Source organism: Oppia nitens, unplaced genomic scaffold, assembly GCF_028296485.1.
Source record: "Oppia nitens isolate AA-2021 unplaced genomic scaffold, nextdenovo-longstitch-racon4-pilon3 scaffold5_pilon_pilon_pilon, whole genome shotgun sequence".
In the NCBI taxonomy this organism is placed as follows: domain Eukaryota; kingdom Metazoa; phylum Arthropoda; class Arachnida; order Sarcoptiformes; family Oppiidae; genus Oppia; species Oppia nitens.
Window position 1 is genome coordinate 4,685,020 of NW_026533243.1, and position 288,358 is coordinate 4,973,377.

General features: G+C 22.9%; 31 protein-coding genes across 38 annotated transcripts; 14 read left to right on the forward strand and 17 right to left on the reverse strand.

Moving 5' to 3' along the window:
• Positions 1 to 39,804: 39,804 nt before the first annotated feature.
• Positions 39,805 to 50,142, forward strand: LOC128961544 (leucine-rich repeat neuronal protein 1-like). The gene is made up of 6 exons (XM_054307794.1): positions 39,805 to 40,373; positions 45,801 to 46,235; positions 47,859 to 48,512; positions 48,873 to 49,346; positions 49,420 to 49,960; positions 50,138 to 50,142. The coding sequence occupies exons 1-6, from the start codon at positions 40,122 to 40,124 to the stop codon at positions 50,140 to 50,142; spliced, it is 2,361 nt and encodes a 786-aa protein (XP_054163769.1). The 5' UTR covers positions 39,805 to 40,121.
• Positions 50,143 to 55,092: 4,950 nt separating this feature from the next.
• On the forward strand, positions 55,093 to 56,601 carry LOC128961438 (probable ATP-dependent helicase PF08_0048). The gene is made up of 2 exons (XM_054307678.1): positions 55,093 to 55,230; positions 55,298 to 56,601. Exons 1-2 carry the CDS (start codon positions 55,170 to 55,172, stop codon positions 56,578 to 56,580), a joined length of 1,344 nt encoding a protein of 447 aa, XP_054163653.1. The 5' UTR covers positions 55,093 to 55,169; the 3' UTR covers positions 56,581 to 56,601.
• Positions 56,602 to 57,847: 1,246 nt separating this feature from the next.
• Positions 57,848 to 58,438, forward strand: LOC128961546 (E3 ubiquitin-protein ligase NRDP1-like). The gene is made up of 2 exons (XM_054307795.1): positions 57,848 to 58,068; positions 58,213 to 58,438. The coding sequence occupies exons 1-2, from the start codon at positions 57,848 to 57,850 to the stop codon at positions 58,436 to 58,438; spliced, it is 447 nt and encodes a 148-aa protein (XP_054163770.1).
• Positions 58,439 to 62,865: 4,427 nt separating this feature from the next.
• Positions 62,866 to 64,124, forward strand: LOC128961547 (cathepsin B-like). The gene is made up of 4 exons (XM_054307796.1): positions 62,866 to 62,955; positions 63,028 to 63,229; positions 63,307 to 63,758; positions 63,873 to 64,124. The coding sequence occupies exons 1-4, from the start codon at positions 62,866 to 62,868 to the stop codon at positions 64,122 to 64,124; spliced, it is 996 nt and encodes a 331-aa protein (XP_054163771.1).
• Positions 64,125 to 72,528: 8,404 nt separating this feature from the next.
• LOC128961548 (zinc finger protein 273-like) lies at positions 72,529 to 74,597 on the forward strand. The gene is made up of 2 exons (XM_054307797.1): positions 72,529 to 73,309; positions 73,493 to 74,597. Exons 1-2 carry the CDS (start codon positions 72,529 to 72,531, stop codon positions 74,587 to 74,589), a joined length of 1,878 nt encoding a protein of 625 aa, XP_054163772.1. The 3' UTR covers positions 74,590 to 74,597.
• Positions 74,598 to 78,212: 3,615 nt separating this feature from the next.
• Positions 78,213 to 80,248, forward strand: LOC128961431 (putative glucosylceramidase 4). Its single transcript, XM_054307671.1, has 5 exons — positions 78,213 to 78,310; positions 78,420 to 78,916; positions 78,977 to 79,149; positions 79,268 to 79,742; positions 79,791 to 80,248. The coding sequence occupies exons 1-5, from the start codon at positions 78,262 to 78,264 to the stop codon at positions 80,169 to 80,171; spliced, it is 1,575 nt and encodes a 524-aa protein (XP_054163646.1). The 5' UTR covers positions 78,213 to 78,261; the 3' UTR covers positions 80,172 to 80,248.
• Positions 80,249 to 81,054: 806 nt separating this feature from the next.
• LOC128961549 (mucin-2-like) lies at positions 81,055 to 82,977 on the reverse strand. Its single transcript, XM_054307799.1, has 3 exons — positions 82,935 to 82,977; positions 81,576 to 81,977; positions 81,055 to 81,494 (listed from the first exon to the last, which is right to left on the reverse strand). The coding sequence occupies exons 1-3, from the start codon at positions 82,975 to 82,977 to the stop codon at positions 81,055 to 81,057; spliced, it is 885 nt and encodes a 294-aa protein (XP_054163774.1).
• A 1,170-nt stretch (positions 82,978 to 84,147) lies between these two features.
• LOC128961441 (choline/ethanolamine kinase-like) lies at positions 84,148 to 85,583 on the reverse strand. Its single transcript, XM_054307683.1, has 3 exons — positions 85,057 to 85,583; positions 84,314 to 84,982; positions 84,148 to 84,248 (listed from the first exon to the last, which is right to left on the reverse strand). Exons 1-3 carry the CDS (start codon positions 85,510 to 85,512, stop codon positions 84,174 to 84,176), a joined length of 1,200 nt encoding a protein of 399 aa, XP_054163658.1. The 5' UTR covers positions 85,513 to 85,583; the 3' UTR covers positions 84,148 to 84,173.
• Positions 85,584 to 86,099: 516 nt separating this feature from the next.
• LOC128960965 (uncharacterized) lies at positions 86,100 to 87,449 on the reverse strand. Its single transcript, XM_054307148.1, has 4 exons — positions 87,407 to 87,449; positions 87,196 to 87,313; positions 86,835 to 87,107; positions 86,100 to 86,758 (listed from the first exon to the last, which is right to left on the reverse strand). The coding sequence occupies exons 2-4, from the start codon at positions 87,284 to 87,286 to the stop codon at positions 86,205 to 86,207; spliced, it is 918 nt and encodes a 305-aa protein (XP_054163123.1). The 5' UTR covers positions 87,287 to 87,313; positions 87,407 to 87,449; the 3' UTR covers positions 86,100 to 86,204.
• Positions 87,450 to 90,590: 3,141 nt separating this feature from the next.
• On the reverse strand, positions 90,591 to 91,989 carry LOC128960966 (uncharacterized). 4 transcript variants are annotated; one of them, XM_054307153.1, is made up of 4 exons: positions 91,881 to 91,989; positions 91,454 to 91,570; positions 91,196 to 91,357; positions 90,591 to 91,131 (listed from the first exon to the last, which is right to left on the reverse strand). In XM_054307153.1, the coding sequence occupies exons 2-4, from the start codon at positions 91,539 to 91,541 to the stop codon at positions 90,605 to 90,607; spliced, it is 777 nt and encodes a 258-aa protein (XP_054163128.1). In that variant the 5' UTR covers positions 91,542 to 91,570; positions 91,881 to 91,989; the 3' UTR covers positions 90,591 to 90,604. The 4 variants fall into 4 exon arrangements, with proteins under 4 accessions (XP_054163128.1, XP_054163124.1, XP_054163126.1 ...); XM_054307149.1 differs by having other exon boundaries at positions 90,591 to 91,137; XM_054307151.1 differs by lacking the exon at positions 91,881 to 91,989 and adding an exon at positions 91,662 to 91,759 and having other exon boundaries at positions 90,591 to 91,137.
• Positions 91,990 to 94,856: 2,867 nt separating this feature from the next.
• On the reverse strand, positions 94,857 to 96,237 carry LOC128961329 (uncharacterized). Of its 5 annotated transcripts, XR_008484609.1 has the most exons (3): positions 95,777 to 95,898; positions 95,664 to 95,689; positions 94,877 to 95,252 (listed from the first exon to the last, which is right to left on the reverse strand). XR_008484609.1 is itself a non-coding variant. In XM_054307554.1 (2 exons), the coding sequence occupies exons 1-2, from the start codon at positions 95,933 to 95,935 to the stop codon at positions 94,860 to 94,862; spliced, it is 396 nt and encodes a 131-aa protein (XP_054163529.1). In that variant the 5' UTR covers positions 95,936 to 96,237; the 3' UTR covers positions 94,857 to 94,859. The 5 variants fall into 5 exon arrangements, 4 of the variants coding, with proteins under 4 accessions (XP_054163529.1, XP_054163531.1, XP_054163528.1 ...); XM_054307554.1 differs by lacking the exons at positions 95,664 to 95,689; positions 95,777 to 95,898 and adding an exon at positions 95,933 to 96,237 and having other exon boundaries at positions 94,857 to 95,252; XM_054307556.1 differs by lacking the exons at positions 95,664 to 95,689; positions 95,777 to 95,898 and adding an exon at positions 95,923 to 96,237 and having other exon boundaries at positions 94,857 to 95,252.
• Positions 96,238 to 99,031: 2,794 nt separating this feature from the next.
• LOC128961550 (probable serine carboxypeptidase CPVL) lies at positions 99,032 to 100,549 on the forward strand. The gene is made up of 4 exons (XM_054307800.1): positions 99,032 to 99,235; positions 99,292 to 99,871; positions 99,945 to 100,274; positions 100,338 to 100,549. The coding sequence occupies exons 2-4, from the start codon at positions 99,355 to 99,357 to the stop codon at positions 100,547 to 100,549; spliced, it is 1,059 nt and encodes a 352-aa protein (XP_054163775.1). The 5' UTR covers positions 99,032 to 99,235; positions 99,292 to 99,354.
• Positions 100,550 to 103,010: 2,461 nt separating this feature from the next.
• On the forward strand, positions 103,011 to 104,027 carry LOC128961551 (stearoyl-CoA desaturase-like). The gene is made up of 4 exons (XM_054307801.1): positions 103,011 to 103,355; positions 103,418 to 103,659; positions 103,748 to 103,774; positions 103,871 to 104,027. The coding sequence occupies exons 1-4, from the start codon at positions 103,011 to 103,013 to the stop codon at positions 104,025 to 104,027; spliced, it is 771 nt and encodes a 256-aa protein (XP_054163776.1).
• A 1,552-nt stretch (positions 104,028 to 105,579) lies between these two features.
• Positions 105,580 to 106,571, reverse strand: LOC128961552 (beta-1,4-mannosyltransferase egh-like). The gene is made up of 3 exons (XM_054307802.1): positions 106,067 to 106,571; positions 105,676 to 105,942; positions 105,580 to 105,593 (listed from the first exon to the last, which is right to left on the reverse strand). Exons 1-3 carry the CDS (start codon positions 106,569 to 106,571, stop codon positions 105,580 to 105,582), a joined length of 786 nt encoding a protein of 261 aa, XP_054163777.1.
• Positions 106,572 to 108,809: 2,238 nt separating this feature from the next.
• LOC128961553 (methylenetetrahydrofolate reductase (NADPH)-like) lies at positions 108,810 to 111,978 on the forward strand. Its single transcript, XM_054307803.1, has 4 exons — positions 108,810 to 110,404; positions 110,506 to 110,589; positions 110,662 to 110,884; positions 111,863 to 111,978. Exons 1-4 carry the CDS (start codon positions 108,923 to 108,925, stop codon positions 111,976 to 111,978), a joined length of 1,905 nt encoding a protein of 634 aa, XP_054163778.1. The 5' UTR covers positions 108,810 to 108,922.
• A 2,009-nt stretch (positions 111,979 to 113,987) lies between these two features.
• LOC128961554 (putative glucosylceramidase 1) lies at positions 113,988 to 115,762 on the forward strand. The gene is made up of 4 exons (XM_054307804.1): positions 113,988 to 114,482; positions 114,582 to 114,754; positions 114,826 to 115,276; positions 115,376 to 115,762. The coding sequence occupies exons 1-4, from the start codon at positions 114,285 to 114,287 to the stop codon at positions 115,760 to 115,762; spliced, it is 1,209 nt and encodes a 402-aa protein (XP_054163779.1). The 5' UTR covers positions 113,988 to 114,284.
• A 9,705-nt stretch (positions 115,763 to 125,467) lies between these two features.
• LOC128961060 (alcohol dehydrogenase class-3 chain L-like) lies at positions 125,468 to 127,087 on the forward strand. The gene is made up of 6 exons (XM_054307268.1): positions 125,468 to 125,569; positions 125,629 to 126,052; positions 126,118 to 126,173; positions 126,249 to 126,510; positions 126,584 to 126,712; positions 126,806 to 127,087. Exons 1-6 carry the CDS (start codon positions 125,558 to 125,560, stop codon positions 127,051 to 127,053), a joined length of 1,131 nt encoding a protein of 376 aa, XP_054163243.1. The 5' UTR covers positions 125,468 to 125,557; the 3' UTR covers positions 127,054 to 127,087.
• Positions 127,088 to 127,878: 791 nt separating this feature from the next.
• Positions 127,879 to 130,190, forward strand: LOC128960931 (mannosyl-oligosaccharide glucosidase-like). Its single transcript, XM_054307100.1, has one exon. The coding sequence runs from the start codon at positions 127,881 to 127,883 to the stop codon at positions 130,098 to 130,100; it is 2,220 nt and encodes a 739-aa protein (XP_054163075.1). The 5' UTR covers positions 127,879 to 127,880; the 3' UTR covers positions 130,101 to 130,190.
• Positions 130,191 to 130,666: 476 nt separating this feature from the next.
• Positions 130,667 to 134,239, reverse strand: LOC128961387 (protein argonaute-1-like). The gene is made up of 6 exons (XM_054307621.1): positions 134,049 to 134,239; positions 133,742 to 133,998; positions 132,673 to 133,670; positions 132,112 to 132,615; positions 131,070 to 132,036; positions 130,667 to 131,011 (listed from the first exon to the last, which is right to left on the reverse strand). The coding sequence occupies exons 1-6, from the start codon at positions 134,086 to 134,088 to the stop codon at positions 130,691 to 130,693; spliced, it is 3,087 nt and encodes a 1,028-aa protein (XP_054163596.1). The 5' UTR covers positions 134,089 to 134,239; the 3' UTR covers positions 130,667 to 130,690.
• A 147-nt stretch (positions 134,240 to 134,386) lies between these two features.
• Positions 134,387 to 136,107, reverse strand: LOC128961555 (uncharacterized). The gene is made up of 2 exons (XM_054307805.1): positions 135,344 to 136,107; positions 134,387 to 134,411 (listed from the first exon to the last, which is right to left on the reverse strand). The coding sequence occupies exons 1-2, from the start codon at positions 136,078 to 136,080 to the stop codon at positions 134,387 to 134,389; spliced, it is 762 nt and encodes a 253-aa protein (XP_054163780.1). The 5' UTR covers positions 136,081 to 136,107.
• Positions 136,108 to 137,838: 1,731 nt separating this feature from the next.
• Positions 137,839 to 142,882, reverse strand: LOC128961557 (motile sperm domain-containing protein 2-like). The gene is made up of 2 exons (XM_054307806.1): positions 142,063 to 142,882; positions 137,839 to 137,850 (listed from the first exon to the last, which is right to left on the reverse strand). The coding sequence occupies exons 1-2, from the start codon at positions 142,834 to 142,836 to the stop codon at positions 137,839 to 137,841; spliced, it is 786 nt and encodes a 261-aa protein (XP_054163781.1). The 5' UTR covers positions 142,837 to 142,882.
• Positions 142,883 to 143,763: 881 nt separating this feature from the next.
• Positions 143,764 to 145,853, reverse strand: LOC128961558 (uncharacterized). The gene is made up of 2 exons (XM_054307807.1): positions 145,097 to 145,853; positions 143,764 to 143,774 (listed from the first exon to the last, which is right to left on the reverse strand). Exons 1-2 carry the CDS (start codon positions 145,851 to 145,853, stop codon positions 143,764 to 143,766), a joined length of 768 nt encoding a protein of 255 aa, XP_054163782.1.
• Positions 145,854 to 154,167: 8,314 nt separating this feature from the next.
• On the reverse strand, positions 154,168 to 158,286 carry LOC128961386 (protein argonaute-3-like). The gene is made up of 7 exons (XM_054307620.1): positions 158,218 to 158,286; positions 157,791 to 157,879; positions 157,489 to 157,733; positions 156,417 to 157,417; positions 155,686 to 156,195; positions 154,577 to 155,546; positions 154,168 to 154,510 (listed from the first exon to the last, which is right to left on the reverse strand). Exons 2-7 carry the CDS (start codon positions 157,846 to 157,848, stop codon positions 154,193 to 154,195), a joined length of 3,102 nt encoding a protein of 1,033 aa, XP_054163595.1. The 5' UTR covers positions 157,849 to 157,879; positions 158,218 to 158,286; the 3' UTR covers positions 154,168 to 154,192.
• A 2,480-nt stretch (positions 158,287 to 160,766) lies between these two features.
• On the forward strand, positions 160,767 to 165,828 carry LOC128961559 (uncharacterized). The gene is made up of 11 exons (XM_054307808.1): positions 160,767 to 161,007; positions 161,079 to 161,688; positions 161,777 to 161,937; positions 162,005 to 162,400; positions 162,486 to 162,548; positions 163,712 to 163,806; positions 163,870 to 164,116; positions 164,348 to 164,954; positions 165,010 to 165,170; positions 165,236 to 165,631; positions 165,707 to 165,828. The coding sequence occupies exons 1-11, from the start codon at positions 160,822 to 160,824 to the stop codon at positions 165,785 to 165,787; spliced, it is 3,003 nt and encodes a 1,000-aa protein (XP_054163783.1). The 5' UTR covers positions 160,767 to 160,821; the 3' UTR covers positions 165,788 to 165,828.
• Positions 165,829 to 166,164: 336 nt separating this feature from the next.
• Positions 166,165 to 167,372, reverse strand: LOC128961560 (sterol O-acyltransferase 1-like). The gene is made up of 5 exons (XM_054307810.1): positions 167,341 to 167,372; positions 167,115 to 167,281; positions 166,546 to 167,048; positions 166,320 to 166,471; positions 166,165 to 166,227 (listed from the first exon to the last, which is right to left on the reverse strand). Exons 1-5 carry the CDS (start codon positions 167,368 to 167,370, stop codon positions 166,165 to 166,167), a joined length of 915 nt encoding a protein of 304 aa, XP_054163785.1. The 5' UTR covers positions 167,371 to 167,372.
• An 81-nt stretch (positions 167,373 to 167,453) lies between these two features.
• LOC128961561 (ABC transporter G family member 23-like) lies at positions 167,454 to 171,794 on the reverse strand. The gene is made up of 5 exons (XM_054307811.1): positions 171,671 to 171,794; positions 171,157 to 171,609; positions 169,892 to 171,069; positions 169,660 to 169,830; positions 167,454 to 167,468 (listed from the first exon to the last, which is right to left on the reverse strand). Exons 1-5 carry the CDS (start codon positions 171,792 to 171,794, stop codon positions 167,454 to 167,456), a joined length of 1,941 nt encoding a protein of 646 aa, XP_054163786.1.
• A 906-nt stretch (positions 171,795 to 172,700) lies between these two features.
• Positions 172,701 to 173,773, reverse strand: LOC128961562 (sterol O-acyltransferase 2-like; the record flags this gene model as incomplete). Its single annotated transcript, XM_054307812.1, has 3 exons — positions 172,701 to 173,214; positions 173,302 to 173,363; positions 173,705 to 173,773. Coding segments are annotated over 3 exons (645 nt in total), but the record flags the coding sequence as incomplete, so codon positions are not given.
• Positions 173,774 to 175,956: 2,183 nt separating this feature from the next.
• On the reverse strand, positions 175,957 to 178,995 carry LOC128961892 (glycerol kinase-like). The gene is made up of 4 exons (XM_054308198.1): positions 178,595 to 178,995; positions 177,547 to 177,984; positions 177,099 to 177,455; positions 175,957 to 176,638 (listed from the first exon to the last, which is right to left on the reverse strand). The coding sequence occupies exons 1-4, from the start codon at positions 178,893 to 178,895 to the stop codon at positions 175,989 to 175,991; spliced, it is 1,746 nt and encodes a 581-aa protein (XP_054164173.1). The 5' UTR covers positions 178,896 to 178,995; the 3' UTR covers positions 175,957 to 175,988.
• Positions 178,996 to 181,952: 2,957 nt separating this feature from the next.
• LOC128961563 (uncharacterized) lies at positions 181,953 to 184,243 on the reverse strand. Its single transcript, XM_054307813.1, has 3 exons — positions 183,465 to 184,243; positions 182,878 to 183,396; positions 181,953 to 182,029 (listed from the first exon to the last, which is right to left on the reverse strand). The coding sequence occupies exons 1-3, from the start codon at positions 184,111 to 184,113 to the stop codon at positions 181,953 to 181,955; spliced, it is 1,245 nt and encodes a 414-aa protein (XP_054163788.1). The 5' UTR covers positions 184,114 to 184,243.
• A 2,857-nt stretch (positions 184,244 to 187,100) lies between these two features.
• LOC128961564 (nose resistant to fluoxetine protein 6-like) lies at positions 187,101 to 195,224 on the reverse strand. The gene is made up of 8 exons (XM_054307814.1): positions 194,509 to 195,224; positions 192,714 to 193,061; positions 192,375 to 192,492; positions 191,350 to 191,615; positions 189,712 to 190,064; positions 188,001 to 188,517; positions 187,661 to 187,803; positions 187,101 to 187,586 (listed from the first exon to the last, which is right to left on the reverse strand). Exons 1-8 carry the CDS (start codon positions 195,062 to 195,064, stop codon positions 187,101 to 187,103), a joined length of 2,787 nt encoding a protein of 928 aa, XP_054163789.1. The 5' UTR covers positions 195,065 to 195,224.
• Positions 195,225 to 197,737: 2,513 nt separating this feature from the next.
• LOC128961565 (uncharacterized) lies at positions 197,738 to 201,790 on the forward strand. Its single transcript, XM_054307815.1, has 4 exons — positions 197,738 to 197,753; positions 198,402 to 198,579; positions 201,110 to 201,255; positions 201,333 to 201,790. The coding sequence occupies exons 1-4, from the start codon at positions 197,738 to 197,740 to the stop codon at positions 201,788 to 201,790; spliced, it is 798 nt and encodes a 265-aa protein (XP_054163790.1).
• The last annotated feature ends 86,568 nt before the right edge of the window (positions 201,791 to 288,358 follow it).

Consider the following 288,358-nt stretch of genomic DNA (forward strand, 5'->3'; position numbering starts at 1 on the left):
TAAATGCAAACAACAAAATAAAAACATTTTCTTTGGTCAACAAACAAAATAGCTGTTTAATGTAAATAGTATAATGTATTATATTATATAAATATATTATTTGTATTATACAGTAATATATGACAAAATTTGGCATTCAATAGTATTTATAGCGTTAAACATATAATGCATTTTGAATTTCACACATTTTTCTCGATCACAAACATAAAAGCAAATATGAATGTTAAATGAAAAATATAATATAAAAACTATAATATAATATATGGTTTGCTGTGTTTGACCAGAATATTCACTATTGCTTTCCCAAGTTTATCTAATATTTATATCTATAAATTATATCTATAGCTATATGTTATATATATATATATATATATATATATTATTAGAGCAACAAATAAAGTGCACATAAATGGCATTAAGTTTAGGCTGTTTTTCTTATATCATAGCCATAGTAGACGTGATGATGTCGTTGTCGACGGCAATCACATTATTATACCAAATATATGTTAAGGCAATGCAATCATAATTCTTGACTTCAATTTATATATATTGTCCTCAAAATATATTTATATATATAAGCATATTTGTGTTGTGTGTGTGTTGGCCTACAATTTATATTAAACATATCTAGGCCATATATCATATATTTATATTGTGTATGTACTGTATGTGTGTTAGCAAAATACATACATATTTTATATGTCATATTTGGGATTTTCATTTATTCACTTTCTTATATATTATCAATGTATGAGATGATGATATTGTAATGATTGCATGTGTTATAAAAAAAGTTATAAAAATAAACTATATTTTGAGGTAAGAGTCAAACAGCAAATAAATATAAAAATTACTTTATAAATATTAATATTTAAAAACATTTTTATATTGCAACTGACATTAAATTTGTTTATTTTAGTTTAATTTATTTATTAGTAGATAAGTAACTAATTTGTAATTCAACAAACTTTTAATTATATATTTGAAAACAATATAATTAAGTGTAAATATAAATTTAAATAATTTAATATAAATTTTGATTGACTTCAATTTGTATTATTTGATGAATTGAGAGAAAATATAATTAATTATAATTAAATATATAAATAATCAATAAATATCTGGATATTATTAAATAAATAAATAAATTATTGTAACTTAATAAACAGACCAAACAAACATTTATTTGATTATATAATTTGTAATTAAATAGAAATGGTATTATAAATAAGAAAATACTAATGTAGACATAAATTATTTTGTTGTATAAGTTAACAAATATAAGTTAACATTTGTCATAATTTAAGAAATATATTGTGCATTATATATATAAATACAGTATATATAGTTTAGTGTCTTTGAGTGTGTGTGTGTGTGTGTGTGTGTGTGTGTGTGTGTGTGTCGGCAGCAAATAAATTGTATAAAAATTTGGATAAAAGCAAACTTAAGATCGTCCTGAAAACTATCCAATTAAGTTGTCAATAGCAGAGATGCATTGCATTTTTAAAACACCCACAAGAATAACAGCAAAAATATTACATAAACTATAATATATATATATATATATATATATATATATATATATATATAATAAAAAATGTTATTTTAGATTTATATTGTTACTATATAATTTAATATTATAAAAAGTGCAAATATCATGAACTCAATATACAGTATAATACTATATTATATTCAAATAAAGTTATATCTAAATAACGAGTTATGTGTCTCACATTCACTGAAAAAAATGCATAAAACTTGTGATGGATTTTCACATTAAAGAATGCAATTTAATGTAAATATAATGCAAATATTTTTCCTATATTTCAGTTTATAAAGTGTTGTTACATTAAAATTAACTTTAATGTAATAAATAAAAACTTTTCTTTAATAAAATTACCAAAAAGTTTTGACTTTTTCTTTCTTTCTCTCTTTTTCTTCAAACTTGTTAATTGTTGTGCAATTCAATAGCCATTAAGTCAATTAAGAAATATAAGAACTCAAACACTGATAAACAGTTTATGTATAGAAATGCATTCATAAACTACTGGCTCTTAATATGTATGGTCTTTATAATGCATATACATTAGAGTTAAAGTGTTTTCACGCAATGATTAATGATGATGTATTACCAATACAAATATAGGCCACATATACTCATACTATGATTAGTATATACTTTAAGCACTGTTAAGTATATACACTAATGTTTTCATGGTAATTTTATCTTTAATTTAGTTAATTTTTGCCTATTTGATGAATTAATAATCAATTTTTATAATATAAATTAGTTTAATTATTGTACAATACTGTACATTACTTATACAGTATATTTATAAATAACTATAGTATAATTTTTATTCAAAATTTACTATATATATCGTATTTTATCAATATTTTCCTTAGTTTAATGATATATACAAATAAATATTGTATTGAATTAAAACTATTATTAATATTATAAAATATAGAATAAACAAATTTTTACACAATATATAATTAATTACAATTGTATAGTATATGTGTATAAATCATTACAAGATTATGACATCTAATATAATTTATTATATATAGATATGACATAAACTGATCAATGACCATTAATATTAATAATTAAATGTAAAATATCAATAACTTTTATGATTATATCATTATTGATATTATTTCAAACTAATCATAAAACAAATTTATTAAAATAATAGATTTTTATTTTGTAAATAAATTAGACTAAAAATTTTAGCCTTTAATTTTTACAATTTTAAACTGTATATAAAAATATTAAATAATTTATATTAATTTAATTTAAAAACTTGTTGTATTGTAAAACAGAAACTAGTAATTATTTAATGTTTAAATTGAAGATGTATTATTATATTTAATTAAATTATTTGTTTTTTTTATTTATTAAAAAAATATKTACTGATATTTTAATAATATTATTAATTATTGTACTTTATTAGCTTAGTATTTATAGATAACTTTATAAAAAATCATTTTTCAAGTTTACTAATTTAAATTATATTTCTAGTGACAATTGATATAAATCAATGTTTTTCTTAAAATTTAGATTTCTAAAGTTAATATTATATATTATATAATATTTTTTGATTATATAAAGCATTAAATTAAAAATATTTGTGACAACATATGATGCATATTATTTAAATATTAGCAAAATAATTACATTCATGAAACATGTGTGTCATATCTGTCATAAACAAATACAGCATAGATTACATTATAAATAATGTGGTATTATATCACAATTATTCTTCAAGTTTTAAAAGTAAAATTATATTTTTAAGTATAAACAATGCTATAGTAAAAGTTGTATATTATTATAATGTTACATAAATTAACAACAAAGTTTTATAATTTGCAAAACTTTTTTAAAACATTCATAAAAATGAAAATATAAAATTATTTTAGCAAATTAAATATAAATATATTTACTTTATAATTTTATTAAATAAAATATAAATGTTCAATATCAAAGCAAACATTTAAGCATTAAATATAATACATAAATGAAAAAGTGTTAGAATATAAATAAAATATAATTTATATTCACATTTTTTAATGCATTTTGTTTGTATATAAACTAACTGTTTAAATGAATAATTCAGTGAAACCTTTTTCATTTTATATTTTAAGATCAAATAATTATAATTGAAAATACTGTATATTTTACACACAAATACAGTATATGTTTGTTTAGTAAAATAATTTGATAAATAAACTATAAGATTATGACAAATATATTCTAATGCTAGTAATTTTTATTTTTAATATAACATATATTAATTATTTACATAGAAATTAAACAATACTTAATATAAGACAACATTATTTGATTATTATCAAAATGTAAACATTGATTGAATGTTTTAACAAAAAATTTAAACAATGCCTTTAAGTTATTTTGTGTGTAAATCTTTTTTATGATATATTGTATAAAATAAAGTATTATTAGTATTACTTTTTATACAAATACTGTTTTAAAATTACAGTTTTAAATTTATGTTACAATTTATTTATAATGAACTTTACAAATGTCATCTACATTACGATTTATTTTCAAAAAAGTAAATATTTAGATACAACAAAATTATATAATCACTATTGTTCGGCAAATAAAATTAAATTTTAAAATATACACATAAAATACAGAATATATTTTCGTATTACTAAAGAATTATTTTGTTTATTTAGTTTGGTTTTGCTGTGGATTATATAATTATTTTATATCATGTACTGTATAACTGTTTATAATAAATAACATACAATAAAGTACTTTATTATTTTTGCAAATAGAGATACTGGTAATATATATTTATATATCAGGATTAAGCAAGGTTTTCGATTTTAGGGGTGGGTATAGAGTGGGTGTACCCTTTTATTGCATTTTTGAACGAAAATTTTTTCAAWATCCAATACAAGGGTCAAAAGAAAATTCACAAAAAAACTTCCCCGAATTTCCAAAAAAAAATCCATGTAAATAAGAGGAAATTCACAAGAAAATAGGAAATATTTCTAATAAATTCCTTAAATTTTATGAATATATTCTTAAATTAATGAAAAATTGATACTTGATACTCTATAATTTATTTTTAAGTTTTTATCACTTAATTTTATTAGAATAATGATATGTTTTATTATTTACGTAGTTTAAACTATTTTACTCATTTTTTTATTAAATAATTAATATTAAATATGTTATAAAACACAAAAACAATTAATAATAATTAGTAAAAATTTTCATTTTTACAATTTTTAGGGGTTTTCTTATCGTTTTAAGCAACAATTTTTCCGATTTGGATAAAAAATCTGGGGGTAAAATCCCAAAATAATTTTAGAACAGGCATTTTCGCTATACCCCCTACCCCTTACTCAACCCTGATATATGTATACTGTATATATGTTATACTTACAGTATATATTAAATTGATTTTCTATATGAATGATACAATAAAATATATTATCATTTTCTATATGCACTATTTTTATTTTGAAATATACAGTATATTTATGTATATAATGTCGAATATTAGATACATTACTAAATATATATTGTTATACAAAATTTATATAACCAACCAGTCAATTATATTTTATAGTTAACTTTACTGAATATTATTTTGCATTATATAATATAAAAAATAGTTTTATAGATAATTTATAAATATAAGTTATATATGCAAACGTGGGTTTATAAATGAGAACCAAAAAATAAATCAAATGTGAATTAAATACAAAACTAAATATAAAATCTTCATTGAATTGCAAATTGAATTCTTGTTGTTGTTGTTTAAGAGTTTTATTTATTTAGAGAGTAATAGTGGTATTATAACTACTATTACAATAGTAGTACTCATAGTATATGAATAGCAAACGTGAATTCGTTTGTATTTTTTGTTGATATTTCAATTCATGTTTGCATCAAAATTTTATTACAATATTTCAATACATTAAAAGTTTGAATGATTAAATTATGGTCTAATAAAATTCACTTAACTATAAATATATATATTTACAGTATAAATTATACTCTATAATACATATAAATAACAGTATTTCTATATAATTTATATATTATATACTGTATTTATTTTTGTTATATTGAAAAACTTTATTTGGTTTCACTACTCTCTCTCTCTCTCTCTCTCTCTCTCTCTCTCTCTCTCTCTCTCTCTCTCTCTCTCTCTCTCTTTATATAGATATTATATATATATACTTTACTGTTAGTAATGTTTTAACAAAAGTTAATTGAAAATCAATATAAAATCAATAATTATATCGTCGATAATAATAATAATAATATTTTTTCTTTTCTATTGTTTGCTTTAAGTCCTCGTTAAGGTTTGTGTTACACAAAGAAAAATATAATAAACTTATAGATTAGGCAAAAGTGAAATCCAATATAAATAAGGCTAACTATATGAGTAAACTATATCTATACGTATAACTATTTCTTAGAGAGAGAGAGAGAGAGAGAGAGAGAGAGAGAGAGAGATTTTCAATTATATGATGTATAGATTAAATTTTCTACATTAGTATTATATGTTTTGATAAAATTTTATTTCAAAACCAACTTATCGCAGATTCTATATTAACAATTGAAAGCATTATATGATATGTTAATAATCTTTTATGCATACAATATATCCAATTTTGTATTAAATTTTGTATTATAGTAAATATACATAGAATAAAATTTAAATACAACAATGTATTTAAACGAATAGTTTTATATGTGACAAAATAAGTTATTGTATTAAAAAATTAATAAAAAAGTTCTAATAATACAAATTTACTAGAATTTATCAAATTTTACTTTAATTGATTTTAGGATTTTTTAATTTAATCTAAATTTCAATTATTCAAAAAAAAATTAGTAATTCTATGTAATGAATGTAAAAAATAATTTATTTTTATTATAAATAAACTATATAATATTTCACATTTAAACAAACTATTTCAATTACTAATAAATATGATTTAATATTTAAGCTATAGTGAACGACAAAAATTACATACTACTACAGCTTATATAATATATTACTATATAAACCTCAAAATATTAAAGTAAATATTTGAATCTATATTTGAATCTATATTTGACTATCAATTAACTTTCATCTGACAGCTGATTAGTTTTTCATAGCATATATATATATATATATACAATATATTGGGTCATATGTCGTATTGATGAAAAAGTTGGGCACCAAATTGCCATTTAATATGTACATTGTGTGTGTGTGTACGTATATGTGTGTGTGTTTATGAATGTGTGTATGTGTGTGTGTGTGTGTGTGTGTGTGTGTGTGTGTGTGTCTGTGTGTGTGTGTGTGTGTGTCTGTGTGTGTGTGTGTGTGTGTGTGTGTGTGTGTGTAGGCACTGCTCACTTATTTTTATATTACTGTTTAATATGTCAGTCCCTTACGAGTGTCTCTGAGAATTAATATCATATTATTTTTATATATCAATAATTAATATCAAAGTTCGCTAAAGCATAACAATAATATGTGATATGATATGTGTGTAAGTGTTTGAACAAACTTATTGTCATAAAGGATAAGAAAAGCAATACAATAATAAATAATGAAAGACATACTTACAAAATGATTATATATTTTATTGACTACTTATACAAAAACAAATTAAATGCTGAGATATTTAAACAAATCTTCCTTAATGTAAGTGATACTCTCTCTCTCTCTCTCACTTTCTCACTCACTCATCCATTCATTTACTCTCTATATCTATCTATCTATCTCTTTATCTAACACTTTATTTATCAATATCTCTCTCTCTCTCTCTCTAATTGCTAATTACTTTTTGAGTACACAGTGTGTGTATGTACTACACATTCACCCACTTTCACATTCAATACAACAGCTAATAAATGGATTGTATAGTAAATATCAGAAAATTAAATCTAAAAATAATTGGATTTTTGTTGTTGTTGTCTCTGTTGTGGTACTAATTTAACCCCAAATTATCACATTATATTTGAGTTGTTTATGTTTTGAATTTAAATATCAGAAGATCGGCATATATATAAAAATCTTAAATAAAATTAAACACATAACTGACATTAAATTTAAAAATATAATTATTTAATTAACTCAAGTGATGTCTGCAAACACACTCACATATGCCATATAATACTAAATGTTAACAACTTTTACGATAACAAATGAATTGCTAAAATTCATTAAATTAAATGCAAATTTTATGCCTGTAATTGACACGACAGGTCTTATAAAAACTTTATTCACATTTTAAATACCGGTGCTGTGATTCGCACTCTGTGATGAAATATAAAATGTTTTAATTATAATTATAATAACCTAATGGACTAATCATTACAAATCAACGTTAATCATTAGGCACAGGGTTCGAATCCCCATTTATCACATTATATTTTTTAAGAGTATAAAGTCATGCTTTTGGTCAAGTACTGTCGGTGATCTCTCAATATATATATATGTGTGTGTGTGGGGGTCACAGTCAACAATTAGTACTGAGATGACTACTATTATTAAATTATAACTATAAGCCGTTTGTTATAATTGTGTTACAACTGAAATATACAAATACTGTATGGATTTCTATGAATTGAGTCATTGTATTACATAGACTGCAACCATAACATTAAGAGCATTTGACAGTCCATTATACGATATGTAGGATCARATTCTACAGATTATACCATATTATACTTCAAACAATAATTAAGAGTAAAGTAAATTTAATTTAAATTAATTAATAAAAATTTAGAAAATAATTAAATATACCAAATATTAAATAATAAAATTGATATTAAATATCACACTATTAGACACAATACAGATCTATGACTTGATGTAGTAGTGATCCAAATGAACCTAAATTTTGTTTGATTGTTGACTACCATTGGTTTGTACCGCGAATTTTCAGTGCTCCACCTCTTTGACTATTATCCACTAATTCGGATAAATCAATGCAAACACACATATCATGTATATATTATATATTACTATATAACTATATAAACATACAATTGTCTTCAAATAAATTATCAAAATTATTTATATATTTTTTTATTATATATACTGATATATTATATATAATTAATTAAATTTTATAAACTTTTTAGATTTAGTAGTGAATTTAATTATTTAAGTTTTATAAAATGTCAATTATATTTGTAAAGTATATACTTAAAAATTAGTATATTAATTATAAATTTTTATAAATTATTATAAAAATTAGTAAATTAAAAACTTTAAAATTAGAAATATATAATAAAGTAATAAATTAGTTAACAAATTGTTATAAATATACAAAAATTTAATATCTTTAGCATATTTGACATAAATAGCACTTTCATTACATTTATTATCCATCAAATATCTGTCGATATATTTATAGTTCAAACACTTTGTTTTAAATCTCTATATAAGTCATAGCACTTATCWTATATTTCATGCCTTGATATGTCTGTGCTTAACGACAGTAAATATTAAATAACAATTGTTACTAAATTTAATACTTAAATAAAATGATTATTTTTAAAACTACAAGTTTTAATTGATTTTTACGTCAAAAAAATAAATAACGTAAAACTTATGGCAAATGTTTTACATATTTTCAAAAAAAACTTTGAAAAAGTTTTGTTTTCTGAAATCTATACGAGCCTTTGTGTGTGTGTGTGTGTGTGTGTGTGTGTGTGTGTGTGTGTGTGTGTGTGTGTGTGTGTGTGTGTGTAGCATTTTATTTTCGAATTTTGAAATTCTGACCAGATTCGGTTAGAGGATTACTAATAATGTATTGAAAAGTTGCATCAAAAATGATCTATCTCTTCGGGAACATAGACAAAATGGCGGCCAAAGTACAAAAAATTTTAAGAAAATTTTTTTAAAGTATAGATTTGAATAAAGCATCAAAAACAAGCATAAGAAACATGCATTAAAATTTTGATATCACTTCGGGAACATAGAGAAAATGGTGGCCAAAGTAAAAAAAAATTAGGTAAAAATTTTAACGTTTAGAATTGTATAGAGCATCTAAAATAAGATATAATAAATCAAAATTATTTTATTTTTTCAAAAAATGGCGGCAAAAGTATGATTTAAGCTGTTTATTTTGTCATTTAATACCCTACATGACTAAAGTTGAGTTTATTTTATCATACTAAGTTATTTGACTATATGACTAAATCAATTGACAATTAATTTGCGAACATAATATTTTATGCCGTCAAAGTTTTTTTTTCTAATAATGCTTTCTAGCATTCTTAAMTGGTTTAATTTTTAAAAATTAAACAACATTTTACAAAAATTAATATCTGCCAAAATAACAAACAGTCATATCATACTATAAGCATACTATCACTTTAGATAAGACAATGTGATTATTGAGTGTATGGTTTGGAGATCAACTAAATACTCAATTGATCACTCAATGGGTCAGTCAAATAATTTATGTGACATTTAGTATGGGATTTAATTGTTAGTTACACAATATCGGTGTAGTTATACAAAAAATATTCTTAGAAGTGAACCAATTGTAATATTATATATATATATATTAAATTTATTATATTGTAAATGTCATGCATTTATTCAATAGCATACAATTTAACAATAGTATTGACATTTATTAATAAAATATTCACAAATATAAGAGTAAGACATAATTGAAAAAATTAATTTATTTTAGATAAATATCAGCACAATATAATAATAACATAAATATATATATATATATATATATACAGTATGTAAATGTAAAGACAGACGATTTAAATGTTTAATTACTTAAAAAGTATAAAAGATATTTTTAACAAATAACGTTTCAAATAATAAGGAATAGTTAGGGTTTATGAAAATAAAATTTAATAGGTTCCACCTCCTTCAAAAATAAAAATATAGTCCATTATGTTTACATGTAATTTAGATAAAAATGCTAAAAAATAGAAAATCTGACCATGATAAATAATCTAATTTTTTCTATTTTATTTCTTTTAGTGTCTATAGTGTAAGGAAAGTATAGTTTAATTAATTTTTCAAACCATCAATTAAAACCAAGACATTTATTAATTAAAAAATTTAGATATTTTTGTATGTAATTTTTGAAAATGTCCCCGCCTCCTTAAAGTTTGAGGAGGTAAAATTTATCAAAATTTATTTTCATAAACCCTAACTATTCCTTATTATTTGAAACGTTATTTGTTAAAAATATCTATRTATATATATATATATATATATGTATATATGTATATATATATATATATAAAGAGTTGTAATTTTTAAACAATTTTATTTAATATTTATTTCCAAAATATTTTATAAAATACGGTAAAAATCAAAATTGAAAACTATAATACAGTATATTATATATTATATACAGTATATTAACTATATATAATATATAGTATACTTATAATCTTTTTTTCTATCCATTTAGTATCATAAATAAATATTATAACTTATATGGCATTATATAATCTTTAACTCAATAAAAAGTAAATTATTTTTTTATATAAGATTTTAAGTATACTTTTGTTAAACTGAATATATAATTGAAAATATATAGACATTTAGTGAGTAACATATCGATTAGAGTTATGTATCGGTGATTGAAAAGACAGTTTAAGTAAATATAAAAATTTATTTATATAAATGTTTCAATTGAAGGGCCATTGAATTCATATGATATCAAAGTAAAAGATTTGTTTAAAAATATTTTATGGATTTTTTATATAAAAAAGTTATATATTTACTTATATTTATATTAAATTATATTGAGACAAAGTTTTTCTATAAAAGTATAAAAACTATATTTATTTTGTTTTTTGTTGTTTTTCCAATAAATAATTTTCAATTGAATAAACCTTTTAAAGTCCATTATTACAACAAAACATATTTATTGATTTATATAGCTATACATCAAAAATTATATTTTGAAAAAATATTGTTTTTTAAAATTGTTTTCAATAAATTTATTATTTTATACTTGTTCTGTATTTTAAATTGTATTATTATTATAACATATATTTTCATTATTTTTTATATTATTTAATAAGTTGCAATTAATCAATTTATTTATTATTAATTACGTATTAATAACAAATCTTTAATAAAATACTATTATATTTATAAATTATTGGTGTAATTAAATAATTTGTTATTTATAACAATAATAAGTGTTATTTAATTTGATACTATAGCATGATTTGTTGTTATTTATAATGTAATAATTAATAATGATATTAAGTTATTACAGAATATAATAATGTGACAAACGTTTATTATTAAACTTAATATATTGTATTAATATAAGTAATATTATTTAATAGATGCAATTTATGAGCAAATAAAACTATAATAATAAATATATTTTTTTAATTCTTGTTAATTATAATTATAGTAACCATTATATTTATAATTTTGTAAATATTTAATCTTTATATAAATTTATATTATTATAGTAAAAATTTTAAAAATGCTATAGTGCAATGAAATTTTGTATCATATTTATAGCATATAAATTTTAATTAAAATAAAATATTAAAATAAAAATTATGATTATTATATAAGGTTAAATATACAAATAAAAACAGGTTTGTGATAATCATAAAATATTTATAAATTATAGACAATTTTGTATAAATGTTTATATTATACTGTACAACATAAATTAAAAGATTTTTTTATAAAAAATAATAAATTATACTGACATCTGCATAATTTATAGTATATTATTTTAGTAAACTGTATAAATAATTTATTATTTTTGTTATTTACATAAATATAATATAAAAACTATAATATTAACAAAAAAAATTATAATAGTTATTATACACACAAAAATTAATTTCATACTAATTATAATAAAAAGTTCTACAATTAAAATAAAATTTATTAAATACTGTATTTATATTTGACACTTAAATTAGCTTTGTTTAACTATCATTTAATATAACACTTTTATGTTGTATTATATATATATATATATATAATATATATAATGTATATAATTGACATTACAGTACACATTGATTAATTTTCAATAATATAAAGTTGAATACTATTATGTTATTAGAATTTTTAGATATGTGTTTGTAAAATGAAAATTATTATAATATATTAATACTAAAAAATATGTAAAATTAGTATTTATGTAATTATTATTTAGTTTGAGTCAAACTATGTTAGCGGCAATAAATTAGAGATATATTACACAAAAAGTAAATGATTGTATAATTTTATTAAAAATGATTGAGTAATATACAGAACTTAATAATTTAATTGTAAAAATATTATTAGTTTTAAAATAAACTTAATTTTGAAAAATTTGGCTATTTTTTATTTTTTATCATTTATCATTTATTTTTTATTTTAATTAACATATTACTGTATTATTATACTAATACTAAATTATTTTTGTTATATTTATAGTATATTATAATAACTTTATATTTACTGGATATTAAACAGTGACTATAAACAAAAACTAATTAAGATTATTTGTTATGATAATATTTTAAATATTAGATTATCCTAACATTAATTATAATAGCAAATAGATATAGATTTGTTATAAATAAAATTTCATTATACTTTTAAACATTTCAATTAATTAATATAAAAACTTCATTAATAATTATTTTAATTATCATTTACTATAGATGTAATATTTGTAAAAATAATTAATATATAGTTTAATAAAGCTAATGAAAAATGTCTATTATTATTATTTTGCATTGATGTTACCTAATATAATATAAAAACAATAAAAATATTTACTAAGTAGTTCATAATATAATTTATATGATAATGTATTTATTCATTTAATCAAAAACATATACACACATACATAAAGTATAAACAAATACTATATATAATATAATAACAGAGCGCACCGGGAGTTTAACAACTCCGCTATTGAGAGATTTTGGAGAACAATAGAGAGTAACGGGCGTTAAAAAAATAAGTACTCAAAATCTATAACAACTAAACACAAGACAAAAAAAAGAGAGGGAACGGTAGGTAAATGTATTGTTAGGAGAAAGAGAGAGAGAGAGAGAGAGAGAGAGAGAGAGAGAGAGAGAGAGAGAATTGTGACAAAAGACAACAGAATATTCGTGTTATGCTTTATATTGTGTTATAATCGGATAAAATGTGTGCTAAAGACATATACCTAAAAAGGGATGAATATTTCACAAAATCAACTAAATTCCCACCAAAATAATATACCCGATGCCAACTATTGTATAATACCGGCGCATGCCTTTTCCGGTACTCTCTCTCTCTCTCTCTCTCTCTCTCTCTCTCTCTCTCTCTCTCTCTCTTCACTCACTCACTCACTCACTCACTCACTCACTCACTCACTCACTCACTCACTCACTCACTCACTCACTCACTCASTCACTCACTTTCACTATTTTGTGCAAAACAGAAGAGCAGTGGAATTCTCGGAGAGTGTGTTATATGTGTGTGCAGTGAGAGCACTGGTATCTCACATATACACACATTGTTGAAAAGGGGATAAAAGCCAGTCTATTGTTGTGTGTATTTCAGTACAAGTTGTGCACACATTTAGTTGAACACATCTCCACACAACTGAGACACACATGTTTTGATCAAAACTGTAATATCACACAAACTCAGACATTGCACATACACTGAGACATAGAGTTTGGTTGGACCTAAAAAATTATATGTGCATTATATGGTGTGAAAACTTGTATATAAAACTATTGCTCGTACTCTATGTGGCCAACCATTTGCTTCAATACCACACATGAGTTTATATGTATGTATAGACACAATAAAGTCTATCACTTGAATATAGATTTCTGATTATATGTTTTAGTGACTCTCACTATATATTCTTTATATATATATATTTATGTACTGTATGTATGTGTGAATATATGGAGTCTAATATAAACTTATTCTATAGATTCATATTTGCAAAAAAAATTTTTGTACTCACCTATTGTATCGATAAGTGTTGACATAATATATTACAAACAAAAATATTGTTGATTACACTTAATCTTTAGAAAATATTTTGTGACAACTCTTCAACAATTTATATTAATTTAAAGAGACATTTCATTAATATTAATTATTTATTTAATCAAACGTTTAAATTATAGAATTATATTTGAATATATATATATATCGGTGAGTAATAATTTTCAATTCTTATAAATATATAATACTTATAATATCTAAATACTGTATAAGATTTCTATTTTTAGAAAAAAATAAGAAAAATAAAATAAAAATCTTACAATATATATGAAATTTATTTGAAACATTTGTAGCAATCAAAATAAGATTTTTCGTATATTATTTTAATATCATATTTTATTTGTTATATTTATATACATATATTATATATGATATATATTTGCAAAGTCTTTATGAATGAGTGACTTCCAAAACGACGACAGTATAAAATTGTTATGAAAAAACTATTTTATTTTTTTATATTTGTTTTATAAGATATAAAACAAATATCATAAAAGAGAGACACTGGAAAAAATTTTACTAATAAAATAGAAAAGCGGTTTTATTATTAAAGCAATAATAATAATAATAATAATTTTTAAACCAGAATAATTTCTAACATATTTTTGTAATTATTTATATATTTGTAATACCCTTTTAGCTAATATATAAGTCGTATAAAATATATTTTTTTGATAATATTAGTAAAACTTAATAATAATAATAATTATTTTTTAAAAATTAATCTCTTATGTCTGACAAAGATTTCTAAATATTATTTTTTTAATACAAATAGAAAATAGATTTTACTTTTGCTTTTAAATATTGAATAAAAACTACTTATATTATATATATATATATATATATATTATTAGAAGAAATTTTGAAATAAATTTTTAAGAACAAGTTATATACTTTTGTATTTCTTTTTAAAATAACATTTTTTTGCTACAAATATACTGTATTTTATATATTGATATATATATATATATTATAGTATCTATTTCTTCAAAAAATATATGTCATATAATAATAATAATAGAAAAATTATTTTTTGAAAACATTTTATTTTTTGTTGTTGATTTAAGAAATAGATTTTCGAAGTCAAAATAAAATCTATTAGTTTTTAAGATTATTTTTGTTTTATTATATTGTCTCACATTTTAAGTAATATAGATTATATGACATATATGTTTTAGTGTTGTTTAATAGAAGAAAATAATAGCAATAAGTTGCTTATTAAATGTATTATTGATTTATTGTTTGATATATACTTTTACAGTAGTATATGAACTAATACTAAGATATTTTTTTAAACATTTAGTTTATAGGTATAGTAAATTGTAAACATTAAAGATATATATTAAGAAAAATATATTATTCAAAATTAATTTTTAACTAAAAACTAAAATATAAAATCGAAATTATTTTTAATTTCTTTTAAAACTCATAAATGCAAAGATAATAATTATAGATTAATTCATTATATTTATAAATAACAAAATATAATATATTTAAAACATGTTGTATTATTATTACTATATTATGTTATAATTTAATTTTTGAAAACATGAATGTATTGAACAGATTTTTAAATAATGAGAAAAATATACAATTTTTTATATACTGTACTGTATTTACTCTATTATTATTGAGATAAACAAACTAACTGTAATTTTTAATAGTCATTTATAGTGCCAAATGCCATATAAATAACATCTAAATGTATACACAATTAATAATTTTTCAGAAAAAGAATTTTGTTTTTGATATAATTTATTGTTTGATATTTTCATTTAAAAAATAATTTAAAGACATTTTTTATTTTTACAATTTTTAAGAACATATACAGAATATTCTCATGTAATCTACAATACATACTATTAATATAAATTTATATATACAATATAAATATATTTTTGATGCTATAAATTAGCATTAATTTATTTTTACTAAAAATTCGTGACAAACATAAAAAATAATAATTAGATTAGATATAAATATAGGAAATAGAAATAATGAATGAATGAGTTTGAGAGAGAAACTCATTAGTTTTTAAGATTATGTTTTAAGCACTAAATTTATTTGTCATATAATGTAATGTTTATATAAATGTTAGCATTTATTTATATGCAATTATTTTACATTTTCTTACTATCAATTATAAATATTTTAAAGTATACTTTATGTATGTATTTAGATATTAATATATAAATTATTTTATTTTAATTTTATATAAATCCAAAATTAATTCACTGACTAAATCATGAATTACTGAAAAAAGAAAAATTAGTTTCATTTTGTGATTTAGTTTTTTTCTGAATTTGTTTTTAATGAATTTTTTCTTTATTTCTCTAATTATGTCAAACMGTTAGAAATAATATATAAAAGAGAGATAAAAAGTTTTTTATATTCATTGAGTTAATAATAAAGTTTTTTAGTAATTCACAAACAGAAATAAACTGAATCTCATTTGATTTTTTTCATTTAATGATTTTTCTTAAACGTATATTTCATTTGCATTCAAAAGAGAGATTTCTTTGAGTTTTTATTAAATGCTATTTTGATTATAACTTGAATTAAAATAAATTACATTTACATTTCTAAAATAACTTTTCAAATAATTAATTTATTATTTTATTTTTGAAAATTGTTTAATAATTTTAAATTTCAATTATTATAAAATAAATGTTTATCTTTTTTTGTATGTAATACTTTTTAAAATATTATTTTATAAAATATATTTGATATTATTATAAATATATATATAATAACAGAATTTATTGGACAAAAAACGAGTCGAGAATAATAGATATCACAAATCGATTAATCACTGATCAAACAAAAAGCTACTCAATATCTGACGCTTTTTTCTCTTAAAGTGATTTCTCTATATTTATACATCTATTACATCTCTCTCTCTCTCTCTCTCTCTCTCTCTCTCTCTCTCTCTCTCTCTCTCACTCWCTCACTCACTCACTCACTCACTCACTCACTCACTAGTCTTTTCAATGGTCTGTAGGATTCAGAGATTAATACAATATAGTTATTATTAATGATTGTCATGAATTGTATTTATTTGGTAACTAATTTTTCTTGTAAACAAAATACATTTTTTAAAGCTATTTATGATAAATATTATTAATTAAACAAAACAATTATTTTACTAATTAAAAATTTTCTATAAACTCTTAATACTTTATTTTAAAATTTTATACAAAATAACTTAAATAAATTATTACTTCATTACATTCAATTCAATCACATTTAATACATATTATTCGAAATTTAATTATAAATATGTATGAAATTAATAATATTTATAATACAAAAATCAAATTATAATTTTGTAATTTATTATAAATAGAGAATTTATAAATATCTATAAAGAATAGATATAATAATATATAATAATGATATCAGTTTTGATAAAAAAGGTTATATATTATATACTAGTAAATGGTAATACCAGTAGTGAGAGATACTAATAATAAAAATAAGGGACAAAAATCTATAATAAATGGACGTTAGATACAAATGATACTATATATTCATTTGATAGCAAAAAACGTTGCTTTTATAATATTGAATGTGTATATAATGATATGAGAGTTATATGTTAGTGTAGATAATTAATGCATTTGTCCTCAAAACACATATTACTGTATATATCGGTTAATGAATTATTTTTGTCATCAATATTAATATTACTATTAATTGCAAGTCCAGTGATTTTTACTTGATTTGTTTATAATCAATGTTATAGTAATATTATAAATAAAATTCAATATAAATATTAAGTAATAGCAAATAAATATACAATAATGTTATTTTATTATTGCTAATTAAAATATTAGTTATATTGCATTAATTTTAATTTCATCTAATAACTTATAATAATATAATCAAATTTATTAAAATAATTATTACTTTGTAATTAATTTTAAAAAGATTAGTCTTTTCAAGATTTTAATACCAAATTTATAACAAATTACAAAATTATTAAAATAACTACTAATATAAAAAACGTGTGCTTCAATTGAATTCAATTTTATTATAGTTATTGAACAAGATTTATAGCATATAATAAAATACTAATTTTACTCTAACTTTATTATTTGTCTTCAAATTTTTTAATTGAATTATATTGCAAATAGTATTTACTTTAATAGTATTTTTATATATCATATATTACATAATACATTATACAGGTTAACCCCTTTACTGTCGCTTGTATTGGATCCTTGATTCCTGTATGATACAAGTAGCACCTGTATGGGTGGTCAGTCTATTTATGACATTTGATGTAAATAATATGGTTTAATTAATAGGACTATTTTTTAAGAGCACACCCTTGAATCTTACATAACAAACTTATTATAACTATTGAATTGTATTTCTATCATATATTAATTAAATAACCATTTTTTATGACACATATCACAAAAATCTATGTATTTTGACTTTTATTCGAACCCTCGACTTGAGAGGGAAAATAGAAATTTCTAGTAAATTTATCAGAAATAAATTTCTATAGAAATCTTACTTTATTGTTATCTATGGGATTGCTGTATCTTTAGATATTTTAATACTGTTTTAATGTACTCTTACACTATTATACAAATAGGATTCCTATATATAAAATTAATAAAATTATCTAATTATAATTATATATTTTTGTAAAACTTTAATTATTATTCAAATATACTTTTAGTTAATTTTTTTACTTTAAATATTAATTAAAATACTATTAGTATTATTTAGTTCTAAATTGTAATTATAATGTATTTTTACAAGATAACAAATATTGAATCAATAAAATTAACATGGGGATACCATAGACAGAAATTTCTTTTAAAAACTTTCTATAAATTTTTCTWTTTTACCAACTCTACCCACGACCCATAGCTAAAATTGGTTATTGTTAGTTATACTATGTTCAGTCTATATGCAAATAAATTATTTTAAATACTATAATTATAATATATTTAGTAAAAAATAGCTTATTCAACCTTCTATATTATATTCACTGTTATTAAATAGCGCATTTATTTATTTTTATATTAGCTAAATTTTTAATAAAAAAAATTAATAATTATTTATCTAAATATATGCAACAAAATTATTTTTAAAATTTTCCATACTTTAAGAAAAAATACTTTTTGCTTAACATTATTTTTTTGTTTAAATAAACATCATTATTTTGTATAATATAGATTTTTGGTTATATAAATATAAATTTTTAATGTAAAATATATTGTATAAATATTATAAATATAAATGTCAATTTTTTTGTTAAAAAATGTTTTTAAGATCGTATATATTTATATAATAAAATATACAACATAAACATAATTATGCTTAAAAATTTTTGTGTGTATGCGAAATTTATTATAAAAAATAATATAATGTTCAGGAAATATAATTCAATTTTGAAATTCAAGGAAATTTCTTTTAATATATTCTAATCTAATAATAAAAATATAAGAAATTTTTTTAATGCAACTTTGTTTAAATATTTCTGAACTTAAATCTATTATAATTTAAATAAATTTTAAAAAAGTAGAATTAATAAAAATAATATTATAAATAACAGTAATTATTGATATATATAGTTATATTAATTAAATATCATAAAATATTATTTTATGTATTATATACTATATATATAMCTTATTTTAAATAAACTATATKTTATGTTTAGATAGTATGCAATTTATTTTTATATGCAATATATTTTTATTGACTTTAATATATTAAATTTCTTATTGACTCTGAACTTCAATTTTTGTTCAAAATATATATATATATATTGTATGTATATTATACCAGAATTTCTATTAACTCAATATTTTGTATATAATATATATATTCTATAGTATTATATATAAAGAAAATTCTTATTACTATACATATCATATACATGAATATCAGTGGTCTCATGAGTACATAAAGTGACTAAAATACAGTATATATATAACAATATTGTATCAAACATGTAAATTTATATTTTATATGTACTCAATTTAAATGACCGAAATTTTAATATTGCAACTAAATTATATAATTTTATCATATTTATTTTAAAATTCACATTTCTATTAAAATATATTGTACTATTGTTACTATAATTTACCGGTATTTTAAATATAATTCATAATACATTTAAAAATGAAAATTGTTTACAAAATTTAATATAAAATACTAAAATAGTTTTGAGTAATTTAAGATGATACAATTTAGTAAATTATAAAATATACTATTTATAGGATTAAAATGTATTTTTCTAAAAATATATTGAATATGTTATGCTTAAATTGGTATAAATAATGAGCGCATATATTTCATATAATATAATACATATTCATATTTATTTACTATATATAAAATGAATTGTGAAAATTTAATAATAAGCACTCTTTATATTTGATGCTCTTTCTAATGATATGCTATAAAAACCTTTGACTCCCAACACAACACATAAAACTATACAACAATTGTCTGAAGAGTTTTATATATTAAGTTTATATCGATTTGACTATCAATAATGACATTACTAGCCGTAAAATCCAGTAACAAAACTACTCCTATTATTACATACACATACACATACACATACACATACACATACACATACACATACACATACACATACACATACACATACACATACACATACACATACACATACACATACACATACACATACACATACACATACACATACACATACACATACACATACACATACACATACACATACACATACACATACACATACACATACACATACACATACACATACACATACACATACACATACACATACACATACACATACACACACATACACATACACATACACATACACATACACATACACATACACATACACATACACATACACATACACATACACATACACATACACATACACATACACATACACATACACATACACACATTTCGGCATACAATTACTATTCCCAGAATTGGTAGTTAGGGTTATGTACTGTCGATGTATTATTTGAGTAAAATGTATGGTATGAGAGGTGTCGGTATAGTTATACACACGAGAGAAATATAACAATAAAACTAATTATTCATGAAAATGATTGGGATATTTGCCATACAATTAGTCAATAATATCCCTAACAAAATCACTTAAGATTACAAATAAATAAATTGACAAAACAAAAGCTATTTATTTGTATTTTTAGTACTCAATTGGTAATTATATTATTTCTTATAATAATTAACCAATTATTTGTATTTATAAACTTTATATAAAATAAATTATAAGATTAAAAATTTATTAAAGATAAGGATTTAAAAATAATAAATAAATTAGGTTATAGTTATAAAATAAAAAAGATTTTAATTTTTTATATTTAAAAAATGATAACAAAATATTATAAATATAATTTTTAATTAAACTATAAATAAAATTAGTAAGTTAATTTCATCATAATAATTAATAATTGAAATAAAAATAATATTTAGTTTAACGATAATTATACATTTTAGTTTAAATGCAAATAATTGAATTTAATTATAAAAATGTGTGCAAATATTACTTAAGAAATTTAAGWTTTTTTTTTGCAAAATAAATAACATCACAAAAATTTACTTTAGTATTAATAAAAGATTTGTATTCATTAGAAGATCAGATATAAAGTAAACACAATTTTTCGTTTTAAGTTTTTTTGTGCAATATTTACAGTGAATTTGTTTTAAGAGTGAATTTAATCACAAGAAAGTACTACAAAATCCGGACAACAAAACTATATAATACACAGAATATCCTTTTATTTTTTATTTTTATTCAATAGATTTCAATTTAAATCAAACAACAAAATACAACACTTAGACAACGAAAATATTTTATAAGAGATGTATTGTCTTAGATTTAATGTATGATTTAAAAAAAATAAAAGAAATTCAAACAAAAATTAATGCAATTATTTGCTTAAACAAGTGCATCAAATTTTTATAAATATATTATTTCAACATTATATAGATTATTATTTTATTCAATTTTTAATTTTAAAAATTATTTTTTTATTGTTAAAAAAGAATAATAAAAAATAAATTTAATTTAAGTTTGTGTGAACTTTTTATTATAAATATTACTTTTGAAATTCATTATTTTATTTAGAATTAAATATAAAAATATAATTTAGCATCTTTTATTATTTTTAATTTAATTTTTTTGTTATTTGTTATATAAAGGTGTTATAATAGATATTAATTTTTTAAAGCAATTTATAAAATTTGATATAAAAGAAATTAATTGAAATTTTTTTATTAATAATGATAATAGTATTTTGTTAACAATTTTTTATATTTATTCTATAATATTAATATTAGTTATGGTTTTATACGGTATAACCAAAGTTTTAAAATTGTGTTTTAAAATAATTTTTTCTTAAATTTTATCAGTAGTTGTAAACAAAATTTTAAATTGAAATTCTTGTCTGTCGTCGACAACAATAAAAATTGCAATCTTTTTGTATTGATTTTTTGATTTTTACAAAACACTCATCAAATCCTCTATTTATATATATAGGTGCTCTTATAACGTTATGACATGTAATAAATCAAAATTTTGATTGAATACCATAACAATTTCTCACACTTACACACATACATAGATTGCCGGACATATTTTAATGATTTATGGCAACACTAGTTTACAAAACTTACTAAAAAATATTATTTATTACCGGCTTAKTAGCGCCAATCAAAGTATGACTGATAACTTTGTTTTTATAACTATTGATATTTATAGTTTAAAATAGATAATAGTTATATATAAAAAATTATCTATGAATTTTAAATTTTTARTATAATACTTTTAAATTGTAAAATAAATTTAGCTAAATAAAAAGTAAATATAGATGAGTAATTAAATCCTCACAATTAAATCAACCAATACTGTAATATTGAAATAATATTTAACAGCACTTTAAATATTGTAAATTATTATATATTTGTTCACAAAATAATAAATCTTATAAAAAATATTTTTTGATTTATTTTGACACATGTGGTCAACAAATTTTGAAAAATAACTTATAAATGACAAAACTAGACATTCAAACTGATTAAAATGTATGACATCACCGTTCAGTTTGCGAGCTATTATTTTTTAACAATATTTGCTCAACAAAACTAATATTTTTTTATAAAATAACTTAACAATTGTTTCATTTTGTTTGGATAGATATTTGTTATTTTTATTTTCTAAAAGTAATTATAAATTAATTGGAAAATTTTGTTTTTATATAACATTGTTTCCAGTAAAATAATTGCTGCTTTTAACTTAATTATAATGTAGATTTTCTCGGAATTAATAAACAAATATCAATTGAATTAAACATTTTTATGTTGTGTAAAATCTATTTATTTTTTACCATTATTTGTTGAATTCAACAATGCTTATCAGACACTGGTATTAAATTTGATGTCAAACACATTCAAACACAAAATAAATGTAAAGTCAATATTTGACTGAAAATATATTATTTGGTCGACTTTTATATACAAAATATCTCACAAACATATGGTACATAYACTTACTTTTTACATAATATATTATATGATATATTATTTGCATTTCATGTGTTGATCATAATAATGATGACTAAAAATAAAACCTTGATAAAACTTTTATATAAACACACATTCTATTATCAAAAAATAATTTATAAACTTTATTTGAAAAATTTTATTATCAAATAAATAATAATATTAATGTCAATATTTGTCAAAATCATTATTGGAACTTAAAATGTGATAATAATATAAAAAATTGATATAAAATTTTTTGCTTTTATGGTTTACCTTAAAATTTAAAAGTTGTTTGAAAAAAATAAATTTAAACATTTTATTTGAGTTAATAGTGTATGTAAATCACGTTTAAGTAAAACAAGAGTTTTTTGAACAGAAAGTAAAAGAAATAAATAATTTTTGTTTTTTAATAAAACAAACTTTTGTGAACAGACAATGTTGTTGTTGTTGTTGTTGTTGTTATGTTTACCAATTGTCTGAACACATAATTTTATTTCTCTTTTAAAGCCACACATTGAAAATGAAGACAAATTGAATTTGAAAGACAAAAATAAAATATTGTTACAAATTTTGAAGAATCAAGAATTTACAATTAGAGATATAGCATATATAATACTTTAATTTTATTTGTTTTTTTGTCTAATTTTTTTTGTTATTCTGCAAATTTAATTTATTTTTTATTTAATTTGTTTCTTATTTTTGTTGTTGTAAAATTTAAAACATGTTTTACTAAAGTTATATAAWTAAAATTTTGATTTACATAATGTTTATGTAAAAATTAATTAGTTTTGTATGTGTTATACATGTTTGTGAAAACATTGTTATTCCAATATTGAGTATTATATTACATTAATGTCTATGTGTTTGAATACATTGATATAACATTTGGAGTAATTGGTATATCAAACATATAACTTACAATATTATACAAGTGAATGAAAAAAATGGCAAATTTGCTCTCTTTTATTATGATTATAGTTTACCGTTTGTAATAAGACATTAAGCAATGAGAGAAAATGTTAAGTACTTTTGTTACATTGAAAACCTAACGGTGCGATACAAAAGGGATAGTCAACACTTGTTTTTTACATCTCATTGAGGATGTAATGAGAATATACAGTATAAGTGTCTATATATATTACATATAAGTATTACAGTATATAATATATATAGTTGAGCACCAGTTAGTTGTTATGGGTATTACCTTATTTATATACAACTACTGCATTGTTAGGTGAATAGGAAATTCTTAAGTATATTTCAACTTATTTTTATCGAACTATTGTTTTGACAAAAAATATATGATAGCAATAGTACTGTATTTATTGTTATGTTATAAAATAAAATAAACTAATTTAAGTTGTTTAAAGTATTTGATTGCTTGAATAATAATTGAGTACTTAAGTATACTATAATTTTTATGTCATACTCAGACTATACATATTTATATTGTAGGAAAAACAATAAAAATTAATTTTTATATTTATAAATTACTTTTGATATTTATAATATATTATCATTTATATATATATATATATATATATATATATATATATATATATATATATATATATATTGAATTATTTCTCTTAGAAATATTTTGATAATTTTTCAATATAATAAAACTGTATTATATATTTTACTCAGGAATATTCAATAACATTATCTGTTATGTACACAAAATACAATGTGAATGTATATATATATATATATATATATAGTTTTGTGATAAAGCATTACACACTTGGAGAGTATAAAGAGAAAATTGAGTGAATATACGGAATAGTGTCACTAAAATGTATTAAGAAATAAAATAAAAGAATATTCCGTTGGGAATAACGATGAAATTGGAAGCCACACAACATTACTGAATATTTTTTTGGGTAACTGTTGTGTTGGCATTGAATTAATTGCAAACATAAGAATTTACTTATTTTTCGGCACTTTATTAGTTTCGTCAATAATTTGTTACATTTGGTGCGCGCTATTCAATGCATGTAATTGGAGATACCTTTATATAAATTGGAAAACTTGTAATAATCATGTTTTTATTTATATAACATATTTAATTATGTAAAAATTTATAATATTTCCCAGTTGAGCCAGACAAAATCTTATTTTACATTACAACAATTTATTGTAAATATAAATATTAAAACGTATAGATAACATAATAATATTTTATATATTATGATATTGATTTAAATATTTTATACATACTATACATTACATATGGTATACAATTTATCATTTTATTGTATATAGAYAATAAACTGTTTAAATAATAAAATACAAAAATAATAAAAATATCTTAGACTTTATAGTATTTGTATAAATTCAAAAATATATATTTGTTATATTATTATTATTACTACTAAAATTTATTTGTTGTTAAATTAATTTTCTTAAAATATGTATAATGAAATTTAAATAAAAAAAGTATTTTATTTAACCTAATATTTATAGTAATGATGTAAATTTAAAAGGAATTTTAATCAATTTTATACAATTTAGTTATATTTTGCATAAAAAATATTAACATTATCAAGTTTTTAAATTTTATGCATATTAAGTACTGTATAAATAACATTAAATAAAATGAAGWATATTTATATAATGTTTTGATAAAAAAAATAATATTCATTTAGTAAATTATTATTACTACTGTTTTCCGCTATATTAACATATTGTCTAAATTGATGTTTTAATCTGTTACACATTATTACATTAAGCTTAAATAGTAGATAAAAATGTAGTATTACTTTAGTAATGTAGCATAAATTTTCGTGATAATAATACTTATCATTTAATTAAAATTGCATAATTTTATTTTTAATAATAATTTTCATTTTTAAATTATTTAGTTTAGAAACATTTGCACTTCGCTAACATATTATAAATGTCAACTAATGGCTAAATAATTTTATAAATTGGCACAACTTTAAAATAAAATGGTAAGTGATTATTGAAATTAAGTAAAGTATTGTATAATAAGTATACGTAATGTATATATWGTATACAATATAATTTGTATACATAAACCTGTAATTTATAATATTTAGTGTTATTTAGCACTAAATTGAATAAGTCATCGCTTACATGACGTCCCTTTAAAAGTTACATTTTATCCCTCTTTTTAGTTAAATATGAATTTATATATATATAAACGTCGTTTTTACTGAACCTTTAATAAACTTATGGACGTCATATAAGTATGACGCCAATTATATTTTCTGATTATTAATTTCAAGTATCGATGTAWATATTATTTTATATTAATGATTCAATGCTAATTTAGTACATATAATTTTAAATAATTTTTAGTATATGATGTAATAATTTATCATTGAATAGTTTATTAAATAAATAAATATATTTGCATTATAATTATAATAAGATAATTATTTTACATCATTATTATATAAATATCGATATTATTAAGGTGTGGATTATGCATTAATTAGGTAATTAAATTAAGTAACTTCTATTATTAACAATTTTTTGATTATAAAATTTAATTTTTATTGTAATTTATTATATAAACATATTTTTAATTTAATATATGATATAATTATCATATTTGCTACTATAACTAATTGTTTTTCTTATAAATCAAAATTTGTATATAAATATCATAAAACTATGTAATCACAAATTAATTAATTAATTTAATAAAAATGTCACAACTTTTGTTGTCAATTGTATTACTATTAATAGTAATAATTGCAATCAATGGACACTATATGAAAGTTGTATTACCCTTAACTAATGCTAAATACCGCTTAATACCGTTTCGCAAATCGATTCACATCCCGGTGCAAACAATACCGATTCATTTTTATCAACCGATAAATTCATTTGTATCGCTACCGCCTAAACAACCCTTTAGTAAACCGAAAGACATATCCAATGATAGAAAAGGTGAGCCGAAAAGTGTATTAATGTCCGGTTTTCATAGAGATAAATGTCCGGTTCATTGTCGAAGTAATAATGAAAAGTTATATTACGATAAAAAGTATTGCGACGGCAATATTGTGGTAACCGGTGGTCCCAACAACCAAACCCAATCATTTTGTGTGCACCGGCCTATCATAGCAATGAGTCCATCAGATCTCGATAGAAGATGGCGTGCGGACAACAATTCAGACAAACCGTCGATACACTTGACAGATGTCGATCCTAACATTTTTCGACAAGTGCTACGCTATCTTTATACGGATCAGTTTAATGGACGGCCAGATCTCATGGAGTTGAACTCAGTTGCCAATGATCTGAAAATAACGGATCTCACTGACACTATAAGACAATATTTGGAAAATAATGCCAACTTCAATGACTTAGCTAATTATATGCAATGGGCAGTGGACAGGGATGATCAGCCGACAGCCCGAATGATAATGGATGCTACGGCTAAAAAAATGGGATTAAATGACACACAGTTACAAAAATTTGTCAAACAAATGTGTGATACATATAACGGTAGGATAGATGCCAGCAATAAGATTAGCGATACTCAAACGTCTAGTGAGTCTGAAGTTACTAATRTACAACCGGTAACCAACTTCTCTCAATCAACCACAGTGTCGGCACCGACACAACAATCAAGTTTTGAAGAGTTTGAGTTAAATCCCATACGGTTTCCTCAAACTCCTGACGATGACAACTCAGATTTACCATCCATTCCTTCTCCACGACAAACCTAATAATCCTCTTAATAACTATAATCCCATTATTGATATCAATTAAAAATAATAAATTTTAATTAGTATTTCTTATAACAACAAAATTATAAAAATAATTCATCTTTTTGTTTTACATATTATTATTACAAATAATTTATAATAATTGTTTTTGTTTTATCAAAGAAACAATTTAAAGCATTTAAAGCTTAATCTCTTTAAATAATTTTATAAAAATAACTTAAATTTTTTATATTATAATAAATATTAATACTCTACTATAATTTCATACTATTTTATTATTAATATTCTAATTAATGTTTTGTAACTTAATGAAGCGTTTAATGTTAATAAATATAATTTTATATTATTATAAAATCAATAGTTATATAGTTAGTAATAATTATTAATTATTTAATAACTTTTTAAACATTTTCATACATTAATATATGTATTGTATAAAAATAGATAAAACTAAATATATAAAAACGTGTTTTTTCAACAATATTTTATATTAGAATTTTAATATTTATATAGTGAGCTAACTATATATTCATTAAATAAAAATAAAATAAATGAAAAAAGTTGTTATTATATTTTTAGCAGACGTTTTACAATATGAGTGCATTTTATACTAATTAAAGTGCATTACATTAATCGCGAGTCAAATAATAATAAGTTTTTATGACATTCTGTAATACATATACTGTAATATAAAAAAGTTCATTACATATATTATGATGTGTTTTGAAAGACAGTAAGCTATATAATTAGGATATACAGACAAAAATGTGTTTCATTTTTATGTGTTTAATATACAGTAGCTTTGTATTAATTAAACATTAATGAATCGATTCAAAAATCAGCAAAATTTAAGCACATTTTTTATAATTTTACATACATTTTATTATTACAAATTACATATTAATAGTGCCTTAAGTGACAAATAATTTTTATGTAAACTTTCAAAAGTTTTTTTTCAATTTATTTAGTAATCAAGATCTTTAGGAATTAATATTATTTTTAACATAAAAACAAATTTGTAATGAGCTAACACCTTGGTTACATTTACTATACATTAATTAAACATTTTTGCAAATTATTCTATGATATATATTTTAAAAATACAATATATGATGCACATAAAAAATGCCTAAAATGTATGTTTATAATTGATTTACTAATAATAAAAAAATATTAGTTTTTTAAACGAATTTTAAGAAAATTTTATATATTATTGATTGAATAAAAAATTTTAAACATACAAAATGCTAAACACACTGTATATTTAGATCTATAAAATCGTGATATCATTAATATACTGTATAAAGATTTAAAATTATATTGTAATTGTTATTATATAATATATATTATTATTTAAATAATATAAACAATATTTTAGCTGTTKCTATAAAATGTTACAATTATGTTTTTTTAAATTTTAACAATAAACTAATTTTATAATTGGTTTAATTTATTGTTTTAAAATATATGCATAGTCAAGTTTATAAAATGTCATAATAAGTATTTTATTATAAAATAATTTATTTTTGTATTTGTATTATTTATTTTATTTTAATTATTTAGCGAAATATTTTTTCTACCTAATAAATTTTATTTCAAAATTAACTTTTACTTTTTGGAAGGTATTGTACTAATATATAATTTATATTAATCTGTAAAACTATACTTTAATATAAGTTTATAAATTTATTTAAAAAATGAAAATTAAATTTAATGTACATTAAAATTATTATACTATTAAACTTATAATTTAATACGTTCAAAATGAATTTAATTTTAAAACTATCTAGATTTAATAAAGCTAATGTTTACTACTACTACTACTAATAATAATATTAATAATATTAATATGCACTATATTTAATGAGATACTAAAGTCTATATTTTAAATAGTATAGTATAACCATAATATTTAATAAGTCGTTTAACGAATATTAATGATTATTAACGATGCAAAACATTTTCTATGTTTGTATTTACCATGAAATTCAATTTGTTAAGTGAGACAAACCATAGCAGTAATAATAATTTCAATTAGCTATAAATCAATTAGTTATATATAACATATAAATATTAGTATAAATTAAGAAACACTAGACTACTAATAATAGTGACCACCCATAACAACAATAAAGATATAGTAATACAAACACATCACTGTATAAAACTATAAATAAAATACTTAATATAAAAAATACCCGGGTTAATAAACTACCAGTTTGTTAGATAAAAAGTAATAAGTTTTTATTTTTACTACACATACCATTCATACAACACACACAAACACACAACTTTAATATTAAAAATTATGCTATAACTCACTTACTGTTTAACCATTAATGAAATAAATGGTTTTTTGTAGTTACTAAAGTATAATAATTTAATACTGTATTAGTTATATATAATATATATATATAAGTTTATAATAAATATAAACGTGTCTATTTTACTGTACTCGTTATTATATTAAAATATTTGATATATTGTTTAAATTTCTTTGGTATACAAAATTAAATTATTTTAATAATAATATTAGTGTTTGAAAACCAGATGTAATTTTATATTATACAATAATGTACATAATTTTATATTGTATAATCTATAGAGGCTATTATAGTGGGCACTGTTAGTTTATAGTCGTTACTGTATAATAGAAAAATTGTAAAATACAAGCATAATGTTAATTTAAAATAAAACATTAATCAACTATATTTTAAAAACTTTTTTAAATAATACATAATAGATGATCCTATAATAGTTGGTATGTGTGTGTGTGTGTGTGTGTGTGTGTGTGTGTGTGTGTGTGTGTGTGTGTGTGTGTGTGTGTGTGTGTGTGTGTGTGTGTGTGTGTGTGTGTGTGTGTGTGTGTGTGTGTATGTATGTATGTATGTATGAGTTATATCTCATATTTATCGGCTAATGATTAATAGTGGGTCCAACACACCGACACCCGTAGTAAAAGAGTTCAGCGGGAGTTTGACTTTAAACATCTAATGATTAATGAAACTCTTCGTCAACCAAACAATTTTGTGATATATTTATATGTGTGAGACCTGAGAGAGAAAAATAGTCAACCGTTTCGTTCAATTTTACATATAATATCAAATACCAGAGTCTATAAGCTTTACAGTCAAAACTTAATAGAGTCGATACAGAAGAGGGAAGTAATGGCAGGTATTGAACAGTTGGCTTATTTGACATTAAAATTGAATACTCGATTGAAAATAGATTGCATTATAGAAAGAAAAAAGAAAAATTTCCAATTTTTACCATCAAATAGATTACAATAAGAATCGACACCAAAGGAGTCATTTATCTCCCGTTCCTTAATATATATCCATATATTGGGTGGAAATCTCATTAAAAATTCTGTTGCAAAAAATGTTAAAAATTATTTATCCTTTATATGTATTAAGAGTGAGAGAAAAGAGTTTCCTATTATCGGCAAAATAAGTGAAAGAAAAATAGCTTTCCTTATATTTTTTAAATGTAGTAAAAGCAGTACTGAATGAAAATATAGTAAAACTTTTTAACAAGTTTTCAATTTATATAAACATTTTTTATTTCATCCAAACATTATTTATAAAATGAGGTTTTCTGCTGTTATGTTGAAGTTTTTTAATCAAAATATTTTCGCTTTCAATACACTTGTGGTTTATTGTTTATCCGACACAATATAAATTTATATTTATTTTAAAAAACTAGTTTTCAAAACTATTTTCTCCAAAATAATAATTTCATATTATTATTGTTATTGCTTTAAATATTAATATAAAAATATTACATAACATTTTAAATAATAATAAAAATATATTTTTTTGTGAAATATTTGTAATATTTGTTGCGATTAAAATAAATGACAAATAAGACTGAATGACAGCTAAATTCATTAGTGATGTCATTATTTTTTTGTCTCTGTATATACTTTTGCCTCATTTGCTGTTTTGATATCCACTGCTATACTGAGATCCGTATGTTTTTATGTCAATTGTCTGGTGTTTGTGTGCTATCATCCAAATTGTATACAACGGTACTCTTGAGCTAATACAGTGTACACTATGTCGACAAAAATTGTGCACAAAAAAAGCTGTCAGTTTTTGGCTAATGAATCTCCTTAAATGGCTTTCCCGTAATAACAAATAAATATTTGATATAATGTTATATATGTATGTATTGATAAACGATTATTTTGTTTTTCTACAAATATCTTCTTATGTGTAGATAAATACTATAAATTATATACAAATAAAATTAAAATTAATTTTGATTGAATACAAAAACTTTTAAAAGACAATCAAATAATCAGTTGATAGCATCGGAAGGACAGTAGTGACTGTATTAGACAAAAGTAGAGATAAGCGATATAATAGTGTAAATGCTTTACATTTAATGGTTTTATACTCAAAGCAATTGATAAGTAGTAGTGAACTAAAAACTACTGAAACGCTATTTTAAATGGCATTTCTGTGTTAAGCATTGAAATAACAAAGAAAAACACATGAAATCCCAAAAAGTAATTGTAAACGATTTGGTAATCACTAGACATAAAGTAATCATTAGTTTTGCCAAAAAATGCCATTTGTTTGGGCTTTTGGATGAAAACCTCAATTGCAATGTAATGTTGGAAAACAAAACATGAAAAAGGTTGACATTGGGTGGCAATTGTTGGACAATACTATACATTCACATATAATATTGACATTACAAACATTCATTGAAATGACCTTTTATTATATTATGTCATAATATAATTTACTTACATTATAGTATCCTATTGTTTACAATATTAATATAAGTATCTATAATATGTTATTTATAAATATTTATTTTTAATAATTATTTAAAATTATAACAATACATTTCTAGACAATTATGTCTTTTTTGATTATGTTTAATCTAAATAAAGATTTAAATAATATAATTATAAATGTAGAGATTTAATGCTATAAATTATTATAATTTTATTTTATATAATTTATTTAATTTATGTAATCTTGTAAACTTTAATTTATATTTATTTTTATTAGTATACTAATGCAATTTTGGAAAATAACTATAAATATATCCAAACTGGTAAACACATTTTTAGTTTAACGATAATTTTGGGAATTAAAATGCAATTTCCGATGTCTCTAAATATAATATAAATCTGGAAAAACTTTATGTAATTTATTTAACAATTACTGTCAAAAGCATTTAAATTTTCGACTTTTATATAGCTTTAAAAATCTATAAAAAATACATTTAAAAAAAATATTTTGTTAACATTTTGCTAAGAGTTTTATTTGAAAATATCCTATAAAATGGGAGTTTAAAAATAAAATATTTACCTAAATATATGTTATAAATAAAGATTAAAATAGAGTCACAAAACTTTTCGATACAATGTTTGAAAATTCTGTAAAATGAGAATATTCTTAAGTAAAAAGTAAACAATAGTTAAAACAGAAATTTTAGCTTCACTTCAAAAAACTTATATTTCAAATGATCCGTTATTTAATTGTTTTATCAATAAAAAAGTATTTTATTTTACACTATTTAATAGCAATAATATAACGACCAAACACTTTAAAACATAAAAATAAGAAACAATAATATTAAAAGACTTATAAAGACAATGATAGTAAGCATTATTATTTTTTGTGTATTGTTAGTAAATTGAGGTACAATTGGTTTTATATTATATGTGTTAGTTATTGCCAACTCTTATATAACCATCAAATCGGGTGTAAACTGTAGTTAAAAACATTTTGAGCTATAAATTAAAGTTGAAAATCCATTGCCTTTGGTTTTTCTGAACCGTAAATACTAAAATTGTTTTCATTTTCTTATTTTGTTCAATTGTTTTGACAATAAAGTGCTTATTGTATTATTAATAAATAATGTTGTATTTCAAAATAGGTTATATTAAATAATAAGTATCCAACACTATTAATTAAATTAAAATATATATTCCAAATAAACTAAAAACTTACATAGATTTTTGTTTTCTATCATAATTAATATGATTAACTTATTGAATAATACTATTATACTATAATATAATAATAACAAGCATATAAACAAAAATAATTTTTATACGGTTTCGGTTTACTTTCAAAAATCTTATTCAATTTGTTGTCTAATAAAAATAAAAAGCATTATTTTTATACTTTTGCAAAATATTTTTTAATACATTCTTACAATTGATAGTCAGTAAATATTACAGCAATACATTAAATTAGTTTATTTTTAATAGCATTTTACATTTGTTATAAACTGTAAACATTTTCTAATATTTATGACATCTGTATTACTAAATATTAAATTAATATAAATTAATATTATATTTAAGATTATTTTGTTTAACAATTTATGTTTTAATACTGAATAAATTTTATATAGTTTTCATACAATATTTATAAATAAAATATTTTTATTATATACATTATAAAAATACTGCATTAATTATTCAATTATTATACATCATTAATATTTTTGGATTACAGTATTACTGTATTTGTTTTTATTAATATTATACACAGGTATATATATAGGTATATTGTATATGTCAGAGTCTATTAATTAAATAAAACACAAAACATATAATGTTATATCGAAAATCAAATTTCTATTAATATAAATGTATTAATAGTATTAAAATATTTTACAATATATTATTTGATCATTAATTAAAATTTTTGTGAGACAAACACGCATAAGGAAATTATGAGACTATATGATGACATTAAAGTAATTGGATTGCAAAATATAGTAAATGTATGCAATATGTATAAAGTAATATATACCGTATTAAATGTGTTAATATGCGTTAAATTGGTTAACAACATAAAAACTATGTATAATATAAGCTTTTTATGTTAGAATATAATATATTACATACAAAATATTATGTATTAATATAATAGATATGTGGTTTTGGATTAATTTTCCAAACGAAATCCTAAATATTTAATTTTGTTATATTAAAAAATAATTAATATATATTTGGTTTTGACATTTTTACTGACAGTTTAAATAAATTAATCATTATATTAATAATACTATATTTTTTCTTTAATTTATCATTAGTTATACTAAATATATTGTACAATATATTATACTTATTGTATTTATACTATATAACATAATTATAAATATTATGATTATTGTCTACAACATAATTTAAGAAACAGATTAGATAATTTTATGATTTTTAAAATATAATTTTATTTTTAATAAAATATATAAATTAAATTAATTTTTTTATATTAAAGAAATTATTTTAAATAATTTATGTATAAAAGATTTAAGTTTATAAAATAGTTACTAAAATTTTACATAAAATTTTAGTTATTATATTTTGAATTATTATATTTCATACTATTATTTTAAATAAATGATCATTTGTGTTTTTAGTAGAGCACTCAAAAATATTGTTGCTTATATATTATTTATGGACAACTTTATTACTAAGTCAATGAAATATAACATTATTTTGTGAACTAAAACTTAAAAATATATAAAAATAAATTGAATAATATATACGAAATTTTTATAAAGAGTGAGTATATATAATATATACTGATATTATAAAGTAAAACAAAAAATATCAAAAAATATATAAATATATTTGATGATCCAGTAAATTGTGTGTTCATTTTAAAGTAAAATACACTCAATAATAACTTTGTATACAATATACAGTAGAATATATACAAAAAAGTAATACCTCTCACAATAGTTTATTATTGTAAAAAACAATTGAAAAATAAATCTAAATTGTTTTGATATCCGTTTTCCGTATAAAATGGTATTTGTTTAGCTCAGGAATATCATCCAAAATGATTTTTATTTCAATTCAATCTTTCTTACTCTTTATCTTAGTTAATGTTTTCAACCATATAATAGTTTATAGTTTTTATGCTTTTTTATCGTAGAAATACTACTACAAAATAAATATAGAGGAGAAAGAGAGAGAGAGAGAGAGAGAGAGAGAGAGAGAGAGAGAGAGAGAGAGGCGAAACAAAATGATAAAGATTTGCTTTAAAGAATTGTAGACAAAGAATAAAATTGATATACATTTGTATAAAAACATAGAATATTCTGTGTGTCTATAAAATAGAGTGCATTTCTTTTATATCGAGTGGAAATTTATCGCTACTTTTGACTTTACGTTAATATGAAAAATAGATTAAAAATAGAGAGGCATAGACAGCAAAAAACAACTTGTGCTGACTATAACTCCATTATCTTTTTATACGTGTGTGTGTCATCTTTCCTTACACACACACATACATACACACACACACACACACACACACACACACACACACATACACACACACACATACACAAACAATTGTACAATTGTCTGCAAACTTTAAGTATGCATTTAATGCATATTTCATTCAAATATATTCTTTACGATTTACTATATTATTATTTTTTGTATCTAAAGTCTATTTCACTTTACTTATAAAATATACTATACTATAATATATACTGTATGCTTAACTCTCTATTATTTTATGTCTCTATCATTACTGCACTCATAAATGGAAATATATATATATTTGTATGTCTTTGTGCACATAATTTTTGCTTACGTTTAGGTTATTTTATTATTAAATTTTTTTAAAAAGTATTTAATGCTGAAAAAGTATATCAAAATGCTATCTAAATAATACAATTGTGAATTTGTCTAATTTTTAAACATTAAAACCTAAATTGTGTTCTGTTATACAGTATATTATAATGAGTTAAAATAAGTCAAAAACTCATAATATGTTAATACATTACCGRGAATTTATATTTAAAATATGTTTTATTCTTTTTAATATTTCAAATAAATTACATTAAGGTTTATCTTTAAAAATTTTATATTATAATTAAATTAATAATTTTTTAAAAATTTTAAATCACATCTTTATTAACATTTAACATTTTGCAACTAAATCTATTAAACATTTATTAATTTTTTATTATTAAAATTTATTAAAATTTTATAAAAAGTTTTATTTTATTTGTTTAAATAGTTATATAGTTATTTTATGTTTTAAATTGAAGTTTTTTCATAATTTTTATTATAATATCTTATCATTTAATAACAATACAATTAGCACAATTAGAATTCAGTTAAAAAACTACTCTTTACTACAAAATAAAAATTATGGTTAGGAATCGAACCCGGGTCTATTGATATACAATCACATATTATTACCACTATATCATCAAATCTCTTATAATTAATATTTATAAGACTTATTTATGACATAAATTTTTATATTATAATTAAAATAAATAAAAGCTAAACCTAATAGGCATCAAAATATTTGACAAATATATTATATAATTATTTTATTATATGATATGAAACATTTTGATTAAAATATCCCTATAGTTTCACAATATTTTGATTATTAAATTTATAAGTCATGTATATACCATATATGTATGTTATATATATATAACAAAGTAAAATTTATATTAGATATTTACTTTTTGACAATTTATTAACGCATAATATAAGATACATTACATAACAGCAATCACATCACACACAGAATATTCTTGTTATTAGTTAAAGGTATGTATTAAATGTCAAATATTTGTAAATAATATTTTGTCGTTTTTTGTTATTTAACTATATTTTTATACAAAAATAACGCATATCTGTCTGTCCCCGGTTTATACTAATATGATGGCTTGAGATTGTGTGTGTGTTTATATGTGTGTGATATCAAATGATATGAGAGTCTAAAAATTTGACATCAAATGTCACACAATAGGCTTTTCATGTTTTTTGAGTGCAACCACTCTTATGCTTGTATGTCGACAACACCGGGAGTCACACCATTGACACACACCGTATAACATGTTTTGCCATATACTGTATACTGTATTTTATTTATTCACGTAATATTTTTTTAAATGCAAAATATTGTATTATAAACACATTTTCTATTTACAGACTAAACTTTTCATGTATACTAAACACAACAAATAGTGATAAATATATCATTTTATTTATTCATAATATCAGAAGTAATAGTATATATTAATATTTATATAAAGATGTATAAGTAATGTTAGATATATTAATTTAAAGTACACTCTATTCACAGCAATCAAATTGTTTTGCTAATCAACTAAAAAAATATATTATGTATAGTTTAATAGTGATAAAATATTGTATAACTAATTAGATGCAAATATATATACTACTGTATAAGTACTGTATGTATATCTCATTTTTCTATCTGACTATCCATCTATCCATAACTTTTTTTTATAATAATTTAATATTATATTTATCTCATTATGCATTCAATGAAAATTTCTCCCGAAATCACTGCATTGCCAAACACTGTGAGACAAAAAAAAATGCATATCCTTTGAAGTTAACTCACTCACTCACTTACCCACTCACCCACTCACTCACTATTTTATATTATATCATAACATTATATTATACAGTGTTTGATGTGTTGACACATACGACAAAAGCAAATGCAAAAATGCATAATTTTATGAACAAAAAAAACAAAAATATTTTTGCATATTTTAACATATATATCATAAAATCTTATATAAATAAAAATAATATGCCATCATAAAATATAATATCTTTATTTAATTTATTATATACTAAATTATCTATATAATAAAATAGATAATAGATATATAATTTAGTTATTTATTTAATAAATTTTGAATTTTTATAAAAAGCATTTTTAAATTACATTTTATTTTCATTATTTTATTGAAATTTTTAGGTTCGCACATAAAGTTTTCCAATTTAATGAAAAAATCAAATTCAATCAAAACCTCAACAACAAAAAATTCACTTAATATTAAACATTCAGACATAATATAAATGTATATATCCGTATATATTTATATTTAAATGTATAATGCATAATATGTTAGATGCCTAGAAAACTATCTACCAGTGCTCACTCACAATTGGTTCGCACAATGAATGGGCACTCGTATTGTTATAAAAGATATGATGATATAGAGGTGTAGATAGAAATTAAAGTGTCTGTCAATTGAGAATATTCTTTATATTTGTTGGCATTTATATCATAAAAATTCCTGACACTTACTGACTGCTCACACAATAGACGGCTTCTCATATCTATCAGCACTACTATTAGCAATCATATATACCATTCTTTTTATATAAATAAAAGAAGACTCTCGAGTGTGGGAAATAAAAATAGATAACGGAGTGAGACCTAACTGTCCACTACAACGATCATTACAACTACCGGTGTTGCTGTTGTGCCACTACTGCTATTATCACTATCAATACACTACTACTGGTACTTGAAGAGCACAGTTAGATATGAATGGTCTAACATTCATGCAGTTATGTCACGCGATATCATCGACACTGTTTTTACACTCATTTCTCATGAGTGCCGACTCCTCATCAGTAAAACACTCGTCGCCTTTAATACCAATTAGTTTTACGGCTAATGACTATAAAAATAATAATAATTGGACTCAACATCATATCATTACCAGTGATGACCAGTGGCTTAACTCATCGATATGTCCACAAAAATGTAAATGTGCTTATATTGCATCACATTATGTAAGTCACTAATATTATCATCAATTTACTGTATTATTGATTATTTACTATTTTGTAATTTACTAAATTCATCAAAATATTAATCATACATATTATTATAATTTGTATAAAATAATTATATAATATTAAATAATAATTAAAAAGTTTTTATAAATACACTAATACTGTATTTATTTATTACTTTCGCTACATTTTATGCAAAACATTTCATTATTTTATTAAGACATTTATTTAATTATTAATTATCATAATTACATTTATACATCCGTTTAAAAAATAAGTTACACAAATATCATACAAAAATATAATTTTATTATATTGTGGTTTTTATATTAGTCTATATTACAGTTGTTAACAATGTTTATAATTATATTTCTAAATTACACTAACTTTATATATGTTTCTAAATTAAAACTTTATTTTATTTGATAACAAGTAAACATAACAAACAAACAAAATTGTTATCCATGCAAGTGTTTTATTAAATTAGGTAATTTTTACAAATTTAACTCTTGATTTATTGCTTTAAATACAGTGTATATACACTCATCTAATTAAATTTTCTCTTATATATAACATTTAATTTAATATACTGTATAACACAAGCATTCATTGGCGAGAAATAACTAAAATTAATGAGTGTCTGACTCTTATTTGTGTTTGTTTTATGTGTTTTTTATTTATACTACGATTATATTTTATCACTTATACTGTAATGTGAATCAAACATATGCTTAAATTAAGCGATATTTTTCAGTTTCTCTGTGTGTTTGATATCAATATTTGAAATTTGAATTTTCCGATTCTATATATACATTATGTGTTGAATTGTTGCTGTTGTTTGTGATTTTGAACACAAAATATACTTTTAGTTAAAGGCTTTAAATTACAATTCACTCAATGTTTTTAGCGATACTTTAATTTTAGTCATTCAATGAATTCTAATTAAGTTAACGTAACGGAAATACTAGTTTAAAGGGATGGGAGATGAACAGGGATTCAGTGGGCAATACATGTTATTCAGTAACTCAATGGATGAATGAATGAGAAAGAGAGAGCAATATTTGTTGTATAAGTTAGTGTTGAACACAACCGCCGATCCCCTGGCAGTCATAGTCTTTCATTAAGAGTCGGCCAGAAATTGACTTTTATTTGGTTTGTTGTGATAGAGAGAGCCAATAGACGAGTGATTTTTATAAAGGAAGCGACAATATAATAGAGTTTCATATAAATTATGTTCAAATAAATAAAGTATATTTTGTTATGTTTATATACTGTATATAAAGTTGACACATGTTATAATTATACAATTAAATTAAATAAAATCATCACATTAACATTAGTAAACTTAAGATTAAAAAATATTAATAAAATATACTATAATTATAGTATTGACAAACATTAATTTCTTACTTAATTCATATCTTAAAACAATATAATATTATTTTTTGTTTATTTCTTTATGTCTTTTTATATTCAAGTTCTCATGTATTTATGATATTTTAAGAATTTAATTAAATACATATTTATTGTACAAAAAAATATATTGAAAATAAAATTATTATTTTATTTAAAAATATAGTAGAAAATATTACTATTTAATTAATTATATATATATATATTAATTACTTGTAATATCTAATTAATCAATATCAAAATTAGATACCAAATGCCTACACAATGACTATTAAAACAATAAATCATTTAAATTAAATGTCATATTAATTATATTAATGTTTAATACAATAATAGCATTTTAAAACAAAATCGACACATAAGAAGACACTAATGTTAAATAAAGTTTAAAATTATTATTTAGAAATTTTTATACAACTTATTTAATAAAATGATTATATTATTATATTATTATATTATTATAGATCATATATATTGACTATCCTTCTGCTTCTGTCTATAATATCATAATTGTGTTTTACGTTTTGACAGAGGATTAATATTTCCACTAATTATTTGCAATTTATTATTAGACTATAATTAGTTTGAACTTTTATACAAGGAAATTGTTATGACATTTATTTTAGCTTATTATTATCATTATTATCATTATTATTGTATTTTTGCTAACTAAATATCTTGGTTTGCAATAAATTAGTTCATTATTTTCACTATTAATTATTTTAATAAAAGTTTTGACATAATCATCTAGATAAATAATGTTAGTAAATATTTGTCATTTAATAATTTATTAAATTAAGATTTTTCTTAAAATTAGAATTAATTATATTTAAAATATTAAATTATATACCATTATATAATTTTGTTGTTTAAGCAAAAAAATACTTCTATTTGAATTGATTTGAAAATTAGATAAAAGCTTAAAATTTGTGTATTATACGAAAAATTAAGTTTAATTAATATAAATAATATGGTGCCGTAAATTTGCAAAACATAAAATGTTTGAATTTAGCAAAACATTGTTTAATGAAACAAAGTGTAAAAATATATTACAGAAAAACGTTTGACTAAAATGCAAAATATAGCATTTTTCTGATGTCATTAATTAGCTGTAAAATTGTTGCACAGCATTATTATCACTGATTTTTCCTATTGTATGGCTTATGATTGYATATATGCTGTAAAGGAAAGTAAGGGTTTCATTAAATAATAAACGCCGACATTGTCTGCAAAAATTTTATGCTTAACTCACTAATTATAGTCTTATTTTTCATAATCATGTTTTGGAATTAATTAGTTAAAAGTTTTTAATGATTTTAAATTTATAAAATAAACATTTAAAAAGTTTGATAAAAATTAATGATATTATTGTAATTTTTTATATATGAATTATTTAATCTGCTATTAGCAAAATTATTTTTGCAATCAGTTAATTTACTGTATGTTTTTATTTATAAATCTATAATGCAAAATCTTTATTACAATAATTATAAATAAATTATCTATTTTAGTATTAATAGTTTATATTAACAAAATAATATAAAAAAATTGAAAAAACTAACATATTTTTAATCTTTTTATTTAGAAATATAATTTTTATAATAATTATTATATATTTTGGTTTMATATACTAGAATTTTATAATTGATTTATTAATATGAATAATACAACTAATTTAATGATAAAACAATTTGACGACAACTTTTTTATAGCATATATTTCTTAAATAATAAAAAAATATGAATCTTACAATACGCTAGAGTTAAACAATGATTTATTTTCTGCTTATTAAGTTATATCACAATTTTTTATTGAATGATATTAAAGTAGTCACACATACACACAAATGTACTATCATTTCCCTTATGAGACTCACTTTTMACTGAAGGCAAAAGTGAGTGAGAGATTAAAAAAAAGTCAAAGAATGAAAATTAGAGATAAACCTATTTATTATATTATATATAAAAAAGGCAAAAAATGATTGAGAATTCACTGGTAGTTATTGAGAAAGAAAGAAAGAAAGAAAGAAAGAAAGAGAGAGAGAGAGAGAGAGAGAGAGAGAGAGAGAGAGAGGTGATAAAGTATTATTGGTTGAGAAATGAATGTAAAAAATTTAATACATTTATTGTCGTTTGTTGTTATGATGAGTGGATAGACTGATATGAAAGTCATATATTGGATAGAAATTCCTAATAAAAAATGATTTATTATTTTACCGTTTAGTAACTCTAGTTATATGTTTATGTCTAAAAACTTACTATAATTGAACTTTTAGTGAAGGGTCACTAATAATATTATTAATATTAATGCATTTAGATTAAAATATTTAGTTGAATATAATAATGATTTTCATATAATTTATTTGTTTCAAGATTTATTTGACACATATAAGTAAAGTAATAAATTGGTTTAAATTAAAACAAGTATTGAATATATTTATGTATTGTTTTGCGGACAATGTTTAGTGATTACAATAAGTGGTTAATTAATTACAAGTTACCGATTCTTTGCAGCACTTGTACGCCGAGTGCATCCAAAATCAGATATTATATACTAATCGAATCGTTATTCGGAATACAAAAATACCGATTCTGTGACTCTGTATGTTTAGGGCCGCAACACAATACACACACACATACCATACCCAACACATATAACATACTAACATTGAAATAGACATGAAATCACTATTTATTTGTGTTGTCTATTATTATAGTCTCGTGTATTGTGTAAAGTATGGGCCAATAAGTCATTGCCTTAAGTTAAGAGATTAAATACTTATTGAGTCAATACCTCTCTCTCTCTCTCTCTYTCTCTCTCTCTCTCTCTCTCTCTCTCTCTCTCTCTCTCTCTCTCTCTCTCTCTCTCTCTCTCTCTCTCTCTCTCTCTCTCTCTCTCTCTCTCTCTCTCTTCTTTCTCTTTTATATCTATCGTTTACAGCAATTTTTTGCTTTCTTTTATCCACTTAATTGCACTCATGATATATATATAATATTATATATATGACTATATGTACTATACAGTATATATAAGTTAGTATATAAATGAAAATCTGTGYGAAAATATTTTTTGGTAATTCAGTGCAGACTTTGATCCAATTTTGGCCACTGATCTCATGCCTTACTGTTTTGAATCCAAACACTTTCTTCAAATATTAATACATTGATAACTCAATTGAATGCAAAACACATTTGTGCTGAAACGGCACCAAATTATTTGGAGACATATATATTTGTTGTGCTTTTTCTACTATCAATATCGATATAATCATCCATATTATATGTACACTTGGATATACACTTATTTAGACATTATATTATTGTTTTAATGTGTCACATATGTTGGCTCAATACTAATATATATATATTATATTTTGCTATAAAGACATTAATATATTTTTTATATAATTATTGCAATAAACATATTGAACTAATTGTTAAAAATTGGCTCATTTTTGTGCTGATTTTATCTCATATATTATATTATTTTTTCCGACTCATTGGCACTAATTATATATATAATGCTGTATTTCGCTGCTCCGGTATTTTTCTGGACTTGAAGTCAATTATGTATTATATAATTTATATGGCTCATAGCACCGGGAGGAGGGTTTGCAACATAATATATTTTATATGTTACAACTCTGTTATATAATACTTAATTACGCCATTTGATGAAATTAAGCAATAAATAACATATGAAACACCACATGAAAAGTAGTAGCTTATTGTTTCAATTCATTAATTAAATTATATAATTTTATTAATATTGTATATTAGCTATTATCACAATTAATTTTATAACTTAGGTATATTGTTATAGTCTATATTGCTGTTATATAATTTCTACTGTATTACTTAATTATCAATATGTTTGTAAAAGTTGTAAGGCATAGTTTTAATGTATAATTTAGACAAATATAACTATTAATAAATAACTATTATATTATAAGTTATAAATTACATAAACAACTGTATAATACTCTTTTGAATATTTTTGTGAATTATTTAGTCGATTGAAGAGTTGCGTACAATTGAATGCAATGGCGTATTGTTACCGAAGTCCATATCTACAGAAACGGAATCACTTCATGTGATTAACAATTCAATGGATTCGCTACCCATTGACTCATTTATATCACTACATGAGCTACAAGTACTAAATCTTAGTTACAATGGGCTCAACCATATAGGAAGAGGTCATGTATTCAACAACCTGTCCCATCTGAAAGTATTGGATTTGTCGCACAATAATCTCAGACATTTGTTTGCCGGCTTATTTCGAGGTCTCCGTCGACTACAAGTGCTTATCATTAATGATTGTGGGCTCAGGTATTTGGATGAACACACGTTTGATGGATTGGAGATGTTATCGGATTTGAGTTTATCATATAATCAGATTTCATCCGTTTATTTGGAACTCTTTCAAAGTATTTCTAACCTTAAGGTTTGTATTCAAAGTAATATTTCATTTTATAAATTATAATATCTTTTATTTATATCATTAAATTATTTTAAGTTTATTTTTATGATAATGTATAAATTAATTATGTTTATTAAATTTATTTTGTGATGTATTTGTAAAAAATTAAAAGTTTTTTAAAAAAGATGACATTATTGTATTTTAAAAATTCAGTACATGTCATATTAGTAAATATTGTTTTTATATATAATAATGAAATTTATTTTTATGAATTGAAGATAAATACTAAGAGTGAAACGTTAATGATAAAATAATACATTTGTATACAATAGTAAATACAATAAATTCACTTTTAGTGTATCGATAGTAGAAAACAATTTTTATGATAAAACGTTTCATTTTCATCAATCAATTTATATACCATAATCTCATTTAATAATAGGATTTAAGTAATAGCAAAACTAATTGATAGGAAATAAAACCATTTTATTTTTCTATATTAATTTGATTTCTATGAGAGTTTGTTTTTTATAAGTATTTAAAGGCATTAAACAAATAAAAAGAAAAACATTTCATTTATATTATTGCTGTCATTGAAGAAAAAGAAAGAAAGATAGAGAACAATGAGTGGACACAAAATATCACTTCAAGTCTTGTTTGACATCAGATTAATCGTAACTTTTCTTAGTTTAGTCAAAGATCTAATCGATGGGAAGAGTGGGTCCTATTTGTGATCTCTATATGTTTTCACTATCTTTTACTATATCTCTCTTTTTATCTATTTGTCTATCTATTGTATAGATCTATCCATCTTTCTTTCTATTTTTCTCTTTTACTTTTATATTGTGGATAACTAGTAGTAAACAACAGCAGAAAAAATCAAATATTAGCAAAAGTGAGTGTGTTTTGAGTCACAATCTATATGACAGTTAGTTTAATAAAATAACAGAAGCGTAAGGAATTGTATGATAGGATATATATATATATATACGTATATAACTTATATAATATATATATATATATCTTATAAGATATAAAAGTGCAGATTCAGGGATGAGTGAGACATAGGATGTCCTCAAAATATACCACACACTCTCTGTATATAAACTATTAATATTAACATCAATATTATGTTTGCTAAAGTTGTGCGTAACTTACAAAACATGCAAAAAACAAGATTCTTTGGTATTCAAGAAACCACAACTAATGCTATTATGTATTACAAAGAGTTAGACAATTGATTTGATTATTTTTGGTTGTATTTGTCCACACAATTAATCAATGGAGACATACAAGTATTTTACTACCGATACAATTGCAATAATACAATAAATATAAATAAATTAAATTTTCTCTATTTTCGTCACAATTACTAAAATTGTTTATACTTTCAATGATACGGCTATATGTTTACAAATAACACAATCAATTGCTATTAATTTTATATCAATACATCATTTATTCACAAAGATAACAATTATATCGATTAAAAAATATTATAATTTAATATTAATAAAAATTTAGTTAAATATAATTGTTTAATATAACTTTTTAAAATTATACAAACAAATTGTCAAACTATGAAACTTTAACTTTTGATTATTAAATAATTATAATATTAATATTAATATATCTATTTGTATACAGACCTTAAATTTAGATCACAACTATATATTACACTTAACGGGAGGAATATTCACAACAATGTCTACATTACAAACATTGCGATTATCTCATAATAGGATACTAACCATCAATGACAATGCTTTTGTTGGTCTGGATATGCTTCAAGAGTTGTATTTAGATAATAATAGTTTAGTACGGGTGCCCAACATAGCACTCCAGTCTCTAAAACGTATTATAAATATACATATGGACAGTAATCCATTGATACAACTATCCACCGGTGACTTTGTTCATTTATCGGCCCAATACATAACACTTACCAATTGTTCGCACCTTCAGCTCATAGACAGGGGTGCTTTCTGGGATCTGCCCTATCTATATATACTGGAGCTCCAGAATAATACTAAGTTGGCGTTTATAGATCCACACGCTTTCGTTAGTCTACCGCTATTACATACAATCAAATTGGATAACTGTGGTCTAAAAAGCATCCAAAATGATATTATTAGCAATATATTAGGCAGTAGTGAATACTCAGGCGATTTCAATAATGTTGGTATATCTAACAGTCCCAACAAACACGTTAAGGAGCATCACTTAAATAAACATATAATTAGCGCCAGTTTAATGGGAAACCCGTTTCTTTGTGATTGTAATATACATTACTTATATAAGGTTTGTATCAATTTTTTATTAATTAAATAATTCTATGCATTATAAATAAAGTTAATAACTAATTAAATAAACATTAAACATTTTTAATGTTTTAAATACTATATATAAAATATCATATATGATAGTATATGTAGAGATAAGCATGTTTTAAAGCAATAAATAATCAATTTTAAATATAATAATAGTCATCAATAATTTTTAATTATATGTTATTAAATATTCATTTTATTTAATATATATAGCTTTAAGGACATATGATTTTTATTGTATTTAAAATTATATTTGTTTATATATTGATATTTAAATTGACATTATATTAAATGTAATTAAAATACTCATTAATATTTTGGTATATTTTAGTGTCTTATCGATCAACAAAATTGTTCCCTAAAAGTAACAGAACCTCAAAGGATAACCTGTTGGGAACCACAGGAGATGAACAATACACAGATAATACAACTTAATATCAGTGTCATACCTGTCCAATGTAGCCCTCGTTTAGTGTCAACTACGACAACCAATGTGACAATACATAAAAAGATAGGCGACAAACAACAGTTCCAATGCCGAGCACTGGGCTTACCGGTGCCCAAAGTACATTGGATTTTGCCAAACGGTGATGTTGTCAACGACACATCTAATATTATACACTATCAACTAAACAAACAAACAGGAAGTCTGCGTATGTATCACTTGAAGCCCAGGGATTCCGGTGTCTACCAGTGCGTCGCCGAAAACAATTTGGGATCAGTGATGGCAAAGATGCGTCTTATCATAGATCACATTGATCTTCATTTATATCCTTTGACTGTTTCATCAAATTATGTCACTTTAGTAATACATTTATATTTATATATATTTTTTTAAATATTCAATTTTAAAATATCAATATTCAATGTGTGCACAGGTATGGAACGGTACGGGCCGTAACTCATTCAATGAATATCAGATTATCTATAAAGTCATTGATAACAATTCAAGCAATGATTCGACAAACAGTACGGATCCTCCATTGGACAACCAGTTGGCTGGCAATTGGCATTCAAACTACGAGTCCGTTACAGTCAACCATTTGCTTCGTTCCTATAGTTTAACACATCTAAAACCCAATACTCAATACTGGATCTGTTTGACGGTCAGAGATGCCGACGCACATAATGGTTACGTACAGCTTTCGTGTACAACAGTGGTCACTAAAATGGCGGTCAATAGCACTGCCAAAGCTGTGGCTGAAGAGTCGGGAAGCTTTGCATTGGCCTTATGTCTTAGTGCTGCCATTATTGCAGTATTTCTCTCATACTTTCTATTTGTTGGTCTCAAGAAATATCGCATTCATCGACAGTATGAAACACCGGCACCCAAACAGTCGATGGTTGGAACAGTTGGCGGTTATCCCGGTCTACAAAATGAAACTAATTTGCCACACATTCCCCTCGAAAATATTAAAAGTCCATTAATTAAACATATGAGACATTAATCTATTTATTTTATATTAAGTTAATTTTATGTAATTATTGTAAATATTAATATTATAAATTTATTAACAAATACTTATTTATAAACATATTTTTTAGATAACTATCAATATTATATATAAAAGCTATTTTTGTTTAATTTGTCATTAGCTTAGTTATATAACATATCATTATTTGCTAAGATTATATTAAAATTTTAAAAATGTTAATTTTTATAACTTTAAAATGATTATAAACAAATATATTATAAATATTCAAAATTATTATCATACTAAAATATTACAGTAATAATAAAGTCTAAAAATTCACATTTTGTTAAATGTGTGGAAATTAAAATATTTTTAAAATACTGAAAATTTTTTAATATTAATAATTAAATTATTATCATTTTGAGATCATTAAAGTGCAATTTTATTAATAACCCAATTTTAAAAATAAAAAWTTTTAAATGCAAAGTTTTTATTTAATATTTAAGAATAAAATATTATTATAAATAATTAATATTACTTTTATGCAAATTTTTCGTAATACATAAATTATTTTATCGGTATTTTATGAGTATTTATAATTTATAAAAGTAATTATTGAATTTATTTATTGTCATTATCATACGGTGCTTTCAACGGTATGGCCAACGGTGCCGGAATGAGACCCTCGTGAGAGGTCTTGTTTTCATTACTACGGCGTTCTTTAACTTCTTTGAAGGACCGATACTCGGAGTCCAGAGTTCGCTCTCTTCTATCAATTTCCCGATCATTTTCACGATCTCTATCTGATTCGCGTATCCTTTCTCTATCCCTATCCTTACCTCTATCGCTATCACGACCTCTATTTCTATCGTCATCCCTATCCTTATCTCGACTTATATCGGTAGCTCTGCTTCTTTCACCATCCCTTCCTCTACTTCTTTCTCGTCCATAATGTTCATCAATAGTAAATGTAGTCTCAGATCGTGGTCTTAGCGATGTCGATGACGTTTGATTTTGCGCTGAAATACTTATGTCATCAACAAATCTGTCAAACATTTCGGGAGTCATTTGTAATATTTTTCGTGCAATCGATATCAATAGCTCTTTAAGACGATTGAATCCGCGTCTATGAGTCCAACCTAACCAGTAGACCAGTTCAGGCAAATGAGTGGTTGTATTAAATTTAGTTTGCATATAATCTTCAATCATTGTGATGAGCTCTGGGAGRTCAGCAAAATATGAGGCCACCAACAAACCAATTGTGTCCTTTTCATTGAAATTATGAATGCGATCCGAATAGATGTACGAAATGAGATACTCGACAATACGCGGCGGCATAGTTGGCCAATCAATCAGCGGCTTTCCTGATACATACGGCAATCGTAGGGCTTCTTTAACATACTTTTCTAGACGTGGAGAGCGGGCAGATAGTATAGCCCGGTGTACACAGAAACGTCGGGTGACATTATATTCGCGATCATTCTTGACATCAATATTCATATCACAGAAATCTTTGTTTTCCACCAATCGTTCCCCGACTGTCTGCAAGTTTTGACACCGATATCGACCATTGATTATCATCTCAAACGTCGGTTTACTTGTTTTGGTCGTACCTTCATATGGGGCATATATTTTGATCACTTTCAGGTATTTATCATTACCGGTGTAATCATCACTAGACAAACTATATGAATGTCCAAATGGTATGATCACACTTATACCTAATAATATGGGTATAACTATGAAAATTTGTGATAACATATTACTAACAATTTTAATATATGTTTTATAACTAACTATGATTATTGTCTAAATTATCATTTTATATACTGTAAAAATWAATAATTCGATGATTATTTATATATAAAATATTAGTTAGTTAATTAGACTAATTTTAATCAATTAAAAAATAAATAATTTTATTTTTAATAGAATTCAGGCGTTTTTATTTGTTTATTTAAATAATATTAATTATTAGTAAGTTTTAATTATTTTTATGATAATTATAATTATTAAATAAAGATAATATTAAAAATATGTTTTAATTGAATAAAACTTCAGTATTTTAAATGTATAATTAAAAATTATAAAATTATTATTCAAGTAATAGCTTCTAAGATTTAAAACTTTTATTTTTCTTATAATTTATAAAGTCTGATGATATTTATGTTATTAATAAAAATAATTAAATCTGTAATAATATAATATTATATAATTATGCTTTATTTTGGAAAATATTCAAATTTTAAAACTTTTATTTTTACTTCTTTTGTCAAAAAAAAATAAAAAAAAATTATTTTTAATAATTAATTTGTATTTAAAATATACAATTTACTGTATATTAATAGTTATTAATATAGAATATTAAAAATTTTGTTTTTTATAATTATTACATATAATTAATTATTAATTATCTCATCAAAAAACGTTTAATTTGTATTTATTTAATATACAGAATTATAAGTAACTAATTATTTTAGTAACAATAGATTAATTAAAAGTATTAAATATTTAATTATTTAATTATTTAAAAATAAATTTGTTAAAATTTTTATAGATTTAATAAGTAATTATTATATTTCTAACATATATATATATATATATATAAAGTAATATCACTATTATTTTTATAATATATTTAGTTTAATGCATTTATGAACTAATAATATTAGATATATTATTGAATTGATTTAATAGAGACAACAATGACATCAGTTATATCATTGTTTGCTGTATTTATAGTCATATCATTTGTTAAGCTATTTGTTTACGCAGAGATCAGTCAATCGGAAGCCGATGCTATGGCCAGACCAATGATTATCGAGACGCGGGATAAAGTTAGCAAAAGCCGTGGCATTTATGTGCCGACAGACAATTGGCGACATCAACGAAGACAAAACATTAGAAAAGGAGAAGCGGTCTCAAAATTTATGGCATTAATCGCTGGACAACAAACGTGTCCAGAGCTTCAAGAGTTGGGACAACGTCTGCATCGCGACACACAATACTGTGACCTCATTATTGATGTCAAAGGCAATGATCGTAATAGTGGTGATAACGAAACGGAAGATTTTTGTGCTCATCGGGCCATAATGGCCGGCAGATCTGAACCATTGAGAAGCAGAATTGTAAGATCCATTCGCGACCAGTCAGGCGTCAAACGACCAGTGATCCGGTGGCCAAATATGGAACCCGATATCTTTCGGGCACTCAAACAATATATATACACCGATACGTTAGACAACTTTGACTACAAGTCCAAGAGTGTGGCCCTCTATGTGGCCGCCAATATCTTAGGACTCGACGAGTTGACCACAATTGTCGGCGACTTTCTAATGGAATCCGATGAGACCTTTAATATGATCCGTGACATCATGTGGTACACCCGTTGGGCTAACGATGAGCGACACAATTATCTCAAGAAATTTTTGCTTAATTTACTTCACAAAGCTTTCCGTATGACTGAACGAGAATTTGCTGACTTTGTTCAACAGCTTTGCGAGTTTAGGTCTGAGATAGTGATGACTGACACTATTGATGGCAAAGATGACAGAGAATATACACCGACGACAACCACGAGAGACAATAGTCGGGTCCGAATTGAAACAGAAAGACGAACTCTTATCAGAAGTGTTTAAAAGACATACAGATTTATACAGACATTCAAACTTATCTCAATGCAGACCCGGGCTATGGTTATTGATTTTAAATATAATTATATTAATTTATCATTTATTTTATTATATTATTATATTTTTAACAATAATTGTAAATTTCTTCTTTTAACTATTTTTACTAAAATTTTATCGGTATTTTATGAGTTTTAATATATTTATTGTGAATTATAAACACAATAAAAAATTTTATTTTTAATAACTTATTTACAATTTATTTTATTATTATAAATAAAACGATATAATATTAATCTTTGTGATTATTTTTGAAACTTTAGATCAAATTATTTAATAAATAAACCTATTTTTAAGTATATTTTTTTATTCTAATTATATATTTTTATAAGAAATATTATTATAGTTGACAATTGTAGTTTTTTATTTTGTATTATTATATAATACAGTACTTATATTAGAGATTACAAAATATAATTAATAATAATTTTTTTAATTATTAAAAAAGTGATTATATATACGATATAATACAATATATCCCTTTATTAACAGTAATATTTCATTTTATTAAAAGTTTTCAATTTGTTTATGTAAATTTACAGTATTTAATATATAATCTGCAAATTATTAGAAAATATTTATTTTTTATGAATTAATTAAAACTTATCACTGTTTGTCTATTTTTTATGACGTTTTTTAAGAAAAAAAAATTAGTATTTTGAAATATGATACGGTATAATTTATAGTATAAATTTTATACATTACAGTTGCAATGATATGATAAAACTATATAAAATTATACAAGGTCAATAATTATTTTTATTATTAATAAATATTAAATTATATCTATATATCTATATAATATTGTATCTATCATTAATAATAATTATAAAGATATTACAAGTATTAAAATTAATATTTAATATTATTTTTAAAATATTTTATTGTTTTGTTGAATAATTAAAAAAAATTGAGTCAAAATAATTAAAAATTATTCTACAAATATTAAGCTTTTAGATAATAATTAAATTAAATTTATATTGTAATCTTATTATAATTTATTATATAATTTTATTTATTCAAATCTTGTTTTAATCTTTAATTAATAATCTTTAATAATGATCAAAATTTATCAAAATTATAATATTAATATATTGATATAACGCAACAGTATAATTTATAGTTAACATAGTATCATTTAATATATATTTAATTCAAACTCTATCAAAATATCTAGTAACATTTTTAAAATTAAATATAATATTAATCATATGATTACAAAATTTTATAATATATTTAATGTCATTTACGTAAATTTGTCAAATGCTAAACACATTTATATGGCATATAAATTAAAGCTTAAAATTATATAAATCAAATGAAAAAATATTTTATTATTTAATAATATATCTATTATATATAACATGTGTATTATACAGTACATGTAACATATATAGCTAATAATTTTATAATAAACGATCTATTGATCTGCAATATAATATAAAAGTATTGATAGTCAAGACAATAGTTATCATTTGATTTCTAAATATTTAGACAAAAAGTTTAGTGTTAATAACAAATAAAATGTTGAAAATTGCACTTTTATTGTTTGTGAGCACCTATGCCTCAGCCAATCTTTTTAATTGTAAGTTAATTATTTGAATAATCTAATTGTTTATTTAATATTAATAAATTAATAATATTTAAATTAGTTGGTATGAGTAACTATGGTATTATGCCTAGTAATGCTGGAGTCAGTATCTCAGGTGATGCCAATGGTTCTGTAAGACCAGGTTTAGGTAGTCTAATCAACACTGGGATGGCAATGGTTAACGATGCTACCAGTAAAATAAGTCATCCTATTGATGGTACTATAAATTTGGCCAACAATTTCCAGCAAAATGTTTTTGGCACAGTTGGCAAAATCCATAAGGGATTAACCGACGCAATTGAATCGGGAAAGGGATCACTGGAGACAATTATCGGTGATTTTTGCAATCAATTCCAAGATATCAAAATGACTTTGGGAGGACTGTTAGCTGCCGGTGCTGAGATACCTGAAAATTTAATTGACCAGTTCCATACCATTGCTAATCAAGTTGAGCTAAAATTGATAAACAAATTAACAAATATTGAGAAACAAATCATAAATGTATCCGGAGTTACAAAAGATAATTTGATGAAAGTCAAGGAACAAATCAAACAAGAAATTCAAAAAATTGTTAAACAGACTCAAGACCTCAACAACTATATGAGCGATAAATTGAAGAAATGTCAACAACAAAGACTCAATATATTGAATAATATTAAGGAAGAGATTGGAAAAGAAGTTGAAAATATTGAACAAAATGTTGAGTCGGGAGCAGAAAAAATTAATCGTCTCATTGAACAACAAGTCATTGAAATTGATGTACGAGTCAACCAATTGAAGAGACAATTGGCCGAAACTAAACAATACGTTACAGAAGAAAGTCAAAAGTTGGCCGAAGAACTCAAAACACAAATCAATACTATGTTAACCACCGCTCAGACAAATCTTGAGGAAGAGTTGAAACGAATTGACAATCAATTGGAAACCGCTTCAGAAGAGGCCAGAAAAATATTGAATGAACTCAAGACTGAAATTCAAAATAAGATTCGCGACATCGAAAAAAAATTAGAAGACATTAACAGTGTTACCATTGCTGTCGGTACTGATGATAACGGTGTCGATGCTAATGGTGTCGATGCTAATGGTGTTGATGATAATGGTGTTGATGATAATGGTGTCGATGCTAATGGTGTCGATGATAATGGTGTCGATGATAATGGTGTCGATGATAATGGTGTCGATGCTAATGGTGTCGATGATAATGGTGTTGATGATAATGGTGTCGATGATAACGGTGTCGATGATAACGGTGTCGATGATAACGGTGTCGATGATAACGGTGCCGATGATAACGGTGCCGGTGCTGCTAATCTAGATGTCAGTGTTGAAGCTGGCAATGCATAGATCTATTTTAATGCTTAGAATCTGATATAAACTTTAAATTAAATTAAATATTAATATAATATAAATACTGTAAATCTAAGTATTTTAAATATTAAAAATTTGTTTTAAGATTAAAGAAAATGTTTTAGATTAAACTATAAAATTAAAACAATTTTAAGAGTTTTATAAATTTATTGTAGTTTGATTTAAATATTAAATTAATTTTTTTAAACAGCACAATTTTTAATTGAAACAAATTTTTAAAAATTATTAATTGAGTAATAATCTTTACAATAAAATATTTATGGTTATAATATACAGTCAGTGGAAATAAATAACTTTATGTGTTTTGACACTTATATCTTGTAAACTGATAGAGATATTTTGATAAAATATTTTTTATATTCAACATAATATTACATCATTGATTCAATTTAAACCATATTGAAATCAATGCGGAGATAAATGGAGTCCATTTGAGTGTCAATTAAGTGGACAAACAAAATATTGATTGTAATTATAATGTAATTTCTCAATTATTTTCTTATAATTTTAAAAACATTTATAAAATTAAAATAATTTGCCATAATTTTTATAGTATATTTTTGGGTATATTAGCTTGAATATATAAAATATTTTATCAAAAAATCTCTATCAGTTTACATGATATAAGTTTTCAAACACTTAAAGTTACTTATTTCCACTGACTGTATATTTATATATAACATAATTGTTAGATTTGGCAAAAAAATAAAAATTTATAGAAAGTTTTTAAAAGAAATTTTTGTCTATGAGATCCCTATATTAATTTTATTGTCTCTATGTTTATTATCTATTTATAGTAATAAAACAATATAATTACAAATAATAACAAAATATTCATGTTAGTACTTTAATTAAAATTTAAAGTAAAATTAATCGATTTAAATATATAAAACTAAAAATATAATTGAATTACGACTAAAATTATACAAAAACTATAATTATAATTAGATAATTATACTAATTTTATATATAGGAATCTCATTTATATAGTAGTGTACAGTAATATTATGTATAATTAATACAGTATTACAATAGCTATAGTCTATAGATATGGGGATCTAAATAAAGTAAAATTTCTATAGAAATTTATTTCTGATGATTTCTATACCAATATGTTTTCATAACAAAATAATAACTGTTTTTTGTCTTTTAAGTAAATTATGTTTATAAATAATTTATATTTATATTAAATAAATTTTAATGAATAGTTTATTATTAATAATTTAAATAAAACTAATAATTAATGCCGGGTTACGATATTAACCGATTTGTCAATTTAAGTCAAACAGATAGGGATGAATTGGTTTGCATTATATGTAAGGATATAATGTGCTCACCACTGGTCGCCCAGTGCTGTCAACAAGCATTTTGTGAAGAATGTATAAACAGATGGTTGGAATCAAACAATACCTGTCCTTATGATAGAAAACCATTGACTATAAATGGATTATCACTTCCGATGATGTCATTTTATTTATTAATTTTTTTAATATGCATTTTACAAGTATTTGATAATACAATTAATTTTTTTTAATACACTTACTTGTGAATAGTGACTTTAATTATAAAAATTAATCTAACATATCATTATAAATATTATTATTGTAGAGCGATATCAAATATATTAGCAAAGTTACAAATAACATGTGAGTATAAAGACAATGGTTGCGATCAAGTGATAGCATTGGACCAATTGGACAAACATGTTGTCGATTGTAAGTTTAGTCCTAAAAAGTGTGACAAATGTCAGTGCATTGTATCGCAAGTGTCCAAACATGACTGTATCAGTCAATTGCTTAACAAACAATCGGAAATGCAAACTAAGATTAGGTAATCATATTAATTATGTTATACTTAAGTCAAATAACATAACAATTATTAAAATATATGTTTAAGTGAGTTAAAGCTAGAGCGAGGATTTATGGCTTTCACAATTGATTACATGATTAATACACCAGTTTGTAGAGTACCACAAAATGTTTGTCAATAAATCTGTATATTTTTTAAATAATTAAATTAATATTAATTAAAAATTTTATGTCATTAAATCAAGATTAAACATTTGACAGAAATATTACTTAACATGTGTAGTGTTGATCAAACGACAATAAATTGTATTGGTAATTATATTATCTATTAATTAATTAATTAATGTATTATTAAATTATTTGAATATTTAGGAAGTGATTTATTGTATCGTTTAATGTCATTATTGGACACTAGAGATAAAGAGTATGCAAATCAATTGGGAGTCATTGATGCTATGGCTCTACTAATTAGTGAACACATCAATAGTGAAATATTAAATTATTTATTAATATATGGGGTGTATTAAGTAGTATAAGTGGTAATATAAATATAAATTTGTAAAATTGTCATATTTTTTAAATAATTTCTGTTTATAATTTTCTATTAAACAATTATAGATACCAGTTATATAAATAGTAAAAAGATTGTTGAACAAAATTGTTTGGATTATTCAATTGCTTGTTTAGACATATTTTATGATGAACATTGTAATATTATAAATAAAATTGTTCATGTTTAATTAGTAATAACAATCAACTTTTTAATACAGATTTAAAATTTCAAATATTAATTACATTATCAAACGTTTGCTAATGGGCTGACCTGAGGAAACACCTATTGAATGTTACATTTATTAATAGACTGACCACTATATTAGATAACAATCGGAATAATACAAGTGATAATGATATCATTGATATGCCAACTGAATACATGGTAACTGCAATACTATCATATTTAGGTTAGTTTAACATAAATTCTTATAAATATTTAAATTTATAAATTAAATTTTAATTATATAAACTTTATTAAAGTATCTGAAAGTGAGGACAATTGGCAACAATATGTCAAAAATAAAACAAAACGTGAATATGTGGGCAGACTATTGAATTCAACGATTAAACACTGGAAAATCAATGCAAACACAAACATTCAAAATAGGTTTGTTTTAATAAAGTTACGGTATTTATAAATACTATACAGTATATTAATTAAACTAAAATGTATATCAAAAATTAGTTGCAAATACTAATGATAGATAATTATCTATACTATAATATGCATATAATATACAATGCATACCAGAGAGTGTCAGCTTATGGATCCCATGTATTTTGTATATAAATGTAATAAGGGCTTAACTAACACTATAATAAATGTAATAATAAGCCTTTCTACAAATCCAATGTCAAAAACACAAATAAGTGAAATAACATTAAAAATAAATATAATACAGTAGAGGAAAAACAAAGTGGACAAAACCAATCAAAATTTTATAATATAAAATAGATATAAAAAATAATAAGACAAATATAAAAAATAATTAAAATAAAATATTAGAAATAATTAATTAATTTTATTATTAAATATTTAATTAAAACTAAATTAAACATTAAAACAGGTGGTATTAAATTATAAAAAAATGATAAAAAATTAATTAAAACTGATATATAATATAACATTCTATAATAATTATATATTTATAATAGTTTTAATACATTAATAAACAAAAAAATAATAATATAATAATAAATATAAATAGACTATAAAAATTAAAATATATTTAAATGAAAAATTAATTAGTTTTAATTGAATATTTAATAATAAAATTAATTAATTATTTCTAATATTTTATTTTAATTATTTTTTATATTTGTCTTATTATTTTTTATATCTATTTTATATTATAATATTTTGATTGGTTTTGTCCACTTTGTTTTTCCTCTACTGTATTATATTTATTTTTAATGTTATTTCACTTATTTGTGTTTTTGACATTGGATTTGTAGAAAGGCTTATTATTACATTTATTATAGTGTTAGTTAAGCCCTTATTACATTTATATACAAAATACATGGGATCCATAAGCTGACACTCTCTGATGCATACTGTAATATATATAGGGTTAGATCAGATTCCCTCCCTCGTCTTATTATCCATAAGTTCCTTATATTCCCTGTTCCCTGGGAATTCCCTGGGAAGACATTTCCTTGTGGTACCACCTATCGTAGAATAACTCACATTACATAATGTTTAATTAAAAACACGTTTGTATAGTAAATGACTACAAAATGTATTTAATGTTTTTACTAAATGTTTAATAATATTTGAATCATATTTTGATAGAGTTATTACTAGTAACTTTAGATATGTGACTAAAATTAGTGTTTTATTGAATGAAATATTTGCTTTAAAACATGAAAATATGTGATTATATTTTCTTAAAATAGTCAAAATATGTGTTTATAATTACTTTAAAGTTAAAATATGTGATTATATTTAATAACAATTTAAAAATTGTATTACAATTAATGATAAATTAATATTTGTTTTTTTCTTATTAATACTTAAATACATAAATTAAAATCAATACAAACAAATCTCTAAATCTTATTGTCTTTTAGTAGACATTAGAAATTAGTAGAATTTTAGAAAACATATAAATATTATGTTACAGTATTTGTCTAAAATTATCAAATAGTAATAATGTATAATACATTGCATAAACATAAAATGCTTGTTATTTATTTTAAAATATTGAAAACAATAATACATATACTAGAAAAACATAAGAAAAATCTATTTTAACTATTATTTTCCATTATATTATAGTTATATGCAAAATATGTGCTTATATTTGATAATATGTGACTACCTTTTAAAATATGTTGTTATATGTGTTTATGTGACTAAAACTTTTGCTATAATAATCAGTTTTCAATCAATTGCTTATATATCTAATTATTTTGTTAATATCTTTAATCACTAAAAATATAAGTTATATGTGAAATAAATGCTCTAGTTATTACTAACATACTGGTCTCAATTGAAACACATAGTCATTGAGATTAGGTACTTTTTAATGTATAAAAAATTATATTTTCCCTTTCTAACGATCAAGGGAGGGAATATAATATATTTTCCATATTTTCCGGGAAAATTGGAGGGATTTTATTTGGGAACTTCCCTCCCTGGGAATCTCAATCTAACCCTAAATATATAATAATAGATCATTTAAGTCAATAATGAGTTTAATGCAAGAAAACATAMCATCCGGTGCACAGTATTGGGCTGTTTGGACAGTGGCTAATATGACACGTGTTAAAAGTAGATCATATTTTTAAAGTATATTTCATATTAAATATTTTAAATACAATACTAATTTTTAGGTACAATATATTGTCCCAAATTATTGGAGGAAAATTGTAGTGAAGTATTGACTAAACTGATTGATTGCTCGTCCACTGCAATACATGTTAAACATTTGGCTTCACTAACACTATATCACTGCCGTATTTATAAGGAAAGCGGTTGTTTGAAACATATTGAAAACAGTGAAGACACAGATATACCATAAATGTGTTAAATATCTAATTTATTTTTGTATTTTGTTTTGATAATAATTTGACTATTATTTTTATTATTAAATAAATAGACTTTTTAAATATTAATTTACATATTTAACAAACTTTAAAAAGTTTGTTTTTAGAAACTATGTGTATGTTTGTGTATTTTAGATATATTGTATTATTAAAGAAAATAATATTTTAATAGCCGAAAGCCAATGGTTGAAAAAAGGAGAAAAGTTAAATGTAAAAATGTATAAATATTATAATATAAAACTTGTTTATTATTATTAGTCAATATCCGACCGGAATCTATCAAACGATATGATTAAATCTAATTTAATTATCAAACAATTAAATCATTATAAATATTAATATTATAAAATATAAAATTTACATATTAATAATTTTTATAATTTTGTCGTTTTAATTTAAATATACGTTTTGTATTAATTGAATTTTTAGCTTATATTTTAAAAGATTTACTAAATTATTAAAAATATATAAATATTTATTATCTAAACAATTATAATGAAAATACTTTAACATTTGATTAGATTAGTGATTCAGTTCAGTTGTTCTTTATTTAATTAGAAAATGTTTATCAAAAACTTATGATTTTTTTGTTTAATGATAAATAATAATATTAGAAAGTAATACTATTATAATTTTATTATTAAATAAAATATTAAACAAGATAATTTTTATAAGTTTCATAAATAAATGTACTCTTTTAATATATACTGCTTATATACTGTATATAAGCTAAAAACTTATTTTCTAACTAATATTAACTATTGAACAAGCAGTATTTATAGTTTTTATTGTTAATCATTTACTGTAATTAAAAATGTATGTTATTTTACAAATTTTATTGATATTATTTATGGCAATCATAGCCATACAATCGCTAACAACTTTTAAAGATACTAATGAAATGGTTAACTATATTAATAGCATTAGTGAAAGATGGGAGGTAAACAAATATATAATAATTATTATTTATTTATAACATTTATAATATTTATATGTATTAATTTGATAAAAGGCAAGTGACAATTTTGTTGGAAAACAATTGGACGAAAATATGTATAAAACACTAACAAATTACAGAAACGATGAAAATGTGTATTTCCCGGACGCACCCGAAATGTCAGTGGAAGGCATTGAAATACCCGAATCATTTGACGCACGAGAAAAATGGCCCGAATGTGCTTCGCTTCGGGAGATTAGAGATCAGGGAGAGTGTGGTAATGCATTTAATTAGTTTTTTTCAAATTATCTAAGTATTAAGCACTTAATTAATTTGTGTGAATCATACCTTCAGGTGCGTGTTGGGCAGTGTCCACAACATCAGTAATGTCCGATCGTATATGTATTGCATCTAAAGGCAAACTTCAGCCAATCATTTCAGCCCAAAATGTGGTGTCGTGTTGTAACAAATATAGCTGTAGAGGTTGTGATGGTGGTATGAATCCCTCGAGTTGGAGCTATTATGTCAACGATGGTATAGTAACCGGTGGTTTATACGACAGTCATAAGGGTTGTCAACCATTTTCTTTTAAACCGTGTGAACACAATACAACCGGTCCATTACCTCAATGTAGTTTGGCCGGTGTGGACACACCTAAATGTGTGGAACAATGCGAAAAAGGCTATAATGTTAGTTATACTCAAGACAAATGGTTTGGTGAAAAATGGTACAGTATTTTCAATGATACAAAACGGGTACAATTGGAAATTATGACCAATGGACCAGTAGTTGTGGGAGGTTATATTGTATGTAATAGACATTTATAAATCACTTAGATTTTTGTACATATAGTATATATTCTATGTATATAAAATTTTAGTTATTATTGTATAAATTTATTTTATTTAAAACTTTTTTAGCTTTATGATGACTTTTTGCTTTATAAAAGTGGTATTTATAGCAATTTGATAAAAGGTCCCAATAGAGGACCGCATGCCATGAAAATACTTGGTTGGGGTGTAGAAAATGGTGTCGACTACTGGTTAGTGGCCAACTCGTGGAACACCCATTGGGGAGACAAAGGATTCGTCAAAATTCTCAAAGGTGTCAATGAATGCCATATTGACTATGAAATCACTACTGCTTTGCCTAAAATACCAACATTTTATTAATAACACAAATGAGTTATTCAATTATTTTTAAGATTTATAGTAATCTTAATTTTAATATATTGTCAATATAAATATTAAATATATATACCAAAAAACACTCACAAAGAAATTTTTTTTATTGTACAATCATATTGTACACAATATACTGCATATAACATTTATATATATAGTGCCAAAAATCCAAACTCCTCTCCCTAACTGTAGTATAAATCTATACTAAATCCTCCCCATCGAGAACCGAAATTAAAGTTTTTAGACATCAATCATTACATAACATAGCATAAACAGTATAATATTGCAACGGATTCTGGCACCAACACATCACTACTATATACCCATACTCCCTTGAAAAATTATATTGACGCAACCGTTACTATAAAACCCCGTGTATTCTCAATGATTTTATCATTGAGATACTGGTAGTCACAGGCATAAGACTAGTACTGCTAAGAGCCGTTAGCAGATCAGTTCTCTCCCCTTCTGGTTCGACCCCCTTCTCTGATATGGTCCGTATACTTGGATGTATACCCTTTGATGTCATTTTAAAATAAAGCCTTTGGATTTTTAATGTAAGTTTTTGTCTTTATTGTCTTCTACTTTTTTCTAAGCGACCTAAATCCGTGGGTTCCCGCGTCGGGAGCTCCAGTATCGTAAAGGTCCCTTCTTATCTACATTAAGGTAAGATGCCAGGCCATCGGGTCCGCCGTGTCGGGGGATCTGGTCGGTTATGTTGTCAAGCCTTCCCGCGTAAATAGCTAATGGACGGAGCCGCCGTGTCGGGGGTTCCGGTCCAGTTATGTAACCTTACCATACCTACCCTAACCTACCTTATGATGGTTGACCGTCGGATCCGCCGTGTCGGGGGATTCGTACGGTCATGCCGTCATTCCTCTACCGTTGATAGTGTGCTAACGGATCTGTCGTGTCGAGAGATCTGTACGGCTACGCTATCCTCCTCCTTTACCTCCTTTGACTTATGCTTAGTTATTGTTGGTATAGACTACTATATGTGTCATATAGGAGTCTCCGACATCCCCGAGATTGTACCAGGCCGCCGAAGGCTCTGCCCGATTTTTCGGCAATAGTCCTACGTTTTAGTGAAACAGTTGTAGTTTTGTCGGTTCTCAGTGTTATTTAACACTAATAGTCTGACCTTAAAATACAATTTACTAGGTGATCTAATAGTTGCTGTCTTCGTGACAATAGCACTAGTTTGGTTGATTGTTGTAATTATCGGCTGTTTGAGTGAATGTGTGTGTGAATGCATAGCAGTGGATTTCTCGAGTACATATGTGCTTTCGCTAACCTAGTTGGGAAATGCATAGTTACTATTCGATACCGACTGACTAGGCAGGCTAGTGGTCCCAAGAGGGTTCCGGTCTCCCGATCGCGTGATTGTGTGTTAATAGCCGATAACGGACACTGAGTTTAAGACCGTATACATACGTTCCTCAATAGTGATCCGAGAGTATAGTTAAGGTTTGCCTTAACTTTATGAGTCTATAGTCACCTTCGGGATTGACTGACCCGGTATAAATAAATATTTGGACACCTAATAGTTTATTGTTGTTACATATGCACAGTTCTTATAATATCACGGCCAAAAACCTATCGGTGATGTCAATTGACCCCAGAGACGACATAGTTATGTCTGACCAGATTTAACTGAATACCGTATGTGAGATAATAGAAATGTTACGATAATTATGTAATACTGTCGGCAATCTGTCGGTCATGTATTGTCTTTATCGTACTTGAGTGTATGATGTGTTTCTATAGATTTATATTAATTTATGTGATCGGTGACTCTCCGACAATACATTCGTTGACGGTCGCGGCGGCGGTTGTGTACGCGACACCGCTTGCTGTAGTTGATGAGCGCCTTGTCATTGCCGCCACCACACATACAATTTTGTCTAATATAGTCCTTGTCTATGTATGTTAGTTGAGTGTAATTTTGTTGTCTATTGTTATGATATACAGTACAGATTAGTAGTCCAGTGATAGTCACCGTAACACAGGTTTCGGTGATATCACATTTCACCGACGAGTGTCGGGTAGGGTTTAACTAGTGTTTAAACGCCTTTATTTAGTGCCGGGTAGGCACGGCTGGAGAGACATAGATGGGTTAGATTCCCCCTGAGATTGCTTGTGTCGGTCTCATGGTTATGTCATCAGAGTCAGAGGACTCTGATTTATAGTTTGGCCACAGGGTTGGTCAACGTGTATAGATTTACTTATCCTATAGTGGGTATTTGAATAGACTATACGCCGGTTTTACCGACGGTAGTACCGAGTGATGGTACTGACCATTAGACTCAGTCTTACTAGTAGATTGGGTATTGAGTTGCATGTTTTGGTTAGAGGGAGGCTTTGAGGCTTCTCTCGTTGGCAATTATTGGTAGGGCCCGACCAGTTAGTCAATCGTTATGTTTTAGTTACCAGTTTATAATTGCGACAAGACATTTGTTGTCATTGAGTAATTTGTTTGTTTTAGCGCAAGTGTTGCGGCTAGCCAGCCATTGTATGGATGCTGATAACACTGTATCGTCCTGTCTTCAGTATACTATAGTTGTGTCACGTGTAGTGAGTGACCAAACTAGTAAAATAGTTTTTACTGGTCTCAGAGTTTCAGACCAGACCCGAGTGGTACAGACTTCGAGTCTTAACTCTCAAAACAATGAGTGTCTTAACATTGAATAGTGTTTCGTTTGATAGTAAAGGTCAAATTGAATTAAATAATCTCAGGACCAGAGATAATACCTTTTATATAATTGGTCCGCAAAGTAGTAATGTCTTAATTTACGATCAATCAGACATAGATTGTATTAATAATTGTGTAGTAAAAGCTAATATTGTGCCCAATGTACAATTAAGACAACCTAAACCACTACAGGAGTACTGTGCCAATAGTGGCGGCCATTCCAGTGGTTTACGTGAAATCATTGCATGGAAAGTGAAGCGAGTAACTCACCCCAAAAATTCTCATGAAACATCTAAATAATCAACATTTTCCAGATATAAATGGCAATGCTATTAAAATAAACGGTATAAGAATAGGATATATTATAGTTATAACAGTAATGATAAAATCTACTCATTACAATATGTTTCATATTTATGTAATTTATTTTATAAACATTAAGTTTGTAATAAGATTATTAAATAATAAAAAAACTTAATTTTAATCAATAGAGACATCAAAATATGTGAAACACATATTTGTTGCCGTTAAATATACACGGTTATAAATGTATTCACCCAGGTAATCTATATTTATCCTGGTCATATAATAAGAAACTGTTTGACAAATTTTCAAAACATATTTTGAAAATAGACACATATTTCACACACATTACTACATTTTTAAATAAAAAATAGTACATTTTACAAACATATATACTTTTATTTTAAATATTAATATTATAAAATGATTTGTATATATTATATTATTGTTATTTTAAGACAAGAAATGTCTCAAAATTAATTATTAACAATACGCTACTAAAATATGTACAAATTTTATACAATTATAATTGATTTTTTTTAATTAATCACATATTTTCACATATTTTGAACAGTTTGAGCACACATTTTCTGAAATATTTTAGAAATTTTAATGTCTCTAGTAATCAATAAAAATAACATTTTATATATTTAATCAATTTTTCTGAACTATTTTATAATTTTATAATATCAAAATTGCAATAATTGATTAATATTATATTAAAAAGTAAATATAATGTCTATTAATGTCTAAGATAATATTCAATAAAATATTTTATAAAAAAAATGCTTATTTATATTTTAGAAAACATGCATTTTTTGTTGAAATCTAAAAAATATATAATTTTATTGTTTAATTTATATAGATTTAAAGGTACTATAAATTCTCTTGATAATAATTAAAATTAATATTATCAAAATTAACTTGTTCATTATTTAAAATAAGCATAAAATAGTTATTTTTACAAATATTGATAATTTTAAAATTAGTTTTTTAAGAATAATCTTTTGCAATAATATATTTCCACTGTTTATTATAATACAGTACTATAACTACAATATAAGTATTACAATCAATATTTTGTCAAAATATTGCATTATATTTAGAGAAAATGCTAAATATATAATAAAATATTTTTTATGTATTATATTTAAAATATGTATTATATTTTATTTAATTAAAATTTAGTTAATTAAATATTTTTATTCACTAATAATATTTCTATAGAAATATAGAATATTCATTGTAATTTTTTTATTATATTTTTATAATAATATTGATTATTTATAAATAAATAAATTATTATTATTATAGAGTATATTAATGTATGATATATTGTATATAATAGTAATAAAAAAAATTTTTGGTTTTGATACTTAATTTAAATAAATTATATTTTATAATTTTGAATATTAAAAAAAATAATTTTGAGTATTTTTATATAATTATTACAAATATGTCTATGATTAATAAAATTTATGTTGCAACAAACAAGGTTAAAATTATCTTTATTAATAGCAAATAATAATTTAAGTTTTATGTAAATTTTATTATAGCTTAAACCATATGTTTTCTTTGAACAAAATGATACAAATATTAATCTAAAAAGTTTATATGGATTTGAAAGTAAATTATTACAAATGATCGATAAATATACAAACATTTCGTTAATTATTATTGATTGTCATAAAAATTGGACCGCCGTTATTGAGTTTGTTAAATCAAATGTAAGCTTTATTATTGCATAAAATAATATAATGTTAATTAGTTATATATTTTATAGATATCATATATAGGAATCGGTGACTTAACTATAAATTACAATCGTTCACAATTAGTCACATTTACTTATCCTCATTATATGGTTGGCCTTACATTTATGGCACCGATATTTCCAATTACAACATACTCACCATCTCTATTAAGATCATTTAATTGCGATATATTGCTACTAATAATGGTTTCAATTATTATAATGTTTTTAATAAAAACATTCTTTGATTACATAAATACAAAAACATTTATAATTAATTTAGATTTTTTAAATATATTAGTTAATCACTCAATTTATAAAATTAGTACTAATAATTCAATTAGATTAGTGATTATATTTTGGATTTTATCAATCTATATATTAAACTCAATATATTCGGGTGAAATCTATAGCTCAATGACTGTCCCAAATCAACCCAATGTTATTGAGACCATTGAACACTTAAGAAACGCTATAAACAATAGTCACATCAAAATAATTACACTAAAGAATTGGTCTTATTTTAAAAATATTAAGGTATATAATAAATATTATATAATATTTTAATAGAAAATTTTATATAACATAAAATTTAAGTATGCATTGGAATCATACGGTTTGGTTATCAATGAAAACTCCATAATTTATGTCTCAAATTTAATGAAAATGTTTGAACAGTTAAAGCAATTTCCGACAAAAATTACAGCATTTGTTGAGAGGACACGATTTAATTATCATCAAATACATCACAATTTGCACTATTATTTACCACCAATTTATAAGGACTCTAATATATTTAACGATATGCTGGCCATTGCAATGAACAAACAAAGTCCATTTAAAAACATTATTAATAATATGTAAGTTAAATGTTTAAAATCTATTCCCTCATATTGTTATCTATTTATATATTAATTATTAATTCATAGTATTATGAGATGTATGGACTCCGGTCTAATAGATCATTGGATTTATGAGTTTTATTTAAAATTCATTAAAGTCTTTGATAATAACCAACAAAAATCTAAAGACATTAAAGTTTATTCATTAAATTTATTGCAATTTCAAAATATTAATTATATATATTATAGCGGATTAATTATTTCACTATTAATTCTATTATTAGAATATTTTTCTGTCTTTATTATTAATAATAGAATTCTAAATAAATTATTTGTAAAAATACTAAAATTATATAAATTAATATTTACTTAACATATTTCTATTATTCATTTAATTAATTGAATAATTAATTTTTATAATTTCAAAAAATTATTACAAATAATAAATTAGTATTTTAAAAGTATTATATCTTAATAATTTATAAAATATTTTATAACTAAATAATAATGCAATTAATAAATATGCAAGATAATAATCATAAGTAATCACAATGATATTTCATTTATTTCAATAACAACAAAAACTAAAATTATTAAATAAAAATTATAAAATAAATTTAATAACAAGAAAATGTTTTTTTTAAATTACAACAAAATCATAAAATAAAAATTAGTAAATTTATATTATATGATATGCAATATTTCTATAAATTAATTTAATAAATCGTAAAAATGACATTTTATAATTAATATAATTAAATTGTATAATAATTTATTAAGTATACCAACATTAACTTATTACTGTAATATTATATTATGTTAATAATGTTAATGTTAAACAATTACAARTATTATTATTATTACGTAATTTGTGAGCGTTATTACAAAACTTATTTAACAGCAATTGTTTGACAGGATTTCAATTGTGATTAAATATTTAGTTCAAACTTATAATTTAAACACACATTCACTCTATGTTTGAAACATTTCCTGATTATATCGAGCATTAAATTTTTATAACTATGGCTTAACACTAATTTATATACAATATATGTACAGTATTTGTATTTTATTTTATTAGTATATCTCATTTTATTAAAAATTGAAATATTATTTTTTAAAATATAACTGATCAAGTTATTAATTAAAATATTATTTTTTTAAATTATATATTTTTCAAATATATTTATATTAAACTGTTAGACATTATTTATAGAATAATTATATTATTTCAATCAACGTTACAAAAAACATATGATTATACATATGTTTAAATAATTTATATTTTAAATGATTTTTATAATCATTAGAGTATAAAATCTATTTATTTTTTAAAATAATTGTTTATATATTATTTATTTATATATATATATATATATATAATGTGCACAATTTTATTTGAAAAATATTATCACATTATAACTTGGTGAATTATTAATTTTATACCTATTTTTTGTATAATTTAGTATTACTTGATTTTCAAATAATTATCGATAGTTTTATGTTTTTACAAAACAATGCAAAAAAGTTGCAAATAAATATATAATATAATAATATTGACTTGAATTGACTTGAATGGGCCCATTAAACCATCTATTTATCGTAGCGTAAAATTATAACAATTTTCTCTCTCAAACAATCTCTCACTGGTTATTATAAGTCAATTGCTAAAAATAAAATGTGCGGTGAACTCAATACAGTATTTAAAAAGTGAATTATATATAATAGTAATATTTTTCTTGTGAAACAAGTTTTTTTTTGAAAACTTATTTTATTTTATATATGTTTTCTGAAACACAAGTTTTCAAATGTGTGTTACAAACCCTCACTCAACTCCACTGTAACGCACAATACATACACTCTCTATGACTGTGTATAAAATAACTGTAAAATACAGTGTGTGTTGTGCTAACTGTGTTTAACTAAATAGTGTTATACATTGTGAATATGTATTACACGTAACACTGTTTTTTAAAAGTGAACTACAAATTGGTTTCAGACATGTATTAAAATTGAATATTGTTATATAAATTTGAAAATGTTTTATATTAATTAAAAATCGCAATTTTTATAGTACTTGATATATTCACATTGATTTCATTGATTAATAATTCAATTATCATTTCCTTGTGTTGTAAGTATAATTTATTAAATATTATTATTTGCAAAATAAAAATGATTTTATTAGCAATATTGTAAATATAGTACAGTATGTAACACTTTTGATACATTAGTTGTTAAAGTGCAGTATATAATACAGTGTATATACTGTATTAATGGCATAAAATGTCAATGACATATTGTAGGCTTATTATAAAATATCATTTCTATGACATAGAGTTTGGATAATTGTATTTTTATTATCAATCTTTTATTTCTACATTAATAATAACACATTGAATACAATTTATTATTTTTCAAATTTATTTATTGAACTACTGAACAATTAGTATCAGTTTTTAATCCATGAAATGATTTTTACTAATGATTGGAAATTTTAAAGAATATTTAACTTTAAAAAATATATACTGTATTTCGTATACATTATATAAATATGCATTTTATTAAGTTTAGTAATCTATTGATAGATAATTATAGTATAATTGTGTCAAAACTTTTTTTTTCTGATCCTAAAGGCATACATACAGTACATCAGTCAAACTGAAAGTATTTTTTTCTGGATATTCAGTGAATAACACTTTTTTCGGTTTACTTTTTGCAAAAACTAACTGTTATTGAAAATTTCAACATTTTTATCACCAAATTAAGTGGTCAACAGTTATTAGTTTTAAAATACTAATAATGTCAGTGAATTCACAGAAAGACTTTTTGTTGATTGAGTTATTCAAAGACCGAAACATCACTTTCTCGACCATTGATTCACTGCTGAAGTACGGCTTCGACACCAATGAGACACTACTGACACTCGACTTTGAGTTAGATTTGCCGCAAATGGTAGACATATGTCTCAGTCAAAGATCACAACTGAGACAAGTGCTGACTAAATACAGAAAACTCTACTATAAGTTTACGGCCGATAATCGGACCGATGATCTAACATTACCGCCAATTTTAAACAGCGAGTCGACAACAAATGAGACGGACAGTGACCACCATATGATTGGTGCCGTCGACGGCAATAACGTTACGCACAATATATTTGACACACATTTAAATGATATTTTTGTTGAAAGCGATACAATAGTCAAGAGTTTTAAGAGACAATTGAGAGACTCATGGGATGGACGACACCATAATCGCCGACGAAAGAGATCTGATGCCAGCAGTGATGAAGAGGACGATGATATAGAGGACAGGGATGAAGAGTTTGAGGAGTTTGACATCAGAGTGGATGCTATCGTAGATCAGTTGAGAGAAAGTCTAATACGAGTAGAGAAACAAAAACAGGAAAAGGATTTTATATTAAATAAAAAATATTTAGAGATTAAAGTCAAAGATATGGAGATTCAGAGATTGCAACAGGAATTACAAGAAATGGAAAAACAACTCATTTATGAAAAACTTATGGTTGAAAAACTTAAACACAGACTTCAGAGAAACGGAAGTCAACTCTGCGCTAATTGTAGACATAATAGTCTTAATTTAAGTACAAATTGTTTAGAAAAATTAAAAGCTGTTTATTATAATAATAGTAATAAAGATAACAACGACAACAACAATAATAATAATATTCATAATGATACTAATACTACCTGTAATACTAATAATACTAATAATATTAATGATAATAATAATAATAATAATAATACTGAGGACTCTGAGTTTGAGAGTTCCAGTGCTGACGACAATACTCCCGGTGCTGACGATAGTAAAAGTTTTAGTAAGAAATTTGTTAATCTTTGGCAAGAAGTCGATACCAATTCACTTAAATATAAGAATAGCGACGAATATAAGACATCAATTTTTACATCATTTGTATCTTCAGAGAGCCAACAGACCAACAGTAGGTCGCGTCAGACTTCTAGTGACGACAACCAAAAACAATGCAAAAAAAATAAAAATACTAATATAGATCTCAATAATCGTGATATTAAACGGGAACCCGAATCCAGTGATATTGAAGAAAAGGTTAAAATTAATGGACAGATAGATGAACACAGTTTAACCGTCAAAAAAGAGATTATAAGTGACAATTCAGATGAGGATGAGTCTAATGAAGAAGAAGAAGAAGACGATAGCGACGATCCCAATGATAAGGATTATTGTCCTAAAGTTGAGTCTATAGTTTGTGAACCAGACTTACAATGCGTTAATAATCCTCAAAACAGTACTTCTCGTAATCACAAACATATCAAACATTCAAAATTACGACAAAGTGTTCATAAAAGCTGTAAAAACTCTCTACTCGTCTCAAAGGTTGTGCCAAAAGTCATATCTCAAACCATTTCAAATACTGGTACTACTGGTACGGGAGCCGCACTAATACTCAATGAGCGACGACCGACATCCGAAACCTTATCGAAGTCCAAACCTTATCGGTGTCATTATGCCAACTGTGGCTACGGTTTTGTTTCATCGGAAGGACTTAAAAGGCACATCCGTTCAATACATACAAAAGAAAAGCCATTTAAGTGCGAGTTTGACGACTGCCAGAAACGGTTCGGTAGATCTGATGCACTCAAAGAGCATATGAAAAGGCATTTGGGTCTTAAGTCTTTCAAATGTCAATATCCCGACTGTGAGTTTGAATCGGTTTCATCCAATTCACTCAAAAGACACATAATGTCCATTCACTTGAAGGAAAAACACTTCAGGTGTCCGCACGAAAATTGTGGCAAAACTTTTGGCAGAAAAGATAGTCTTAAGAAACATATGGAAAAACAACACGTTTTTTATGATTAAGAAGTTATATACAGTAATATATTTTAATTATATTTAAATATATATATCTCATAATCGTTGTCTTTATGTTAAAATTTTCTCAATATTAATTTTATAAAATTTGTTATATATTTTATTAAGAATTTTAAATATATTTTGAAAAATAAAATGTTAAATATGATGATTATATTATTATATATAAAATTGTAATTTAATAATTTTATTTATAGTAGTAATACTATAAATCTATTATAAATTGTTACACAAGGTAATCTAAAATTTATATTGTATTGTAATATGAAAATTAAATATCTTCAACTATAAACATTTTACAAAAATATTTAGGATAAGTATAACATAATATTTATATTAAAATACAGATATCACGTATATCACAGATTAAATGTGCTTGATCAAATTGTAATAGATATAATCAAAATATTATATATTATTTATTTTATAATTAATAATTTGTTTATAGATTTAATATAATTACAGGTAATTTGTTTGAGATATTAAAGAAAAAAATATTGTTATAAAAATACTATTTTTGATAAAAGAGCTCAACATTGGAATGCTTTATCACATTCTATAAGATCAACAAAAAGTTTAAAATATTTATTAAAAGATTTTTAATTAAGAGTAATATTTTATTAATTTTTATTTAAAATATGGTTTTTAGTACTTTACTAAAGTATATACTATATAATACTTACTAGAAGGTGGAACCGGGAGTTTTTWAAAAACCCTAACAGAACCTGAACCGAGCGACAAGAGTCCAAACCGAACCGTAATTTTTAAATATTGTTAATTTAAAAATATGTTAAATTGTTTTAATATATTAAAAACCTTTTCGGTTCATCCCTCTAATACTTACTATAAACAATGTATTAGGACTAACTCCTATAATTATTGTATTATTAATTTAACTATATTAATAATAATCTTGTTATTATATAATATTGATATTATATATACTGTATATAATGTAATTATGATATTATAAAATCAAAAATACAAAAATAACAAAATAGACAATTATTTATTAAATACTGTATACTTTATAAGAAATGTAAAGAATATTGTTATTTTAATTTTATTATATTATTTTAATATACAGTAAATAATGAACGATTTGAATAAAATAATATATTAATAGATTATTTAAGAAAATCGTTAYTGTATATAAAATATCACTGTTTAGTTTATTGCAATATACTGTACAAAATATTAATACTACTATATATTTTGTATTTATTTTGATAATATTAACATTTTATATTACTCTATCATTGTCTGCATATTAATATATTATACAGGTATGTTTATTTATAAAAATAAAAAATATGGTAATAAACATAAGAAACATTAATAGCAAAACATTCAAATAAAATTTTTGATATTGTTTCGTAACTTTTGCATTAATATTGAATAATATCATATATTTGTTAACTTAAGAAACAAAATCATATACAGTATTATCTTTTTTATTATTTAATATCATAGAATATATTAATAATATTATTTATATTATAGTATATTTTGTTTATCGAAAACAATATTGTTTTAAAAGATTACATTATATACAAAAGTATAATACTGTATTATAACTAATTGGTTATAATTTTTGAAAAAAATGATAGAAATTAAATTATTAGAACCATTTACTTATGATGGATTTAATTACAAATATTATATTATTGATGATCAATCATATTATGGATGTAATCGATATAATCAAACATATTCTACAAATATTACATTTAAGTTTAATCAGGTATTTACTGTACAGGTATTTACAATAATATCATCGCATAATTTAAAATTATTATTATTATTTTATTTTAGAAATACATTGCTGGTTATTATCTACATATAATGATTTACTTATTATGCTATTTGAACTTACTCGTTAAAGTTGATTTTAGTATAGTAAATAATTTATCATTGGTGAGATAATTTATTATAAATTAATCATTTATATTTTATTTAATTTTAATTTTGTTGGTAATAATTGGATTTACTTAATTAAATTCATTTAACAATTCATGTCTCAATATTTATATATGATATATAATTTATATTAAGATAAATACGATATCATTAGACGGAACGATACCTAAAAACATAAATATAGTAAAAACTGAATTAATACCGAAGCAAATGGTATACTTAGTTGAGATTATCACTGGAATGCATCCTATTATTGACGAGTCTTTTTGGAAATTTACAACAATATTTCATAATTATGTATTAATTATAAGATATTAATAATAGTGTAAAATTTAAATAATATTATATAAAATTGATATAAATTCTCATTAATTTAGATATGGATCAATTGGTTATTTTTATTTTTAATCGTCGCTTTTATTTGCAAATATGTTTTAAATAACAATTATAGTTTGTTATATTATTTGATACATTATTCAAAAGTAATGATTGCACAACCAGTTAATTTGTTTTCATCGACAGGTAGTTTTAATAGATTTAATTTAAATAAACAATTTAGACATCAAATACTATTTCTAATATTAACTGGCATTTGGTTGATATCATGTACTATATTGTTAAAAGCATTTTCTGGTCTTTTACATAATGTTTACGCAAACATTAAATATGCGGCTAATTATGAAACATTAGATGCTATTATTAATAGTGAAGTCAATATTTATTGGGTTTCATGGTATGCAAGTGAGGGTATTAATGAAAGTGATATAATTGCAAATAGAAGTTACAATTATTGTAAAAAATATGAAATTAATATTTATAATTATTATAAAGTAATCTCACATATAGTCAATGGACATACAGTTTTGATAGTAGATACACGTCGAAGATTTATATATAATCAAAATTTACAATATTTATTAAAATATGGCATTCAATATACAATATCAGATAATCGTTATTATCCCAAATATTTGTATAATTTTGTTACAAAAGATGTAAAATATTTTAAACAAATTAGTTTTATGTAAGATATAAATAATATTTATTTAATTTGATAATATTTGATAATATCATTAATTTTATTCAAAATTATTGTTTAGTTTAAAGCAATTACTTGAATATGGACTTAATATTCATATCAATACTCTCTGGCAATTGCAAGCAGAGAGCTATTTAATGTGGACTCAAAGTTATACCATTGAATCACATGAGACATTGAAAATACAAAATCTCAAATATAATGTCTTTCTATGGCTTATCATTGGCTATATTATTGCAATTATTGTTTTTACTTTTGAAAAATTAATCACAATTTATTTATTTATTAACAATCAACTATTGTTGTTAACAATTTACTCATAAAAGTAGAAAAATACGTTATCTATAAAAGTACTTATACTGTATTTTCATATTACACTCACTATCTAATAATAATAAGAAAATTATATAATTATATAATATTTATAAATTTAATTTTAAACAAAATACTTATGTATTGAAACTTTTTACTGATAATTACTAATTGATAATTATTTGAGTATACGAGTATAATAATATTAATTGGTATTAATTRGTACTAATTAATCCAATAAATATCATTATTATAATAATATATAAAATAATACCACATTTATTTAGATTAAAGATTTAGATTATTTTAAAGAGTTGTATAATAATATTTATTTAGTTATAAATTTAATACTTGTAAACCAATACCACCATTTATTGTTAATAAATACAATGTTTCAAAATATTTTAAAATATTTATTGTTTTTATTATTGAATTCAGGTAATTTAAGTATTAAATATTATAAAATGTTAATACTGTACTGTATATGATATAAAATTATTACAATATTTAAATTTATTATTTTTAATGTTTATTTAATAAAAATAAGGTTTAATAGTAAAAGCTTCAAATCCATGTTCATTACGTACAATAACGGGTGCGGATAGTGTTTGTGTCTGCAATCAGACCTATTGTGATGACTTTCCACCAATAGTTTCACCTAAAACTGGTTATGCATTGATCTATGAAAGTGGCAAAACTGGCAAACGATTCGCTGAGACACAGATCCCATTTAACCATACGATGCCATTCAATGCAAACCTAATTCAAACAATAACTATAGACCGAAACCAAAAATATCAGAGTATTATTGGTTTTGGTGGCGCTTTTACTGATGAGTTCGGTATGGTTTTGAATGGTCTTCCCAAAGAGCTGTCACAATATTTGATGGACAGTTATTTTAGCAAAAATGGTATTCAATATAATATGGGAAGAGTGCCGGTGGCCTCTACTGACTACTCGGCCCACTATTATTCATACGATGATAAACTCAATGATAAACAACTCAATCATTTTGCATTGACTAAGGAAGACTTAGAATTGAAAGTATTAATTAGAAATTAAATATTAAAATTTATTTATTTATTTTCAGTCATAACAATACAGATACCTCATATCAAAACTGCTCAAAACTTGAGTACATCACCGCTTAGACTATTTGGTAGCGCATGGGTTGCACCCGATTGGATGAAAACAGATCCGAAATCGCAATTTCCTAATCAACTAAAGGGTGACACAGGAGGAGAATATTATGATATTTTCGCCAAATATTTAGTGAAGTCAGTTATATTTATTTATAATACATTAATTTGCTGATATACAGTACAGTACTATAAATTAAATTTATTTTATAATAATTGTATAATACTGTATATGATATATTTAAATTTATATTAGATTTTTAGACATATATAAACAACATAACATAACAATGTGGGGACTGACCACTCAAAACGAGCCCACTTGGGGCCGCATATTCATACCCAACGATTTGTATTTTGATCCAAATATGCAACGAGTGTTTGTCGGCAAAAATCTTGGACCTCAACTCTTGAAGTCGGGCTATACTCCGGATAAACTAAAACTTATGATATATGACGACAACATTTACCAGACGACTGACTGGCACCACACACTTCAACAGTTTGCAGACCAAGTATTCAACGACAAAATTGCTGAACCATTTGTTTCGGGAATGGCTTACCATTGGTACGAAAGTTCCCGTACTGATGGTTATCCTGATATTGTTTTGGATGAACTAAATAGTAAATATCCGAATAAGTTTATGTTAATGACTGAGGCCTGTCATTTGGATGGATTGGGTAATGGGCGCTGGGATTTTGGGGAACATTATGCACATGATATTATTAGGGTATGTTTTTAATTATCTATTACATCAACTATACCTTTTTACAATTAGGATTTAAATCACTGGACTATTGGTTGGGTTGAGTGGAATATGGCATTGGGTTTAAACGGTTGTCCCCGTTGTGGTCCAAATCAATGTGGAACAGCTATTGTTGTGGACATTGAGAAAGGAGAAGCTTATAAACAGCCGACTTTTTATATTATCGGACATTTTAGTAAATTTATAAAACCTGATTCCGTCCGAATTGCACACCAATTGTCTGATAATATAAATAACTTATTTATTTTATCAATCATACGACCAGACAATGGAGTGGTTGTGGTTGTGCTCAACCAAAATGATTTAGACATTGACTTAAAAATCAATGACAAAAACAATGTATTAAGTTATACAATACCAGCCCGAACTATACAAACTTATATTTGGTGGTAATTAATAAAAGTACATTCAATTTAATTTACAAATATTTTATAAGTATCAATGAATTATAGTATAAAATTAAACTTTATTCTAATATAGTGATACAATTTTTTATATATTTTATATTAATATCTATTATCAATATAATAAGTAAATAACTCAAACATATATTAAATTTAAGATCATTAAAAGTTATAGTCTTGTAATCCACTTTTGATGAAACCGGCGGCCGATAACAGTTTGGCTGCTTTTTTCGTAATTGACATTTATATCGACTGATTAACTAACAATACATGTACTGTAAATTATATGTATATTGTTGTGAATTATATGATACACAGAGATGGTTATATGAATGAGGTCTACTAACTATGATTTATAAATATGTAATACAAGTGTTAGTGTTTATTGTATAAGAAGTGGTTGGACTTCAATTGTCTTCTTCATTAAATTGAAATTTTTCAGTCAAATCATTACTTAAAATAAAACAAAAATATTATTTCATTATTAATAGGTCTTTCAGTATTATATAGTTATTAGAAAATTTGGTGAAATTCGTATTTTTCGGTGGACTTAATAAATCAATTTTTGAATATAAGCGCTAAATAGTAAATATAACTGATTTAATTGATATTAAATAAAAATATATTGAAAAAATATTTTACATTATGCATGTTTAATCATTTTTAATAAAAAATAATATCAAAAATTTTGATTACTGTATACAGTATAGTATTTTAAGATTGGTTAATAAAATTAGATTTTATTATTACTTTTAAAGGATTTTAAATTATGATTTTTTAGATTTTGAAGACTATTAATTACTGTAACTATTTTTGTTAATCATTTAATGTGGATCCAGGAGTTAACCGGGATTTGTGAGTCCATCATTAATCTATTGATTTCTTCCATTCGATGGCAATGACAAAGTTGATGTCAAAATGGATGTCAAAGTTGATGTCAAAGTCGGTGTTGAATCTGTAGACTGATCGGTAGATTTAGTTGTAGACTCACTGTTAGGTTTATCTGTTGTTTGTTCATTAGCTGAATCCTTATCAGATTTGGGTATATATGCCATTCCTTTTCCATAATAAATCCCTGAATTTTCCGAATTCGTAGAAATCGATGACAAAGTGGATGTCAAAGTAGATGTCAAAGTGGATGACAAAGTGGATGTCAAAGTGGATGTCAAAGTGGATGTCAAAGTGGATGTCAAAGTGGGTGTAAAAGTTGATGCCAAAATCGGTGTTGAGTCTGTAGACTGATCGGTAGATTTAGTTGTAGACTCACTGCTAGATTTATCTTTTGTTTGATCTTCAATTTTATTGCCTGATTCTTCAATTTTTTGCATATTTAAATTATTAACTGGGTTAATTAAATTTAAATTATTAACTGGATTGATTGAATTTATAATACCCAATGGGTAAGAGATCATAGGATTGGATTGATCCGGGTATTGATATAGTTTAATAGGTCTGCCATTCGGTGCTGATTGTCCTACAATTGGCAATGAAATACCAGTCATATGATATAAATTGGGACCCAAGTCTATTGGACCTACAATTCCTCTTATATTATATAGCAATGGATTGAGTATAGAAGCCAACGATGGTTTGACCGACGATTTCAGCACTTCTTTCGAATCTGTTTCAGGATAAGGAAACGGTTGATCCGGAAGAAGGCTTCCAATAGAGTCGGACCCACCAGTGTTTGGCACAGGATTTGTCAGCAAATTAGACAATGTTTTCGTTACGGTCGACAAAACATTCAGTTTGCCTAACAATGCCGACACCAACGGACGTCCACTAATGCAATGAACTAAAGTCAACAAAATTATTGTTTTAATCATTAATTTCATTGCATAGACTGATAAAAATAATTTAATAACAAATGTTATATCGCAATATTATCATATTAAATTAGTAGGATCCATTTACCATATGTTTTATATATTTTTAATTAATTATAAATAAATTTGAAAATTATAATTTTATTAATAAATTTATAATATACTGTAAATTATATGAAATTAAATACAGCAATTATTATAAAATTAAAAAAATATTTTAATTAAATTTTTTTATACATAAATCATTGTTGCTTAAGGTTTTCGATCTAACGGTCTCATCGGAGACACATGTTTTGAATTTAAAGTCCTACTCTTAGGGCAACAATTTGTTTAATATCTTTTAATATTGTATTCAATATAATAATTATGTTTAATTATAATTAAAAAACAATATAATTAATACAATGAGTTTTTATTGCATTTTTAATCTACAATTTTTACCAAATTTTAGTAAATTCTCATCAAGTTTTAGAAAAAAATATAAAAGTTAAAAACAACAACAACTTGTTTTTAACTTTTTTATAATAATTATTAAAAAATAACATTAATCTACCTTGTTGAGATACCCGAACTCTTATATGTTATATTTATTTAATATCTTGATTTTTATTATTTTTAAAGCATATTTTGCTTTAATTAATAAATAAACTATTATTTTTTGTTTAAATTTTAATTTAAATAATGTTTTATTGTTTTGTTACATATATTTACTGTAAATAATGTTATATTGATTTCAGTATTTAATTAGTTTTAATTTGTTTATTTTGTATACATAAACTAATTACAGTATTTATATAACTATTAAAACTTATTGTATTAATTATATTGTTTTTGAATTATAATTAAACATAATTATTATATTGAATACAATATTAAAAGTTATTAAACAAATTGTTGCCCTAAGAGTGGGACTTTAAATTCAAAACATGTGTCTCCGATGAGACCGTCTAAACCATAGATCCGAAGCATTTTAATGTTGATAATAACAATATTGTTAGGCAACTATTATCGCTTTAGATAATGAGACCAAATAAATAAATTAATTAAATTTTCATAAATTATATTAATATTCATTTTTTTTAATTTATAATTGATAATAAAAATTACATAAGTATTTAAATATTTTTTATGTAATTTTTATTTAATAATATAATTTAATATAAAGTTTGTGAGTTTATTTCGGCTTATCAGCTATTATTCAATATAATGTTTTATTTGATTTCAACTTTAACTCATTCATTCAAAATTATTCAATTGTACTGATGTATGGTCTAAACCACTGACAATACAGTACAATACAAAAATATATCCCCATAAAAACTAATACATAAATAATGTAAACCAAACCACAAGTAGTTTGTAGTCAAAGTTTACAAAAAACTAATTGATTAACATATTAATGAATAAAATATAATATTAACTATTAATAATAAAAATAAGTTTTAAATATAAAAATATTGTGAAATAATTGTAATGATTATTGAATAATAAATGAGAGAAATGTTTTGACATTTCTTTATTGCTAAACGATGGCCTTTGGTTCATATTATCAATAGTTTAGTGATTAATAAGTAATTTCTTATCAAAAAGTAAGCAAAACTTATTTTATTTTTATTTAAATTATGAAAACAACCAAAAAAGTTATTAGAAATTAGAAAATTATTTAAAATTTACTTTTAAATAATTCATAAATATATTATATGCATAAAATCATAAAATATATTATAGTTTAATTCTATAATTATATTAGAACTTTAATTTAGTCTAAATTAATTTAAAACTTTAATTATTTAATAAAAAATATTAAAACTTTATTATTTAAATTAAATTTAATAAATCATTTATTTAAAATTATTATATTTTAAAAATTGTAGATGTTTCATTTATTGATATTATCATTTTTAATAGATATAATTTCAATGATAAACTTAATTATCGACTAATTAATTTAAAATACTCAATATTAAACAATAATCATTAAAATTATATAACATAAAGTGGAAAATTTGATAAAATTGGGTGCATTTCAAAATAGTTTTATTCAATATTATCACTATTTTTAATTTATAAATAAGTAAAAAACATATACAATATAATAGATAATTTTATTATTCAATTGAATTATACATATATTTGTAGATTTGATAATCTGTATAAATTATGAATCAATCAAATAAATGTTGTTTTATGAATTCATTTTTAAAATTCCAATAACTTTTGTAATTAACTTCAGCGAAACCCTATAAAAAATAAATTATTATAAATAATAAATAAATAAATTTGAAGATTAAGTTATCATACAAACCATCATAACATTTTTATTGATTGGTAAAGCATTGTCATCGTTATCATCATTTTTGATGCAAAACATGATGAGCCACATGAATGCAGATAATGTAAATATTTTTGTCTCTTTTAATAGGTTTTCGTATGAATTGAATTTATTTTCCAAAAATGCTTTTCCGTGAATATTGACCGACTCGTCAATGTATGCCTTGATTAGTGGTTCAAACACATGATCACCCGGAAAATTGTGAGAGACATTGTAGTCTTTAAAATGATGGCCCCATTCAATCAAAATAGTACCCAAATCAAAGCCCCGGTAGCCATAGTTGGAGTACTCAAAATCACAGAGTATGATATCATCATTGGGTTCGGTAACCATTATATTACTGCCCCTACAGTCCACGTGTGTGAATACAATGGGACTGTTAATTGAAATCATTATTTTCTTAATCCATTGAATTTCATTTTTTATATCATATTTCTTAAGTGTTTCACAATTTAATTCATCAAACATTTGATTAATTGAAAACTTGTTATAACCGATATCAAGACATTCATCAAAGTAATCAAATAACCAGTTAATAGACTTTTTGATGGGCACTTCCAATGAGTGTATTTTTGCCAACATTTCAAACAATTGAATCGCTAATTTAGGATTGTTTTGCTCAGGTAGTCGAAATTGCCTGTGCTGTGTATTTGAATAGTTTAGAAATTAAATATAAATGTTATGATAGACAATCAGTAATATATTATTGTAATTACTTTAAGATATTGTAAAATTTGACCATCTTCAAATATGCCCAATATTTTAGGTCCGATATGACTTTCCGAGACCAACAATGCAATTATAATATCACTTAACCTCTCGTCTTCATTGAAGTGTTTTGGACCATAAAATCTTATACACACTTCTTGTGGTGTTTGAGAAGTGTTTGATACCGTCGGTAGTGAACAATAGTATAACTGATTAGTCATTCCTCCCGTCAACCGCTTGAACTCAAATGTGTCGACAGTTTGATCCAACCATTCATTGCTTAGATAGTCTTTACAGAGTTGAAGACACCGTTGTTTAACATCTTCCGGTGTTTCGCCTCTAATGAGTTCCAGGTTTTCTAAATCAAACTCTTCAAGACTTTTGACGTCTTTGAATTTCTTAAGTATTTTGACATCACTTTCGAGTAACTCTTTAGACAATCTTCTCTCTAAATTTGTAGTCATTTTACTTTTAGCAAATTGTATCAAAAGTTTTTATTTTCATAAATTTAACTAAAAATGTTAATAATTATAACTAACTTAAAATATATCAAAACTTTATGAGCCTTTTATTGGTTTTACTACTAATTATTTTGTTATCAAATTTAGCAATTGAAGGACATATTCCTTAATGTCTATAATTATTACTGTATATATAAAATAAAACAAATAAATATGAATTGAGTTTAATCATGACATTGAAATTGTCAATCCATGATATATAACAGCTATAATTTGCCAAATATTATTATTATATTATATTCACTATAATTTAATTAATGATATATTGTGTAATAATTGTATAAATAAATAAACTTTATTTAAATTTTAGTTCAATTTAATAAAAAATATTAAAGATTTAATTTACAGATATATAAATAATTAATGTAATTTAGCTCTAAAATAGTTTACTGACTTATCGTAATTATAAAATTTAAATTACCGGTAAGACTAAATTATTTATTTATTTAATTTTAATCGTTGAATATAATTATAATATATGACAAATATTTACAAAATTATATTCTATTGTGTAATAAACTATACATAGATGTCAATCATGTTTTAAAATTATTTACCGTATATTAAAAAATAAAATATATGACAATTGATGGCAAAAAAAATAATTTTAGTATAACTCTCTCAGTAAACAATGATTAATTGCAGAGAGATTTTATGTTTCGGATGTATGAGACGTCTTGATTAATAAAATGCAAATTATTATATAAAAATGGCAAACAAGACATGAGTTTATCTTTAATTAAACAAATAATATCTGTATTTTTAGCAATCATTGTTTCCAATCTTTTCTTTTTACTTAATATAATATTTATCTCCATTTTCTTCTTAAATCTATATTTTGCCGAAGCTTTAGTCTCTCTTATTTTTTTACGGATTTCCTTAACCTCCGGTTCCAGTGATGGTCTACCTCTTCGACGTTTAATCACATTCTGTTCAACAATAGGCATACGTCGTGGTCGACCTCTCTTTCTCTTTGCTGTCTCAGAACTACTATTATTTTGAATATTTGTGGCACTCGTCTGTGGGAACAGATCTTCAATAGTAGTCTTCTGTTTTGAATATGAGTGACCAAAGATCAGACCATCGGTATCATTGATCATCAAATCAGCATTAAATGACTGATAAGCACTCTGTTGTTTGTCATCAATGGGTTTTGTATCAAAAGCCCTGTCATTATATGAGTTTAAGTCTACCAAAAATTGAATCATTTAATCCATTAATATATATACCGTATATATTGTTAATTGAAATACTATTAAACATACCATTAGTTATTAAATCAGTTGAATTGACTGTTGAGGGACACTCTTCATACAACTTATCGATGAACTGAAGATCAATTCCAATGTCGCAAATGTCATCAAATATGGTGACCGCAGAAGTCAGTGTCGTAAACGTTGTCATAGCGTTAACATCATTAATGTTTACAGGTATGGCCTCATTGGCCACGGGTTCGGCGGTAATACAATTGTCGCCAAATATAAAGTTATCGTCCATTAAGTCAAACGTCAAGTCATCTAACGGTTCATCTGAAACATCTGTCATTGAAAAGAAAGAAAATGAATGAATGACTTAATGTGTTGTATAGTTTCGGGTCAAATAAATGGACACTAAGTGGACACTTACCGTTCAATTGGTCGATCTGTGACCTCATAATCATTTGTTCCAATTCTATGTACGAATCAGTTGACAACAAGTCATCAATAATTGTCGTCATTTTATTTTTGTACAAACAGTTTATCGCCTAAAAATCAAATCAAATAAAAAGTTATAATTTAATAATAAAAACTCAAAAAGTATTAATAATTTTATAATAAATATATTGAATACTAATTACAATTGATATGAGTTTCGGTGTTAAGTCATGTCTTAAGTGAAAATTTATTCAATATATAAAAATTCAAAGTTTTTTTCTAAGTTTGTTTGCTATTACTTTTGACATAGACTTACAAATCATTATAAATTAACATATTATACGTAAATTGCATATAATATTACAAATAACTAATAAAACTGGTATTTAATAATTTAAAAAAAAAGTTTAGATATGAAATAAATTTCGTAGAAATTCATAATAATAATTGTCAGTCAACTAAAAACAAAGTTAATGTTTATATTTTAAAAAATACAAATATTTTATTAGTATTAATAAATAACGTTTTTATCAAATTAGTGTAAAGTCTATACAATTTATATAAAAATTAAGTCAATTATCAATTGACATAATTTATGAATTTGACTATTGATTGCATTACACTATTGTAAATTGCAATTTGTATTAATAATGCAATTTTATATTTTATACAATGATTATCATATAACATATTATTACACTATTATTGATAATCATATTAATTATTATTCAACAATATTTTTAATTAAAGTGTAATATTATTTCTAATTAGTTAATAATATGTTATTTTAATTGATAAAAAATAATCGCATATTTAACGAGTTATAAAATTGATAAAAATAAATTTAATAATAAGAGTTATTATTAAATTCAATTTATATTTAATTTTAGTTTTGATTTAAAATAATATCAAATTTTCAATTTTAAAAAGTAAAGCATAATTTAAAAAGTTATATAAAATTTTAATATATTTTTCTATTGATAGCGAATATTAAAGTAAAATAAAATTTTCCATTAAATACCTTATTTTGTTGTAAGAGTTGACACAAATATAATGTTAAATAATAGCTAATAATAACTAATATATAGTTTTGGTTATCAAATGAAACAAAAGTTTTTATAAATGTTTGAAACACTTGAATGTGATTCCAATATATACTGTATATGTGTTTTGTACGACAAATGCAAGTATTATATAACACATGATATGTTGTTGTGATTAAAATCAGACCAATCATCACACGAATATCAAATGCAATTCATCACCGATTGGTTGAATTTGTTGCTATATTATGCTTAATATGTTTGGATTGAACACCAAACTAATGGCAACACTATATGACTAATAAAAACAAGTGAGTCATTGATTCAAACATTTCACGTAAGCCTTAGTGTTGTTAAACGTCCAGTAATTGTCCGGACTTTACATTAATTGATAAAAATTATTCAAATAATAATTGTATTCAAAATTTCAATTAAAAAACATGTGTTCAGTATTTTTGAGTCAATTTTTCTTGTTTTATTTGCTTATATTTATATCAAATTATAATTATTGTTGAAAATATCAATTATTATCTAAAAAAATGTTTTGTTAACTCTAGTAAACCATTTCTTATATAACCTTCAGTTGTATTAAATAATGTGATAATACTTTCATATAATTTATTCGACGACTGTCTCCTCAGTCACTCATTCACCCACACATTGACTGTCTATTGGCTGTCATTGTTATGCTAATGAATATACAGTAATAATCACATAGTCTTTACATTATTAAACAAACTTAATGTTATATCAATTAGATATAAAAAAAGTTATAAATATTATTATTATTAATAAATGAAGTGTTGTTTTGTTAGAGATTTTAATTAACGATATCATTGATAATAATTAAATTATTTTTATTATAACAAACAATTTATTGAAAGTCTATTTCAATTACTATATGAAAGTCTGACAATAATTGTGTAATATATTAATATCAGACAAATAATAAAAAGGGGTTTATATTGAATATCTAGTAAACCATATTTGATATATTAAAATGACAAAGTTATAGACAATTTTATAATGAATATATTTAACCTTGGTCATTTTTTTACTTAGTTGTACTCTATGTAGAGTTTGATTAACATATATTGTTATAACAAATAGTACCAAAACTTAAATATTTTTCAAAAAAGCTATTGAATTATTTAAAAATAAATTTCAATTCAATAAATAAGGAATTTTTAATTAATAAACGGAATACTGATTGTCGAACAGTTTATAGAGAAATATATTATGTTTAATAACTTTAAAATATTATGTATTTAAAGATTAATTGAATCTATAATCTTAAGTTATCATTAAAATCAAATCAATTATAATAAAACATCTTAAAATATACTTATAAAAGATAAATATTTGCCTAATAATTGCATTAAAATAATAAGTATCAATAACTGGTGTAAATTTGTTATAAAAATCTATGATCTTTAATTGTTTGTCCACATGTAGTATATTTCTCTATAAACTGATTCAACAAATAGATTGTAATTTACACTATAAGTGTGAGAAAATATGCAAATTTTTAAATATGTTTTGTTTGAAAGTAATAATTTATTTTTAAACTATAGATTATTATTGTCTAATAATAAATTGTAGACAATATAGACATAAATTTATAACAACAATAATATATATATTTTATATTTTCCAAATTACTATCAATAGCATACATGATATGATAAAAAACATTTTAATAGCAATGTTTTTATCAAAACAATATACAATATGATATCGTATTATATAAATATATTTATATTTAGACTTACAAAACTAAATGTTATAATATTACAAATTATTTTTTTAATGTATTTTATTAATCAAATCATAATTTTACTTACATATCATATAAAAAATAATAAACAATTTTACCAAAAAATAATATAAAATTATAGCTCTATATAGTAATTGAATTTAATAAAAAATATCATTTTTAATAAGGAATTACAATTATACATATGCTTAAAAATATATTATAATTGTATTAAATATTTATTTTAGCTTTATATAGCTAGGTTTATTTATATATATATATATATATATATATATTTAAAAACTTAAAAAATTGCATAATGTAGAATAGATAAAGTATGTAATAATTAAAGAATATATATATAAATATATATATATATATATTAGTTTTAACAATTAAAAAAATTATTTGATATATTAGTATGGTAATTTACTAGTTATTATACAGTTAAATACAGTACATATAAACTCATGTTATCTTTAAGTAAGATTTTATAGTTTATAAAGAGTTGAATAAAAAATTTATTATTATATAACATATTCTGATCAATGAATAATATTAATGAATAATGTGAATATAAAATACCTGTATTTAAAATTAAATCAATTCATTATTTCATTTTTAATGTATTCAAATCTATTGCAATCTATGAGGTGTTGGTGTTTATGGTAATACCGTATAAATGGTTGTAACTGTCTTTTAATGTCGCGAATTGTGTTTTTGTAATCTTTGTTTGTTTCAATCAATTGTTTTTCAATTTTAATCTCTTCCGCAGATTTTTGTTTCAATTTTTGTCTGTATTTTGCCGACGCTTTAGTTTCTCTGCGTTTTTTGCAAATATCTCTTTCTTCTGGTTTTAGTGGTGGACGACCTCTCGGTCTCTTAGACTTATTGGGCGAACCATTTGGATATTTCTTTGGTCGACCTCTTTTTCTTTTGACTTTTTCACCATTTTCTAGTACTGGTATGGATGGCACTGATGTGATGACATTAGTTGCCGGAACCAGGCTTTCAATTGTAATATTTTGTTCAGAGTTTGTGTCATTGTTGTGGTTGTGGTTGACATTGATTTGTTGGTCAAATGACAGTGAATTATCATAGACTTGGGTATAAATAGCCCTTTTGTTATCTGTATCTAAACATTAAATTTATCATTAATTATATAAGTTTGCAATTAATACGTCAAACAATACCTTTTAATTCAGAATCATTATAGACTTCTTCAACTAATTGTTGTTCATTTTCAGCCAAACCGTTCAACAGTGTGTTCATAGAGATGTCACCATCAAAATCAATAGGACTAACGGGATATTCAATTGGGTCATCAAACTGTCCATTTTGTTGAACAATTTTATCTTAAAATTAACAAATGTTATTAAAAAAATATAAATAACAATATTATGTTTGTTTAATCATATTATATGAAATTTTGATATATTTTTGATAAATACTTTCTAAAGGGTGTGTCGGCTGTTGAGAGAACCGGGAGATCTGTTGTTCTAAATCACTTGCAGATGTATCCGTGTAGTACTCATCCATTTCCCAGTTATGTATAAATCATTAAAACACTAAATGATATTTAAAAAATGAAATTTAAAAGTTTTAAAAAAATTAGTTTAAAATTTAATTATACAAAAAAATACTTATAAAAAACTTTACTTCAATTGTAAATTATCGATAAATTAAAATTTTAATAATATATTTTTTATTAGTAAAAGTATTTTCATAATGTTATTAATAATGGTATAAAGTATGTTATTGTGTTAATATAGTTATTCAATATAATCATTATGATAATAAATAAAAATGTAAGTTAGTTTAAATAATATTATATTACTCTAAATATTACAGCATTTTTTGTAATCATACAGTACTTACTATACTTATAATATAATTAATGTTGTATTAAATTCTTTTCCTCGTTTTATTATCTAAAAGTTTGTTATGTTTTGTTATATTCCCTTTGCTAACTGGGAATTCCCAGGGAATCTATTTCCTTGTGCTACCACCTATTGAATCATAAACAACACATTTTATTATAATGTTTGAAAACAAATATTATTTTAAACTATATTTTGAGTGGTATTGATAATGAGTATTACTAAATTTAGTGAAATCAAATATATTTTTAATTATTAAAAGAAATTTCATGCAAAATATTTAAGTTTTGGTGCTATTTATTGTAATTATATAAATTATATTTTCTTTTTCTATTGATGAAGGGAGGGAAAATAAGATATTTCCATATTTTATGGGAAATTTTGAGGGATTTTATTGGGGAACTTCTCTCCCTTTTAAAGTTGCTCTAACTCTAAATATAGTGTAGTGGTAAACATAAATTTTATATTCAAGTATCGGTAGTTACATATGTATGAGACATATTTAATTTTGTTTATGATATCTAATATAAATTATTTAAAAATATTTATTAGTCTATATTATTATAATATTATTAATATATTAAAATTATGATTAATATTAAAATCACGAGGCTCATTAATTTAACAATTACTATATTAATTTAATTTACATTATTAATGAAAATTATTTTAAAAATGCTAATCACAAAAATAAGTTTATTCATATCTTTATACAAAACCCACTCATATACTTATGGTTTATCATAATAGATAACTTATTATATTATTTTATACAATCAAGTTTATTAATAATTATAAAATAATTTTGTAAATAAAATAAAATTTCAAATTATTCAATTATTATTTAATAAATATTATTAAAAACTAAAACGATCTAAAATTAAATTTTTAATTATTTAGCTATAATCACAATATGCTGTATGATAAATTAATTAATTATATGAAAAACCTTTATATAAACTTTATTTTATTATTATATTTTATTTATTAGCTATGATTTATTTTTTAACATTATCGCTAATTATAATTTATTTTAGTTATAATCATTTTATGCAAGATAATGTTTGACTAAGCATTATAAGCCTAATGTTTAAAACTAATTTAAATCATTWTATTTGTTAACAGTATAGTATATATTAAGATTTTGAATAAAAAAATAATTGTTAAATTATTTTGTTTTAGGTACAAATCTAAATAAAAATAAATTAAATATTAATTTTACTATTTTATTAAAATGACAAAGTTTATAACGGCATTATAATGTCAAGGGCTATAAATCGTTTTGATCATTGATTATCAATAATATAATTGACTTGAAGTGTCAGTCTAGCTGTAGATCTATTTTACATAAAATGGATAAGTAATGTAATAAAACAATTATCAGTTACACCGGAAACACTAACTTCCTAAACAATATCTAATAAACTTATTGGTCATTAAGTTTACTTATCTAAATATTTCTATACATAATAATCTAAACATTTGTAGTGTTTAAAAAAATATAAAAACATTTAAAAATATATTATAAAATAATAGAGAATATTAAAGTATTTAACAACAATTTATATATAATACATGTTATTATGAAGTCTAATGAATTTATTAAATGTGAGAATATTAAAATAATATATAAATTTTTGATTTAAATAAATATAATATAATAGCTTAAATAATATTAACAGTAATTAAAGTTTATGAGATGCTTTTTTATAATATTGATAATTTATAAAAATGTAAATTGAATGAAGTTACTAAATGTATTAATTAATAAATTATAAATAAGTGCAATAATATTGATAAATATGTTAATGATTTTTTTATATACAATGTGTTTTAGAATACTTAATTAAATATTTACATATTAGTGATCATATATTGATATAAGAATATAAAAATTTGTACATTTAATCAATATGTATACTAATTATAATTAATTTATAAATATTTTTGAACATTGCTTGCTATTTAAAAATATATAATATTTTTGGTAAAATCACTATTAAAATCGTTACAAAATTACAAAAGAATTCAATATATTTAACAGTAATAAAAAATAGTTTTAACCAAAAACAAGTCTAAAAATATTTATACAGATCTTACCAATTGCTTTAGGTATTGGCAAAAGTATAAAGTGTTCGATATATTTTTCTATATCATATTATTCACCAACTATTCAATAGCATATGTTATGAATTTTATCAAATTATCATTAATAGTTTCAAAGTTATCAGACACTTTATCAAATATGTGAAATTTTATCTTTAAAGATCAATATTTTGAATTCCTGTGGTAAGTCTGACTCATAAAATGAACATATGCTTCTTCAACTATTACTCTTTTATTCGTAAGTTTTTCGGAATTATTTTCTTAGAGATTAAAATTTAATCGACATTTTTTCAAAGTCACCTCAATTGACAAACCAAAAATTATTAGGTACAAATTGACAAAATTGCTTTTGTACAGCTAATTCTATAAAATATTTTTATAACTGTTATGTGCGTAAAAAGCCTGACTATTACTCCTACTCATGACATATACTAATTTAATTTATGATCAGCAGTTGTTTCCTGAATGAATCGTCTTTACAAGTGGTCATTAATGATATTTGGTCAACTTTTAAGCTTTATTGTTTTTTTCTGAATTAATTTATATTTAAACTGATACTGGTATAAAAAACTTTATTATCTTTTGAGTTAACTTTGATAAGTTTAAGAAACAATATTTGTTTTTTTTGTTTATAATTTTAAGAAAAAATAACGTCCCAAAATTTTGCATATTTAGTATACAAAATATTCAACGACAAGACCTTTTTTAATTACAATAACTTTGAAACTATTAATGATAATTTGATAAAATTCATAACATATGTTATTGAATAGTTGGTTAATAATACAATATAAAAAAATAAATCAAATTCTTTATACTTTTGCCAATACCTAAAGCATTTAGTAAGATCTGTACTTACAATTATTTAGTTTTATTCATTTAATAGACTTAAGATATAATAAAACCTATTGTAATCATTGATGAAATGTGTATTATTATGATAAAATTGAACCCATTTTTTAATGTTTTCTTTTAAATAATTGATATGATTTTGTTTATCCCTCACAAACTCTTCTAATTGTCTTTCATTGTCAATAATTTCTTGTAGTTTTTCTTTAGTCTTTAGCCTATACTTTGCCGAAGCCTTTGTCTCTCTGACCCGTTTGCGGATCTCCTTCTTGATGGGTGGCAATGATGGCCGACCTCTTCGTCTCTTAGGTTTGTCTTCAATGTCAACGGGTGTACGTCTTGGTCGACCTCTTTTTCGTTTTTCCGGCGCACTCGTGCCGGGCATTGATAAGTCAACCGGAAATTCAGCAATTTTCTGTTGCATATATTAAGTCATTTAATAAAATATTTAAATATAAATATATTAAAACTTTTAGATAGATTTTAAAATTTAGCGAACATTTATCACTATTAGTGTAGTATTTTAAGTAAATGATAAATTGTTATACATGTTGGCACACATTCATACAATTATTGGTATGACTAGTTTACACATTTATGCTGCAATATTTATTATCTAAATTGTTAACACATGAGTTTAGTTTTAATATAATCATTATTATAGTATAATATAGTATAGCGATTGATTGACTAGGTAAATTTAATTAAAATTAATAACTATAAATATTTATTAAGTCATTTATTAATACTATATTTTATACTAATAAACAATAATGGACTTTATAATTAATTTTTGAGAAGCATATCAAATAGCAAATAGACTTACGGTGCACACGTGCCACGTGTCTAGTTCTATAAATTAATCAGCAATTGATATTTGAATGTATATACAAAACCTAAATATTGTATCAAAATTATATTAATAAACATTTTCTATACCTGACTAGTCATTTGCAGATTTTAATTACTATGAAATTGGTTTTAAAAAAATTACAATACAGTGTATGTTTTGCCGTATATTTTGTAGTTTTCCAACAATGCAACCAATTAAATGACAATAATATTAATATAATAACATAAATAACTTAATCAAACCATATGGTGATTAGCGGCACCACTTCATACTTGTAACCAATTGTGATATTATTAGTAACGATTGGTTGAATAGAGTTTCGCAATGCCGTCATTGGCCACCAAACACATGACAAGTGTAGACAAGCGGTGATCCAATAATTCAAACATTTGAGACACGGTATCGGTAACCATCACGTATGCACCAGTGCTCACTATAACCATATATACAGCAAACAGTACTTTATTTTATCATAATATCATATAAATTATTAGTTATATTAAACTAAACAAAATATATTTGACGTTATGTACGCCAAAGTCCATTCAAAATTAAGAGAAAATTTATCAGAAACTTGAGTTAACATATCCTAAAATAAAGTTTAAAAATAATAATATACTAAAACAATTATTGAAGTTTACTGAGCAATACTTTTTTACGCACATTAAATCTTATTTTTTATGGTATTTATTAATAATTTTATTTTAATTTGTATTACAACTGTTATTTTAATTAATAATATCAATTGTTAAATGAGTTGTGAAACAAATACAAATAAAGACATAAAAGTATGATTAGTGAAGTTAAATATATTGACCCATAAATAGATTGGCAGGTATTTGATGGGTAATAAATGTAGAGAAAGTGCAATATTTGCTATAAATATGGCAAATAATATTAAATTTCAATTCATTCATTAATTAAACTATTGCTTAGTTATAAATAAATTTAATTTTAAAGTTGTTATAAAAAGTAAACAATTTATATACATATTTTACAACTTTAATTTATGGGAAAAATATTAAATAGTCATATAATAGATATCATTGAAATCTGACAAATGTAAAATGATAATTTATAATAATATAAATGATAATGATTAGATATTGTTATTTAAAATATAGGATACAACTAATATAAATATTCTATTAATATATAATTTATATATATATTCAAAAATTACTGTATATTCAATATAATTTATATTGATATATAAAATATAGAGTATTGAAATTTACCWGAAAACATGTCGATTACAAACATTTATACAATCTCTCTCTCTCTCTCTCTCTCTCTCTCTCTCTCTCTCTCTCTCTCTCTCTCTCTCTCTCTCTCTCTCTCTCTCTCTCTCTCTCTCTCTCTCTCTCTCTCTCTCTCTCTCTCTCTCTCTCTCAGTCACTCACACACTCTCATTAATACTGCATATTATAAATATGATAAAATGCAATCATATTATCAAGTGGTGTGTTTACTATTTTAAGTAAACATTGTTAATGTTGTAATCATCTCTTATTTTATATTAGCTGTAATTTAAGTTTATTATTTTTAGCAATTTTAAATGATATTCTTTTTAATTTTTTAAATTTAATTTTTAATATATATATATATATATATATAACACATATATATAATATAATAGAATTGTGAATATAATATTTATTTATATAGAAATTAAAAAATATTGTATTTAATATAATATGTTATTTGCAATATTAGTAGTGTTTAATAATATTTTTTGAGAACAGGAAACCTTATCTCTAAATTTTCATTGAAAGCAAATAATTTTCATCTTATCTTCTCATTTATAAGTTTATACAATTATGAATTTACAGTACATATACTGTGTATATACAGTATTATATGTGAGTTTCATGTTTTGTATTTATAAGTTATAAATTATAAATACAAGTACTGTATATTAAATTTTAATTATTCTAGGATTCATAACTTGTAAATATTATGATAATAATATATAGTGTTTCAAAACCATTATATTAGTAAAAAAAAATCTATGATACAATTTTTATAGTAATGATTTAAAACCTGTATAATAAACACACGAACAAAAAAAATCACTATTAAATAATAAATATAATTAAACAAAATACAATAAAAATGTAATTGTAATTTTTACATTTTATATAATTAAAATATTAATAATAATTTATATTATAAAGTATTGTGCTAATAATCTAGTATTAAATTAAAACTCTTAATAGCTAACGGTTTATCTAATTTTCTATTGTTGTAATTATGGCAATTTGACTGTCTTGACAACACTATCAATTGAATTATAAAAGTAAATTACAATGTATATCAATAACTGTATAAATGTTTATCATTTATAATAACATGCAATAAATAATAGAGTATCAAATACAGTATATTTATTACAGTATTATTATGTGAATTGATGAATAATTTTAAATTATGGTTTATTTATAAGTTATTAAATTAAAATTCATTGTTCAAACATATTGTATATTTTCATTACTTCATTGTAATTAATTACTAAAGCATTTTACAATACATATCTAAATGTATTATCATTGAAAGATATATAATTTTCAATTAAATACTTATCCAAACTATGTAATCAATATTATTTTTAGCAGATTATAATTATTATTTATGAATTAAATAAAAAGTTTAGTTAAAGTATTATATTGAGATTTTATGAGATTTACTGCTATAAATAATACTGTAGAATATGAAACCAGTATTAAACAATAGTTTAGACATTTTAAACAAAACAAAAATATTAAGCTTACGGTAATTTGTTAATATTTCAATTTTTTACTAAAAAATCTAAGAATATACTGTATTATTATTACTTTTTTAAACAAATTCTTTATAATCACACAAATTAATTGACTAACAATAAAATGAAAAATATATTTAATATAATAATAAAGTTATATCTTAATGTCTTAATGTTATACATGAATCAACACTTTTTTGAGATTACACTTAAATTCATAATAAAATTATTACACTTAATGTACTTTAAGTACTGTATTAATATTAATATGTTTTATCATTTAAAAATATAATTATTAAATTAATATCATAGATTGCAAATTAGTAAAATAGTTCAATTAGTTTCATATACTCTTCTATATATCTATTATTATTTTGAATCTTATCAATAATTAGTAATAACGCTATAATACGACCACAATTTACAATACAGTTTATATTTTATATATAAGTAGAAGCTCTACATAACATGAAATATATTAAATAACAATATTATCAATAATTCTCTCTAAATATTATAGAATTTAATAATTAATAATACAATGATTGAAATGAAATTATTTTTTATAACTTTTTTAATTACAACTATTTTTGTTTTTACATTATATTGTGAAAAACAATTACTATTGACACCATATATCAAATCGGGTGATATAGCAAAAGCCCGATCACTTAGTCGGGTGACAGCACTACCCAATGCACCCAAAATTGAATCCTATACCGGCTTCATAACAATTGACGAGAATTATAACAGTAATACGTTTTTCTGGTTTATTCCCGCTTTTGTAAGTTTTAAATAAGAATTAATTTTTTAAAATATATTTTTTCATTGTTGATATAGAAAAACCCGAAAACGGCACCGGTATTGGTATATCTTGAGGGTGGGCCCGGTGCCTCTTCTATAATGTCAATGTTTATGTGGGGACCACTTGTAATTAGCGATAAATTAAATGTCACTATAAATTCATATTCATTAAGTCAGGAATTTTCAATTATTTATGTGGATAATCCCGTTGGAACAGGATTTAGTTATACAAACGATTCCAATGGATATTGTAAAGATCAACAAACTATTGCTCAAAATTTATATGAATTTATTCAACAGTTTTATATAGTATTTGATGACTACAGAAGCAATGATTTATATATTGGCGGACAATCTTATGCAGGAAAATACGTGCCATCATTTGGTCACTACTTAATACAAATGTCACACATTTCTAAACTTAATTTTAAAGGCATACTCGTAGGTAATGGTTGGACTGATCCTATAAATCAAATATCTTATGATAAAACACTGTTAAGTTTGGGATTAATCGATGAAAATGAAGCAAAAGAAGTGAAACAATTACAACAAAACATAAAAAATTGCACAAAATCTAAGGATTATCGCAAAGCTTTTGAATGGGAAGAACAGTTATGTATGTAATGATATTTTTTTATAATTTTTAATAATGACAATTAAATTAAGATTTTTAAAAATGTAATTTTTAGTGACATCAATAGAAAAACCTAGTTATCTAACCAACACAACCGGTTACCAACAGTTTTATGATATTCATCAGTCGGAAGATATAAAGGGGTTTATAAATGTCGACCAATATTTGACACAAAAGTCGGTTCGCAATGCCATTCATGTCGGAGATGTTGTTTATAACTTATCGAGTTCTGTGGTTATGAAGTATATGGAGGAAGATATATATAAAACGGCTGAACCAAACCTAACGGCAATCATAGACAGCGGATCCAAAGTATTATTATTTACCGGAAATTTTGATATAATTGTTGGCATTGAGTCTACCAATGGATTACTTTTCAATAAAAGTAATTATATTTAAAGATATTATAATTATTTATTTATTACTAACAATATTAAAATATTAATAGATTGGAAATATTATAACGATTACAATAAAGCCAAACGAAACATTTGGAGAGTCAATGCAAACGACACACAAATAGCCGGTTATGAAAAAAGTTTTGATAACTTTAGTCATGTGATCGTACGTAATGCCGGTCACTGTTCAATGTTAGACCAGCCCAGGGCTACACTAGATATGGCCAATAGATTCATCAAATCTATACCTTTTGGACAGTAAATTATGTCTAAAATAATTAATTTAGTTTAATAAAAAATATATAGAAAAATTGAAATTAGTTTACTTTCTAAAAGTTTTTTTGTCAATGCTATTTATTATTCTTATTTAATTTTTATTATTGTTTATAAATGATAAATATTATCATCAATATATATAAATCAAAAATATTTAAATAACACAATTACAAAAAAGAGTAAACATTTTGAATGTCATATTTTTGTTGACTCAGTTGTTATATAACAATACAGTATCTAACAATAATATCATATTTATATAATTTTATTTTTAGGTTAATCAAAATTAATAAAATTAACTATAATAACAGTATTTAAGTAAACTTTTTAATAAAAAATACAATTAAATTGAAAGTACTAATTATATAAATATTTTCTACAATAATTACTAAAAATTGATATTTATACTTTATTAGAAAAATATTTGGTAAAAGTATCTTGGTAACTATTAAAGATGATTCAAATACTAATTGTATTAAAAGTATTATTAATACTAATTATAACAACTATTAGTCAAATAATTTGTATGAAATATAAGTTTGGTTTGTATTCCGGTTGTATGAAAACCAATGAATGTCATCGTATTGACCAAAATATGGTCTGTATTGACAACAGATGTTTATGTGATCCCATCTATCAGTTTGATGAGCGTAGCCAACGGTGCCAACAGTTTCACTGCAAACATGATGATGAGTGCCGGCAACGCGACCCTAACCGTCACTGTGATCATGAATACGGCACCTGTATGTGCAATAGTGGCTACGGTCCTGATATAAACAATGGCAAAAAATGTAAGGGATTTAATGCCACTTATGGTCAAAGTTGTTATGAAGATCAACAATGTATGAATCAATATCAACGGTGTCTCGACTTTGTCTGTAAATGTGCGCCAAATTACGTATATTTTGAGGAAAGACAAGTTTGTCTGAAATTTTGGTGTAAAAGTAATTTTGATTGTTTTCGTACTTACGATCAGTTTAGACGATGTGATCATACAAATGGTAATTGTGTTTGTATTAGTGGTTATTATGAAAATCAATACAATGGAGGAAAATGTAACAAATTTTAATCAAATAATACTTTTTTGTTAATATTTATATTTTAAAATAAATTAAATATAAATTAAAGTATATTTATGATAAACAAATAAAATAATGTTAATAAATGTGTTTTATTTATTAAATCTAACGGTAAGTGTTATTATCTCCGATTATTGTCAAAATAGTATATTATTTTAAACACAATTAAATGTTTATATTGATATAAATATTTTATTTATAGTGTAACGCGAAGACAATTATTGCTTAAAATGTAAATATAATTAAAATTGCTGTTCAAAAATTGTTTTTAGATTATTAAATATAACAAAGATGCTTAACGTCTATGTAGATTATATTTATTTTAAAATCATTTTTATTTGAAAAAACTCAAAAAATATATTTAAATGTTTATTTTCATTTTATTGCCATTGAGTTTACAAAAATATTATTCATTATTATAAAAAAGTTGAAACTGATATAAATATATAAATCAATAAAAAAATTTAAACTTTTGAATGGAATTACATTGAAAATATACTTTGAAACATTATTTTTAAAAATTGCATTTGATAAGTATTTAGTCATATTTATTTGTCTAAAAAATAATGCTAGTTAAGAAATATTATAAAAATTATAATTATTAATTAATTTTAACAAAATTTAAATAGTGCTTTTTATTAATAAATAACTATTATATTACTGATTTTTACTGATAAAAATACAATACAATTTAAATTTTAATGTTAGTTTTATAAAATTCAATACTGTTGATAATATTGTATTTATCATGATATTTCAACATTACAATCTTTTTAAATTGTTTTATATATAGTATAATTTTAATTACCATTATTTATAATAATTAATATTAGCGTATACTAAGTTTATCATTTTAATATTTTGTTTTTTGAAAACCTAATTAACTTTTACTAAATTTTGATATTTTATTTATCAGTTTAAGTTTGTTACGGTGCAATTATTATTTAAAAATAATACCAGTATCATAAAATAGGTAAAAAACGTAACTATTACTCTAAAAGTTATTAAAGGTTAATTTATATCAATAATTTTTAGTTTCATTCACACGACAATTTTTTAAAAATATTTTTATTTCCGACTAGTTTTGTCAAAATAAAATAAAATATATAATATATATATAATTTTTTTTAAGTTAATGAACTAAAATAATTAAAAAAATAAAGCACATATATATATACTATTATAATCTAATGGAAAATGTTTGAAATATCATTTCTTACAAATTTGTTTAACAATATAATTGGTTACAAAACTCGTATCGTTTGGCGAACATTAGTCTTCCTGACTATTGTCCATATCGTAGGAATATATGGATGGATCCGATGCTTCCGCACCATTAAATCGGCCACTTATTTATGGACTTACGTCATGTATATGCTGTGCGGTTTAGGTGTTTTATTGGGGTCACACCGACTGTGGACACACCGATCATTTAAAGCCCATTTGAGTGTCAAAATAGTATTAATGATTTTACAGACAATGGCTATGCAAAGGAGTGTCTATGTCTGGAGTCGTGATCATCGGATTCACCATAAGTTTTCCGAGACCGACGCCGATCCTCATAACTCCAAAAGAGGATTATTTTTTGCACACATCGGTTGGCTMTTTCTCAAGAAACATCCGGAAATGCTTAAGAAACGTCAAGAAGTAGATGTCAGAGATCTTAAAGCAGATCCAGTAGTTATGTTTCAGAAACAGCATATGATTTTACTCGTAAGTTACATTACATTCAATTGATTACAATTGATTGTTTCAAATAATTTTATTTTAAACAGTCATTACTGGTGGGTATTATTATACCAGTAATTATACCAATGCTTTTATGGGACGAAACTTTGATTAATGCATTCATTGCAAACATAATCCGATATCTCTATGCACTTCATTCAACATTTTTGGTCAATTCTGCGGCCCATATGTATGGCCTACGACCGTATGATGAGATAATAGAGCCCAGAGAGAGCTCTTTTGCCATATATTTTACATTTGGTGAGGGATATCATAATTTTCATCACACGTAAGTCAATAAACATTAATTCAATAAATTGCAATTTATGTATTGATTATTGTATTCATTATTTATTTAATTTTTAATTTTCAAATAGTTTTCCATACGATTCAAATAGTTCAGAGTATGGTTGGAAATATAATTTTAATATACCGGCTCTAGTGTTGGCAATATTACAAAAATTTGATTTAGTTTATGACTTAAAATTTGCTCCAAAAAGCTATGTTACTAAACGCAAAGCAATGGTAAAAAATAAATTAAACAATGAGGACAGGGAGGACAGGGAGGACAGTGTCAACTACTGGGATAATCTTTATGGCTTTGTTTATAATTCTAGTTTTTTCTGGATTTTTTATTTATATTCGCTTATGATTTGAAATTACAACTTAATTATTATAATTTAAAGTTTTTCAGAAATTTGATTTTCTTATATTAAAATAATCATTAAATATTGTAAATGTTTATTATAAAACTTTATTAAAATATATGTCTACATAAATATGAAATTTATATTTATATAAAATTAATAAAATTTTATTTTTACATCAAAAACAAATTATTTTTGTCTTTTATTTTTTAGTTTGTATTGTTTGGACTTTAATTTGTTATATCGTTTCATAAAAAACAAAGTAAACAAATAAAAATATGATGAATACATTAATAGTGAGGTATTTATATAGACATAGTTTGGATGACAATCAAATCCATTTAATTTATAGATTAATGCAATTATATTAATTAATAAACCAATTACCATTTGGATAATTTGTGTTTGTGTTATCATTTTTGATAATAAATTTGGCAATTTTATGCCAATTGAATTCAAGGCATAATAGGTATACATCAATGAGTGGACAATAAAATTAATTGTAGTAAACCAGCGACCAGTCGATGCATTTTGTGAGTATGAATACCAGGTAAATATGAGAACAGTTAGATGATGATACCAATGCAAAAATATTAATTGACGTTTTCGTAATACTATAAACATAGTATCAAACAATTCAATCATTTTGGATACCGTAAAAAGGAAAGACCATAACGGAGCACCTGTTGTGTGATAACCTGAAGTACATACCGAGTATTTATAGCCATAAATACTAATAATAGTATACATCTCAACAATGGCTCTATAAATATGTTAGTCATTAGAAAAATTAATTTTTGTATAATATTTATGACAATGATATACCTGTATGAACCAAATATTGAGAACAGGGCTAAACAGGTGTTCCATAAGAAAAGATTATTTTTTATTTCAAATGCACGTCTCGTTTGCATTTGATTTTGTATAAGAAATATAGTCAATACATAAACCAATGATACGAATACAGATAAAAACCAATTTCTTGACATCCAATCATGAGTTTGAGTTGAATTAAAATTTTGCTCAAAATCTATGATAATCTTCATTATTAAGTAATTATTGTCACAAATAATTTAAGTCATAAATATTGTCACTTTAATTATTAAATAAAGTTTAAAAATTGAAATATAAATTAATAACAAATGTTTTTATGCATTTCCCTTAATTCTAATTAAACATAAAAAGGATATTAATTTTATAATTTTTTTAAACTGAATTTTGTATCAAGTTCAATAACATTTATATTGTTGTATTAATATTACATTTAAGTTTGCTTATAAATGTATTTGTATGTGTAATATACAATAATTTATAAATTATTATTAGTAGTATTTTTATATTATTTGTATATAATTATTATTTTTGTATAATATAAAACTTATATTTATCGGTTAATAAACCACATGTAACAGCTATTCCTTCAAATAACAATGTTATTGGATATATTATAATTGAAGATAATAATAATAATATATAATTTTTATATCCTATTTTGCTGACATTAAATGATATCAATGCTCCATAAAAATGCATATAAACTGAAATGATTGTTTCAAATGATGTCAAACATGAAAAGCTATTTAACCCATAATTTGGTTCATAATAAGTGATAAATAAAGCAATTTTATGTATTGGGACAGTAATCCATGCAATCAAACTCATTGCGACCCATATTTTGTATTTGAAATGAATGTCCGGCGAGAGTAAGACTAAATATATCCCTTGCATCCATCGTTTTCGTTGTCGTATAAAATCTTTGATAGTAAACGGCGACTGTTCCCACATCTGACCCTCAATCCAGTCAAATGTATAACCAATTTGGTAGGCTTTCAGTGCAAAATAACAGTCTTCAGCAATGGAACCGTCTATACCGTGATTGAAGGTAACGGTGCGCTCAGCCTTTGCTCGACACACAAAATATGAACCTAATATTAAATTATTATTTATATTCTGTATTATAAATATATATTATCTAAGCTGTAAAATATAGAATTTTTCAATAGATATTTTATATAAGATATAAAAAACAAAATTTTAAATAATGCAAACCTTTCCAACTAAACACTGGTTTATTGAAAAACTTGAACTGAAATTTAACTTTTCCCATATCATCGGCCACACGATTTGTGTCCATCAATGTTGTCCACACATTATGAATACCATTTTCAGCGTATGTAATGACTCCCTGTCCAAAATCATGCTTTCCATTGCACACAAAGTTGACAATACCTTTAATAGCATCTTCACTCATAATAGTTTCTTCATCTAAATGTACGATCCAATCGTTATCATCCAACATATCTTTGTCTTCAATATCCAAACAATATTGAAGGGCTCGTGCCTTAAATATAGCCCCACTTTTTGTTTCATAATGTTTTGGTATAATAATCTCTTTAATATATTTGTTTGTTATAAAAGACATCGACTTTTCCGTTACTATTTCTACGATAAAATTATTGAGACCAACTCTAAGACATTTTTCTATATGATTGGCCACATTAGCTCTGACCAGATCGGGGTAATCGCCTCGTGTGACAACTCGGAAGCATATCATTGGTACCGATGAGAGATCATACTTAAGGCTTACATTATCGGGAAATGCGTTGTAAAAAATAAAACCAAATAATTGACACAAATATTGTGGTAACGAAAGTAATGCAAGTAATTGAGTTAAATATATAAAATATTGTAAATAAATATTTTTATTTGATTTTATTTCACTATTAATGGCTTTATAATTAAATGCATTTGTGTGCCATAAAAATATAATTAATGATGAAATAAGTAAAGTAACATGAATATAATGTTTAACAAATATATTTAATTTAAGCATAATTAATTAAAACACCAAATATTTTTATAAATATTACTAGAAGTAGTGATTTTTGAAATTTATTAAAAAAATTGACTTTTAAAATTAATATTTAATTAAAAATTTTCTACCTATATATATAATTATAGATTATAAAAAATATATTTTTTATTCATTTCCTAAATAACTTGTGTTTAATAATAGTAAAATAAAATAATAAACCAGAAACAGTAATATATTATAAATATTATATATTAAATAATATACAACATAAATAATACCAAATTCAATATCCTAATTTGTAATATTTGACATATTTATTTTAATTTATTTTAAATTTTACATATGTTTTTGTCAAAAATTAAATCAATTTTATTTATAAGTATATTTTTTATTAATCAAACAGTAATAATAGATAAACAATATTGTCAAATAAATAGCATTTTAAGTCAATTGTGAAACTAAATTATGACTGAATAACTAATAAACCAAAAAATAAATTTACTTAAATTGACGAAACTATAATAACATACAGTATTGTATATTTAATAATGTAATTTACACTTTATAAATAATACAATGTTTTTCTAGATCCATACTTTTTGTTTCCAGTACTCTATTTTGAATCATATTTACATAAAAAGAGCTATTAATATCTTTTTATTACTAATAACTTATACTAATTATTTAAATAATTTATAATTTATAGTGTTTTTTATTCGTTATTAAAATTTGGTGAAATATTTTTATAGTTTTTTTATCAATTATTTGAAGATAACGTTATGTCACAATTTACGCAAAACATTTATTTCATTTTCATTTTTAATGTTTATCTATTTTAATACTTAATATATTATTTTTATTTTAAATCATTTATAATTTAATCTAATTTAATATAACTGGTGAACATTAAGTAAATAATTTTTAACAAGTAGTAATATTTAGCATTAAAGTCTAAATAAAAATAAACAAATTGATATTTATGTGAATTTCTATTTATAATTATCAAATAATAATAAAAGTTATCAAATAAATTATATGATAAAAAAAAATTATTGATATAATATACTTTCAGCAATAGTTTCAATGTTATTCATCTTCAAACCTATAAACTGGTATAAACTTTATAAAGTATTAAATGGATAAATGTTGTTTTAATAATCAAATATTACTGTATAAAATTAATATTTATAATTATTAAATTTCTACAATTATATTTAATATTGCAAATACAGTATTACTGATAAAATATTCTGATTTTTAAACAAATTTATTTTAAAGTTCTCAAATGATATGAATACTGTATATTAAATATATTATATTATTTTACTTTTTTATATGATATATTAAAAATATAATAAACTATAATACATTTTGTTTTCAAAAATTATTTTGATTTTATAAAAGTTATTGTAAAGCAATTATATACTGTATATACGATATATACTGTAAGTGATAATATATATTTATATAACATATAACAATATTTATATTTCATAGTCACTCTATTAAAAATACTGCACTTATCATATAAAAGTATAATATTACTATCATATTATTAATAAATAATCAAAAATAATTATTTAAAAAACAATAGCAATTATACCTCATTATTATTATTATTACACTGACTAATCAATATAATAAAAAAAATGAAAATGCAGAAATTTGGAATTTTATAATAATAAAAACTCATGGAAATAATAATCTAACAAAAAAAATATGTATGATATTTGATTTACAGTACAATCAAATGATAATAAAAATTATCGCATAAAATAAATATATATAAGAAGTTATCAGAAAAGTTCAATTGAGTCACTCGTAAGTGAAAAAACTTATTGAGTACAGACATACTGTATCTCACATTATATATATTAAATCATTTGTAGATTTTTTTATATTTTAATTTTAGTTTAATATTTTAATAGTAGAATAACTTTTGTTAACAATTAATAATGAATGAATCAAACAAATTGATAAGTAATGGATCAACAAATGGTGATCAAAATGGAAACATTGACCAAACATATAGTTTACGTAAGATATCTGTCGGTTCCGGTGGTGAGCCTTACGTATCACTGATTGATCGTATGCGACGTCGTATGACATCCGGAGAGACACCGTTTTTCTCGTTTGAGTTTTTTCCTCCCAAAACACGAGAAGCGGCTATCAATTTGGTCGCTCGGTTAGAACGGATGCGTCAAAGCGGACCATTGTTTTGTGACATCACATGGCATACGGCAGGTAATCCTGAATCAGATACAGAGACGTCCAGCATTACTATCGCTGGTGTGGCTCTTAACTACTGTAGTGTCGATACTATGCTTCACATAACATGTGTGGGAATGACTGAGAAGGATCTTAAGTGTCATTTGGAAAGAATTAAAAATTTGGGAATTCGTAACATACTTGCCCTCAGAGGCGATCGATTCAATTATGACGGCGACACTGAAGATCAACCATTTAAATATGCCATAGATTTAGTCAGATTTATACGCCGTGAATACGGCAATTATTTTACAATTGCTGTGGCCGGCTATCCATCAGCTCATCCCGAGTCAGAATCCATGGAAATGGATTTACAGAGACTTAAGGATAAGGTGGACGCCGGCGCTGACTTCATCATAACTCAACTCTTTTTCAAGTCAGAAGTGTTTGTTAAATATGTGAAAAACTGTCGCAAAATAGGTATTACAGTTCCAATACTCGCGGGAATTATGCCGATCCAAAGCTACGAATCTCTCGGAAAGATTGTCAAACTATCGCAATTAGATATACCGGAAGCCCTTTTGAAAGACTTAGAGATCATTCGCAATAATGATGAGGCCATTCGCAACTATGGTATTCAATGGACAGTTGATTTATGTCGACAAATACTGGCAGCTAATGTGACTAATGGCTTACATTTTTATACACTTAATCAAGAGGTTGCTTCCAGTGCTATATTAAAACAGTTAGGTCTTTGGACACAAGTGTCGCGTCCACTTCCTTGGTGTCCGGCGGCTAATCACAAGCGCTCTGGTGAAGACGTAAGGCCCATATACTGGTCAGGCAGACAAAAAAGCTACGTTTGTCGCACACAATCGTGGAATGACTTCCCTAACGGCCGGTGGGGTTCAATAGACTCACCAGCCTTTCAAACACTTGAAAATTACTATTTATTTCTTGAGGCGCGACGTCCTCGCAAACAACTGTTGCAAATGTGGGGACAGGAACTCAACAAAGAACAAGATGTGTGGGATGTCTTCTATCATTACATTACGGAAACTCCTAATAAAATGGGACACAAAGTGTCAGTTCTTCCTTGGAATATGAATGACTTGAGTTGTGAAACAGGACTTCTAGTAAAACAGTTATCAAAGTTTAATAAAAAAGGTATTTTAACCACTTGTTCACAACCTAATGTCAATTGTGTTGAGTCCACACATCCTATCCATGGCTGGGGTGCTAAAGATGGTTATGTATATCAAAAAGCATACATAGAATTCTTCACTCCGGAAACTAATGTGTTGGCACTGATCGAGGCATTGAAAAACTATCCACACGTTAACTACCAGATCACCAATAGTTGTGTGAGAAATAAAATTAACTTTTATTTCAATATTATTGATACCAATTTATAATTAAAAAATAATTTTCTTACTCTATTAACTAACTGTTCCTTAATTTATAGGGCAGTCATTCTGTGACTAACATAGAGAACAACAAAGCAATAGCCGTAACGTGGGGTGTCTTTCCCGGACGTGAGATCATTCAAGTAAGTGTTAACTCGTGTTATAAWTTTTTAAAAAAATATTAATTTATTTGATATTATTTACATATATAATAGCCTACAGTTGTTGATCCCATATCTTTCAAAGTGTGGAAAGACGAGGCTTTTGGTCTCTGGAAACAGAAATGGGCGCAAATCTATCCGCCAGACAGTCCTTCCCGTCAACTACTCGATCACATTCACGATAACTATTATTTAGTCAATTTGGTTGACAATCACTTTCCTAAAGAATGTTGTTTGTGGTCACTATTGGATGATATGTTTGCTATTAGAGAGAAGAGTCAATTCAATAAATTTATTGATCACTTCTTCTAATAATATAATAGTATAGTATATTAACAGTACTTTTTGAACAAATATAATCTCTATGTGTTTCCTAAATAACTTTTTTAGCATTTCATCAATAATTTTGTTTATAAATATTAATAAACTATAATTTTTTATATATTATAATAAATTAATTTGTATACAAACAATTAAATAATTTATTAAATAAGTTATAATTTATAAATTCTTAAGTAAGTTTATAATTTTATTAATTTATATTTAATTAAAAATATGCCGTTAAAAATGAATATCTTTTTTTGATTAAAAATTATGAGTAAATATTGTTTTAAGAAAACCTGTATAAAAAGTGTAAAAATAAAGTTATTATATAATATATAAATTTTAATTTATATCAATATATGATATTTTGTCAAACTCTCAAATACCGACTAAACGAGTTGAAAGTTTGCAAGAAATCTTAACCGACACTTTCATTCATAATTTATGACACTTTAATACACTCTCACAGAAGTTCAGTCACAAATGCGGATCATTTACTCTAATAATAATTATTAATAATTATTTATAAACTAATTTATCTAATAAACTGCTATTAAAACATATGATGAATTTGTCTAAATTTATAATAATTTATATTTTTCCTCATTTAAATTATTTGGTGGGAAATCCTGCTATAAATCTGATATATGTATTGTATTATATATTTTTATATGTAATAATAGAGGTGGTGACTGAATTGCCCACTGCTCTGCCCACTGCCCACTGTTTTTGCCCACTGTTTTTGCCCACTGTTTTTGCCCACTGTTTCTGCCCACTGTTTCTGCCCACTGTTTTGCCCACTGTTTCTGCCCACTGTTTCTGCCCACTGCTCTGCTTACTGCTCTGCCCACTGCCCAATTTTTTAAAAATTATTTTTTTGTTAAAATTTAATATTTTTTTTATTAATTTTTATATTTTATTATATTTTTAGAAATTTTGCCTATTTTCCTAGGAATTTATACGGGAACTTATGGGAACATTATGAAATTTACATGGTATATTCGAGAATTTAAGAAAATTTTAAAGAATTTTCTATTGACCCCTTGATTTTGGATTTTTGAAAAAATTGTTTAAAATGTAATAAGTCTATACCCCCCAAAAGCAGAGCAGTGGGCAGAAACAGTGGGCAAAAACAGTGGGCAAAAACAGTGGGCAAAAACAGTGGGCAAAAACAGTGGGCAAAAACAGTGGGCAAAAACAGTGGGCAGTGGGCAGAGCAGTGGGCAATTCAGTCACCACCAATAATAGATCATATATTAAAATTCAATATTTTTGAGATCAATAACTTAAAAGATGTATTTTTGAAAATTAAATCAAAATATTATTGAATGTTTTCAATAAACCATTTATTTGCAATATTTTTTGAGTTTTTAAATAGTTTATTTTACCCCCTAAGATCGAGATTTTGGGATTTTACCCCCTCCAGACTTTTTGACCAAATTGGAAAAATAATTAGTATTCAGTCAATTTTTATATAAAAATAATATTTTAAAAATAAAATTATATACCTATAAACTATAAACATTAATTATTATTTATAAAATTAATATTAAAAGTTATAAATTATTAAAATATTAAAAATAACTCATAGTGTATCACTACTGCTTTTATCAACTATTTTTACATTATTTTTTTGTTAAAATATGTTTTTATTAATTTTTAAAAATTTTTWTTTTTWTATATTTTGGATAAATTTACCTATTTTCCTGGGAATTTATACTGGAATTTATGGGAACTTTATAGAATTTACATGGGAATATTCGGGAATTTAAGGAATTTTTAGAGAATTTTCTCTTGACCCCCCCCCTTGATTTTGCATTTTTGAAAAAATTGCCGTTTGAAAATGCAATAAAAGTCTATACCCCCTAAACCCCCAAGATTTTTCGAGAAATTTGTAGATTTCACCCCAGCATACCCACCCCTAAAATTCAAAACCTTGCTTGACCCTGATATATATATATATATATATATAATACAATTAATAATAAAAATTTATTAAATACTATTAATTATTATTGTGTATAATTTAAATAATAAATTTGTATTTCCTTTTAATAAGCTTTTAGGGCGGAAAAGCTCTAAATTTGCTAATTTTATTTAGTTTACTCTAAATAAAATTAAATTAGTTAATTGATTTAGTATTGATCAAATCAATAACAAAAAATAAAACTTATTATTTAATGTAATTTTTTATAATTATTTAGTTCATTTTATTCGTAAATAATTAAAAAATTTATATAAATCTTTAATTTTATATTGAAAAATATTGCATAAACAATTTAAATATACTAAAAAAATTGAATTTAAATATTTAATTATTGATTTTGTAGATGTAATTAGAGTTTTAATATTATTACTAAATATTTTTTGTTTAAATGTTATTACCTTGATATTAATTAATTATGGTTATAAACAAATATTATTTATAATATTAAATTATTATTAAATATGGTTTTAATACACGTAGTTTGTTAATCATCATACTGTACATCATAATTACCAGTAATTATAATCAAGGATAGAAATAATATGATATAATAATCAATAAATATTGTATTTATTTTCTAATAATATATACTATTCAACTTTATCATTAAAGATAACATTCAACTATAAAATCTAAAATAATTTTTTTTGTTAAATTTGAAACATTTGTAGTTAAAAATTAATTTAATGATTATTTTAAAAAGGTGTTTTAATTAATGAATATTATACAGTATATTAAAAACAAATGTTAATGTTTCTTATTTAATGGCAATTAAAACATAAATATGTACTTAAAACAAGATATTTAGCAGATTTATCAAACAGTACTTGTATTTGATATTGAAAATAAAATATCATATTTTATAAGTTATTGAATGAAACATCATAATTTATCATAATCTTTATCATATATTTTTTATCGCATATCATTTAATAATTCATACATTCACTAAATTAATATAATGCAAAATAATAATAATAATAATAATTTTGTATTATTTTCAAAGTTAAAATTTATATTAATTGTATTAATATTAATATTATTAAACATAATTCCTGATTGTTTGACTCATAGGGAGTGTCTTCGTAAACACATAGATAATGCCGACACTGTATGTGTTTGTAACGACAGTTATTGTGATGATATACCGGCAATAGTCAGACCAAATGCAGGCTATGCTTCAGTTTACGAGAGCAACAAATTGGGCGATCGTTTCGCAGAAAAATCGCTAAAATTTAATCCATTTTATGGATATAAAAATTATGAAAAGTCTTTAAAAAACGAGTTAACCATAACTATAGATGAAAACAATAAATATCAAAAAATCATTGGTTTTGGCGGTGCCTTTACTGACAGCACGGGGTCTATGTTGAGTTCAGTAGATCCGACTCTATCCAGAGCTATCATCGAGAGTTACTACGGAAGTAATGGTATTGAATATACATTTGGAAGGATACCTATTGGTGGGACTGACTATTCTCTTAGACCATACACTTTGGATGACGTCTATAATGATAAACAATTGAAACACTTTTCTTTACAAAAAGAGGACTTTGAGTGGAAAGTATGATATTTGTGTAAAATTTTAATCAATTTTTTAAATTAATTAAATTTTGTGTATTTAACTCTAGATATTAATTATTATTATTATTTTTATTTGAAGATACCTTATGTAAAATTGGCACAAAAGGTCAGTCCTCATAACATCAAATTATTTGCCAGTAATTGGTGTCCACCCGTTTGGATGAAGAAAACAGAAGAATTTATATCATTTACTGAACTTAAAGGTGATGTCAGTGGAGAGTATTTTCAAATTTTGGCCGATTATCACATCAAGTATGTCATATTAACACATGTAATTAATCACAATTTGTATTATTAATTAAATACATATATTATTAATTAAGATTTTTAAATGCTTACAAAGAAAATGGTATAGAATTTTGGGGATTGACCTCTCAGAATGAACCGGTAGAAGACCATGAGCTCAATAATCTTAAGTTTACACCAAATACGTTAAGAGATTATATCAAAAACAATTTGGGCCCAACACTGGCCAGAGCTGGATATGACAAAAACAAATTAAAACTATTAATATTAGACGACAACACACCCTTTCTCATCAATTGGATTGATATCATCTTAAATGATACAAATGCGGCACAATATGTCTCAGGTATTGCCAATCATTGGTATTACAATGAAAAATATGGGGCACAGTATGTGGGAGGAGTTTTGCAATACCTACACGAAAAGTATGAAAATTATTTCTATATGAACACTGAGGCATGTTTTTTGGAGGGAGCCGGCAATGGCAACTGGACTTATGCGGAACGGTATGCATTTGATATCATTAACGTAAGTATATTAATATACAGTATTATCTAATATATTACAATTAAATTAAGCAATTATTATTATTATTATTATTATTATTATTATTATTATTCAAATTAGCAATTAAATAATTGGGCCGTAGGTTGGGTTGAATGGAATATGGTTTTGGATCTAAATGGCGGACCATTTTGGTTTGAACGGTCAGGTTGTGGAGGATTGGTATATGTGGATAGTGTTGCTGGAGAAGCATATAAACAGCCATCATTTTATGCACTTGGTCATTTTAGCAAGTTCATTTTACCAGATTCTGTACGGGTTGAACATCAAATGGATACCTGTGTCGACAACATATATGTAGTAACCGCTAAACGACACGACGGAGCTGTCGTAGTGGTTGTTCTCAATAGAGGTGATACTGAAATCACTTTAAATATAAAGCAAAGAAAACAGTGGTTAACCAACAAAATAGCGGCTCATTCTATACAATCATATATTTGGTGGCTCTGAGACTTGTGTCTATAAATTCAGTATTCATTATATTATTAATCAATTTTAATAGTTTTTATTATTTTATAATAATTTACATTTTATCACAATCATAATTAATTAAATAATACATACAGATTAATTTAGAAATAGTTTTTTTTAATAAATAAAATGCTTTTAAAAAATAATGTATAAAATAAAGTTTATATTTATATTAAGTATTACTATAAATTTAAATATTTAAGTTAATAATATATTGAAATTAATTTTTAGACTTAACATAATTATATTATAGGTATTTGTATTTTTTAAGTTTATGAAAATTAATAAATTTTCAAATACCATGAAATAAACAATTCGTAAAACAATATTTTATTATAAAACTGTAATTAAATGTTAATTTTTAATGTAATTTTATGCTTCAATACAATAAAAAGCATTTGTTTTATATACTGTATTATACAGTCTGTATGTAATAAACTAATTTAGATGTAATGCTAATCAACAAAATAACAACAGTTGTCTAATTAAATTAAAATTAATTTCTTATATTTCAAAAACTATTTAATTTTTATACAATTGATTATAAAGTAGATATTCAATGAAAGTTGTTATGCAATGCATACATTTTTATCCACAGCACTACTAGACTATCAAATTGATGTCATAATCACATAAAACAAAATAATTGAGAAATAATGTGATGAGACCTCGATTTTTGATTGTATTAATAAAATTCTGTAAAGTTTATACAATATGTTTGTAAATCCAATCATTTATTTGTTGGTAAAATCTAACATATATTCTACAAAAACATTCGTAAACATAGAATTGTAAATATTTAACACATTTATCTGCTTTTTAGCATTTAGTTTATAAACTAATGTTTTTAATCCAATACTAATCAGTTCAGTATTATAATACATTATATACGTTAAACATTAATACTGTAAACATTTATTCAATTTTAATTACTTATCGTTAATTGTTGTTCAATCACGACGAGTGTTAACACTATTATTAATTTTGATTATAATTTTTGGGTTTTATATATTTATACCAATTAGTAATGCGTTTGTTTTGTCTTTTGTTTCCACCATTTATTGCACTATAAATGAATATCTATGTAATGTCTGCTGTAAAATGTGAAAAATGTTTTTATATGAAATAAATTATATACAATACTTATACATTACATATATATATAAATATACTCATAAACAATAATGTAAATTATATACCGGAATATGATATATTTATATASATGGGCAAATAGAAAGTTTCTAGAAAATTTCTCTGGAATAAATTTCTATAGAAATTTAACTTTAATGTTATACTATGGGATCCACATATTTATAGCTATTGCAATCCTGAAACAATATGAGGCAATACATATGTAATATTACTAATATATAACATAATAGTATACAATATATTATAGTTTAGTATATTACTATACAAAATGGGATATCTATATATAAAATTATTATATTTATTTAATAATAATTAGTTTTGTAGAATTTTATTCATCATTTTATTATATATATTAAATTATATTATAGTTTAATATTATTAAATAAATTAATTTTTTAGTTTAATTAATAATTAAGATGCTACTAATTATATTTAATTATTWCTTGTAAAAACAATGTATTGTTACAAGATAACAAATATCTAGAGAATAAAATTAACATAGGCATCCCATAGATAGAAATTTCTTTATTATTTTATAATTTTTTTTGTCAACACTATATACCTATGATTTAAAATTATAAACTTATTGTTTTTCTCTACTTTTTGCCAAAAAGTGAAAAAAAAGTTTAATGTAAGAAACGGTTATTTGTTAAATATAAATGATATATATTGTGTTAACAGCTGGCGCTCAACACAACATCATAAGCGGCAGCATTGCATTATTTCAACGACTCTACCGTTTCCGCAACAGTAGTAGTCGTTTAGCTTTCACAGCGTTTAGTCGCATATTTTATATTTAATAAAATCGTTTGCTTTCATATAAAAACGTGTACTTATTTCGTATACTTAACCGAACCGGAGTTATTGGCCGCCTGATCAACGGCCACTCAACTCAATTGGCGCAGTCGACTGAGATACTTACCTCGCGGATATCGAAAGTAAATCGACTTCGACGACCTACTCACCGACGACTTTTGGATTCAAAAAACAACGGTTTTTTGTCGCTTTAACGGCTCTCATCGATTCAACGGTTTTTCGTTAATAAAGCGTTTTAAAGAAACGATACGAAGACAACGATGTCTCAACAGTTACGTAGTGGCCGAACACTACCGCCGTTCAGTAACGACCTGAACGTAACGACGGGTGCGAACGGACTCAACCCGATTTCCGAAGACACGAATGAAGACTTGTCGTCAATCGCTTCAGACTTGGAAGCATTGACCCGCGATATGACTAACGACCCGACACAGGATGGGTTAGCACAACGTCTGGCAACGCTGACCAGAGCTGCACAAGTGGCCGCCGCCGCACGAAATGTGATTAACAATCGCAATACGGCATCGAGTTTATCGACTACAAGCGTACAGAAATTGGACTCCGATGCCGATACCTTAACAACACGACCGCATAGTACCGTAAAACACGCATCGAAATTATGTGAACCATTTATAGGCGGTTCCTCCGTAACTCCTATCGACGAATGGCTTCACCGCATTGACATACGATTATAACGACTACGAGAGGCTGCTTGCGCTCGCCAAACACTTGACCGGCGATGCCTTCAGTTGGTATTGTCGTGAAGTCGCCCGAAAACTTCCAAACCTGGCCTGGGCCGAGTGCCGATCTCTTATGATTGCGCGTTTTGGTCGTATGGTTGGTCACGGTCTTGTCGAAGCCTCCGACCGAAAACTCAAAGCTAATGAGAGCGTACTCACGTATTATCACGAAATGCGCCGCCTTCTGGACGAAGCGCGCGCCTCCGACGAACAACAGATAGGTCTACTCACGAAGGGTATGCCCGACTACTACAGGCCGCTGATTGCCTGTCAACGACCGACAACGCCTCAAGAATGGCTACAAATAGCGCTTCTCGTCGAAGAGACACGAAAAAGAAATAAAAGTTTTAACGTTAACGCTATCGACGACGAAGACGGCCAACCCAAACGTAATCGTTGGAAAAAGCGACAGAATGGTAACAATGATAGGCCACCGACTTTATGTCCACGATGCCGACGACACGGCATAACCGAATATCACTGGATGCGCGTCTGTCCAAGAACAGAACCGAAAAATCCGGATCCAGTGGTTAACGCTGTCTCGCATACTGAACGATATCGAGACATACGAATTAATGACAAACCCGTACGAGCTTTCATAGATAATGGCGCCGACATTACTATCTTATCGAAGGATGTCGCAAAACAAATGAAACTCCGACCGGACGAGCGACATAAGACCAAAGTAGGTACCATCGCCGGCGATAAGTATACACTCGGTGTCGTCAACGTTAAGATTCAAATGGACGGACACACCGAATACGTAACGATTCACGTAATGGACATCGCGTACGATGTTCTCGTTGGACTCGACATCGCAGAAATGAAGACAACTGTGCGCCTGCGAAGTCAACGACATATCTCGAATAAACCGAAAGTCGCACATATGACAGTCAAAAAAGTCGGTATTGTCACCGAAAATAATCGCATTAATCGTAAAGACAATCGTAAGTATGACATACCGCCGACTCCTTGTCCTCGATGTCTTCGACACGGTTTCACCGAATATCATTGGAAACGTCAATGTCGACGACAGGAGCCGATCAAATCGCATAACAAATCGTTTGGGTGTTCCGGCAGTAGTCCGCGAATACCACAGATTGGTTTGTTCACCGTTAAGCGTGATATCACAAATCACACCGAAAAGAAACATCCACTAATACGACCACCTATGACACCGATTGGACGTCTACCACAAGACAAACAACGACGGTTTGACGATAAACATGACCGTAATCACCGAAACACATCACCGATTGATGTACGTGATCACATTACCCGAAAGTCGCAAAATTCGGACAATATACGCAGTTTCGCGGCCGGGGAGTGTGTTAACAGCTGGCGCTCAACACAACATCATAAGCGGCAGCATTGCATTATTTCAACGACTCTACCGTTTCCGCAACAGTAGTAGTCGCTTAGCTTTCACAGCGTTTAGTCGCATATTTTATATTTAATAAAATCGTTTGCTTTCATATAAAAACGTGTACTTATTTCGTATACTTAACCGAACCCGAGTTATTGGCCGCCTGATCAACGGCCACTCAACTCACTATTTAATAAATATTATTTATATTATAAATAATATTTATTAAATAACAGTACCAATAGTTCATAACAGTTAAGAGTATCAATAATAATGTGTGTACTTAAAAATACTGTTTAATTAAATAAATAAAATAGTAATAAATAAATTTTATCATTTTAAGAMATTATTGGCTTAAATCTGGAGTTTTAAAAAATTGATTACTAATTAAAATCAAAAATAGTCTAATTAATGTTAATTTATTAATATAAACATTTTATATATCATAATTTATATTATATTAAATAAACAATATATTATAAATATAATTAATGTTTGATTTTATTAGACAAAATAGTCAAAACTAATAAACTGTATATATTTAATRGATTCAATAGATTATCAATAATTATATTTGTTTCATATTTTAAATAATATTTTTTTTAAATAACACCTGAATTTACTAATAATAATATAATAATTAAATGATTATACTTTTAATATAATATTATTTAAATTAACTTACATTATTGTGTTAATAATTATTATATTAATGATCGAAAATGTTTTAACGTAATCAATATTTTATTTATTTTATAAAGTTTTTATTAATAAATATTTATATTATATACTAGATATAGGGTGACCAACCGTCCAGGATTTGACCACTTATTTCAGAGTCGTGGATAGGGTTTACCGTAACAATGTAAATATCGGTTAATTAAATAAGTTGTCTAGAAATATATTGTACACAAAATGCAGAAATATTATAGAAATAAAATATAAAACAAAATATATTTTTACATAAAATGAGTGCATAAAATAAATCAATGCAATTATATTTGTATGATTCAAGTAAAACTTATAGAGTATAACAATATATCATTTATTTTATGTAACAGTAAAATATGTGCAATTTTGAAAAATTTTAATGACATTTATTTTTATTAAAATAAAATATTATTAAATATTTAAATGTTGAGTACARGTACTTAATTKTCTATAAAAAGTATASTATTTTAATATAATAAGAAAATAGTAATTTATTATGTCCCTGATTTGTCCCTGGTAATTTTGAAACTTTTTTATCAATGTCCTTTTTTWATAAAAAGAATTCGTTTGTCAGTCTAATTAGATATGATTTCAATTAAAATGTTTGTAAAATSACTTAATAGTAATTTAATTATTTTTAAACTAATATTTTTGTTAAAATGAGTACAATGTATAAGTAGTAAAACCTCGAAACCATTCAATCATCATTAGTGACAATTAAATTGAATTTATAGTAAACATATAAAGAGTTTTAAAACATAAATATCAGGTTCATATACTGTATATAGTATATGGTATATACTATTTACCAATGATTAGTTTATTTTATAAATAAAAATAATATAAATATTAATAACATGAGTCCTAAAAATGATAAATGAAAATGTGTTCACAGCTTTACATCATATATGATGAAAATGCAATCTTCACATAAACTTTACTTTTTAAAACATAAATTATAGTACAAATAAATTTTACAAAAGAGCCGGGGGTTTGTTCAGCCAATTAATGCTACAAATTGTTTTCAACAATTTTATATAATATACAGTTAATTCAATTGAAATATTGTGGTTATTATAATATTTTATAATGTAATTAATGTTTTCAATCAAGYTGTTAAATATAATTTGCAGAAAACTAATATTATAATAAAAATAATACACATTTATTGTAGATATTATAAAATTTGTCATAAGTAGAGATTAACAAATTGAAATTTCTAATAAATTTCACWAAGAAAAATTCTAGAAACTTTCTCAGAAATAAATTTTTATAGAAATTTTACTTTATTATTATATTATGAAATCCCAATATAAATTTTATACTGTATCTATAGTAATACTGTATTATTAATAAATAATTTACACAACACAACTATACAAATGGGATCTCTATATTTAAAATTAATATAATAATCTTATTATACTTATAGTTATAATAAAATTTATTGATACTTTTATTATTTTTATTAATCGAATAATTCTATTATTTTGAATATTAATTAAAAAACTAATAATAATATTTTATTTATAATATACTTTTACAATATAACAAAATTAACATAAGGTTCTCATAAAAAGATTTTTTTTAGAAACTTTCTAGAAATTCCTTTTTTTGTTAAYACTATTTCCAAGACATGTCATATCACTTAAAATATTGCTGCAATGAATTGATTTTTGTATATAATTTGTTATATTATAAATGAAACCCAAGTAGTCTTTTAATTTTAAATGTTTAAATCAATCTACTTGGTTATCATACAATTAGCTATAATAAGCAATTTGTTTGATATGTATAATTATAATTGATTATATTAGTAAATTATTTATGTAATATTTCTATTTTAGGTCCAAAATACTAAAGTTATACTAAAATGAAATCTATACATGAGTTTACATAAGTTGTTATCATTCATATAATTCATGTTTTTATATAATATAAACTTACAATTTTTGTTTCATCTTCTTATATATAAAGACTCGGAAAGTGTTTAAATAAAACAAATTAATTAAATAAGTTTATAAAACATTGAACTTTTCAAAACACTTTTGTTTAGAACAAGTTTTCATCAAAACTCTTAATTTTATTAAATATTAATATTTTTCAATATTTCATATATCATGGGTTTTGTTGACTATTTTACACAATTATTGACAACAACAACACTTATGTTTTGTTTGACGGCCACAAAACCGATGGATCACCCGATGGTTATCAAAAGTGGACCACAAATAGCACCGCAAACAAAGTCATCGGTGAAGACAACGATCACTGAGACGTTGGCCGACAAACACAACGCCTTCGAGACGATGAAAATATTTAAAATTAATTGATTTATTTATATAATAAATATTTACAGTTTTAAATTGTAAATATTGTATATAAATAAAATGCAAACAATTTAATAGTAATGATATCTAATATATTTTATTAATTATTATTGTATTAGTATTAGATTTTCTGGAATTTAATTATAAAAATCTATGAAAAAGAAAAACGTTTGTATATATAGATAAAACATTCATAACATTAATTGCAATTTTAATGTTTAAAATGTATAAATTTTAATTATTATTTTAATATTTATTTATAATTATTTATGATATTCTATAATGTCTTTAACCTTATTTTGTTAACAAAACAATATAATAAATAAAATAACATCGAAATCTCGATAACTAAAAATTAAGTTATTTTAGTTTGTTTTTTATATTATTTACAATATTTTTTTAATTTAAACAAATAGTTAATTTAATAGAAAATTATGCATTATAATAATTATTACAGTTTTTTTTAAATTGATTTTTCTCTTGTACAGTATGCAACAAATTAATAATAAATAAAATACTTGTCTTATTTGAAATATATTCAATCAAATTTATTTATATAATGATTACCAAAAGTAACAAAATTTATGGTTTAATAAACATTTTATATTATAAAATACTAAATTCGTTTATAATTATTATTTTACAGAATCTGTCTAATTTGGTAATTCTATATTATAACATATAAATCCATATAAGCGTTAGTMTATACTGTAGAATCTATAATATTATAGATATTATTTGTATAACATATTGTATAATATACCAGTTATACGGTTCAGCGATAAATGTTAAATTAATACAATACAGTCTAATAGTAATATTTAATCTATTAATCCCTTTACAAAATAGTCTAATAAATAAACAGTAAATTGATTAAAATGTTAGGTTTAGTTAGTTAGGGATATGTTAGGTGAATGACGCGATGTAGCAAACTATGTACGAGAATTAGGTTTAAATTAGGTTTAAATTAGATATATATTAATATTGTTTATAGATATTACTGAATCAGTTTTAATATAAACATTGAAAAGTTGTTCATTTCATATATACTGTTATATAATAATATTATATATTGTTTTAATGAGATATAATTAGATAACCCGTTAAGAGATAATAAAGTTAGTTGTTTAAGGATTAGTACTATTTTTGATAAGAGTTATAACTTATAAGTTTATAGTACATACTATACACTGGCAAAAGTAGGGATTGAAATATGATATATCAACCTTTTAATGGACGGATAAATTATAACAAATAATATAAACAATACATCTATCGATCAAAATGGGTATCAATTATGTTACTAATTAAAAAAATAATATTTTTTATTTTATATATTAAATAATACCGTAATAACTCAATATATATATAATTAAACCATCTTTTAAGCATTCATATCATATTACCTCTCATAGTACTGTCTTACTATAGTTAACTTATGTTTTTAAAATTAATACCGTCTTCCCACAATAATGTCAAGTTTTTTTTGAAAAAGTATAGTATTCCTATGTAAGAATATATTAGCAATAAAATATGGTATAAATCTATAAACATTTTCAATATTGGGAAAACGGTATTATAAATTAGTTTCATTAATATTAAAATATTAGGAAATACGGTAAAGATTGTGAAATTATATTAATTTAATTAAATTATAAAATTCATTAAAATGTGAGATCATACGGTATAATCTAATTATTTTATACGATTTTTAAATTTGGGTCATAATTTATGGACAAAAAAATTATTCACTGTTTTGTGGTCCGTCTGCTGAATGGGGATTAGAGAAAAACAATTTAATAAATTAATAAAACAATTTAATAAATTAATAAAACAATTTAATAAATTAATAAAACAATTTAATAAATTAATAAAACAATTTAATAAATTAATAAAACAATTTAATAAATTAATAAAACAATTTTTTTAAAATTTGTTATTAATATTAGTAATATTTTCTTAGATATCTAACCTGTTTGTAAAAAATAAACAATTAAATAGTTATTATTTTAATTATAATTAATTTTCAAAATTACCCTTTATTTCATCCACTATTGTATTAACCAGACTTTGTCCTAATTGTGATCTAATTGTAAATTTGTGTCCAAATTTTAGACTAATTTTACATTACTTTATGAGAGGGCATATAAATAGCTCTTAAATGAGCCCATAATGACAACAATTGATTAACAAATAACACAAATATTAAATTATTTAATTAATCCATTTGTTAATTTATATAAAATTTTTGTATGTAATTATTAATCCTTATATCTGTATATATTTACTTAAGTAAATATATTTTAATCGCCTACTTTTGCCAGTCTATAGTTTATAGGCATTAAAGAAATAATAAGTGAATTATTATGTTATTTTCATCATTAAATTATTTGAATATTAAGAATAATTAGTCAATGAATGATCACATTTATAAAATAATATATCAACAAATAAATTAAATTTATCAATAATCAAAAAACTTAGCAAACATTAAATTATCAAAAATAGATTAATTTTCTATTTAATTACTAAAATTTCAATTACTATAAAGTCTTAAATGTAATATTTAACAGATATTTTAATGTAAAAATTAGTTTATTATAAAGAATTGACTTTTTGAAAGTTAAACTTTATTTTTAATAATACTTAAGTTTGAAATATGTCTGCAAAGGTTTGTTAGTATTTTTTGTTTTGTTTGTTTCAATAGATTTTTGTTTGAATAAAATTTAGACAATCAGTTGTCGGGCAGCAGTTCTATGGAAAGAAGGAACTCCATTGACATTAGAGAATATAACAGTAGATCCGCCGCAAACAGGGGAAGTCCGGATCCGTATGGTAGCGGCCGGTCTCTGTGCCAGTGATGGACATTTCATTTGGGGATTGGATACTGATATTCAATTAGAGTTAGAGGGCAATCCTATAGTATTTGGACATGAAGGTGCCGGCATTGTTGAGTCAATAGGACCGGAAGTGACTAGTGTTGAAGTCGGTGATCATGTAATACTAATGTGGTTACCACAATGCAATCGGTGCGAGTGGTGCTCTCATCCAAACACCAATTTATGTTTGAGTTCATCGTTTGAATCGACACTATATCACGGGAACAACAAACAGACCCGAATGAAGATCAATGGCAAACCTTTGCTTTCATTTAGTAATATTAACTATAAATTGTTAATCAATATATCATATCATCTAAATATTTGAATTGTTTTACAGCCGGCACCAGTACTTTCTCGGAGTATAGTGTTGTCAAAGAAACACAAATTGCAAAAGTATTTCATATAAAAATCACAAAAATCTTCATATTTTTTTATAATTATTAATAAAATTATATTATTAATTGTTAGATTACTTCAAAGGCTGATCTGAAATCGGTATGCATTATAGGATGTGCTGTTGGTACGGGTTATGCTAGTGCTGTCAATTTGGCTAAAGTACACTCTGGATCTAAGTGTGCCGTTTGGGGTTTAGGTGCTATTGGTTTATCTGCGGTGTTAGGTTGCAAACAGGCCGGTGCCAAACAAATTATTGGTGTCGACATAAATGACAATAAAGAGAGTATCGCACGTGAATTTGGGTGCACACACTTTGTTAATCCCTCGACATTAGGTATATCTCCCATAAAATATAATTAAATGAAAATACTATCATTTAAATAGTAAAACAAAAATTAAATATTTAGGAAAATCTATTGAAGAGTATTTCAAAGAAATCGGTGGACTTGACTATGCATTTGATTGTATTGGTAACCAACAAGTCCTCGACTCGGCCTATAATTCATTGAATTTATGGGGAAGTCTTGTAGTTATTGGTAAAAATAATTTATTTATTATACTATAATATTATGAAATTATATATATAATAGAAGTTTGTACTATAAAATAGTTTTTTAAAATGCATTTAGGTTTAGGTGCCAGAGGTAACAAAGTAGTCGCTTCGGTAGCAGAGCTTTTGAATGGACGCAAAGTAATGGGTGCTTATTATGGTAATCAAAAACCACGAAAAAACATTGAAAATTTAGTGGATAAGTATATATCGGGTGATCTACCAATTGATGGACTAATAACACACAGAATACGTTTGGATGATATTAGTGAAGGTTTTGATAAACTAAAGTCTGGTAAAACAATTAGGACTATCATTGAGTTTTAATCTTATCATTTAAGACAACAAATTATATAATTATTAAGACTTTAAATTGTATTTTCTTTTTGTTTTATATTTTAAATGTTAAAAATACATTAAATACTGTCATGTAATCTCTTATAATTGAAACAAATTTTTATTTAAATTTATCAAAATATATAATATATATATATATTATATAAAAAAATTTCAAAAAGTTTAAATTATCCAAAAATTGTTTATTTAAAACTATTTGTTATAATATATTGAAAAATAATTAATTTTGTTTTAATAAAATATTTATTATTAAAAATTTAGTATTTGGAAAAATATTTATTATTATTATTTGAAATATTTTAAACAACATTCATAATTTATTTAAAATTTCAATGTAATAATTATCTATTAAAATACTGTTAAGATGTAAAAGTAATATATAAAAGTTTGTAAAAATTAAATTTTGATAGAAAATATTTAATTTAATTATTACATTAATGGAAAACACTTATAACTACTTTACTTAAAGATAATGCATATTGAACTGTACTAACAATAACTGTAATATTGATTACATAAATATAATAATTTTTGAAAATAAAAATTTTGTTCAATAAAGATATATTATATTTAATCAATTTATCAATGAGTTTATTGAAGTCGTATTGAATTCGCTATCATTTAATATTTTTCAAGTGTCTTGTCATAAAAATTTCATTTAAATGCTTTTGTTTGTCAATATTTTTAGACTATTAAACTATAATCAACTATTGTTTAATATTATTATAGTTTATTATAGTTATATTACTATATAATATTATAAATTGTAAAAAATGAATTTAATAAATCATATTTTAATGATATTTGTTGGTTGTTTTGCATCAATTTCTTGCAATTCAACAGATGTGAACATACCATTTGACCACCGATTTCATATGGAGCCCATCCTTCCCTACAACACTTGGGGTACATTTAGAGGAATGTATTATTTCGGTCTCAGGACTACACAACCCGACTCTCCATCCATTGGTTTAATTTGGTTCAAAAATTCTGCGTCCGATGTATCACATCTACAGTTGAGACACACCTGTCATCCGGACGATGGTATTATCTATGGCTGGAAAGCACATAATTTTCAAGATTTTGGTTTCCAAACCATAACCGATCAAAATTATAAACTAAATACAAGTTTTGTAAAACATACCAATGCTAACAATTGGTCAGCTTTGGTGTCAGTCGACAAAATCACTGCAAACAATATTAATGATGAGACGATGTCTGTTGTAATGTACATATCATTAATGAGAGACAAGGATTATATCACAATAAGTGGTTTTAATACCAGTTTTATTAATATAAAAGGTTATAATCAATATATTGGTAATTTTACACTTAATATAAAAGCTGAAAGTAATGCATTAATATATGGTGGACAGTTAGTCAGTAATGCAACAATTATTGATATTAGTAAAGCAATTAAAAGTAATTTATCTAAAATGACAATCAATGGGACGGATATATATGGCTTAAAACAGGGCATAACTCCAACCCATACCCATCTCATTGCATATCAAGTAGTCTCCAAAGGATCGTTTAAAGTGAGAACAGATTTTAGTACTGGAAAGTCATATTTAAATGATATACAAAATAACGAGGATTTTGAAAGTGAATTAAAGAAAAAAATATATAATTTTGACGAAGAATTTGATAAAAAGTTTCGATTAAAATCAAAAGGTTTTAATGAAAGTCAGATCGCATTTGGAAAGTCAATACTCAGTGAAATGATTGGAAGTATTGGTTATTTTAATGGCAATCTTTCAGTTAACTCACCCGGTATGACACAACCTAAAACATACGGTCCATTACAGATACTATCAGCCGTACCCTCTCGTCCCATATTTCCTCGTCCTTTCTTATGGGACGAAGGTTTTCATAATCTAGTCATCCAACGCTGGAACAGCTCATTGACGACTACTATCATGAAGTCTTGGTTTAATCTTATGAATGTCGACGGATGGATACCCCGCGAGATCACAATTGGCGCCGAAAGTATTGATAACTTTCATGGACTCAATACTCAAACAGATGTGAACGCCAATCCCCCGTCATTCTTGTTAACCATTGATACTCTGATGAAAAACAATGAAATCGATAAGTCATATCTGAAAGAGATATACCCCCGACTAAGTTCATGGTTTAACTGGTATAATACATCTCAAAGTGGCACTAAAATGGCAACATATAGATGGAGAGGCAGATCACAAGACAGTATACATGAATTGAATCCTTCAACTTTAACCTCTGGTCTCGATGACTACCCACGGGCTACACATCCCACTGATGATGAATATCATTTAGACTTGAGATGTTGGATATGGTTGGCAGCGGATGTTATGACACGTATAGCCGATGCAATTGGAGATACAGTCATGAAAAGCAAATACAAAGCGACAGCAGATTTATTGGCCGACAACGGCTTATTAGAGACACTTCATTGGTCTGAAGCGGATAAAGCCTATTGTGATTATGGATATCACTCGACAAACGTTTCGCTGGTCAAAGACTCGACCGGACAGTATGTACGCAAAGTATGGACACCACCTAAATATCAGTTGACATGCGATCAATTAGGTTATGTCAATCTATTCCCTTTGATGTTTGGTCTAATAGAGCCCAACAATACACGATTAGGTCATGTTTTAGATATAATTGGCAACTCATCTCAAATGGGATCACCATATGGATTGAGCTCATTGTCTAAAACAAGTTTTTACTACAATAAGTGGAACAGTCAGTGGGGATCGCCCTACTGGAGGGGTCCCATTTGGATTAATATCAATTATCTGGTACTTCGATCTCTCCACTATTACGGCAGTCTTAAGGGTCCCAATCAACTAAAAGCACAAAACTTATATAAAGAGCTCAGAAATAATATAATCACAAATATGTTTAATCAATACGAGAAAACTGGGTTTATATGGGAACAGTATAATGATATATCGGGTTCGGGTCAGTGCTCCCACCCGTTTGTCGGGTGGTCAGGGGTTGTCCTACTCATTATGACTGAGTCTTACTAAACATTAATTCTATTCACAAAACTTTGACTTACGATACAATTAAATTAAAAAAATATAATTCAAAATTGTAAATTATAAATTAAATTTTATATACAATATATACAATATATATTATATACCGTTAGTATTAAATTACTAATAGTTTTTAGTGTTAAGATTTATTTATTGATTTTATTTTATTGAATATCAGTCTACAAAATGAGTATTCATTTGATTAATTTATGTTAAACAATGTGATCTTTAATTAAAAATTAATTTTACTGCAAATCTATTCAACTAAAGTAATTGGATCCTATTGTTCGCACATTTTGGACACATATAGTGATTGGTTTATTGATAAAGATTTTATTAAAAACGATGTGAAATTATTAGCAAAAATTAAGAGTTATTGAAATATAATGAGTGAACATTTTTCTATAATTACCTAATTAACTAATAATTAAATTTATTTCAATGAATAATCTATAAAATGGATTTACCTCTATATTTATAGTAACTTTTTATAACTTAAAATTGTATTGTTTGGTAAATTAAATTATGATTTTTAAAATAAAAACCAATTATCATTTATAATAATAATCGACATAATGTTACATATAATATAATTTTTGCTTTTGTGAGTTATTGACTTCAATGTACTCCTCGTATATATTAATTGCATCCCTTTTTTCATCACCTCCTCCTTGTTTACTAACAGTCGATGCGGTATCACTTTGATCAGGTCGTGCCATAGCGTGTACTTTAGCCCGATATGCGGCCAAATCAGCGTAATATACCGGTGCCGGTATAGACACTGATTTAGTACAGCGCTGGTATGTGTGGCACAAGTAATAAGTCATTTTACACATGTCTTCAGTAGAAAATCCATTTTCATCGATCAACACATAGTAATGAGCCGCACGACTGGTTCCCTATTAATAAATTATGAAATTAATATTTTTTATTTTACGGTTTTATTTGTAAGCCTACAATACGTCCATTATGACTACATAGGTAGAAGTCATAATCATATTTATGAGTGACACCATTGTCAACTATAGTTCCCGCTTCAACATTACTTAGAGTATCTTTAACCATAAACCTCGTGTGATGTCGTTTCTGGACCACAATAAATGTCAGTTTTGGTTCATAAGACGGATTCATTTTCTTAAAAGCTTTCAATAAAAGCGGGTATTCGTTGTCAATCACGTGTTGGAACTGTCCTTCACTGACACCATCTCTATAGAACACTATAGATTGAGGCAATGAGTTGTTATTCTTTGTCTTATAATTGTTTAATAATTTCAAAAGCATTTGATCTAAATTTCTAATCATTTCTTCTCTTGATTTCGGTTGCATTGATATAGTTGTATAAAATTTTGTAAATTCATTGTCAAAACTACCCACAACTGCTGCTATTGATAGTGAAACCTTATCTGCCGGCGCCGGATGATTGACATCTGCGCCCACAATCATTACTGATCTCTGACTAAATAATGATGACATTTGATTAGTAGTTAGAGTGACATTAATTCCACCCAATTTAGGATTAATCTTAAGAATCAAATTAATCAAAAAACTTTGATTCCAATTGCCATTCATTTTATGTCTTTGTTCTATAATACTAGTGATAGTAACACACTGTGTGGTCAACCCTTTGTGGACATCGCCTAACAATTTTATTTGACAATAAATATCATCGTTGTATTGGTATGTCTTCGCCGGTGTTATAAACAGAATCATTTGTAAGTCTTTAAATTCTTGTGATTCGATTCTTTGTTTGATTCCCGAAAAAGTGTTGATTGGATCGTAATTATTGATATTAGCAATCCTTTTATAATTATTAAAATTCATTCCCATTTGTTTCGCCTGAAAACACAATTCATTACTGAAACGAACAATTTCTGAACTATTAATTTCATTCATCGATATGTTTATTATAATCCATTCTTCTAAACTAATTATTAAATTATATTAAAAATAAACAGTAATTAATAATTACAATAATAGTAATTTAGATATAATACCATACTTTATAGGGTTATAGAAATTCAATTTATTCATTGACCACTGACCAGATCGCGGTATAACTGTTCGGTTGTTTTTATATTTCAATGTCGGCGCCGGTATTACTTTGGAGTTGACTTCGAGAAGATTTTTTTCGATATCAATTGAAAACTCTGACATAAAATTGCGATTCTTTCTCGCAATTTCTTCATTTGAATGAAATTGTTGTTCCGCGCAGTTCTTCACAAACTGGAAACGCTTTTCGGGATTCATTTGACCAGAAATTCTAGTCATATTAGATCGCTCTTCATTGGTCAGTGAACGGCGAACCCTTTGGTTAGGTAATAGTTGACAGACTTCTATAGGCAATCTGTTTGGATCTTTTGGATTTCCCGCTTCAAGACACGGCAAATGAGGAAATTTCAAATTTATTCCATATTTTTTCTTAAAGTAACTTTGAATTGTAATTTTAACTTTTGGTTGATTTTTCTTTTCTTCCCAATCAAAGGTTTGATCCGCTGCTGACAATCTAATAATAAACCAATTTTATTAATATATCGGTAATTAAATAAGAAAACCTAATAACCTAGAAATGCCAATAATCCGAAACTTGCGATAACGTGGAGAACGTGGTAACCCATAGTTTATATGTGTGGCCTCTACTTGAAGACCACTCAACTCTTTCTTGATTTGTATCCTTTGAGTAGAAGTTATAGATCCGCCAGGAATTTGTTTCAGTGGTTTCTTCAATATTGATTCAATTATCAATTTAATATCTGGTTTCAAGAAAGCGGCGGCTGAGCGGTCAATGTTTAAGGTCGGACCAGCCATAAGATTACGAAGAGAACTATAAAAACCGTAAGACAAATCCAAATATTTGCTCAATGGTTTAGTAGGTTCTCGGGGATCAAAAATTGATTGACCAATAGGTATCATATCATTGGTAGAGTTATGTCTAATAAGTATATTAATGAACAAAATGGCGCGTTTGACGGCCTCATCATCCCTATGACGTCCGCTGTTATACTCATTCAGAATATTTAAATCAATCACAAATTTTTCTGTCCTATTAATCGACACTTTAAATATAGTCTCTCTGTTGCCTTCTATAAGATTAACAATCAATAGAAGTGGATGTTCTGGATCTCCCGCAGCGTTGATCTCCCGCGAAGTAAACATATTTTTCTGGCCGTCGTATACGCAACGCATACCATAAAAGTGTTGTCCAGCGGTTTGAGAATACAATTCAATCATACGTTCAAATATACGTCTATTTAGAGCAGTACTTAGTTTCCGTGCGAACCTGTTTTGCTTCAGAGGTTCGGCCGCCGCCTCGTCTACATTCTTGTCGACCAAATTCTTGTCTTTTTCATTAACTTTTTGCTCTTTTTCTATACTGATATCGTAATGATAAGCAGTTTTATTGCCAACTCTTATGACAAAATGGTTGGCCAACAAAGCAACTGATTTCCAATTGTTAGGCAATGGCTTTCCCGGTCTCTTAGAAAACGGTTGGTGTTCTCGCTTTGGTAGCGATAAAGTCATCTTTTCTTTTATTTCTTTAGCCAAATCTTCGTCTTTAGTCTATAATAATAAATATCATAAAATGTTATCTTTTATTAGTTTGAATTAGTCTTAAATTTATAAATACAAACCTTTTTTGTGTCTTTAGTTTGTTTTGATTTATCACTGGTTGTACTGCTTTGACGGGAACCCGAACTGTCCATTGGCTGACTCGTCATCGTTGGTGTCGTTTGTCCCCAATGTCCGGACATCCCAATGGGTTGAGTAGTGTCTGTAGCGGTTTGTCTTGAATGTGATATCAGTCCTAAAGTGGGAAAATCTGAATCTTGCGGTACATCACGTCTTGTTTGTTGTTGTTGTTGTTGTTGTTGTTGACCACTTGATTGGTCTAATTAACAAAATAATAGTAAAACACTTACGAAATGCAATCAACAATACCTGAACTCTTTAATCCTATCTTTCTATCCTTTGGTGGCATTGTTTGGATCAGATGTCAGATGTGATCATTGAATTGAATATCAAATATAATAACTGTTTGTATGAGTCATGACATCAATAGTCAAATTAGATTACATATAGAGTTGAATCAATTGATTGCAATTATAATTGACTCTAAACTTATTCAACTGTTAGTAATGTTATCAAAGTTTATAATAATAATAATAATATATGTATTGATCTATAGGTAGTCTATAATACTCTACAGTACAGTACTATTGATACTGTTATATAATATTCAATTAATTTATTAAATAATTGATTTCAATATTATTATATTAGTCATAGTTTAATGAATTGGCGCTAAAATAACAATTTGATTATTGATTCAAAGTTCATAAATATTTATAGCTTTAAACAAATTAGTAATAAATAATAATACAGTTTATACTGTATTTAATCATAAAGTATATCACATATACTACTGTACTGTATATTCAATGATATATTTTTCTAATAATTTAATTATTAAATATTTATTTTACTTATAATAATATACAGAATTATATGCTTAATATAATAGTAAAAATTATTACTTTTATAATTTAATAAGATATTTATATAATTTATAAAAAATTAATAATTTTTTGATAAATTTTTTAACAAATACACATAAAATAATATATTTTAAAATAAAAAAAACTTTTTATTTCTAAATAAAATTATAATTAATAGACATTTTTATATGTATTTCTATTATTAATAGCATAAACTACTATAAAAATTGTAATTATAATACAATACAAACTCAAGTTTTTTAATTAATAATTTAAATACTAATTAAAATACTTTGAGAAATAAAATAAATACAGTAATAATAAACAATAAGACTATATTATGCAGTATTTTATATAAAAAATAAAAATGTAATTTGTATTGAAATGATTGTTCAAAATTGAAAATTTCTAACAATTTAATTAAAATACAATAAGATTTTACTATAAAATAAAAATATTATATATAAATAATCTTAAATACTAATTTATCGGAAAATATAACTAATTATAATAAAACAAATAATAATTATGATGTTATTACATATAAATAATTTTAATCAAAAATTTTATTGAATAAAAAGCTAGTTTTATTAACATATAGTTAAATTAACTTTTTATTATATTGTTTAGTAATTTTTTATAAATTATAATATATAACATCATATTTTATATGTTTTATAAAATATATCAATTTGTTTTTCATCAAATTGTAAATGTTTTAATTCATTTAATGGTAACATTTGTTGGGTCAGTTCACAGGTAACTTCGCGTACCCCTCCATACGGCACAGGGATGTCATTGATATTAATATAATTAGTCAATTGGTTGCGTTTGATAAAGACAAGTGATTGGTGCAAACTTTTAGGTAGTAATGTAAGACAAAATTTGATGATAGAGTTTAATAACCAAGGTAAGTCTATGTTTATCATCAATTTGAAACCCATGGGATAATATTTCAATGCTTCTAATCCCATGTAAAACAAATTCATGTCAACATTTGCCAGACCTGCCCCGTGATGGTCGGCCACAACAGTCCATCCCTTATTACCGGCCATTCTGTCAATCATCTCCACCACATAAAACCCATATTGATATATAAGTGGAGAAAATTGACCAATTTTTTTGTAACGACTTCCCGCTATCCAACCGACTACCCGTCCATCTGTATCACGACTGAACTTTTCGTAACCAAATATATGGACCAACTCTTTAGGAAAATATGTGTGATCTCTATCGTGAAGACCATAAGACTTCTTCCATTGTATTGATTTTATTAATTCTTCAAACGCTTTATCAATATTTTTATGACATAATATGAACCTTTCAATCTCCCAGTCCTCTGTACTCACCCTTTCCACATCAATCTTGTCATATAAATCAGGACTATTGCTAACTTCAAGTAAAAAATTTTTACGAATCTCATCTACCGGTGCTCTGTTGGATACATCAGTCAATCCATAGATAGCTTCACTCATTTTAGCATTAATCTCAATACCAAAAAACAGTTTTAAAAAAATTGTAATTTAAATTATCAATTATTTTAATAAATAATTGTTTTCACTTAAGTCGAAGATAATAAAAATTTTACTTCAAATGAATATTTAATAGATTTTATTACTTTATATTTTATAACATGTTTTTATTTAAATAGTATTGTAGTGTCATATATCTATCAGTGAGGGATAGATAGACTTTCACTAATTTGAAGTAATCACAAAAAAACTTTTTTTAAATTTCAAGTAAACAATTATTTATTTAGTTGAGTCAAATTTTACATTAAACAATATTAATATAAAGTAATATTAAATTAAATATTATTAGTATTTTCAAATAATATAATATTTAAAATTTTATACAATTTGTTATTATTAACTCTTAAGAAAACAAAGTAATTATTATTTGGCTTTAAAATGAATGTGAAATTATCTTTAATTAATTAGTCTTTTAAGATACTAATTATATATTTAGATAGACTTTGGTATTTATAGTACTAGAGAGAGGATCTGTGATAATGTCTATCACATATGTGTTAATTTTTATTAATTTAATAAACTACACACAAAACTATTTTATGAAAGTGAATACTATTTCTAGTAATTATGTAGACATTTATAAACAAACAAAAAATTAATTAAAAATGTAAATTATTCAATGTAAATTAAATTTTAAAAATTATATATAAATAATATATCAATGCTTTAATCATAAATAAAATTAGTTTTAATGCTATTTATAATGAATAATGAATTTTAATACTAATGCGTATAAAAACTTATTTGAAATCATTGTATGCTTTTATACGAAAATGAATAGAGAAAAAAATCTGATTGAAAATTTTGTTTTAATAATAATTGTATAATTTTTACAATTTTATCCTACTGTTTTATACAACTTTTACATTTTATTAATTTGTTTTGTTTACATAATTGCTAGAAAGTGTTAACTTTCATAATATATTTTTGTGTGTAGTTGTTATTTTATTAATATTATAAGTAACACCTATAAAGTATAGTAATAAATATTTTATAATTAGTTGTTAATATTTGATTAAAAAATATTATTTTTTTATTTACAATATAGTAATATTGTAGTTTGCTATATACTATATAGTATATACAGTAAATGTCAACTAACAAATAATCTATAGATTATTGAATATTATGCATAACAGTAATTACTTTATAATTATCTTAATTTGATAAAATATTAATACAATAAACTTATTTTATTAATTATATTAAAAACGCAACTTTATTTTTATTGCATATAATTCAATATTTTTTTAAAAGAGTTGTCTATAAGGAAATAATTTGTATATTATTTTAAATAATAATCAATGTCTACTTATTATTAATTTTATAATATTTTTTATTTTATTTTATACTGTATTTTTTAGTAGATTTTAAATATCTTATATTTACATTGTTATTATCATTTGACTGTTCAATATATATATATTACCGTAATAACCAAATCTATGATTTGTATCCCTTTTTTTACATAATATGAATTCACGGTGTTTTGAGACCCCAACTATGTTACAGCACTCATAACCATCGAAAGTGCAATGTGTTAGAGGAGTAGATATTAACGATATGACAGTTCAGAGTACACATATAATCTGTTTCCTCGCGTTAAAAATCCCAATATGATTAGGTAGTCCGTCCGGGTATCGATCCCGGGTTGTCGTACCCGAAAGCCGACAACTTAGACTATGCCATCTCAACCCTATTTCATGGAACAACCTATCATTTACCACATCAATGTCATTATCAATAATTATATATACAAATAACAAGACTTACATTATATCAGTTATGTATTATAATTAGTGCATCAAGAAATATTTTTTTAAAAATTGAAAATAATGAATAAAATATTTACTAAAAACTACCAAAATATTTATTTTATTTTTTTAAATAGTCATTTTTTTAGTAAAATATATATTTAAAATTTCTTAATATTTAAAAATTTAGTTAAATATATATCTAATCAATTTGTAATTTATTCTAATTTCTATTTAAATTACAATTAATAATAATGCATAAGAGTATTACAAATTGATATCATATTTTTATTAAGAAAAGGTAAAAAATAGACTTAATTTTATTTTCAAACTTAATAACTAATACTGAATAATATAATTCTTACTAATTGATTGCATTCACATGTTTAACCAGTGTTGGCAGAGACAAAGTGTATGTATAATACAAAGCGTATTATACAGTATAATACAATGTAAATTACATGACAATTTTGGCTTACAACAAGTAACAATCTAGTAACAAAAATACTAAAATTCACAAATAAACACATGTTTTGTAATAATAATTATTATTTTATATTGAAAAAATTTGAAATTAGCTATTCAATTTAATTCTGGATTTGAAATATATTAATAAAAATAATTAATATTAATTTTAATAGTTTTAGAAAACAACGATTCTAATAACGATATTGAAATTATGTAATAATAATAATAATTTTAATAAAAAATAAATATTTTATCATTGTTAATGTAATTTTTCTATTATTGTAAAATACATCCAGTACATTGTATTTTACTGTATTTTACTGTATTTTACTGTATTTTACTGTATTTTACTGTATTTTACTGTATTTTACTGTATTTTACTGTATTTTACTGTATTTTACTGTATTTTACTGTATTTTACTGTATTTTACTGTATTTTACTGTATTTTACTGTATTTTACTGTATTTTACTGTATTTTACTGTATTTTACTGTATTTTACTGTATTTTACTGTATTTTACTGTATTTTACTGTATTTTACTGTATTTTACTGTATTTTACTGTATTTTACTGTATTTTACTGTATTTTACTGTATTTTACTGTATTTTACTGTATTTTACTGTATTTTACTGTATTTTACTGTATTTTACTGTATTTTACTGTATTTTACTGTATTTTACTGTATTTTACTGTATTTTACTGTATTTTACTGTATTTTACTGTATTTTACTGTATTTTACTGTATTTTACTGTATTTTACTGTATTTTACTGTATTTTACTGTATTTTACTGTATTTTACTGTATTTTACTGTATTTTACTGTATTTTACTGTATTTTACTGTATTTTACTGTATTTTACTGTATTTTACTGTATTTTACTGTATTTTACTGTATTTTACTGTATTTTACTGTATTTTACTGTATTTTACTGTATTTTACTGTATTTTACTGTATTTTACTGTATTTTACTGTATTTTACTGTATTTTACTGTATTTTACTGTATTTTACTGTATTTTACTGTATTTTACTGTATTTTACTGTATTTTACTGTATTTTACTGTATTTTACTGTATTTTACTGTATTTTACTGTATTTTACTGTATTTTACTGTATTTTACTGTATTTTACTGTATTTTACTGTATTTTACTGTATTTTACTGTATTTTACTGTATTTTACTGTATTTTACTGTATTTTACTGTATTTTACTGTATTTTACTGTATTTTACTGTATTTTACTGTATTTTACTGTATTTTACTGTATTTTACTGTATTTTACTGTATTTTACTGTATTTTACTGTATTTTACTGTATTTTACTGTATTTTACTGTATTTTACTGTATTTTACTGTATTTTACTGTATTTTACTGTATTTTACTGTATTTTACTGTATTTTACTGTATTTTACTGTATTTTACTGTATTTTACTGTATTTTACTGTATTTTACTGTATTTTACTGTATTTTACTGTATTTTACTGTATTTTTGTATTTTACTGTATTTTACTGTATTTTACTGTATTTTACTGTATTTTACTGTATTTTACTGTATTTTACTGTATTTTACTGTATTTTACTGTATTTTACTGTATTTTACTGTATTTTACTGTATTTTACTGTATTTTACTGTATTTTACTGTATTTTACTGTATTTTACTGTATTTTACTGTATTTTACTGTATTTTACTGTATTTTACTGTATTTTACTGTATTTTACTGTATTTTACTGTATTTTACTGTATTTTACTGTATTTTACTGTATTTTACTGTATTTTACTGTATTTTACTGTATTTTACTGTATTTTACTGTATTTTACTGTATTTTACTGTATTTTACTGTATTTTACTGTATTTTACTGTATTTTACTGTATTTTACTGTATTTTACTGTATTTTACTGTATTTTACTGTATTTTACTGTATTTTACTGTATTTTACTTTACTGTATTTTACTGTATTTTACTGTATTTTACTGTATTTTACTGTATTTTACTGTATTTTACTGTATTTTACTGTATTTTACTGTATTTTACTGTATTTTACTGTATTTTACTGTATTTTACTGTATTTTACTGTATTTTACTGTATTTTACTGTATTTTACTGTATTTTACTGTATTTTACTGTATTTTACTGTATTTTACTGTATTTTACTGTATTTTACTGTATTTTACTGTATTTTACTGTATTTTACTGTATTTTACTGTATTTTACTGTATTTTACTGTATTTTACTGTATTTTACTGTATTTTACTGTATTTTACTGTATTTTACTGTATTTTACTGTATTTTACTGTATTTTACTGTATTTTACTGTATTTTACTGTATTTTACTGTATTTTACTGTATTTTACTGTATTTTATACTGTATTTTACTGTATTTTACTGTATTTTACTGTATTTTACTGTATTTTACTGTATTTTACTGTATTTTACTGTATTTTACTGTATTTTACTGTATTTTACTGTATTTTACTGTATTTTACTGTATTTTACTGTATTTTACTGTATTTTACTGTATTTTACTGTATTTTACTGTATTTTACTGTATTTTACTGTATTTTACTGTATTTTACTGTATTTTACTGTATTTTACTGTATTTTACTGTATTTTACTGTATTTTACTGTATTTTACTGTATTTTACTGTATTTTACTGTATTTTACTGTATTTTACTGTATTTTACTGTATTTTACTGTATTTTACTGTATTTTACTGTATTTTACTGTATTTTACTGTATTTTACTGTATTTTACTGTATTTTACTGTATTTTACTGTATTTTACTGTATTTTACTGTATTTTACTGTATTTTACTGTATTTTACTGTATTTTACTGTATTTTACTGTATTTTACTGTATTTCTGTATTTTTGTACTGTATTTTACTGTATTTTTTATTTTACTGTATTTTACTGTATTTTACTGTATTTTACTGTATTTTACTGTATTTTACTGTATTTTACTGTATTTTACTGTATTTTACTGTATTTTACTGTATTTTACTGTATTTTACTGTATTTTACTGTATTTTACTGTATTTTACTGTATTTTACTGTATTTTACTGTATTTTACTGTATTTTACTGTATTTTACTGTATTTTACTGTATTTTACTGTATTTTACATAGCCAAAATTGAAAACCTTGTATTTTTCCAACCCTGTGTTTAACACAACTAATGCTGTTTTTCCTAATATTTTTGCTAATTTTTATATCATAGAGTTATTCGTATATTTACTGTTCGTTAAAAACTATAACTTTAGGCAAAAACTTTACAGTATTTAGTACTTTATAATCTATTTTTAATATTTAATTATATTTACTAAAAACACAAAATATTTAATTAAATATTTCTTATTTATTTATCACCAAAATATGTATTATATTTAATTAAATATATTTTGATTCACTAATTATAATACTGATATTATATTTTAGCAGTTAACACATAAATATAATGTAAATATAATAAATATAAATATACTTGTAATATATATTTTATTATAATATTATTATTTGACAGACAAAACATATGATTTAAGGACTGCAAATAAAATACTTTATAAAAATAGTTAATTTATACATATATATGTATTTTACATACAATTTAGTAATTATTATAAAATCTTAAAAACTTAATTAGATTTATTTTCGAGAAAATTGTAAACTTTATAAAAATTGTTGATATTATTCATATCAATTGCCAAGTGTTTCAAATCTCTTAGTGATTGCATTTTATCAATTAAATCATAACACGTATCACGTTTGCCACCAAATGTGATGGGAATCTCGTGGACATCCAAATAATGAGTCAATTGTTCCCTTTTTATGATAATCATACTGTCCTGAAAACTTTTAGGCATTAAATTCTTGACAATTTTATACAATCCATTCAAAATCCACGGCATGTCTACATTGATAGTCTTATTCATTATCAATGGATAGTATTTGATGATTTCAAGTACAAAATGGACCATGGTCATATCAGTGTTGCTAAGCCCAGTGCCCTCATTACCATTGACACTAACAAACCCCTTATTGCCAGACGCCCTGTCAAGCGATTCAAACGTGTAGACAAAAAATTGTTGAAACAATGTATTAAATTCGGATATTTTTTTGTAATGTTTGCCAATACCCCACTTGACTACCCGTCCGTCTCTATCACGGCTGAACTTTTCATAACCAGCGATGAGAAGCAACTCTTTGGGAAAGTATGTGTGATCTCTATCGTGAACTCCAAACGACTTTTTCCATTGCAATGCTTTTATTAACTTTTCAAAAGCTTCGTCTTTGGACTTATAGGTCAATACAAACCTCTCTATCTGCCAGTCCTCAGTCATAACCCTTTCCACATCTATTTCATGATACAAATCATTATTATTATTGATTTCTGTTAAAAATTTGCTACGAATTTCATCAACAACTTCACGATTTGATATACAGGTTAAGGCAAATATATCTTCACTCATATTCGACATTAATTTATTAATTAATTAAAACAGTTTTTGAATTAAATTTTTAATGTAAACCGTTATTAATAAAAAAATAAAAAACATCGTATAAAACTCAAAATTACATTTACACACTCATTATTACAATAAATATGTGTTTATTTTAATTTTGACAATAGTTTTATGAATATTAAACATAAGAAATCTGTTTTAAAAACATTTTATAATAAACACAATATATAGTGTACTTAAAAATTTAACTCAACGTCAGTTAGTTGTCATTAATTTAATTGACAAAACACAGTATAAATTATAATTATATATTGATTCATATACTTTACAGTCTATACATCATTTGAAGGACACATTTGATTAAAATAACAAATTAAATTCACATTTGTCTCATCTCTTAAACATTTAATATCATATAAATTATTACAAAGTATTGTATTAACTCATTATTAGTAGTCCTAATCCAAGGACTCTTTAACCGGATCTTTAAGTCAATTCTATTCACAAAAAAATTAAAAAATGCAATAATAATAATAGTAATAATATAGTTTATAAATTATAATCATATAAAAACTTAAATACAAACATAATTGTTAACATATAATAATTAATTTTGATGTCACTATAATTTATCAGTAAAATTGKTGAATTCATAAAATATTGATAAATATTACGGTAATATTGTATAATATTTTTAAAAATATTTTCTTTATTACACTATTAATAGGTTCAGTAAAAGGATTTTTGTATATTTGTTTTTTCATAATAAATAACTTAAAATTTATTATTTACTTTTTATTTTTGACAATATTATTTAACAATATCAATAGCATTGTATATTCTGTATAAATTTTAATTTTTAAATTATAGTATCTCTTAAATAAAATAAAAAATAAAACAAAATATATCCACAAAAATGTCAAATGAGTTGATTTTTGAAAATTATTCTAAATCTAACAAATTGTTATAAATATCAAGTAATTTAAGTTTATTTGGGATTAATTTCAATTTATATCTTTCTGCGCGCACTCTATAGTAATTTGTATAACTTATTGTTATTGCATTCAAATAAATATAAATATAATATTAATTTAATTAAATTATTTACTTAATCTAATTTATTAATTTTAATTAATTTTACTAGAATTTTATTATAATTAATTAAATTTACAGTATTTATAATCACTTAAACAATTAATTAAATTAATATTATTAATACAAGAATTATAACTTTTGATATTATATTCATAGTAGTGTTGGTCTTGTCGTGACGTGATTTGACAAAACTGAAAAATTTAAAGTTCGGCCAAAATTTTCCTGAAAATTAAAAAAATGACCAAGTACAAAGGCTATTCTTATTTTTTAAAATTTATATTTATGGTATTATTTTTATAGATAATAAATATTTTAATAATTAATAATTAAAAATATTTGTTAATTATTTGTTAATTATTATTATATGTAAAAATAATTTTATAATTATAAATTTTAATTAAAGAATGAAATAAATATACAAATTAATTTTTAAAAAATTTAATAAATATAAAAATAGTTTAAATAAATTATTTTGTTATAAAAGTAATAGGTAAATTAAAATTAAATTAAAAATATATAAATAAATATGTAAATTGATTTTATATATACAGTATATATATATACAAGACTAGCAATATCTTGCAAGACGTGACAATACGTGGTTTGGGATAAAAACGGCAAACACTAATTCATACAAACTTAAAAATAAATCTTCATTTTTTATTTTAATATCTTTTCTCTAAATATATTAGTTTTACATGAATTAAATATTCTAATGATATTCAAATGACTTTTTTAAAAATTTATAACATAATTGAAAAAATTAAAATTTATACAAATTATACTATTGATAATTTTTAATTTTAGTAATATTATTGTAATTCAAATATTATATCATTAACAAAATGTTGGGTAACTTACAAATAAAGTTATGAATTTAAAAAAACAAATCTTTAACTCAAACTAATAAGAGTTTTTACAGTACATACAAAAAATATTTAATTTAAATTAATACTGTATAACAATATACAGAAATTTACAACAATATACCGTACATTAATGTATTTATAAAATAGTTTGATAATTGATTTTAAGATTAAAATGATAAGATATACCAAAACAGTATATTCACATAATTGTATAAAAATGATAATATTATATACAGTTATTTGATTAAATAATTAGTTGATATGTTTATCAATATGATATAATGTTAAAAGTCTATCGATTTGTTTATCACTGAAATCCAAATGTTTTATTTCATGAAAAGTTGGCATTTGTTCGGTGATGTCTTCATAGATGGTCTGTCGTGTGCCGCCCAACCACTTGGGAATGGAGTCGATATTGAATTGCTCCCTCAGCTCATCCCTAGTGATGTGTTTGATTTGATGCACAAAACTAGTTGACTGAAAATTTTTGACGAGTTTCCAGTTTTGTCTTATAATCCAAGGTGTGTCCACATTAAGAAATAATTGACAACCGTTGGCATAATAGTCAATATATTGATTTCCTAATATTTCAGTTATGCCACCTGTTTTAGCCATATAAACAATAGTCCATCCCCTGTTACCGGCCTGTCTGTCCACACTTTCAATAAGATATGCCATAAATTGTCGAAACAATTGATCAAATTCTGGATGATTTTTATATTTTCTCTGACGTCCCCATAGAGCTAACCGACCATTTTTGTCAACACTGGGCTTTTCATATGAATATATCTTAAACATCTCTTTCGGAAAATATTTATGATTTCTTTCATGTAATCCAAAAGACTTTTTCCATTCTAATGCTGTGATTAATGAGTTGAGCGCTTCATCGGCCGATCCATTTGAGGTCAGGTATCTCTCTATCTGCCAGTCCTCAGTGCGAACTCTTTTCACATCAATCTCATGAAACAATTGTGGTTTAGCGTCGGCCTCGTGAAGAAATCGACGACGAATTACTTCAACCTTCACTTCATTTGTCAAATCTTTTAATCCATTTATGTTTTGTTTCATTTTTATTATAATATATTAAATTATTTTACTTTAAAATTAATTCGTTTAACTATAGAATATACAGTAGTTATAATTTATAGTTTTATTCAAAATAGTCAAACATTAACTATTGAAGAAAGTAATAATTATTATAATAATAATATGTGTTATTCAAACATTTTAAGTTTATATATCAATAAAAAATATATACCAACTATTCCACTATTGTTAGCATAATATGCAATATAAACTGTACAGTAGTTCCTGATTTCAATAAAGTTGAGACATTGTAGTTAATAAACTGTTACCTATTTCTAATACTAGGTAACCACAATTGTACGGTAAATGTTATGACATTTTTGATAACTAAAATATACAAACATTTGTTAATTGTTGAGTATTATTGAAAATATTATATATATATTTTCAGTAAATTATTATATATAAAATCATTGCATAGTTTGTTAGTAAACTCTTAGCGATTAACAATAGAAACAATAAAAATGTTTTAAATTGTTTGATAAAATTAATCAGTTATAGATTATAATGGTGTTTTTGTTTGAGATAACAGAAATTAGAAATTTTATATTAATTTCTATTTTTTATAAAGTATTAAAATTTCAACTTTTAAAGGAGATTTCATTAATTTATAGTTTATAAAATTTTAGTTATTAATCTTAATAATTTGATAATTTAAATAAAAAATATTTTACAAAGTTTGGATCATTTTTGTCAATCACTAAATTAGTGATATTTTGTGTCCTATAGGCCATAGTTTTTCTAATATCACTGATTAGTATACAAATGTAATATAGCAGTGATGTAAGCAATATGAGAGGTAATATTTTAGTATAATAGTACTACTATTATACTACTACTACTACTACTATTTAGTAATAGTGTAGGTATAATAGTTTAGTGGATATTCTGTTAAATATACTATTAATATAAATTATTTAAAATAAAATATTTAAAGTAATGATTTTGATTGTTAAATATTCAATGCATATTACTTTGTAAACACATTTATTAAAAATATAATAATTTTTATTAAATATTTTATAATCTTAAATTTAATTCATAACTTGTATAGTTTGAGTAGTAAAGACTACTACAAAGTAATTTAATTAAAAATATAACAATATTAAAATTGTATCAGTGAACCAATGTTATTAATTATGTCAATTAATTTTATTGTGTAAATTATGGGACTATATTTCATATAGTATTTGAATGTTTACTGAGTTATCAGATCTTTTCCATTATTGAAATTTTTTTGTATGTCTGTAATGATTCCCACTCTTAAAATATGATATCTATTGGCAGTCAATGTAATGCCAAATAATGGCTACAAATGTCGGATAACTTTCAATTTTCGGTTGTAATCTGATTATCGTATTAATTATTATTGTTATTATTACTAACCTTTTAATAGGTTCTTATTGTAATAGAATATTCTTATATAGATTTCTACTCCAATTGTTTCCTATGCCATAGTCATCACACTTTTTCTAGTGGATGGAAGTAAATGTAATTTTTTTTGCCATAACAACAGTTAATTAAAAAAATTATTTGTTTGGCCAATATGTGCGTACATACGGTAATATTTATATTTAATAAAAATAATAATAAACTATAATTTAACAAATGATATACAGGTATTCAATTGTAAATTATTATATATTCAAATAAAGAGAGCACCAGTTGTTCATTTAATTCACATATAATATAATTTTGGTATATAAATTATATATTGTATAATAGTAGTGTTATATTATAATTTATATCTTGTATGTGATTAACATTAATAAAATTACGATAAGTATTAATTGCATCCCTTTTCCATCTCCTCCTCCATCTCTAACAGTCAGGTCGTCCCATAGCTTGTACTTTAGCCCGATATGCGGCCAAATCCACGTAATAGACGGGTGCCGGTATAGACACAGATTTTGTACAGCGCTGGTATGTGTGGCACAAGTAATTTTACACATATCTTCAGTTGAAAATTCATTTTAATCGGACAAAACATAGTAATGATCCGCACGACTGGTTCCCTGTCATTAAATATAAGTTTAATATATTAACGGTAAATTTATTTTATTATAAACTTATTAATAAGCTTACAATACATCCATTATGACAGTACATATAGAAATCATTATCATACTTATGAGTGACATCAGTGTCCAATACAGTTCCCGTTTCAGTATTGCGATCATAATTAGGTTTATCAATGACAATGAAGCAAATGTGATGTGACATCTGTACCACAATAAATGTCAATATTTTGGTTTATATTATTTTATATAATTCATTCAATATCTACGGCATATTTACATTGATAGTCTTATTAATTATCAATGGATAGTATTTGATGATTTCAAGTACAAAATGGACCATGGTCATATCAGTGTTGCTAAGCCCAGTGCCCTCACGACTGGATTTTTTATAACCAGTGATGAAAAGTAACTTTTTGCGAAAATATGTGTGATTTCTATTGTAAACTCCAAACGATTTTTTTCCATTTCAATACTTTTATTAACTTTTCAAGTACTGTATTACCAGTAATTTTTTATAAATAATTTGTTATTTTACTAATTTAATTAAAATATGATTTACTATTATTATTGTAGTAATGGGTGACTTTGTAGTTGCACTCCGACAGATGCCTGGATGCTATATCACCAGAGCACCTGATGAAGTACAAATGTTAAGATACCCGCACCTTATCTTTTTAAAAAGTCTCAAAATATAATATTACTTACAATCGATGGTGAGATGAGTATCCTTTTGATGTCTAAAACCGAATCAACGGTTGACTCGAAGATTACGACATTTTTCAATGATGTCAATGACCTGATAGTGTTCACTACAAGTGGAGGAATGGCATATCAACACTAATATTAACACAAACTCAATGACATTATCTTTTCTGTTGTTTCTAAGCGTAGAGAGAGAGCGAGAGAGAGAGAGAGAGAGAGAGAGAGAGAGAGAGAGAGAGAGAGAGAGAGAGAGAGAGAGAGAGAGAGAGAGGCTAGACATTAACTGAACTAACCTGAAAAAAGTATAATAAATCAAGAATAAGGAGTTATATGTGATTTCAAGAATTACTTTTAAAGACAAGATAGATATAAATTGGAGAAACATTAACGAGTGAAACGATTGAATATGAAAAGTATGTGTATGTACTGTGTGTGTGTGTGTGTGTATGTATGTGTGTGTATGTATGTGTGTGTGTGTGTATGTATGTGTGTGTGTATGTGTGTGTGTGTGTGTGTGTRTGTGTGTGTGTGTGTATGCGTAAGAGAGAGTGCAATGGTATTGGTAGTAGTGGTAGTGGTTATAAAAAGACGACTAGACGTCGGCTATCGATCTGAAGCAAAAGTCTGCGCAACACTAGTGGTAACAGACGGTTAAACATTGAGAAAGTAGTAAATTGCATAACGAGTGACAAACTGTGAAATATATAAAATTTATGTCTGTGTTGGGCTCTGCCCTCACTTTACTATATTATATAACAACGTTTGACTACACAAAAGCAAAGCATGAGTATTACAAACCCATTTATGCCAAAACTGTAGTTAAAGTTTATGTGGTTTTTTCGTAGTTAAAGTCTCATGTGTTGTTATATTACAAAAATTTATTTTATAAAACTATACATTTTGTTAACAACGTTATACATATATACTGTATATACAAATAAATATATTTACAAAAATTAAATTCTTTTAAGTTACTAATTATAATTATATATATGAATTCAAACGAAAATAATAATTTACAATATATCTATACTATTACTACTAGTAATACAGTAAAGATATGATTAAATAATTATAGCAAAAATTGTTTTTAACTAAAATTATTTAATCCAAAATAAATTTTCAAATAAATTCCGGTTCATTTGATTTGGTCTTAAAAATATTTTTATGTTTCCATGAAATTTAGTGATTTTGAATTTTGGTTGAAATTGAAATAAACCCACTTATTTATTATGCCTTCTCTCTCAATATATTATATACATTATATATATGTTTGTGATCTCAATAAAGTTTGATGTATTGGTAGATAACATCAATACGTTTGGGTGTTTGGCTAATGCCTTACTCTAATTATTAAGACATTGAATTATTTCAAACATCCGTTATTTCAAACAGCGTTATAAAATAAATGCTAATTACAAATATGAACCAATTGACAACTATTGTAAATCCATAATCCTGTATATAATAATAATAATAAAACAATTTCAATTACTATAGTACTGATAATAAATGATAAAATAATAACGTTAATAGTATTATTATTATTATATACTTTTACAATTAATTCATAAAATAACGATAGACTAAATAGATATATTTATCAAAAAATAATAGTATTTTTAAAATTGATTTATTAATATAAATTTATATACTGTGTTGTAATTCAAACAATTCATATGTATTAACTAAAGTACTAAAACATAATAAAAATAAATTATAAATAATAATAATTATAATAATAATAATAAAGCAAAAAWATATATAGAAATTATTTATCCTAAAATTCATAAAAATGCAGATGTTTTTATACTTCAATTATTTAATAATTATACATAAAGTTGTATTTATTATATTTATACTCTACATTGTATTGAATCAAATAAAAAACATCTGCACTATTAAAACGCCCTGATATTATTTAGTGTACATTTAAATGTAAACTAACTGACATTACTAATCATATTTTAAAAATTAAAATAAACTTTATTTCATATATACTATGCTATATGTAATATAATTGAATTGAATTGATCAAGGTACATCTTTATTTATTAGTATCTGCTTTCATAAATATTTATCTATCATACGCTTCAAAGATTTTAAAATTATTTACTAATACATACACACAAAATATACAATGTGTATAAATCAGTTGTGTGTGTGTTTGTCTGTGTGGTTGTCACTAAAAATTAAAAAATAAAACATACAATATATAAAATAAAAATTACAGTATATATATAGTAGTATAATTAGTACTAAATTTATCACTACTAAAACAATAAAGTTATATTTGATTAGCAAAAATCTAAGTCGTCCTTCAACTATATTTAAGTATTAAAATGTTAAAAACCCCACTATTTTTCTCTTATTTTTTTTGGTTTTCAAATGCCTTTATCTATCGGTAGTGAAGGACTGATAGGCCTCTCAGGCTATACTAAAAAACGAGTGTAAGTGCAGTTCAGTCGAGTTTTTAAGCCTAACTAACCTCTAATGTTAAACACATTGTGTTCCATATAATTAATGCACTTTTTACTGCTTCAAGTTCTCTCTCTCTCTCTCTCTCTCTCTCTCTCTCTCTCTCTCTCTCTCTCTCTCTCTCTCTCTGTATGAGTGTGTGTGTTAGAGAGAAAGAGAGAAATAAAATAAAAGTTTAAAACTTTTTCTAATATAACAATTTATATTCAAATACTTTACTCAAAATACTTGCACTAAACTTACAGAATTTATTTGACAAAAAAGATCATTTAATTGTAAAAATTATATTTGAAATTTTTTATTGTATTAAATAATAGCATATATATATATATACGGGGTTTGACACGACAAGTGAACAATAATATACTGTATTGTTAGGCAAACAGAAAAAATATATAATAAACAAATAACTGAATACATAATTTTAATCAATACTATCATAAATTATATGAGAAAATATGTGTTTGAAGACAACAAATCTGAAATTTTTAAAATAAACTGATATTTAATGAAAACTTTTCGGACATCTATTTCTTATACCATTTAACCAAAATTGTACGGTAAGTGTTATGATTAGTGCATAAAAAATATTTAATTTAATAAATAATTTTTAATTAAATTAAATACATATTTTAAAAGATAAAAGGATAGTACATAAAAAAACTATTTAATTGAATATTTTGCATTATTTCTAAATATAATGCAATAATTTAACAAATAATCTGTAAAAATATTGATTATGTTTTTAAATATTATATTATACCATGTGTTTTACGAATCTTTATTCAACTATTATAAAGTATAATCAATGCATTGATAAGTAGTGTATTTGAATAAAGATTTGGTAGAACACCCGATACATTATAATCAGGGTTAAGCAAGGTTTTGGATTTTAGGGGGGGGTAGACCGGGGTAAAATTTACAAAATTCTCGAAAAATCTTGGGGGGGGGGGGGGGGGGGTATTGGGTGGGGTAAGATTTTTATTGCATTTTTAAACGGCAATTTTTTCAAAAATCCAAAATCAAGGGGGGGTCAAGAGAAAATTCCCTAAAAATTCCCGAATATTCCCATGTAAATTCAATAAAATTCCCATAAGTTCCCGTATAAATTCCCGGGAAAATAGGTAAAATTTCCAAAAATATAAAAAAAACTTAAAAATTAACAAAAAATAAAATAATGTATTTAAGATTTAAAAATAGTTGATAAAAGCATTAATGATACACTATGAGTTATTTTTAGTATTTTAATAATTTTTAAATTTTAACATAATTAATTTTTTAAATAATACTTAATGTTTATAGTTTGTTATAAATTTTTAGTTTTTAAATGTTATTTTTATACAAATACTGACTGAATACTACTTATTTAACTCAAATTTCGTTAAAGTTTAATTATATTAAGTACAAAATTGAAAATATTTTTTAATTTTTTATTTAAAATTTATTAATAAAAAACTTATAATATAAGTATTTATTGTTTTGTAAACTATCTTAAACTTATATTTAAATTGTAATATAATTACTCTTTTCAACAAATAGGTAATTTTTAATTTTTTAGTTTATTTTAATTAAAATAATGTTATTTTTTGATGAGTTTTAACGTTATTTTAACTATTTTTAATCAATAATTAGATTTTTATAAATATTAAAAACATAAAAACACTTACTAAAATAGTATCAACTAAAATTAAAATTWCAAAAAAATTGGCGCCGAAATTTTAGGGGGAGGTCATTTCTCCTCGTTTTTAAGCGACAATTTTTCCAATTTGGTCAAAAAGTCTGGGGGGTAAAATCCCAATTTCTCGATCTTAGGGGGGGTATTTTGGTCTTACCCCCTACCCCCTTACTTAACCCTGATTATAATAATAATAATAATTGATTATTAATATTGTATTTATTCCCTAAATTTTAGGGTTTGATGAAAATTGATCCCTCGTTTTATTTTTTCAAAACTTCCAAATTTCAAAAACAAATGTTATATTAAACTGTATTTTAAGTGATATTATAAATTTTTTAATATATATTTTATTGAATATTATTGCTTATATTACTAGCAATATACTATGTTGGTAGTACCAACTTAGTACTGTATTATATACTATTATTTATTAATTATTATATTTATTAAAAAATTTATTAATATTTTTTGATACACTAGTTTTTATATTTTTATAACAAAATATACAAACAGTTGTTTATTGTTGAGTATTATTAAATATTATATAAATTTACAGAAAATTATATGAAATCATTGCATATTTTGTAAGTAAAGAATAGAAACAATAAACATGTTTTAAGTGTTTAGATATACTTAATTTGTTATAATTTATAACATTAAAAATATTATTTATAGATTAATAATAATATTTTATGTGAGATAAAACAAATTTAATTTTTTATAGTTGTAAATTGCAAACATTTACCGTAGGGGAGATTACATTTATTTAAAGTTTATAAAATTTTAGCTAATATCTCAATAATTTAACTAAATTAGTGATAATATGGTGCCATATATTCTTTAATAAACTTATCACTCATTACTATTCATTACTACATAATTTACAGGTGTTGTAAATAATCTGTGATATAATGGTTATGTGGACATTGCTTTTGGGTATACAATAAGGATAAATTTGATTATTCAATATTCAATGCATATTGTTGTCAAAACATTTATTAAAATATAGTAATATTCATTATAATATTAATTTTAATTCATAACTGTGTATACTATAGATTGAGTAGTAGACTATTACAATGCAATTTGATTAAAAAATGTAACAAAAAATTAATATTATATATCAATATAAAGAAATTACGGTAAGTGTATAATAAACATAAGTTGCTTATAAGTATAATTTAACAAAATGACTTAAATAATCACAAAAATACAGTAATTATCAATATATTAAATAATTACCAATTGACTTATATAATGAATAGTTATTAAGACTCTTATTACGGTAATCATATACAGTATAATAATTCATAACAATTTATTTTATGTGATCTTTAATACAGTAATAAAAACAAAATTATTATAAACTTAATCCAATAAATGAAATAAAGGTATTAAATATAAATTATACTCAAATAAAAAGGACCATTAGTTCATTTAATTCACATATAATATAATTTTAGTTTTTGTGTGGGATTAACATTAATAAAATTACGATAAGTATTGATCATGTCGTCACTTCTTTCATCATCTCCTCCTCCCTGTTCACTAACTGTATCACTTTGATCAGGTCGTCCCATAGCATGTACTTTAGCCCGATATGCGGCCAAATCAGCGTAATAGACGGGTGCCGGTATAGACACAGATTTCGTACAGCGCTGGTATGTGTGGCACAAGTAATAAGTCATTTTACACATGTCTTCAGTTGAGAAACCATTTTCATCGGCCAACACATAGTAATGAGCCGCACGACTGGTTCCCTGTCATTAAATATAAAGTCAATATATTATCGGAAATATTTATAATGAATTTATTAATAAACTTACAATACGTCCATTATGACTGCACAGATAGAAATCATAATCATACTTATGAGTGACACCACTTTCCACTACAGTTCCCGCTTCAACATTGCGACCATAATTAGGTTCATCAATGACTACGAAGCGAGTGTGATGTCGTTTCTGTACCACAATAAATGTCAATTTTGGTTTATAAGCCAAACCTATTTCATCAAATGCTTTTGTAATTAGAGGGTATTCGTTATCAATCACATGTTGGAACTGTCCTTCACTGACACCATCTCTGTAGAAGACTATTGATTCGGGTAAACGACAATTATTGTGTACTTTATAGTTGTTTAACAATTCCACAACCATTTTATCTAAATTTCTAATCATTTCTTCTCTTGATTTCGGTTGCATTGATATAGTTGTACAAAATTTACTAAATTCAATGTCAAAACTGCCCACAACTGCGGCTATTGAAGGCGAGACTTTATCTGCCGGCGCCGGATGGTTGACATCTGCGCCCACAATCATTACGGACTGCTTTTTAAACAATGATGACATTTGATTGGTATCCAAAAGCGCTACATTAATCCCACCTAACTTTGGGTTAATCTTAAGCATCAATTGCCTTAAATAACTTCGATTCCATTTTCTTCTTCTAGATCTTGAGTCCCAAATATTGGCGATATTAACACACTGTGTCGTCAATCCATGAGTGACATCGCCTAACAATTTGATTTGACTATAGATATCATCGCTGTATTGGTTAGTCTTAAGTGGTGTCATAAACAAAATCATCTGAAGTCCAGTCATTGTTGAAATTTTATTCTTAATTCCGGCAAATGTTTTCATCGGATCATAAACTCTGATTGTGGCAATCAATCCATGATTATTGACATTCATTCCCATTTCCCTTCCCTGAGAACACAAATCAATACTGAATTCCTTTATGTTTTGATCATCCATTTGAGACATTGATATGTTTATTATAATCCATTTTGTGAGACTTTAAACAAAACAAATAATAATAATAATACTTATAACAAAATTATGAAAAAAATATTTATCGAATTTTATACGGTATCTATAAATATATGGTATTTACTAAATATATATATATATATAAATAAGAAATAATATAATACTTAATGGCTTTATAGAACTGTGCTTTTTCTCTAAACATTTCCCATTCACCAAAACGTGGTCTCACAGAGTTGTTATCTTTGTATTTGAGTGTCGGCGCCGGTATTACTTTGGAGTTAACTTTAAGAAGTTCTTTGTCGATATTGATTGAAAAGTCTGATAAATAGTTACGATTTTTTCGTGCAATTTCATCATTTGAATGGAACTGTTGTTTAACACAATCCATAATAAAGTCAAATCTTTGCGATGGATTCATTTGGCCGGAAATCATAGTCATTTTGGATCGCTCTTCATTAGTCAGTGATCGGCGAACCCGTTGGTCAGGTAATAGACGACAGACTTCAATTGGCAATCTGTTTGGATCTCTTGGATTTCCCACTTCAAGACACGGGAGGTGAGGGTATTGCAAATTTATCCGATATTTCTCTTTAAAGTACTGTTGAATTGTAATTCTAACTTTTGGTTGATTTTTGTCTCTTTCAAACTCAAAAGTTTGTTCCGCTGCCGACAATCTATTAAAAATAACAATAAACTAATAACTAAATTTTAGTTATAATATATTGTACAAAACTAACATTTTGACAATAATTTATCTTATTTAACAATTTTATATGATTGCAACTTTATATATACTGTAAATATAATTTTGTACCCCTTTCTAACACTTAAAATAAAAAATATTTTATTTTTGCTATTCTATGTTAGTTAAGTCAATAATAATAATTTCCAATACCTAGAAATACCAATAATACGAAACTTGCGATAATGTGGAGAATCTGGAGTCCCATAATTTATATGAGTGGACTCTACTTGAAGACCACTCAACTCTTTCTTGATTTGTATCCTTTGAGCATTAGTTATAGATCGGCCAGGAATTTGATTCAGCGGTTTCTTCACTATTGATTCAATTATCAATTTAATATCTGGTTTCAAGAAAGCGGCGGCTGAGCGGTCAATGTTTAAGGTCGGACCAGCCATAAGATTACGAACAGTAGTATAAAAACCATATTTCAAATTCAAAAGTCTGCTCAATTCTTGTCCGGGATTTTTGGGATCAAAAATTGATTGACCGATAGGCACCATATCATTGGTAGAGTTATGTCTAATAAGTATATCAATGAACAAAATGGCGCGTTTGACGGCCTCATCATCCCTATGACGTCCGCTGTTATACTCATTAAGAATATTCGTATTAATCTTAAAGTTTGGTTCAGTTTTCTTAATCGACACTTTAAATATAGTCTCTCTGTTGCCTTCTATAAGATTAACAATCAATAGAAGTGGATGTTCTGGATCTCCCGCAGCGATGATCTCACGTGAAGTAAACATATTTTTCTGGCCGTCGTATACGCAACGCATACCATAAAAGTGTTGTCCAGCGGTTTGAGAATACAATTCAATCATACGTTCAAATATACGTCTATTTAGAGCAGTACTTAGTTTCCGTGAGAATCTGTTTTGCTTCAGAGGTTCGGCCGCCGCCTCGTCTACATTCTTGTCGACCAAATTCTTGTCTTTTTCATTAACTTTTTGCTCTTTTTCTATACTGATATCGTAATGATAAGCAGTTTTATTGCCCACTCTTATGACAAAATGGTTGGCCAACAAAGCAACTGATTTCCAATTGTTAGGCAATGGCTTTCCCGGTCTCTTAGAAAACGGTTGGTGTTCTCGCTTTGGTAGCGATAAAGTCATCTTTTCTTTTATTTCTTTAGCCAAATCTTCGTCTTTAGTCTATAATAATAAATATCATAAAATGTTATCTTTTATTAGTTTGAATTAGTCTTAAATTTATAAATACAAACCTTTTTTGTGTCTTTAGTTTGTTTTGATTTATCACTGGTTGTACTGCTTTGACGGGAACCCGAACTGTCCATTAGCTGACTCGTCATCGTTGGTATCGTTTGACTGACTTGTAATTGCCGTACCGTTGCTCTCACTGTCTGTTCATTATTGGCAACAACTTGTCCTGATTGTGATGTCTGTCCTAAAGTGGGAAAATCTGATCCCTGTATTGGCTGTTGTTGTGGTCGACTATCACTTGATTGATCTAATAATAACAACAAATTAATAGTAAATGATTTAATAAAATACAATCACTTAATACCCGTAGACTTTGTGTCCTTTGTGTCCTTTGAACCTTTCTTTCTACCCTTTGGTGGCATTGTTTGGATCAGTTGTGATCATTCAATAAATCTATAATTCAATTGATTAAACCATTGATGGCAATGACATACAAATTAAGATCAAACAAATAACTGTTATTTAATTACTAATTATATTAAAGCATTGAAATCATATAAACATTTAATTAGTATTAATATGTAGTTATTGTACATTCATTGCTATTATTACTGTATAATGTATTTTAATATTAATGTATTAATACATATACAATACTATTAATAATATACAGTAATGTAATGTAATGTATGCATAATTATTATAATATTATCAATAATTGATTATTATAAATACAAAAGCATTTAATTATAGTCAATATTTATATCAATAGAGAAAATTAATTTAATTACCATAAATGAAATATCAATTGATTGTATAATGAAATTTATATAGTATTATAACTTTTGTTAATTTAATTTAATTATTACATATATTTAATTATTTATTTAATATACATATTTCAATATTACGTTACTGTAGATAACACCGTGTATTGTATACAATATTATAACTGTATTTTACACATAAATTACGGACACAATAATAAAATATAATTTAGTTATTAATATGTAAATTATTGTATAAAATTAGTATATATTAATTCTTGTTAAAAATATAATAAATGCTTACATATTATTGATTAAAACTATTAAATTTTTGATTACTACTTAATTTTTTGTTTTAAAAGCTTACAAATAGTTTTTTGTTTATAATCATATGGTTATTGCATTCATTCATGCAATATATTGTATAATACAATGTTTGTCTATAATTTTGTGTGTAATGGAGTGCTGGACTTGTTTTTATGGATTTGTTTATGGGTTTAAGTTTATGTAAATAGTTATATGCAATTAATGTTTGTTTAATAAATTTTATTTTAATTACCGAAAATGTTTGTACTGTTACCGTATAACATGATAAACATCATTAAAATATATCATATTAATTACATTATTAGTATAATTATATACTGTATATTAAAATTTTGTTAAAATTTATTAAGTTTCAAATAATAAAATAAGTTAAAATACTAAATGAGTCAATAGATTTTAGTAACTATAGTATACTGTAGAGATAATAAAATAATTTAATTATATATTTTGTTAAATAAAAAATTAACAAATGTTTTCTGAATAATTATTTTTATAATTTTCTAAATGAAATAAATGGTTTCTAATAATTATTGTATAATTAGAGTTTTGGACAACTTTCCAATGGAGGAAAGTTCTTTAATAAAATCCCTTTAATTTTTCAGGAAAATAGGAAAAATATTATATTTCCCTCCCTAGTCCATTAAAAAGGAATATATTATTTATATTTCTACAATAAATAATAACAAAACTTATTTTTTTTGCATAAAATTTAATTGAAATATTTAATAATAAATTTGAATTCAATGAATTCAATGATACTATTTAACAATAACACTCAAAATACAGTTTAATACAACATTTGTTATTCAAATCTAATAATAAAATTTGTTGTTTAGGGTTCATTAGGTGTTGTAGCACAAGGTAATAGATTCCCTGGGAATTCCCAGTGAGAAAGGAAAATAGAGTTATTTTGGAATAAATGACGAGATAAGCAATTATATACATCAAAGTCAAGAATATTTCGGCAAAAGCGGACACTTTGAGACCGTAAAAGTCTGACAATAAGACACACCGTCCCTATGTTTACATACCTTTCAGTGACGGATCACATAATTGTGTGACCAAAAGATTAGATCTGTTGTAGTAAAAGCTGACACTATTTAATGTTATTAATAAATTCAATTTTGACATTTTTAATACACACAGGTATTGATCTAATAATTATAATAATTAAATAATAATAAACTAACAAATTATTGCCACTACTTATAAATACATTAAAATTAATTTTATAATAATTATTAGTTTCCTTCTGAATGTCATAACAATCGTCCGTTTTCTCAAAGCTGTTCCACTTTGTGTTATCCAAAGATTATATACATATGTACTATAAATAGTATATACTATTAAAATACAAATATAACCCTAATTGTAATATAAAAAATATTTTATAATTGTATTGATTTATGTATTGAATATATATCAATATACACATAGTTTTATATTTAACTTGTATTATAAATTACTGAATGCAAGTAGAATTTAGTAATAAATAATAAATACATGATATATATATTAACTAATGTACTGTAAATACAGTATATTATTCTATCTATGATTATATAATATAATAGTTACAAATTGTAACTTACAATATATTAAAAAATATCTAAATATATGCTAATTAATAAAAATTGTGTAATTAATTAGATTGTGATTCACATAATAAATATTTAAATATTCCATATACAGTACTACTATAATAATAGTCAATAATTTATCATATTTGTTAATATACAGTACAGTACAGTACAATGTTCAATAGTAAATAAAGTGTTTAAACAGTATTAATAGCATTAGTTTGTAGTAAATTTAATGTTATATAATATTAAAATTAATCATAAATTGATTACAAATTATACTGTATTTTAATACTCTGTCTGAAAAATATCTAAAAAATATTGATTATCTAAATATTGGATCGTTTTCATAACGTTTTTATTTCTAAAATAAAAAAAAACAGTATATATAAGAAGATTTTGAATTTTTATATATTTAATATAATTATATAAGTAAGTTAAGTATATTTAAGTAAGATTAACAACAGCTTATAATAATTATAGATTATAATAAACTTTTAAAAATAATGGACATATTATTTTTATTATTTAATGCTTTACTATATATTAGTTTTATTATAATATTATTATATTTTATTTGGCAAAGGTAAATTTTTAAAAATAAACATTATTTGAAAAAAATAATTATATTAATATAAACAATATATTATATATTGTGTTTAGATATATAAAATGGAAATTTTCTAAAATATGGCAAAAAAGAAACATTCCGGTGGGGAATATGCCTTCGTTTTGGGGGATAATTTGGCACAAACTTCGTACTGAAGATATTATGCTAAAGTATATGACAAATAAAAATAAAATGTTTGGTCTGACACAATGGCCCTGGAATATAGTCATATGTATCGACCCAGACATCATTGCACAAGTATTTAGCAAACAGTTCACAAGTTTCACAAATAGACGGGTTTTTACATTAATTATAAATTGATTTTGAAATTATTTAATTTATGTTAACATTTCGATTATACAAAATAGACATTTCAGATGGGAGGCGATCCTATTGGAGATAATATGCTTAATAATACAAGAGATGACCACTGGAAACGACTCCGAGCTGTAGTGTCGCCTACTTTCACGTCGGGAAAGTTACGTAAAATGCGTCCACTAATTGACGATTGTTTGCATACATTAGTCACAAATTTGGACAAATTATCAAAAGAATCGGATGAAGGAGTGGTAGACATGAAGAAAGTGTTCGGTGCCTTCACTATGGAAGTCATAATACAAGTGGCTTTTGGTACAAAAGTAGACGCACTTATCGATGATAACAATCCAATCATTAGTAATGCAAAGAAAATAGTATCAAAAGACTTTACATTACTTCAATTGCCACGAATTATGTTAATATTGATATTTCCAAAAGTTGCCAACATTTTTGGTTTATCATTATTTCCCAGAGAAATGAGTGATTTCTTTGTTAAACTAATCCACAAAATAATAACTGAACGAAGAAATAATCCAAGTGTTAAAAGATATGATTTTTTGCAACTCTTATTGGATGCAAACGAAGGCAAAGACAACGATTTGAACGAAGAAACTGAAGTCAATGAAGATAATGAAAGTTATATTCAAACTCACAATAAAAGTAATAAATATATTGAAACATAAAATCTCTACTTTATATATAAATACAATACTTTTTTTTATATATAACTTAATATTATTTACTTAAGCCATTAGTGAAGATGAGATGATCGCTCAATGCGTACTGTTTTTCTTCGCCGGTTACGAGACAACGACCACAACCTTATCATTTGCGTCCCATTTGTTGGCAGAAAATCCCGATTCACAGCAAAAAGTCTATAACGAAGCGCTCAGTGTTTTTGGGTCAGAGGTGTCGTAGAAATAAACAAAAATTTATAAATTATCAGATAATTAATAATTGATTATATCTTTCATAGAGTATAATAGATTTTGAAGCAATTGAAAGACTTGAATACCTGAATGCAGTCATTTCAGAAACCTTAAGACTTTATCCGCCGGCCATTAGAGTGGAAAGACAGGCATCACGTGATCTTACATTAGGTGATAAAAATCAGTTTAAGATATTCAAAGGTGATGTGATTCAGGTGCCGGTATATGGTATGCATAGAAGCGCTCAATTCTTTACTGATCCACAAGTGTTCAAACCGGACAGATTTTTGGCCAACAATCAGACACATCATCCATATTCATACCTCCCATTCGGTGCCGGACCGCGTAATTGTGTGGCCAAACGGTTGGCACTAATGGAGACAAAAATGGCATTACTTTATACTGTTTACAATTATAAGTTAGAAATATGCAACAAAACTGCTGTAATTATTAACTTTTATTTATTGACTAATATTTTTCAATACCGCTAATCATATTTTTATTTAATGATTTTATATATTTCAATAGTGTCCGCCTGAATGTTACTATCAGTTGGGTTTAATTGTACCGAAAGCTGTTAACCTAAAACTTGTAAAACGAAATCATTAAAAGCATAATAAAAATGAAAATATTGATTAAATAATTTGTTAAATAATGTGAGCAATAATTATTTTCATTATTTGTTATAAATTTATATTATCGATAAATTAATTTAAAAAATATAATTAATATTATTAATAACTCAATAAAATTACAATTTAATTATTTTATAATGATTTGATAATGATTATGGACAACATTATATGTGCTAAAAATTGGACACAAGATATTTGTTTTGAAATATTTGTCAAAAGATCCCATAAATATGTAAATATCTATTTTCCGGATTAATATATATATATATATAATATATATATATATATATATATTTATTTAATACAAATATATAACTCACATATTTTTATTTCTCTAATAATAATTAATTAAAAGTAATCTCATAATTAAATTTTATTTTGAGTTAAAATAAAATAGGATTTTCTGACAGTGCTAAGTTCTAGTTAAAAAATATCATGGTCAAAATTAACAATAAATATTATTTAATAAAAAATTGTTCTGATAATGCTATCTAACATTATTAACTAATTTATAAAATAATTTACATTACATCTATATTAAAATACAGTATATCTTAAGATACAATATAATAAAAATTAAATTAATAATATTTTATATAATATGTTTATATATATATTTATAATATATGTTATATATAATATAATTTTATTATAACATGAAATAAATATTTACAATTTTATATGTTATTATTATTACAATAGCAATACGCAATGTTATATTTGTTAAACATGTTTATTTATATAATGAAAAATAAAGTATTGTAAATTTTAGTTGTATTACTATAATTAATATTATAATAGCATAATAAAGTAAAAATTTTGCAAAACAATATAAAATTAATTGTTAAAATGTTTACTATTAAAAATTTATTATTTATTATATATAATTGTTAAAATTAGCAGTACCTTTATGTTCAAATAATTTTTCAAGGTCATTTTTTATTATCTGTTATTTTTGATACTGAATTTACTCATACAATTTAAAACTATTGAATATTACTATTGATTTTGATTTAAAAATAAAGTATAAACACGCAATATGTTTTAATGTAAATAATTTTATTGTTTAATTTATATAATATATAATTATTAAGATATATTTAAATAAAAATATTATTGGAAAAAAGTTTAATAATGTTTGAAATTAATATTGTTCAAGATTATTATGTAATACTTTTTGTTATTGCTGTATTAACTTTTATTTTTACATTTAAGTAAGCAGCAAAATTTAATTATTTATTTTAATTTATAAAAATTAATAAATATTTATTAAATAGATATAAATCAAATTGCAATTATAAGAATCAATGGGCAAAAAGAGGTATAACTATAGGAAAACTTCCCTCATTTTGGGGTATGATTTGGTATAAACGTCGCGCTGAAGATATTATGATAGAGTTTATGAAAAACAATGAAAATATATTTGGTTTCAAACAGTTTGGTTGGAATACCATTATGTGCTCCAATCCGGACATTATTGGACAAGTGTTTAGCAAAGAGTTTACAAGTTTTACTAATAGGCGGGTAATTATTATTATTTTACAATTATTATTGTTTAAACAAATTTAACAAATTTAACAAAATAATAATTATAAGATAATTATTTAATTATTTAGTATTTTTTTAATGATCTTAATGAATACAAGATCTGATGTACAAAATATATATTTATTTATTTTGTAAAGCTTATGATTTTAAATTAAAACTAGAATTGAATAATTAAATATTATATTGTCTATTAAATAAAAATTACAGAGCTTTCAAACGGGAGGCGATCCCATAATGGATAATATGCTACAAAATACAAGGGATGACCACTGGAAACGACTCCGAGCTGTAGTCTCGCCTACTTTCTCGTCGGGAAAGTTACGTAAAATGCGTCCACTAATTGACGATTGTTTGCATACATTAGTCACAAATTTGGACAAATTATCAAAAGAATCGGATGAAGGAGTGGTAGACATGAAGAAAGTGTTCGGTGCCTTCACTATGGAAGTCATAATACAAGTGGCTTTTGGTACAAAAGTAGACGCACTTATCGATGATAACAATCCAATCATTAGTAATGCTAAGAAAATAATATCAAAAGACGTATCTATATTACAATTACCGAAATTTATGCTAATAATGACATTTCCAAAGATAGCAAAACTGTTGGGATTAACACTAATTCCCAACGATTTAAGTGATTTCTTTAGTAAACTAACCCATAAAATAATAACTGAGAGAAGAAATAATCCAAGTGTTAAAAGATACGACTTTTTACAGCTTCTGTTAGACGCCAATGAAAATGTGGAAAATGTGGAAACAAATTGCGATAACATTGAAGAAAAAGAAAGATTTGTATCAACACATCAAAAAAGTATTATTATTATTAAAAAATTAATCACTTTTTAATACATTATTGATTTTAATAGCCATTAGTGACGATGAAATGATAGCTCAATGCGTATTGTTTTTCTTCGCCGGTTTTGACACAACGGCTACAACCATATCATTTGCCACATATTTATTGGCAGAAAATCCTGAATCGCAAGAAAAACTATTTCGGGAATCGTTAAGTGTGTTCGAGACTAAAGTAATTTATTTTAAATACAAAAAGTTATATTAAATATTTGAAAAATTGAAATTTTGTTTTAATAGGAAATTATTGATTTCGATGCAATTGAAAGACTTGAATACCTGAATGCAGTTATTTCTGAAACCTTAAGACTTTATCCGCCGGCTATTGCTGTGGAAAGAATGGCATCGCGTGATGTCGTAGTTGGCAATGAAAATAAGTTTCACATATTTAAAGGTGATGTACTTCAGGTGCCGGTGTATGGTATGCATAGAAGTGACCAGCATTTTGAAGATCCCGAAACGTTTAAACCGGACAGGTTTTTAACAGACAATCAGACACATCATCCATATTCATACCTTCCGTTCGGTGCCGGACCGCGTAACTGTGTGGCCAAACGATTGGCACTAATGGAGGTCAAGTTTGCATTACTTTATACGGTCTATAACTATAAGTTGGATATAAGTGATAAAACTGCGGTAACTTTTAAAATAATATAAAAATAAGTCAAGTTTACGGTATTATATAAAATTTTAATTTTATTTTATTAATAGCGACCACCGGAACTATATTATCAATTGGGAATAATTATACCAAAAGCTGTTAACTTGAAAATTATTAAACGTTATCATTGAATACAAATTCATTTAATATATACAGTACTCTATAATATTTTATATAAATTTTTAATAACAAGTTTAGAGTTACAGTAACTTTTTAAAATGAAATAATTAATTTTTTTACTAATAAAGTATAATAATTAACTGAATTAATAATGATTTTTTAAAATTTTAATTTAGGTCAATAAATACAAAATATTAAAATTCATTTAAACATTAAATACAAATTAAACAAACCATTTTTGTTTTATTAAGATACATTACTTATAAGTTATAATAAATAATATTATGATGAATTTATTTATATACATTTATATTTTAATGTTACGTTTAATATAATGATTAAATATGTCATTAATTAAATACTAATTTAATATACGATGACAATGAAGTTAAATATATGTAAAGTGAATACATGTTGGAAATCGAGGAATAAGGTAATCGGTAATTGACGGCTATTCATAATTTAATGGTAAAAATTAGATTTAAAAATTTAAATTTTAAATTATAGTAATTATATATATCGTTTTGTATATAAATTACTTACATTATCAATGGGACAATTTTGCCGAGAATACCATTCAATACTATATAAGTTGAGATATATAGCCCATCCAATAAATAATAAAATAAAATAAAGTGTATTATAAAAATCAAAAGCTCTTAACATTTTTGAACGGTTTATAATCAATTCAATATCTATAAAAAAAAAACATTTCAAATAAAATTTAATTATTTGCTACAATTATTATAGATTCAGTTATATTACTTACTGCCAATTACGGCAAACATAACAATAAATATAGGACACAAAGACTGTATGGGAACCGCCAATAGATACTCGTGAACGATGGCCGACACCACCAAAACCATACAATTGCTTAAGTATTTACTGTGAGTTAAATTAAATACAGGTATCAATACATAAGCGTAGAGCCAGTCCTGAACAATGGTATTCCAGTTTCGGTAAAAGTCTCGACAGCTTTTCAATGTCCACCACTCGGTATAGAACTGGCGGTCAGCGAACCGTAATAACTCGGCGCAGGCATTACACCAACACTGGAAAAAGCCATAAAATACCAAAAGTATTGCCACTGCACCTAATGGATAGGCTATGGCTATTATATTAAATATGTGTCGCAAATTGATTGGTTTGTATCCAATCTGGGAATAGGTGTTCATCAGAAACGGTCTAATTATGAACAATGCACTGAATGCTGTGAATACCACTTGCAATAGATTTTTAATCACAAAACTCCACCGTATTTTTAATGTCCTAAAAAGTTTTTATTAAAAAAATTAACTAATCGTTTCATATACAGTAGACTAAATTAAATATTACCTTGGATATTCATTTTTATAAATAAGTGTGGGTGCAAATAAAAAGTAAATTAATTGAAATAGATCTGGATAATTTATCATTTGTTCCTTATTGTGGACATCCGGTAATATTTGTGAATCACCAGTAGTTTCCATCACATAAGAGTGCACTTTCATTATTAGTCTAATCTATTCAATAAACAGATATATTATTAAACAAAATAACATTTAGTTATTATTAAACTTACCATTTCAACCAACAGTATGAATGTTGTCATATGATTTGTTATAATAATTTGATTGCAAAATACAAATATAACAATAATATATAATACATAGAGTATAGTAAATACAGTTTTAATCAACACTGTGTGGTCTGAAAATTTGAACATTAAATATATTTTCAGATTATTTATGGGATAAACTATGAACACAATAGTGATATGCAATAAAATCCAAGCACTGATAGCTATATCCATGTTTGGGAAACCAAACACAATAAAATCTAAGTCATCTTTAATCCTATAAAAAATAAATGTATGATATTTTAGATAATTAATTTATAAGATATAATAAACAATTATAATAAAACTTACTTTTCTGGATATAATACACAGTTTCCAATAAAACATAAAACTAAAATTGTTACAATACTTGTCAATAAATTAAACAATGATTTTAACTCTCTATTTGTTTCCAACAAATTCCTAATATATATATAAATAATATGTTATAATTAAAAAGTGAAATAAAAAATTAATTTTTAAATTAAAACATACGTTAATAGAGATTCCCGACAAACAAATTGTTTATCAAATTGTTTTTTGGTCATAATTATTATTATTATATATATTTAATATTATTCTTTTAATATGATTCAATATTTCATTAATAACTATATCTTCAATAAATTTCAAAATATGATATAACTTTAGAAATTGTAGTGAAAAATAAAAATTGTATTATAAAAACTTGAAAATATTTTTAAAAATAAATGCAGTTTATTATTAATTAATTATAATTTTAAAAACTTGAGTATCATTAATTATTTAGCACGATATTTTAATAAATAAAAATTGCTTTTAAAATTATTAACATAAATTTTGAGATCATTTTTTCATCAAAAAACATATTTTAAAATATATCACAAACTTAAATATTCAATGACATTGCTAAGTATAATATGGTAAATACTTAAATGCAACTTAATTAAATGTATAAATTATATATGTTACTAATATTATTATCTATTTATATATATATTGTATATATTCTACTATATATATATATATATATATATATATATATATATATATATATATATATATATATATATATATATATATATATTAACTTATATATATTCACAATTAAATGAATAAACTTTTAGAAATCCTTTAGATTTTCAATAAACATAAGAAAATAAGTAAAAGTTTAGTATTGATATAGTAAAACAAAATATAATTTGAAAAATATATTTTGTGACTATTTATAGTTGAGATTGTTGTGCTATTACTATTAAAACCAAAAATTTTGGACTTTTTTATTAAGCAATCATTTCTTGTGAAATTCAAGGTTGAGGTCAAACCCCTCTCAATGAAGTCGACTTTCACTAAAAAACAAAATATATAATATTATACAGTAATATATTTATATCATGTATATTGATAAGCCTATATTATAATTTGAATTACTAATTTATATCTTTTTTTAGTTAATAAACAAATAATACATTTATTTACGGCAAGTTGACGCAAATGATAATTAAATTATATTTATTTACATTACACTTAACAATGAAATGCAAAAAAATGATACAAATACTTATTTTTTTTGTTAATTTCACTTTTAAATAACTTATTATATAGAAATATATTATAATTTTAAGGCTTAAAATTAGAGGTCGGAAAATCCTAAATGATTTGTGTATTTATATAATTTTGATGTTTTAAAGATTACAGTATACATATTATATATATCTAATGCAACTTTTTGTTTTTTCATTTGATAATCATTTTTTGAAATTGCATTACCTGTAATTATTTAATTTTTTATTATATAAATTATATCATGATTAGTACTTTATTCATTTATAGTATTTTCTACTATTACAAAATATAGCATTAATTACTAATTAATGCTATATTTTGTAATAGTAGAAAATACTATAAATGAATAAAGTACTAATCATGATATAATTTATATAATAAAAAATTAAATTTTTAAATAATAATCTTTAGTTCAATAAAAATATATGACTTTTAAAATTTTTTATTATAGCCATATTGTTCATAAATTAAAATTCTTTAATATATTGTATAAAAATATAGTAATATTATATTTTTTTTAAATAATAATTCATAAATATATAATAAATATAAAAATTTTCATGTATTTGATTTTTAAAATAATTTTCAATAGTTTTAATAAATTTTATTAAAAATAACTCAATAAAATACAGGTATTATAAATACAAAATATTATATAAATTAATAAATTGAAAGTATTATATTAAATATAGTTAATATTGTTGTGTATAATATGCAAATTAAATATCCAAATAATACATGAATTGAACTAATAGTCCAACCCCTAAACATAACATATCTTAATGATATTATTGGTGATGTAAGTGGTGACCATATAATCAAACTTTGCAAAGGTATAGGCATTGACTCTATTGGCCAAAACACACCACACAATACATACAATGGTGCCGTTATATAAGAGGCTATAATCTATTTTTAAAAATGTAAATCATTTTAATGTAATAAAATTAAATTTTTTTTAATGACTTACTGTTGCTTTTAAGTCGTCCTTTACTAAGAGTGATACAAAATTACCAAAACTCATGCCTTGCAATGATATGAAAACTAATAATATGTAAATATCAATAAGGGATCCGATGGACTGATAATCAAGTATTTTAAATGCAAATACTAGTATTATAAATGATTGGATGACAATATTTGCAATTATTAAAAGCAATTGTGTTATATATATTTCAAGTTTGGTCACACCGGCCACTATATCACGCTCTTTGAGACCATTTTCTCGGTCTCTGATTGCATAAAAAGTGGCCAATACTAAGGCCAACGTGAAGTTACACGATATTAGAAATCCCGGAATAAATAGATTACTAAACGAAAAGTCTTGGTTACCATAAATGTGTTTTTGGATATCAATGGGTAAAGAGAAAGCATTGGGATTGAAGTCAAGCTCAGTGGCAAAGTTAGTCATAAATTTTGCAAACACTTTCCACAAGTAGTACTGAGCGTAATAACCAGATATACTGGACATATCTGCATATACTTTCACTTGACTACTGTCCACTTCTTCGTCGGAAATATCCATTGGATATAACAATCGATTGTGGAAATTGTCGGTAAAGTTTTGATCAAAAACAATGGAAAGTGTGTTTTCACCACTTAATACACTATTAAATGCCGTCTCATTTGTTTTATGTATTTCATAATCAAACATTTTATCACTGATAGCATTGATAAACTTGAGTGAGAGGTCCGGTATTGGTTCGGCTGTATGTATGGCTAGGTTTAGTCGCTCGGGATTTCTGAAACAAATATTCAAACCATAGACTAATAAAAGTGGGAATAAATGAAAAATATATAAAGCCATTGAATTTTGCTTCAAACGGATTGAATTTTTCCATAATAATGTCATTATATGATTTGCATTGATTTGAAATTTTGGTCTAATTTTACTTTTATTTTTAGTAGATTTTTCTAAATTTGTTTGACATTTGTTTGCAAAATATTGTGATTTAATATTTTGCTTTTGATTCCTATTGTAATCAAGACATAAATAATAGTAAACTTCTTCAAGTGTTGGACAGTGGTATTCATTGAGTAGGAGTTCTGGTGCCGACTGTTTTAGGCAAATACCGCTATGAATAAAGGCAACACTCGAAGACTTCTTTGCCTCCTCTATGTAATGGGTTGTCATCATTACAGTCAGATCTTTGAAAATTTAAGTTAATTATAGTTTATATAATCAATATATAAAAAATATTTACTTATAAATTGAGTAAATTTTAATTATCATACCATTTACTTTGCATTCATTTTCCAAATAACTCCATATTCTAGCCCTAAGTATTGAATCCAAGCCTACAGTTGGCTCGTCGAGCACAAGTAGTCTTGGTTTGTGTATAATTGAGACGGCAATGGATATCAATCTTTGTTGACCACCGCTTAGTTTACGAATAGTTAGACTATGTTTAGGCAAACATAACAACTCATTTAGCTCTTGAATTCGCCGTTCAATTAATTTGTTGGTCATATTATAGATCATCCCATAGTAATACAGTATTTGTCGGACAGTTAGTTCAGAGCAAAGGGCCATCTCTTGTGGCATATATCCTATGGTCAGTGGATTAGTGTTCAACTGTTGGCCAAATACTTTGACGGTTCCATTAGTTGGCATTAATAGACCTAATATAAGTCGAGACAATGTTGTTTTGCCGCAACCATTAGAGCCCAATAATGCAAAGATTTGTCCTAAAAAATATTTTAATACTATTTTAAATAAAATTATTGATAAAATTATAATATTACTAACCTTTATTTACTTTTAGTGTTACATCATTTAAAATATTACTTTTGTTATTATAAGAAAAGCTCACATTTTCGACATTAATAGCAAATATGTTTGGATTTACATTATTAGAATAATTATTATTCATTGTTTATTAAATAAATTATTAAATATCAATTCAAAAATTTTTTAATATTAAATATCCTATAAATATATTAAACGTATAGTATTGTGCTTACACTTTAAGTTTATAATCAAATATAAACATAGTTTAACTTATTTTCAAGTTTATAAATGAAGTGAAGCACACACTGTAAAGGTTAGCCCACCTAAACATTTGCCTTCAAATTCTCTCTCTCTCTCTCTCTCTCTCTCTCTCTCTCTCTCTCTCTCTCTCTCTTATCCATAGTTTGTTATATACTGTATTATACAGTCTGTATATAAGCTTTACTTTGAAAAGTGTAACAAGTTTTTTATCGGGACTTTCCCTTACATTTAAAAATGAATAATATGTTTAGAAAATTAAATACTAGGAAATTGTGAAATAAAAATTTTACGTTTATTTTGATGTTTTGAACCATTGATTCTTATCTTTTATGTTTACTTACTTTATCATATTGATTAAGTATATATTTTATTTAGATATAAATAAATCATAGTTACTGAAAATAAAGATTTTTAATTTTATTGAAAATATGAAATTAAATTTATATATATAATCAAACATCAAAAGTAATACAACTCCAAAATCGTGGCAAAACGTAATCCATAAATGAATTCTTAAATATAAGAAATGAATTAAAAACTAAAATAAAGACAAATTTAGACTAACATGTGTTGAAGGGCAGTGACCATTGTTACGGGCATACCATTCAGTTATATACATTGTTATCCACATTGATATTATTGAATATGATCCAAATTGATACAAAAAGTTTATTATATTATTTGATTGCAATGGATTTAATTTATTTACAATCGCTGCTATATCTATAAATTAATAAAAAGTCATTCATCATTAAGTCAATTACTGTATTTAAATACAATTAGATGATTAATGATACTCACTTATAATTAAACCTAATTGTAAAAGCATAATAGGAAACAGGAAGCCTAACATCATTGACATAATCAGCTCATGAATTATACCAGAAATTATAAATACCAAACATATGCTAAACAGTTTGTTATGAGTTTTTCTAACAAAAGGACTGTAAATGTAGCCATAAATCCAATTTGAAACAATTGGATCAATATCTCTAACAAACTCATCCACACGTGTCGTACGCCATATCGGGCCATAAAAGTGTCGGTCACCGAACCGCAAGAGTTCGGCAAAAATATTTTGAATTAAATGAAAAAAGCCATAAACTATTGTATACATGTGCTGTAATGCAATTAAATATCCCATTAATATCACCCAAAATATGTCACTTTTGCGGTACGACTTTAACCCTATTTGTGATATTGTGGACAACAATATGTTGCGAGTTATGAGTCCGCATATTACTATCGATAGACATTGTATCAAATAACCAATAATAAGAAACCAATCAATTGATTTAGTCCTATATATATCAAATAAAACATACATATTGTTACATATTGTTACATATTACTAATCATTAGTTGAAAAATTTCTATAAAAATATTACCTTGGATATTTATCACGATAAATTAGTGTAGGTGCAAATAGGAAATACGTAAATTTATAAAACTTTTTGTATAAATTATTATCTGGTATTTGATTATATTTTATTTGTACACTCGTTTCCATATAATGTGAGTGTATTTTTAAAACAAATCGACACTTTTGTTTAGAAAAATGAAAATAATTATAATAATATTTAATAATTTATTAAAATTAAAATACAAATTAATTATCTTACAATTTCAGTTAAATATACCAATGCTATAAATGGATTGTAATGTTGAAAAATTTGCATTAAAAATCCAATCGACAAAAACATTAGTAAATAAGTGATATAAATGATAGTAAATATTAATGTTATTTTTGAAGAATTATTTGAAAAACGTTTTATCAAATGATGTTTAAACAAATTTAAGAAAAAATACAAATAAGTTGTTGAAAACATTGCAAACCATGTGATTAATGCCAACGGAATATCAAATATAACCCATAAGACATCATCGAAATCTTTTTTAAATCTAATTAATATAAAAATATATAAATTATTATTTATATTTAAATATTGAAAAATAAAAAATAATAATATTTTGTACAAAATTGGGTCGAAATAAAGTACTCCAGAATAACACACAACAGTCGTAAAGACGAACGAAGAAATTAGATTAAACAAAGAGTTGACATCACTATTGGTTTCAAATAATTCGCTATTATTTATGAAAATAATAAAATTAAGTTAAATTTATTGTTTAAAATGTTTTATTTTATGTTTATCTTACGTTAAAACTGATTTACGACAAACAAATTTATATGATGTATAATATTTAATATTTGTCTCATTTTCAATATTTTTGATATTGTTATCATTATTATTAATATCATTATTTATATTATCAAGTGTTTCATTTAAATCAATTATTTCATATTCTTTATTAGAACTATTTCTAGAATTAAAAAAATATATATTAAAACATTAATTAAAAATATATTTTTAATTATCTATTAATTTAAAACTTACTCAATTGTGTTATCCATATTTTTCTCATATTCATGTTATTAAACTAATTTGATTTAAAATATTTGTGCTTAAAATTAAAAAAATACAATTTATATATAAATATTAGGAAGATTTATTTATTGTACCTGTTTGTCAAGGTTACATTGCAATTTATGACTGTTTTAATAACAATAAATTTTTAATAATTTAATTAGTTGAACAATTTCTTAGTAAACGTTATAAAGTGCCAATTAAATTTGTTTCTGAATAAAAGATTAATTAAAAAATAATATATCAATTGATTAATTTTATATTTATGATTATAAATCATTTAATAATAATTCAACATTTTTAATAAGTTTTTATTTAAAATTAAATACAAATGCTGTAAATACGTTTTATACTATCTATAAATTAGTATTATTTAAATTAATGCAATAAAATATTTAAATGCTTAAAATAATTATTGATCAATGATAAAAAATACTGTAGACTCAAATAACAACTTTTGCATTATGGTTGAATTGTTTGCCTAATGATTAAATAATATTTATTATTGTAAGTAATTAAAAGAAAAATATAATTATATTCAGTTATTTTTTAATATTGTTATTAACACAAAATAATTTGTACAGTTGTATAGTAGTAACTCAATTCAATTTATAAATATACTGTTTATTATAGATGTATTTTTGATAACAAAAATTGTCAATTTTGTAACTTTTCAAAATTGTGATAAATTTTTAGAAAATTTAAATAAAAAATATATACTGTATATTATAAGAAAAAAAAGATTCAAATCAATGGTTGTTTAGTTGACTTTATATTACACTAATTTAAAGGATTAGATTTAAACATTAATACTTTAAAATCAAACAATATTTACCACAAAATAAAAGAGACTCAAAAACATAACGATAAAACGCTATTAATTAAAATTATTTGATCAACAATACATTAGATTTAAAAGTGACCAATGTCAAAGTTATAAATAATTTTATACTTAATAAGATTGTAATTGATCATTTTTTAAAAATTAATTGTATGATTGACCAGATAATTGCAGTCAACTATTATTTTAAAAATTTGTTATTTGCAGGACTAGTGTAAATTATCTGATCAATCATACAAATAAAAAAATGATCAAGTATAATTTTATCCAATTTTGACATTTGGTCACTTGTTTACCAGATAATTGTAATTAATAGCGTCGCCGCTGTTTAAGACTCTTTCACCAAATGATATAAACTCTAATTTTATCATTTGATATAATATCTATTGCATTAAATAACAATTTTCAATATAAATATTTATTAAATATTTAAACAAAATGTTATGGAAATTAAAAAATTTTTATTTTTACATTATTAAAATAATTTAAATATTATGCTATTTTCATAATATTATTATAGTTTATAGTTCATTGGAGAAGATGGTGTTGAATTATATTAATTAATACAAATGTATTATACTTTAGAAACCTCATAATTTTTATAACAAAAAAATAAAATTTTATAATTTATAACAAAATTCATAATTATTGTCATACAGTAGAAAGTGAAAGAGATTTGTTATTATTGTTGATAAAATAGATGTAATTTTATTAAATTTTTATAATTAAATACATAAATATACAATTACTTGTAAAAATTAAAAAGTTGCTTAAAAATAATAAAATTTATAAAAAAATATATATTTTAATACTGACTAACAATATGAATGCCGAAAGACATTAAAGCAAATGCAATGAATGGCAAAGTGGACAGTCGTTTATAGTCTTGTTGTTTATGTTCTAACCTTTCAATTCGTGTCCATTTTTGACTTCTTTCAACGGCCGACCTCCACATTCCGATCTTTTTATGTCTCATATCTTCAGTCATTTTAGGCACAAAAATATCGGCAAAGTTTTCGCCGAAAAACTCGTTATTATTATTATTATTTTCATTTCTCATCGCTATCTTCATTGATGATACAGATTTGGTCACTCCATTGGATAATACAGGTCTTTCAATGACACATCGATAGTCAGGTTCTGGTTTGATATCCCAAATACCTAACTGATAGCCTGCCATCATTGCAGCGCCCAGTGATATAGTATCACAAATGTTTGGTCTCATAAATGTAACACCGGCCAGATCGGCAAGTGCTTGACATAACACATTATTATAGGACAGTATTCCGTCAATTTTGATACCATTAGTATCGGATCTCATTAGTGACAGTATATCATTAGCCTGAAAGGCAATGCTCTCAACTGTTGCCCGAATTAGATGCGATTTTCGACTATATTGAGTAAATCCCAGTATAATTCCCGTTGCATTAGAGTCCCAGTGCGGGGCATATAAACCTAGTTTAAAATAATCATAATTTGGTAAATCATATTAAAGTATAATTATCATATTATTATTAATGAAAAATACTGTAAGTTATAATGAATTAAATAATATATTATGCAATATAGTACTACTATAATAATACAATTTAAAAGAATTAATATAAACAATTAAAATAAAATGTATAAAATAAATAAATATTTACAGTAATTATGAATTGATATAATAACTAAATCTAGATTTGAAGAAAAGTTAAGTATGAGTTAAGATTTAATGATAAAAGTGTTAATCAATTAAACTAAGATAAAACAGTTATCTTGTATTTGAATACTTTAGACTTTAAACAGTTTTTATAAAATTTCAACTCTTCCTGAATACTCTCTTATATCTAAATTAAAGTAATTTTATATAATATATATCAATATTAATACTTATGTCTCAATGTTTTATATTAATTTGAAAAACGAGACAAACCTTGAAAACCGGGTACAAAGTAAACGCCACCGCAATTGTCCTCAATTTCTGCTATATTTTCGACATCACTGTAGTGTTTGATTACCTCCAGATTGTCCCGAAGCCAAGTGATGGCGGCGCCGGCAATAGCAGCACTGCCCTCAATAGCATAATAGGTTGGCTGTGCCCCAAGTTTGAAAGCAATTGTTATCAATAAATTTTTTTTGGCATCTGTGGACACACTTTCAAGTGCTCCATTTACTGGCCCGGGACCTATGTTCTGTATAATATGACAACCAGTTCCACACGTGACCTTAGTCTGGCTTAAACCAAAACATTTTTGACCTACCAGTGCTGCACTTTGATCTGAGATAACGCCTATTTAATATTATAATGAATATTTAATTATTTGTTTTGTTTTTATTAATCAAATAATCTATATTAATAAATACTATCCGATATGACTTACCAGTGACTGGAATGCCGTTAAGTTCACTGACAGTAAGTGTGCCGTAAAAATCTGACGACGACTTGATTTCTGGTAAAATATATTTCGGTAAATGAAAAAAGTCGAGCAAATAGTCGTCCCAATTGCATGACTCGATATCCATAAGCAGTGTCCGACTGGCGTTTGTCACATCAGTCATGTGCTGACCCGTTAGTTTCCATAATAGCCAGGTGTCAATTGTACCAAATAGTAAACGTTTCTCTTTAATTGCTTTATATATTTCCGGATCATTATCGATAAGCCATCTTAGTTTGGGTGCACTAAAGTATGTACTAATGGGTAGACCTGTTTTGCTTTTAAGCCAATTGATATCACGGCCCGGGATTTTGTCAATCAAACTTTCCACTAAATCATTTGTTCTATTATCCAACCATACAATACAATTATAGTATGGCTGTCCTATAATTACAACACATCTAAATTATACTATAATCAAATATCATAATCATTAAGTATTTAAATTTTACTTTTAATCTATGTTTTTATGTAGAATCTAATCTATTTTATTTAGTAATGTAGTCAAGAATAATTAAATTAAAAATTATTATAAAACAAATATATAATACAAGTGTATATTATATATGTCTAAAATAAAAGTTAAAAATAAGAAAAAAATGATAAGCATTAAATTTTTCTATAAATATTTATAATATATATATATATATATATATATATATATATATTATGTGGTCTTGTCATGTGCTATGTCTATCTTTATTTAATAAGTTTGATAATTCACGAAACAAATAGAAATTATTATTAGTTTAATCAAAATTAAACTCATCAAATAATTTATACACTAAAGTCATGTTTTAAAAATATCAATATTTCTATACATTTCTGCTATAAACCAAAATATCTACAGTTTACAACAATTTTAGTTGTAATATACAAATATATAAACATCATACATATTATTAACATATTAAATAAAATAAATAATAACAAAAAATATAAGCAGAATAATTAAATGCTTATAAAATATTGTTATAAAATTAATATACAATACCTGTATATTTGTCCCAAACAACTGTAGACTCGCGTTCATTAGTAATACCAATGCATTTGATTTGTTTTAAATCAATGTCTAATTGTGTCAATTTGTTTGCAACCACTTCAATGCAATTTAGTACTGTTTCATAAATTTGAACCGGGTCCTGTTCAATCCAACCCTCGCGCGGCAATATTTTATTGACTTCCAGTTGATAATAGGTTATGATTTGACCGGTTTGACTGACAAACACTGAGAAGCGCACATAATTTGTCGAGTGCTCGATAACACCGACTAACGATTCATTAAAGTCAGACATTATTAAGTAATAGTAATTTTATTATTTATATTTTATAATTATTCAAATATTCAGCTAAAAGTGATATAAATTATTATATGAAACGACAAATCAGTTTTGGCTTTTATACTCATTTTATAATCTGATTAACAAACCTATGAACTGGTTTTTGTTTGTTACACTTCGCTCTCTATATTAAAAATATGCAAAAGAATTGTCGTTATTTAATATATACTATAATTTAATTGCAAAAATTCATTAGTAATTCAATATAAAACTTTAAATTTTTGACGTCAACTATTAATAGCCAATCATTAATTAAATTATTAATCTTTTATCTCATTCATCGTCTATTTGAATGCTTATAAATTATTAGTATTACATAATTTATAAAAATAATTTAAAATATAATATATTAATAAATACAGTAATAACTTATTACTAATAAGTAATAAGTACAGTATATCTGATGAAAATTTATATATATTTTTTATTTGATTGTACATTTGTCATTGATATTATTATATAGTATATTACAGTAGTAAGCCATTTAAACCGATATAAATTTACACTAATTTTGGATTAGTATTTATGTGAACTAATATTATTATTGTTTAGGTTTTAATTGATTATTTATTTATATTATATTAATTGATAACTTTCATAAATGATATCAATTAATTGAAGATAACATTATTTCACAACAAATTGTCATACAATGAAAATGTTTGAAAATTAAATTTTAATATTATATAGTATACTATTACAATGTGATAATTTTGTTAAATAATAATGCATTGAGTTGTAATTATAATAAATCTATTAACGCTCTGAAGTCATTCAAATTTAGCTATTTTTACCTTAAGTGACCAGATTGTTATGGCGCGTGTTATTAAATTAATTTTAGACCAATCAGAATTTAATCTATTATTAAGTTTTCAACGGTTTTAGAATAATTACAAATATTTTAACATATACTAGCTAAACCTATAAATGTATGATTATATCGTATAATGGTAATATTTACTGAAGAAGTTGAGGAATAGGTCATATTATCAAATAATGGTAATATTTACTGAAGAAGTTGAGGAATAGGTCATATTATCAAATAATGGTAATATTTACTGAAGAAGTTGAGGAATAGGTCATATTATCATATAATGGTAATATTTACTGAAGAAGTTGAGGAATAGGTCATATTATCAAATAATGGTAATATTTACTGAAGAAGTTGAGGAATAGGTCATATTATCATATAATGGTAATATTTACTGAAGAAGTTGAGGAATAGGTCATATTATCATATAATGGTAATATTTACTGATGAAGTTAGGAATATGTCAAATATTTCATTTATTTTTCAGTCATTTTTACCATTAGATGATAATTGGATCTAATTATCACAATCTTCAGCCATTTTTACCATTAGATGATAATTGGATCTAATTATCACAATCTTCAGCCATTTTTACCATTAGATGATAATTGGATCTAATTATCACTATCTTCAGTCATTTTTACCATTAGATGATAATTGGATCTAATTATCACAATCTTCAGCCATTTTTACCATTAGATGATAATTGGATCTAATTATCACTATCTTCAACTATTTTTACCATTAGATTATAAAAACCACTATATGTGAGCATCACTTATTATAAGACATACATAAATTTAATTCTTAATAACTTATAGATAAAATTAAAATTCAATAATATTTAATTTTTTGTTCGATTCATTTTGATTGGTCAATTGGCTCTGTGCCGATGGCACTGTTTTGTCACCAAAGGAAAACATCGATTTGTGCCGATGGCACACGTTTGTTGTCAGCGCGTTAAATGTTAATTATTTTATTTGCTTATTAAACTAAAAATTATGTTTTAAAATAACTTTTACTTTAATTTAAATTTACAATAATTTTTAATTATTTAATGATGAACTGTAGTCCAAAATTAATTTAAAAATTATATTATTATTTATTTAAATTTTTTACTATCAATAAATATATTTTTATCATTTTGCATATAATTTATTTGTTGTTTAAATTAAAAACGTTAAAAACAATTTTTTTTATAAAAAAATATTTTGTTATTTACAGTAAGATAAACATCCTGTGTATTAACTTTAATTTGATTGTTAATAATTTATAAAACTTAATTTTAAAATTTATTATTGTCTGGACCAAAATAAATTTATATAAATATTTTATATAAGATTAAATTTTGAATTTATTTTATTATATTTTCAATAAAAATATATTTGTGAATTAAATTACTATTACATATATTGTAAATATAGTTATACTTAAATATTGTCTATTAATCATAAAATAATTAGCAAATTACAATTTAATGTTAAATTTCAATAACTACTATTAGTAAAATAATTTATTTGAAAATTATATTTAAAAATATTACTTAATAGTAGAGTTCGTGCAATAGTAGAGTTCCCAATGGAGGAAAGTTCCCTAATAAGTCCCTCCATTTTTCCGGAAAATATAGAAAATACTTTATTTTCCATCTCTTCATTGTTAAAAAGTAAAATATATTTTATAGTATTACAATAAGTAGTACCAAAACTTAAATATTTAAAAATAAAATTTAAAATCAAAATCAATAAATTTATTTATACTATTTATTAATACCACTCAAAATAGAGTTTAATATAACATTTGTTTTTCAAACATTATAATAAAATGTGTTGTTTAGGATTCAATAGATGGTTACAAAATCAAATAGATTTACTGGGAATTCTAAGGGAGAAATGAAAATAAGGAACTTTTGAAATATAAAAAGGAATAGAATTTTATCGAAACCTAATTATATCTAATAAATCTATTAATGTATATAATATATATACTATATATTATATTTTTAAAATTTTTAACTTAAAATACATATTTTAAAAATTGCCATTTTCATATTTGTTAGAATCACCCTGTTCCTCTTTTCATATTTGTTAGAATCACCCTGTTCCTCTTTTCATATTTGTTAGAATCACCCTGTTCCTCTTTTCATATTTGTTAGAATCACCCTGTACATCTTTTAATAATTTCGGGTACGATATCTAATTAATTTACCATTTATTAGACACCATTATATCTCTAACAATAACACTCATACATTTACCAACATATACTTTAGCATTAATGGCTGTAATTAACACAATGTTTTATAAAAATGTTTTAATATAAACAATATTAATACAGTAATACATTAAGTACAATATAAATAATTGAAAATTTATTTAAATTAACAAAAATCTAATAAAAAGTTATGATTAAATAGTGTGTTTAATGTGTTGTTTATAAATCATTAATTAATTTTTTTTAATAATATTCTGTAAATCATTTTTTAAATAGTATTATTTCGTCATAAATTAAAAAAACTAATTCAACACAATATTATGATAATATAACAAAAATGATAATTTACCGGTTATATCAAATAACTTTAAATGTGTGGAAAAGTTAAATACTGTATTGAAAATATAACTTAATTTTTGTTGAATATCATTTTACCATCAGATTAACTAACAATTATTGGTAAATGATATAAAAATTATCAAAACATCATTTTTAATAAATTAAGTAATAAAATTTTATACCAAACTTTGAAAATTCAATATAAATTTTACTTTGATACTTTACATAATAAGTTAGTTTTATATTACGGTACCTTAATTATTTTTGTTATTGTCAATTGTTATCAAATAATAATTTTGATTATTAATAACTATATTTATATAATTATAAAATGCTTATTACTTACACAATAGACAACGTAAGTCACCTAAAACTGAGATATTTATTTGAAAAATTATTAAACAAAATTATATTGAAATACTTATTAATTTGACTTAACTAATGTTGCTATTAAATCATGATAAACAACATTTATCATTTAGTTTTAAATTTAAAAAAAATAAAAATTATCAAAAATTATGTAGATTTCAATTATTAAATAATAAATTACTGAAACATTAACTTAAGTTTAAAGACGTGACAAATAGTAATTAGAAGAGAGTATTGTCTTCATTGACATATCTTTATAGTAATGTTTGGGTCCGTGAGTGATGTCTATTGCCTTAACAAATGTTTTCAGAAGACTTTGGATTAGCTCTTTATCGGTACACCGATTGGCCACAAGTGTGTCTAATATGTTACGTAAAGCCAATGTTTTGATAGATCCGTACTCTCCAAACACTACATCCAAATCAGACAAAAATTTAGGTAAACGACTCAACCATTTTTTAAATACAGATGATTGGGAACTGCCTGTCATTATCATAAACATCGTATTTGGGATCGACTGCGAAGCTTCAGTCATCTCATCCATGAGCTCATAGTCAACGTCTTTGTCGATATTGTTCTCGCATTTGTCACACTGACAGTCGATGAACAACCTCTTGAGCATAGCTTTACGTGTCTTACGATTCTTATCGATACTGAAATAACTTATAAGAACTTCTTGTCCGGCGGTTAATGGTTTTAATACACGAAGTTGAATACGAGTCTCACCTAAAGGTTTATAATATAACATTTCAATCAATATTTAATATCATGATTACAACCCATACAACCCATACCCTGTTCAATGAGTGCACTGTTGGGACAACATGAGTGTCTCAATGTGAGGAACCGAGTGTATAGACCTAATCCAATGTCAAACGTCTCATGAGAACAGCCAAAGAGTACCAATGGATAGACGGCATGATTGCGATGTGTTTGGATGAATGTCAGACAATGAAGAAGATCATTGCCGTCAAAGACAATGTCACAGTCTTTAAGATGTCGACGAACTTCACGAAACTCACGCATATAGTGATTATCACCTTCTAGTTCGTCTACTTTGAGGTCTATATCATTGAGAGAAACTTCGGTGCCATCAAACTGTTGGTGTTTTTGGTTGGCAAATGACTGATCCATTTTGAGTAAAAAGTATAGCCGAAGACAAAGTTTCACTTCCATCGTATAGCTGTTCATATATTTGCCTAATTGTTTGAATATCTGACACTCGTTCTTGTGGTATGACTTCCAGTCCATCGATTGACAGTCTTTACCGCAATAATACAATTGCCAGCAATGAGAGCATCGTCTCAATTGTTGACACTCTTTAAAACAGTGGTTACAGTGTTTGTCTTTGAACTTATTGTCCACAATATAGACCAATGGTTTGTCTTCGCCGATGATATCTCCCGGAGACAACTGTTTGGACACTTTTGGACACATTTTCATGTGTTTTTTTAAACAATCACTGATTACAGACTCTAATCGTTATAAATGTTGAATTCAATACATGTGTTGTCTGTCTTTAACTGAATATTTCATAGACTTTATTGTATTGCAATCATATCATACATTGAGTACATGTAATAGTTATAAAAATAATTATAAATATAAATATTCACTTAAAATGTATAATATATTATAATATAAATTAATTAGTTATTACGCCTAATATTTTTACTTATCTGTATAACAATCGTATGCTTTTACTCTTAAAGTTTAAAGTATATACAGTAGTAGTAATCAAAAATGAAATGTTAAGACAGTATTAATGAATACATAATGAATTAATGTATATTATGTTATACATTATAAATGTATTATTATTTTTAGCACTTTATTACAGTTTAGTCTTTGAATTGTGAGAAAAGTACAGTTTATTTTATAAATTCCGACAATTTCTTCAAAACATTAATATCATATTATATATTAAATGCAAATTATAAATAAAATATTTATTTTATTACAGAATATATAATAACATAATAAAACATTTATAAATATTAATCATTTTTCATAAGTATAATCTTTCTGATATTGAATATCGTTGATAATCAATAATAAATAAAATATGTTTATATACTTATTGATTATATTTTGTTACTTCCCATTAAAAATTATTTATAATTTTTATAATATTTTAAAATATTTTTTTTGGTGATAGAAAAAACAAAGTTAAAATTATTTAGTATAATTCAATTTTAGTTATAAAGACATTAATAATATATTTAAATTGAATTTAAGAAATAAAAATTAGATAAAAAAATGACAAAAAAAAGTTTCGGTACATAAAGTCTACAAAAATGATAATTCATTGTTGATCTAAAATATTGATTAAATGGATAAACGAAAACATATTAAATGTATTTCTGTAAATATGTTGATAATTGGTATCAAAGTGTGCGATCCATTCGTGGCAAATACGGATCATTTGCTGGGATTGATGTTTATATCGATGATTGGGTCCGTGAGTGATGTCAATGGATGTGACAAACTCTTTATAAACGGATTCAATAAGTTGTCTGTCGGTGTGTCCGATAGTAAACAACATTCCTAACCAATTGCGTAACGCCTGTGTCTTAATCGGGTGATAATTGCCAAACACGACTGAGCTTTGACTCAGAAATTTAGGCCATTTTATAAGCAAATTTGCAAACAATTGACTTCTTAAGAAAGGTGTAGGAGTTTGCAAAATGCTTAGCATTAGCTTTGGATCAGTCATATTAGCAATAAGAGCAAAATCAACTGAACGGTCAATATGTTGTCGACATTTGCGACACTGACACTCAATGAAGTGCCCATTTATCTTGGATTGTCTATCATTGTCATCCAAAACTAAATTCACATAACTTATAGTCAGGTGCTGTCCATTGGGCACACGTTTCATGACTCGTAACTGAAGTCTATTATTTTCTGTAAATAAAAAGTGATTATAAGATTTTCAGTATCATCTGTGATAACCTACCATCAGCTACAAGAGCACTGTTAGGACAACACGAATGTCTGAGAGTTAGATACTTAGTGTAGAGTCCGTAACCAACTTTGATACCACTGGCTGTGATATACTCCAAATGACTGCACTCATAGCTGATCAATGGATATACCGATTGATTTGTAAATTTTTTGATAAATGCATACCAATGCTGTATAACAGATATATCATATTTAATGCCACAATTTTTTAGGTCTTTAAACAGGCTTTTTAATTCGTTATTATTATAAAATGTTTTGATTTTTTCATTAATTTTAATATCTTTAAGCGATATATCTGTGCCATCAAACTGTCGATGATTTTTAGTGACAAACAAATGATTTGATTTGATATAGAAGTATAATCTTAACAGTAATAGGATTTTATTGGAATATCTGTCCAAAGGTTTGTCCAGCTTTTTGAAGGCTTGACATTCAAACTTGTGGTAAGACCTCCAGTCCTGTGTCTGACAATATTTACCGCAATAATACATTTTCAGACAATCAGTGCATCGCTTGAGCCGATCGGACTCAATAAGACAGTGATTGCAATGTTTGCTCTTATATTGAGTGAACACCGTTTGAAACAATGGTTTGTCATCACAAACAACATCTCCAGGAAATACTGGTTTCCATATATTTGGTGCCATTTTAATCAAATATCTCTATTGGGCTTTTGATAATACAATTAACTTATATTGAGTTAAATTGAATCACAATATGCAATATAAGCATTAATTCAGAGTATAAATATTATAATTTGATTTGCATTTAATGTCAATTTGCAACATCAATATTAGGCAAATGTTAATATACTGTATAGAACATTGCAATATAAACTATTTTAATACTTAACAATAATATATCATATTATAAAGGATGCAATTATTTATGTTTTAAATATAATTTCCAAATAAATGTATTCAGGAATTCAGGAAATTTTTAATAATATAATTCTATTATTTAGTATAACTTAACACATTTTATTCATTTCTCCTTAAATAAAATATCAAATATTTTGAATTTATTATTATTATTCTAGATCTGAAAATAATTTAATTGATGAAATGTAAATGTGAACCAGGTACTCTTAGTCACTATACTATGTAAATTATTTGTACAGTACATACTGTATGTAAGTTTATATACATTTTAATTATCTATATACAAAACTATCAAATCGGAAATATACTATTAGTAATTTTGTTTGATTTTACTGTTCAAATTAAATCTGTAATGTTTATATTTATATAAACAATTGTCTATTTGAATATCGAATTAATAATATTAAATAATAAAAGTAATTTTTATTAATATAAAATAGAAATCAAACACTTTTGAAATATGTATTAAATTTTTTACATAAATATTTTTATTTTACATATACTGTATTTATAATACTTTTAACAAAATTATATAACTTTATTAAAATGAATGCAATTAAGATAAGATTTTTGTATAAATGTCTAAAGTTTAGTATTATTATTATTATTATCTGAATGATATCGAGAGATAAACGAGTGGTTTATATGAGTATTTGTTGAATGCAAAGCACCTACACCTTCATCAACATCAACAAACACTGTACCCCTGGGTATTGAATCGACTTTATATTCATGCAATGAGTTTCCATTAATATCTTTGACTGCCTTTTCTTTCCAATTATCGCTACTCTGAGAACCATTACTACCGTTTGTAAACTGTGCTAAATGTCTGACACTGTTTGCACTTAAATTTAATTGCATATCCTTTCCATTTGTTGATTGCATGTAATTATGTTTAATGTCTGCCTTTTTTTGGTCATTTTGAGTGTCGCCGACATTCCCGCTATTCTTCTTCTGGTTTTTCTTGAAAATCAATGACAATATATTACTCCAAACAGATTCAAACAATAAATATAAAACAAATGATATTATAAATGTGTAAACTATTACACCACCAGTTGAGTAAATCTATGAATATAATTATAAAACAAAATATATAATGAAATATTAGATTTAATTTTTAATTTGAGAAAAATACATACAAAGTCTTTATATGTAAATCTTATCATATCTCTGGTCTCTAATACAAAATACCAAACGACCAAAATATGTGTCAAATATACCGAAAATGACAATCGACTCAATGGTATGAAAAAGTTTGAACTAAAGAATCGATTCAATAAACCTAAAGAAAACATAAATTATATAAAATAATACAACAGTCAAAACAAAATAAATATTTTTAAGTGTAAATATTAGATGTTTAGATATAATAAATTAATTTTACTATATATATATATAAATAGTTAATATATAATATAATTAATTTAGTTAAACGTTAGAAATATGAATAATCAATTAAATATTTAAAGACATCCATACTTTTAGTATTTTGTGAGCAATAGATGGCAATCCATACATAAAAGAGTATATAAATAAATCGGTGTAAACCAGAATATGTAGCGGCAGTTAATCTACTATATTGCCAATCAAGTCCTGTCCACAAATAAGTGGCAAATGTGGCCCCCAGTGTCAGCACTGGTAGCACTATCCACATGAACGCACGGGATGGTAGACTAAACTTAATTTCCTTTCGTGTAAACAGTAGATAACCTACTAAAACACCGATAAAATAAGTGGATAAATGATTGTATGTCGGATGATATAGCGTGTTGAGGTCGCGATAAAATTGGTCCAGGTCAGGCTCGTTAAATGGTAATGGCATCGGCGGACCATACGTTTTGTAGTTGACGAGTGACGGTATGCCAATTCCACATAAGATTAGGGCAGTGCATAATATAATACCGAAGCTCTTAGCCTTACTTAGCGCCAGAATTGCAAAAAATGATAGCATATGGAGCTGCATATCAGCGCTCAGAAACCAAGTGTGTACTAAACACTGTTAGAAATTAATAAACTAATTATTAATTCAAATTTATTAGTAACAGTAAATTATTATATTTTATAGTTAATATTTGTTATTTTAAAAATTATGAATATATAATAAAAATTGACATTTTTATTATATAATTTATAGTAGTATTCTGATATAATTTAAATAAATTATTACTAAAATATAAAACTAAATCTGATAAATCTAGATTTAAATAATGCATTATAAAAATATTCAAAGTTTATTATTCATAGATATTTTGTCGCTCATATCAGACATTAAATCTTAATTAATTTATTATATCTTAATTTTATTGCTATTTATTTCTAAGATTAAAAAATAATAATTTTATTGTTATTTTGAAGATAAAATAGAAATTTTTTAAAGTAAATCTACTATTTGATAACAAATAAAATATAAAAAATAGTTGTTATTAAAATTATTTTTATGTTGTAATTTCCTACTACCAGTGCCTAAAATGACAGTTCACTGGTGACACAGGATATATTGGAACAGCGAGTTAAACACATATAGATATTTAGGAACTACCAGTCAATCGGTTGATATTAATGATAGTGATGTTATAATTAATGATAACATCGCTGCTAATAATATTCAATACTCTAATGTAATGAAACGCCTTTTAATGTACTCCCCTATAAACACCATTAGTGAAAAATATAAATTATATAAACTATTTATTGATAGACAACTCATAAATGTCGGGTCTGAATGATAAATGATAGTTGAGTCGGAATAACTAAATTTATAAAATATGAAATATATATACATATATACATACAGTATAATGTGTATTAAATATTATATATATTTCAAGAATGATATGAATAAACAATTAATTGAAAAATAAAAATTATTTTTCAAAAAGGCATATCCCTTAAGGTTAAAATATAGTCAACAAAAGTCGAGATTTGCTTTTCCACTACAATATTAATGGATATTTTTGTGACAATCATTAATTATTTGGTTGTGTAAACAGTTAATTGTTAAATAATGACATTTAAATGAACTCTTTTTGAAAAATAGATATTTATATATATATATATATATTGTATAGTAAATATGTATTCATAAACATATAATCTTTAAAAACACGATTACTATTTTGTTATAATAGTAAAAAATGTCACAAAGTCTCATTAATAGATATGATTTCAATAATAAATTGTTAATACATACCATATCCGGCAATAAAAACCAATTATTTATGAATAAAATGTTTGTCCACCAGTTGGTAGTGCAGGGCTCAGTCAATTGCTGTGAGACTTGTTTGAACACCGGTCCCGAACCCATCAGTGGCCATAACATATGGAAACATATGATACCGATAACAGACGGCACAAATCGAAACCAACGAAGAGATATAAATCGGAAAAATGTCGGACCATATGATTTGTTAAAGAGAGGAATCGATACATAGGTGGCCACCAATCCCGACAAGAAAAAGAAATTACTAACAGATATATAACCATTATATATGAATTGAGTGGACAGTTGTTTGCCAAACTGTCGGGCCTCGTCTTCAAAACGGTCTATCATTAAAAAAATATTTATAATAATAATAATTTTCTATTATAATCATTTTTGTAAGTTTAATATAATTTCTACTAATGTACTTATTTTTTATATCTACAGTATAATGTTTTATATTGCTTCAAATAATTTATATTGTTATTTAATTATTTTAATTATATATACTAATAAAATAGTATAATATATATATATATACTATACTATATATATAGTCAATATATCAATATTATATATTATAGCATTCTTACTTATCAAATGTTTGAATACTTAATTAAAACACAAACACATATATCGATTAAGTAACTTTTTATAACAAAAAAGTATTTTATTTTTATTTAAATAATTAAAAACAACTTTTCTATTTTTTGTGTCACAAATTTAATACAATCCTATAGAGTTTTATTTTATTTATTTTTTTTGTAAATTAAACTTGTTTTGAAAAAAAACTTAATAAGAAATTAAATTAATTTTTTAAAATAGATATGTGTTTCTCATGAAAATGTTAGACTATTGTAAAATAAAAAAGTATTGAAAAGTTTTAAACGCTTAGCCTTACAGTAAATAACAAAAACATCTTTGAATTGATTAAAATTTATGTTTTTGTAGAGCAAATAATACCCATATAAGAGAAGGGACTTCAAAACTAATACTTTTTTATGTGAACTCAATTAAAGGTTAATTAACTTATAGTTTTTGCTACAAAAAGCACTTTAAAGCAAATATAAGATAAACGTTAACAACGAAAAAAAATATTTAAAGACTTATTATATAAAAAAAAAAATAGAATTACTTTTTCTGATGTTATTATTTTTCTTTAAAACTTATGTGTGTTATTGTCTATCAATAATTGAATAAAATTCAATTTCAATGAAATCATTTATTTGAATTTAATTACGAGATAAAAAATAAATTTATTTTTATTTGATTTTGACAGTACAACACAAAATTGAACCAAAAATATAAAAATAAAATTTATGTTAAAATCTTAAATTTAATTATAAATAACTAAATAAATAATTATATTATATAACATAATATTTATATAATATATTATTTATTTAGTAATATATTATTTATCAATTTAAATATATTGTGTATATCATATGATATTTAATGTTACTGTAAACGTTGTATTAAATAATGGTTAGTTTGTATATCATAAATCAAATGTAGTTTATTATCTAAAATATATTTGCTAATCTAGTTTAAGCCTATAATATATTTAATTAGATAATACAGTATTATAGTAGTGCATAAAAGTTAAGTTAGGATTTGTAAACTTACAGATAAGCATCGGTACAAACAGTGTTCCCACAGTAAAGGTATGTATGGCTATAATCCAAATCATTGTCAGCACACGTATCCCGTGAACAAATGTCAACTTTTTGTCCATTTTATTGCGATTTATGTAAAATAACTTTTGTGTGTTTGATATTATTGAAAAACATGCAATAAGTCGACCAAATGATTGCAATTTTACAAAATCTGGACAAAACATTTCAACCAATGATCCCATAAATACCAATACTATTGATGCCATTATTATAATGCTATAAATATTATGATAATAATATTATTAAAACTATATAATAATATAAATATTTGTACATAATTTTTTGTTAAATTAATTAATTAAATTAATATTGTTTTTATAAAATATTTAAATTTTGTTTGAGTTATTTTTCAATAATAAGTATCTAAATTTTAAATAATTAATATTATTTTATTTTGAATTAATTAATTTTATTTCTAATATAACTCTTAAATTATACTGTATATTGCAAAACATACACAATATGCTACCAAAGATATATTGATGTAATTAGCAATTATTTAATTAGCAAAATAAATAATTGCTAACGAAAAGACATGTTACATAAATATTGAACAAAAATAAAAAATTTAAATAAAAGTTAATGAGTTTTTTCTTTCTAAAAACTAAAATACAAAATGCTTTACAATTAATTATAGCTTATTATGTAAGAATAATGTAAAAATATTGAGTATTTATTTCAAATTATATATTTAAATATAAGATATGCAATTTTAAAATAAAATTTTAGTCGTATACAATTACATTTTTATAATTAAATAATGAAATTTAATCTAATAATAGACTATTTTAGTTTATATTATATTTGGATATGAAATATACTGTAATAATAATTAATATATTATTTTTATATACAATTTATGTTTTATCTATTTTACTAAAATATTTCCATAATAAGTAATTCTAACAAAATAAATATAAAACATTTATTGAAAAATATATTTGAAAAAATATAAATAATACAAACATTACTCACATAGCAATACGTTGCATAACATTAAGGCCACGATATGTATTAATAATAGACAAACCATTGCTATCAGTGGTGTTGTGATCGCAATAATCTAGACTAACATCAAAGTAATCGCCGATATCTATAATAAGATATTTATATATGAATGGTGTAAATGTTTGATTCAAATGACAACACAGAAAAAATAAAATAATCAACATTTTTCATATTATATATACAGTCATATCTCTAAACCTAAGTTAGTAGTATATAATTTGATAATAATGCTCAACATCACGGTTTCATGTAAATTATATCATAAATTATCGGCAAAACTATAATTTTAATGTTAACTTGACTTACATTTACTGGTTATGGCGTTAAGTTCTTTGACAGAACAGGTCGATGGTAGACATAAGGCATTATAGATATACGTTGAATAAAAGCCGGTCGCATACCGACCTGCGATACGACTGTCTATCCATGTGTTGGCCCATTTGCTGCCATTCAGACTGATTACCGGTCTATGATAACTGATACGACCGTTCAATTGAGGCATTGGTGGTCTCATTTTAAGTATACAATATTGTCCTCTAAACAGCTCTTTATTGTCATCCATTGCCACCGTTTCTAAGCACTGGTCATAAGCTCCGAGAGAGGACAGTGTGCCCGACAATAAACCCGTAGGAAATTTGCCGTTTGAGTCGAGCACTAAATAATGTTTTTAAATATATTTTTTCAATAATTAGTGATATTTTATTTTATGAAAATTACTAATTATTTGTGTATATGTTTAATTTTAAATAAAAAATAATAAAATTTGACTGTAAAAATAAATGATAATCTTTAATAAAAGTTTTAAAAAAGATGTTTTTAAAAAATAATAAAATTGCTTAATTTTAATTTTAAATCACATTAATTTTGGTATTAATAAAATAAAAAATTTAGTATAAACTTTATTATATAATTTATATTGTATATAATTTTGTTATTTTATAAAAACAACAAAAGTTTTCTCATATACTTTATATTGAAAATCAACAACAAATCTATTTTTAATTAAAATGAATTACCAGTGCTCTCTCTCTCTCTCTCTCTCTCTCTCTCTCTCTCTCTCTCTCTCTCTCTCACTCACTCACTCACTCACTCACTCACTCACTCACTCACTCACTCACTCACTCACTCACTCACTCACTCACTCACTCACTCACTCACTCACTCACTCACTCACTCACTCACTCACTCACTCACTCACTCACTCACTCACTCACTCACTCACTCACTCACTCACTCACTCACTCACTCACTCACTCACTCACTCACTCACAATCATACAGTCCTTTACTAACTAATTTACTCACTAACTCATTGACTAACTGACTATCGTTTACTCCCAATAGTATTGTTGATTGCAAAGAAGTTTTGATAATAACAACACAAAAGTGTACTCAACTTTTAGCTTAGAAAATAAAAGCAAAAACAACAACAAAAGGGCTAAATAGTGTAGACTGTATTAGATATATAAAGCAATAAATGGGTATAAAATGAAGTTAATTATAAATTACCTCATCATTAGGGAATTGATACTATGGGTCATATTATACTCAGATGCAGTCAAATAATATATTAATCGCTAAATAAAACCTCTATTTTAATCGATTACTTAATAATGATAGGCTCTACCAGTGAATTGAGGGAATAGATTAAAGTTTAGATTGACTTGAATTGAGAGAGTTTAGGCAATTTATAGAGGAAAGGCATATAACAGTTTGTAAGCACTGGTAAGTCATACATATATATCAGTGATGCCATTGGCAATGGAGTAGAGATAAGAGTAAAGACAAAAAACTATTTTTCAATCATTGGAGTCAATAGTTTAAACCTAAACTAAAGTCAGTGTTTGCAATGATATTAATTTTAGCACTTTATCCGAAAAAAATTAATCAAATTGATTACACATTTTCTTACATTTAATTAATAGTTTAAATAATATTTCTAAATATTATATATTTTTTACTATATGTATATCTTTATATAAAATGAATATCTCAGATAATAATAATAATAATATAAAATAATAATTTACATTTAAACTTATAATGATATGTTTAAACAAATTGATTTTCAATAAAACTAAAATAAATGAAAAATGTCAAACTTTTGAAGGCCCACTCCTGTGTTTGTTGTATACCATTAGACATCCTCAACAATGAGTTGGAACAGCCGGCGCTCAGTTCGGGAATCTCGTAGAAAGCATCTAAAGCTGTGGGAGTGATTGCCCTCATGAGTGACGCCAAACCACTTTCCACTTCTGTTATGAACTCAACCCATCTCTGGTCAGCGCTTTTGTTATGCATATCACTCATACTAATGGTATTCAAACTAAAAGTTCTCTGAATAAGACTTTTTAGGAGTTCCTCACGTGTTGGCTCATCAAAGTAATCACTACCCTCACCGGTACCCTCAGGTGGTTCTTCTTCATAATCTTCATCATTATTGTCATTATTAACAGATCCTTCTCTTTCTATTTCCGATTTTTTATTGTTTTTGTTATCTTTATTAACATTTTCCTTTGCGTTTGATTTTTCAATTGTTTGTGACTTTTCCTTTGTATTGTTGTTATCATTATTATTATTATCGGATTCCTCTTTATCTTCTGTGTCTTCATCACCATCACTATATTCATCAGACATTTTTGCATTTTTCACTTCCATTGATGATTTGCTATCATTAGGAACAGTAATGGGAAAGGCAGTAGTTTTGGTATAGTTTGTAGTTTGAGTACTTGTATTACTGATTTTGGTTGGCACTGGTAATGGTGTTGTTATTATTATTGCCGATGGCTTAGTAATGAATGAAGTAGTTGTTTGTATTGTGGTTGTAGTTGTCTTTGCAGTGATTGGGATATCGGTAGTCGTAGTTGCGGTCAATCCAATAGTAGTCGACTTTTGCGTATCAGTACTTTCCGTTGATCCATCTGTTCCATTGTTACCATCATTATCGTTGCCATCACTGCCATCACTATCACTACTATCTTCTTCGACATCCAAACCCTCATCAGTGCTATCATCACTTTCATCATCATCTTCTTCTTGAGGACAAATTTGCGACACAAATATCGTTAAAATTAATATAAAAACAAATAGTCTTTTAATTTTTGGCAAAATCATTATATCACAGATAACTATACGAAAAAAGTTTTTACATAAATAAATAAAAAATATCTTTTCATAAAAAACAAACTTTTAATACTAATAGCAATCTCTTGACAAACAACAAGAGTAAGTCATTCACTAATGATTTTTTCAATGATAATAGCCTTATGTAACGTTACTTTAGCTGTTTTTCAGATGAAATCCAATTTTCAAGTGCAATCAATTCAACCAAAAATAATTGTAAACACTGTATATCCTAACTGTTTACAAAAACCCAAATCCCATAACAATTATATAAAAAGTAAATCTTCGTACAAACAAATTGTTTGAAGTATTATATATAATAAAACTTATTATATTATAAATTATGTTTTAATAGACAAACAAAATTTTAGATATTAGATATTTAACATAGGGTTTAGGGTTTTAATTATTTTGTAATACCAAATAATATAAAATTAAATTTATTTTTGACTTACAATTCGTAAATCAACTTTTGAAATACTTAATTGTAAATTTGTTTGCAAATATATTTTGTTGAGGAAATGTACAGTATATCTACAATGAAATTAAAATTGATTTTATTTTGAATAACACAGTTAAGCAATTTAGATATGTCATAAAAATGACTGCACCATTGATGTTAATTAAAATGTGAAAAAATTTAATTTAAATATCATTATATTTTTAAAAAACTTTTTTGTTGCTCATATAATAACAATAATCGCTTATGTAATAACATTATTATTGCATAACATATTTAGCTTAAAGTAAAATACAATTTTCGACAATTATGTTGCCCTCAGATGTTTTGTTGTGTGAATGAATTATCAGTAAATATTGCGGTAAAAGTGAATTAATAGATGTGTTTTGTGTTTATTTAGTACTCAATTATTGGCACAATTTTGTTGTTGTGTTTAGATAATTGTCAAAATAATATTAAATATGTTTTTAAATCACTAGTTATAATGAACACATGTCAAGATAAAATTTGATTACAACCAAGCTAAACTAGTTTATTCAATTATTAAACAAATATTTTAACAATTTATTATAAAATAACATTTTTGGAAATATTTAATAGAAAATAAAGAGTAAAATTAAATCAAAGTAAATTAAAAATTATTTTTTTAAACTGATTATTTTGTAAATATGATATTAATTTTTTAAAATGTTGTTAATTACAAAAAAAATATATTTTTCTTTATTTTTAAATAATTTTAATTGTTTCTTTGAAAATAAATTTAATAGATTGCAAAAAAATGTGATAAAACAATATAAAACAATAAATATGTCAGTAATATGCGTGCAAAAGTACCGGTCGTGGGATTAAATCAAATACTACTAAAAACTGCTGTAAACTACTTGACTAACCGATTGCATGAAAATAAATAATACCACAAAAATACAGTAGCAATAAAAGCAAGAATACTGTATTTTATTACTATTTCTATTATATATATTATATTATTAAATAGTTAAAACATATACACAACAAGTACAGTATATACAGTATATAACTTAAATAATAAAAGTCAAAAACTCTACTATAATATTATGATTATTTTCAATCCTAAAATCTTTTTTGTGGGAAATTAAATGAAGACATCTATTATTACTTTAAATATGATTTTTTAAAACCCAAGTAAATGGTATTTAATTATATTTGTTTTATTTTTTAAAACTCTCTCTCTCTTTCTTTCTATTATTTATTTACTCACTTACTTTCATCCCTATCCTTGACATTATTTTATCATTTAGTCTCTGGACTACCAGAAAAAAATGTGAGTCCTTTTGGGATTTTTTTTGTTGACAAAAGCTATTATATGTGAATTTTCTACAAATGTTTATAATTACATTGCCTTTACATTTTATGTATGCATATCATATAATGTAATGTAATATTAAGGAAAAATAAATGCTATGATAATTATTTAATGAACAAATAAACTGAGCATTGACTTAAGTATTATTTAATAATAAATAATATAATAAAAATACATTTTTATTAATTCATTTACTATAATAGTTTACAATTTTATTATTATAAAAACTCTTAATAATTCAGTGGCAGTTTAGAGACTAGTTTTGCAATATTAGTGAATTGAATGGAAACAATACTTTAATAATTTATTTTACAATTCAGTCAAAAAGTAACAACAATACCAATAACAACAACTACTACTACTATAACTACTATTACCACTACTACTATCAACTACTGAATCCATTATGAAGTACACAATCCGTAAGTAAATGGATGTCCAAACTGTCCAAACTCTAGAGTGTCATAATATGTCAATTACATAATGAAATAAAAATAAATTTATTTAACTTAATAGGTCTCACATGAATTGCTTAATATATAATTGTGTGATATTTGTGCTAATTTTGCGTTTAATTTGGTTTCTAAGAAATTTAATAAATTAGCAATTGTATTAATAATAATAATAATAATAAAGATATTTTGTTATTTTATTTATTACATATAATATCCCCTAATTATCCAGTTAATTGACTTCTTAAATAATGCCAAAAATATTAAGGAAAATTATTTTATATTTTATTGTATTTTTAAAATTTTTATTATCTAGTAATGTTTAATGTCAAATCTTAATTATTATTTCATTAAAATATAAATTTTAAATACATTAATAACATACCCGGCAGCTTAAGTTAAGCCATTGAACTTGTATTTTTTAATAACTATTTTGTTGTATTAAAATAAATTTATAAAACTTATAATTAGCAAATATTAACACAATATTATACCGTATTTATTAAATATATTAAAGCATTCAAATAGATAAACTCTATAGCGTATAAATTATTTATTATAATATAATAAATTTAGTTTCCTCTTTAATTTTAAATTAATTATTATTTAAAAAAACAGATTTCACTGCAATTACAACATTTGTATTAATATATAATTTGGATCTAATTTATTGCAAACGTATTCGCTGTCATAACGTTGGTATTGATAATTGTTTTGACAACTTTTTTGGTATTGGCAAACGTCCCGATGCTACCCGATTGGCCACTACTGGTCCCGGACTCGACCAATTTTGTGGGTATGTTATAAGTTAGTTAAGATAACAAAATCATAAAACAGTTTAATATATAAATTATGATATCCATAGCGACACTTCAATAATCCGTTTACATATAAGTCTGTCATTATTTTTGTTATTATATTTTTATAGTAATATTTCTCTATAACTACAATAATCCTAATAAATGCTTTTTCTTGTATTATTTTTATTTTACTTTTAATGCTTACATCCATTTATTTCTAATACATTAGTGTAGAGAAAATATTATTTATATCTATATATTCATATAACGCATATACACAGTATAACTTATAGTATATATATATATATATATACGATTTATCTATAAAGCTATATAATTTTTATTACACACTATTAGCTAATATGATGTCCACATTAGTGAAACACATATTTCCCGTTCAGCTCATGGATCTCATGGCTCTTATAATATTAACAAATGACATATCATTTTCGTTGAGTGCAATAATAATAATAATAACAACAACAAAAAAACTTAGGAAAATAAAGCAACAGAAAAATAACATTTCATAATTTCCAGATATTTTAAAAACAAAAATCACAAAAATTTGTGTGAAATAATATTTTATATCATTTATTTAATGTTAGTAATAGCAAAAGTTTCACTGATAGATGCTTATAAATATTTTGTGACTAAAATATTATATCATTTATAAATATTATAAAATAAAAACACTGTATATATAATATAAATTGGGATTCTATACCATTTCACGCTATGTATGTAGTGTTGGCAAAAAAGAGAAATTTATAAAATAATAGAGAAATTTCTAGAAAGTTTCTAAAAGAAATTTCTATTTATGGGATCCCCATGGTTAATTTTGTTTTCTCGATATTTGTTATCTTTAACATTGTTTTTATAAGTAATATTTAAATATTAGTATTAGTATTTTAATTATTAATTAAAGTAAAAAATTTATTTATTAAAAACTATTATATAATAAAATGGTGAATAAAATTTTACAAAACTGATTATTATTAAATAATTATAATTATTTATATAAGTATCCCATTTGTACAGTAATCTACATTATATAGTATAATATTATATGTATAGTAGTGTCTCATTAATATATTTATAGTTTTACAATATCTATAGATATGGGGATCCCATAGTATACCAAAAAAGTTAAATTTCTATAGAAATTTATTCCTGAGAAACTTTCTAGAAACTTTCTCAGGGAAATTTATTAGAAACTTTCTATTTGCCCATCTCTATATGTATGCCCGGAATAAATGATTATTAGTTACTAAAATTAGATTTTCATCTAATGTCTCAATATATAACATTTTATATTATATATTAAAAGATAAACTACTTTGGAGAGTATTCAAGAATTTTGTTTATTTTAAACATTTATAAAAACTTTTCATTATTTTATAAAATGATTAATTAATTTTATTAATTTATTAATATCTAATTTGTTAATATACTTTAAATCTTTTATATGAAAAATAGAAACTTTTTATAAATTTTTCTGAAAAATTAAAATATTATTTAATATTAATATAGAATTAACAAGTATTATAGTATTGCCATTTTTATATTTTTTTCCATAAAATATATAAGTTATCTAATTTATTAAATAACAAATTATATAAAAATAAGAAACACTTTTTTAAAATTATTTTTGTGTGTATATTTTTAAAATATTTTTTTTACTCAACACTAATTATGATATATTTTTTAAGCAATAAATTTTGTAATTTGTCATCAAATAAATGTTAATGAAGTAAAAACAATAGTTTTTAAGAACAGATATTTTTTTTGCTTTTTGACATTTATTACATTACTTGAAAGATAACAAAAAATATAATTTGCATTATATATAATATTATACTGACATTCAATGCACGGTTAGATAAGTTTTTTGTTTAGAGAATTATACCATTTATAGCTTTTTTGTTACTCTTAATATAATAAATGGATTATAGTTTGAGTATTAATTAATCATAATTTACTTTATTTCACATAATATATGAGATTCAATATATAAAAACAATGACAATCAATTTGACTGATTACTATAATTACTGTTACAAATAAAATAAGATTGAATTCATCTTTTATGTATTTTTTATTTGTGTACTTTATTGTTTAAATTATAATAAAATTATAATATTTGTCGTATTTATTTTTAAAATATATATTTCAAATGAATTGTTTATTTAATTAAATAACATTTTTTATATAATAGCGGTATAATAAATAATAAAAACATATGTTTTTAATTAAAAAAAAATAAAATAGACTAAAATAAATTAGTTTATATTTTATTGTATAATATTTACATAATAATATTAATTTAAATAAATAATAAATGCAATATAACATTGAGCTAAAAATGACTTTTAAAATGCAGCAATATATTTGACAATATATTTGACAATATCATTTAAATATAACTATATATATATATTAATCCAATTTTGCTTATATTTAATCTATAGTTAAATAAAATTATTAACTAAAATGCAATAATAATAAAACGATATTATTTGAGAGCAGAGGATTCAACAAAACCGTTGAGTGTATATACGGACACTTGAAACGGTGCGGAACACCACTACATAGGGAACTGTTTGATTTAGTGACCGAACAAATGCAGATCAGGTTTCGGGCATTTATTTGTGATGACGGACCCCAGAGACAGAGTAAATTAGACTAATAATAAATACTAAATATTTAATTATCATTAATTAAAATCATTACTTGTTTTTTTGTGGTTAAGCCTATTTAAAACACGGTCAATGCATACATGACAACGTGATTGGTGTGGATAATGCTATTCCCTGTCTTAACAATTATCTCCTGGCTTTTGATCACTTGGCCACCAGTGATACTGATGATTGGTTTTCAACACTGTGTTGCGCTCACAAACGCAAAGAGTTGTGTACCGATCGGTTGGCTTTAGATCACTGCGGGTCTGAAGCCAGACAGTACTTTGAGATCTTCTTCGATCAAATCCATTTCGGTTTCTTTGAGATGGTTTGTGGTAGTGATCAACACATTGATCCACAATCTGAACGATGCCATAAAGCACTGCCTAATGCCGACCAAAAACCTACGGGTCTTAAGAGTGACAGTGCTATCAGCAGAATGTTATATCGATTTTTTCCATTCAATTATGTGCCGATAAATAGGAGAAACAAATTTCAATCAACAATTAATCAAACTCTAAACGCTTGAAATTCTATGAAAAACATCTATAAATTATTTTACTTTTTGTAGTAAATAATGTTAAATAATTAAAATTCAATTATTTAGTTTAAAAAAAATAAATTTATGAAAATGTTGCCCAAAAAAATTATTTATGAATTTATAAAACAAAATGCTTCTTTTAACTATTATTATTATTTTTTAAATAATAAACTCATTATTTTTAAGACTATTAAATATATTTCTAGTGTCAATTTAATGTGTATTTATTTAATAGACTATTTACTTATATATTCATTTTTACTTTTAATATTGATTCATCTCTCGGGAAATCAATGAATTTTTGTAGACATGCCTATAATATAACGTGTTTTGAATACATTATAGATATCATTCTCTATTATATTCCTATATTAAACATATAAATACAAATATTCTGTTCATTATTATTATTAATAGGAATTATGATATTAAATAGACAATATTGTATAATATATTTAACGGATCATATGCTATGAATGAATCATAATCCAGCAAATGATGATTATTATTGTGTAATAATAATAATAATAATAATCACTATGATGACTAACTCCCAGCAACTTTTTGCAACATTTCATACTAAAAAATAAATTATTATTTATTAAAATAGTAATATTCAAACATTAAAAAAATATGGAAAATTTTTAAATTGCTTTAAATATTTGTAAACAATAAATACAATATAAATAATTTTAGTTAAATAAGATTATAATAAGTTGAATTTAATAGTGGCATAGATAGCATTAATTAGCTTAAGCTTTTCAGATTTTTTTAAAATACATTTTTAAATTAAAGAATATTATTTAATATTTTTTAAAACATAAATTAGCAAATAAATAAGAAATTGAATTTATTTTATTAATAAACCAATTGAGATACTATTATTGTCTAAAGAGTATATCTAATTGTTTTCTTTAAACTGCTTATCCTAATCACCCACTCAAGCATTTATCCACTTACATACTCACCCACTTAATTACTGTTGAATCCTTTAACTCATTGATTACAAATAAATATCTAACTTATAAAAGCTGAAGCAAAATTATAAAAAAATTATAAAAAATTTTAAATAAATTTAAAATTAGAACCATACACATACACATACACATACACATACACATACACATACACATACACATACACATACACATACACATACACATACACATACACATACACATACACATACACATACACATTAGCTGAAAATTCCTAATAACATTTTGTTTTAATTATTATGTATTTTTATTATTAAACTATAGATAGAAATCTACGCTTGAGATGAGCCTAACGTGTTTGTTAGTCATTTAAATAATAGTACATATATTACTGTATTATAACAATGATATAGTATTTTGACAACACTTCCCCTTTTTAATCAATAAATAAATTATTAATAATTATTTATTGCACTCAAATTTGCATATTTGCTTATACTGGTATTAAAATTTTTAAATACAGTACTTTATATTAATACATTTTTCTTTTTATAAACAAACTATATAAAATATTAAAAGTTAAATGTTTAATGTAAACTTATAGATTATATTAAAAATAATGTAATTCACATTAAAATACATCGTTTAACTTAATAACATGCAGTTTTCCATAATAGAGATATTAAAATAATATTATATGCATTTTTGATTAATGTTTAAAATTATAATTTAAATATCACATTAAATTTAACAACAAATTTTATAATAAAATTTATTAACCAATTTTTCAAAATAATAATAAAATAATTCATAAAGTTATTAATGATGTAAGTTATTGTAACAAAATTATAATATTATTAATAATAGTTAATTTTAATAGAATTGTATTATTTAAAAAACAAAATATTATAATTTTGTAATAACAAGCTATATTATTAAAAATATTATTATAATTTTTAATATCAATTGTATTAATATATAAAATATGTATTCTTCAAAAATTATATTTATATATATATATAGTAATATCATGTAATTTATCAAATATCTGACATATTGACATATCATTGAAAACACTTTAAAAATAAGTTTTGTTTACTTACTGTAAGTCAATGTTGTAATAATAATAATAATAATAACACTCTCAATAATTTCATAAAATCAATTATTAAAAAAATATTAATACTTTTTATAGCCCTAAGAATTTATCGTAAAATTATGATTAATTATATTTTGTCGAAAAAAAATAAAAGCATTATCGCAAAAATTTTCACTTTAACAGTGATTTTTATTGTATAAATATGCATAAATTTAATATAACAAAATGATTGATTAGTTTTATATTGTATTTGATTTGTGATATTTATCCACAAGTAATGTCATGTCTTATTTATGCTAAACTTTTATGCAAACCACTGATTAAAGATAATATATATTAAAGATTAGTTATGAGATAATATTTTTGATATTTATCTATATTTGTAATAACGTAATAATTCATTATATTGATTTTAAATAAGTTTGGTAAATAAAGTTATTCATGATTATTAAAAATATATATATATTTTGTTATTAAATACAATAAATTCATATAATAGGATACTATGTAAACATTAATATTAATTTTAATTAATAGGCTGTCTATTAATTGCTAAAATTGATAAAAAAAAAGTGTTTTAAGTCACTATAAAAGTTTTAAAACAATAAGCAAATAAAGTTAGTAACTACTAAAAACATAGATAAAAAATAATTTTGTATAAATGCTTATTTTTTATGATATATTCATATATTTAATATCAGCTTATTCTTCAATATCGATAAAAAAAGTTAAATAATTTCAAAAGAATAATCTAATAATTAGACAATCTTTTTAATTTATTAATAATGTTACTTTTTATAAATAAACATATATAATTAAAACAAAAATTTATTTATTTGTAAATTTCACCTACAGGTTTTTTATTATAGATATTTTAAAAAATAATTTTAAAAGTATTTAATAATGCAGTTATTTATAAATAAAAAATATCTGTAGTTTTTACCTAAATCAATACTAAAAAATTAAATTGCATTTTGTGTGTATAATTTTTGAAGAATTTGTATATTGTTGTAGAGGTATTTCAATTTTTTATATAAATAATATATATAACATTTGCCCAGAGGTCGATATTTTTAATCAAAATTTTATGTTTTTGTTTTATTTCAAAAAAATATCTAAAATAATAGAAACGCAAGCAAATTGTTATTTTAATATTTATATCTTTTAAATAAAAGTTTTATATTATATATATTATATCATAAAATGAATAAAAAATAAGTTTCAATCATATTATATATTATCAATAAATATTAATTTAATTATATATATATATATATATATATATATATATATATATATATCTAATATTATTATAGTTATTATATTAGACATATAGTAAATTCAAGTTTTATGTTATGAAGTTTGATAAATTATACACATTATTTATAGATAAAATAATTTATTTAATATAAATATATTTATCAATATTTTGTTGGCAAAGATTAATGGATTGTGTCCATCACTGACTGTCCACTCATTATCGATGAGTTTTATATTCAATTTATATGGGAAGTCATAGTATGGGTTTACAGATAGTCTGATGTTTTTCTTTATATTTATAGATCATTAAATATCGTGTTTTTACGGCAATTTCAATAATACTTTATTTACTACAAAATGCTGTTTGAATACATGTCGTGAATTGCTATTGTTTAGACTGACATACAAAACAATACAACAAAAATACAAAACAACATAACTATTAGATAGACAAGTGATGAATGGTATGAATGAATGACTTTATTACTAAAATCAAACTCAACGACAGCAACAACAGCAACAACAATGGTTATCAGTTATCGGATGAGAGAGAGAGAGAGAGAGAGAGAGAGAGAGAGAGAGAGAGAGAGAGAGAGAATCAGTGGGTGAGAAAGTAAGTAAATGAGTGAGAGAGAGAAAAAAAGAGAGAGAAAAATAAAATCATTAATCTTTTTCAGCACAAAACACTTTATTTCAAAAATAATAATAAAAAATTAAAATTCAAATTATTTTCAATTTATCATTTTATATATTATTATCTATTTTTAGTTTTATTTATTGGTTTATATACTAAAAAAAAAGTTTTTCTTTGAGATAAATCATCCGGTATTATTGTGTTTTTAAAATTATAAGTTAGAAAATAAAAATCACATTTCAACAAAAATAAAATAAATTACACTTTATATTATATCAGTTGCAATAATCAATACATAACAATATTGATTATCAGCTATATGTTTATATGAGTGGCAAACAATTTAACAAATAATATTTAAGATTGCTGTCAATGTAAAATTATCATTATAATAGTAATACTATAAATTTCAAACAATACTATTAAAATTTGTAAATTTAAAATTGTATTATCATAACAATAAATGACAGTAAGATATAAAAGTAGATTTCACACCACAGGAGGTGAATCAGGTGTTCAAATGGATATATAAGTAGTATTATACGGAATCCGATTATCCTTCAAATGGCATATACTGTACCAAATTGACAGTCCGTAAGGACTTTATATCTTAGAGAAAGTGAAAGATTTGTGTTTATTGATGGTATGATTTAACTGAATTCATCGACCACTTCAAGACATTGTTAGAGTATAGCACAGGTAGATCTCAAATAAAATACATTTTGACAAATATTGTCATTCAATACGACATTTTCTTATTAACAATATTACTATTGACTATAATATATACAGTATATTATATTATATATATTAAGATTAATAGTTTTCAATAAATCAATATATTTGTATTTTTAAGATAACACTTAATGACAATAGTAAAGCTAAACATTTCAATTTTGCAATTTGTGTATTTCATAGATAATAATTTTTGACCATTAGATTATTAAGCTATATATTTATATTATAACATAAAATTAGTATCTTTTTATCATTTTAAAAAATCTATTTTTATTTACAAATTAGATATTATTTAATGCTATAAAATAATAATTATATTTTTTTAACAGTAATAATTTAAATAACACTAAAGTAAAATAATAATAATACACATGATTTTATTTGAAAATCCACTTTAAATTTAATAAATAACATTGAATTAAAAATTAAATTGTATATTATATTAATTTTGAATAAAAAATAAAATTATAACTAATTATAACAAATTGTTTATTACATAAAACAATTGACAAGAAATAAATAATATTTTTACCAAAAGTAAATTTAAAAAACACTTTTTTCAGAAAATAAAATAAAAAATCTGCTAATATTTACAATGATTTATATTAATTGTCGAAACAAACAATAATAATGAAACTTTTTTTAAATGATAACAAACAAACAACTCAAGTTATGCACAGGTAGGTTTTATACAAATGTCATCTCATTAAAAAATATACATGAAAAATAAGTGGCAAATAAATAAAATAAACAATGCTATACATCAACAAAAACAATATACTAGTAATAAAAAAATTAAATGAAAAACAACAAACATAAATAAAATATATATCATGTGCTCATATTAAATGCAATTATATAAATGGAGTACAAGTTATATATGAGAAAAAATGTTTTTATTGTAATTTATGGCAAAAATCAGTGAGAGATAGGGATCCGAAATAAAATATACTATATTTGACAGCAAAACCAAAATCAACAAACAAAAGCAAAAAAGTAAAATATATTTTACGCTTAAAGTATTAGTATTTTTATTATTGTAAGTCTCACTGAAAGCCAATGGGATTAGTAATAAAGCCAGTTATGGTGTGTTCAGGTTATCAAACCATAACTATAATAAAAGACAATAAAAGATTTGTGTCGTGTATATAGAAATTTATATTATATAATTTATATGGTCAGGGTAACTAACCTTGTTAAATTTGTTTTAAAAGCATTGTATATACAGTATTATGTATAAATATTATTTAAGAAAAAATAACAATCAAAATAACAATAAGATAAATATATAAATTAAGAATAATTTGTATAATTTTTACAATTATCTTAAACATCCGTTAAAGTTAATAATGAAAATAAAGTAATTATATTCTGGGTATGAAAGACAACTAAAAAACAAAATTGAAAATTTTGAAAAATTTCCAGTAAAGTATAATTAGAAGATATTTATTTTAAATGTTAAATAGTGTTTAATATTTTTGTGTTAATAATAATATATAATTGAGTGTTTATCCAACCCTTACGTATTTAAATTAACAAAACTGTTGTCTTTTATAAAATAATGGTTAATAATACGTGTCTATAATTTTGTATTTATATACTGTATTAGTAAAAAATCATTTACTGTATATAAAGTCAAAGTGTAAATAAATTATAAAATAGTAGAACATTACTAAATAAATAGTATTTTATTATTATTTATTATTTAAAATCTTAAATTTTAATTACAAATTTTTGGTAATTCTGTAAAATAAAAAACATTAATTGATTCAATTTTATGTAAAAATATTTAAAAACAGACAGCATTTGGATATCATTATTGTTAGCATTGCTTTTGCTAAATGTTTTTGTGTCAAACTAATGTATATTATTTTTATTTTACTATATAACACATATTCACTAAAATTTATTATTGCTTTTCACGTTTAGGTTGACTTGAATACTAAATCTGAAACTAAAAACACAACAACACTATCGCTATAGTGTTAAGTGAATGAAAAATATATTGTAATAAAAAATTATTTTCCGGTCTAACGATTGTCGGTTTGATCATCACATACTCTCTCTCTCTCTCTCTCTCTCTCTCTCTCTATATATATATATATATATATATATATATGTTTACAAAAATATGAATTCAAAGGTGACGTGAATTTAAATAATAAGTCAAATATGTGTTTACTGTTGTATAGTACAGTGTGTATTAACAAAAATATCATAGAGATAATAGCAGTGACAATAAAAGTGCATCAAATAATACAAATAATTATATCATGAGAGGTGTTGTCGTGGGACCCAACATTCAGACCAAACAATAGGTTAAACAATACAATAAACAAAATTGTATAGTTTACTATTACAATAGTTTGAAAATTTTCATAAATTTACATATAAAATCAGTATATAACCTGTCTTATTTTATATTTATTAATACATTACACTCGGGTTTTTCAAGATGTTTTAACTAAGCAATGCAACGATTTGTGTATAGTATTTAAATTAAACATTGATTTGCATTTTTACATAAAAAAAATCTACAAAACAAATCCTCCAATCAATCACTTATACATTAAAATGTAGAATATTCTTGTCATAAGTCAAATAAAAACAGTGATCTAAATATTAATGAGTCCGACAACTAAATCCCTATTCAATGCATTTTCAAATCGCTATTTACAATAAACTTATTGCTCAGTCACTCATGTAATTCCTGCCGTATTGTTATATTTGTTTGCAATTGATTTACTTTCAATATATATATACAAAGATCCAAGAGATCAATAGATATATACATTAAGGAACACATGGAGTCAAAAGTTGGAGATTTTTTTTCTTTAAGACTTCACACAACAAAAACATTTAATCAATTTTTTTATGTCTCATCTCTTAGTCAAGTCATCACTCATTGATTTCATGAACACGTATAGCAAAACAAAACCCATATGTTTTGTTGTTGTCTTTCATATCAATTACTGTAGATTTACTAAACAAAAAAACAAAACATTTTTATTTTCAGATAACTTAAAGAATACATAATTGTGTGTTGTTTTAATAATTATTTAATATTTTTATTAAAAAAGTGTGTTATTTTTTGGTGAGAAAAAAGCCATTGATTTATTTTGTATGTGTCTATAATTTTAATCAATAAATTCATCAATACATATAAATTTAGTATAGCTTATAAATAAAATGGACTAAACCATATGCCCACAAATTCACAAACACATAATTACTAGTATTGTTGTCGACAATATTAGTGACACAAACATACAATTGTATACATTGTATATCTTTAGATAAAACTTTCTGCACAAGTAATAGGTATTATTGAGTTAAAGAAGATGAGCCCCAAAAAAATTATTGTCATTTCCGGGACACAAATGGTTAACAAGAAAGAGAGGAGCCATCAGTGAAAAAATAGTTATGTTTGCGATAAACAGCGCTATAAATCTGTGCACAAATACCCGGTGCCGATGAGATGTCAGTCCCATTATTGCCAATCGCTGTCTTTTTTTAGTGCTGAGAGGAAACCGGCGTTAACTCAATAATCGGATTATCGATAAAATTGATTGAAAAAATTGGATTTTATTTTTATTCATTTGCTTCACTGCTGCTATTTTGTTGATTCACTTTTCTATATATATATATATATATATATAATCTTATATAGATATAAAAATTTGACAAAAAAGAAATAAAAATAAATTTTTATTTAAAATGACTGCAATTCCGATAAAAAATATATTAGATAAATGTTAGATATAAGGAAATGTTTAATAGATGTTTGTTAGTTTCAAGTAGTGTATATAAATTTAATTATAATAATAAAATACTGTCTATACTATCTAAAGTAATTTTATTAAAATGTATAAAATGTACAATTAAATATTTTATAATTAAAGTAATATTTTCAGCTTAACATTTTCGTAATTATAATATAAAAATATATCACAATAGGTTAAAGTGGGTCGTAATATATATATATATATATAACATTTATATAACATATTTAATTAATCTATAGTTGAGAGCAGTAATAAAATTTTATAATCCTATTTGATTATCAATTAGGATTTTTTACTATTTTGTTTGTCATTTATTCAAAACGTCGTTAAATTTAAGTTTATACTCATTTAATGCTATGTTAACAATGGCTGAAATATATTTTTATATATAAAAAATATTTTGTAATTAATATTAATTTCGATTCTAAAGCATAACAATTTAATTTTTGTCTCATTATTTTTATATAGGACTCAACCATTGCTTTATGTAAAATCATTGACACATAATCTTCACATACATGATAACACACACAAATAAGATTATACCTAATGATAAACTGTATATAGAATATACCGGTATATAATTTACTGTAATTTATATGCTATAATAAATTGTATATAAATTAAATATATATTTATGTGATAAATATAACATTAATCTAGATAAATTCATAATTATTATAACTTTAATTTATAAGTCATAATTTATGATAAATACTTTTTGTGGTTACTTAATGTTGATTTCAAAATATATTTTTATCAATTACTAATCTAATATTATAAGAAAGTTATTATATATAACTGATAGAATTATAAATTAAAAAATATATCAAATATATATATATATAAAAGTGGTTAAGTTTAAAGTTATAACTAATTGTAAATAAATTAAAGAGCATTTCATATTATAACATAATATATTTTTATAAATTTAATTAATTACAATTAAGTGTAAAACATTTTTATTTATATTGAATATTAAAATTATTTTTTAGATTAATTCAGATAGAAGTACTTAAAGAGTAATTCAGTGTGAATTTAAAAATAATTTATGACATTTATTATAATATATGTTAACTTTATGTTATTTTTATTATTTTGTATAATTATACTAGAAATTAAATTAATCTATATATTATTATATAATATCATTATTATCATCATGAAAATCTTAGTATAATAAATTGAATTTTGGCTATTAGTAAAATGTCTTCTAAATTCAGTTATAAAAATAATATTGATTGTTTTTTACAATAAATAAATGCATTTATATTTATTAATCATTTAATAAATATAAATAATTTTTATTAATAGAAAAATAGAAATATATTATTAAAATAATTATTTCTTGGGATATCATATCTAACTAATATCTCAATGCAATTAACATTACTGTTAATGAAAAAAACAATGAAAGACAATGAAAACAACGAAATTAATACAATATATAATTAATTGAATAAATAAGTAATAAATCATTTGATAAAATTAATGAATACATAAATGGATGAATCAAATGAATTGCTTGTTTTAAGCCAACATTTGTTGGGATAATATGTTGTCTCAATAGTTGTCGGATAACAAGATAACCAAATAAAATACAAGTATTTATTGAATATATATTTAGTATACAGTATATACAGTATATATATTTACACAAATACTTAGCACACAATTCATTATAGTGTACGGTATATGACTTTTATATAACCCCTTAGCAACAGTATAATGCAATTGTACAGTATATACAAATAATGTATAATATATGCCATGTTTTTTAGATAGTAATTCCTAAGCCATACCACACTCGAGTGCATTATATTTTTGTGATGAGAGAAATGGTGTGTGATTTTGAGAGAGAGAGAGAGAGAGAGAGAGAGAGAGAGAGAGAGAGAGAGAGAGAGAGAGAGAGAGAGAGAGAGAGAGAGGCATACAAAGTGTTTTTTGTTTGTAAGCTTTTAAACCACAATAATTTTTTATATTTAATAATAATAATATGCAATATATTTATACAGGAGCATTTTGTTTTTTTTAACTGTAAGGGTGTAAATTTGCAAATAATAATAATAATAATTTATTTTATATTTTATTTTATTTGAGTGTATCTGTGTGTGTAATTAATTTTTATGCCATAAATACTAAATTATTGATCAAACACATATAATGTGATAATTTTTAATTTACAAAAAAATAAAATTTGTAATTTCAATTGCAAATTAGTAATAGATATATAAAATATTGCACATAATCACACACATAGTGGTATTTTTAAAAATAATAAAAATTTAAACATTATTTAAGTTGATAATATCAGGGATTGGCACTTTTATAGTAATTAAGTTTTTTGTTTTTAATGTTAATTCAATAGCAAAAATACACGCAAACCTAAACTTAAATTTTTTAAAATTGAAACAATAGTAGGTTTATGTCATAAAACGGTATTATGCACACCTACATTTTTATTATTAAAAATAAAATAAATTTTATTTTATTAATTTTATAAATTAAAATATATTTGATTTATAACTATAGTACTTTATGACTACATATATATATATATATATATATATATATATATATATATGTGTGTGTGTATTTTTTAATATTCAATTGCACGCTATTTTTAAATGTAAATCACAAGTAATTTTAGTTTTATTTTTACATTTACATATAAAATAATATATTATATAGTGTACAAATTTTAACTTATACCAATATTAAAATATTTGCAGTTATATTAGTTTATAAAAATTTTATTAAATAAAAGACATGTTCAATTTAATAATAATCTAAACACATGATGATTCATGACACCTTATAACTATAAAAGCTTTTATAATTATAACAATAATCATAAGCAAAAAAATAACTAATATTATTGATAATTTAGTAACATTTAATGATTAGTTATATTATACAAATGTGTAAAATTTGGTGCAAATAGTGTGGCGACAAAATAAACTACTATTTAAAGTAAAAAATATATATACATAAGCTGTATCCTCTGTTATTAGTCTAAATGCATCACTACTTGTTTTTTTCTCTCTTTCTTTTACTACCTGTGCAATCAAAGTACTGTATATACTGTACTTACTTTAGTACTATAAGTAGTATTATGTATACAAACCATATATATGTCGTCCTTATACTATCTAATGTAGACCCTGTTCTTCATAATGTAATCACTTTTTTCGTATTTTTATTGTTGAAAAGTCTAAGCAATGGTTGGTTATAAAACCATTACAGCATATATTATAGACTGATCTCATTTTTATTGTATGAATACGTGTACAGTATAACAAAAGTACAGTATATATCTATGTATTGTTTTCCCGTTTTGAATCCAATTATTATTTTTGGTGTTTTTGTTGTTCACCTTTATATACTGTATATATATCGCCCAATGACTTAAACTCGCAATTTTCAGATATAAAGTGACAACTTTGGGAGGACTGTCTGCAGGGCTATAGGCGCCGGCAATTGAACTGAGCAAATAGATTTTATAAATACATACAATATTGTATATAGCGTTGAATTTAGTTGTGCAAACCTATCGGATGTATATACAGTATATATATATTGTATATTATACAATATATATACATTATACTATAAATATACATTATGTGTGTGTTTGTTTGGATGCACTATTGTGTCAATCACGCACACATGCATTTTGATTTTAATATTAGGATATCCTGAATATAGTGATGTGTATTTAAATAATATTTGAATAAAAACTATTTTTAAAAATATGCTATACATTTGTTAGATCAGCAATTGTAAAATTTAAATCATACATTTAAATATACAAATATAAAAAATGTTAGCATGTTTTATATTTGACTTATTTTATGATTAAATATTATTTTAGTTTATTTTTAAACAAAAATTGTCAACTTTTTAGTTGAAATACTTCCAGAAATATTGTTTTGTTTGTGTATTTTATGTATTCAATAATAAATTATTATTATGTCTGTAGTCATAAATTGTCATTAATTAGTTGATAAGTCATTAAAAAATATTTTTTTTTTCGTTTTTTAAAATTTACATAATATGCATTCATGTGCTGTATGTGTCCAGTAAATTTTATACATGAGTGGCTGAATAATAGATATAAAAACAATTTTAGTTTTGTTTAATAATATTATGCCTTAAATATAATTTTTTTAAAAAAGCTCATTTTACATATGCTTACCATAAAAATTAGTTTCAATTGCTTTTTTTAAAGTTAAGGTTAACCCCAGGTTCCCATTGCCTATACATAGTCTATTGCATGTGTTTTGAGCTATTATTGTGTGTGATGTCGACAAAACAACACAATTTAGCACTTAATACAAGCACTTATAGTCTAATTTTATGCATATTTCGTGAGTAAGATTTTTTTTGGTTTGGGTTTTAGTTTTTGCTAATATTTTTATGTTTTTTTTTATTTCATTACACATATCTCTTTACAAACGATTATTGTTTTTGTTTGGTGTTTCTTCTCTTGTATTATATTTAAATTACCGTATAAACCCGCAAATAGCCCCCCATGGCCATATGGGGCTATATGTGGAAATGTGGGCAATAAGTGAAAAATAGCCCCCCACCAAAAGTTGATTTGAATAAAATCACAAATAGCCCCACTATCGAAAATATTGTAGTTTTTTTTGAATGTGTATATACCCCCTCATGCCATCTATTGACCGGTCAGTGTCTAAACTAAAACTATTAATTATAATAAACTGTAAATTTTAAGTTTTTTAAAATAATTTTTCAATTCAATGCTATTATAGTGTATTTAAATGCTTTGTTTAATAAATGTTGTTAACATTATTTATGTTATGACCGATATATATGTATGACTAAATGACTGTATGACTGTATGACTGTATGACTACATGACTATGTATGACATCATCACTATGTATGACTGTATGACTGTATGACTGTATGACTACACGACTGTATGCCTACGTAACTATGTATGACCTCATGTATGACTGCATTACTATATGTATGACTATAGAAACGATTCCTTTTCCTGTTATACATTCAGGCACTCCATTGTTGTTGTCATCAAAGTTATTACCACTTCACGTGAGCAATGACTGAACAAATCAAATACTTTGATTCATCTGATCGGTCGAATTATGTCGTAAGTGCTGAACACATCAATTCCCACAATTGTCAACATTATCTCATCACTGGTTATAAAATGTGATTATGGATGTGGTGCGGGGTTCCCATTAATAGACCGGTCATTACATTTGGCCATTTGTGGATCAGTTCTCTGTGAGCGCTTCAAGTTTTCGATTAATGAGTTCCCTGTTCACCACTGATATTTTTGTTGGAACAAGCACGGATAGCTAAAGAAATTGAAGATCGACAGGTGGCCACTGAAAATCCCAATCAAACAATTGAATTGGCTGAACAGCCCGCCGGCCCGTCAAATGAAGCAATCATACAGATCGATGACCCGTCAAATGAAGACATCTATCAGATCGATGGCCCGCCATATGAAGACATCAATAAGATGGCTGACTCGTAAAATGATGCCACAAATCAGATCGATGGCACGTCAATTGCTGACACCAATCAAATCGATGACATCGTTATTTATTTATGCGGCCATAATAGCCATGGATTTAGTTCTTGTTAACTACCCGGATAACCGTTTGAGAAACAAAACAGCTTTCGTGACGCCATGATCTTATTGTTAGTCGTGTCCGTCAATCAGCATTTGCCGATCTTCTACAGACAGCCGGTCCTCAAGTCAACGATTTTATAAACGCCAACAGACCGGTCATTACGGCCAACATTTCAAGAATTTGTTTTAAGTTCAGAAATCGGTATTATTAACTGATACTTACCGTACAATACTTGTAATAAATAATTTCCCGATAATTCATATTTTTTCATTATTAATAATTTATGCAATACATTTAAAAATATTTTTTTCTATATTATTTAAAATTATTTGATTTATAAATATTTAAAATTATTTGATTAATAAATGTTTTATTTTATTTATTTAATACATAATCCGTATAACAATCATAGCTTATTACACATCATTACATATTTTTTTATTTATTAGACCGATCTTATATATATAACCCTTTCCCCAATCGTTCCTTCCCCCACGACTTCACATATAGCCCCAGTAGGGGGGCTATATGTGAAAAATAGCCCCCTACCAAATTTTGATTTTAAAATTTTAAAAAACCGTCAGGGGGGGCTATATGCGGGTCTATACGGTAGTTTTTTATTTTTTCTGCAAAAAAAATAACAAAATTACGGTTTTTAATTTTGTTGAAAACAATTTTATTATTATACATAAATTTTAACTAAATTTTAAGCAAAACAAAATCAACAACAAAAATGTTTTAGTTTTTTTGCTTTTGTCTCGTGTTTTAAGTGTCGAAAAATTAATAAAACTATCAATAATATTAATAATAGCAATAATAATAATTTTCTGGTAATTTAAAAAGCATTTTTATATGTAATAATTTATCAAATTCATTACCGACATATAAATATTTATATATTTAACTATTATTTTTATAAAATTTACAAAAAAAACATGTTAACTCTACACAAATAAAAAACTTAAAAATTATTAAATTTGTTAAATATATTGAATTATACTGTAGAACTATACTGTATTTAAAACGTTATTAAATAATACTTTTTAAATTTTATCTTAAATCTTGTTATATATCTTTCGTAAACTACATCGAGTTTTATTATATATAAATTAAATTAATAAAAAAAAAGTAAATAATAACACAATAAATGCAAATCTCTTCAAAAAAATGTCAAAACTGTGATTTTAATACTACCAATTCATTGAACTAATATAACATTAAATGAATACTTAGTGTAAGATTTTATTGATTTTTATTTTGCTTAAAATTTTTATTTAGTTTCATTTAATATGTTATATTAATATTTGAAGTCTATATAATACACAATATATTGTATGTTTAACATAAATATAATTATGTTAAACAAAAATCCATATAATCATATCATTTTTCCATTTTTGTAATAAAAATATATTTATAATACATTATTGAAACCTAACAACAAGAAATGTTGCATTTTTTATGCTTTCATATATAAAAATGACATCAAATCGATATAAAAGTATGGATAGATAATAATAAAAAATAAAATCTATGTTCAGATTTATGTTAAATATTAAACTATGTATTAATGCAATACACAAAAATTTAATTATAACTATTCACTTATATTATGTTTTATTTTTGTTATTTGTTATTATCATATCATGTATTTAAAAAAAAACTATATGATAGAACTTTATATTATGTAAATGTTAAATATCAGTATATTATATAATATAATTTATATTAAATATATTTTATTATAAATATACTGTACTTTTGTTTGACAAAAAACTTAGCAACTATACTATAGATGGATCTAGCATATCAAATTTTATAAAATAAAAAATATTTTTATACAATATATCATATACACTGTATATTATACAGTACAGTATATAGTGGTATATATTATATAGTATATTATAATATACCGGTATATTAGGATTTCAGGTAAAACCATTGTATTGCTAAACATCAAGGACAGGATGTCTACTTTTAATTAAATGCTGCATAAACTTTATTGTTAAATAATTTATATGAATAATTAATTAAAATAAAATATATCAAAATATAAAATTATACTACTTATTTGATACAAACATGAATTTCAAGTATAAAAATATTATTAATATTAACAATATCGACAAAAAAACAAATTAAATGAAAAACGTTTAAATTTAATTATAAATAACTATCAATAATATGACTCATAATTAATAACAAATTTTTTGATTGCAAAGCAAAATCTAATTATTGAAACTTTTATTTCTCTTACTATACTATAAATAAAATTAGTTTCTAAATGCACTCAATTATAATTGCAATTTTCTGAGAAAATTGTAAGTATTTTATTATTAATTTCCATTAGCATTAAATTAAAGCTATAATGAAATATATTTTTTATAAATTCATTTAAAGTTATAATAATATAAATTGGATAAGTTTATTAATAAATATTTTTACATATCTCGAAATATAATAAATTCAAATTATATTTTGTAGTTTAAAAATAAAATTCTATACTTAAAATATAATTTTAAAAAATAATAATAATGTACTTAAACAAAAATAACGCCAAAGTGTCTAACAATATAAAGTTAATAAAAAATAACTAATTTAATATATAATTTATACGGCATAATTATTAGTATTATTAATATATACACTAATTTTTTATGTTAAACTGCTTTGTAATATTCAAATTATCAAATGTAAAGGTATTAACTGTTTAATTGTTGTGTTGAACTTACTTCTAACTATCAATTATTCATATAATTCAACTAAATTCAAGTAAAGTTTTTTTATTTGTTCAAAATTATAATTATACATAAAGAAAGATTTATAATAATTATATTACTTTTATTGTTATTACTATTTTAAGAAAATCAAAAACGTGTTGTGTATGTGTATGTGTATGTGTATGTGTATGTGTATGTGTATGTGTATGTGTATGTGTATGTGTATGTGTATGTGTATGTGTATGTGTATGTGTATGTGTATGTGTATGTGTATGTGTATGTGTATGTGTATGTGTATGTGTATGTGTATGTGTATGTGTATGTGTATGTGTATGTGTATGTGTATGTGTATGTGTATGTGTATGTGTATGTGTATGTGTATGTGTACTGTATTTATGTATAACGAAATGTTGACCAATAAAAATAATATACAGACAATTAGTTTCAGACGTTTATTGATTATGATTGTAATTATTATTTGCCATTATTTTTGATGTCAAACTCTAATGGTTAAACATTTCAATATATATATATATATATATATATATATATATATATATATATATATATATACAGTATATAAATCCATGTAATGAATGGGTAGAGGAGTTAGTATATTGGCTGTAATGGAGGACTTGTTGTCAAGGCTTAGGCATAACCAACCGGTGTTTGTGAACTTAATTGCTTTTAATATAGTTAATGGCCATGAATTGGACGCTTCAAAGTACTATAGATATACTATTTATATATATATATATATATATATATGAAGTATTATGAAAGACATTTTATTTAATACTATTATTATTATCCATTGCTGTTATTACTATTATTTTCTTTTCATTTTTATTTTTTTGATTTTTTTTCTTATTTTTCTCTCTTTAGACTTCTCCTATCATTTGTTACCAAAAATATATATATAATGCGCTATTAATTTCCAGAAACATTTATATATAATTTTTTTGTTTATCATCGCTACGGTTATCACTCTATCCTTTATATACATCTGTATCTAAGTCTATGTTTATATATATATGATATTATCAATAAAATTAAAATCCTAGTGCAAGCTATAGTTTTGTTGTATTTTAAAATACACTATATAATATACATGTATTTACCGTATATATATATATACAGTATATACTATATAACTAATATAAAATAGTTTGGATGTATGGCTAATGTTGGGTTATTATTATATTACTGACTTATTTGCAGTCTATCTCTATGTACTATATATTGTATAAAGTTGTACAAACTATTATTCATACAGTATTTACTGGTACTATAATTTGAAAATAAACATATTATAAAGTATATTATATAATAGTTGAAAATTACTAAAAATATATTTATTTTTATACCATTGATTACCCTTACTATTGTCTAAGTTATGATATTTTAAAATACAGATTTGACTTTCATTTGACTTATATATTCACTAGAAATCAAAACAGAAATTAAGATTTTTTTTATTAGATATTACATTATATACTTTACATATTAAATATTGTTTTTTGTTAGTATAATAATTATATCAAATATATCTATAAATATTTATTTAAATAATTTTTGACTCTGAGGTCATCTAAAATTTTGCTATTATATAATTTTGATTTAAAAATATGATAACTTGTATGTAAACTTGTTATGTTTATGCATTTTAAGTATCATATTAATTATTAAACAGTCAATTGTAGATATTATTAGTACTTTAAAACTTAAAAGATATAGTTTTGAATGTAATTATTAGTTTTGATTATTCTAAGTAATTTGACATTTAAAATACTATCATACTGTAGTTTATAAAAATATTTTTAAATAAAATATTTATAATATAATATAATATTATTTATTTTAAAAATATTAACTTTAATAATAAATATGGTTTAAAATAAAACGTGTTTAACAATAAATGAAAGATTTTGTTGATTCTTAATGCAAAATATTTATATAAAATTATGGATTAAAAAAATGTGGATTTTTTGGTGAAAAATTTCAAAATACAATGAAAAAAGCATTGGATGTCTTATATGGACAATACCTTTCCACTTACATTAAGTAATTTGTTTGAAATAAATATGGATATAATTAAAAAGTTTATATTATCGATAATATATTATATTTATTATTGACATTATAAAGAAACTAAATATAATTATTTTGATTACTAATATACTCAATAAATTTAATAAAAAATAAATATTTATACAGATCTTAATATTTTTGATTAAAACTGATTTTAAAGGTATTATTGTGATTATTTTATACAGTATATTAAATTGTATGATAATGTATAATATAAAATAAACAAAAGAATTATTAATAAGTTACTTAAAGTACTTAAAAATACAAATAACAAATATATCATAAAATAATAAAGAATATATTCTATCAAATATTATATATATATATATATAGTATATTAGGTGCAAATCTATCCATACATACAATAAGCTTTTTAAAAGTTTTTGTTGTTGCTGTAAATCTAAGTAATGTATAAAAATATGTGACATTTTTTTGGCGGATAACAGAGAAATGGGAGCAATACTTGATAATATAATATTGTATCAAAAATATATATATAAGGTATGGGTAAGCCTTTAATGGCACACGTGTTTGATATATATTTAATACTCTCATTCACTCACTATTTTAGTTTTAATATTTACATAAAAGACATCAAAACATACATTACATATAAAGCGAGGGATAAAATAGTTGTGTATTAAATAAAAGTATATAACAAATAAAAAGCAAATGCCAGCAAAAGGGATATATATTTATATATTTTTATACTTTACTTTAAAATACTTGAATCGATACACGAAAAATAAATACAGTGTTATTTGTTTAAATAAAAGCAAACAAATTGTGAAAATTATTATATCACTTTGATTTTTTTAAAAAGTGCAAAATAAAAAGTTAAATTTATGAATTTATTTTATTATTTTTAAAAACTAATACTTGCAATAAAAGCATAATCTAATTTCGATTCCGAGAATATTATAATCTTAATAATATAATAATAAATACTTTGAAAATATAATATAAAATTATAAAAATTATGATAAATTTATTGAACACTTTTATGATTAATAATTGCCATTACTTTATTGGAAAAGACGGAAACATTTTTTAATTTAATAACAATTTACTCGTAAAAGGCTTAATAATAGACGGGTTTTAGCAATATTTTCTGATTACTGACAATCCCTTTCCAAAGCTTTATATCTTTTTTTATAAAACCATTTGCTTTGATAGGTCTTATAAAAAACATCCAAAAAGCCATCATAAATGGCACGAATTCCTTATATGTGTGKCACTAAAAATAAGTGTATATATTCAGTAATAAACCATTGAATATAATATTTGTGATATACATATAATAGATAAATATATATATATTTGCGAGTCCTAAGCCTTAGCAACAAGTCTAAGCTGAGATACCATTGGATAGTATTGAATATGAAATGACATCAAGTGCTGGCAATACAAAGTAGATGTTCACTACTAACTATTGGTGAAAGTTTCTCTATTTTTTGGAGGATATGTAATACATATTATGTATTATATTCATATACAGTATATGCGAATAAGGGAAACGACAGCAATACTGGTGCTAAAAGGGAACAGTAGTTTATTGTTTTGTATGATTTTTATTTGCCCGGGATTTATATGAGGATTCACTCACACAATGTTGTCATCAGTTTCTTGATGTCATTACTATATATTACTGTAATATACAGTAATGTCTATATATTTCTCAGTAGCAGTTAGAGTGATAGAGAACAGTATGATTCACACTGTTATATATATATCATATACAATATATACGGAACGGTTGGCCAGGGATTTGTCGCTAAAAGTTTTGGCACAAAATTTTTCTGAGGAAAAGAAAGATTTCATTCATGATAACTGAAAAGTAATTATTTGTTACAATGAAATCCAAACAAATAAAATAATACAGTTTTTATACAAATTATATACTGTACTAATAAGCCAAATAAGTTATGCATTAAACAATTATTCTGTATATTTTAATAATACAGAGAAAAACAAAAAATTATTTTTATAATAAAAAAATTATGTAAAATACCATATAATTGATTCATTAATTATCCAAATTATATTTCTTAAGTTATGTAACTAACAGCTTATAAATCATTTGTTATTTGACTGTAAATTATTTGTAATAATATTATTTAGTTGTAAATTCTTTATTTTAGTCATAATTAAATTGTTAATGAATTGCTAGTAAATATATGCATATTATTAATTTTATTTTGTTATATTTATATTTAAATAAAATTTCATTAACAATTCAAATGAGATGTACTTCTAAATGGTATATAAAAATACATATACTATATAATATTTCTTATAAATTTATATATTTTGTATACATATACTGTATTTCATATTAATTTATTAAATGCGAAAATATTTTCTATATGTTATAAATAAATGTTCATATATTTATGCATAAAAATAATAACAAAAAACAATTTTATAATAATTATATTTTAGACCACAAATGTATGATTTGAATAACTAATTATATTGTTTGCTTCAGTTTTGTGTGTGTGTGCGATATAGCAAACAATTATATGTTTTTAATTAATAAAAAGTAATTTATTAAATATATAGTTTGTTGGCCCCAAATGACTGGACAATATATAAAACTATTGTATTGTATTTCATGATATTATAAATGATATAATAATATTATGATTTTTTAATTATCATATTTTGCATTTATAAAAACACAATATTTTTAATATTTAAACTTTTTTGAATTGTATATAAACATATATAATACTGTAATAAAATATCATAATTTTATTTAGAAAGTATTAATAATAATAATAAATTCTATAATAAAAAATATAATTTATATCAGCAATATAAAATTTTGTTAACGAATTATATTAAAATTATTTTGTTATTAAAGTTTAAATATGATAATTTATTTTTATATAATTAAATATATTGTATATTATTTAAATTAAATAACCATAAATTAATTAATAAAAACGTTGTAATTATATTAAATATTTTTATTAATAATTAACTGTTATGAATTTAACTTAATTAATATTATAGATATTATTCATATTAAAAATTATTTCTAACATGAAAAAAACTATAGATGTATTATAGTATATAAATTTAAAAAATACAATATGATTGATATTTTTAATTTTTTGGTTGTTCTATATTTATATAAAACAATAGTTTTGTTGACAGATATTGTGATTTTCAATAAAATACAAAAATATATATACAAATTAAATGAAGCGAAAAAAACAATTATTGTTATGTCCATTAATTATTATAACAATTGATGCAATAAAAACTAATATCAAGTGTTAATACACTCTATAGTATATTAATATTTGACATATTAAACGATCACACAATAGATAAAGTAGTATTCAATACAATATGTAGACATATTTAACACAAAAGGATATCCTTTTTATTGTTATAAATAAATTATAGTGTATTTTAACTATAAAATATTATATATAAATATAGTACATTCAAAACTTTCATCAATTTTTAGTTATTTGAATAATATATTTAAAAAATTAAATTTTAATTACTACATACCTTAATAGAGTATTATTATAATTATGTTTATTTCATCAAATTTAGGTTGATTTTTCTTTTAATCATTAATACAATTGTTATCAATAATATTTTACAATAAACAATGTTTTATTTAACAAGTGGTCAATCAGTTATGATTTTTAAATTGAAAACAACTGTATTGACTAAAGAAAAGTTTTTTTATCTATTGTATTAAATATGTTTAAATATAGGAAATAATAATTGCTATAAAAATATATATTTTATGGGAAAAAATGTTTTCATATTATTATATTAATAAAATAATATTGATAACAAATATATAATTTACTTTAAATGTTTAATAAAAGTTTTGGGTTAAATAAATTATAGGTTTATTTTGTTAATATTATTTATCTGATATTTTTCAATACTATTATTTTCTAATTTTTGTTAATAAAATATGTGTTACAATATTGCAAACTTCTAGATAATTATTGTATGGATAAAGAAAAATACATATTTTTTTACATCAATTTGTCCGATAATTACTGTCTGATTGTTACTCACTGTCTGTTTACGTGTGAGATCTGATGTCTATCTCGTCATATAAATAATACCATTATTTGCAATCAATTGTCAAAACAAGTGGTGATGTTTCTTCAAACCTGTCTTTCAAAACAATGTCAACTATTGCTGAAAATTGTTCCTATTTTTACACATGTTTTGGATAATTTTTATAATGACTGCCTATAATGATTGTAAAATTTTTATAATTAATAAAGCTATTGTATTTTGCAAAAAAAAAAAGTTTATTTTTAAATCTATAATTTTTTTTAAACAATAAATATACAAGTAGTACAAGTAAACTATTGTAAATAACAAAATTCAATGTTTACTTGAATAATAATGTCAACACAAAACTAATTTTGTATATATTTGTATATTCATTATTATTATTAGTATTATTTGAAATGATTCACATAAATAATACAATTACTGAATGTGTGAGTTATAGTACAATATAGTGTATTGAAATACATTATTATTATGCAGTAATCATAATAATAGTTTTCTATGATATTAGAGATGATATTTTATAATAATCTCTCTGTATATATCATTATCACTGCTCTATAGTATAAATAGTAATCATTTCAATTGATCATTACATTTATACATTAAATATTTATAAGTTGTCGACATTTATATAATATATGAAATAAATGCAAATCACAATACATTTTTTTTGTTTGAAAGTTATCTCAATATCTCATTTATTCAAATCTACAAAATTAAGTGCAATTTTTTGTAAGTTTAATATAAAATAATAATAATAATAACAATAACGATATGAATAATAAATGCATTTATATTTTAAAAATTATAATAACAAAATATATGAAACATACAAAAAATTAAGAGAAATGTATAACTTTGAATAATTGACACATTTTTATCACAAAATCCGTATCTTTTTCTAAAATGATTGATTCAAAGCAAAAGATAACCACACAATAGATATAATAATATTATATGTATGTACAGTATTTACTGTGTGTGTGTTTGTGTGATACAGTAAAAACTTTGATTAAAAAGTATTATATATATATATATATAATTTATAAATATTTCAAAGGGTTTGGTTTTTTGTTCTATAAAAAGGGTATGTGTGTGTGTGAGAGAGAGAGAGAGAGATTAACATATATATATATATATATATATATTAAACAAACACTAACATTGATTTGCCCGAAAACATCAAAATGTTAGATAATTTATGTATAGAGAAAAAGTACTTTAAATAATAATTATAATATTAATAAAAATATAAAAATAGTGAAAGAGTTAATGTGAGGAACGATAAGGACGGGTGGATAAGGAATGTTAGAGTTTGTTGTTTTAATAATTTTTTTTCTCTCGCTTTTTAAGTCATTTATCACAACACATGTCTATTATTTAAAATTACTTTAATATAGAAATAAATTTATTACTAAAGATATGTTTGGCAAAGCAAACGTATATAAAAATGAAATTATCATTAAATTTGAATCTATTATGAAAAGCATGTAATTCTTAAGTCATTTACTATGAAATGTATTTTATTTTCATACATCTGTTATCAAACATTGAGAGTTTGCACTGCTTTTAAAGTATCACTGACTTATAATAATTTATATTTTATACTCTATATAAATGATATTTTTATATAAACATGTTATATATAATACATAACAACAAATGTTAATTATTATTACAGAAATTTTAAACATAAATTTTAAAAAGGACTTAATTTTATTAAAATCTGCTTTAATTTATCTTAATTAGCTTAAAACATCTATTATATATATACAGTATATTTTCAATTACAACATCTAATGTCATTAGTTCCATAGATAATACTAATAATTACTAATTATATTTTGATTATTTTATATTTTAAACAGTTTTTACATAATGCAGATATTTATTAAGGAGCACATTATACTGCAAATAATTTTAAATAATAATAACTACAAATATTCATAAAATTGGACACATTTTCTTAATATTTTTTTCGAAATTTAAGGCTTATTGTGATTTATAAAATCATAATTATTTTATCTGAAATCTCATTAATTGTCACTTAAATTCCATTTTTTATAGATTTTTATTTTAAATCATTTTTTTAATCAATAAATTTTTATTAGAAATATTTCTAGTACTTGAAGAATTTCATTGTTACTAATACTCAAGTAAACTAAATATGTTATTAATAAAAATATATAATTTAATTTTAAACATACTGTTGTAGCTAAAATTTTAGAAAATAGTTTATTATAGCATTTTGTATTTATATATAATTGTGGTTTAATAAAGATTTTTAAAAATAAAATCTAATACTATTATTTAAATTGTTTAAATATTATATGAGTTTTAATATAAAAATGAAACAATAATAATTAAAATATAATACTGTAATTATAATTAATTTAAAATTCAAAATGATTTGACAACCATTTAAAACATTTTATAATTGAAAATTTAATAGTCAATTTATTTATCTAATTTATACTTTACAAAAAGCATTTTAAAAATTTATATATAAAATCCCTTTAAGTTAAATATAGCAATTATTATATAAAAAATTATGCCTAAACATACCGCTAAAAATATTAAATATGAACTCAAATATGTTCACTAAAAAATTATAATATATTTTAATTATTTTATACATTTTTCTTTTTTTCCTCTTTTTTATTTTGTATACGTTTTTCCTAACAATATGCAATACATAAGCCTTAAAGCAATATTCATATTAAATGCAAAATTTATTTTTGTTTGTGACTCTCAAATACAAAAACATTTCTATTGATGCATACTTTAAATCTAAATATTTAATTAAGATTTTTTATAAAATGCTATCTTTACACTACTATGATATATAATATACATTATATAATAACTTTATGCATATTTCCGATTTACAGTACATCAGATAATGCCATCACATATTTTTCACTGTTTATAAAATATATGTTTTGCTTTTATTTAAAAAAACTTGCATTTATTAAACTTGAAAATCTAATAAGAAATTTCTAACAATAATATAGAAAGTGTGTAACAAAATATAATTTAATAAAATTGCTAAATATTTTAATATATTGTAAATTTTTATCATACAAGTACTGGAGTCTAAACTTGTATTCATATAACATACAGTATAATAATGTGTTAAAAGCTCAGATAGATTTAAAATAGATATTTCATTTAAAGTGAAACACTTTTAGAGTGAATATTTTAGTTTTATTACTTTTTTCATTTTATTTATATATATTCTCAAAATATACATATTTTTCATTATATTTCAGTTTATTTGAAAGTACAAACATATAACACCATTTTATATTGTATTATACAAGAAATTTAATATTTATAACAAATATAGATCGTATACAATATATTATATTATATACAGTATAAGATTATATATATATATATTTGTTTCCAGTACGTACTAATCGATAATTATAAAAATAATACATTTAATTCAAATATTATTATAATTTTTTACTTTTATAATCCCGCGAATTATTAAAACATTTAAACTATAACTAATTATATTCTAATTTTTAATTATGAGTATATTTAATTATTAGAAATAATAATATTAATATATACAGTAATATACTGTACCGTATATATAATTCAAATAATTACTTAAATATATAAAGTTTGTTTTTAATTATAAAATATACATTTAATAAATATATATCGATAATACCATTTTGTACATACGATACAATACTTACTATAATATAATAATTTTTATGATATTAACATTCTGTATATTAACATTCATATAACATTATGTACTGTTTATCATATCGTATGTAAAGTTAATATAAGGGAAGGTCTAATTATATTACAAATTATTTTAAAATTTCAATAAAGTTAGGCAATTATCATTAAAGTACACTCATTAGTAAAATTAGATATTAGAGAAACAAATTAATTTTCAAAAAATTTATAACATGTGTCTTATTTGAATTAATAATCAGCTGAACCTTTAGCTTAGTATTGTATATACTGTACTATAGTATAATTAGAGTAACACAATATAAAACCAGTTAAGAATGCTAGAAAGCATTATTAGAAAAAAAACTTGAATATCATAAATATGTTGAAACCAAATAGTTGGTATAATTATATAGTATTAATTTATATAGTAACAAAAATAAAAAACTGGTAAAATATACATAATTTAAATAATGTTATGTAGGTTATCAAATGACTCGGTATGACAAAATAAACTCAACCATAGTCATGTAGGGTATCAAATGACTCGGAATGACAAAATAAACTCAACCATAGTCATGTAGGGTATCAAATGACTCGGAATGACAAAATAAACTCAACTATAGTTATGTATGGTATCAAATGATTCGGTATGACAAAATAAACAACCATAGTCATGTAGGGTATCAAATGACTCGGAATGACAAACAAAACTCAACTATAGTCATGTAGGGTATAAAATGACTCGGTATGACAAAATAAACTCAACCATAGTCATGTAGGGTATCAAATGACTCGGTATGACAAAATAAACAACCATAGTCATGTAGGGTATCAAATGACTCGGTATGACAAAACAAACTCAACCATAGTCATGTAGGGTATCAAATTACTCTGTATGACAAAATAAACTCAACTCTAGTCATGTAGAGTATCAGATGATTAATATAATGAAATAAACAAATATAATCATGTTTGGTATTAAATGATTTAGTATAACAAAATAAACAGTTAAAATCATACTTTTGCTGCCATTTTTTGAAAAAATAATATAATTTTGATCTATTATATCTTATTTTTAATACTATATACAATTCTAAGCGCTAAAATTTACCTTAATTTTTTATACGTCACCATTTTTTTAAAAAAAATAATTTTAATTTATTATATCTTATTTTTGATGCTCTATACAATTCTAAACGTTAAAATTTTTACCTAAATTTTTTTACTTTGGCCGCCATTTTTAAAAAAATAAAAATAATTTTAATTTATTATATCTTATTTTTGATGCTCTATACAATTCTAAACGTTAAAATTTTTACCTAAATTTTTTTTTATTTTGGCCGCCATTTTCTCTATGTTCCTGAAGAGATATCAAAATTTTAATGCATATTTTTATGCTTGCTTTTGATGCTCTATTCAAATTTATACTTAAAATATTTTTTCTTAAAATTTTCTTTACTTTGGCCGCCATTTTCTATATGATCCCGAAGAGATATCAAAATTTTAATGCAACTTTTCAATACATTATTAGTAGTCCTCTAACCGAATCTGAAGTCAGAATTTCAAAATTCGCAAAAAAATTGCTACACACACACACACACACACACAAAAAAGGCTCGTATAGATTTCAGAAAACAAAACTTTTCAAGTTTTTTTTGAATATGATATTGCTGAAAGTTATAATTAAGCAAATAACCAACATTTTCATTATTCATAAAATTATATAAATTATTGTTCATATGTTATACTAAATAGTCATATAAGTTATATTATATGATATAACTTATTTTAAAGTTGATGTCTGGAAATCCAAATTTATACATAGATACCAAAAAGCAAATAAAATATTTATCTAATGTAAACTATGAAATTATTCAAAAATTACTTATAAAAGTAGATCAAAATGTACATGTCAAATAAAAAACATAAAGTTTAAATATTGTTTTTAATGTGTTGTGCTAACTAATATTTTACAATTTATATGTATATTTTACAATCGAACAATTTTTTTCAAACAAACTTTAAAAAGTTTGTTTACTAAAATGTATGTATATATTGATATATACAGTATATACAGTATATATATATGTATATGTGTGTATATGTGTGTATATGTGTGTATATGTGTGTATATGTGTGTATATGTGTGTATATGTGTGTATATGTGTGTGTATGTGTGTATATGTGTGTGTATGTGTGTGTGTGTCACAAGTGTTGCAATTTTTGAAATTATAAAAATTTTCAATATATTAAAATTAATTACTAATATTAATAAATTGGTGAAAATCATAATATAATTAACATTTAATACAGTCGTACTTTATTAGTCATACGGAGTAATTTTATTCATTAAAGTTTGTTTCTGGTAATGCTTTTTATTGTATTATACAATATATGTTCTGTATTTACTGCATATGCATCGGTTAGTATTTTTGTTGAATAAATGTTAGATTTGAATCTACCGACTCTAACAATAATGCTTTACAATTATATAATTTTTCACTCTCTCCCTCCTATCAAACACACACACTCACAGGCACACACACACACATATATATATATATATATATACACTCACACATTCATGTTATGGCCATTATTTGTGTTATTATCAAAGAGTATATATCTATATAAAAATCTTATCAATATTTTTTTAAACATATTATGTAAATATAATATTCAATACATCGTATAAGATATTTATATGAGAAGTACAGTATAATAATAATAATATTTTAGATGAGATGATTGTATGTCATAAAAAAGTGCATAAAAAATTTTTAAAAATATAATTTAGAGATATATTTCTTTTAATATGACAACACAAAGGATGCGTTTAATTGTGTAATATTTTTTTAAATAACATACTTATTATAAATAAAATTTTTACATATTTTATAAATTATGTATTATTTTTATTGTATTTTTATTTTCATATCTTTTATATTTTTAGAAAATAAAATTAACGAATAAAAGACATAAAACATTGTTGGACTGAAAACTGATAAATCTTAGTGAGTGAGTGAGTGAGTGAGTGAGTGAGTGAGTGAGTGAGTGAGTGAGTTAGTCAGTGAGTGAGTGAGTGAGTGAGTGAGTGAGTGAGTGAGTGAGTGAGTGAGTGAGTGAGTGAGTGAGTGAGTGAGTGAGTGAGTGAGTGAGTGAATGACAATTATCAACAAAAAAAAGTAATTTATTAAAAACTGACATTTTGAAATTGGTCATAATATTTAAATAATTGAATCTAATTTTATATAAATAACAAACTATTAATAAATATTAATTTTTAAGGTTATGGTAATCTAAAGCAATGGTTGAAAATAAAAATTTAAATAAAAAAAATTTATCTTAAAACAAAATTATTATAATTAGTTTACATTACATAATTTATAATATGAGTTATGGATTTAATGTATGCAATTTGAATAATTATTTATTAAAAAATGACATCTTTAAAATTAATAGACAATAGTTTAATAAAAATTAAAAATTACTAATTTTTTTATTAAATCAAAAAATAATTATAAATTTAAATCTATTATTATTATTTAACTTCAAGGACATGTAAATTTTATTTTGGTAAATTTAACTTTTTATTATTAAAAATTGTCATTTATAAATTAATTTATAAATTTTAATAATGTAATAAAATTTATGTTTTATTTTAGTTTTGTTTTATACAATAATATTATCGTTAAAATTGAAGGACTCTATTTTAAAAATAATCTAATATTTATGATTTTATTGTATAAAGAAGTAAATATCTTTATTTTTAATTAAATACTTATTATTTTAAATATATTTATATTTTTAGTTTATTGGCTTTATCTGACTAAATTAAATTTTTAATAATAACCTAAATGATCTATGTAAGAGCATTAATCATACTATTCATAAAACTTAATAAAACAATTTAGACAGTATATCTTAATTTTATGTTTAATTGCATAATAATAGTATTATATACTGTATGTATTTTACATTTTGTTATAATAAAATATATTTGTTTTAAACTTCAATATACTGTATTATTAAAAGCATATTTACAAACCTGTGCATATTAGTCAAACAAAGTAATTACTATTCAATATAAATACTGTATATAAAGTACAATTACATCACAATTTAACTAATTAATTAGTTTTAATTTAAATTATAATTAAAATACAGTACAATTTCTAAATTGAATTCATTGTCAATCAGTTAATTAATTAATTTTATTGAACATAAGTATTCATTTTATATACAATATATAGAGATGGGCAAATAGAAAGTTTCTAGAAAATTTCTCATGAATAAATTTATATAGAAATTTAACTTTAATGTTATATTATGGGATCCCCATATCTATAGTTATTGTAATATCAGTATTTTTATAAGATATAATACTATACATATAATATCATACAGTATAGTACATTACTATACAAATGGGATACCTATATATAATAATAATAATTATAATTATTTAATAATAATCAGTTTTTTTAAATTTTATTCATTTTATTATATATATCATAGCTTAATATAGTTTAATTAATTAATTTTTTACTTTAATTAATAATTAAAACACTAAGAATAATATTTAATATATTGTTATATGATAGAAAATTTCGAGATAACAAAATTAATCATAGGGATACCATAGATAGAAATTTATCTATTAATTTATAATTTTCCCAACACTAACAATATGTCTTAATATAATAATTTGATACATAAAAAATTAATATTGTTTATGCCAATCATTATTGATTGAGAAATTTAATTAAATCTTAAATATAATAAAATTTTTACAATGTTATCAGTTATGAGTTTGTGTGTGTGTGTGTGTGTGTGTGTGTTGGCCAAGGATTTACATTGAGTGAATCGGGTGTCTAATAGCTGAGCGCCAGTTGTATTATTTTTACCACACATTTGGTACCCATCGCTGATAGTGTGGAGGAGTTGTAACTTTCAATTTATAGTTTTAATTTCTAGTGTGTGAGCCTTGAAATGATCCGGATATATCAAGTCATAAGTTATATACAGTACTATATATATATATATATATATATATTAATATATGGTATATATACTATAGTATATTTTAAATATATGTCTAGATTATAGAAATTTATAATTTGAAAAATAGAGTTTACTCCGGATAATTGATGGGCTATCATAACATCACCCATACCTACTGCACTTCATGAATACATAAAGTCCTTGGACACCCTTTTTTTATTTTGTAACACAACATCAATTTTGCATTTAACACGGGACCTTGGTGTTAATTACAATTGCCATTCATTACTTAACACACATACTGTTATAAGTGTGTCTTCATTATCATCTCTTATGAGTACAAAAATTTTATGATTTTTGTATACAAATATAACATATTTATTACTGGTATTGGTTCTGGTAGAAATTGTATTTATAACTGGTAAAATATAGAAAGTTAGGTAAAATAATTTAACTGAAAATTTAAGTAACTGAAAAAATTAATTAAAAATAATTAATTATGTTATTTATATTAGATAATTTTTTTTTTTATTATTACCGGTAATATAATAATTTTTAAAATGTTATACTGTATTATATTATAGATTTAATGTTTTCAGAATATTGAATGGAATTTTGTAATTGTTTTAATTTATAATTGAAAAATATGTTAATAAAATAATAATAATTGATTAATATTATAAAATATTATTTTGATTAATAATTTATGTTTATTGAAACAAAATTTAATTAATCTTTATTAAAATTAACTAAATAAATTACTCAAATTATTATCAATACTGTTTGTATTGTAATTATAAGTTTGCTATGTTAAGTTAATGGTTCAATAATATTGTATCATTAAAATAATAAAATGAATATATTATACATTTACTTAATAATAATTTTGATTATTATGTTACAAAATACTATATACTATAAGACAGTACTATTCAATTGAAAAACAAAATAAAAACAAAAATAATGTATATTTCTATTGTATTTACGCAAAACATTTTAAAAATTATTTGTTGAAAGCTTTTTGTTTTTATTTTTGCTTTCATTGATATTTTAATTAAATTGTTAAAATTGTCACATCATATATTAAAATAAATTACAATATACATGATAAAATAAAAATAATATACAACTAATTACTGTAGGAAAACGTTTAATATAAATTTTATTAATATTAATATAAACGCAATGTTTAATTATAAAAGAAATTTCACAAATGTTAAATTTTTTGTTTATTTTTAAGCAATACATGTTTACAAAAATATATTAATTATTATCTCAAAAATTATTGTTAACTACAGAGTAAAAATTTAGTATAATTGTGTTTTGAAATCATTTATTTAAACAATTTATCATTTTATTTACTTAATCGTTAGTCTTAACATTAAACAATAGATTATAATTAATATTTTGTGACACTTAACAAAATTATGATTAAATAACAATTGTAAAATAGTTAATTTTCATTGAATTTACTTTATTGAGATAATTTATTTTTGACACCAAATTTAATTATAATATGACAAATAATATTTGATAAATGCGTAAACAATTTCAATAAATGATGAAACAAGTGTGCAATTATTAATTAAACATTTGTTTAGCAATTTAAATGTCATGCAGTTTATTATGAAAAAATGGTTTATTTGATAATGTGCAACAAAATTAGATAATTTTATATTAAGTTTTAAGGGTAATGTAATTGTAAGTGTATATTAAAATCGTTTTACTAAAATATAACTAATTATATAATTTTATGAATACATTATAATAGTTTAGTCAGAATATTAGGGACACGAAAACCATTGTTTTATCATTTGTGTAATAAACATATATTTTTTGAACTACACTGTATTATTGACTTGACTTACAGTGAAATTTTGTAATCGTATACTTTATGAAAGTTTTTTCTACTGAAAAATAAAAATAAATAAAAAAAATCTCTAAAAATTAACTATTTTATATAACAAAGGCGTTACACATATAATGAGACAAATAAAAAGTAAGAAAAACAACAGGTTTTGCTATAATATAGTATATAATGTTATCATTAGGAGAAACGTTTGATAATTGTTTTGTCTGTCAAGTGTTGCACTCATACACAATGATAACAAATACAACTTTTCATTTATTATTTTTGTTTTTGTTGTCTTTCACTATCTTTTCATACATTTGTCTAAAAGATAATAATCACAAACAAATGATATCTGAGATAATGTGAGTCACATATAAAGACAAATACAAATCATAATAAAAAAAACATTTTTTGGTTTTATTTGTTTGGAAAAAACTTTTTTTCTTTTTTTTCTAATTATAATTGTCAACACATTTTGATAGTCGCAACTAAATTATAACAAAATATTTTATAATATAACTGGAGAAATGCAAATGATTTTATTTAAATTTTTTTATTGTTTTAGCCCAGAAAATAAGCCAGCTCTATTAGATAAAATTTAATGAGGGTTACTAAACTGTGCAAATGATATTCAAATATAAATGCCTTTTTGTGCATAATTTTAAGATAAAATACATACATAAAAGATACAATATGTCTATCATAATATCAGAGTATATTGATAATTTTAGTTATAAAATGTTTTTATTATATCATAGTATATAATTCATAGATATATAATATACTACATTATTAATTGTGTTAGAATTACAATAACTTATATAATACTATACCAATAATATAATGGTCAATACAGTATATAATTTCATGACACATGCAAACGATTATTTAATATTATTATTATTAGAGAAAATAAATTAATTTGAAACTAAATAATCATATTTGATAAATGTTAATAATATTATTTCATTTAAGTTGACTAACATAGTTTGTTCAAATTATATTGTCTTCACATACACACTGTATAATACTATATGTAGTATACAGTATGTACTGTATGTATAGTAAACTGTAAACACTTGTACCAACTAATGCCTAAAACATATTAATCTATTGAGTTATCAAATTATAGGGAAAAATATTAGATTAAATACACTTTTTCATAACGTTGTCATCAAATTTTGTTATAACATTATCAAACAATGGTCTCTCGTGTGTACAAATGTCTGATTATATTTTGCATGTAATATAACACTGAGATAGAGATATTGCACTTTTATTTAGATATGTAATGATTTTTGTGATCTATAAAAAACATAAAATATTTTATGTATAAATTAATGCTTTTATCTTTACTAAAATAAATATTAACTTCAAATAATGGTTTGAAAATAATTTCTAAAAATTAACTTAAAGTCTAAGACATTTCTGAATCAAATTCATAGCTCTTTTACAGGTTTTGGACCAAAGAAAATCAATTATTTATATCTGACATTGAATTCAATTGAAATATAATTTCTTATTTTTTATTCATTTAATTCAATAGCCATTCAATAAATTTAATTGTTTTTTATCTAATATAACATTATTTGCAACGGTTATGCCTATAGTTAGATAAACCTAAAAACCTCCCAAACCTTTATTACACTCCATGTGTTGTGTTATATTAATTATCTATTATAATAAAAAAATACATTTAAACTTATAGACCAATTGTTTTGTTAATGTTATTATGTTTTTGTTGTAAACTATAATTTACTATCGTATCGCTGGTATTGTATTTGCAAAACAAACGGTAATAATAAAAAAAGTGTAGATATTTTCAATATTGTGTTGTATTTCATTTTTGAAATTCAATTGCAATTATGTCATAAATCAAATTTAATTAACAATTATATTTACTGATAGAAAATAATTTTTTAACACAAATTAATAATAATAATAATAATCATAAATAATATACAAATAATGTTAACAACAATATAATATTTTATATGTAAGACATAATGCTTATTTTGAGGTTAACCTAAATTGAGATTTATATTGAGTGAAAGTGGATTCACTATTTTTTAAAAATTTTAGTAATACTGGCATTCAATCATTAATTAAAAAATTATCGCAAAACAACAAAATTTTAATCTCATTTGTAGTCCTATAAATATACAGTTGTTATTCTGAATATACTACATGTGTATAACATGTTATCAAAAAAAAATGCAACAAAATATTTTAATTACATTGCTTTTGAAAAAACATAGCATAAAATTGAGTGAAACATAATGATTGACAATAAGAACTTTAAATATAAAACAGGAAATTGAATAAAAACAAAAAACAGATACTGTTTAACGAGATAATTAAATTTTTATATTATAATGATTAAAATGTTTTTAATGTATATTATTTTGCAGATTATATTTTTTGAAGACAATTTTTTTAACAATAAAGCCTTCAAAACCGATCAAATTTAATATATTTAATGAATCATTTTTTTGGTATCTATTTTTAAACGTTTTTATGTTAATTAAGTTATTGATAATACGATAGCTTATTATCATAACAATTGATTAAATATTTGTTTTGAAACTGTTTCAATTAATAATACTACAAATAACAAACTATTTTTTATTAAGTTAAATATTATGTTTTATTTGCTTTTGTAAAAATTAGCATTTAATTATTTGTTTATCTAATCAATCAAATAGTTTATTAATTTTTTAAATAAAATATTTTATTTATAGAAAACTTATTTAATTTTATGCTCTACAATTAATTAAGAAAATATCATTTTATCGAAATAAATTAAAATAAATTAATAATAATTATTTTATTTTGAAATCTATAATATTTCTGTGCTCAATCATTTTAATTTGTAATTATCATTATTATATAAATACTGTATAATATATATCATATATATAAAATAAATGTATTAAAAATCTATTTCATGGGGTAATCAATAAAGTAAGATCCTTAATAATCTTATTCACAATAGGTTTGAAATGTCTATTATATAAAATAATTCATAGTATAATAGATATATAAAGATAAGTAATTTCTAAATTATTATTTAATATCAAATATCATGCTGTGTCATAATTTACATTACAATTACTGATTGATTTACATAACGATATAAGTGAATACTGCAATTTTAAATTATAAAATTGAAATAATCTCCCGGAGCGCATACATAGCCATACCTGGTAGGACTGTTCATAATGTTATTAAATATAATACAATACTTTATATAGATTGATGTATTTTGAATCAAAAATTAATTATATTATAAATTTTCCAAAATTACTTTTTTAGTGTTTTTGTGAATATCAAATGTACAATTTTTTAATTATAATTATTTACAATTAAATAATTAATAAAATCTAACTAAAAATCTAAGTAATAGGTATCCATAATCCATAATATTTATATAACTAACCTAATATACAATATTAAAATAAAAATAAATTTTAAAAATTATATACTGTTGCGAAATATAACATTTCACAAGTTTTATAATATTTAATACTTGTAAAAAATCATTTTGCATTATTTAATAAATTTGAATACAAATTTATTACAAAATTTAGTTAATAATTAAAATATTATGATTTAAATTCAAAACATATTTTTTATGATAGTAAGAAACAATAAAAAAAACTTAATACAATATATCATTGAAAATAACAGTTATCTTTAAATTTCAAACATTCAAAAAAAGATCATAAAAATATGTCATAAATATTTTGTGTGTATTTTATGAGCACATTAGCATAATATATGTTCAAATTTGGTAAACACCCAGATTAAATTTTAGTATATTTACCATAAATTTAACAACAACAATAATAGCAGAAACAACATAAAAATAATTGACAATTTTATTGTTGATGATATTTAAAATAATATATATATATAAATTTTTATATAAAATATTACTAGTTCAAAATTTATAGATATTAAATAATACACATTTGTATATTTATCAAATTACAAAAAAAATATAATTATTATTTTTTTTTGAATTAATATGTAATATTTATTGATAGATACTGTAATAATAATTTTAAGCCAAACTGCAAAATACAGTACTGAAAAAACTTATAATAAATAGAAGGACAGGAAGGAAGAAATACATATATTTATTGCAACAAAAAAAATGACAATAACTTTAAAGTAGTTTAAATCAGCCATAAAAAGAGACAGCATTATTAAAATTCACACTAAAAACAGCGGCTATAAAACTAAAATTTATAAAATATTAATCTCATAAATATTAAACAGTACATATATTTTTGAGAAATACAGTATATCCCAAATTTGACTGTTATGTTAAGCATAAAGTTTATACTGTATAAGTTATATACTATATATATATATATATTTATATTAGAATAAGTTTAAATTTGACTTTTTGTATAATATTAAAATGTTAAGTCAACCCAATAGTCCCAAACAATTGTTTATAACATCTATTATTTAACTAACTGATTGAACTAAAAGACATAAAATAAATTTATTTTGAAAACTTTAACTACCAATATATATGTATTTTTTCATATTGCTATATTATTATGGCAAAAAAAGTTTAATGTTTAAAGTTTTTATTCAAAGTGTGTTGACGTTTAGAGCTTTGAAATAATAATAATAATAATTTTATTTTTGTAAATTATTGTTCAAATAAATATCAAAGATATAGTCTTATGTCACTAATATTTTATGAAAATATATAAAAAACAAAAAAAAAATGAGAAAATAATTTATTGTTATTATAAATACAAAAGATAACAGTTATATTTTATTTTATAATATATAAATTATTTAATTGATATTCAGTTAGTGTATTAAATTTAACTATTTATATTATTTGCATTACATAAAATATTAATAAAACTACTTTTTATATTTAATTAAATTTTTAATATAATAATATTTATTTATATAACTGATATAAGACTGATATAAATAAATAAAAAATTATACAGTATATAAATATATTTGAAAATAGATATTTAAAATTATTATTAGTATTATTAAATGTAAATAATAGCATGTAAAATTATTATTGGTATTATTAATAGTTAGATAACATAATTTTCTAGAATATTGTAATTTTTAAAATAAAACTATGATTTTTTATATACACTTTTTTATAAACTATGAAGATATTTATTATAGTTATTTACGTTTAACTGTAATTTAATTATGAATAGTTTTATTGCATTATAATGATAACATTGTATTATATATTCAAAATTATTATTTATATATATATATATAAGAAATATAAATATTTTTTATCACATTTTTGCATACTTTTATTATTAATTGTCAAATTTGCCAAAACTAAACAAACAGACATTTTTAATACTACATAATCGACAATTTATTTAAAATTTAATGCAATTAAATCTTTTATCTCTAGTACACCAATAATACGGATTTATAGAGGAAACTGTCACTTAAGTATTTTTTTATTGTTGTGATATTAAATTTAAATCTCATTAAAAGTAGATATTTAGTTCAAATAAATTTTTGTTTAACAAAATCTATTTAACTTTTGGCACAAAGTTTTTAGTCATTTTACGTTTTTGAAATAAAAACAATAACAAAATTGCTTTAAAAACATTTTATTACATTTAAACTATTAAATAAAGTTTAGAAAAAATAACTAATAACTGAATAATAAGCTATATTTAAATTATCATTACTTTATAATCATATAATCGCAAACATATTGTTTATCTAAAATATATAATAAATGTATAATATTTTAATGAATTAGAAATTTTGTTTTTACTCTCTTTTTTTTTATTTTTTTAGTAATAATATATGAGTTGATAGTCATCTTTTTCTTTTTTTCTCACATGTAATAAATGAGATTTTAATACCGTTTTATTACGTTATAAAACAATACAAAATATTTTTATAATATAAAATAAAATCATATCAAAAGATACATAGTTTAAGTATTTTGCGTGTGTGTGTGTGTGTGTGTGTGTGTGTGTGTGTGTGTGTGTGTGTGTGTGTGTGTGTGTGTGTGTGTGTACTATGATTTCAAAAACCCCCATTGCATTGGCCATACCGATCCTTATCCTTAATTTTTCTCAAACTAAAAACTATAATCAAAGAGCAATTATTTTGTTATTAACTTTTTTTTACTGCATTGTATACTCGTAGTCATAGTCATACTCCTAATCATTACATATACTGTACTTTACTTTTATATGATGTATATGTAAGCTATATATAGAAATACGTATAAAATATATAAGCGTAGGCATTAGTAAAAAAAGTTAAGATGGATTTACTTTAATAATATTAATATGAAAATATATTAGTTTATTATTATTATTATATATATTATGTATATTTATACTTGAAAATACTATTAAAGATACTCATACTTTATATGTTTATGCAATGATATTATATTAGCAAAAATTTATCATTTTTATATAATCTTATATTTATTACAATTACAATTAAAATATTTATTATATTATAAATAGCATTAAAGCCCACAATAAAAATAATTCTATATTTTAAATTTTCAAAATAAAAAAAACAAGATTTATAATAATATACTGTATTATATTTTGACAATATATCAAGCGATAGGATTTGGAAAGTATTTTTGTTCCCAAATTTTTATTTATAAAATACAATCTATGGTTGCATACAGTGTTTGATTTTGTAAATGTCAGCAAAAAAAATAAATAATGACTTCAACTAATATTTTTGTATATATATATATATTGTATACTGAATATACATGTGTCGGTAGGAATGTCCTAAATATGATGACATTTCCTTATTTAAATGCTATACAACAGCACACATACAACGAGATTCTTCCACATGAGCTGTAAATACAAATTCTGTATAAATTCTTTACAATCTCTTTAATGTTTGAGTTTTATTTCAATCAATTATCAACACATCGAAGACAATAACAACAATAATACTAAGCCATCAATTGTAGTCTAACTTTTACGGTCTCCTTATTTCTCTCTCTCTCTCTCTCTCTCTCTCTCTCTCTCTCTCTCTCTCTCTCTCTCTCTCTCTTTCACTCACTTACTCACTTTGTGTGTATTATTCTTTATGTAAATATATTTTCTTTGAACCCAATATTATAATAAGATATCATTGAAGCGAACATATATACAGTATATATGTGTTGTGTTTTTTGGAGGCAAAAATTAGTTGCATTTTTTATCATACGGTCTGTCATCCAATTTATTCACTATTGAGAAACTCAGGGCTTCATTATATTTATTCAATGAATTATTGTCTCTCAATCTTTTAGTGTGTATTTGTTATATACATTAATACAGTATATATATATAACAGACACATAACAAAAACACGCTCACAATTGCAATTTCTGAGTCAGCCCACCCTCTCATTTCTTTTATGCCTTTTTTCACAACAACTATCCGTACGGTTTCTTATGCTATGCTACTGTTGGACAGCCAATAGAGTTGTTCCCAATTTATGTGTCCTCTACTGTCTCTCTCAAGTCAAGAGTATCAATAGATATTTGTGCTCAAGAGTGCCATTTACGACACACAACTCATATACAGTATATTTATATATTGTTATACAAGTATTAAAGTATATGTGATTCACTTTATATACAACCAAACCCTCCTTCTATTCAATTTAATTTCCACACAAAAATACACAACTCATACACATTAATGCTATCACATATCAAACATATAATGATTCACAATTAAATAAGTCAAATCTTTTTGGCTATTTTAAGATATATATATATATAATATATTTTCAAATTTATCATATTATCAAAATTGTTAAAAATTGTCTACAATAAAATGTTAGCACATGAAGTCAAACCTATGTATTACTCACTTTATTACCCATAAACTGGTCGATGAAAAATATCTCAACACATAAAAGGAATTAACCAAAAAATATAGTCAATAAAGAATAAGTTTTATGCATTAGATTTGATATAAAAATAAATGTATTGAAGAGTTATTTATCAATAAATAGCTATTTTTATTCACTACACACAACACCGGCATGTATTGTATGTCAGTAAATGTATTCCTTATAAACTTATTGTGGATTTTTAGTGATGAAAAAATGAGAGTTAAAAAGGCATTGAAATTACTTCATTGCAATCAATAGATAGGGAGTGAGAAAAAAGTTTTACTTTAGGGTTATTCTCTCTCTCTCTCTCTCTCTCTCTCTCTCTCTCTCTCTCATTGTTTAAATATTGTATATCTTTAGTAATTCAAGTAATACACACACATGTAGTATATTTACTTGTCGTTTCTGGCAATGAATAACAAGAGATTCAAAAGCATAATACAGTTGTGTTGTATAAGACATAAGACATTAGCGGAGAGAAAGTGAATAAAAATAAAGGACTACTCTATTCATATGTCTATCCATTTACTCAAACCATTGTATATGCCGTTCAATGGAAAGGCCATCCAATCGGATGTCAATTGTAAATGTGTTTTTGCATCAAAATCTCAATTCAATACAACAGTCATTTACTATCTCTAAGGGACCTCTAATGTATAGGTTTGGCCATTAAATAGTGTCGACAATTTGAGCCCAAAAATATGAGATGCGCTCAAAGCTGTGTGTGTTGTTAATACACTGTGTTTTAATTTTCTGTATCTATATTTACCTAAAGCATTAGGTAATTCAATTTACTCACTACTGGACACTTTATTAATCAAATTAACTTTTTGACATCAATTGTCATCTATATATAAGTCCATAAAAAACATATTGTCAGCCAAACTAAATATATGGCAACAAATAATATCATAGACTATGCACTAACACACACACACACACACACACACACACACACACACACACACACACACACACACATACATACATACATACATACATACACACACATGACATCTCCCAATAACTGTCAAACAGATTATGTCAAACACATGATTGAAAATACAAATCATTTGTTTTGCAACAAATTGTATGACAGAAAACAAAAATAATAGAAAAAACTACTGTACTATTACACGACAAACAATAAAAATAACAAAATTTCTAGATTTAAAATGCAAAAAACATCGACAAACATAAAAATAATACCATTGATAACACATAACATGCATCTGTATAATACATATGTAGAAATTGAGAGAAAGAGAAAGAAAGAGAGAGAGAGAGAGAGAGAGAGAGAGAGAGAGAGAGAGAGAGAGAGAGAGAGAGAGAGAGAGAGAGAGACTGTTTTTAAGACATATGACAGTTGTATGAAATGTTTGTAAACTTTTCTGTAACTAATCTAATGTTGCAATTTTTCAATGCATTTCTTGTCATAACTTTTGTTAACATTTTTGCCAACAAAATAAGTTTTGTTATATTTATAGGTTTTTATGTAATGATTGTCAAGACATACAATGAGGTATCCGTTGATAAAACAATATATTAATATATGAAGAAGCTATTAATGATTAATAAACTATATTTTATTAAATTAAAACAGATTATTATATTGTTTATATCTATTAATCAAATTTTTATATTATATTATTACAGTTATTGTTGTTTTTTTTGTTGTAAAAATAATAATTATACTTATCTTTATGTTTTTATTATTAATTATAAAATAGATAAAAATAAAATCACAAAATTAGTTTTCTTTGTAGATTTATTTACTGTTAAAAACAATTAAAATTAACATTTAAAATAAAAATATAATTTTTTAACAAAATAATAAACAGGATACTTAAAAATTAAAAATAAATTGAAAACTAAAATATAAAAATAATCATTACAGACATTAGTTTTATAGTTGAAGATTAAATATAATTGAAATCTATTTATATTTATTGATACTTATTTTAAGTATTTCTGGGAATTTGTTAAATATATTACTTTAATAATAATAATGATAAACTGTATACAATATACAGATATATAACTTTGTTATATAGTTTTTTTTTAATTTTCATTAAATATACTTTATACTATATACTCATATATGCTTTTAAAATTATACACAGTATTTGTTGGATAATATAATATAATAATGTTTGAAAATATTTGAAGTAAATTTTGTTGATATTTATCTAATTGTAATGAGAATAATAATTTTATATATTATTCTAATTTTACAATAATTGTTTGAATATTTTCAAATACAGTATATTTTAATAGATTTTTCTTTAATGACATCTTAGATAAAAAAGATGTATTTTGATTGATAAAAGACCAAAAATTAGAAATTGTTAAAAATTAAAACCAACTCTAAACTAAAACCATATTTTTAATTATTTCAATATACTGTGTACAGTAGTCACATAAACTAAATATAATAACTTAATTTTTTTAGTTGTGATATATCTTATCAAATTTATCCAAAATTATATTTTCATTTTGACTTTTCTGTTTGCTATCTTTCTAATGTTAAAATAATTGTATTAAACTTTTTCATTTGTAGTTTTTTTTATTTGTTTGAAAAGACATCAAACTGTGTTAACATCGATATTATGTTAATATATTGTATATCAAGTGTCTTACTGAATAAAAAGTTGATTTATAATACAATGAACACAAAATGATACTTTATACATAAAATATAAGGCATAAATTTAACATATATTAATATATTTAATCACATATGGATTGTGATGAATAAACTTTCTATAGCTATCTTTTTTTGTAGAAAATCACAATTTAGTTTATAGAAAATTGTTTATAAGTATATTTTTATTTCATCACTGTCTATAAATGCTTAGATATATTATATAGATTTATAGAGTAACAAACTAGCCTTCAACTTGTTGTTGTTATTATGCAATACTCGACTATATGTTACATAATAAATGAAATGACAATTAATTTTGTATTTTATTTCAAATTTATTGCATCTTTTATTGTAAATTAAGTTTCAGTTTTATAAATGAGTTATTTAACTGTTATTTACTTATAACTACAACCAAAAAGTTTGCAATTAAATAAATATAAACTGTATGTGGAAATTTGCTTTTTAAATAAGTCATTAATTATTATACTAGTTTGTACTAATTTTACTAGTTTTATAATAATTTTAATTATTAATTATTTAAATAATCTAAATTTAATGCGTTTTTGATTAACATTAAAGATTATATTATTTTAAAGAATTATAAATTTATTAGTTTTTTATTATATTTTATATCTATATATAACATACATAACATCTAATTGAAATCTATTATTTTATATTGTATTATGATTACAATTTTGGCAAATAATTTTTAAAAAAAATAGTTTATATAATGGACAAAAATAAAATATATAGATTTATAAATGTAAAATAAATATACTGTTTATTAAATATACCTGTACATATTAAAATACATTTTATTTTATGTAAAACATTAAAAAAAATCAGGATTTAAAGTGTACGTCACATAGAATGTATGGTCACTTTTAGGAGACCCTGTACCATTTTTATATTATTGTCTATAACTGTTTACAGCAATCATGTTTAGAGGAGTACAAACACTAAGTCAGCTTATGCTAAGGGGACGGTTCATTATACACAAACTAGCTATTAATTTCATATTTGAAATAGCAATAAACAACGGTGGCGCATCAGGGAATCGAACCCGGATCATCTTATTGTGTTTGGATGAGTACATACACATAAACAGACGACACCTTAACCTATTGACCACTGAACTACAGATGTGTTAAGTATTAACATTATTAAACATATTGTAATATACAATCAATTACCCAAAGCGTAGGCTTTTGTGACAATGAGATTGTCTGAAAAATTAACAGTAAAAATGAAAATTCAAATGAATCTCAAATGTTAGTCAATAACAAAATATATAACAAAAATAGATTGTGTGGGATATTATAGTCGCTTCTGTATCTAATTGATTATGTTTTGTACCAAAAATTCATAATAAAAACATTAAATTATTTATTTACAATATTAACATTTTAATAATCAAAACGCAATTAAAATATAAATTGCAATTTGTTAGCAATTAACACATTACATAACAAATAGATATAATTTTAGTAGTTATTAATGTGTAGTAATTAAATATTAATATAATATATAGTATATCTAAACTATAAAATAAAATGCTAACATATAATAACATAAATATACAGCAAAAATGAATTAAAGTAAGTAACGTATAGTTTTTATATTATAAAAAATTATGAAATTGAATTTTAACATAAATAAAAGTCATTCATGTGAATCTAAATTTATTTAACCTTTATAACCAAAATAACAAATAAATAAATAATTATGGTTTTACTAAAAGGTCATTTTGTTAATTTATAACTATAAACATTTAAATTTCAATTAAAAATCACACAAATTTACTGAAAAAGCATAATGATAAATGCAACAACAAAAAAGTAATTAAGGTAAAGCTTATACGGTATTAATATAAACAGCAGGTATATATATATATATATATATATATATATATATATTTATATAAAGTATACGTAATGAAAAATTAGCTAAATTTTGGAGGTTTTTTGCTCTCTTAATATTAATGATAATAATTATTATTTGTTTGTTGTGTTGTGTTGTGCTTTGCTTTCAAAGTGTAAGACAAGGAAATTAATATTTTGTTAAAATTATATTATGTTTTAAATTATTAGTTAGTTTTTATATAATAATAATAATGATGATTAGGGATTATTGTAAGCATAATTATAAAAAAATTTAAAAATGACTACCCACAAATAGTCAAAATTTACATTTTCACCCCTTTAAGCACTAACTTTAATTTATATATATATATATATATATTTACATTTTAGTTTTTACTATTATTGTTATTGTTTGGTTTTAACTAGTCATCTATTCCATTATCTTATACAATATATACAATACATATATACAATATATATATATATATATATAGTATTGTATTGTATATTCTATGGATAATTAGTGTGTATTCTTGTTTATAATACTATAATTATTCAATATACTGTGTATAAATTTGTGTGTATGTACTGTACAGTATATATATATATATATATATAAATATTATATATTTATATTATTCAAAAGCTGCTGTTGTTATTGTTATTTTTGTATTTTTTAATGTATATAATAACTATATAATGAAATTAATGTGTTGGCACTCATTATGCAAAGGAAACGACTGATAATAATCTGTCGCACCCTTTCATAATTGGCGCCTAATATTTATGCCTTACCTTTGCGCTATCCTATCCCCACTCACTTATCATTTTAAAGATTTTGCTTATATTAAAATTATTGTTATTATATAATAGTGGCATTTATATAAAAAAATAAATTAAAGTATAAACTAGTAAATATTCGAGTAAATCCAGTAAAATTAATATGTATGTATTTATAGCTTATTAAACCTAAAAGTATATTTTTAATAATATATTTTTCTATAAGTTCACAATTATTGATTATATAATACATTAATTTATTAGTTATATTAATATTTACAATCTTTAAAAATATAGAATTAATATGATATAAAGTACAATATAGTAAATATTATTAATATTAATTTAATACATAATTTTTTTAAATGTAAGTTATTTCTTGTAATACATTTTGTTTAACATAATATTTTATTATAATTTTTAACTTAGTTTCTTTTTGTTTCAAACATGAAACATTGTATACTTTTATAAATAAAATTTATATAAATATAAATTATTACTCTAAATTAATATTGAAACATTACTATTATTAGTTTACCATATATTACATTACATTGTAATATAAAGATTTAAGTATTGATATTTATACTGTATATTTAATAATGCATTCAATTGACATTCAAACTACGCTCTAATAATAATAATATAATTGTAATATTGAATAATACTTTATTAATATAAAAAATTAATAATCTTATAAATTAATATAATATAGCTTTATAAATTTATATTTTGCTTATGGTTAGCTTAAGATTAGATATAATATTAAAAACGGTAAAATTGAAGTTATTTATACTATACAAAATCATAGCACATTATGCTATAAATACTATTAGTATACAGTAGTATCTAAAGTACAATACAATTGCTTGCACCTAAATGTATAAAGTTTATTATGTATGTTAATTTCAAAGTGTAATAACTATTTATAACTTACATATTGTACTAAACAGTGTATAATAAATTTAATACACGAAAATATTCAATAAATTACAATAAATCATTAAAAATCCAATGTTAAAAATGCTTTTTAAAATCTATAATAATAAAACGTATATAAATCCAACTTATATTTAATTTTCTGATTTATATTTTTAGAAAATTATGCTAAACTATATTTTACTTTATAAGATTTTACTACATATTATATTTTAAATAATAAAAATATAAGTTATATCAATTCAGTGCTTAAATTTCGTGATCCAATACTAATTGAATTGAAATAATAACAGATTTGCTTTTGTATTATTTAAGTAATAAAATACACGACTTGCAGTAAAAAAATATTAAATACTAGTATATAACTTATAATTACTGCAAATAAACATTAAAAATTAAAAAATACAGTAGTAGTAAAAATTGTACTTTTATTTATATATTTATTATATAAAACACAAACATATTTTTAAAAACCAATTTGAAAAACTAAATATTACTAGTATTGTATATTAAATAATTTTAAATAATATTAATTTTATAAAATTTTATTAGATTCAATACATTAATAATATTAAATAAATATAATAATAATAATAATAATAATAATAATAATAATAATAATAATAATAATAATAATAATAATAATAATAATAATAATAATAATAATAATAATAATAATAATAATAATAATAATAATAATAATAATAATAATAATAATAATAATAATAATAATAATAATAATAATAATAATAATAATAATAATAATAATAATAATAATAATACTATAATCAATTAAGCATGGACAATGATCTCATTTGTTTGCTATAGTAATTTGTTTCGTGTTAATAATTGCTTATAATTTATTCCAATAGCATTGCAATATAATACAAAAAAGTTAATGGACTTTTACACCACATAACGATAATCATTAAGTATTTTGAGAGGTTTCCCCACTAATAGTTTTTATATATATATTTTATATAACTTATATATAGTGAGAGTTTCAGTGATGAGGGTAAGGGTCAGAGGTTTTCACGAAAACACTATTGGATAGGCGTTTCATTTTTTTGTGTGTGAATTATGCATATGTTATGTAAAGTTATGTCTAAAATAATTTATTGTTGTTTTACAATATATAATAGTTTTTTAAACTAAATTACTTCAAAATATTTTTTAAATATTGCATTGTTATATGGTTTATAACTATCAATGCCATTAAAAAAGAGAGATATTAAGTTTCCTTCATTTATAAAATCTAAACAATATTTTGCAGTCAATTAATTTAAATTTATAAAAAAAATAATTAAACGCTTTAATTATCCATATATTTAATGACTTGTATAATCTATTAATTGAAGAGAAAATACATAAACTAAAAATAAAAACTGAAAACAAAATCAAGAAATTATAAGCACATGTAATAAAAAGATTAACTTTTATTGCTTTGATTGTTTAATAAAGTGTAATAACAATAAAAATATATATACAATAAAACAACAATATTTAATTGTTATATTTTTATGATTGAATAGGTGTGTAACGTTTACGTTAAATTAACAGATAATTTTGCGGGCAATTATTTAAATGAATTTTATTTAAATAAAAACAAATATAAAACAAAAATTATTATTATTATTTTTTAAAAAATATTTATATTTAATGAATTAATTAATTGCTAGCAAAACATATAACATTATCTTTTTTTTAAAATAATTATTCTAAACATATAAATATTTTTTAATTCATAAATATATTGTATATATACTGTATAAATAAATAAGTTTAAAAAAATTATTTATTTTAGTCTAAAGTAAACGTTTTTTGTAAACTTAAGATAATAATCTCTCTTTCTCTTCATCGGTGTCTTTGGTGATTAAATTTTAGATATATCCGTATATACAGTACATAATTATTGGTTATGATTAAGAAATTTATACCTAAATTACTTCAAACAAAACTCAAACTATAGGGTTGTAGACATCAATAATATTTCATAATATCTAAAAATATACTGTAATATACATTTAAAATACTAATAATTTTTCTCAACACTATTATTGAGCTTCATTGTTAAACACAATTTTTGTTTTTATTATGTTTATTTTAAAAAATAAAATTTCAAACTTATCTTTATTCCTATAAAAATAATATCTTACATAATATATATACAGATAAATAATATACTGTTTATGCATATAATAGTAATAACATACTAGTGTTTGCAAATTAAAATAAGATGTATGTTTTATATTATTTTTTGAGGCTAACAACAAATCAACAAATGATAAGCTATTATATTTGCACTACATATCAATTTTTGTGTTTTTATTTATTACAAAAAAATATTATTAAAATTGGCTTAAAATGTACATTTCTTTTGTAATATTTTGCAACATTAATCATAATTATCAATTTGTTGTATATGTTTGTGTGTATTGAGAAATAATTCTTAAAACTTTTATAACTAATAAAAATAAAATATTTTTTACGATTTAATGACAACAACACCCAGTTATACACTTGCAGTACTCTATGGCTCTAAAACATAAAAATCACTTACATTTAAAAATGTGATTATTATATTGCCATAAGTCTTAATTTTTAGTATTTTAATGAATAATTACAGTTTTTTAAATATGACTTCCCTAAAAAATAAAAAACTTAAAAATGGATGAAAGTTAATAATATTTTTTAATGTTTTTAACTATAAAATTCAGGGACATTTTATGCTTAATAATGTACAGTAATATAAAATTTCTTATCTGCATTTAAAATACTGTTAAATGTAAACATAATTTGGGTTAAAAGAGTTGTAAATAAATTTTAAAAGATTTATACTAACAAAACAGTTTGTGAAAATATTTTTTATTTAATATTATTTTTATAATTTTTTAATAAACTAAATTGTAACTTTTTATACTATTAATCAATTAACAAATCAATAAATCCATTAATATGATAAAAAAAAGTTATAAATTAAAATTTAGTATTTTTTAATACAAAATTAAAACTCAAATAAATTAATTGGTAATATATAATATACAGCTTTATTATTGTAGTCCGAAATGAAAGCAATGTAAAGACACTTTTTAGACAACATTATATTAAATAAAATATCACAAAAATCATAAAACATTAGTTTCTTAAATATAACTTAAATTTGTTTTTGTTGTAAATCTTTGCAGTCTTTTCTAAATACTTATATTATATAAATATTTAGAAATGACTGCAAAGATTTACAAATTAATACAATTTATAATACAAATTATAAATATAATACAATCAAAATATACAATCATTCACATAATATTTGCATTAAAACTTTACTTTGGTTTATGTAGTCAAAAATTAATGAGATTATCTTATTTATGTGCTGTCTCATTTTTAATATTAGGCGTTGTTCACATATTACGTTCGCACTTGAGGGGAGGGGGGGTTGGCCAAAGCGAACTTTTGCAAACGATGGGGAGGGTATAGTCTTTAAGAATGTTCGCATTTAGATGATATTTTATTTCTTGTGGTGGGGGGGGGTAGCGGTTAAGTACATGCGAACGTAATTTTTTTTAAATGACTACATGCGAACAATTGCGAACATAGGGGAGGGAGGGGGTCTAGATTTCTTAAAAAGTGCGAACGTAATATGTGAACCACGCCTTAGCTTATAAATTTCCATATTATGCATCTGTTTTAATTGAATATTAACTTATTATAATTTAAATAATTAAAATCTATAAACTATTATATATAGTACAATAGTATTTATAATATTTAAGTTTTATATTATATTGTTACAATTAAATTAAATTAAACCAATTATTTATTTAACTAATTAATAACCTTATTAAATGTATTAGTTTACAAATGTTTACCCTAGTAAAATTATCTATAACATTATTTATTTTTATTATTTATCTATATTTTGAATGTTTATATATATATTAAATATTAATATATGGACACAAATCAAGCTTCTTCTTATTTAAAAACAAAAAATAAAATAATATCATAATAAAGCATTAAAATAAGTAAAACAAATAAATTAAAATAACATAATTTTATTTCCACATTAGATATCGTGTGCTTCTAATAAAACCAAAAACCAGAAAACCTGAAAATAGCGTTAAAACTAAAAATAAATATAAATACTATATTATAAAACTTAAAAAATTATATCTCAAAAAAAAAGATTTAACTTCTAATTTAGCAAAACATTTGCCGTACGTTTGGCGCCAAAGTGTATTAATAACATATTGAAAGCACATATAAAACTTATTTATATAAAAACTGTTTATCATAACTATTAATCTGTAAACAGATAATTATACAAAAAATATTTATTACTTTTAACACAAACCTTTTACTACTAAATTTAAGTCTGTATGTGATTGATATCAAATAATACCTTATATGTTATATATATATATATTTAAACTAATTTTTTAATTTGTAAGTAACTAAGCTAAATATATTAATTATAATTTTACATTATAACAGCAATATATATATAGTAAAAGCTATTGTTTGTCATTATTGTGTCTCATAAAATGTTAATCATATTATAATAAATAAATAAAAATAAAATGTAGTAATAATTTGAGTCTCCCGTCTCTTAAACGACCAAACAGTGCAAATCAGATATACCATACCATCCGGTGTATACCAATTATATATACAGTCATATATATTGATGAAAATAAAAGAAATATTTTTATATTACATAACAATAGAGTGCATAATGTAATGCAAAGGTTAAATCAAATCAATTGATATACTGTTTGAAGACTTGCTGTATAAGTGAATACTGTATTACAAATTACTATTAGTTATGCCTTACATTATTATATTGTATATGTCTATACATTTCTACTCCTTTTATCACTCAATAATTTTTCAATGAAAATGTCATTTTAGCAAAGAAACCAACATTTTATTAATTGTATTTAAGTTGACCTTCAATTGACTTAACAAATACACAGACATTAAATATACAATATATTTGACTGTTTATATTCATAGCCACTGAGTATATTATATTATAAAACCTGTGGTATAATAAATGGTGTATTCACTGTATTGTATTAATTATTAATAATGTTTTTTTTTCAAAATGGGTTTTCAAGATATATAGCCAAATGAAGTCACATTTTTAAATTTTAATAACCAAATGAATAGCTAAATATCTCTTATATTGTTTGCCAAATAACAGGACACAAAAAATACAAGAATTGTTTTGCTCTCAAATCGTCATTTTATTTATTATTGTTTTTTATATAAGCTTTCAATGAATAATGAAAAAAATGCTTTTTAAATGCAAATCACATCCTTTCATACAATTGGTAAACATAACACTTAAAAATAAAAAAGATTTATTAAAATATCCTTTTTATAATTATTTTAACTCAAAGTTTTTTTCTAGTAATAAACACATAAAGTACTTTGTTTTTTAATATTTTTCTTCGTTAAATAATTTTGTATTTTTAATTTATATTTTACTTTTAAATGTTTGCAATTGAAATAAAATCTCATAAATGCAGTGAACTATTCCATTAATTTTAAATAAATTTATTCAATTAAAAAACTAATAAATATTAAATAAAACAATTATATGAAAATGTTTTGAATATTTTTTTTAAAGACAAAGACTTGTTTTGTTAAAGTTTTGCTTAAATTCTATTAGAATTATAAGTCATAATAATAATAATAATAATAATAATAATAATAATAATAATAATAATAATAATAATAATAATTATWATTATTATTATTATTATTATTATTATTATTATTATTATTATTATTATTATTATTATTATTATTATTATTATTATTATTATTATTATTATTATCTTCATTTATTCAAAGATATAACAATAAATAATTGACTGAAAATTATACATAATTTTATAAAATGTTGTTTAGTTTAATTGCTACTAAAATCAAAATATACAGTATAATGATATTTATCATAAGTTAAACTTTGATATAAACTATTAGATCAATGTTCCCAACATTAAAATAACTTGTCATTAATATTAAGCCAGGTCTCCAACACACAAATACACATACAATACTACACTATTAATTGGATATAAACTATAAATAAAAAAGCAAAGTGTAGTGCAATTTAAGTTGTCTCACCCGTTCCCATTAGTCCCTGTCCTTTACATACAATATGTTATGTTGTAAACTAAACCCCGGATATGAGGCCTTTATTCGCCTCTCATATGAATTCAATCAAAAACTATTTGAAAAATTGTTGTCTCTTTTGGTTTTGTCTCCAACCATACAATAGTTTCTAATGAAACGCTAAATTAATTAAATTAATTGCAATTAATTTGAGTCTAAGAGTTCTAAATAATGTCTAAGTTTTAGTGTCCATGAGATCACTATTCAAATGACAAATTGAAAGTTATTATCTTATATTAGATTTACTATTGAAAAATAAAACGTCAATAAAGTATAGATTTTTACGGACTCCTAAATTACTTATTAATTTAGTTATTTTATAGATTTTCTTCAAATTGAAAAAATCTTTTAATGCATTATTGCAGTTATGTTATAGTAAAAGTAAAAATACAATTTAGTATTGATTACAAATCTATTTAATTGATTAACAATAATTCATATATCAATACTATAATAGTAATCTATATATTAACTTAATAATTATAGAATTATTAATATTTATAATAAATATATCTAAATATTAAAAATTTGATTTAAATAATTAATTGTTAAATTATTTTTAACAATTATATATAATTATCAATAAAACTAATTATATAAAAATGAATGTTAACATATGTTGGTTTAAAATACTATATAAATAAACCATATATTGTTTAAAAACAAGTAAAACATTTATTAGGAAATATGTGTTACTTTTTAAAATTCAAGGTTTTTATGTATATTTTTTATTTTTTAACTTTACTTTCAATTACTCATTCATTAACAAAGCAATTCATGTGTTGTCAAAATTTTTTATATATGTATATATTTATGTTGTATATAATAGCTCTTAAATAAAACATAATTTCAAAATATATATTAAAATTAGTTAAATTAACAATTATATATAAAGCTGGTTTATAATTTTTATAAATGATAAATTACTTTAGCTTATTTAATACAGTATTATTATTAAAACAAAATTTATGTTATTGTATTCAATAGTTAATATAGAAATAATTATTAAGTATATGTTCTAAACTTTTATTTAAATTAAAAATGTAATATTAAATAGACTAAAATTATTTTGTAATATTTTAGTTATTTTTAATTTCACTTTGCAAACACATTAATTATTATACTAATAATATTTGTATTTTACATTTTTATAATTTAATTAAGTAATGTGCAAATATTATTTATAGTTTACTATAACTATATTTTTATAATAATGATTCATAAAGTGTTAATTGTAAACTAAAAAATGTTTATAAACTAAATATATCACATAAATACGTCATATTTTTAATTAAAAATATAATTTAATTAAAATAATGATTTTTTGCATAATTGCACTAAAGAGCAGTACCTGTGCAACAATTATGATGTCCCTGTAATATATAGTAGAGTACATATACTGTATGTACTAGAGGTTGAAAACGGAGCATATTTTAGGAACCAAACCGTAGTTACATCACATAGTTTTAAAAATGTCTAAATTTTATTTTCATATAAAAAACTCAATCGAATAACTAGAATAAGTATTAATTAATGTATTAATAGTAACGAGTTTTAATAATAATATGTTTATATTATGTTTTATGATAATTATAACATAAAATAATTTTAATAACAAAACATTTAATTAGAAACCGTTATGAAAACCGAACCGATTTTAGAACCGAACCGAAACCGTTACGTTTCCAGTTTTTGACGGTTCCCCGAACCGAAACCGTTTAGGTTCCGATCTCTAGTATGTACTGTACATGTATTTCATGATTTTATTAGATTAACATTAATGTCAGTTAGTTTTAATTTACAGACATTTTTTAAGTTAATTTGATTCACAGATTAAATGATAATACTGTTGAACATAATATGATTTTAAGACACATTAAAAGGTTTAGAAAAAACAGATTATAAATATTTTAAAAACAATTTAGAAAATTAAAAATAAAAATTATACTATAAATTGTTTAAAATTTATATAGTGTAGATAATTTTTTAAATAGTATTGTTTTGCTATTATAACAACATTTTTTAAATTAAAAATAATTTGTCACTCATTTTAAATTTATAATTCATTTGGTAATTCAAAGATTTATATTTTGATTTAAAATTATTAATAAAATTATAGTTATGTTCAGATATTCAATAAATTTTAATTATATATTTTTTAAATTACCTAAATATATTTTTTAACACAAAAAATTGCGTGAAATAACAAACTACAGATTATTTAAAAATAATATTCATTTATCGGTAGATTTATTTTATAAATTTGAAAATATATAAATAATTTTTTACTAATCACTATTTGAACTTGTTAATTTTGTTCCACATTTTATTTTAATTGATTTATTGACTGTTCATTATCTGATTATTTTTTAATCAATATATTTATATGACTTCAATGTCAATAGTATCATGAATTTTATAATTTATCAAATTAACTATAACTATAATTATTACCTATTGTAATATTAATGCTAAAAATAATAGAATATATAAATGTTATTATAAAATATTTTTACAGTTTTTATTAGACATCATTGCTTTTGCAAATTATTTGTTTAATAATACAAAAATATATAATAAATATAATAAAATTATAGCAAATTATCAAACCTATAATAAACTTATATTCTGACAGAAACTTTAAAAACTTGTTCATTAAAATTATGTCAAAAGATATTTTTTAAAAGTTTGATATTTTAGAGTAAAATTAGATTATATGAATAGATATAGTCAAGAGTTTTATGATTAACAAAAAAAATGATAAAATCAATTTCAATTGAAAACTTATTTTTTCCAAGTATTTCCCGTTATGTTTGCTGGCATTAAACAGAAAAAAACTTATCGATAGATATAGTTATTTGGGAAAATACATACTTATTTTAATAGAGTAGAAGAGCCGGTAATAAGATTTACTCAATAGATTAGGTATTGTATTATTTAGCAAATTATGCTATTATGCAATCATTAAATATTAGATAACAATAATATATTTGATATAATACTGTACAACATTATATTTATATATTTTTTTAGAATACTAAACATCTAATTTATGAAAATATAATTATAATTGTAATATATTAGTTGAATATTTTGCAATATAATTTTTATATAGCTTTAACATTGAGATTGAAAAATGAAAGTGAAAATAAATTAATAATTGAAGACTTAAATTATGCAAATCAATAGTTTTCTGTTGAGTTTAATTTACACTCACTTTCCAACGGTTTGTCAAATATTTACCATAAAATTTTAATTATTTACCGCACTATAACTCATCAAATGTTGTATAACAGAGTTGTATTTCATTTGAATTTTTAATGAATATTAAAAGAAAATTGCAATTACTATCTATTTATATATATATATTATATATATATATCTGAGTTAGTGAGAGATCAACTTACAGCCCAAAAATCGTTTTCTACTTAATTACAATTTAATGTAGAATTTAATAAATTTTATTTTAATCTAAATATTTACATAATGAAAGCAAATAATTAGTAATATTAGTTATTTATTTTTACTACATATTATCAACAAAATAATTATTAAGTATTAGTTTAATAATATTAATATAATGTCTGATTGTTAAAATAATAGTTTTTTTGTGCATATTCTTCGTATTAATATTATATAATAATAACAAATAAGATATAAAACTTATTTTTAAATGAAATTAATTAAAAATTAATTCTCATTTTTTCTATTAATACAATTTGAAAACAGATTTCTTATAAATTACATATAAATTATTAATTATATACAAATTGTTTTTTTAAACTTAAAACACTTGGATCATTGATTACATATATTATCTATCAAATAAATAAGTATATATTAATGTTATAGATAATATAAATGTATTTCAAAACAGTATATATATATAAATACAAGTTATTAACTTGTTTACCCACACAATATGGTAATTGATTTAAGATATAAAAATACAATGTTAACCATGTTGCATTTAACTTATCATGCAAACATCTCATAAGATTTATTATATATAAGTATTGCATATTAAAAATATTAATTTTATGATTATTATACAATTTATATACATTTATAGTCGATTAGTATTAGTATAATAATTTATTATTATATTTATATAGATAATTATAAGAAAAATATTTATAGGAGTACATAATTTAAAATTAATTTAAATTTAATAGTGAGATATAACATAATTTTATGTAACTCTAATAAATGTATTGTTAAATTTAATTAATAATGTTTTTAATAAAATGATTGATAAAATTGTTTTCATTTATTTTTAATCAAAAATAATTTATTAAAAATTAATAAAAATAAAATATATATTATAATTTATAAACATTAACATTTTATTTTACTACTCATCAGAAGGTACCACTGATTAGGAATAGTAAAGTGGATAACACTTACCAATATCCTACCTATCATTGGGACATGTAGTCGCTTATGTATTAAAATACTAAATAAGCTATTTTTTGAAAGTGAGAGAGAGAGAAAAAAAGAGTTAGATAAAAAATAAAGGAAATTGTATTTAAAAATTACAAATTTCAATAAAAATAAGTACTAGTTATATAATTTTTCATAAAAGTTAATATTATTAATAAAAATATTTTTAAAATTAAAAATCTATAAAAATGTTTACAAAACATTAAATATTTTATTATCTCAAAGTTTAGTATTATATATAAAGATATTGCACGACTTGTATGGACTAACATTAAAAGCATGTATTAAACACTGTCATGTCATACAACCTCAATGTAAACCAATATACAATTTTTTACAATATATTAGATATCACAAACAGGTGCCCTACCTATCAGCCTAATTGCTTTACGGGTTAATATAGTTTGCGACTGCAATGCCTTTTAAACATTAACCAGTGAGACATCGAGTTAAGGGAATATAAAGTTTGGACGTCAAGATAGAGATAGATAGATAAAGAGAGAGAGAGAGAGAGAGAGAGAGAGAGAGAGAGAGAGAGAGAGAGAGAGAGAGAGAGAGAGCTCTACAACTGCACTAATATTAAGGGAAAATAACAAAAATAGCTAAAAAATTATAAATGTTTATCCCAAGCATATCCCTAATTTCTTATAATATATTTTCTTTAAAAAATGTTTATATAAATCATTTAAATTATTCAAAATATTAACGTTTAAGATTAAAATATTGTAAATTATAGTTAAAATAATACTTTTGTATACTTTGTGTCATTTGTTTTGGTGGCAAATGATATGTAGTAAAGTGACAAATAAAAAATTAATACTTTTTGAAAAAGACTAATACAGTATTACTTTTTAGATAATAATCTTTTATATATTTAAACATTGGTTTTAAATAAATTAAAGTTACCTTATATTATATATAGTGTTATCTTTGTACTTATAAAATATATTATATACTGAAAAACTTGTGGCGCAAGAGTTGGCGCCAGATATTAGCCAAAAATCAGGTTTCAGTTTATATGATATCAATATATTATTATTAATATAGTATTGCTTATAAATTTGACTGTATATTAGGCTATCATATTTACAATTTTTGATCCCTTTCCCGTCCCAATAATATAAAATATATTTAGTACATAAAATCTAGTTAGTTTTTGTTATGCATCTATAAATTTTTAAACAATTGTTTTTAACTAATAGTGTAAATAATTATAATATTTAAAAATTTATTTTTAATTTTTCTTAATTTTATTGATTTAAAAAAATTATTTTAATTGTTTTTAGTTTTAAAGTTAGTGATGTGTTTTGCCATTGCTTTGTTTTGTTATATTAATTAGAATCATAATCCGAGTTCTAAACCAAATAGGGATCCCAATGGGACAGGAGTTATAAATAAATAGTCTATTAAATTAAATTTAAGTAAAATTAAAGCATATATATATATATATATATATAATTATTTATAAACAAACTTTTTTAAAAATATAAATTGCATATAAAAATAATAACAAATATATATAAATATATATAAATACATATAAATACATTTGTATTTCTTAAGTTGAAGTTACACTTAAATAGAGTTTAAAAAACCTGAATTATTGGCTCCAAATTGTCTGACAAATGATACACTATTGCAGACATTATCACCCAAACAGGTCCTACAAATGATAATCAGCTTTTGGTCAATTCTGTATTATATATATATTATTTTAAAGTATTATGTTTATTAAATAATTTTTATATTTGTAATTAATAACAAATACAAAAAACTATTAAATTTCGTAAACAGTATAATTTGTCATTTTAATATAATTAAAATTAAATAGGTTTGCATGGTTTCATAAATAAATATATATATAAAAACAAATATTTAGATTATTTGATAAACAATGATAAGCTGTAAATAATTAAATGTAGAGAAGAGAGAGAGAGAGAGAGAGAGAGAGAGAGAGAGAGAGAGAGAGAGTTTATATATATAATAATTATATATAAAAATTTAATTTTTTTTTAAATATATTAATTAATTAATAAGTTATATTTTTAATAAAATATTTTTAATTGAGAAATGTTAATTAAATTTTATATCAATTATATTTGATAAACATCAATATTTTATATAAATTATTAAAACAATTTTCAATGAATTAAATTAAAGATTAGCATAATTTTAAGTAAAACAATTTAGTAATTTATATTTATTTACAAATAGTAATTAATTATTTATATAATACAAAGGGCATTATTATGGATATATAATTTTAATATTTTATTGTATATACAGTATACTATATAAATAATATGTTATATGTAAAACATTTACATAGTATTAATTATAAATAATAGATAAATAAAACAAAATTTTTCTCAAATAATACTGGGGTTTAATTGATTTCATTGGAGATAACTTATATCATATAAGTTATATGTATTCACAAACATATATACATTATATATGTATAAAACATATGTAATACCTAATAGAGAAGGAGAAAGAGTTTATAAAAGTTGAGTTCAGTTCATATAATATTAAATTGAATGCATTTTTAAACAATTTTTATATACAATTTAGACCAAAGAACTCATTAGTCTTTTTTGAAATCATTTATAAAAACCCTTTTTTCCTGAAATCAGTTTAATAGCATTTTTCTCCCTCAAACACACACACAACACAAATATACAGTATATTTGTTATATATATAGCATTATTGCATAAATTATGGGAAAACTTATAACACTGAATATTTCATATAATATATAAAATTATATATAAGGCTATTCACATTATTTGAAATATTATGATATATTAAGGAAACTATTTGTGTGATTCACTGATTTTTTTTCTAAAGAAAAATGCAATACATTTATAATTTATTGATTGTTATTTGATGACAATGTCAGTAATATATTCAGACAATATTATTCACTATGAATGATAGTATTTGTGATTTATTTATGTAATTATTTGTTTTGTAATGTTTTAAAATATATATATATAATATGCATTTGAAATATCTATAATATTTATATTATAAATATACATATATTATACTGATATAAATACAGTATACTAAACTGTATTGACAATAATAATAAATTAGATGTTATAACTTATAAGCAATGACTGTGTAAATCTGTCGAAATCAAATGATTATACGGTCCCTAACTATAAAAACATATTATGAATCATAATTAAAGAACTACTTTCTAGTGACTAAAAGTACCAAAAATAGGACTAAAAAATGATAATTTTTAGAACTTTTTAGGGTTTTCATTAAAACATTCATTATTTAACATTATAATTAAATAAGATTAAAATGCAATATTTTTAGTTTAAAGTAAATATAAGAATTTATAGAAAAAACTGAGATTACTGTAATTTTTGTTAATTTCAAAAATTTAACATTTTATTAAATTTTAGATTTTTTCAAAATTATAGAATGTTTATATAGTATTATAAATTAATAAATTATTAAAATTCTATTTAAATCAAAGTTAAACAAAGAATTCGATTCTATGGGGAGTAAAATAGAATTAAAAAAATTTTTAATTTTGGTTGTATTGGATGGGGTCTAGACTTTCTTTGCATTTTTAAACGAAATTTTTTTACTTTTATAGAAATTAAATAAAGTTTTAATCTAGAAATATGTCGCAAGGAATTTGAATGATAATAAATGTTTAAAATTTATTTAAATCAAAATATTTAAAAAATAAATTATAAATTATTTATAAGTATTTTTAAATGTCTCTGTATTAAAAATTTATATATTAATTGTGATATTTGGTATTAATTTCAAATATTTTTTTAAAATACAATATTTCTATGACTTTTAGGATTTAAACCAAAAATTTATTATTTTTTAGGACTAACGGTCAAAAATTGGATTTATAGGAACATAAAGTGTACCCTATTTTGATATATATATATATATATATCGAGATTTGTCTTAAAAAATTGTTTTTTCATGTGTTTACTCATACGACAAAAAAATGTGGATATACTAAAAAGTCTCTAATCATAATTTATAATTAATTTTTTTTAAATCTTATAATATAACATCATATTAATAATTTAATATTAATACTGAGTAATAAAAACATTTAATTTGTAACAGTTTATTTGAGCTTGATAAAATATATTATAACATATTACAGTGCATTTGTTTGTTTTATTCTTTAGTAGATTACAAATGGTGTAAATTACAGTATTAAAGATTTTTATTGATTTGTTATCATTATTTTAAAATAATTATTTAAATTGCTTTATTTTATGCTATAAAATAAATGTACAATAGGATTTTAGTGAAATAAAAATATTTAAAAATTTATTTAAAATTTTATCTAGAGATGGGCAAATAGAAAGTTTCTAATAAATTTCTTTACTGTTATACTATATGATCCCCATATCTAAAGCTATTGTAATAATGTACTATATATTAATGAGACAATTCTATACATATAATATTATACTATATAGTAGACTACTAAATAGGACACATCTATAAAATAATTAATAATTTAATAATAATCAGTTTTGTAAAATTTGATTCATCTTTTTATTATTATATATATCATAGTTTAATATAATTAAATAAATAAATTATTTACTTTAATTAATAATTAAAATACTATTAATAATCTTTAATTATTACTTTTAAAATCAATGTATTGTTTCAAGATAACAAATATATAGAGAACAAAATTAAAATGGAGATCTCATAGATAGAAATTTCCTTTAGAAACTTTCTAGAAATTTCTTTTTTTTGCCAACACTAATTGTATCATAATATATAATTATTATATTAATAAAATAGTTAATAAATAATATAAAAATATATTGTATTGTATACACAATAAATAAAATATTTATATCAATATACAATATTTTCCAATAATTATTTTTAAAACAATGTTTAATTTTAACAAAAATCGGAAAAATTTTTTAATGCACTTTCTAAGTCTTAAAAGCTTAAAAATATTTAATAATATAATAATATTCATAACAACAAGTTTTTGACAAAAATATAAAATAAAAAAAATTTATTTATCTTAAACAAATTATTAATATGTTTAGATAAAATTAATTAATAAATATTTTTATTGATAACTTAATGCTATTATTAAAGCATAAATTTTTGACTAAAAATTATAAATTTCTCTATAATTTTAGATAACATTTATAATTTTTAAAAGCCATCAATAATAGTATTGTAAATTGCCATAGATAAATTTTCAATCAAAAATTTATTAAGTAATTAGTAAGTTTATATTTATAGATATAGATAATTTATTTATAATAATTTTTAACTAATTCTTAAAAAATTATTAAAATATTTGAGCTAGTATACTAAAAAAAAGTTATAATTATTATATTTACAATAATCATAAGTTTATAATATATTTAATCAATATTATTATTGAGATAATGCTGTAGAAAAATAACTTATATATGTATAACATTTTAACAATTTAATAAACTATAAAACTGTATATCTTTAAGAAAGTTTTATAAATCTTTAAATATATTTAAAACATAAAATATAAAATATAATTACCGTAATATACATATAATTTTATATATTCATATATTAATAGATTAAGTTTATATTGTTTTTTATTAAACCGGTATATAAAATATACTTTAATCAGTTTATAATTTTTATATAAATAATTTAAAGTATTTAAGTAAATTTAATAAAAAGTTTATTATATTTTTAGTTTTTGTTATACTATAGTAAACTATTGAGAGCAAAGTGTTGTGAGATACTGTATATTACTGTATTAAATAGTAGGTAAAGTTGTTTACATTAATTTTTATCAAATATTTAATTATAAAAAAATTATGCATAAATCAATTTAAAAACATTTTTTTTATGTTTACAAATATATTTATAAAACATATTATTAAATAATTAGAATCTAAAACTTTATTAATTATTAGATTATAAATTAATTACAAACAAAACATATGTAAATATTATATTTTGATATCTTTATATTATAGTTTTACTATTATGTATATATTATATAAACAATTTTAATTTAAAAAATATTTGTTTAAGAAAAATATAAAAGTATATATATAAATATTTATTTTTTAAAAATAATAATTAATATAAAATGTCATTAAGAATTTTATCATAAGCAAAGATATATAAATAATATTTTTAATTTTTTATAGCATTTGAAATATTATATACAGAATCAATGCATTTTTTCACAAAAATTATATGTTTTCACAATTATTATTAGATGGGTTTTAATAATATTTTTCACAATTTGAAAAATATTTATCAATGATTTGATAGTTTAAATAGTATTAAATGTTATGATTTATTTCTAACATTTTTAATGTATTTAATTTCTATGTTTTATTAAATGTGTCCAACCATTGTCTGGGAATTGCCTTGTACATTTTCAATATTTTTAACATTAAATAAAATTAAAATAACAATATATACCAAAAAAGAGTAATGCATTTGAATAAAAATGGGTATTTATGTCAAGTTTAGGTGTGTTTTATTTTTTGGAAAATAACAAAAATAATCAAAATAAATAAACTCCTTTTTTGTTAGATTTATGGATAGTTTTAATGCTATTTGTGTAAACATTTCATTCAAACACAATACATATAGAAAAATATTTTCAATAGTATTCAATAATTAAATTTTTATATTGTCTCAATTATTATAATAACATAAATCTTTTTTGTTGTTGTTATTTTTGTATGGTTTATATCATAGTTTATTGTGTATATCTAATATAATCCAAATAGGATTGTTTTATCCATTTGTATATTTTAAAGTTATAATATAAAGTTGTAGTTATAATAATTGCATACAAAGACTTAATTTTAAAACACTTTATACTTTATTATATTATAAGCTTATAACATTAGTTAATATTTAATAAGTTAATATTTTGCTGATTAATGTTGATTATCCATTTTGCATATGTTGAAATTTAACAATTGAAAATATCAGATACTGTACTGTAAAATGAGTTTAATAACTTTATTTGCTTTATTAGCTATAAACTATTTAATGTGTGATTAATAAATTAAATAAATGTAGTTTTTATATAAAGTTAAAATTTATATTATATAATGACATTCTAATTATAATAGAAAAATTTAACAAAGATAATTTTTTGTAAATAAAAATAATAATAAAATTTATTACCATATATATAAAATAGGGAAACTGGTTTTTTAATAAAATAAATATATGAAATTATTAAGATTGAACAATAAAATTTTATCTGAAACTATGGATTTTAGTTACCGATGTAATGATATATGTATTAAAAAATGTTGTGTAATGTATGTTCGGTCGGTTGGCTCATAGTTGTGCAAAATGTCTCAAAAACTAATAAAATTATTATAATTCTATTAATGCTAAAAAAAATACTAAATAAATAATAAGAAAACACGAATTTAAGAATTTTTTCAAATAATGCCATATATTTTTAAAATCAAGTTAAAGGATGAAAATTATAAAAATTTAAAATTCTATAAATAACTAATGTTTAGGTATTTTTGTAATAAAAATATTTTTGAAATAAAAATATTTTTGAATTTCTGTATTTTATTTATAACAAACTATATTTAAATTAATTTTCTATTTTATACATAATTCGAGTTATTTATTAAAATAAAAAACTAAAATGTATTTTAATATGTTGACTATTATTAGACTATTGATTACACAAAAAATAATATCAAAACATCGCTAACTATAATTTATAGTTGCAGAAAAAATATTTTGTTCTCTCTTAACTATTATATATATTTTTTTATTAAAAAAACCTGTTTCCCTATTTTTGTGTCCGAATTTATACTACATTTGTATTTTCAAGGATTAAATCGAAAATTATTGACATTAATATATAATTTTAAATTAAAATAATTAATTAATACGACAAAACTTATAAATTTATTCTAAAATGTTTAAAAATATTTATGCATTATAATAAATATTATTAAACATTATTAAAAGAGTATTAAGTTATGTAAATATTAAAATTTAATTTGAAATTTTTTAAAACTCTTATCCGTGTGTATTAAGTTATTAGTAAATCTATATATGAAAAAATTATTTAAATTAATCCAATTAGTAATAAATGATCAATAAATTTTAATAACATTCAATAATTAAATAATGGTTAATAGAATAAATTAAAAATAAATTAAAATTATTATTTATTTAATAATATACATTTATTAATTTTACAAAAAATATTATTTTAAATATAAAATTTCTTTACTGCAATTGTATAATTGCTATAATTTTTTTATATGTTTATATAAAATAGTGGTTTATTTATTAATATATTATTTCACAAATTTTTATAACTGTTTTATAATTGAGTATTATCTAATTTAATAGAAAATAGCAATCATATCATGATTAGTTTTTAGATTGTTTTATTTCCTTAAATGGTACTATTACATAATTATTTTTAAAACATCAAGGTCATTTACAATTAACATAAAACACAATTTATAATGTTTTATATTATTTGTTTTCTACTATTAAATATTGACGTTTGTATACATACATATAAATTTTAATTAATAATATTTTAGTTAAGATTTGTAAATATAATGATTTTACTACTTGTTTATCATTTTTAATAAGTAAGTTTTATATAATAATTTTATTATATAATTTTAAAGGTATCATAGAATAAACTTTAAAATAAATTAAATACTATATAGATATTGATAGCAGGCATAGAAAGTGTCGGCTCTTAGAATAATTTTTTAAACTTATTTTATTAAAAAGTTACTCAAAATTAATTAATGATAAAATAGCCATTTTGTACAATAATATATTGCTATTTATTAGGAAACTTTTCAGATTATTCAGTGAATTACTTTTTAAGTTTTAAATCGATAAAGTTGTTGACTGCCATTTTGACTCCTTCGCACATATTTAATTTTTTCGCCATTCAAGAAATTCACATTGATCAAACAAATTTTAGTTTGTTAGAGCAATATGTGGTAAAGATAATGATTCATCAACGGCTTCAATATATCTTATAAATTTGTCAAAATTTTATTATAAAAAAATCATGTCACATTTTCATTAGGTTTATCCATATATAATTGAGTTTTATTATAAAACATTTAATTTAATGATACATATTTTCTGCCAATTAAAACCTTATTTCATTTTATTGTTAAAAAATCAAAGGCCAATATTTCTCTCATTTATTTACATAAAAACCTTCGATATATCTCTACTATATTTTTTAATTTTTTGATTTTAAATTATGATGATTTTTTAAACTTATTTTTGTTTTTCACATCAACTCCTTTTACTTTTAATTTTTTTTCTTATGTCTGATAAGTCATTACATTTAAGACTTTAAGATAGGATCATTAAATGTTTTTAATCCCCATTCTTACATTAATTACAAAATAATATTTAAATTTTCTATCTTATCTTTAATAGATGTCATGTGACGTTAAGTAGTGTAACGGACTCATTTCAATATATATTTTAATTATTCAATTTCACACTTAAAGACTAATAATAAATTTATTATTTTAACAAAAAATAGATAGGTAAATATTGCATGGGGCCACACAGATAAAACGTTACTTTTGAAATTTTTATTTCCGACAGTTTCTTTGCCTGCTATCAATATTTTGTAATTCTATATATTAAAAATATATTTATTTATTTATACTTGTTTATATATATATATATATTCAAAGTAGTGTAATATAATTATTTTTTAAAAATATAGAGATAGTAAATGTTAAATATATCTTAATATTTTAATAGTAAAATAATATTTTTTTAAATAAAAGGCGCCATCATATTATATACTGTATAACATAATGAAATGAAAGAATAAATTTTACATAAAAATTTTTATTTTTTTTATTATTTTTTGTCTGTTTATTTTTAATAAAAAACACACTTAAAATATTGTGTAGGATATGATAGCAAAAATAATATCAAATAATGAAATAGTCTTGTTTTGATAGCACCTGAAGGCCATACGTGCCATTCAAAAGTACAGTTTTTATCATTTTTTTGTGTGTATAATGAAAAAAGGGGTATAAATATACAATTACATTGATGTTACGGTAGATATAGTTGCAGTCGAGAGAGATAATATAATATATTATATATTTTTGTTTATAATTATCGATATATACCTCTATATGAACATACAATATAACTCATATTCATCTAACATAAGTGTGCTTTTTTGTGTTAATAATGTTTGTGTTGTTTTTCTCTGTAAAATAAAAGTTTTTTTTTTAAATATAAAATCAAACCCAAGTATCTAAGCCTTGAATTTATATATATTTTTATATGTATTATATCGTTCACTGAAAGGTTTTATTTGTTTTACTGTTTATATGATATACAGTATTAATAACAGTATAAATACGACAATATTTTAATATAGATTTGTTGCTAAAATTACTTTTTAAATGTCAAGAGTTAAAAACAGGAAAATTATTATTACTTAATTAAAGTGAGAGTAATTTTTATAAAATCAGATAAAATTATATGAAATAATTAAATTTTTAAGTAAATTATCTAGACAAATTATTTATAATGTTGAATGCATTGAAAATTATTTATAAATTAGAAAATATAATATATTAAAAAGCTTATATTAATTTAACTAATTAATAAAACCAAATTGTCAAACTTTATAAATGTATGTACTGTACTGTATAATATACAACACACAGTACAATACAGTGTATATACAGTATATAATACATTAATTGCAATATTTTATGGACATATGATTTTGCACCGGTAGACAACATAATTTGATTTGATATCATATATACAGTAACTAACTTTATTAATATATTTACTGTATATGTTTAGTGTGACACACGTTTAGTGAGACAAGCATTTTGAAAATTAAAACAGCAGTCAATATTGTTGTCTATGATATTGTCGTTATATAATAAAATGTTTATGAAGTGCAAAATGAGTGCAAATCACATCACAAACTAAATCACGGCTTATATTAATATTTTTTAATTAAAAACTTATTTGAGGGGTGCATACATACAACAAAATATACAGTAACAACAATTTTTATAACATTGACTTATTTGTCAAGTGGATTACTAGGCTATAAATTATATAAATATACTATATATTAAAACATTAATTAAAATATTATATGTACAATATTGCGCTAAAAAAATTGATATTTCAAAAATATAACTTTATACATTTTATATAGTATAATGTATATAAAGTACTGTACAGTTACAGTACATACAGTTAACAGTCTATTTTTAAAATACATATTATTTGGGATTAACATTTAGTGTATAATTTATAACTTTTTTGAACTAGTTTTATAAATTTTTATGAATTTATATTTATTATAAGCATAATATTTGTCATGAACGATAAAAATTTAATTATAATACTAACATTTAAGTATATATATATATATATAAGTAATATTCAGTAATGGTTTGACACAAAACAGACAAATATAAATATTTTTCTTTCTATATATCTATCTATAAAACTCATTATAATAATGTTTTCCAGTCTCTCAATATGTATGTATAATAGCCATAAAAATGAGTTTTTACTGAGAAAACATCTCAAAAATCAAATACATATATGAAGTTAATTGATGAGAGCAATGGATAGTTATTTTTTGTATGCTATATGTTATGGCTATATATAATATAAAGTGTATATCCTTTCATATTTAGATTTTTGGGATCGTATGATAAGTCCAGAGTCAAAGTTAAGGAACGGGAGAACATTAGGAGAGGGAGGGAGTGAGGGGACTGACTGCTAAAAAATTGTTAAATGAGAGCACAAAAACATATGTTTTCTCTATCAGCAAATAACTAATATTATATTTAACTAATATTATAATATTTATTTGCATTTTAATGTTTACTCCAAATTTATTAATAATAAGCTATATCTCAATTTGAGTTAATATTATTTTCCAAAAACAGAAAATTGTTTTTTCAATAATATTTTATATAAAAATATGATATATAACATGCAGTATATAATTTATATATTGTTTATTTCAAATATTGTTACAATGCAAAATGTTTATTTTATTAAATTTATTGCACTGCAATATAATACTACTAATATAATAATACTAAATAACATATTAATATAAAAATAATAGTTAAGGCAAATTATTATACTATTGAAAAGTTTATTTAATATATTAATATACTGTATAATCAATAATTTGCATAAAAGTGTTATTTATAAATTATACGGTATATATATAGGAAAAATATGGTACGTATTTAATATATACATAAAAAGTGTTTTATTTTATAATTAATTAACAGTCATAACTGAGTATTTGTTATTGAGTTTTATTTTTACAAAAAATTGAGTTCAAACACAACATATCATATTATACAACAACAAACAATAGTAAAATACAAAATATGCAATTATAATAAGCTTATGGTTTGCTTAGTAACTATAAAGCAGTCAATGATATTAATAATGATAATACTAATAATAATAAAAGTAATAAATTTATATTTTTGTCAAAATCTATTATCCATATCATTGAGTTAATAAAATGCATATAAAATTAGGCAAAATATGATAAACAAATAATAATGAATAATATAATATAAATATTATGCTGTATTTTATATCTTTATTTGTTTACATAGAATATCAACTAAAATACATAGACTTCATTATAAATCTTTTTATAATATTATTTGTCATTATTATTTATATATATATAAATATAAAATATTATATAAATAAGTGGGTGAGTGATTAAATATGAATTTTAACGCTAGTTTGCATCAAATATTAATATAGAAATTAATGCATATTTTATAAATTTATATATTTCATACAGTATTTCATTTAAATAGATTTACAATTATTGTAGTTTAGGTTTTGATGCAAAACGACTGTTCAAGGATTGAGAACAACATATTAAACAAACACTAATTTATTGTGTGTTTGATTTTAATTTATTTTTATTATACATATATATACTCCTATCAATACAATACATAATATACTGTTTAAATACAATACAATAATCATAATATCAAACACTCGATACAAAATTTTTTTTGCTATTTATTTAAGAAATTGATTTATATTATTTACAACAATATATAGTTATATATATATAAATGTTTTAACCCAATTATATAAATATTGATATATATGATTTAAAATATATGTTTGGTTTTTTTTAAATTTTAATAACTGTATTATTTATTTAAATAATAAATAATTAGATAAATTAGTTGCAGTAATACTATTTAAAACTGTTAATTAGACTAAATCAGTTTATCGCACAAATTTTCAATAGCAATATGTTTAATATATAGAATTTTGTAAAATATGTTATTATTATTTTTTTTAGATTTTGTTTACTAATATTTACAAAATTCATATTCATTTATAAAATGCATGATTATTATGGTTTAAATATTATTATTCAACTAAATATATTCGAAAAATATATATAAATAATAGTAAAAGTTGAATTGTGTGTTATGTAAAACTAGAAATTAAAGTTTTAAACTATTTTTTATTTATTGCCTCAAGTATTGTGGGGTTGAACGGGCAAAAAAAGTGGGGAATAAATCAATGCATAAGTCATAAATTTTTAAACATATATTTTTTTGGTAAACTTTGTTGTTATTTCGTGAATTAATTCAAAAATTTGAAGTTTGAAATAAAAAAAAATAAGAAAAAATATTCAAACTCATGTTTGGTTTAACACAATTTTATTACTAATATATCGAATATATAAAAATTTTCTCATTTTAAATCTACAGTACAATAATATTGTGTTTTATTTAAAAAACAAATGACAGCTTATTTTAAAATTTTATACATAAATAATCTTTATTATAATCAACCGTTATACTGTATGTTGTAATTTATATTTTTATGTGTTGTGTTTGCATTATCCTATCTTTATGTTTGACTGAATAAGTGATAAAAATGGAGAGAGAGAGAGAGAGAGAGAGAGAGAGAGAGAGAGAGTCATAAACCCTGGAATATATATCAAAACATAACAACTCTCTCTCTCTCTCTCTCTCTCTCTCTCTCTCTCTCTTCTGCACAGTATTTGTAGCAATTGATTGTTAACAATATTAAAATAAAAGAAAAATAAAAATTGAGTTCAATTAAATAAATTATATTCACTTTGTTATTTTTATTTAAGTGATATATCATACTGCTATACATGAGCGTCATAGGGATCATTGCATAACACTATAACCGCAAACATCACAGTATGTGTTATACGGCATAGTTATGGGGAGTATTGGTATGGATGTGGATGTGAGGAAAAGATATATTTCATAAAAAATGATTTGATATTAATTTAAGTAAAATGTTATCATTTGATTGTTTTTTCTTTAGTTTAAACTACAATTTTACTTATATTTTTTCACATAATTTATGTGATTCTTTGACCATTGGTGTCGATTCATAGATCACAATATAAGCAAAATTGTATTTTAAACACAAAAATTTTTACATTATTTAAAAAAAAATACATTTGTTATTTAAAATTGGTATTTACAGTAGATTGTTTGATTATTATTATCTTACAATGTAATATCAAAGATCTATTTATTTGAAAAAATTATTTTTTATTACATTTGCAAGTAATTAATATAAAATTATTTAATATAATTAATTGTATATATTTTTGTAAAATCATATATAAAAAGAAAATAAATAAGTGAAAATAAATAAAATGCAATAAATATTTCTTATTTTTTGGGTTAGTATAATAATTTAAATAAAAATTTTGAATAAAATTATTAAAATAAAAAAATGGATTATTAAATATATTTTAATGATAAAGATTTAGCAATATTTTAATTAATAGCAAATAATAATAATGTTTTGGTGACAATTTGAATATACTTAACTTTATTACAGAAAAAATAAGACATACAATATTGTAGTTTACTATACATTGTTTGTTAATATATATGTTAATTAGTGTTAGGTTTTATTTTGGTGACAACATTTGATTAGAATATTTTAACGCATTTTAATGTATTTTAGTAACATTTATGTAAAATAAAATCAAAATATATTAAGATGTTATGTTAGTATAATAGATATTGTTATATCTAAATTAATTTGCAATAAATTTAAAATCAATTATCGATATAAGTGTCTAAATACACTAAACCTAGTAAATACAGATATCGCTTAAATTATGATAATTGATTATACAAATGTTTTAAACTAATATCATTAAACCAATATAATAGGAATGTCTATAATTTACAATATTATATCAACTTTACCAAAATAATTAAGTATCTAATATTCAATTCAATTAATAAATTACAGCAAATTAACAATGTGTTTAATGATCTGTAAACAAATTTCAATTGATAAATTGTAACAAAACTATTATTTTTTTTATTTATTAAAAATATAATAGTTTATACATTATATTGTTATGTACAGTACAAAATATTAATGATATATAATAAAACTAAAATAATAATAATAATTAAATGTGGGTATAGTTATAATTGCTATTTTATTTGATATACAGTAGCATACAATTGTTTAATTAAAAAATGAATATTAAAAATACAAATTATATAAACATATTTCCACACATCACGGGTGTCATTATCTCCGTCCAAACCGCTCGTATTGCTTACAGCACTGTTGGTCTCAATGACTATATGACAGTGCAATAGTGCTTATGTGATGGTGTGCTGTTAGCCACCCAAACAATATCGATGTTAATTAAATTATTTAATACTAGTATCTGTGATAACATTGCAAAGTTCCCAATAATAACTTAAAATAATAATTAATTTTATTATTAAATAAAAGTAGTTTTTGTATTAATTATGGAATATATAATATAACTTATAGTACAGTATAAGTCTTTGCATACAATGTATTACACAAACAATTTAAATAAAATAATTTTATAAAACTTAAGATTTAATAAGTTATGTCATGAATAATACATTTAAAATTTTGTTTACTCAATATATATATATATATAATTTATTATATTTGATTTAAATAACAATAATTTTTAATATTTTATTTTATATGTTTTCCGTATAATATTTGTAAAAAAAGTATTTTATTTAAGCAAAAACATTTTTTGCACATTGAAAGGAAAACAATTATTTGTGACATAAATTTGTGAAAATTATTAATTAAAACTGTAATAATAATAAATAAGTTAGTTTTTTATTTTTAATGTTTATATTTTATTTCTATTGTTAAAAATTGTTTTATTTAATACACTTTACATATAATCTAGAATTATTTCAATTATATAAATAGATTTAATACTTATTTATATATTTTTAAATGTATAATGTTTTTTATGTTAAAATTTTTTAAAAACATTTAAGATTTTTTTAATTTATTAATTGTTTCATATAAATATTAAACCTACACATTGAGAGCAAACTGCAATTTAAATCATATAAAAATAAATTAAATGAATAAATAACTGATACGTTTGATAATATATCAAAAAATGTTTTTTTTTTGTCACAAATATAATTAAAAAGAGAGTGATTTGAGAACTAATATTATAATTTAAAAAACTCGTATTTCAAGTCATTATATTTTGGTTAATTTTTTTATATTAAAAAATTATAATAATATAAAAAATAGATAGAAGATAAATAAATAAATAAAAATAAAGAAAGAAAGAAATTTAAAAGAAAAAATTGTATTTATATAAATTTATAATAAAACGTTAAAATATAAATTTTTAAATAAAAAATTTTAAAAAACATAATAATAATTTTTTATAAAATTTTTAATTCAAGGATGATTTCTACCAATATATTGGTAATACAATCAACATTTACTGTATTATTATTTGTTTTGATGTAATAAAGTAACAATGGTTATATCTTTTATAATTAACTATTAATCAAATACAAAATTACTAGAATATATTTTTTAGAATTTTATATGAAAAATTAAAAATTAATAAAACTATGAATATATATTTTAACAAACTACTTAAAAGATTTATATACTGTATTATAAACACTTTAAATAATTATTGATAATTATAATTTTTATAATTTCTCTCTCTCTCTCTCTCTCTCTCTCTCTCTCTCTCGTTATTATGATATTTTAACAATTAAAAGTGTTTATAAATGACAAGAAAATGATTTTTGACCCAATTTTAAGACAAACAAAAGAGTAAAATAAAAATAAAATAAAGAGAGAGAAAGTGGCGCTCAATTATATTCAGTTATTTATTTAACATATTTTTAACTAATTTATACAATTTTCACAATCATCTAATATTACTGAGAAAAATATATGTATAAATACATAAAACAAAATTAAAACATTAGCTAATCCTTGAAAATGATTTCCATTTTACATATACTTTGATGTGACAAACAGTTAAATTCATTTTTATGTGAAGTGTTAATGTTTTTTAATATAAGGAAGCAAAAAGTTTTTGTGTTTTTGTGTGAGTGAGAGAACGAAAGAAAGAAAGAGAGAGAGAGAGAGAGAGAGAGAGAGAGAGAGAGAGAGAGAGAGAGAGAGAGAGAGAGAGAAAGAAAGAGAGAGTAAAAATTAAAAAAGTAACAAAATCTGGAAATCAGTTAAATAAAGTTAGATTAGCATAAAAAGCAACAAAAAATATTTAAAGACAAATAAAGTTTTCAAAATAAACCAACAAATATAATAAAAAAAAATGAACAACTATTATATAAAATATGTGTATAAATGTTTTGTTATAATTAACTTAATTGGCACATCAATAATAAACATATTAAACCAATTTATAATATTTTATAAATAATTGATTTATAATTACATTATAAAATTAGTGTAAGCATTGTTTCACAGAAGACTATTTAAATTAAAATAATTTTTTATTATTTACTTTATTTGTACATCCATTAAAAATGTCATTAATTGTAATAACTAATATTTTTTATACTACTGTAGTTATTTAATTTACAATATTACAACCAATATAAAATTCAAAATAACAATTTTATATTTCTTTTATTTAATTTCTAAATCAATTATTATTTATAATTTTTAATATATTACTAAATTATGACATAAATATTATTAATATTTAAAAGGTTTGCATTCAAAATAATATCAAATTATTAAAATTCTTTATTAAATATTAAAAATCTCTTTTTCTGCTTTGATTACATCAAAGCTAATGATATTAATCTTAAAAACAGTATATTTTATATATGATTGGATACAATAGGAAATCATTAATTAAATTCTATTATATGGCTTGAGATGTGTCTTAAAATTGATTAAATACAATAAATTAGATATTACTGTATATATATATAATGTATATAATGGCTAAAAATTGTTTATCTAGATGCCAACATGTTCATCATGTTCATAAATTTAAAGGTTCACATATAAAGTACTGTATAATATATATATACGGTATGTGCAACACATGTATGACCTAAAAATGGTTTCATATAAAATATAATGGTTTTTTTGTTAAACAATCATAATTTTATTGCTATAACTATTGCACAAATAAATAATATATATATTTAAACTTAAAGGGCTTATTATTTACGATATTTCAAACTTTTTCATTATTATTATTCTCTGAAAGGATAGGAGTAATAGTCAGTCATTCACTGGGAGACAGTTCACTCATATGGGCAAACAAATTGAGAAAACAGTCATAAATTTTTTGGTTCATATGAGTGCATATATTTCAGGGGTTCTCTCGGCGTTAAAAAATGGTTTTGATTTGTATTTTAATGACATTTCATACCATTTCATGCTCTATCTCAATGCCTGTACTCACAAAGACATACACTATAATATAGCAAATATACCCATAAATAATATGCCAGTGCTATGAGCAAACCCCTTCCTACTACAGTATAAAATAGTTAAATACCAGTGCTTGAGATAAAGTTAAAAGAGGAAAAATGAGAGATAGAGAGGTCCGTCATCTCAATGGCTCAGATAGGCTTCAATTAAAGTCTCTCTCCCTCTCTTCTCTCTCTCTCTCTCTCTCTCTCTCTCTCCCTCCCTCCTCTATATCTTATCTAAACATATGTAACTCACATTTTCACTGAGAGAGTGCCTGTTATTGTAATCATCATATTTAGACCCAAAATATTTGTATTATCAAAATAAGAGGAAAACATACAATGCTTTAGATTAGCGAAAATGTGTGCCTCAATGTAAATATGTGTATATATTAATACATTAATAAATAAATAGTATTATTTATGTATTTATAAAATGCACTTTCTATGTAAACCCTCATACATCTCATCGTAAAGGAGTTGTCCGAACATTTGCTAAACTATATACATACAGATGACAAACATTGAGACACTTTAAGCACTTGAAATAATTTACATTTAAAATTTGACATTTTCAAAGTCTTACATTTATTTTAATTTTTAATAGATTTTAACTGTATCATACTTAAACATTTTTATAATAATACTTTATTTTATATACAAATATGCAAAAATAAATAACATTTAATAAAAATTATTTAAGTTTTATATAATTATGTATTATACCGTATATACCGTATAACTTAACTATATACTGTACATATATTTATATTTTTTTTATCATACTGGCTTTGGGTTAATAACTTTAATATATCATAAATTTCATTTGGTTATGTTATACAAAAATAATATAGTATACTATTATAATAAAATAAAATTATAATTTTAAATACCTTCGGGCAGTACAGTGAAAATTAACAAAAATATGAAATTAACAAATGTTTACAAATTGCAAACAATAAATTAAATCAAATATTAATAGAAATGTAATTTATAATTTTTATATAAAAAAAGTTTAATATTGAACTCTTTTATAAAAAATTATTATTTGAAAGATTTAAAGAAGCGATTTATATAAAAATTTAATGAATTTTCATATGAATCTTATATTTTATATAATAAATTAAATTCTATTATATTTATTTATATAACATTATGTTTTTGAATTTTTTAATAATATTATTACATTTTATTTTATCAATGTTTTTTATAAATATCAATGCAAATGGATAATCATATATAATGATAATATTGTCCTTATTATAAGATATCACTTGTGAATCAGTGGGTATTTATTTACATTTAAAAATCTAAAATAATAATTTATGTATTTATTAAAATAATTAACTTTTAAAGATAAGTTATTATTTAGATATGAAAAATATTTTAGTAGAGTCACTACCACTTATAAATCAATTGATCAATAGATAAATTGTGATGAATTAGCAATAAAAATACCAATAAACTACTGTATATTTATAAGAAATACTTAAAACTAAACTATTTTCACTATTGCTTACAGTCTAGTAGACTATTAATAAGATATAAACTCAACTAAATTAGATTTTGATGAAAATATAACAAATTCAATGCTTTAATATAAAATAGACTTCATTTTTTATATAAAATAAAAATATTTTATAATCGAAAAGTTCAATTATTATGAGTTTTATTATATATATATATATATATATATATATATATATATACTGTACTGTACTGTACTGTAAATTTACTTTTTTTGTTAGTGCATTTATTTTTTTATATAAATAATAATATTATTTTATTGTTATTATTGTTGGACAACACAAAAATGTGCAAATTATGTCTTTTTGTGTTATTAAAGTTATTGTAGTTATTTTTTATGTTTCTTAACAACATAAGTAATGGTACATTGGCAATAATAATAATAATAATAATAATAATAATAATAATAATAATAATAATAATAATAATAATAATAATAATAATAATATATTTACAGTTGGTATTTGGCGCTAAACTTGATGTCAAAACCTTGAAACCATTTATTTTAAAAGCAAAAAATTATACGAATGCTTAAAAAGCAAAATATTTTTTACTGTAACAAATTGGATATTTTTTAGCAATAAATCTATTAATTTAACATAAATATAATAAACATTTTTAATTGACTAAATTATTGTCCCAAATATTGTTTTAGTTATTGATGCTAAGTTTACTACTTAATAAATTACTATATATTGTACTAATTTCTATTTTTGTCTAAATTTAATAATAATTTATAATTTATTGAATATTTGTTTTTCACAATAATAATTTATTTGTATAAATAACCCTTTAACTAGGCTTTACATTAAAATTTTGTGTTATAAAATATTTCATATTCAAAAAAAACTTGAAAAGTTTTGTTTTCTGAAATCTATACGAGCCTTTTGTGTGTGTGTGTGTGTGTGTGTAGCAATTTTTTTGCGAATTTTGAAATTCTGACTTCAGATTCGGTTAGAGGACTACTAATAATGTATTGAAAAGTTGAATTAAAATTTTGATATTTCTTCTGGAACATGGACAAAATGGCGGCCAAAGTAAAAAAAATTTTAAGAAATTTTTTTAAAGTATAGATTTGAATAAAGCATCAAAAACAAGCATAAGAAATATGCATTAAAATTTTCATCTCTTCGGGATCATAAAGAAAATGGCGGCCAAAGTAACAAAAATTAGGTAAAAATTTTAACGTTTAGAATTGTAAAGAGCATCAAAAATATGATATAATATTTCAGCATATTTTTTTAAAATGGCGGCAAAAGTATAAAAAAAATTAGAATTTTTTTTAATTATAGATTTGAATAAAGAATCAAAAACAAAAATAAAAAAATATGCATTAAAATTTTGATATCTACGGGAACATTAAGAATAAGTATAAGCGGCAAAAGTATAATTATAAATGATTATTTTGTTATACTAAATCATTTGATACCCTACATGACTATAGTTGTTTATTTTGTCAAACCGAGTTATTTGATACCCCACATGACAAAAGTTGAATTTATTTTGTTATACCTAGTCAATTGATACCTTACATGACTATAGTTGAATTTATTTTGTTATACCTAGTCAATTGATACCCTACATGACTATAGTTGAATTTATTTTGTTATACCTAGTCAATTGATACTCTACATGACTATAGTTGTTTATTTTGTCATATCGAGTCAATTGATACTCTACATGACAATATTTATATAATGTATATTTGACCAGTTTTTAAATTTTTATATATTATATAGCCGCTATAACTAATGGTTTTCAATGTTATTCAAGTTTTTTTTCTGAAAATGCTTTCTAGCATTCTTAACTGGTTTTAGTATATTTAGCCAAAAAATTGTTTATCATAAAATATTATAACAAAACTAATATTACAAAAAATATAATTTCGCTAAACATTTATAGTTTTTAATGTTTAACAATATTTTATTACATTTTTAGTATTAATCCAAAAATAGATTTTTGTTATTTTTTGCTAAATAAATTTAATATTTTAATAAAATAAATGTATTATATTGGTATACTAATTATATTTATATTAAATACTACTACAACATAACAACAATTTTTAATATAAAACATTTATTTTAATGATTTTTGAAATAAGTAAACATTTATGATAGATATAATTAGAAAAAAAATTTAAGTTATTAGTTATGAATTTACTATAAACAATAATTTAATATATATTTTTGGCTCAAAACATTTTTCAACAAATTAATTATTTTAAAAATACTTTTATAGTAAAGAGGGAAAACAAATTTTTGGAAAACTTTCAAAATTGTGAAATTCATATTGTATTGACTTTTTTAAACGAAAATTTGATAGATTTTTTTATTTATATGTCAAAGATCTCTATCATAGTTTTTTTTTCATTAAATTCAAATAACTCATTTGTTAATAAATAATATATACTCAATATAAGTCAATAAACTCAAATTTGACTCAAAAATATTACTCAAATGTCTATATTAGACTAAAATATCTTTGAGAAGGGATAGAGAGAGAGAGAGAGAGAGAGAGAGAGAGAGAGAGAGAGAGAGAGAGAGAGAGAGAGAGAGAGAGAGAGAGAGAGAGAGAGAGAGAGAGAGAGAGAGAGAGACTATTTTGAAAATAACTAATTTATAATTGGGTTTTAATCTAAACAACTAAAGAGAAAAATAATAACATATATTATAAAAGCGAGAGAAGGAAGGAATTTATGGCTTATTTGTGTTATAAAAAGGAAATTAGTGTACAATTAACACATAAATGAGTTTTGTATTTACTGTTTATACTTTCTGTTGTTTAATATTTTATATTTACATTCATTAAATAATACAAACCGTATAAATGCGATAAAATTTTATTTTTATTATTTTTCTCGCATTCACTCCATTCTCATTGAATTATATCGTGTATTAAAGTAACTAATTTATAATCACATTAATTAATACAATAAATAGCCTAAATTAATATTTACTTATGTTTTTAGATAAGCTCATTATTTATGTCAATTTGGATAATTTTGTAATATTAGATTTGAATATATCTGAGTTTCATTTTAGTTTATATATACGAGTCGTTATGACTTTTATACGACTGACAGTGTCTGACACCAATGATTTTGTCAACAAAAAAACTTATTGACAAAAATACTGATAACTATATAGCTTATCAATAATTTTTTGCATAAATTTATATTATCATTACTACATAGTAGTATATACAGTAAAATATTCGATACATTATATATATATAATTTTAAAGCTAATATGTGTGGTAAACGATATACCGTATATTTATTTATCAATTTATAAAATAATGACAATGAACTTTGATATTATTTGGCAACAATTTGCATAAAACTTTCACTTATTAATGAAAAAATATAAATCATGCTATAAAACGATAAAATTGTTATTCTAACAACTTTTTATATTACAGTATTATAGAAATATTTACACATCATGTGTGTCACCAAAATATGATTTTTAATCAGGTTTTTTTAATTAATGAAATTATACTAATAATTTTACATCAAATATATAAAAAATAAACATTATGATTGTAAAAACTTTTCTATATGTGATTATAATTTTTCAAGAAATATTTTTAAAAAATTTACTTAACATTATATTTTTATTTTTATAAAAGCAAAACTTACATAATGCAAATCAATACAAAAAATAAAAGTGCAAATTTATATTTTTTAAAAGTTATAATAAAACAACAACAAAACTGTACATAAATATCACATATTATTCATTCAAATCGATTGGTATGAGAGAGAAAAATATATCTAATTTTTTAGGGATCGGTTGGAAGGCATTAGGGAATGCCTGGTATTGTAAATGTACTGTATTTCTAAGTTATCTAACTATATGTATAGACAGCATATTGTATGTATGTATATGTACTGTTTGTGTGTGTGTGTGTGTGTGTGTGTGTGTGTGTGTGTGTGTGTGTGTGTGTGTGTGTGTGTGTGTGTGACACTCCTAATAAATTACACACAGCTATTACATTGAAGCAAAATATTATATAATATGATGTAATAAGATGTAACAAAAATTCAAAATATTTTATTTTATAGTAATTTTTATTAAATAATAATGATTTGATAATAGTATGGTTATATGGTGTGTGTTGGTGTATGTGAAGATACCTGTGCTCTCTGGTAATGTCTTGACAATCTCAACCAATTACATTTATAGTACAACTTATAAAGTATGGGCAGTTTGTTGTATTGTTGTCACAAACAGTTTTATCCAGGCTTACAAAAAATAGGTAAATGACTAACGCTAACGCTATAGCAACAATTACATAGTATTACAGAGAGAGAGAGAGAGAGAGAGAGAGAGAGAGAGAGAGAGAGAGAGCTAAAAATAAAAGTAAAAGAATTGAAAATCAATAAAATACAAGTCTATAGTCTATGCAAATACTGTATTAGTAATAGTCTGTATGTCTCTGTATGTCTACTATAATGTCTTTTATAAAGTTTCATAGAAAATATATTTTATTTAAACTAAGAATATAAAAGAAATATAAATATAATTTTCTTTTATATTATTGAATGCCTTATAATATCGTATATATAATATAATAATACATAGACTCTCTGTTGTCTAAAAAAATTATATATAATAAGACTGTAGTACTAATCTAGTCTATAATGTTGTGTAATATTATATAAAAGTAATATAAAAGTCGCATATAACAACAAAACAACAAAACAACATGGTAATTTTTATTATTATCAACATATTTTAATGTATGCTCAAGAAAATTACACTTAATATAACAATATAATGAGTCATTTTATTGTTACCAACATTTATGATTTTCAGACATATTATATCTTTACATTCTCGGAGTCTCTCTCTCTCTCTCTCTCTCTCTCTCTCTCTCTCTCTCTCTCTGTCTCTCCTTTTTATATAACATGTACTTTAGCTAAAGTAATGCAATTAGTTTGTAATGCATTATAGATTTTTAGCAATGTTAAACTTTTATTTAGTAAATTTTGAACAATGATTTTCGCTTTTATAGCACAATTTGTTATTCACTAACTCATTAATTTATTTGCTCACTCACTCACTCACATATATACGGTATACTGTATATACTGACTGATTCTTAAAATATTAAAATAAAATACATATAATATACAGTATATATACTGTATATATAAAACATATAATATTATATTGTCTCTTATCTGAACACACTTTATAGTTGCATACAATCCTTATCAGTGATGATATAAAATATTTGTTCACGCGTTCAGTCAGTGTGTATGTATAATGTCTTATATATATATAATTCTTCAAATATTTATCAATAGTGGTATAGAGAAAAATATGTTATATTTATAATAATATAATGTATAATATTGTATATAATGTCATAAAATCTCTATAAATTTGTTATCAAATGAGGAATTAATATATAAATTATATCAGTCTCTCAACCAATATATAAATTTTATTATAATGATATGTAATCTATCAATGATAACATATTGTATAATGTAATGTTCACTTTATGCTGTATTTGATATTGGTTTATTTTTCAAATACAATTTTAGTATATATATGGCATACATATTGTATACATACTGTAAAATATCATAGAAATATATATATATATATTTGGTAACACCATTTCTAAACAATAAATGTACAAAAATTAAACATGATAAATAATATACTGTATATATATATATACAGTATATTCTATTGTCAATGTATGTATGTTTTCAAATTCAATTCAATTGTATTTGTTAAAAAATATAAATTAACATTACAATAACAACAACAATAAATTATTTTTACTATTTTTCAATTACGCTTTTCTAACAAAAACAATATCTTAAATATAAAAATAAATATAAAATATTTGGGAAATTGAAAATAGCTGTAAAAATAATAAAATAAATATTACTATCTCTAAGGCTCTCTTTCTCTCTGCTCTCCCTCTCTGTCTGTCTGTCTATCTGTCTATCTATCTGTCTATCTCTCTCTCTTTTTCTCTCTTTCTGACTGTCAATGTGTGCCATACATTGTTCATCAACAACTTCTTGAGCCCATATCTTAGTGTTTGGTTATTACAATGTATTTCAAACCCAAATCTAAGGTTTGGTAATAAAAAAGTGTTTGCGAGAGAAAACATGGAAACAGCCGGCACTGTGTCAGTGAAGGTCACCCAATGGTAGTACAGTCTAACTCTACTTATATAAGCACTTATATATTATGTACACTGAAATCAATATATATTTACTACACATACCGTGTTTGGTGAACCAACAATCACTCTCTTATTTGGTATATCCCCTCAAAAGAAATACATACCAATACAATGATACTAACATTACTAACATTATTACCATTATTCACATTATCATCAAATCATATTAATTTAAATGCCATTCCTTATAATGTTTAAAGTATTTATGATTATATACTCTCAAGTTATGATATATCTCTTTAATATAGAAACCATTGATTTTTTCTCTATACTAAAGTTATGTATAAAGTACTGTATATACTGTGTATACCGTGTATACCATAAGTGCCACCAATTGAAACATGTTTAGCAAAATGTTATGAATTTTGTTGTTATATTGTTAGTTGACTTTGGGATGAAACCTATCAAAACATAAGTGATAACATCAGTGTTGTCCACAACAAAATTAATTACATAATTTCATATACTATATCAAATCAAATATCTAGTTTAACCCTTATATATATTACTGTATATATATTATATAACATGTAGACACCTGGCTATCCCACGGCTAATACCGGGTCTATCATTGTATTGACTAATAATTCTCAAACATAACTCAGTTGTATATGATATGTGTTATACGCAAGTCATAAAACCGGTTAAACCTAAAAAACCAATATAGAGACCGACACCCGACTCATTGTGTTGAGCCCTGTTGTCAGGCAGTACTCACTAATCATTCAAACTATCAAACAATTGATTAAATATACAATAAGTTAGCATAAGTTGACATTATTTACATTAACTATTAATATGTAATTTTGTTATAAAACCAAATTACTTAAAACAATTTTGTTGGCATATATTACACTCAATTATTAATAATTATAAGTTTTAGCTAAACAATGAATCAATTGAAAAAATAGATATATTTATAGATTTGCCACTTTTAAAAAGTATAGACTTATAATTGTTAATTGTATTTAAAGGTATGACATAAACTAAATTAATTTCAAATCAATTTTTATTGTTAAAACAGATATAACAAGAGTCGGGTTCCTTATATACCGTTTGCAGTGACGGTGAACCCAAACCATAGCTCAAGTAATGATAGCATTCAATAGTATTGCTATCGGTCTCTAGCGGTTAAGCAGCTGTTTGTGTTATGGACTGAGACTGTGCTGAATGTCTGCAATGTTGTACCACAACAGCCCTCAGTCCTCCACAGTCTCAGTCAGTCAGTTGAGTACTCGAGTGCTCAAACACGACATGTGTGGAGCACTGGTAGGCAACTAATGCCCAACCAGTTGTCTGGTAGCTGTGAAACTGTTAACATCTAATACCAATACCATTCAAATAACACATACACTCAAAGTATATGTATTGTGAAAGTGAGTGAATCCTATGGTATGATCTGTTTGTGACTTTAATTATATTTATTACAAATATATCAAAATTTACATTTATATCAAATTATTATTTAATAATAAAACAACAAATATTTTATATAATTATTTGCATTAATAATAATAATAACTGAGCTTGTTGCAATTTTGTCTAAACATAGTATCACTTATTAATAAACAAATTGATTTTTATTTTCAAATGTGTATAACTTATTATTAATAATAATAATAATATAATATATTATAAATTTTATTAGACGTATTTAAATGCCATTTGAAAGCTAATACTGATATAA

Bases quoted from the DNA above. Each gene is read 5' to 3' on its own strand.
- LOC128961544 (XM_054307794.1), top strand. From the start codon at position 40,122: ATGAATGGTCTAACATTCATGCAGTTATGTCACGCGATATCATCGACA. The intron at 46,236-47,858 runs GTTTGTATTCAA...ATTTGTATACAG, and splicing joins AAAGTATTTCTAACCTTAAG to ACCTTAAATTTAGATCACAA. The intron at 48,513-48,872 runs GTTTGTATCAAT...GGTATATTTTAG, and splicing joins ATATACATTACTTATATAAG to TGTCTTATCGATCAACAAAA.
- LOC128961438 (XM_054307678.1), top strand. From the start codon at position 55,170: ATGTTGAAAATTGCACTTTTATTGTTTGTGAGCACCTATGCCTCAGCC. The intron at 55,231-55,297 runs GTAAGTTAATTA...TATTTAAATTAG, and splicing joins CTCAGCCAATCTTTTTAATT to TTGGTATGAGTAACTATGGT.
- LOC128961546 (XM_054307795.1), top strand. From the start codon at position 57,848: ATGCCGGGTTACGATATTAACCGATTTGTCAATTTAAGTCAAACAGAT. The intron at 58,069-58,212 runs GTCATTTTATTT...TTATTATTGTAG, and splicing joins GGATTATCACTTCCGATGAT to AGCGATATCAAATATATTAG.
- LOC128961547 (XM_054307796.1), top strand. From the start codon at position 62,866: ATGGCAATCATAGCCATACAATCGCTAACAACTTTTAAAGATACTAAT. The intron at 63,230-63,306 runs GTAATGCATTTA...TCATACCTTCAG, and splicing joins TAGAGATCAGGGAGAGTGTG to GTGCGTGTTGGGCAGTGTCC. The intron at 63,759-63,872 runs GTATGTAATAGA...AAACTTTTTTAG, and splicing joins TAGTTGTGGGAGGTTATATT to CTTTATGATGACTTTTTGCT.
- LOC128961548 (XM_054307797.1), top strand. From the start codon at position 72,529: ATGTCAGTGAATTCACAGAAAGACTTTTTGTTGATTGAGTTATTCAAA. The intron at 73,310-73,492 runs GTAGACATAATA...ATAATAATAATA, and splicing joins AAGTCAACTCTGCGCTAATT to ATACTGAGGACTCTGAGTTT.
- LOC128961431 (XM_054307671.1), top strand. From the start codon at position 78,262: ATGTTTCAAAATATTTTAAAATATTTATTGTTTTTATTATTGAATTCA. The intron at 78,311-78,419 runs GTAATTTAAGTA...AATAAAAATAAG, and splicing joins GTTTTTATTATTGAATTCAG to GTTTAATAGTAAAAGCTTCA. The intron at 79,150-79,267 runs GTCAGTTATATT...AATTTATATTAG, and splicing joins TTCGCCAAATATTTAGTGAA to ATTTTTAGACATATATAAAC.
- LOC128961549 (XM_054307799.1), bottom strand. From the start codon at position 82,977: ATGCTTCGGATCTATGGTTTAGACGGTCTCATCGGAGACACAT. The intron at 81,978-82,934 runs GTTTTGAATTTA...TGTTGACTTTAG, and splicing joins CGGTCTCATCGGAGACACAT to TTCATTGCATTAGTGGACGT. The intron at 81,495-81,575 runs GTATTATAAATT...AAAAAATTGAAG, and splicing joins TATGATCTCTTACCCATTGG to AATCAGGCAATAAAATTGAA.
- LOC128961441 (XM_054307683.1), bottom strand. From the start codon at position 85,512: ATGACTACAAATTTAGAGAGAAGATTGTCTAAAGAGTTACTCGAAAGT. The intron at 84,983-85,056 runs GTAATTACAATA...TCAAATACACAG, and splicing joins AAATTTTACAATATCTTAAA to CACAGGCAATTTCGACTACC. The intron at 84,249-84,313 runs GTTTGTATGATA...TATTTTTTATAG, and splicing joins TCAATAAAAATGTTATGATG to GGTTTCGCTGAAGTTAATTA.
- LOC128960965 (XM_054307148.1), bottom strand. From the start codon at position 87,286: ATGACGACAATTATTGATGACTTGTTGTCAACTGATTCGTACATAGAA. The intron at 87,108-87,195 runs GTAAGTGTCCAC...TTTCAATGACAG, and splicing joins ACAGATCGACCAATTGAACG to ATGTTTCAGATGAACCGTTA. The intron at 86,759-86,834 runs GTATGTTTAATA...AATTTTTGGTAG, and splicing joins AACTGATTTAATAACTAATG to ACTTAAACTCATATAATGAC.
- LOC128960966 (XM_054307149.1), bottom strand. From the start codon at position 91,541: ATGGATGAGTACTACACGGATACATCTGCAAGTGATTTAGAACAACAG. The intron at 91,358-91,453 runs GTATTTATCAAA...GTTAATTTTAAG, and splicing joins GCCGACACACCCTTTAGAAA to ATAAAATTGTTCAACAAAAT. The intron at 91,138-91,195 runs GTATTGTTTGAC...TTTAATGTTTAG, and splicing joins TAATGATTCTGAATTAAAAG to ATACAGATAACAAAAGGGCT.
- LOC128961550 (XM_054307800.1), top strand. From the start codon at position 99,355: ATGTCAATGTTTATGTGGGGACCACTTGTAATTAGCGATAAATTAAAT. The intron at 99,872-99,944 runs GTATGTAATGAT...TGTAATTTTTAG, and splicing joins TGAATGGGAAGAACAGTTAT to TGACATCAATAGAAAAACCT. The intron at 100,275-100,337 runs GTAATTATATTT...AAATATTAATAG, and splicing joins TGGATTACTTTTCAATAAAA to ATTGGAAATATTATAACGAT.
- LOC128961552 (XM_054307802.1), bottom strand. From the start codon at position 106,571: ATGATATGCTTCCGAGTTGTCACACGAGGCGATTACCCCGATCTGGTC. The intron at 105,943-106,066 runs GTTTGCATTATT...ATTTAATATTAG, and splicing joins ACCAGTGTTTAGTTGGAAAG to GTTCATATTTTGTGTGTCGA.
- LOC128961553 (XM_054307803.1), top strand. From the start codon at position 108,923: ATGCGACGTCGTATGACATCCGGAGAGACACCGTTTTTCTCGTTTGAG. The intron at 110,405-110,505 runs GTGAGAAATAAA...CTTAATTTATAG, and splicing joins ACCAGATCACCAATAGTTGT to GGCAGTCATTCTGTGACTAA. The intron at 110,590-110,661 runs GTAAGTGTTAAC...CATATATAATAG, and splicing joins CCGGACGTGAGATCATTCAA to CCTACAGTTGTTGATCCCAT.
- LOC128961554 (XM_054307804.1), top strand. From the start codon at position 114,285: ATGTTGAGTTCAGTAGATCCGACTCTATCCAGAGCTATCATCGAGAGT. The intron at 114,755-114,825 runs GTATGTCATATT...TTATTAATTAAG, and splicing joins TTGGCCGATTATCACATCAA to ATTTTTAAATGCTTACAAAG. The intron at 115,277-115,375 runs GTAAGTATATTA...TATTCAAATTAG, and splicing joins ATGCATTTGATATCATTAAC to CAATTAAATAATTGGGCCGT.
- LOC128961060 (XM_054307268.1), top strand. The intron at 126,053-126,117 runs GTAATATTAACT...ATTGTTTTACAG, and splicing joins CAAACCTTTGCTTTCATTTA to CCGGCACCAGTACTTTCTCG. The intron at 126,511-126,583 runs GTATATCTCCCA...TTAAATATTTAG, and splicing joins TGTTAATCCCTCGACATTAG to GAAAATCTATTGAAGAGTAT.
- LOC128960931 (XM_054307100.1), top strand. From the start codon at position 127,881: ATGATATTTGTTGGTTGTTTTGCATCAATTTCTTGCAATTCAACAGAT.
- LOC128961387 (XM_054307621.1), bottom strand. From the start codon at position 134,088: ATGCCACCAAAGGATAGAAAGATAGGATTAAAGAGTTCAG. The intron at 132,616-132,672 runs GTTATTAGGTTT...GTTTATTATTAG, and splicing joins CGGATTATTGGCATTTCTAG to ATTGTCAGCAGCGGATCAAA. The intron at 131,012-131,069 runs GTAGGCTTACAA...ATTTATTAATAG, and splicing joins GTAGTCATAATGGACGTATT to GGAACCAGTCGTGCGGCTCA.
- LOC128961555 (XM_054307805.1), bottom strand. From the start codon at position 136,080: ATGAGTGAAGCTATCTATGGATTGACTGATGTATCCAACAGAGCACCG. The intron at 134,412-135,343 runs GTTACCATTAAA...TTGTTATTTTAG, and splicing joins TGTGAACTGACCCAACAAAT to CGCCAATTCATTAAACTATG.
- LOC128961557 (XM_054307806.1), bottom strand. From the start codon at position 142,836: ATGTCGAATATGAGTGAAGATATATTTGCCTTAACCTGTATATCAAAT.
- LOC128961558 (XM_054307807.1), bottom strand. From the start codon at position 145,853: ATGAAACAAAACATAAATGGATTAAAAGATTTGACAAATGAAGTGAAG.
- LOC128961386 (XM_054307620.1), bottom strand. From the start codon at position 157,848: ATGCCACCAAAGGGTAGAAAGAAAGGTTCAAAGGACACAAAGGACACA. The intron at 156,196-156,416 runs GTATTGGAAATT...TATTTTTAATAG, and splicing joins CGTATTATTGGTATTTCTAG to ATTGTCGGCAGCGGAACAAA. The intron at 155,547-155,685 runs GTATTATATTAT...TTTTGTTTAAAG, and splicing joins CAGTTCTATAAAGCCATTAA to TCTCACAAAATGGATTATAA.
- LOC128961559 (XM_054307808.1), top strand. From the start codon at position 160,822: ATGCCTTCGTTTTGGGGGATAATTTGGCACAAACTTCGTACTGAAGAT. The intron at 164,117-164,347 runs GTAATTATTATT...TAAAAATTACAG, and splicing joins CAAGTTTTACTAATAGGCGG to AGCTTTCAAACGGGAGGCGA. The intron at 165,171-165,235 runs GTAATTTATTTT...TTGTTTTAATAG, and splicing joins TAAGTGTGTTCGAGACTAAA to GAAATTATTGATTTCGATGC.
- LOC128961560 (XM_054307810.1), bottom strand. From the start codon at position 167,370: ATGACAACATTCATACTGTTGGTTGAAATG. The intron at 167,282-167,340 runs GTAAGTTTAATA...TTTATTGAATAG, and splicing joins TCATACTGTTGGTTGAAATG to ATTAGACTAATAATGAAAGT. The intron at 166,472-166,545 runs GTAAGTAATATA...TTTTTTTTATAG, and splicing joins TATGTTTGCCGTAATTGGCA to ATATTGAATTGATTATAAAC.
- LOC128961561 (XM_054307811.1), bottom strand. From the start codon at position 171,794: ATGAATAATAATTATTCTAATAATGTAAATCCAAACATATTTGCTATT. The intron at 171,070-171,156 runs GTATGATAATTA...AAATTTTCAAAG, and splicing joins AAATGAATGCAAAGTAAATG to ATCTGACTGTAATGATGACA. The intron at 169,831-169,891 runs GTAAGTCATTAA...TTTTAAAAATAG, and splicing joins AGGACGACTTAAAAGCAACA to ATTATAGCCTCTTATATAAC.
- LOC128961892 (XM_054308198.1), bottom strand. From the start codon at position 178,895: ATGTCTGACTTTAATGAATCGTTAGTCGGTGTTATCGAGCACTCGACA. The intron at 177,985-178,594 runs GTATTGTATATT...TTGTAATTATAG, and splicing joins TGTTTGGGACAAATATACAG to GACAGCCATACTATAATTGT. The intron at 177,456-177,546 runs GTAAGTCATATC...AATATTAAATAG, and splicing joins TAACGGCATTCCAGTCACTG to GCGTTATCTCAGATCAAAGT.
- LOC128961563 (XM_054307813.1), bottom strand. From the start codon at position 184,113: ATGAAAATGTGTCCAAAAGTGTCCAAACAGTTGTCTCCGGGAGATATC. The intron at 183,397-183,464 runs GTATGGGTTGTA...ATAAACCTTTAG, and splicing joins CAGTGCACTCATTGAACAGG to GTGAGACTCGTATTCAACTT. The intron at 182,030-182,877 runs GTCTTTAAACTT...TGTTAATTACAG, and splicing joins TTCTAATTACTATTTGTCAC to CCATTAATGCTAAAGTATAT.
- LOC128961564 (XM_054307814.1), bottom strand. From the start codon at position 195,064: ATGGAAGTGAAAAATGCAAAAATGTCTGATGAATATAGTGATGGTGAT. The intron at 191,616-192,374 runs GTGAGTAATGTT...TAATATTTATAG, and splicing joins GTTATGCAACGTATTGCTAT to CATTATAATAATGGCATCAA. The intron at 187,587-187,660 runs GTATGTATTTTT...TTATATTCATAG, and splicing joins GATTTACATATAAAGACTTT to ATTTACTCAACTGGTGGTGT.
- LOC128961565 (XM_054307815.1), top strand. The intron at 198,580-201,109 runs GTATGTTATAAG...ATTTGAGAGCAG, and splicing joins GGACTCGACCAATTTTGTGG to AGGATTCAACAAAACCGTTG. The intron at 201,256-201,332 runs GTAAATTAGACT...TTTGTGGTTAAG, and splicing joins TGACGGACCCCAGAGACAGA to CCTATTTAAAACACGGTCAA.